This window comes from Trifolium pratense, linkage group LG6, assembly GCF_020283565.1.
Source record: "Trifolium pratense cultivar HEN17-A07 linkage group LG6, ARS_RC_1.1, whole genome shotgun sequence".
In the NCBI taxonomy this organism is placed as follows: Eukaryota; Viridiplantae; Streptophyta; class Magnoliopsida; order Fabales; family Fabaceae; genus Trifolium; species Trifolium pratense.
This window is the reverse complement of record NC_060064.1, coordinates 27030345-27277560: the sequence shown is the minus strand read 5'-3', so window position 1 is coordinate 27277560 and position 247216 is coordinate 27030345. Positions and strand designations below refer to the sequence as shown.

General features: G+C 31.9%; 26 protein-coding genes, 2 long non-coding RNA genes, 1 other non-coding gene and 4 pseudogenes across 66 annotated transcripts; 12 read left to right on the top strand and 21 right to left on the bottom strand.

Annotated features, from left to right (window-relative positions):
* Positions 1 to 4155: 4155 nt before the first annotated feature.
* LOC123890517 (ras-related protein RABA5b-like) lies at positions 4156 to 8720 on the bottom strand. The gene is made up of 2 exons (XM_045940143.1): positions 8154 to 8720; positions 4156 to 4703 (listed from the first exon to the last, which is right to left on the bottom strand). Exons 1-2 carry the CDS (start codon positions 8488 to 8490, stop codon positions 4390 to 4392), a joined length of 651 nt encoding a protein of 216 aa, XP_045796099.1. The 5' UTR covers positions 8491 to 8720; the 3' UTR covers positions 4156 to 4389.
* A 4068-nt stretch (positions 8721 to 12788) lies between these two features.
* On the bottom strand, positions 12789 to 21351 carry LOC123889842 (ubiquinone biosynthesis monooxygenase COQ6, mitochondrial). The gene is made up of 10 exons (XM_045939347.1): positions 21129 to 21351; positions 20866 to 20974; positions 19074 to 19173; positions 18282 to 18425; positions 18021 to 18079; positions 16711 to 16778; positions 16575 to 16626; positions 14883 to 15056; positions 13868 to 14467; positions 12789 to 13294 (listed from the first exon to the last, which is right to left on the bottom strand). Exons 1-10 carry the CDS (start codon positions 21134 to 21136, stop codon positions 13079 to 13081), a joined length of 1530 nt encoding a protein of 509 aa, XP_045795303.1. The 5' UTR covers positions 21137 to 21351; the 3' UTR covers positions 12789 to 13078.
* A 2502-nt stretch (positions 21352 to 23853) lies between these two features.
* LOC123889855 (cysteine-rich repeat secretory protein 55) lies at positions 23854 to 24848 on the bottom strand. The gene has a single exon (XM_045939360.1). It carries the CDS (start codon positions 24805 to 24807, stop codon positions 24001 to 24003), a length of 807 nt encoding a protein of 268 aa, XP_045795316.1. The 5' UTR covers positions 24808 to 24848; the 3' UTR covers positions 23854 to 24000.
* Positions 24849 to 28836: 3988 nt separating this feature from the next.
* LOC123889946 (EPIDERMAL PATTERNING FACTOR-like protein 9) lies at positions 28837 to 30210 on the top strand. The gene is made up of 3 exons (XM_045939473.1): positions 28837 to 29103; positions 29662 to 29723; positions 29829 to 30210. Exons 1-3 carry the CDS (start codon positions 28860 to 28862, stop codon positions 30009 to 30011), a joined length of 489 nt encoding a protein of 162 aa, XP_045795429.1. The 5' UTR covers positions 28837 to 28859; the 3' UTR covers positions 30012 to 30210.
* Positions 30211 to 35549: 5339 nt separating this feature from the next.
* On the top strand, positions 35550 to 37962 carry LOC123893278 (dCTP pyrophosphatase 1). Its single transcript, XM_045943213.1, has 2 exons — positions 35550 to 35739; positions 37470 to 37962. The coding sequence occupies exons 1-2, from the start codon at positions 35617 to 35619 to the stop codon at positions 37764 to 37766; spliced, it is 420 nt and encodes a 139-aa protein (XP_045799169.1). The 5' UTR covers positions 35550 to 35616; the 3' UTR covers positions 37767 to 37962.
* Positions 37963 to 41375: 3413 nt separating this feature from the next.
* LOC123889834 (abasic site processing protein YoqW) lies at positions 41376 to 46076 on the bottom strand. 3 transcript variants are annotated; one of them, XM_045939337.1, is made up of 8 exons: positions 45915 to 46076; positions 45511 to 45667; positions 44715 to 44800; positions 44036 to 44148; positions 43873 to 43938; positions 42821 to 42924; positions 42615 to 42680; positions 41376 to 41996 (listed from the first exon to the last, which is right to left on the bottom strand). In XM_045939337.1, the coding sequence occupies exons 1-8, from the start codon at positions 46007 to 46009 to the stop codon at positions 41625 to 41627; spliced, it is 1059 nt and encodes a 352-aa protein (XP_045795293.1). In that variant the 5' UTR covers positions 46010 to 46076; the 3' UTR covers positions 41376 to 41624. The 3 variants fall into 3 exon arrangements, with proteins under 3 accessions (XP_045795293.1, XP_045795296.1, XP_045795295.1); XM_045939340.1 differs by having other exon boundaries at positions 44736 to 44800; positions 45915 to 46058; XM_045939339.1 differs by having other exon boundaries at positions 45511 to 45661; positions 45915 to 46043.
* Positions 46077 to 49329: 3253 nt separating this feature from the next.
* LOC123892022 lies at positions 49330 to 52565 on the bottom strand. The gene is made up of 5 exons (XM_045941877.1): positions 52516 to 52565; positions 51580 to 51936; positions 49779 to 49909; positions 49453 to 49505; positions 49330 to 49346 (listed from the first exon to the last, which is right to left on the bottom strand). The coding sequence occupies exons 1-5, from the start codon at positions 52563 to 52565 to the stop codon at positions 49338 to 49340; spliced, it is 600 nt and encodes a 199-aa protein (XP_045797833.1). The 3' UTR covers positions 49330 to 49337.
* Positions 52566 to 55476: 2911 nt separating this feature from the next.
* LOC123892021 (histone-lysine N-methyltransferase, H3 lysine-9 specific SUVH4-like) lies at positions 55477 to 60886 on the top strand. Its single transcript, XM_045941876.1, has 10 exons — positions 55477 to 55812; positions 56985 to 57065; positions 57403 to 57504; positions 58936 to 58985; positions 59068 to 59156; positions 59328 to 59484; positions 59653 to 59758; positions 59859 to 60041; positions 60282 to 60515; positions 60773 to 60886. The coding sequence occupies exons 1-10, from the start codon at positions 55477 to 55479 to the stop codon at positions 60884 to 60886; spliced, it is 1452 nt and encodes a 483-aa protein (XP_045797832.1).
* Positions 60887 to 80684: 19798 nt separating this feature from the next.
* Positions 80685 to 82139, bottom strand: LOC123892434. The gene is made up of 2 exons (XM_045942216.1): positions 81957 to 82139; positions 80685 to 81273 (listed from the first exon to the last, which is right to left on the bottom strand). The coding sequence occupies exons 1-2, from the start codon at positions 82013 to 82015 to the stop codon at positions 80856 to 80858; spliced, it is 477 nt and encodes a 158-aa protein (XP_045798172.1). The 5' UTR covers positions 82016 to 82139; the 3' UTR covers positions 80685 to 80855.
* Positions 82140 to 83590: 1451 nt separating this feature from the next.
* Positions 83591 to 84973, bottom strand: LOC123887988. The gene is made up of 2 exons (XM_045936922.1): positions 84873 to 84973; positions 83591 to 83959 (listed from the first exon to the last, which is right to left on the bottom strand). The coding sequence occupies exons 1-2, from the start codon at positions 84917 to 84919 to the stop codon at positions 83647 to 83649; spliced, it is 360 nt and encodes a 119-aa protein (XP_045792878.1). The 5' UTR covers positions 84920 to 84973; the 3' UTR covers positions 83591 to 83646.
* Positions 84974 to 86578: 1605 nt separating this feature from the next.
* LOC123891256 lies at positions 86579 to 89459 on the bottom strand. The gene is made up of 4 exons (XM_045941095.1): positions 89309 to 89459; positions 88956 to 89180; positions 87091 to 87237; positions 86579 to 86902 (listed from the first exon to the last, which is right to left on the bottom strand). The coding sequence occupies exons 1-4, from the start codon at positions 89312 to 89314 to the stop codon at positions 86849 to 86851; spliced, it is 432 nt and encodes a 143-aa protein (XP_045797051.1). The 5' UTR covers positions 89315 to 89459; the 3' UTR covers positions 86579 to 86848.
* A 2081-nt stretch (positions 89460 to 91540) lies between these two features.
* LOC123893103 lies at positions 91541 to 96209 on the top strand. 11 transcript variants are annotated; one of them, XR_006803353.1, is made up of 11 exons: positions 91541 to 92057; positions 92154 to 92191; positions 92274 to 92384; positions 92628 to 92766; positions 93478 to 93553; positions 93675 to 93749; positions 94232 to 94327; positions 94407 to 94487; positions 94860 to 94936; positions 95419 to 95555; positions 95661 to 95681. It is a non-coding gene; the product is annotated as an uncharacterized LOC123893103 (long non-coding RNA). The 11 variants fall into 11 exon arrangements; XR_006803351.1 differs by having other exon boundaries at positions 91542 to 92057; positions 94276 to 94327; positions 94808 to 94936; positions 95427 to 95555; XR_006803345.1 differs by having other exon boundaries at positions 91542 to 92057; positions 94276 to 94327; positions 94808 to 94936.
* Positions 96210 to 109052: 12843 nt separating this feature from the next.
* Positions 109053 to 114914, top strand: LOC123892020 (annotated as a pseudogene).
* A 2758-nt stretch (positions 114915 to 117672) lies between these two features.
* Positions 117673 to 119058, bottom strand: LOC123889771 (uncharacterized protein At5g48480). The gene is made up of 2 exons (XM_045939263.1): positions 118699 to 119058; positions 117673 to 118190 (listed from the first exon to the last, which is right to left on the bottom strand). Exons 1-2 carry the CDS (start codon positions 118959 to 118961, stop codon positions 117971 to 117973), a joined length of 483 nt encoding a protein of 160 aa, XP_045795219.1. The 5' UTR covers positions 118962 to 119058; the 3' UTR covers positions 117673 to 117970.
* A 4744-nt stretch (positions 119059 to 123802) lies between these two features.
* LOC123892019 lies at positions 123803 to 126217 on the bottom strand. Its single transcript, XM_045941875.1, has 3 exons — positions 126110 to 126217; positions 125862 to 126022; positions 123803 to 125439 (listed from the first exon to the last, which is right to left on the bottom strand). The coding sequence occupies exons 1-3, from the start codon at positions 126215 to 126217 to the stop codon at positions 123804 to 123806; spliced, it is 1905 nt and encodes a 634-aa protein (XP_045797831.1). The 3' UTR covers position 123803.
* A 106-nt stretch (positions 126218 to 126323) lies between these two features.
* On the top strand, positions 126324 to 126396 carry TRNAK-UUU. Its single transcript has one exon. It is a non-coding gene; the product is annotated as a tRNA-Lys (tRNA).
* Positions 126397 to 126402: 6 nt separating this feature from the next.
* Positions 126403 to 132074, bottom strand: LOC123889400 (fimbrin-2-like). Its single transcript, XM_045938724.1, has 14 exons — positions 131484 to 132074; positions 130863 to 131033; positions 130006 to 130250; positions 129734 to 129905; positions 129601 to 129639; positions 129410 to 129478; positions 129207 to 129323; positions 128826 to 129037; positions 128560 to 128715; positions 128077 to 128276; positions 127618 to 127775; positions 127058 to 127154; positions 126875 to 126966; positions 126403 to 126781 (listed from the first exon to the last, which is right to left on the bottom strand). The coding sequence occupies exons 1-14, from the start codon at positions 131568 to 131570 to the stop codon at positions 126611 to 126613; spliced, it is 1986 nt and encodes a 661-aa protein (XP_045794680.1). The 5' UTR covers positions 131571 to 132074; the 3' UTR covers positions 126403 to 126610.
* A 9022-nt stretch (positions 132075 to 141096) lies between these two features.
* Positions 141097 to 143473, top strand: LOC123892018 (protein MAIN-LIKE 1-like). Its single transcript, XM_045941874.1, has 4 exons — positions 141097 to 141382; positions 141765 to 142264; positions 142355 to 143074; positions 143165 to 143473. The coding sequence occupies exons 2-4, from the start codon at positions 141767 to 141769 to the stop codon at positions 143471 to 143473; spliced, it is 1527 nt and encodes a 508-aa protein (XP_045797830.1). The 5' UTR covers positions 141097 to 141382; positions 141765 to 141766.
* A 4128-nt stretch (positions 143474 to 147601) lies between these two features.
* On the top strand, positions 147602 to 151211 carry LOC123892632 (probable sodium/metabolite cotransporter BASS3, chloroplastic). The gene is made up of 5 exons (XM_045942475.1): positions 147602 to 148266; positions 149203 to 149298; positions 149405 to 149711; positions 149976 to 150223; positions 150693 to 151211. The coding sequence occupies exons 1-5, from the start codon at positions 147923 to 147925 to the stop codon at positions 150931 to 150933; spliced, it is 1236 nt and encodes a 411-aa protein (XP_045798431.1). The 5' UTR covers positions 147602 to 147922; the 3' UTR covers positions 150934 to 151211.
* Positions 151212 to 152223: 1012 nt separating this feature from the next.
* LOC123890610 (triacylglycerol lipase SDP1-like) lies at positions 152224 to 155459 on the bottom strand. 2 transcript variants are annotated; one of them, XM_045940248.1, is made up of 4 exons: positions 153977 to 155459; positions 153521 to 153664; positions 152811 to 153314; positions 152224 to 152705 (listed from the first exon to the last, which is right to left on the bottom strand). In XM_045940248.1, exons 1-4 carry the CDS (start codon positions 155393 to 155395, stop codon positions 152298 to 152300), a joined length of 2475 nt encoding a protein of 824 aa, XP_045796204.1. In that variant the 5' UTR covers positions 155396 to 155459; the 3' UTR covers positions 152224 to 152297. The 2 variants fall into 2 exon arrangements, with proteins under 2 accessions (XP_045796204.1, XP_045796203.1); XM_045940247.1 differs by having other exon boundaries at positions 152224 to 153314.
* A 3103-nt stretch (positions 155460 to 158562) lies between these two features.
* LOC123890507 lies at positions 158563 to 160769 on the bottom strand. Of its 2 annotated transcripts, XM_045940129.1 has the most exons (3): positions 160086 to 160765; positions 159031 to 159108; positions 158563 to 158894 (listed from the first exon to the last, which is right to left on the bottom strand). In XM_045940129.1, the coding sequence occupies exons 1-2, from the start codon at positions 160539 to 160541 to the stop codon at positions 159046 to 159048; spliced, it is 519 nt and encodes a 172-aa protein (XP_045796085.1). In that variant the 5' UTR covers positions 160542 to 160765; the 3' UTR covers positions 158563 to 158894; positions 159031 to 159045. The 2 variants fall into 2 exon arrangements, with proteins under 2 accessions (XP_045796085.1, XP_045796086.1); XM_045940130.1 differs by having other exon boundaries at positions 158563 to 159108; positions 160086 to 160769.
* Positions 160770 to 164007: 3238 nt separating this feature from the next.
* LOC123888797 (40S ribosomal protein S6) lies at positions 164008 to 166739 on the top strand. Its single transcript, XM_045937980.1, has 6 exons — positions 164008 to 164140; positions 164271 to 164335; positions 164725 to 164782; positions 164874 to 164982; positions 165263 to 165535; positions 166287 to 166739. Exons 1-6 carry the CDS (start codon positions 164135 to 164137, stop codon positions 166523 to 166525), a joined length of 750 nt encoding a protein of 249 aa, XP_045793936.1. The 5' UTR covers positions 164008 to 164134; the 3' UTR covers positions 166526 to 166739.
* A 1293-nt stretch (positions 166740 to 168032) lies between these two features.
* LOC123888795 (protein RCC2-like) lies at positions 168033 to 173444 on the top strand. 19 transcript variants are annotated; one of them, XM_045937975.1, is made up of 9 exons: positions 168168 to 168467; positions 168705 to 168784; positions 168893 to 168955; positions 169039 to 169276; positions 169389 to 169456; positions 169560 to 169681; positions 170352 to 170402; positions 170640 to 170664; positions 170900 to 171223. In XM_045937975.1, the coding sequence occupies exons 4-9, from the start codon at positions 169238 to 169240 to the stop codon at positions 170955 to 170957; spliced, it is 363 nt and encodes a 120-aa protein (XP_045793931.1). In that variant the 5' UTR covers positions 168168 to 168467; positions 168705 to 168784; positions 168893 to 168955; positions 169039 to 169237; the 3' UTR covers positions 170958 to 171223. The 19 variants fall into 19 exon arrangements, 16 of the variants coding, with proteins under 16 accessions (XP_045793929.1, XP_045793927.1, XP_045793928.1 ...); XM_045937974.1 differs by having other exon boundaries at positions 168168 to 168584; XM_045937976.1 differs by lacking the exon at positions 168168 to 168467 and adding an exon at positions 168491 to 168610.
* Positions 173445 to 176378: 2934 nt separating this feature from the next.
* Positions 176379 to 178379, top strand: LOC123890474 (60S ribosomal protein L32-1-like). Its single transcript, XM_045940080.1, has 4 exons — positions 176379 to 176529; positions 177006 to 177102; positions 177817 to 177998; positions 178101 to 178379. Exons 2-4 carry the CDS (start codon positions 177013 to 177015, stop codon positions 178228 to 178230), a joined length of 402 nt encoding a protein of 133 aa, XP_045796036.1. The 5' UTR covers positions 176379 to 176529; positions 177006 to 177012; the 3' UTR covers positions 178231 to 178379.
* Positions 178380 to 179723: 1344 nt separating this feature from the next.
* On the bottom strand, positions 179724 to 182132 carry LOC123890473 (serine/threonine-protein kinase OXI1-like). The gene is made up of 2 exons (XM_045940079.1): positions 181691 to 182132; positions 179724 to 180805 (listed from the first exon to the last, which is right to left on the bottom strand). Exons 1-2 carry the CDS (start codon positions 182056 to 182058, stop codon positions 179872 to 179874), a joined length of 1302 nt encoding a protein of 433 aa, XP_045796035.1. The 5' UTR covers positions 182059 to 182132; the 3' UTR covers positions 179724 to 179871.
* Positions 182133 to 185994: 3862 nt separating this feature from the next.
* LOC123892623 (adenylylsulfatase HINT3) lies at positions 185995 to 190484 on the top strand. Of its 2 annotated transcripts, XM_045942466.1 has the most exons (7): positions 185995 to 186316; positions 188090 to 188145; positions 188703 to 188760; positions 189127 to 189193; positions 189761 to 189816; positions 189933 to 189986; positions 190126 to 190484. In XM_045942466.1, exons 1-7 carry the CDS (start codon positions 186140 to 186142, stop codon positions 190258 to 190260), a joined length of 603 nt encoding a protein of 200 aa, XP_045798422.1. In that variant the 5' UTR covers positions 185995 to 186139; the 3' UTR covers positions 190261 to 190484. The 2 variants fall into 2 exon arrangements, with proteins under 2 accessions (XP_045798422.1, XP_045798423.1); XM_045942467.1 differs by lacking the exon at positions 189933 to 189986.
* Positions 190485 to 192005: 1521 nt separating this feature from the next.
* LOC123893252 lies at positions 192006 to 195035 on the bottom strand (annotated as a pseudogene).
* Positions 195036 to 197914: 2879 nt separating this feature from the next.
* On the bottom strand, positions 197915 to 200939 carry LOC123890816 (annotated as a pseudogene).
* A 14764-nt stretch (positions 200940 to 215703) lies between these two features.
* LOC123892478 (enoyl-[acyl-carrier-protein] reductase [NADH], chloroplastic-like) lies at positions 215704 to 220952 on the bottom strand. 5 transcript variants are annotated; one of them, XM_045942265.1, is made up of 14 exons: positions 220774 to 220935; positions 220705 to 220743; positions 219338 to 219657; positions 219060 to 219169; positions 218734 to 218789; positions 218556 to 218640; positions 218420 to 218467; positions 218155 to 218229; positions 217963 to 218074; positions 217827 to 217878; positions 217689 to 217740; positions 217336 to 217393; positions 216040 to 216138; positions 215704 to 215942 (listed from the first exon to the last, which is right to left on the bottom strand). In XM_045942265.1, exons 3-14 carry the CDS (start codon positions 219606 to 219608, stop codon positions 215788 to 215790), a joined length of 1173 nt encoding a protein of 390 aa, XP_045798221.1. In that variant the 5' UTR covers positions 219609 to 219657; positions 220705 to 220743; positions 220774 to 220935; the 3' UTR covers positions 215704 to 215787. The 5 variants fall into 5 exon arrangements, with proteins under 5 accessions (XP_045798221.1, XP_045798219.1, XP_045798220.1 ...); XM_045942263.1 differs by having other exon boundaries at positions 219338 to 219645; XM_045942264.1 differs by having other exon boundaries at positions 219338 to 219645; positions 220705 to 220739.
* A 15520-nt stretch (positions 220953 to 236472) lies between these two features.
* On the bottom strand, positions 236473 to 237324 carry LOC123892017. Its single transcript, XM_045941872.1, has one exon. It carries the CDS (start codon positions 237322 to 237324, stop codon positions 236473 to 236475), a length of 852 nt encoding a protein of 283 aa, XP_045797828.1.
* Positions 237325 to 238644: 1320 nt separating this feature from the next.
* LOC123889976 lies at positions 238645 to 239836 on the bottom strand. The gene is made up of 2 exons (XR_006802680.1): positions 239725 to 239836; positions 238645 to 238973 (listed from the first exon to the last, which is right to left on the bottom strand). It is a non-coding gene; the product is annotated as an uncharacterized LOC123889976 (long non-coding RNA).
* Positions 239837 to 241225: 1389 nt separating this feature from the next.
* On the bottom strand, positions 241226 to 243410 carry LOC123889975 (probable mitochondrial-processing peptidase subunit beta, mitochondrial). The gene is made up of 3 exons (XM_045939509.1): positions 243219 to 243410; positions 241614 to 241778; positions 241226 to 241429 (listed from the first exon to the last, which is right to left on the bottom strand). The coding sequence occupies exons 1-3, from the start codon at positions 243393 to 243395 to the stop codon at positions 241241 to 241243; spliced, it is 531 nt and encodes a 176-aa protein (XP_045795465.1). The 5' UTR covers positions 243396 to 243410; the 3' UTR covers positions 241226 to 241240.
* A 2357-nt stretch (positions 243411 to 245767) lies between these two features.
* LOC123890639 overlaps positions 245768 to 247216 on the bottom strand; it is a 2055-nt pseudogene continuing 606 nt past the window's right edge.

Genomic DNA, 247216 nt, shown 5'->3' with positions numbered 1-247216 from the left:
TTAAAACTAATGCACACAAGTGTATTGACATACCTGCATAATTTTACGAGTCAAAGTCACACTTGTACCACTTTGTATCATCATATCTGACCAAAAGCCAGCAAGGTAATTCATGATAGCCATCACAACCCATGGAACGGCACTAAACCATGCCGCCTGCCTGATATCCACACCATATACCTATAATGGAATTCATTTACATTTACATGGAAACAAACAACCTATCATGTCTATAAGCTCTTTTCAGCGTACTTCAATAAACTCTTCAAGATATAGCTTATAAAAACAGCTAAGCACTAATATGAAAACAACTTATGGCTTATCATATAAAAATTTATTCAATAAGCACTTAATTAAGTTGTTTGCCCAAAACCAACTACAACTCTAAGACTTGTTATTCATTTACATTTACATGGAAACACATTCAGAGTCACATAACTAGAAATATTGCAATAACAACATCAAAAAAATTGCAATGATTCTAATTAAAATTAGAAATGCTAGAATGTTAGTGGGTGAGATCAGAATCATTTGAAAAATATTTACATGGTAACAAACACTTAAAACTCATCATTAGATCACACTTACATAAAATACATACTAGGGTTCAGTGAGCCTTTATTCTGCAATTAGGGATCAGTGAGCCTTGATTATGCAATTAGGGATTTGAATTTGTGATTCAGTGAAAGGGATTGGAGTCTAGGGTTCGCGATTCATCATTGAGAGAGATGACGAGTTCGAGAGATATAGTGAGAGAGATCGACCACGAAGTGTGAGAGAGAGATCCGATAGCGTGAGAGAGAGATCGACCACGAAGTGTGAGAGAGAGATCTGATAGCGTGAGAGAGAGATTTCGATTCAGTGAAAGGGATTCTGAAAGGGATTGGAGGCGACCGATTGGAGCCTTGATTCTGCTAGGGTTCAGTGAAACGAGATTCAGTTCGCGATCGATTTTGAGAGAGAGAGGGAGATATCACAATCATGTAAAGTAGCGTGAGATGGTTTTTTTTATTAGGTGAGATAGTTTTTTTTTACAACATTCAGACTTTTTACATCCGGGGATATTTTGGTCAGATGGAAAATTATATTAGACAAATTTTACTATAATTACAGAATTGCCACCGCGTTCAGGTTTGCTTCAGGGGATATTATGACCAGATGTAAAAAGTTGTGTGCGTGTATTTTTCACTTCTGTGGATATTGAAGCCAGATGTAAACACAACTCCATATTCCTTTTCACATCTGACATTTGTTCCACATATGTAAAATCCTTAAATAATATGTCATATTTCTACTAGTGATTGTAAAGTTTATAGCTTGCCTAGCGTCTTTCGTTTCACCGTCGTACCATTGTCATTTGATCACTATGTTTTGTGTCTTTGTTCCATAATTCCTATATTCACCATAGTAATTTGTCTAAATTTTGGGATAGCTTCCACTCCAACCATCTTTTTGGGCTCAACACATTGCCTATGTAATATTGCATGAAAACTATTGTGGAATATATGGTTTCCATGGTCTTCCAAGGAATGTTGAGATAGATTTAATTGAAGGTAAAAGGTCAGGATATGTAAAGATGTTGCAAAACTGAAATGAGAAATCAGTTGAAACTTACAAGTCCGTCAAATTTTCCTCCTTAGGTTGAGATATGACAACCCTTTCTTGACCAATATTGTGCATTTTTGGAATACAACAGCGACAGATCCAAAGATAAAGTTCACGGTGCCCTTGATTTTGCATTCTCTATCAAATTGGCGCAAGGAAAAGGCATAAAAATTGATAACCATAAATTCCACACCGATATAATACAAACATGTCTAATTGGATCTTAGTGCTACTGCATGGTAACCTATAGGTCAAATAGTGTTCCTAAAGAAAATGTCTTACCCCTCACAAATTCCATGTTAAATTCAAGTTTCCCAAGGTTTCTTACTTTTACTTGGGGATTTTACCCCTTGAAAATATCAAATTTTCTTTTAGTAACTATAAATTCTACAAATAAATTTCACCATCAAGATCATCACAGTCTAATCCTATTTTACAATTTATTTATGTTAATTATATAATTATTTATTTTAACTCACGCACGCACTCATGCACACATGCGTGCGCGCGCACACACTAAGCAACAACGAAAACTAGTTGTATAATTTTTAATAATAGAACACATAAAACTAATCTTTTTGTTATTACATTAACATAATAGTAATTTTTATTTTCTCAAGTATGATCCTCTAATCTTTTTGAGATTACATTAACATAATAGTAAATGTACTTAATTTGTTATCATAAACTCTAAAAGACATTGAAATTAAATGTTCTGATGCATATTTGAAAGCCGATTGATCCCCTACTTGAGTAGCGGACGGCAGTCGCAAAATTCTCAATTTCATAACATCCGCTACTTAATTGACAGAAGGACAAAATTATAAAATAAGAGGGCAGCGAGATAGACAAGGGGCGCCAAAAGAAATTCTCTATATATGGATTTAGTATTGATCTTTGAATTACAAATGGACTTTGAAAACATCAAATATGCAAGTATATATTTTGGATACCGAATTGGTGTGGCTTTTTGCACCACCCAGTTTTTTCATATTACCCCATTTTAAAACTTTTTTCACCAGCACTCATGTTCAAAAGTTAACTTTTTTTTTTTTACTAAATAAAAGGTATTCATTCATTCAAATTGATAAGAGTACATCGATGTAATACAAATTCAAAATCGCTAAAAACAAAAAGGATGAATTTGCGAACAAACTCACAGCATCTGTCTTAATAGCATAAAACGGCATATTGCATAAGCCTACATATTTGACTATATTGAAGTTTCCGGAATATCCATGCCTCCGGATCTGTAGCGTTGATGGCACCAAAGTCATTGATTGGATCTGCACTGAATCAACCTTAATCCTTCAACCTGAAACAAATGAACACCCTACCAAGACGGGATGACAATACTCCGCACTAAGACGGGATACTCCGCACTAAGACGGAAAAATCAAAACAAAGATGATGAAATCACAAAAACAAACAAAAGAAATACTAAATATATGTAAAAAATCACACTTATTTAATTAAAATAGAAAGAAAAACAATTTGGAGGGGTGATTTTTGGTCTAAATTGACCCTAAATCACCCCTCTCTAGTAGATCAAGAAGAAGAGAAAAAGTGGTGACGGCTAGGATTAGAGGAGGAAGAGGAGAAAGAGGAGAAGAAATAGGACCTAAATTATTGTTATAAATAGAGGTTTTGTGAATGACATGTAGAATAAAATCAAAAAAAAAGTTAACTTCTTGACTATATAACTTCTTGATTATATTTCTTTTTTTGGTTTACAGTGTTGTCAATAAAAATCAAACCTAAAGTTTCATGCATACACTTCTAACCATTAGAACAATGACTTTCTTCTGGACTATATTCATTCAAGAAGCCATTTTCTCTCAACACTTTACAACATTTAAATATATATTTCACCCCTAAAGTCCATATCTTATCTGTTATCATATTAACATATTTTGATACAGTAACAAGCAAAAGAGAATTGAGTATTTTCTTGAAAGCTTTTAAATGTTGGTCTACCTAAAAAATTCTCTCCAAAACTCGATAAATTCAGTCATAAAAATGTTGTTACAGTTTCTAATAGATACAAAAAAAAAAGTTAGTAAAAAAATTATTCAATGGTGGAGATGGAAATATTAGAGAAGCAAGCGACTGATACAATGACTAAGCATGGTTTATCACTAGGTTATGGTTTTAGGATTCCTTTCTTTATGCCTAATGTCATGTTGGCTGATATTTTGATGATTGCTCTTCACCCTTCCTAAATTGATCAGAATTTCCCCCTTGTCTCTCCATATACTAGGAGAAAACTCTTGGTAGTGCAAATTTTACTAGAAAAAATCTTCCGGCGGTACAAATTTTATCGGGAGATACCTTCCGGTATTGCAAATCTTACCGAGAAATATCTTCCTGTAGTATGTTTTCTAGTGTGAATAATTCAGAGGGCGCGGGGGCGACTAGCAACCATGTGATGTTTTTCTATTTTTATTAGTTTGTTTCATGGTACTTGGCCCATTTTATTCACCCAAAAAATGCAACGAAAATATATTAAAGAACCAAACGCCTAACTACTACCAAGCAAGCAATTTCATGGAAGTGTAAAACATTTCTCATTTCTTTTCTTTTTTTTCTTTAAGAATGTATGGGATGAGGGTCATAAGAACTTAAACTCTTAAACATGGAGAAGGAAATGAAGAAGGAAACACAAAATGGCAAAAATAGTGGCTACGGAAAATGTCGTAAAAGAAAGAAAAAAAAGTATAGAACAACAAACTACTCTTGAAAGATCCAAAGAAGAGTCGATTTCAACTCGAAGCTAAAAGCTCATCAAGAACAACAGGAAAAATTGAGCAGATTTTTCTTTGATCCTTCCCCATTAACCAGACTTACTCGATTCACAGACAATTCAGCCTTATAGGAGTCAGAGTTCAAGACTTTGCGGCTGATATTATTGTAAATTTCGCGGATGACAATCTCAAAAGCTGTTTGGACATTGGTAGAATCGAGTGCTGATGTCTCCATAAAGAACAAACCTTCTTCTTCTGCAAGAGCTTTGCCCTCCTCTACACTTACTGCTCTGATATTCTCTAAATCACACTTATTTCCCACCAACATTCTTGCTACGGTGCTATCATTTTGAGCTGCAATTTATTCAAGAATCAAACTCTGTTATGAAACTGTATGGAAAGCAAATATCAGATATAAATTAACAGCTTTAAGGCATGTCACTAGTGAAATGTCAAAGGTAAACAAGAAAAGTTTTAAAAGTTTATATCTTCCAAATCTTTTCACCGACTGTTAGACAAAGATCGGACAGTTTGTATTTTGACATCACAAAATCAAATTTAAAATAAAACCCGTCTAATCTTTATCCAACAGTTGAGATTGGTTAATATTGCAGAAGATCCATTTCCATCATAAGTATCAAATAACTTGGGTACTCCAGTGATTTTATCATGAAATCTAGTTTGAAAATAATGCTAAGCATCATCACTTAAGTTCCCCAAATATTTTTGTCACATCAATTTAATCCTCAATAATGCAAAGCCTGGTCGTTTTAGTCCATCTATAATATAAAATTTCATCAAATTAGCCCTAAATAGATTACACTCATTTCTCTTAGTCCAACAACAAAGGATTAATTTGATGACACTATGCATAATGGAGGGGAAAGGATTGTCTCCCATGACATAACGGCGCATAGAGAGGAAATTCTACTCACCACCTAAAGGTATGTCTCAATGACCCATGCACCCCTCTATTTTGTAAAAGATATTAACCTCCCTTCAATTATATACAATTCTCCTCTATTTTTGTAATATAGAGGGGGTATGCATGTGTAATTTAAACAGAACTAAGAGAAGATGAATACACTCTCTCCAACAAGTAAGAAAGGTCGGTAAGTAAAATAGGAGTATAGTTGTCATGACAAATATTTTGAGAACTAAAGTAATGGCACTTGTATGTTTGGAAGAATAAAATAAAGGTGTTCTCATATTTGACTCATATAATAATGTACTAAAGTTCAGAAATAACAGAATAAAAATAATATGCAAGTTTGATGTCATGATATATCTATATCATAAGGTATAGGTTTTGATTTCTGAAAGTGACACATGTCAGTAAGTTTGCAGCTGCAAAATGATTACAGTCAATAAGAAACTTAGGAATCACAATCTACTAGTATAGTGTCAGATAAATATAACATAAGATAAAGCTAATGGAAGTTTATTTAACTAGTTCACGTTGTCCATAGTTAAGAATATATACACACAGCATTCCATTTACACAATTCACAATACAGTCAGTCAAGAACCAGTCATGGTGGTAGCAACATGTAATGATAAAATATAATTAACCTTGTTAAAAATATATTTGCAAGATCTCTAGAAGTGTGTATGCCTTATTGCTAGCTTTGAGAAATCCATAAAAATCTCTCATCTATGGCCTCAGCAATGACAATTAAGCAACAGGGCCATACATACATTTAGCAAGAACAGGGTTTTATCAAATATAATAATAACCTAGTATCCCATTTTAATGATTTCCAAATTTCAGACCACTGATGATGAAATTCCAAATTCATATCCCGGAGGAAACAAAACCAGGTAGATATCCTTCCAATTCCAAATGAATATAGAGTAAACCTTCAATTTAGTCATTAAACTTTAACTCTTTTCTATTTGGTCCCTAAACTATAAATATATAATGAGTAGTCCCTAAACCTTATTAATACATCAAGTTTAGTCTCTAAATTGTTTTAGGAATAGGAGAGAAAATGATAGTTCGGGGACTAACTAGATGAATTAAAAATAGTTTAGGGACACTTATCATATTTTTGTAGTTTAGGGACCAAATATGAGAAAAAAGTGATAGTTTAGAGGCCAAATTAAAGGTGTATTCAATGAAATACAGATATCCTAATCAAATAAAGAAATCCAGATCAACCCATTATCTGGCAAAAAAGAAACATATTTATATTCTACATTATTACTATAGTATTTGGAATAACTTATTTTAATTATATGAAAGTATTTATATAGAGAGTTGAACAATCGTGCATTTATAGTATGATTATTTTACACAAATATCTAATCATATTTAACATATAATATTATAATATTCTGTTATAAAATATTCTCCCCGTGAATTTATCTCAGTTGGTAAAGACACCACATTATATAAGAAGGGACCGGAGTTCGAACCCCGAACGCTCTACTTATTCATTTTAAAAGTGAAATTCTAACTATTAAGCTACTTAATCAAAAAAAATTCTTATAATGCCAATAACAATTATAACTATATACTTAATTGCTATGCACAACCCATATAAAGAACTTATTCACCGTCAGGTAATCACAAATCAATATAAAACTAGAGTAATGTCTGACATATTTTTAATTTATATTCACAATCACCTTCACCATATAATATCTTATGAAAGCAGCTTATTTCAAGCTTCGGCAGAGTTTTATTCCCATCCGCGCCTCTTTGATTGTAAAAGTGCCTATTGAATAAGGATTTAATCTAGATTTTAATCAAACGTCCACTTAACTTACTCTTATGAAAATGTATTACCTTTCTCCCTTATTATAAGCACCTTTTTCCCATTTTCATATATATATAATAAGAAAAGTAGTAATGTATTTAATGTGTTCATTTTAGGTATAGTTCATAAATTATCCTTTATTAGTTAAAATTTTAAGATAAACAATAGTAGCATTAACTATAAAGAACTCTTGAATTACAAAATAAACTAGTAGTGTTAATTAGAAGTTTTTATTTAAACAATCAATGTTAATTAATATTATGATGGGAGTGGAGATCGAATCCCAACCTCCTTACCACCACTCTGCTCCTTAATTTTCAGTTCAGCCACCATACTATCCTGCTTATATCCCTAAGTGTTGCTACCTCCGCCCCTAAATATAAGATGTTCTTGAGATTTTTTTGTCCCTATTTATACGACTTTTTCAAATTTTCAAGAGAATTAATTATTTCTTTACCAAGATACCCCTAATTATTTCTACAATTGTAATAAATACTCTAAAAATACATTAAATCATACTCTCTCTCAAAGAATATAATTGTAAAAAAATATCAATCGTGAAGATATTTAATATCACAATCAACTTTGTTAATCTATGTGATTTTCTCAAACGGGTCTTATATTTAGGGACGGAAATAGTAATCATAAGTATATTTACAAGAGATAAAAAGCAATGTTACATATATGGAAGATGAAAAAAAAAAATCTAATCTAAAAGGCTTATATTTAATCATTTTCTCAAAAGGCTTATACCAAATCAAACCGACACTTCTAATAGAAGGCATGTCCAGTCCGGTGTCCAACAAGTGTTGGTGTCCATGTCCATGATTACACTCAACTAATTCATTTTCTCAAATTTTAAGGCAATATGTGAGTGTCAGTATCGTGTCTAGTGGTTGTGTTAAGCACAATTAAACTCAAAAAAAATTCACATTCAAATAATCATATAGTTAATCAGAATTATTAAGTAATTCCAAATTAACAAAACATAATCTTAATTAACCAAGAATAGAAAGAAAGTAAGAATAACAACACTACTCACTTGTGAGTTCATCAAGCCACCTCTTGATACTATCAAAAGTATCTCTTCTACTAATATCATAAACAACAAGAGCACCAAAAGCACCTCTATAATAAGCAGAAGTAACAGCTCTAAACCTTTCTTGACCAGCAGTATCCCAGATCTGTGCCTTAATTTCTTTTCCATCAATTTCCACCATCTGCGTCTGAAATTCAACACCGATCGTCGCTTTCGAATTTGAATCGAACTCATTTCGCGCGAATCGTGAAAGTAAATTCGATTTTCCTACTGCTGAATCTCCGATTAAAACGATCTTGAACAAATACTCTTCACCTCCTTCATTGTGTTCGTCTTCCATTTTTTGTTAGTGGTGGTGTTTTTTGTGGTTGATGCGTTGGGTTTTATGTGGAAAATGGTGAAGTGTTGGTGACACGTTTTTGGAAGAGAAGAAGAAGAAGAAGATAAAGAACGTGAAGGCGATGATGATTGTGTTGGGGGTTTTTGGGGTTTTTAAATATATTTTGAAATGATAAATAATGGGTTTATTTGGGCATGGTGCGTGATTAGTGGCGGGTTTTTTGTGATTTTTGGGTGGAATTTTGCTTATAAGAGTGTGTTTGTGTCTAAATGAGTAAAAGGACTTTTTGACTTGCTTTGCACATCTTTTTGACTCAATAAAAAATAGTAGCACAAAGAAATTTTTATAGAAAGGGAGTCAATTTTGCAATTTTATTTAAAAAGGCTCTTTTATTATAAAAAAAAATAGATGTAATTTTTGCTAAAATCACAATATTTTTTTTACAATCACAAGTTATTAAGCAAACAAATAATTGAGACCGAAAGAAGCATCAAATTCTTTTTGGCTAGTAAAAATCGACACATGAGAGTGACATCTCTGAAATAATGTTGAATAATGACAACTCAATTCATTAGATTAAGTAGATTAAGAACCTCTTCCAGGAGAGGTTTGAGATAAGATATGGTGGTAGAATGATTGAGAACAGCAAACTGCAACAAGGGTAGAGTCTGTTTCAAAAATGACACGGTCAAGATGAAGATGACGAGCAATACACATAACATGAACTAAACTCCACATATCAGCACCCTGAGAATTATTGTGGTCAAGGTTGCAATAAAAACCTTGAATAAAGCCACCCCAAGAGTCTCTAAGCAATCCGCCACAAGTTGAGAAACCCTTCCTTTTACTATACGCTCTTGTACATTAAACTTAAGAGTATCGATAAGAGGGGGCTCCCATCTAATAGGAATGATCGACCTACAGCTCTCCATATAAGCCACAGGTTTAATAATATTGTCAACTACGATTTGCACTTGGTTAGATATACGAAGAAGCCAATTTTGTCGATGATTGTGTACTGATTAAACACCAATTTGTTACAATCCTTTCACAAAGCATTGACAGAGACGCCAAAAAAAAGTCACCAAAACTCGAGGATGTATTTCCAATATCTTCATTACCAAGGTTTCATTCAAGCCAAGACATGAGACCTATGCTAATGAATTTCGTCGTTTGATGATTAAGGGCCAAAATTTCATTGCTTTTCACAGTCTCTTAATACATGCATAATGAATTCATGTCCTTGTTGACACCGGGGACATCTATTGCACCTGTCATATTGATTTTGTGTCTCTCTTCATTAGTCATAAGTCTACCATGAAATACTTTCCAAAGAAAATAACTGACCTTATTAGGACCTTTCCATTTCCAAACCAACTTGAACAAGTGTGAATCAATTTTCTCGATGAATTTTTTATCCATGATAAGTGAGTAGGCCGTGTTAAGAGCAAATTTACCATCCGTAGAAGCACTCTAATTTGGGAAATCTGAATGCAACTCTATGGATGGGGGTTTGATATATAGCAACAGTTTTGGTACGAACATTGTCGGGCAATAGTTGGTTAAGAACTTCCCATTTCCACTCAGTTCCAGCTGCATAAAAATAAACGGGGAAGTTTATTTGTTCCACTAAGATTCTATTAGCAAAATTGGTACTAAAATGAGCAATATCATCGATCCCCCTATCCTTAAGAAACCTAACATCTTTTTCATTTTAAATGGATCAAGATATATTAGTTTCAACATTTTCCGCAAATAGTTCTCCAAATATGTATTACCTCTATTTTAAAGTGAATGTCTTAGTTGACAAATCATACGGTTTAAAAAAGATACTCAATGTACTTTATTATAAGAATTTCTACCAAAAATCACGAGTATTAAGCACAAATGAAAATGGGTCATCTCCAATTTTTACACCTCAACTTTTAACCAACTTCGATCTCTTTTTCTTTTTTCTTTTTTCCAAATTTCAATACTATACTCTTTTTACAATTTAAATGATCTAGATTTTACACTATTCTCTCGATTGTAAAAAATTCTCTCAATTGTTTTTTACAATTGAGAGGATCCATTCTCAGAAGAAAAAAAACATAGTAATGAATTTGTTTGAAATGTGTGATTATTACTAAATTATTTTGTGTTAAATATATTTATTTTTTTGAGCAATTGTGTTAAATATATTTAAAGTTGATTTTTCATATTATAATACAATGATATTAATAAGGGATATATTTGAAAAAAGAATAATACATGCATTGAACACTAGAACACTTTATATTTAAGGACAAGCTTCTTTTGTAAAATGGTCATATATTTAAGGATGGAGGTCTCAAAAATAAAGATTCCTTCTTCAAGTTTATTAAATAATTGATGTATCTAAGTTTTTAGATCAAATATATCAATTATTTAATAAATATAACTAGAGAATTTTTGCTTATATTTATAATTGGAGAGATTAACCAATCGTTAGTTGGTCCAGTAGTGATTGGCGCTGAATTTGGTATGAAATACCATTGTTCGATCCTCCACAATTACGATCGGAAGAGAGCTGGAACCACTTGATTCCAAAACTGACCCCGAACCAAATTAAACGATCCAGTGAGTCGGATACTTGTGGTGAAAAAAATAATAATTAAAAAGAGCAAATGAAAGAGAAAAGTATTTTTACTAAAGTACTCTTATCATTTAATGATGTATTCACATTTATCATAAAGATATTGAATTTATTTTTTGACAAAATAAAGATATTGAATTTAAGATGGGTTGGTTTAGAAAACTGTAATTTTAGCGTCAAAAATATCTAAACCAACTCACTGGGTAAGTAATTTATTGGGTTGGTTTCTGTCAGGTAATAATAAGCCATAAAAAGCTTTTAAAATGAAAAATAAGTGTAATCAATTGGCTTTTATTTTTGGTGGAAAAATTAATTGGCTTTTATTCCATCAAATGCTAACACTTAAACTAGATTTCAACCCTTTAAATTCAAGTAGCTAAATACATCTATGGTGGTGCCAATTCATTGTCGGCTAATCACAGCAATTCAATGAGATTGTTTACTGTTGTACAATAGTATGCACATGGAGACATTCAAAGGTATTTAAAATGATTAAATATAATAGGTAAATAAGTAAAACAAGCAATGTAGGATGATTTTTTTCATTCAACACTACTTTTTCACTTCTCAATACTCCACATAATTTTCTCTTTCTTCCACCTAATCATTCAACACTCATTCAACTTTTACCCTCTCCAATAGTTTTTTCATTCAACATTCTATCCCACCACTTTTTATTTCATATTCTTATTTAAATTTATATTTTTGTTTTTATGATTATATAAAATTATAATTATCGATTAAAATTAAATTAAAATAATAAATACTTAACAATTTATTTTTTAATTTTTTTTAATAAAAACAAAATTTATTTAAATAATTTAGTACGATACAGATAATTTGAAATGCAATACAATATAACACACAAGCAACCTAATTAGTACGATACAAATAATTGTTGGGATTTTGATAATTGTTGGGATTTTCATAATTGTTGGGATAATTATAAGAATTTTGGATGTTGAAGTGATTATTGGGATCCATTTCACTAAAAAAAGACTAATACTTCAAGATTAACACTAATAGGAAGATAATAATAAGATTAATATAATGAAAAAATCCGTTTTTTTTTTCGTGTCCAAATCAAATGAACCAAGTATCTATTTATAGATAAAAAAAATCATGAATTTCGGTAAAAATATAAAAAATTATTTTGCGATGAAATAATTGAGTTCAAAGTATTATTGTAATAAAAATCCGCCCAGCCAATCAGCCATCAACACATGTCCTTATCTATTCTTCTCTCTCTGCATTGCTGCGCCCCACTCTCCCTATTGGCGCGTGTGCTGCACGCGCTTGTTTTGCCAAATGAAAACAGGCCGCGTGTCCCTCTGTGTCAGGCTTCAACATGTTGAAAACTTTCAACTCTTCCCTCCTCCACATCATCTTCAACATACCTCCTCCAATCATTCAACACTCTCAACACCCATTCAACCCCTCTTTAAACATACCATTGCACATGGTCTAATAAATAAGCTATAGCTTAGATATGATATAGCCCCTATTTGGTAAAAAAAAAATGGTAAGATAAAAAAAAACTAATTTATAACGGATAGGCTAGTTAATTGTAGCAAAAAAAAATTAATAAAATAAATTTAAAGTGTTTAATAAAATTAACGGTTGAACAAACTTATAAATATAAAACATAAAACAATATTTCTAATTAAGATAGTGAGGGTAAGAATGAGAGAAAACATAATATGCTAAGCACAAATGCAACAACTTGAAGTAACATCTAAAAATCAGCATAGAACTAATTGTTGCATAGAAACTTTACAAGGATACAGAGAATAAATATGGCCACTGAATCATTGATTCATCCTAAACCCTATGAACGAAGAAATAAAACTATGGTTCTGCTGAACCTTTGGCCAAAACTTATTTTGATCAATCCATAATAGTAACATAAAGGAACTGGCCATGAGCAAAATGCAGTCAAGCAAAGATGACTTTATATAAACTACATTTCTATGTTCAGAAGAAAATAGGCAATTTATTCTCGCCTGAAGCATAAGAAATTATGCTTCTCTTGAGTGGTGATATATAGTTTGCTCCATTGAAGGCTGCAGCTCGCAGAAAATTAAAAGGTCCAAAATCAATTGAGTAAGCTTTTTGGAAGCCATCAAGGATTGCCATCATTGTAATATTTGCCGGTTTCCTCTCTGCTTCATACTTCCTTAACAAATTTACCTGCAAACCAGCATTAAGAAGATGAAATAACCATATCATTTTTAGAAAAGAGGGCAAGAGTTTGAGGACTTTCTGAAAACTTGCCAAAACCCTCCTTCGATGTTCTGCTTAGTGCCGTGCAAATGGTGTTGGGGGGGGGGGGGGGGGGGGGGGGGGGGCTATGCTCCTTTTTACCAGCTGAGCTGGTTGGCACCTTAGAGAAGTCCAAGGTGACGTGATAAAAGCATTGGAGACATAACATACACTTCCAATATGGGTCGCCAGAGCAATTACTTAGGACTTGTTTGGATTGGCAGATTTGAACTTATCTATTGGCATAGGAACTTGTGAGACTCTTCAGGAGAGCTTAGCAAACAGCTTATGACATGTCTATAAGCTGTTTTCAACTTGTTTCAATAAGCTCTTCGGAATAGCTTATGAAAACAGCTTATAGCTTATATGAAAACAGTTTGACTTTATTCTATCTTTTGTTATAGAAATAGCTTATAAATAAGCACTCGTATTAATTTGTTGATCTAAACAGGGTCTTAATCTTATGAACACCAAGATATAAACATCAAAGACATAACATACCTCTCCAATGTCAGATCCCAAAGCAATTCCCTCTGCAATAACTCTTGAAAGAGAAAATGCATCTCCGAAACCCAAATTAACGCCTTGACCAGCAAGAGGATGGATAGTGTGGGCTGCATCTCCTATTAGAACCACACGTTTCGATGCATATGAATTGGCATGCCTTAAAGACAGAGGAAACACCATCCTTTCAGACGCCAATCTTATTGCTTTTGGAGGAATTTCAAAGAATTCATTAGCTGATAAAGTTGCATCCATTTTAAGCCAAGAGAACATGTCCCCAGTTCCTAATGAGCTTGACGTAGGATGAGGTCCATGTCCATAATCAAGAGCAGAATTAACATCCTTCAAAAACATTTCCTCGGTGATTGATTTGCGGTCGTTTGACTCGTTTGGACTCATGGTCCAAACAATGTTGCTAAATTTATCACCCATCGGTAAAAGTGCAATTGGACCATTAGGTAGAAACCGTTGCCATGCACAATGATTATCCGAGGTATGCTCTACAGTGCAGATGATTGCATTTTGAGAGTAATTCCATCCAGTTGTTTTGAATCCTGCTAATTCCCTAACGCGCGATTTTCCTCCATCAGCCCCAACCTTCAGAACAAGCATCCATGTAATTAGACTCTAATTGTAGAATACTACCACGGTCTCATATATAACCAAAAAAAATAACTACTTGGCAAATCTCATTAATTTTCTCAAAGTAATAAAACTAATTGTATTTTCCAAATTGTCCCTCATGGGAACTTGTTCCATGAGAATAAAAGAGTTATTGGAAAATAAAATCTAAATTAATATTGTAGGGTAATTTAGAAATGATGACAATAAATATGGTAGAAGTAATTAACACGTGCTTATATTTTAGACCACCAAACATATTATATTGCTTATATTCGAGACCAGACAGAGTGTTAAATTAAAACAATCACACAGTTGCTAATGGGACACCAGATATGATTTTGTCTCTACTTGCAGTATTTCAACATAACAGGTAAAAAAATTCACTCACCACCAACTTGGCATATATGCTACTGCCATCACTAAGTTGCAGCTTTGACGTATGACCTTGAGCAGATGATGGTTCTTTAGATGGTGTATTCTCCTCCACTGTGGATATAGAGTTTGTATTCAAAGTCATTGAAGTTAACCTCGATGGATAGAATGTTGTCTTGAAATCAGAATCCTGTCAAGAAGTTTGTAATTCTCAATGTAATGTAAAGAGTCATGCCTTGGAATAAAATATTCAACTTGATGAAAATATAACTAGCAAAGTCCTTGATCGGGAAACCATCAAAGCAGCCAAAAGATAGCTAAAATTAGTGACATAATGGTGCTGACGTTAAAACATAAAAGTGAATTGGTACAACTGCATAAAATTACCAGAAGAGCCAGGGACAAGACAGTATTTCATCTCAGTTACATTTTACACTATTACTAGCAAGATTACTATTAATAAGAGACAGAGTATCTTATCACATAGTAGAAAATTAGAGGAAGAATATGAAAATATGAGACTTCTTACTTAATGAAGTCGATTTTTAATATTATGAGTATGAGACTAAAATTGATACTGAATTGCTTAGATATTGATACTCAACCTTTTGAGTGTATGATAATAAATGTACAATCAGAATCCCTTGATTATGGGGATTAAATCTGGTGACTACCGCCTATAACGTTTCCTAATTACTTATTACATAAGAAAGAAAGAGGAAATATTTAGATAGAGGAAATATGAGAAGGCCGGAAATAAGAGATATTTCAACAGTATCCAATAATTGGTGATTGCACTCCAGTTACATGGTGCTTCCTACTCAAACAAAAATCTAATGTCAGCAATGTTTTCCCCAACTTCCACTGAAAGATTCAAAATCAAGTTGGGGTCAAGATAAAACAATTTAGAATAGACAATGTGATAAGAGATTACTTCAATCAAATCTTGTCACTCTACTTTATCTTACAGGACATCATCCATGACCATGACAAGAAAATGCACCGAAGGTTGGTAGGTAAACTCATATACCTTGCTCAAACTAGGCTAGACATAGCATATTTGATGAGTGTTATAAGACAATTGATGCTCTATCCAAAAGAATCACTTCAGAAAGTAATTTTTTTCAAGAAGAATGAGGGCTATTTCCCAAAGACTCTGTGAACTACTTTGGCTGAAATTGAAGATTATTCCAGATGATAAGAGTCAAATTGGAGAGTCCTATGAATCTCTATCGTGGCAAGAAGTCAGTTGCCAATATTGCTTAGAAGCCTATGAACATTATAGGACAAAACATATTGAATTTGACAGGTGTTTATTAAAGAAAAATTGGAAGAAGGCGTGTATGACCTGTGTTTCCATCAAGATAACAATTGGCCGATGTTCTGAAAAGGGGATAAGTAATCGAAGATTTCATGACATTATATAAAGCTGGGAATGGAAGCTTGAGGGGAAGTGTTAATGTGCTGCAAAAAGATTAGGAGAATTAGTTTTGAAATCCTTTAAATCAGGGGATTATATTTTGGTAGCTATTTATTATTTATATTTCAGACTGAGGACCCATTTTGTTTCCTCTTTTTCCCTTTTATAACATCATAAAACGTTGCATACTATCAGCTCAAAGTCTATAAATATAATTTATATTTATTCTCACAGTACATCACAATCAACTATATACTCCATATCACAGACCGACAATGTGAATTATACCTTTACGCACGACAATAAGGCACTATGAAGCACTTTATTTTCTGCTACACACCTGGTATATCATATTTTTGCAATTAGTAATGTGATAGTAGTTTCCAAAGATATTTGCTTAACTATATAACATGTCTACCCTTACCCTAGAAAGTCTTTATTTACATCTTTTGCATCGTATCTAGCATACCCAAAACCAGTATAATCCCAGACCTGCAGAGAGATACAAAAGAATGCAATTTTGAATAATGAAATAAATAATGTAGTCCAAGGAAAAAGGCATCCTTTAAGCAAGAAGTACATGAAAAGCATTTGTTTAAATGAATTTATGCGCTTAAATTAGGAAAGTAAATAGTATAACAAGAACAACCAAAAGTTTATTCTACTAGATAGATTTGGCTATATGGATCAATTGACATATTGACACCAGTAGGTTCTATCAAATTTCAGAGCTTCACCGCATTTTGAAACATCAAATTATTTTGTCTCTGTTGTGAAAGATTGTTCTTTTTTTCAAGTTAATCTAAGAATTTTATGTTTGAAGATGTTTTGTTGAAACTTTAGGGTTTAGACTTTTGATATGGTAAAAGAAAGATGGCTAAAAGTGGACTGAAAAAAAAATTTATAAATGGAATGTGTCACTATATGATATCCAGGCACTCCTAATCACACTAATGAATAATGATAATAAGGTCAAATACAAATACTACTAGTGAAAGCTCAAGCCCACAAACAACAATGCTAATACTACTAATAACTAAGGGAAAGGGTGATGATAGGTCACGCTGTTTGTTAGGGACATACGGTCTAATGTATATTAGAACTAGCCTGATTAAGATCTATTGGGAAATGGGCTAAGCCTGTTTAAGGTAAAAAGCGTAGCATGACCATTTTACCCCAACCAAAAAAAAAACCTAATATCTTTTAACATACATGATAATCTCATAAAATATGATAAGAAATGCTTTTGGTTTTTTAAGTTCTTCAGTAGTGAGGCTCCAAAACAGAGCAAACAGCAAGAACCTGACTGAAGGGGTCTCACGTAAAATGTCAAAAGGCAAGAATCCCTCGTGCATATCTTTGGTTCAGTTTAGCATCAAGAGCAGAAAAATGATTAAATATTAAAGCGAACCCTTTCACTTCCTATATGTTGGACAGAGTTATTCATCAGGGTTATCATGGAGATCCCATCCACGGATTAACAGAAATTGTAAGATTTCATTTTTCGAAATATTGGATGAGAGCCTAGTTCCCCAATCAAAATCCCAACTATGCACACGTAATCTTGTTACAAACAATCATACAAATGACCTATAAGCGTCTATGTGCACAACATCCGGCTCAATTTCCCTCAAAATCCCCCAACAACTTTGCACTTCGAGAATTTATCCATCATCGGAAATATATATAAATTTAAAATTTAAATCATTATAGTGAATGAGAAAGAAAAAGTACCTGCATTTTTTTAAAATAAGCATGTCTGTTTTGCTCAACATATTTCCAAGCACCAGCATCTGGAAATAGATCAAGTATTAAGAGGGCTTTTAAAGCAAAATGTCACCGTGTTGAAGCAAATGCACTAGTCAACCAGGGTCTAATTACCATTTTCTCTCTAATAAAAGTTTGGCTTACTCTGTTTTAACGAAAATTGCAAAAGAGAGAATTTTTAATTAACACCACAGCGATAATAAAAAACAAACCTGAAAAACTAGATACCTTTGAGAAATGATATAGAAGCAGGAGTTACTGTACTGACTCTAGGATCGGGGGGGTCTTCCTTTTTGATGCTCAAGCCACTACCTAGAGCTGGATTGCTGTCAATAATTGCCACACTCAACTGCTTTGTCAGTGGCATACTAGCTGGAATAACAAAACAATTGGCCAGATTTGTTAATACTTATCATCATAAATTAGATAACTACATTTATTTTCAATGTATGCTCGTCTTATATTTTACCATTTCCACCTCCCTCTCTTCCTCCTACCCACAAGAATCAAACAGAGAGAACACTGGTTATATATTACTGATTTAATTTGGTTTATAGACCAGATTCGACTACAGGATCAACATACAGGGTTTTCCCCCAACAAAGAATCTCCTCCTTCCACTAAATTCCCAAGAAAAAAAACCAATAAACCGATAATACACCTTATTATGCCAAATAATAATTACCACATACAAAAATACAACTGCCACATGCAAAATAGCTATATCATACATAAGTTCCTTAGGTTTGGAGGTGACAAAAACTAGGGATAGGGATTCTGGGGTTTGTCAGGGAAATGGAAATAGGTGCTCATCTTAGGGACTTTGTAAGGCCTTGGAGATAAAGGCTTCCATTAAACAATCGTAGTGGTCACTTACAAGATTAAAATCCGATGAGGACGTGATTAGTTAAGGATATCTGATAAAGCATACCTAAACAATCCATTCCCATGAGTTATGTAGATGATGGCATGATAAATATGTTGCAGTCTAGAAAAAATACACCCATTGCAAGAAGATACCTAAGAAACAAGCTAAAGACATGCCAACCATGCCTCCTCCAACAATAGCAATATCATATTCTGGAATAATTTTGCTGATAGTTGGCTTCTTCTCATGCTCCTGCATATTTTTATGAATGCAAATTATTCAATTTTAATTTTCTAATTCTATTCCAGCCAATTATTACTATCTTTCAATTGAAAATGCAAAGGCAAAGAAATAGTATGGAAGAAACAATGACAGTAGACAAATGTTATGAAGAAGCTTAGCACCAAGAAACATCACAATCATCCCTTTAAACAATGTAACATGCATAAACTATCAAATGTAAAACTAATAAACTGCGTTAGAAAGTACAAGACTATAATCCACCACAAATCAGTAGAGAAAAAGGATTGTATCATTATGTCACATAGTTTTTCCTTTTATTTAGTGCAATTTTATTTTGCTATTGATATGGATTAAAGGAGTTGAAGGAAATGCACCGGTCACACAAGAATGATAGTTGATTTGCATTTCATGTTGTGACCCAAGGGGTCATGTGTAGCCATCAATCCAACCTAGTGAGTTTGTTCTGTTTTTGGCTCCTACTTGAATCAAGAGCATGCAGCTTGCGCAGGAGGAGTGTTCGTGAATGTTATTTACTATCTTTCTGCTTCACGTGAACCCAAAGCAAACATTACTTGTGTCTTTATGCAGTTTTAGTAATATTGAACGGATAATTTGGGGTTAGTGTATGTAGTACATTTTGTGTTGTTGATATTGAAAAAACAGTGTAAGTATTAAAGTCAATATGACTAATAGGAAAAGGTGTGCATTCAAGGAAGCTCCTCTCCTCTACATTCCCAGTTTTTCTCCCTCAAACTCTACAGCTATAGTTTCACAACAGTGTAAATTGATTCAATATAAAACAAATCTCTATTTTCTAAGATCACATTTGGTTATCCTAGGAAAAAAAAAAAACTCAAATTGGTATTATAGTAAAAAATAAAATACGGATACTAGAGTTATTCATAAGAATAACAATGAACTAAAATCTCAACCAGAGTGACAAACAGTTAAATAAAATTACAATCTGAAAATGACTATCATCTAAAAACTCGTCATGATGCCAAAAAAGTAACTATACGACTTGTTCATTATTGTGTCCTAGATTTTTTGAAAGAAATAGGGTTACATCTTTCATTCATAACCAAAAAGTAGGACTCCTCAATCTGCTAGACAAGAAACTCAAAGAGCTGTCCATTTCAAATGATAAGTTTAGAAACAAGAACAAAATCAATGATCAAATAATATTGTTAAACTTTGCACTTTCTAGAATCTAAATTCTCAAGTTCTAATCATAGTTCTAAATTGCAGTCTCCAACCACAATTGCGACCACAATATAAAGGTTTTAGAGATCTCTACAACAAGATCACACCTGCAGTTGCAGCAGAATCGACCACAATTTGTCGTAACCACAACTGTAACCGCAAGCAACCAATTATTTTTTTGGTATTAGCCCTCTGGTTCCCAGGGGAAGGGCCCCTGGTAATCCAGAATTTGGCCGCAAGGTAAGTAAAATCAAGCCAAGAATTGTTCCCACCAGGAATCGAACTCGGGTTCTCCCGAACGATTCGTCCTGGAGGAGTTCATTAACCATTTGAGCCCAATGTCTTGGTTACAAGCAACCTAAAATTATTTTCTACACTAAAACTTTCGCATGTCATTTTTCAATTTAACCTCAAAAATATAATAAATAAAAAATATAATAAATAAAAAATATAAAAACAAATAATGATTAGAGCTATGAAGTATAGTTATTTTCTTACATTGGAAGGTACTAAATCAGGTGAAGTAGCAACTTTGACAATCTCAGAACAAAAAAATTTCCTTGAAATTTTGTGTGCACAGAGATTTGAAACAGTCTTCTTTATCACCCTGTTATATAGAAAATACATTCAATTAAACACAAACCAGATTTTACATAGAAAACCACATTACACGATTAAAGAGAGGGAGTGTGGATTTTGATGAAAAATTTGTGGAAAAATGAAGAAGATTCAGAATCGTGAGAAGTGGAAGAAGAGTATACCTATTCATTGTTTGAAGAGAGTGAGGGAGACTTTGCGACGACAGTAACCGGTGGACTGGCGACGACAGTAACCGGTGGACTGGCGACGACTACGTCTGGCGGTTGGAGGGGGTTGGAGGCGGTGAACGGCAAGACGGGGGAGGATGATAATGTCACCGAGTGTCTTCCTTTTAATGTTTTGTTTTCTTTTTCTTTTTCACAATGAAATTACAAGAATAGCCATCGGTCATTTCTAAATAGTTTGAAGGATTGATCAAACGGAGGAAAATAATTGAAAGATAGAGTTTTTTTTTTTTTGGTCAAGAAAGATAGAGTATTTTTTTTTCTTTTTTAGTAGGTTAGTGGCAAGAAATTCTACCTTAAGTGGAATGTCCGGAGTTCGAACCTGACTCCTGTATATATAATCTGATATCCCTGCAAACTGAGCTAAGCTCACAAGGACAAGATACGTATGTCTTGACCAACTATGGATTGCTTAAAGTAATAAGGTTTTGAACCCCTTAAATAAGGGATTAAGATTTACTGGTCTAGCATAATCACACAGTTTCACATTATTTTTTATCTCAGCCGTCAATATGAGATCAGACGATTTAGGTTAAAATTGTGTCTTTTCAACAATATTGATCACAATTGTTGATTTTTTATCGAAAAATATCATTTACTGTCGTATTATTCTTTGTTCTATAATGCGTACATTGGGACAAAGTTTGTGGAGTAAAGGTGGGCTACGTGAGGCAAAGTGAAAAAAATTTAATTTTGCTCTGTTAGCTAAATGATTGTGGGGGTTATTGGCGGAAGTTGAGGGTTTGTGGTTCAATTTGCTAGTTCATAAATATGAGGAGGTTAGACGGGTCATTAAGGGTGGTGTGAGTAAGGCATGACTTGGGGGAAGAATTTGTAGGTCATTTGAAGAGGTTTTGAAAGTATCGATGTTAATTTGTGTTAAGAAGTCTTACATCGGTGGAGAGATGATCTGACTAAGTGTTTATAAATTAGAGACAATGCTCACCTTATAAGTCGGTTTTGTAAGGATGCGTTATACAATATTTAATTTTAAGTTGGTATCATAGTCTCTTCACGATCCGTTAGGCCACTTGTTATCAGGTTTCAGGAATCGGGCCACCCACCGATTATATCCATGCACCAAGCTCAATAGTGTTGGGCGTGAGAGAGTGTGTTAAAAAGTCTCACATCGGTTGAGAGATGGTCTGACTAAGTGTTTATAAACTAGAGGCAGTCCTCACCTTATAAGCCGATTTTATAAGGATGAGTTAGGCCCAATATTCAATTTTAAGTTGTCAAATAACCGATTATCCCAAAAGTTTAAGTTGTTAGGGTGGGGCCAGATCAATAACAATTTGTTTGATAATCGGTTAGTTAAAATTAAAATAGTAGGTAATAAAGAGAATGTCTTTTTTCTGAGAGAGTCTTGGTTGGTTGAGGGTTCTCTAGGATGATTTTAGTCTATTGCTTGCACCAATTTGTTTATCTGAATGTGTCTATTGCAAAAATGTGTAGGATCAGTTGTGGTGAAGGGGCAGTATTGATAGTGGAGGAGAGGGTTTTGTTTGTTTGGGAGGAGGACATACATTGTATGTGAATGATATTCTTTGCTGGTTAATATTTTTGTCTAGGTTAACAACAAATATAAGTGGACTTGGCAGTTTGATCTTTCTATGGTGTTTACTCGGTGAGATGAGCTTATACTTTACTTACTCTTGGTGTAGAGTCTATTCTGAGCATTCCAATATTTCTGATTTTGCTTGGAATAAAGTGGTTATCTTCGGGCTTTGTCTAACATGCACAAGTGTACCATATGGTCTATGGTGCACAAGGAACTCAAGTTGTGCATTATGCACAAGTCACCGAAAATATTATAACGAATACGAATTTTACAAAATTCACCGTTGGATTGAAAGTTTATATCGTATAGATCATTCATAATTTTTTTAAAAAAAAATTGAAAATCATTTGATATGTTATTGAGACCCGTCAAAATTAACGGTTCATGGATTTTTATTGAATACCGTTAATTTTGATGAGTCTCAATAACATATCAAATGATTTTCAAAAAAAAATTTAAAAAATTTATGAATGATCTAAACGATACAAACTTTTTATCCAATGGTGAATTTTGTAAAATGCGTATTCGTTATAAAAATAACGAAGACTTGTGCACCATACATCACTTAATCAAGTGGGGCATGTTAGACACAACCCCCTTTCGAATATGGCTTCTACAAATGTGCTACAATTTTGGGGTTTACGTGCATCATTTGAAACCTTGTGATATCTTTCAAATTATTTGGTGATTAGCCTCAATTTGAATGATTTGAAAGGCTTGTTATCTACCATATTGACTTGTGGTCTTGCTCAATATGATAGATTGTCATGTAGATCTATCTTCCTTAATTAAAATTAGAAGAAAATTATTTGGACTTACCTACTTATATAAACATTTATAAGATTATTTACGAAAATTTATAAATAAAAAAAAAGTTTATAACATGCTTATAAGTTGTTGTCAACTTATTTTTATAAACTTACAGATAGAAGAAAAAAAATATTATACACAACTTTTTATTTAACTACATCATTTTTTTTAGATTGACGAAATGACAAACCATTAAAAACTCAAAACACACACAGTGGGGAACCAGAGTTTGAACCTCGATCATAATTTTGATATTTATGTCAGTTGAGCTATAATTTAAGTAATGCAAAATTTGATACTAATGAAACAAACTCATCTTATTCTTCTTCATCTTCCTTTTTTTTTTCAAATACAAATTTCATGTTCAAGGTTACTTGATCCATAGCAATACATTTGAGCATTAACCAATAATGCTATACTTTTGTCATGACATGGCATTTAAGGATAAACAATAACCTTTTCAATATTAGAAGGTTTTGTTTTGGTTGAATCAAGAGGAAAGAAAAAAGGGTACAATTCATATCTAACATAACAAGAACTATATAAAACTCTACAACCTTTACGATTATTACAAAAAGTTTGAAAATTATTCACTGCAATAGCCAAACATTGAGCACAAGATATCTCATCCAAGTCCCTAGTACATTGAACCAATGCATAAAGTGTCACAAATGGTGACAACACACTTTTTCCTTTTCCAAGTCCTTTATTTTTAGCCATTACACCTTCTCCTCTAATTTGATCCATTAAATTTCCAAGTTTCTTGTTAAAAACTTGAGAATCAGTTACATTTTCAACATTAAAATAAAATATACCAAAAGATGTATCAACTTCACCAATGAAACTTTTGTTACTATACCTTAAAAAACAATAATCATACCAAATTCTTGCATCGGCTTGGTTCGGACAACGTTGTCGGATTTGTTTTGTTGCATTTTGAATACAATTGGAACAATCTTGTGTGTTAATATCTCCTCTACATTGAGCTAAGCCATAAACTTTGTCTTTGTTATCACCATATGATGTAGCAATGAAGAAAGTTGAAGGTGTTTTAAGGGCTAATTCAGCTAATAGTTTATCAATATTAGTTGATAATTTTCCACCAATGCTAATGTTTGTGTTTTTGTTGCAAAATTCACCTAAAGGGTCTTGTGATTTTGCACTTGAAGTGCTTAGAATTAATAAGAAAACAATTTTGTATAATAGATACATGGTTTTCTTTTTTTTCTTCTTGTGAAATTTCATAATGTTGGTGCTTCTTATGAAGGAAAATTATTGTGGGTGATAGTGGAATGTGGAATCATTCAGCATATAAATTTGACTAAGTATAATGTGTTGCATCCAACACCACAATCGTTGGAAGAAAAAATAATCTTGATTATTAGGTTTTGTTGACTTTTCGTGGTCATAATTGATCATGATAATGACACTCATGTGACCTTATATTAAAATAATAATGAATATATGTAATGTAACTATAAGGCTTTAATGCAGTTTTGATCCCCCTATTTTGAAAAACCTGAACTTTTGATCCCCTATTTTAAAACTCAGCACTTTTGATCCCCCTATTTTAGTTTTTTGTTAGTTTTAGTCCCCCACCTCAATTTGGTCAAACTTTTGCTAATATGTCATGCTCACTGATGACGTGGCATTGTACATGTGGACAACTTGCTATGATGATGTCAGAAAAATTGGTCACACAATATTTGACCTATAGATGCATGTTTTGCAATGGGATTCCTTAAAGATGATCGTGTTTACATCACTTCAATCAAAGAAGCAAAAGATTGGGGCTCGGGACACTATCTAAGGAAATTGTTTGTCCTCATGTACAATGCCACGTCATCAGTGAGCATGACACATAAGCAAAAGTTTGATCAAATTGAGGTGGGGGACTAAAACTAACAAAAAACTAAAATAGGGGGATCAAAAGTGCTGAGTTTTAAAATAGGGGGATCAAAAGTTCAGATTTTTCAAAATAGGGGGATCAAAACTGCATTAAAGCCTAACTATAAATATCTATGGATGAATAGAATGTTCTCTAGAATCAAGCATAAAAATATTCTATAAGCCTTATGGCAACTTAAGTAACTTGTAGAGACCAACATGTGGTTAGGTTAAGGAGTCTAAGCACTTTAAGTGAATGATATGAATTTAATTTTTGACTCTTGCATATAAAGAAAATATAATTTAGATGAAGAAATTTACATTTTGTGCGGAACAGAACAGATAATCTGATGGACTATGAAAATTAGTTACTATTAAATAATAGTGAATGCTTCGTAACTATAACATGGTTATAAAAAAGAGTAGTTTATCGTACCTTAATTTTTTTTGTATTTGTCGATGCTCCAACTTTAGATGGTAAGATTCGTGAAGCTGCCTGTATTTCGAATGAGGAGGAGTTTACCAAACAAGGCCTATTGTTTTGAACAAGATTCGGTGGATGTCACTACTCACTAGGGTGGCAGCGATGGAAGAAGACACTTCCAATTTTCTTTTATTTGGTTCGGATTGTTTTGTTAACTTTAACAATTAAGTTTTTTTTTTTTTAAAGTGAGAGCATGACACATGGCATAGTTGGGTGCGCGCGATTGATCAAACGAATAAAATTAATCTAAAAATACCTGCCTTTCCCGCTTCAAAATCAACAAATCCCATTCCCAACCTTCATTACATGATAAGATATTTTTTTTTTGACTAAATAAAAGATATTCATTCATTCATATTGATAAGAGTACATCGATGCAATACAAATCAAAATCGCTAAAAACAAAAAGGATGAATCTGCGAACAAACTCACAGCATCCGTGTTAATAACATCAAACTCACATGATAAGATATTTTAATCAACGTGACATGATCGATCAAGAAAGTACAATTTGTTTGCCAACCAAACAGTAAATTATGATTAATGAAACAACACAATAAGTTTTGATAAAATACTATAGCTTATCACTTCTTGTCTATTCTATTATCATGTTATTATTACTCCCATAATTGAGGACCAAGTTGATACTAACTAGGGGGCAAAGAATGGTGCTTACACTAAAATGTACACGTACTATCTTGTTATTGATAATGGTCTAAAGAGAGCGGACCATGTATGGACTTATTATGGCCTAAAAATATCTTGGCCTATTTTGGCAAACGAGTTCGACCGAAAGGTCCGAGTAACTAATGCAGATTTTTTTGTTGATGGGTTAGGTCGGTAGGATCAATTATCAAATAATTTTAGATAGGATTTAGAGTTGGTTTGTCTGATTATCGTTTTTTTTTTATTTTTTATTTTGTTATGGTGGGTTTGGTTTATGCCCCATCTTTTCTTTTATTTTTCATTTTAATATTGTAATACTTTTTGGTGGGATGGTAGAGGAGTGGTAATGCATTGAGGTGTCAACATAGTTAGTTGGATGTCGAAGCATTACTATGATGTCTTGCTTTCGAAATTTGTATAAATAAAAATGTCAATACCAATCGTTAGTTGATCTAGTGGTAATTGACGCTAAACTTGATAGGGATGGCCATAGTTTGATGCCCCGCAACTGCGATCAGTAGGGGGTTGGAACCACTTAATGCCCAAACTGACCCCGAACCAAATTAGACAGTCCAGTCACCAGTGGCCCGGACGAATATTGGTAGATCACAACTTGAAGTTATGGTAAGTATTTGGGAGACCGAGGTAGCACTGACCAAAAAGAGTAACAACGAATTAATGTGTTAAAGAGAAACTCTTTTGTAGTCACAAACTTAAGACACGGTATTTAGACACTCATAAAAATAAAAAATAAAGATAAAAAAAAAAAAAATTAAATAATATGTATTTTTTCGTTTCTTAAATCTTGTGTCTAAAATTTTAAGTTGATTCAAATATTTTTCTTCTGGAGAACACAATAATAGATGGAGACATTATTTCTCCATCACATCATAAGGTGGTTCTCTTACTATATAGAAAAAAAAAAGTCATTTTAATTTGCAGTCCATCCATTGATCCACATTTTTCAAGGTTTCTGAGATATATCATATATGCAATGCAACTGTGACCAAAATTATAACTGTATCAATCATTTTGTAGGTAATTTTATACAATATCATTATCAGCAATCATGGACAATTGAAATACAATCTTCGAGATGGTATCCAAATATGGACATATTTAACTCACTCTCTGCTGAGGATATTAGATATGTCAGCTCAGTGTTAAACGTTTGGCATTTTAATTTTAAGGAATTCAATTCAGTTTAAATCTCAATTGAAATTATTATAAAATGATCATTAGTGTTACGGTTATTAAAAATATTTTTTTCTTTTACATCTTTGAAAATCCGTAACTAAATTTGATCGAGTTGATAATGGTTCAAATCCTCCCACAAAAATCCAAGTTTGAATTTCATTGTTGGTGTAAGAATCTCTTGTTAATCTGACTGTTCTTTGTGCCACAAGACATCTCTTACCTCTCTTATCCATGTGATTCAATTCTAAAAATATCAATTTGTCATCATATAAATCGGCGTGTAAAGTGAGCACTATCTTTACTTATAAACTCGTGTAGTCATGTTCATATCTTGTCTCATGCTTACGACCGGACATATATGGAGCATGATCCGGGTGACCCAATAAGGTTGACCTAATAGCATGTGCTCTATGTAAAGGTTCGGGCCCCTTCTCTTATATAGTAGACGGCCCGACCCAGTACCTCACAATCTTCTTTATTCCCCTCTTTGTAAAATTTATGTCTTTCATGATAATCGAACCACTTATCACGTGGTTCAAGTACATGTTCAATCCATTATCGCTACCAATTGATCTACTGAGGGGAATAGAGAAGATTGTGAGATGCAGTGTCGAGCCACCTACTATATATGAGAAGGGGTCTGTGTTGTTCCACTCTAAGTCTAATGAGTCTTAGATAAACTTTAATATCATCATGATTGAGCTTAATTCAATTATAAAAATTAGCTTATAACATAACTATTGTCGCTACTTATAAACTCATGTTGCATCATGTTTTTTATATTTATTATTGATTATTGAAGATCTTAGTTGGGATGTGAGGCACATTCAAAATAAATGTGGAACCATCTGGATGCTCTTTTTGGTAGTGAACAATATGTCTTCACAGTCTTATGTCCATTTCAATGATTCTTTATTATTGAAACCCCATTTTTACCCAAACCAAACACCAAACCAATCACTATCATCACTATCTTTACTTTGGGCAATCTAGTAATTCTAATAATGCCTAGAATTTCCTTTGAGTTAGCCAATATAGTCAGTATTCTGTACCTTATTTGATCATGTTCCACTGTCTTAGTGCAGATTTTGCCAGTCTATCTCTTATGGTCACTAATTCACCACAACATCACATTATCTCATTCTTTCTCCATATTTTATCTTTTCAAAAACTCATTATTTTTATCTTAAATATATTCTCTTCTCTTCAAAGTTATAACACAAAAAATAGGAGAATGGGATACACCAAACTCCCAAAAGTATTCATGCTACTCTTGACCTTAATTCTTGCAGCTAAAGTTATACAAGGTCTAGTCATGTCATATATTTTTGTCCCACCTTAATTCTTCTTATTTCTTATAATGTTCCAGTGAATTTTAAACCTTCTATTTTTTTTATTCACTTCTCTTGGATTCTTATAATTGTTATATTGGATGCTATTTTCAATTCTATGTAGTTTGATTTGAAGCTTCTATCAATAGTATTCTTCATATGATATAATACTAAGAATATAAGTGTTGTTCCTTGTCAATTGTTTTTTTATGTTACATATCTGGAATACGATGAGTTTGACAGAATCACAGTGGTATTGAGATTCTGTTGAAGTTCTGTAGTGTAGTTTTTACTAAAATTACGACAACACATTGGAATTCTGCTAAATTCACCGCAAATCTAAAAATGTGCTAATTTCTAAACAAAACCACTTCTCTCAATTAGCAAGGTTGCTACCATTTATGTGTGTGTTATGTTCAAGTTTGTAGAGAGAAATAAGTTAGGCTTAGTTTCTTGATGTATATAAATTTCACTACCATTACTTGTTGAGTAATGCTATGTCTATGTATCCTAAATTTGTAACATATTTTGCAGGAATTGAAACAAAAGGGTGGATATCTCAATCCTCACAACTTCAAAGAGAATCAAATTTAAAGGTAAACAAAAAAAAAAGAATTATCAATATGAATTAATTTCTTTGTAAGTTTTCTCTATACACTTATATTTATACATCAAATGTTTTTGTATAATATAATTTTTAGGGTAGCAATGAAGCATGGAAAGTAAGGAATTATAGGAGATTGATGATTGGATCCACAGCACCAACTTGTACTTACAATGAATGTAGAGGCTGCAAATATAGATGCAGAGCTGAACAAGTTCCTGTGGAGGGAAATGACCCTATCAATAGCCCTTATCACTATAGATGTGTTTGTCATAGATGATATAATTAATATATATAGTATGATAATTGTCATTAATAGATTATATTATTATAAGCATAATATATTACTATTTTGTGTTCTAGTAGGTTTAAATTTAATTGTAGAAGTTGTTAGTTTTTGTGCTGAAAAAAGGTTCAAAAATTTTGTATTTGCTATGTTGTCATTCAATTTTAATAACAAGCCTATTTATTAATTTTCATTTTTCATATTTTTAATACTATTACTTCTTTTTTTTTCTTTTGATAAATATATTTTTAGCTAGTACTATTACTAAAGTTGTTATGAGATACTCTATACTAATCTTCCATTTTTATTTTGAATATTATTGAGAGTTTGAGCTGATGCATGCAGCTTAAGTCATTGTCAAAAATATCATAAATGTTGATGTTACATGATTATGCCATTTAATTTTGTGTCTGTTTCACAGTTGAGGGAAAGGAGAAACTTTATGTTGTTTGTTGACTAAGTTGAAATCCTTAAGGATATGGTTAGGTTATCGGAAATTTATTTTTCATGAATTGATTTGGTGTAATTCATTTTAGTTAAAAGTGGGTTCAATATAAAATTATGTGGAATAACAATGAAAAGCGTTAAGCTTTTTAACATCCTGGCGCCGAGCTAAAATGAGTTGGATAATTTTGGCTAGTGCTATGATGGATATTTTTATAAGTGGTCTACCATGGGCTAGTGCTTAAAATTATCAGAAATTCTAACGATTGTCGACAATATTCTTTAAGATAAAAAGTCGCAACTTTTTTAATCTTTACGGCTAAAACAATGACATGATTGAAGTCAGTTTAATACATAATACATTTATATTGTTTGCTGGTTTTGTCAAATCGATATCAATTAAGTCAATATTTAAATCGTAAAAATGAGGATGATCATTAACTTATACTTTCAAACGATAATGTATGTCGTCGTTGAAATTTTAAATATTTTTTAAAAATTGGTTCGATAATTCAAAGTTAAAAGTCACATTTAAATAAAATGTTGCAAATCTCAACTTCGAGTTAAAATCTATACAAAGAACCTACAAATTTTTTTCAAATATATTTATGAGCACTTGACATAGAATTAGAGAGTATAACATGTGTCAATATAATTGGTATGTCTTCTGCTCTTTTTTTTTTTTTTTAATATCATTAAGCTCTTAGTTTACAAAAACAAATTGTTCTGTTGTGGAGAAAATTGATTTTGAAAGGTTGATTTTGATTAAAAATTAGTTGAATATAAAATAATTTATATTTAATACATTCGCGTATAAAATTAATTATATAACACATTTAATACTAATAAGTGATTTTAGAAGAAAAAACTCCAAATTCTAACTTGGGTTGGAATCAATTCTACCTCAAAGTTGTCTTGGCTTCAGGCACAAAAACATATACTAGAATTCATTATGAAAAACCAATTGTACAAGGTACATGTTTGGACAAGTCCCATCACTTCAAACGTGAGACTTAGCATAAAAATGATATCCCTTGAATCAGACTTGTTCCAGTATCGAACACCAACACAACTCTAACACATTTAATTATATTGAATTATATCATTTTTTTAAATTACTATTAGCATTACATACGCGCTTCGTTAGCTACACAGTATAATTAGTGCATATTTGACATCTCTCTAATTTTGTTGAAATCACGATAACTCACTATAATTCTATCAAACTCATTAATCAGATGACAAAAAGTGATCATGGAAAATATGTCTAGCTAATTTCAGATCAAAAAGTGTGAATTTTTTTTTCTTGCCAGTTGGCACATGAAAGTGGTCCAAAATATAGTGCATAAGGGACCAAGACAAGAGGTCACATGGTGTTATTTGTTTGAATTCTCTTAATTTGCACAAAGTGGCAAAATTAAAATTGAATAGAGCAGAGCATGCTTATATACAGTGAGGTCCCATATTTTTTTGTGTAAAAAAAGTAAGGTAGCTAGCTACTATTAACGTATATATATATTTTGTTGCTATGTGTCTGGTGGCCTCATCTTAACATAACAGTTAAAAACAGATTTTTTATTTGTTACTACTTTGACTACATATCTGGAATTCAGGCTTATCATTTCACTGCACATTCCTGATTCTAAGACAATACACATTTTATTTACTGACTGGACTTACTATGTTCAAACAAATTACTCAAATCAAGGTGTTTTGGATATGATGTAGCAGAAAAAAATAAACATTGAGTTTTTTTTGGCTACTACTGATATGGATACCAGGCCCCCACCCGGCCCATTTAACCTATGGGGCCATTGGACTAAAGATCATTTGTTTTGATGCATTTAGTTTTGATGCATTTAGTTTTTGTCTGTGTAGGTTTGACTGTTTAGACCGAGTTATGCAATTTAAATACGTGGATTTGCGGATTGGTCGATGACTAGTGTAACTACATGTTTTTAACTGTTAGTCGTGAATTTTTCTCTTTACTTGATACTTACAAGTTACGGTATAAAATTATGCTTGAAGTGCTTGCTCAAATAATAGGAGTTTAACCCTTGTAATTGTTGGGAAAAATCGACGTAGAGAAAATAAAAGAATGCAATCACAACACAAGAATATAACATGGAAACTCCAAAACCGGAGAAAAAAACCACGGTTGTTGTCTAAACCGACAACCAGAGAATAAACGCTATGTGAAAATTGTTACAACACATAGACTTCACTCTCAATCACCCCATGACCCAGTACACTCACACTCTCCAAAGTAAATATTTGAACTACAACTCGAGTTTGGGTTCTCTCCATTTATTATTCCTCTATTTATTCTCCATTTGGAGAGAGATAGACACATTAAGAATTAGTGGCACCCATTAAAAGTGGGACCCACTAATTTGTGGACCCCACAAATTTTTTCTTGTGTCTAGCTCTCTCTAAATGGAGAGATAATAAATGGAGGGAACCTGAACTCCATCTCAAATATTCTAAAACAAGAGCATAAGAGAAAGAAAAAAAAGACACAAATATAAACTTAAAAGTGTTTACAAGTGATACTGCTTGGTGCATTGAAATAAGGAACTTGAGGTCTCTTTATATAGCATTGAGCTCCTCCACTCTTCACTTTTCTAAGCAGTGTGGGACTTCTCAAATATAATTTCCTTGACCTTTTTTTCTTCATTAGCAATGTGGGACTTACATTGCAATCAACCCCAACAGTAACTTCAAAATACTGAGTTTAAATTCCTTCGGAGATAATTGTAAAATGGTTATTAATGTTACATGAATTAATAAAATATTTTTCTTCCCTAATTTTAGACCCTATTTAATATGTGGATTTACACGAAGCAAGTTAAGAACTTCTTCCTCTTCATGGTGAACACCATTCTCTATTGTTAATCACATTTGCCTTATCCAACCATGTCTCAAATCTCGCTTAAGGTGAACACTCGGTAGGTGTTTTGTTTATTTCGAATTCCAGAACTGGAATTGGAGGGAAACGCCATTCGAATTCATCTTCCCCCAACCCAAGCCTTTCACACCCCTCAGAAAAACAAAAAAATCCTTCATTTGAGAGGTGTTTTCCATATTCCGAACTCTAGAATGGGAGAAAAATCGAATCCATCTTCTCCTACCCTAGCCCCTTCTAAAATTTAATTAATCCCCACTCAAATCCTAGTACTCGAGGAGTATTTTGTTTATTTCAAGTTCTAGATCTTGAAATGTGCAAAAAAACTATTCAAATTCATTTCCACCCACCCTAAGCCTCTCATTGTTTTTCTATAAATAACGCCAATGCGTCCACCTCCAAATAGAATTGTTGCGCACTTTGTTTTAACCTTATTTGGAGGTGAACACATTGACGTTGTACTCCATACACGCATTAATGTTGTAAATTTTAAAATAAATATCCCCAAGTTTGGATTATAGAATTCGAGTGGGGATTTTTGGGTTTTCAAGGGAGCGCTAGAGGCTTATGGTGGGGGAAGATTGGTACAAATGGTGTTTTCCTTCGGTTCAAGTTCTAGAACTTTAAATAAGCAAAAAACCCTCGATCGAATTCCAAAACTCAAGTGGGGGATTTTTGGGTTTTCAAGGGGATCGGGGATATGGATACAAATGGTGTTTTCCCCCGGTACAAGTTTTAGAACTTGAAAAAAGCAAAACATCCCTCGAATTCTGCAACTCAAGTGGGAAATTTTTGGGTTTAAGGGGGCTAGAGTGGGAGAAAAGGTATTCGAATGGTGTTTTTCACCAATTCAAGTTTTAGAACTTAAAACAAGCAAAACACTCGTTGAGTTCTATAACTTGAGGGAGTATTTTGGAAGGGATGTCCGGGAGGCTTGGGGGTGAAAATTCTCCAATAATAATTCTAAAAGTTCAAAATATTTTCTCTTTTCTACAACAAATAACAATAAACTTATTCTTGACAAATGGGCTTTAAAGGCCCAATATTAAAATTAACAACACTTTTCTTAATATAAAAAAAAAATCAAAATCAAATGAGGTCAAAACCCAACCCCGAAAACAATAAATATTCAAATTGGTCCATTGACGAATATCAAGATAATCTCTGACTAAATTATGTGTAAATAATTACACTATCAATGTATTGTAGTATATAGTTTTGTAAAAATAAACAATAAATTTGAACTCAAAATATATTTTTTTGTTTACAATAATATATTTAATTTAGGGAATGAGTTGATATTTTTTACCCGTCTATTTAACTGTGAGGCGGTTACATACAATTTCATTTTAATTGATAAATTATGTGAATTACAGTACCAAATCATCAGTGTTTTTTTTTTTACACACCAAATCATTAGTGTATTGTTAATTATGTTGTTGGACATTTTTTTATAACGACAATAACAAATAACATGATTATGGTAAATAACAACAAATTATAGTCTTAAAAAAAAAAACAACATGCAAATTATGCAAATTATAAATTTTTATAATTCACATGAATGGAAGAAAAAATTAACATTTATTTGATAGGTCTGCTCGTCAACTTGTCATCCTATCAAAGGACAAAGGGACAATTTAAACTCGATAACCTGAGTGAGCTCCCACTGCCACATATTGTTCTTGCACGATTAAAAGCGGATTGAACCTACACAAGACGTGTCAATCCGTTTTGCCTTCTTTCTAACCGATACAAGTGCGATCATCTTCTAATCTTAGTAACATATCGTGGTTCATACCCCTCTCCTTCATATGACATGCCAAGAGAGTGAAATTCTGACCATAAATTGAAAGTTTAAAATTTTTGAAAAATTTAAAAACGAAATTTCAAATGGTAGAATTGTTCACTGCTTCCCCTACGATGAAAAAAGCAATTGAGGAAATCTCGTCTCGCTCAATGTATTATGCCTAAACTATAAGTAGTCAACTTTAGACCATTATATTATTATTCGATTTTTTTATAAAGCATTATTTGATTTTCTTATCTCTATTTTATTATTAATAATTTAATATTAAGGAATGTTTTTTTTTTGCTATTAATATTATTAATAATTAATTTGTTACTTAAATAAGTCATTGTGACTTTGACCAAAAAAATAAAATAAATACAGTAAAGTCATTGTAATTAATTGTGATCGTTTACAAAGGCACAAACAGCATTTCACTTTTTGTTCACTCTTTTCTCAAGATGACTGGTGTTCCCGAAGGAGACTCTGTATCCCTTGGCAAGCTCAAGCAATTGATGGCTGACTTCGCCAAAGAAAGGGATTGGGATCAATATCACACCCCAAGAAACCTTCTCTTAGCTATGGTAAATTTATCATTATGTTGTTTCACCTTTGAATAAACTTCATTTGTTTCATATACAAATTTTATTTATGAATACCCATTTGATTTTTTTATTTTTGGTTATTCTTATGACACACAAAAGAAGGAAAATAGTGTTAGGAGAAGAAGCATTTTATTATTATTATTATTATTTTAGTTGAATTCATTTTCTTTATGGGTTTTGAAGATTTACCTGACTGGTCACAGATTTGTTCTGATTCTGTTTGGCGTTTTCCTAAACCTTATTTTTCTGCAAGTTGCATTTTTTTTTTTAAGTGTTTAGAAGAAGAAAAAAAAAAGCCTAAACTTTTTAGTGCTTAATTTTTAGGTTTCGTCCTTGTTAATCCAAAGTCATTTTCAACTTGTTGCAATGCAAACATATTATTCCATTTTTTATTTTATTTATTTTTTTGGTTTTAAAACCCTCTTGTTGCCAAGGAAGGGTCTGATAATTAAGAGTTCGGTTGTGAGGTAAGTAAAGTCTTACCAACAATTGTTCTCACCAGGAATCGAACTTTGGGTTCTCCCAAACATATTATTCCATTTTATTGTTACCACAAAGCAAATGCATTTTGTTTTTATTATAGGTAAATATTAGTCTTTAGTTTGTTTGGGAGTGGTAGAATTTGTTAGCACTATTGTGTGTTTGGTTTCATTTTTGGCGGTGTCAATTGATTTTATGGTGTAAAATTTGAATGTTTTTCGGTGTAATTGATTTTGGCTCTAGAATTGATTTTATGTTCAAGTTAGGATCTGCAGCTTTTGACTTCAGACGTGATTTTATACTCAAATTTATTTATTTTTACTCACTTTTACGAATCAATTTTTGTCACTACAGAATCATTCACACACCTAAAATTCCTTCATAATATTTCTTAGCATCCCAATTGATACCACTAAGCTACACCTTTAGGAGCATATGGAATTTGTTTCCTTGTTGTGTGTTCTTGAACATTACTCATAGAAATGCATAAATAAGTCAATTATTTCGTAGAGTTGATTTTGGTCAATAGTGAGAAGAATTTAAAATAGTTTATATTTATATTTAGATACATTTACAGAAAAAGTGATTTTTATCTATTCATGTGTATATGCATCTACCACTTTTAATAAACTTAGAATTGATTTTATGTCACTACAAAAGCTAAATATCTAAGCTTTTGAATATAATTGAGTTTGGGGGTGGAATCATTTTAGATATAACTAATTTGTGGTCAAACCATGATTTACCAACCTAAACGTGATTATGGATAGTCTCGCATTGGAAACAAACATAGGCTAAAACTTTGCGATGCATCATTTTTCAGGTTTTCTTCAATTCAACTTTTTGCAATACAAACATATTCCATTTTATTGTTCCACACATAATATACAGTTAGTTTACTTGACATATGCTCTTTAACTTTACTTATAGAAGAATGCATAACTAGGTCAAAATAGTGTTAAATGTGGTCTTAGGTTCAAACCCTCCCGGTGTCACTCCATGTGTTGGGCCAGTCCATACAGAGCAAAAAAACTTTGGCTTTAAATGGGCATCCCCACAAGTGGGCGGTAGGATTGGTGTAATTCAGATTAGTCGGTCCTTGAGCCAGATACCGAGTCTTCTAAAAAAAAATAGTGTTAAATGTTATGCTCGTGCTCTTATATCATATAAGATTTGAGGGGTATGAGGGGTATGTATAATCTTATATATTTTGTTATGTGATTTTGAAGGTGGGTGAAGTAGGAGAATTGTCTGAGATATTTCAATGGAAAGGTGAGGTTCAAAGGGGAATTCCAGATTGGAAAGAAGAGGAAAAGATTCATCTTGGAGAAGAGCTTTCTGATGTTTTGCTTTATCTGGTGAGGCTCTCTGACATCTGTGGTGTTGATCTTGGCAAAGCTGCTTTGAGAAAAGTTGAACTTAATGCTATCAAATATCCAGCAAAAGCTAGCAAAGAGGTCACAAACAAGGAAAATGAAATTGAAAACTCTTCCACAGCCAATAATGGTACTGTTGAAGAGAATTGATAATATGTATATGGGGGGTGGGACAGTAGGGGAGGTAGTATAATGGTTTGTATGCCATTGCATTGAAACTGGTTTTTGAATTTGTTTAGGTACTGTTTAGCATGAATCATGTCTCCTTTACTGATATGAGTAGTATGTTGAACTCTGTTTTATCCATTTTAATGTGGATTTCTTTTGTTTGATCGCATTTTTCTGATTTTCATTGTTTCATTTTTGTATGTTTGTTACGTGTAAATGTGAGTCTCAGTTGACCTGTAAAATGAACGACTCAAACCAAACCAAAAAATGTAGATTGGTTTCGGTAATCATTTTAGTTCTATTCATTTCGGGGTGATGGATTCAGATGTATACTGAAATATCTAGATTGGTTTGGGTATTCATTTTAGTTATACTCAAACCGGATGATGAATTTAGATATATTGTGCCGGAGAAGTTAGAACTCTATCACTTATGTAAGGAAACATTAACAAAATGGCTTGATTGACCTCGTGAAACTCTGGCACGAAGAAGACTTTGAATATTAACAATGTTGGTTAAGAAGGAGAAGTGTGTTCCGAAATGATCAACTACATAACATGGTTACTTGCTATCCTGCTATTGTCCACTCTCTGTCGTAGTGTCCGACTCTGCCCCCAATTTTGGTGTTGATGGCTTCAACACTAACCTCCCCCCCCCCCCCCCCCCCCCCCCCCCCCCCCCCCCCCCCAATCTCATCATAAAATTCTTACCTCCACTTCTAGTTTTTCATTTTGTTGATTTGGGTGTTCTCTAGATTTATGGCTAATCCTTTCGTTTAGATGAAACACTAGTGATTACCAATCAAACAAACTTTGGCTGGCTTGGCTTAGTTATAAAATGGTAGTTTCTCAATCTGTCTTTCAAAAAACACGGAGTTATCGAAATGACACTTCCAGTAGTATACTTGAATAGATTGGGAAACCTTAACAATGTAGGACTCCGATATAATTTTAATACGCATAATCACAGATAACTTTAATAAGGTTTTTAATATGGTTAGTGATTCTAAAGAAGCTTAAAGCTTAAAAGAAAGTATTCTATTTTGTACTCAAGGGTATGAAGCATCTAAGCTCACTTAAATGGGAGTTTGGCACTCAAAAAAGTACGCAAGTCGAAGTTTGAATATGAAGAAAAATCCATGCTTTCTTACCATCATGAAGAACATAACTGAAGTCAAGAATGTCAATGATCTTGAAGACCAGTAGATAAGACTTGAGATCAAATTTAGGGGCAGATTCAGAAATTATCCATAAAAAACTGGATGGAGCCTTTTATTAAAAGAAATAAACAGCTTTTCTCCCTCTCAAAATCCCCCTCAATCTCACCGGAAGATATCTTCCGATAATATGGTTTCTGTTCGAAACGATGTCAGTATAACCAAGATAAAAACAAGTTCAAATTGGTCCATTGACAAGATAAAACAAGTCCAAATTAAGTTTTGTTTGATGATGTGATGTGATACAAACCAGTATAAAGACATTAACATCGTCAAAATGTAGCTTAATTAAGTGGCAGAACTGAGACATCTGAAGGAGTTTGAGATTAGGGTCGAGAGTCTAAATTGCGAAGAATTAATGTAACACACTGCCGACTAATATTCGTCTATTAAAAAAGGATATTAACTCCCATAATAAAAAAGCAACAGAGAGGTGTAGCCTCCTAAAAAAAGCAATTATTTTAACTCTTCTAAAGCTCATTTATATGATTATAACTAGCAACCCTACTCTCCTTAATGATCACAACCACAACCCTATGCCAATAATAAAGTACAAAGGAATATCTTTCAACCATTATTTATTTGCACACTAGGATTATTCCTAAAGCATTGATGAGATTGTAATAATTGTTGCCATAATGACCACTATGATGATGATGAATAACATACCTTTTCCACATGCTATATAAGAGTTTAGTATCATGTCATGTTACACAAAACATCTTAGAAAATTACAGTGATTACTAACATGCTCAAGAGAGGTTCTATCACCATATCAATGTTCTCAAATTCTAACCTATTGGTTAGATTGTGCCGACCGCGGAGGCGGCTTCGAAGACGGAGAGGAAGCAGCATCCGGCTAGGCAACAAACGACGAGGTTTCTGCCTTGGATCTCGTCATGTGGTACAATGGGGTGTCATTGTTCCTTTTAGGATGTTGAAGAAGATTATCATGGAAATTGCACCAAAGGGAAGTTGGATTGAAGCTTATTGTTGGTCTCTACCACTTCTGCGTCCCCAACTATTCCCACTTTGTTAATTACAAAAAATAAAAATAAAAATAAATATCGAATGAGTGTGTAACTTGAAATCAGAACTTTCCCATGTTTTTATTAATCTACGTTGAGAAAGAATCATATATATGTACATTTTCTTTTGCAATCCATCATGTAAAATGTCAAAGAAAAATCATATTACTATATAATTTTGTGCTATTACTTTTTTTTCTTTCTAAACTATGACCCTTCCATGTTGAATAAACACTTAGAGTCTGTTTGTATTCATACAAATTGTGTACACCGATGTTTTTTTGCCGTGCATTTATAGAAGCTACAAATCGGAGTTTTTGAATTTTCCAAACACGACACTTATTGATTTACTTCAGGCTGTTCGGCATCTCCATTATCACTCCAAAGATGCAAAACTGAACTGAGTTAAACCAGAAACTGCACTGTCAACCTGCAGCAAAATGACGATTGCGCGCAAACCTCTGACCACAGCATCCTATATGAATAACACTGACTATAACCAAAGCAACTGCAACACGGTCTGCTGGAAGGACAGCACAGATGATTTTGTTCAACAAAATACAGAAGAAAGACTCAAGCGTAGGATCCTGATTCTTGCCACAAAAACTAACGGAACGATAAGGATCATTAACCTCGAGACCACAGTCAAACGGACAAGGAAAAAGTGAGATACAACCAAAACGCCTAGATTTAATCAAACGTATCAAAGACTTAGAATAAACCATGAACTACACTCCTCTCCATAACTAAAACATAATGACCCCTGTGCTGAACCACTACTCCATCAGTCATACACACAACACATAGCTCCTGATCAAAGAGTAACACCTGACTCTGAGAACCAACAATAGATACCTCACTTCTATACCCTCCTAAACCCTAATGCTGGCTTCACACTCGCCTCACAACTCCTAGGCAAGCTAATAGATTTATCAACCATTGAGTCAATTCATACTTGATGAAGTTAGACGATTTTGATCTCAATCAATTCCACGATAATAATTTACCACGGTTAACAATCGATTCAACCTCAACCGCTTTATTTTGAAAAATCTTTGCATTTTGATTAAAAAAAAAAACTTCACATATCTGAAAACCAGATGGCTCCCAATCCCTTATTCTTGACATCTCACGAAGTATATTGTGTCTTGATTCGTTCGTGATAATTTTTTTTGCCATATTTATCATTTTTCTTTGAGGATATATCTCTTCAGAAAATATTTTCATCAAGTGGTATAGTATCTGAGGAAATTTTTGCAGGGAAGAAATACAGTATTTCAAACCAAATTTTAATTGAACAATATAACACAAAATTAGTCTCAATAAAACTTTAAAATCAAAACCAAATTTTAATTGTCAGTTAAATCTTTGTGATACGGCAAGATAAAAATAGTTTACAATCTTTGATGATACACTACACATTGGCTACGAAGATACACTACACATTGTAATTGCAGGATGCGGTGTTCAACTAAAACCTGATCTATATGGGACATGCAAGAGCTAGAAGAAAATGGTTCTACATATAATTTACATAAATACAGAACATTTGTAATCAACAATCTAAGTTCATGCAAACCAAAATCTGGTCAGTGGTTACCTTTTTCCAAAGTAGCAAAATAAGGTTGGTTGTTTATCATCAACAGCCTTAGCCTTTTCCTTTTTCTTTGCCGCGTTTACACTCACCTGATCAATATTTGCTAAAGATGGCTTGGAATCAAATGAAATGGAATCGTATTCACGCTTGATTGGGAACTTGGTTACATTTTGAGAAGGGGAAGAACCACTGGATTTTAAGTTGCTGTCACGCTCCTCCTCGGTTTTAGCTTCTTCGCTGAGGTCTTTTGTTTGTTCGATCTTTACAGGCTCATGACATACTTTATGCTCTGGCTTCGTGTCTTCGTCTACAGCTCTCTTTCTTGAAAAGAACTTAGAAATTGGAATGTTCCCTTCTGTCTTTATTTGAATCTGCCAAACATGGGATGATGCCATGTAAAGGTTTTCAATATTAAAGACCATAGCACACACTCATAATATGGATTTTAAGATCCTACCAAAACAGCAAAATCTATGTTTAAACATAACTGCACATGCAAGGGCACATACAACCGGGAACTAGGTTGTCACTAAAAATAAGATCCTGTTCCTGTTTAAGATCAGGTGAGGTAAAAAATCATAACGAACAGAAACATAGCACATTTTGGATGATCATACAAAAAATGCAAAACTATATTTTAACAGAGATACACCACACACGCACACACAAAAACAAAAACCTCTAAATCACACCAGAGAAAATCCCCCTGGTCATCAGACCAAGGGGCGGTTATTTTGGTGAGGATGCAGTCCTTACGTTCCTGTTTTCATTTAAGCTCATAAATTGCGTGCAGAAATTTTTCCCATTTGAAAGTTTATGCATCAGCCATCAAGGAACAAAATAGAACAAAGATCTAAGCAGATGGCATTGCAGGTTCAGATAAAAATGTGATATGTTCATCAGTGACAGGGTAAAAGGTAGGACTCCAAAAATACTAAGAAAAGCTAAAGGATGAGCAGCAACATAAAGAGAAAGTTCAATTATCATACCTCCTTTATACACTCAGGTCCATCAAATGATGGCTTGCCCATAGCAGGTGTTACAGGGTACCATGACTGGAGATTAAAATATTGGCGAAAACATGAATTAGAATCATACTAAATGAGCAAAACTTTAACATCAAATCATATAATAAAACAAGGAAGTTCCACACTCATGAAGAAAGTAAAAATTTAGTCAACAACCAAGGTCATACCAAATCAGATTCTTCGTATGGCTTCATCACACTCTTAAAACCGGAAGTACTGCTTAGCCAGGTATCTGTTGAAACCTTGTCACCCAAAATAACAGGCATCCTGTCTATAGACACAAATTTGAAGAACAGATTTAGGTATTTTACCTATATAATACAAAGTCATTCAAATACAGTGTATATTTGGGCAGTCATCCTTCATTGGTAAATGCCAAAGAGGGTTACACAATTCCCCTTGGTAGGTTTAAACCTAACAGATCCCGAGAATTTATCGTATGTAAAAAAACTGAGATAAAATTTAATCACTGAAGAAAAAACTTGATTCCACGCTGCACATAGGTCATTATCTAGTAATATCTCACTAAATATAAATCTGAAGCAGTTTAAATTGTCTTAAGTGATATTCTTCCTTCATTGTCGATACTTTCGTAAAACCCCAACTTCCATTTCCCCTACTTCGTACTATTTTTTATTTTTTGACATGGAACAGTATGTTGTTTATCTTCTCACAAGAGTTACTAGATTTATCGTTTTCTGGATGCGTCCATAATCGTTTTCCCATTGAAAAGTAAATCATTTAAGGCTTGGCCAGGGGATGAGGGCAAGAATTTGGTACCCTAATGTTTATGGCTTTCTTTTTCTATAAGAGTCAGTGGCAATTCGTATATGACTTGTCAAGGCTATCTAATGCATTCGTTTGCAATTATTTGGGTCAAAACAAAATTAACTAATATGGAGAGACTAGAAACAAAGGAGCCGCCTGATTACCACATTGTCAAGACTTTTGATACAATTACAAGGAACTAGTGCCTTTAGTCAAACCATTGGCTCTAGTACCACTAAACCAAAGGGGATAAGGAAGGGATAATAAGGGTGGCGAACCAACTGAACAGGTTGTAAAGTTTCTTCCACAATGTTTGCAAAATACAACTCTCTCATCCAGCTTAAGATATTCGTCTCGACAGTTTATTGGCAAACAATACAAACAAGTCAACTTTAATATTCTTTCCAGAGTAATAAAACCATACTGAAACATCTAAAAATGCATAACTCACCATGAAGCGACTGAAATGCTGAAGAGGAAGATGTCGTAACAATAGTAAATGTGTATAGTATTTCACCTGCAGTTAAGAATATTTACATTAAAATTAACAATGGTATGAAGAAAGATAGCATGATCTTTCATGCTGAATAACAATGGTATAAATAAATTCTTACCTTCAGAATTTTGCCATGAATCATAAAGAGCAGCAAAGACAAGAGGTCGTCCATCTTTGAAGTGAATATAGTAAGGCTGTTTCTTTGAACCATCTTTTTTCCACTCATAAAATCTTACACATATTAAAATAACTAATTCAAAGAACTGAACTCAAATCCACTAATAAGCAGATAACGGACGTAAACGTAATAGGAAAAACTTTAGGAAGCTTAGACAAACTATAAAAGAAAAAACTCCCTTGTTAAAAGGAATATGTTAAACCATAGTGTATAAACAAGAAATTGTGACCGAAATAGTGTCATTACATTCATAAGAATAATAACAGAGTAAATATGAAAAGGTATATTGTCCAAGAATAATGGTTGTTATTGTTAGGATGGAATTTTCGCCATTTCGATGAAGAAATAGAATCCACCCTAACTCGGATGTGCGACTATGTGCATAACAGAAAGTGAGAAAGATGAACACACAGGAATTGCATTCTCCACCAATCAACCAAAACTAATTTTATTCAGCTCAGACATTTTGACGATACACGACAACAAAACAGCTCTAACATAGGTATGTATTGCAGTAAAATCTTCAACAGTGCATGCAAGCATTTCCGTGCATTTAATTCAGCATCAAATATCCAAAAATACAAAAGAGTGAAAATATGAAAAGGAATGCAATACATACCCATCTACTGCAACAAGGCACCTGTTTTTAGGAAGCAGGCGACGAAATGAAGCTTTTTCATCTATGGACTCAGACCGAGCATTAAACTGCAGAGCATCGCACGCATCACATCAAACTAAGTATTTTATTCGAAAGAATTCTAATTTAGAGTAGCAGCATTGTAGTATACAGACATACTGCAATATAGAATATGAAATCAGTTAATAGATAAGATGTAATCTAGTTTAAATATGTTTTTTGTCCCGCGAATTTTCCATTTGGTCCTCCAATTTCAATTGTTTCCCCACAAGTCCCCTGTAACTTATTTTTTACATGATTGAACCTCCATCTTCTTTAATACTACATTAAATTAGAGGGACCTAAAAACAAGTAGTACTTGTTTGGAAATCATGATATTACTGAGTGAACATGTGATAATCGATAAATTGACATTGAATGTCAGTGTAAAACTAATTTACACTGAAAAATCATCCCCATTAAACTCTTGAGCAAATGGAACACACACTGTCGTTGTTGTTTGGGTCATGAGGGGGCAGTCAAGGGGATCATCCACACTGGACTTAAGAGTAACCATACATGTGAATTGGACACCACATCAAGTACTTTATAGTTACTTTAAAACGTTGTTGCAAAGTGTACTTATGTGATAATATAACAAGTTCTCAATTCTCATTGAATATCAGTGTAATCCGAAAGTACATCGCGTTTAGACTCGAATGTTAAATCACTAATCGTGTCTAATGATAAAGAAGAAATAAATCGGAAGGTTAAGAAACATGAAATGAGTGAAGTTTACCATCTTGTAGTGATCAGGTTTTTCTGTTTTCTTAGTAAAACTTGGAATTAAACCCCATTTCATACATTGAACAACATGACCTTCATTCTCAGAACCATCTTCTCTACGAATAATCGGCACATTGAATCCCGGTGACACGTTATTCGACGGCCTATACCTATGCAATGCACAAAATCAAATTCAATAATTTAAAACACAATCCAGTTTCCACAGTTACCTAAGGTTGCTCACAAAATTCTAGATTTTAACCAACCTAAGGTTGCTCACAAAAAACCAACCTATTGATTTCAACCATTTTAGATTCACTATGAATAGACACCAAAATAACAAATTAGAATCCAGTTAGCATTTTTCTAAATAAAAAAAAGAAAAAAAAAAGCAAAAGGTTGTTGAAATTGATTTACCGGTCGATATGGAGAAGACGAGTAGGAGCGGTGGTGCGGTGACATGCCCTTGGAAAGTCATCGGCTCTTAGACTGCATCGAGTTCTTCCACACATTTCTTCTCTCTCTCTCTCTCTCTAGGCGGGAAAGCTTCAGAGGAAAAAGAAAAAAGGAAAGGAAAGTAAGCAAAAAAAATTGGTCTGTCTATAAATAATGAATTTTTTTCTTAAATATTTAAAATGTCGAGCAGTACGGGTGATTTGAGTTTTAGTCCATGCATTTTAAAAACTTTTTATTTTATCACTGTACTTTAATTTTACTTTTAAAATAGTCCCTAAACCCAATTTTTTTTTTGCTGAAATGACACATTTTTTTGCTTAAATAAATCATTTTCTTAAAAGTAAAATGAAAGTGACATATCATAAAAAACGTGTCACTTCAACAAAAAATGGATTCAATGACTGTTTTTAAAGTAAAATGAAAATCCAATGACAAAGCCAATATTTTTTTCTTTTTAAATTGACTAGACGATCTAAGTTGAGTTTGGAAAAGGAAAAATTACGTAACTACTTCACATGGGTAATTAACCCCAACAAAGCAATGTCGGCAATAAGTATAAAGTTAAGTTGAGTTGGAAAAAACTTATACTAAATCAAAGAGAAACTTGAAAATTTGCAAAAACATCCGCACATATATTTGTTTCACGATAAAAATGTTGAATCTCAATTTCTCAATTAAGTCTTTTAATCTTTGGATGTAAGCTCCACCCTACATGACATGCACTCTTTTGTGACATCAATATATGAACACATTCTTAATACCTTAAAATACTAGATATTATGTAAGCGATCGAGATGATACATTCATATAACCTTAAAATTTTCGATGAATATTGAAGGTGCGCGATGAAACACAAGAAGGGGAATTTGTATTGTGTTTCCCTTTTCCATTTTTAAAAATAAGATTTTTAAACAAATTAATTAAGTTCTTTATTAAATCATTTAAGTCAAAGTAAAGCTTAAATATCAAGTTAAATCATGAAGAACTTAAGCAAAATAAATAAGCGAAGAGAAGGAAAAATAACATCGTATATTTTATATATTTGTTCACTATCAATCTGATAGCCAATCCAGTTCTCACCCTTTTCAGAATGCCATTTTCTTTCTTGAAAGACATTTTTCGTTATAATCAACCTGAATACAATCACTAAGATATATCCATATCATAGATTTCCTGTCTCAACATAGTGGACTTCCAATAAAATGAACTTTCATTCTTGATTTCTTGCCTCAAACTAGAGTATTTCCACCAAATGAACCTTCACATGAATTTCTTGCCTCAGTATGTTGTTGCCACTATATAGAGCACTTCCTTATAACAAGTTTGTGTTCAGGGCTAAAACTCTACTTGAGAGGATATTACATCATTGTCCTATATTAATCAAGGAGTGACTTGTCCTACATGAAGCTTTTGATCATTGAAGGTTGTTTTGTGATATATAATTTTGAAAATGCCGATGATATAGAGTGCTTGTTGAAGAGGGCTTGTTGAACATCTTCAGATGAGAATGTCCAGATTATGACTGCAAATTGTTGACTTAGAAAATTGTTTTGTCTAGAGGATGTGTCTTGAAGATGTCCATATTGTCCACATCTAGAGAAGGCTTTATGTACAGATTCGTTCACAATAGCTTTGAAGTCTTCATATGTCTATCCAAAATGTCCACATCTAAAAGATGCTTTGTATAGAGATTCTACATAGGGTCTTTTGCTAAAAAATAACGGATAATTAATAACTTAGCTTATAGCGGATAGCTTATAAGCTAGCTTTTAGCTTATAGCAATAAGCTAGCTGATTGAATTTGTAGTATTTGGTAAAATTAGCGGTTGAACTAGCTTATAAGTGTGAAATGACATAAAAAATTAATATTTAATTTTTTTTCAAGTAAGGTGATAGGGGTAAAATTGAAAGAAAAGATGATAAGCTATAAACTATAAGCTCATAAGCTACTTGAAATAGCGTTTGAAAAATAAGCTATAAGCTAGTAAAATAAGCTATAAGCTCTTTTTTAAAAATTGTTACCAAGCAGAGCTTTTAGCTTATAAGCTATAAGTTAGCATATTTGCATTCCCAAACAGAGCCATAATAGCTTTTAGATTTTCTTTTGCTAATTGTACCACCTACATACTTGAAAACAATCTGTAGAAAATTTGTTCCTTTGCATGTCGTTGTGTTGTTATCATCATCAAAACTTTCTTTGAGATGGTTGAACTAATTTGGTTCTAACAAACATGTGGTCTCAAAACCATTTGTGTTGTTACTTCAAGTTAATGTGATGATTATTTGGATTCTGCTGGTGATCCCACTAGTAGAAAAAAGCTTTTTTACATCTGGCGAAAAACACTTTTTACATCTGAGAAATGTCAGATGTAGGCGCACGAGACTTAGTAAGTATACACATTTTACATCTGGCATAGTCAGATGTAAAAAACCACTTTTTACCTCTGACCAAGGCGAAAATCAAATATTATTTTTTAAAAATTAAATTGGACCTTTTACATCTGACCAAGTCCACCAGATGTGAAATCTTAACTTTTTTTTTTTCAAAAACCTGCAGTTTTTTTAATATTTTAAATCTTTTTTTTTTATTAAAAAAAATCTAACCCACAATGCCAACAATATAACATAACTTGCATCAAGAACATAATACTAAAATTCAACATCCGTAGCCAAATTCAACATTCAACATATATATAGTAATAATGTCATTAAAGTATAACCATTGAAATCCAAAATACAAAACATCATAATAATTAATACTAATCCATCCAAAATACAAATTAAAACATCATCATAACTAATCAATTGTAACTTCACACAAACCTAGCTAGCTCCTAATCTTTCCGTCGGCATCATCATAATCTACATCAGGATTATATAGGTCAAGAAAACAAGTTGCCCAACGGTCTCGCAAATCATACAGCTCCTCCTCTGTTAATGTCGTGGGATCATTGAACACCTACAATATGTAAATAACTTAATTCATATGTAAATAACTACAATATGTTAATTAATGTATGGTAAATGAATCATTTATCCAAACAACAGCTAAATGCAAAAGCAAATGTGAATAACACACTGTTTGACCCCTTTCTAGCTAGTGAATCACGCAAGCAACAACCAGCATAGCCATTTAGTGAAGTTTATAGTAGATGCTCAAGAACAACAAATTACTAAGTCATACACTCGTATGCAGGTAAGAAAATCAAGATAAGGCATGACAAGTGACAAGCAACGATTAGTAAGTACAATTGTGTGCTCTAAAACAAATGTTACCTATGCGCTTTCTTGGTCCTAGCTCTAACTGTAATTCTATGATGTATCTCTGTCGAATTTGGATCAAGAGCTGGTTGAGATATCTCCAATCCTTCTTCCTTTACAATCTCAACCTATCTGCAAAACAGATGCCTAATTAATTAATTAATTAATTTGTTCTTTGGGGGGAATATAAAAACAAGAAAAAGAATATAAATATAAATATAACATGTATAATACTTACTTTTCTACCATTTCTGAAGGGTAAACAAAGACTACTTAGCAACTTAATGTGACCTAAATTAATATAAGGATAATATCAGTTGCAAAGAAATTATGGTAGTGATTGAAAACTGAAAAGGTTATAATTTAGTCTTTTACATGAAACATAAATATCATATAGCAAAAATGTACAGAACTTCAACTTGAATCAAGACAAGGCAGTCATATCATATGCTATCATATAAACAAATGCATTCAAAAGTCTACTAACAGAGCCAGGGTCAGGTAGTGTAATATTACTCAAACCATTTGTGACTAGAAGATTAATTTGATAAGTCATATACTTACCACTTTGTTTGGTTTCTAGCAGCAATATGTATGGCCTTGCTACTCCAATCAAGATCCCGCCATCCATCCACATTGGCATCGTAATGGATATTACTAACTCTGAGAAATAAAATGTAACCACTCTCTCAAACCTGAATCATATGGTCATCACAATAAATTAGAAGACAACATTTCAATAGCCACACATTGAAGGAACATTGGCTCAACATATGAACAAAAACATAAGCATAAACACAAACAAGTCACAATAGTAATTTCTACAATACTTTTTTGAATGGCCAAATGAAGCACAAATCACATGTTATGTTAGGTATTGAAATTGAAACAATATAACCAGCCACATAACCGTAAAATGCTATTTATCATATGCCTCCATTGGTACTCAAGAAAACATGGTCATTTGTGCATACACTTACTCTGTCTCTGTATATGCCTGAATCCAACAGAATCAAAGAAATAGTTAATGAAAAAGAGTGGTAACAGGATCACCAAAGCCATTCATTAGCTTCCGGTGACCTAATGAATAAGATCACCAACCTTGAAACATGAAGTCCATGTTCTGTTAGCTAATAACAACCAATGCTTAAACTAGAAAATCAATCCAAATTATCCAATCAACAACACTCACATAGAAAGAGACAAAAGAAGTTAACCTGTGAAACATATATGCAATAACTGAGAAAAAAAGCAATACATGTGCTTGTTGTCACCTAATTTAACATAACTGCTAAAGTCATGAATCAACACCAAAAGCAATCAAAAGCAATAACTTACAAAAGAAATCATAGAAACAAATGCAAATAAAAATAAAAATCAAGAAGAAACCATGAAACAACAGCTGGAACTAAAAACTAAAAAGCTACAAGTCCCAAAAACCATCACCTTACCCAAACTACCAGCAGCAAAAACAGATACAGAACCACAAACAAGAGAACCCAAAACCATACTTAAGGGCCAAACCCCAAAAGACAGACGCCAGGAAACCCAAACCAAAGCAGGCCTTCAAGAATAACATAAACTAAGAATCCAATCACTCAAGAACTGAGCAAGAAAGCACATAAAAACCAGTACCATATGCCAAACAACTTTCACGTTATAGTTAAAGCACATATAGTTAAAGCAAGTGGAACTTTCACGTTATTGATACAAAGAGAGTAAAATCGTTAGTTCACTAATATAATTGAAGAATTGTTTTATCAATAAGCCAACAACTACAGACAAGTTTAACACCTTAAAAAAAATATAAATATGAAGAATCCATACCATAATTGTGTTGAAATGTTTTCCAATTAACCAATGTGAAATAGCACAGAAATTTTTCACAGATTAACTTAAACTTAAACTAAACAAAAGTTTTAAAACCAAAACCATACCGTAACAAATATAAACAGAAATTCTTAAACTAAACAGAAATTCTTCATAGTTATATCTGTTAATTGATATGTGAAAATTCTTCCAATTAACCTAAACTTCAATTCAACTAAACAGAAATTTTAGTTTAATCAAAATAGAACAGAAACAGATCTGCAGAGTTCTAAACTAAGAACACAAACATAACATAATTTTAAGAATAGAAATTGAGAAACTAAGAACTAAAATCAAAGAATAAGAGCTAAACTTTACCACTAAACTTTAACACAAACACAAAGAATAAGAGCTAAAACCAAATCAGGTAACAGTTCAGTAGAAACAAAATAAACCACAAACACAAAGAAACAGTTCAGTAGAAACAAAATCAAGTAACAAACCACAAAGAGCTAAGAGCTAAAACCTTCGATTCGTGAGAAACAAGAGTACGTACCTGAATCGATGTGAAAGAGAAAGACAAGCTTCAATTCGTGAGAGTAGAGGCCGGAGAAAGGAGGACAACCTTCGATTCGTGAGAGTAGAGGCTGGAGAATGAAAGACAACCTTCGATTTGGAGTTAGGGTTCGTGAGGGTAGAGGACGACTGCGCGAGTGAGAGAGAGAGGACGACTGCGCGAGTGAGAGAGAGAGAACGACTGCTGAGATAAGGCGGTGGTGGTGAGTTGATTAAAGGACGGCGCTGAGGTTCAATCTCGTCGCCGGTGGAGGACGGCGCTGGGTTTGCATCGCGAGAGAGAGCTAGGGTTGTATTGTATCGATTTCTTTTTTTTTGTGCGAGTGTTTTTTTGAGGCTAAATATGGCCAGATATATATGTATTTTAGATAATTTTCACCATAATTACAAGATTGCCACCGCGTTTAGTTATTCATCTGGTATATTGAAGTCAGATGTAAAAAGTCTTGTCTATATTTTTTTTACATCTGTGGATATTGAGACCAGATGAAAAGACTACTCCATATAGCGTTTTACATCTGACATATGTTCGTCAGATGTAAAATGCTTAAGTAATATGTCATATTTCTACTAGTGTCCAACTAAGAGTGTCTTAAATACTTTGGAGACTATATGTAATGCTAAAAATTGGACCGTTAATAAAAATAAAGTGCAATTGAGTCCCTAATTATTTCAAAATATTATATTTTTACAAAATGAAGTACGAAAAACTCAAAATTTAATACAAAAATCTAGGGCTCTAATAAAAATAAAGGGCAAGTAGACACCTAATTATTTTAAAATATTATATTTTCACTGAATAAAGCACCAAAAACTCATGTACCAAAAAAAAAAACCCTAAACCCTAAACCAAAATATCAAAGCACCAAAAAATCAAAATTTGGCTAAATTATTGGGCCATGTGTTGTTGGTTTGCTTTCCACAGCCGAATCCAACTTTTCGCACCCCCTGAATATCCTTGGCCATCTCCTGATGTTACCAAACTAACCCTCTTGCTTTCTAGGATGCGAACACTTTTTCGCACTCTAAGTAGCGAGTGTCAATATTTTTAGCTCAAATCCATCCTCTAGAATGAAAAAAAAATCATGAAAAAAGGAATTCGCATTAAAGCGAACTTGGCTGCAGTTTGTTATCTAGAAAGCGAACTTCGCTGCATTTTGCTATCTAGAAAGTGAACTTTGCTGCAGTTTGCTATCCATAAAGTGAATTTAACTGCAGATTGCATTCTATAAAGCGAACTCTCCCCCCCCCCCCCCCCCCCCCCCCCCCCCCAATTTTTGCTACTTACACACTCGCTTTCTAAGTAGCGAGAGGGGTAAATTCGGAATATCAGGGAGTCACATGTATGATGGGGGAGGGCCAAAAGTAGGATTCTCCACAGCCTAGCCGGCCCTAGATCCAATATTCTGAGATATTTTTTTGAATTTTGATTTTTTCAAATTAATTATTTAAGTTAAATTTTGCTACATATGCTTTTTTAGGATATTATTTAATTTATTTATTATTTTGATATTTTTTATTTATCTCTATTTTAATCTTTTTAAATCCATACTAAGAAAATATTAAATACAATATTTCATATTTTTTCTCCGATTCTAAATTGACCATATCAATCCAAAAACAAAATTGACCATATCAATAGATTTCTATATAAATAAATTGACCATATCAATAGATTTCTATTTATAAAATAATAAATATAAATATTATTTATTCATATAAAAATTTATTCAAAAGAATATATTTAGTAAAAGATTTAATGAGATCCAATACTTAACATATTTTAATCAATTTGTTATGATTCAAAATTAACGTACAGAGCCCAAAGACACTTAGATTAGATGGTGCGAATGTAATTTAATCCAGATTTTGGATTCGATTTCCCGTGTAATTGCACGCCGAGGATATATAACTAATTTACACAAAAAAAAATAAAATAAAGAATCACATCATAGGTTCTCTCTCTTCAAATTATAATAGTGTGCTCCCAATTTCCAATATATATCTATCCACTCATTCACATAAATCAATATCTCTTATACATTTTATCTTAATTTGAGGCAATATTGATCTATTACTCTGGTGAGTTTACATAATCTTGTAATTTAATTATTATCGTTCCTTCCAACTTCAATATGTGATATAGTTTTCGATTTTCTATTATCAAGTTATATATCTTAATTCTACGCAAACCTAAGTCTTTTTCTAATATTGATTTTATTAGAGTTTTACTATTTATTTTTTTATAACATTAGAGTTTTACTATTACTCTATTGAAGTTGTTCATTATGGCTAGCTCATATGCATCAGGAAGTGGCTGTTGGCTGCTCTAATCGACGAGTACCACTTGTAACTGAAACCCTAAATTATATACTCATTTAATAGAAATATGTTGTAGCGAATTTTACCATCGAAGACGTATCCGTCACTTGAAAAATTCCATTATCAAATTTTTGTGTGTTTATTATCGTTTGCTTTCGTTATTATTTTCTTTTATTACTAGTTGTTCTGACGGAAGTTTATATACTCTTAATGTAACCATATTTCCTTTCAACTCCAAAATAGGTGTTATTTTTTTTCGTCTTTTTGTTATCAAATTATCTGAATTCAAAATTCAAGTTGTTTGTTATCTTTTTTATATTTTCAAACAATATATTGTATTACAAGAAAAACAACATGATTGATACAGTATATAGTTAATTCTTAGACAAAGAGTCCTAAAATTTTCAAGCAAAATGTTTTATAATATTACCGGTCACCATCAAGTCTCCTAATTTTTTTTATTTCTTTTCGAATTTGTGTGTTAACTATTATATCAACATTTACATTTGTACAAAATATGTGGCTGACGGATGACCAGAGTAAAATGTAGTTGGTCAAATAATGATTGACATTAGACTCGATGAGAGGATCTAGTTTGATCATCTGCAACTGTGATTGAGGGGCTGAAACCGCTTGATCCAATGGATTAGATAGTGGTAGTGAAAACCAATATATATATATATATATATATATATATATATATATATATATATATATATATATATATATATTATGATAACTGCACTAAAGATATGGATATGGTTAAAAAATATATTAAGTTTTTTTTTAAGGAATATTAAGTTGTTATATATCATAGAAATTTAAGCAAATATTTTATTATTGTTTTTTTTAAAGTTTTTTTTTATTATTATTGTTTAATACTCCCGCCGTTTCAAATTACTTGTCATTTTAGAAAAAATTGTTTTAAATTACTTGTCGTTTTGATAATTTAAGGTTATATTTTGTCTATTATACCCTCGTGTAAATTCCAAATATTTAGGAGTAGTTGTTGAAATTGAAACTGAAAAAAGATTTAATGTATATTTGAAAAACTAAGTTTTTTTTAAAAAAATTATTTGGTACATAACATATTAATTTTTTTTGGTACATAACATATTAAATTTATTGGAAAGAGAAAATGTGTGCAAAAAAAAATTATTGGTGAATTACAATAAGGGTATAATAGGAGAATAAGATGCAAAAATATATTTTCTTAATTTCTTGTTTTTTTTCTTCTAAAACGACAAGTAATTTGAAACGGATGGAGTACCTACCAATGCTTACCAAAAAAAAACTACCAATGTTTTTTTTTATTATTGTTTAAAATGACCAATTTATTTATTTAAGATGTAATTCAATATTTATTTTTGTTATATTCATCAATTTGCATTATGTAACGTGTCTATATTGCATAATAATTATGTTGATTGATTTTTGAGATAATTAGAGCATATATTATATTTTTAAAAACAATCTTCATCTTATTTTATTTTATTTTACTTTATTGGTAGGTATTGATTTTTATATATTATTTAAACACAAAAAACAAGTTAACATGGAGGCTATCAACAGTGGTGAAATTGAAACACAACAATATTTTGTCCCAATAAAAGTGAGTTCTAGAATGAAAAATCAGCCAAAGATTCATTATGATATTTACCATAAGAGTGGTAACAAGTTTGTTGACCAACAACATAATGAAAAGAGAGGTGTGAATTTTGAAGAGTATTCTATTGAGAAGAGAATAAAGATCGACCCCTTGATGCAAAATCAAACATTGGTTTCAAAAATAGATGAAAGTGGTTTATTTGTTTTTGATGAACTTGACATGAGGGGTATTTTGGCCTTAAAAGAAAACTTAAGACTTGCCAATCTTCGTAGTCTTGCTGAGGTGATATTTATTTGCATTTTCTTTCTTTTTCGCTTTTTTACTTTGATTTCTATACTTTCACCTTATTTATATTATAGTTTCTTAATTATTTGTGTGATAGTACGTATGATTAAGTTTTACTGAATTGCTTTGTCACGCAGTTTCTTTCTTCTTGAATTTTTTAAATTTATAGCTTAAAAAAATATTGTTATACTTATTTTAATCTTTTGAGAAGAGTTCAAAGATCATGCGTACCTATGTTGTCTCTCTTATGTCTATTGATTAGTTTTCAAAAGGATTGATTTTGTAAAGTATTAACGGCGTAACTTGTTGCACGTGTGTCTTTCACTCATGTGTAATTATTTTGGGTATATATATGTTAATATAAATCTAAATAGTGGGTTGATAAAAAATCTTATATAAAATAATAACAAATAATTTTAAAAACATACTTCCACTAGTCCTAATTATAAGAAAATATTTACTTTTTAGATACATTCAAAATGTGATGTATCTAGCCAATAATATGGACTAGATATATTAAACTTTCCTTGTTCAAAAAAAGATATATTAAACTTTCAATGTATCTAAAAAGCGAATCTCTTCTTATAACTAGGACCGGAGGGAGTAGCATATATAATATATACATCCAATTTTATTATAATAATAATTTTTTATATTATTTTATTCTTTTATATTATTTTTGTATATTTATAATATATACTATCTTAAAAAATTGTTTGTGTAGATTTTTTATTTTTTAAGAAACCTAGTGGCTAGAATTTCACATTTTTTTCAGGTGAATAAGTGGAAATACTAGAGTTCAAACCTTGATCCCTACAATAATAAATGGAAGTACCGAGTTCAATACAATAATATGCAATGTCATTGTCAAGTGAGCTAAACTCAAGGAAACGTTTGTGTGGATGTCTTATATATTCTTTCTGCATCTCTTTTTTTTTTTTTAATGTTTGTAAATCGGTTATCGAGTAAATCCCATATTTCTTTTTTTGGTTACATAGTAAATCCCATATTTCAAATTAACATATTAATTTTTCTCTGAGTGGATTAATTTTAATATTTAGATCAAAATATAGTTACATTCTTCAAGATTGATCATTTAAACATTCATTTGTAACTTAGTATTTTATTAATTTTTTATCCTGATAATATAACAACTTCATTTCGAATAGAAAGAGAAGAATCAAATCAAGAATCAGCGAAAGAAGATGCGTAATAAAAAGAATGTTGACACATTTTTTATGACTAGCAAGGTACATATATAATTCTTTTGACTTAGCCTTCAATTTCATGATTTTGAACCCACTTGAGTTGATGCATTGGTATTGGCTTGGGACCTGGGAGTGTGCTCCTCTTGAGGTCTGAGGTTTGATTCTCTCTGACGTCAATTTGAGTGGGCTAATTTAGCTTCTTCAAAAAAAAAATTCATGATTTTGAATTGCGGTATTACTTGTTGTACGTATTCATCTTGATACACTCCCAAATGTATAAATTGCATTTAATTTTTTGGATATTTATTGGTTATATTTCACTACAGGAGGAGTATATGACATTCATATTTTTTTTATTTATTTAAATTTTTTTTTGTAGGTTAATAAAAATGGCATTGATGGTGAGTACATTCCAGGACTCACAACATCAACATATCTAATCAATAAGCTTCAAGATTTGGCTAAAGTTGGTATAGATAAGGTATTAAATTTTATGCCTATAATATTTGTTTCATTTTTCTAAGTCAATTTTATATGTAATTAAAAATGGAAATAAACCCTCTCATGTGTGTAATTTTTAAATGAGAGAGTATAGAATGATTTATTAGCATTCAAAATAAAAAGAAACGCACTCAAGAGCACTTATATTAGATGAGATGATACTAGTCTATTTTGGCTTAACCAAGGTTCTGGGTTCGATCCCTGACTTGGCCCTGCAATAGTGTTAAAACTTTTAGGGAAAATTTGTCATCCATTTGGATCCCACAAGACTCGAAAGATTAGTCTCTATAGTTGCACGCAAATGATACACTTAACTCGATCCACAATATCGAAGTCCAGTCCCTCTTTCTTTATTCAAAAAGGCTTTTCGCCCTCAACTTTGTGCCTTGAGGCTGGCTTTGAGGAAGAAAAGCCGCTGTCAACTCCAAAACCTCGGGGTCGGATCCTGCCCCACGTGGTCCTCACTTCAGGTCCCCCACATTTCTCTTCCTTTGTTTGATTTCCCTCAAATCTCTTGCCCCTTCTAGGTCAGGTTCGTATTCAAACCTTCTTTCCAAATCAGTCCTTGTTCATTTCATTCGTGGTGCTCTTGGCACAATGGTCTAATCTGGAGAATGCTGCAATCCAAAAGAGATGAGAGAATTTAAATTTGCATAGCCGTTCACTAAATTGTTAAACAATAGAAAATTTTGCACTTCATCGTCCCCCCACGAATTCGGGTGCCAGGCTGCCAGCCAATCCAATTAAAGATTGCCCGCCAAAATTCTTTGGCAACGCGACAAGCAAAAAACGTATGATTAAGCGATTTAACTTCGCTAAAGTAGAAGACGCAACATTGCTGATGCAGATCCGTTAACATCCCTCGTTGCCATAAATTCAGTCTTGTCGGAAGACTATCCTGACAAAGTCTCCAGCTGAAAACAATGACTTTAGAAGGTACCTTTACCTTTGCCTGCCACAACCTGCACAATGCAACAACAAGATTGTTGTATAGCTGATTTTTGATAACGCGACTGCATATCACCGCGTAACAACTACTAACAGTGAACTCGTGCTTCTGTTCGTGTAGCCAACATAATCTGTCATCAGATTGGTCATTTAAGGTTGTTGCCTATAAACATGACACTAGCTCCGCGAGAGAAGCCTTTTCAACAGCTTCCATTCTTCCAATTTTGGATAAACTAGTCTCACATTCCTAGACACTGTGAGACTAGTTTATCCATGTCAATTATTTTACCTTCCTTGTTTGTCGCGATCTGAAACAAACGGCGAAATCTATACTTCTGCAGTATGTCCCCCAATCCAAGTATCTTTCCGAGAGTAAATTTTGTCCAAATTCTCACTTTTATGTCTTTTTTAGTCTTTAGCTTATACTAGTATAAGTATTATACTAATATTTTGTTGACCTTAGGTTAATTTTATGAAAGGACAAGTCTCTGTAGCTCTTTCTTCTTCTCCAAGGTACATTATCAACAAACCTCTTAAAAAATATAGTGTAATTCAAATGATTTGTAACTTAGTTAAAAAGAAATTATTTTCTTAGTTTGGTATGCAAGGATATTAGTGATGGACAAGAAGCTATCAACATAATTGTAACCAATGAATTCGATGATCCTCCGGTTGCACCTGCAGGTAAGTTCAATCATGTTATCTATCCGAGAACACTAGTTATGATGTTTCATTTTATTCTCCTTCTATATTCTCGGTTAAGTATTAAGAATAATATTTTGTGAATTGTGTACGCTGTCAAATCACTTTATTTTATATATAAAAAATGACATTGACGATGTTTTAAAATTTTAGGTTTTACATATATTACATCAAATCAAGTTGCAAAACACGTTAAAGTTCCGTCTAGAACTTCTGGATGTCATTGCCAAAGAAGTTGCAGAAATATTAAAACGTGCTCTTGTGCTAATTATATTAAAGGCTCTAAATTTCCATACAGTAATAATGGCAGGTAATAATTTAGATTTGTGTTTTTTTTTTTTATTGTTATTGAAGACTCGTACCTTCTCTAAAAAAAACTATAATTTCACTTGTATTAAATGATAACAAATATATCTATGATGTTCAATCTTCTTAAAATTAAGTTTCTAACTAACATCTAATCAATTATTTTTTGTAGATTGATTGAGCCTCGAGACATCATTGTTGAATGTGGGCCACAATGCGGATGTGGACCTACTTGTGGAAATAAAATTTCCCAAAAGACATTGAAATATCGACTTGAAGTAATTTACCATTTTATCCCCAACCTCTATCTACACTCGATTACCATTATTGTCTATATTAAAATATGTGAATTAACTAAAACGTCATTCTTTTACACAGGTTTATCGTACAACCAAGAAAGGTTGGGCCGTAAGAACATGGGACTTTATCCCCTCAGGTGCACCAGTAATAGAGTATATTGGTGTACTTGATAGGGATGATATGTTAGATAATTCTATTGAAAATGATTACATATTTGATATTGATTGTTTACACACAATCAATGAGATAGATGGAAGAGAGGTAAGAATACAAATACTCTCCTTTATTTGAAATTTATCTTGGTTCTCTTAATTATATAATATAAAGCTTATTATAAATTCACAATGAATTTGACAAAAAAAAAAACACAACTTAAAATCTATTTATTAATATCATAATATATAATATATTGGATATTATATATGCATTTATTTTAATGAAATTCTCTAGTATGTTTATTAAGAAAAAAATAATATTTTTTTTCAATGTTTTTCTTTACAGCGACGGTTGGGTGGTGTATCACTCCCTACTAAAGAAATTTCTAAACAAAGCGACGAGTATATAAAAAAGGATCCGGAATTTTGTATAGATGCTGGTTCTTTTGGTAATGTTTCAAGATTTATCAATCATGGATGTACACCAAACCTCTTTGTACAATGTGTTCTAAGTAACCACCTAGATGTTAAACTAGCTCGTGTGATGTTATTTGCAGCAGAAGACATACCTCCCTATCAGGTAATAAAGATCGCTAATGTGATACTCCCTCTCGTCCTAATAGAAAGACTGTTTTATCGAATAAATATGTTAATTTTTGTTGATCAAATTTTCTTTTATATTTATGACCAAAGAAAGTATGATTTTCCACCAAAAAAGAAAGTATGATTTAATTACATCATCTAATTATTGAATTTCATAAATTTTGGACACTTTTTTTTTATGACTACTTCATGTTGAGTATTTAATAAACAATTTTTATTTGTTAACTTTAACAGGAACTCACCTATGACTATGGTTATAGACTTGATAGTGTGGTTGGTTCTGATGGAAATATTAAGCAAATGCAATGTCATTGTGGTTCAGAGGAATGTCGTAAGCGCTTGTACTAATTTAGTATTGAAATTGTAAGACATTCATTAGATTCAAGAGTATTGGCTTATGTAATTTTACACTAGTTGCTAGTTCAGTGGTAGGAAAAATATCATCGAACATTCAGAATATGAAACCTGCTCGTAGAGGATAATTATAATTTATATAAACTTTTATGTATTTTGAGAATTTTTTTTTTGTCACTATAATTGTGTATTTTATTAAAATTCGAAATATATTTTGTAGTCAAAATATATTTATACTATTTTTTAGTCTCCACCTGCAAAAAAATTCTGAATCTACCACCGGCCATTATTAATTTTGAGAAGATTAATGAGTTTAGTCACAAAAGAGGACACATTGATAATCTAGTGGCAAGTTGAGGGGCAAGATGGTAATTGTTCATAGAGAGTATAAATAAAAAAACTAAGGCGAAATGAGTTATTTTCCAACATGAAGTTTGCATGAAGTTATTTTCTAGACATCAAGTTTGAGCTCTTGAATGTGAGATTCAGCCCTTCATTATTATCTTGAAACCAGAAAAGGCAAGTTAGGAGAGAATCAAATAGAAATATGAAAGAAAGTTTGAGGACAAGCTAGACTTCTAGCTGTCAATGGATATTCATGGGCGCGGATACTATAATATCCGTGTCCACTCCATTAGATAAATATGATATCCATATTTGTTCCATATTGGTGTGGGTATCCACTAAGCGGGTAATCTGCGAATTTTGAGGTATCCGCAGATATTAACATATATTCATGGATGATAATTTGTTAAAAAAAATATTTGTTTTCTAATTACCTAAAATTTCTTAAAAGAAGTAAAAAAAAATATTAACACATAATAATTTTCATACATTTCACTTTCAATTTAACATGTACTTTCATTTTTCTTCTTTTTACCAAAACTTAATATAATATCCATATATTTTTCTTTTAAAAAAATAACATTAATATACATACATTTCTAACTAAAATAAAATTCATCACAAAGTTATGCGAAATATAAAAATCTCTTTTATATTTAATAAATAAGGATATTTAAGTAATTTCTTATTTATTAGCGGGTACGGATATCCGCGGGCGTGGATACCATTAAATCCGTATCCATATCCATTAAGTATCGAGTAATTAAAATATCCATTTATTTCATCCGCGGATATCCGTGAAGTTATCCGTCCCGTATCCATGGTGGATTTTATCCACGGATATTTGTGTATACGGATATTTTTGTCATCCCTAAATTAGAAGTTCATCTATATTTGAAGTCAGTTCCTTTTAAGTTATGATCTCTAAGTTAGATTGATGTGGAAATTAGTATTAGAGTTTAGAAATTACATGCATGAGTATTTAATATTTCTCTTATATACTCTCCATAGAAAATCTCCAATTCATGAATGATAGTGTAATTAAATATGCGATAAACATTAGTAATTCCACTTTTTTGTCACATGATGGTTAATTGGAGACCTTAGAATTATTCCATGGGAAAGGGAATAGGGAAATTACCATGGATCCATTGCATGTTAGATTACTAAATTCTAAAAGTAATTAAATAATCAACTACCCAAGACTAAAGTCTAAAGAAACCAACTCTGGTATTTGTTGATGAATTTCAAGCTTTTCCCCCCAAATTTTCCATTTGATAGTATTAGATTATGGTTTAATTAAATAATTTAGAAGTAGAATTTATATTATAATTTGAGCATTTATTATCGGGTAAATAGGTTTTCACCTTGCAAAGTATGCGAGTTTTGGTTTATTCTCTGCAAAAAAATAAAATTGAATTACACATGTAATATGAAAATATCTCTGGACCTCGTCATAAAAAATGTTGACTTAAGATTTCATCCTTATAGTAGTCATATATATAGTAGTCCGCGGTGGAGCCGACGGCTACTTGAACAACCTCGATTGGGTTATATGGGTGATGCCGCCACAAATGAATAAAAATTAGAATTTGAGCATTTTTTTTGTTCAAATTCACTATTTAATTCTAATGGATGAATTTTTAGCTTATTATTTTCTTCCTTAACTAGCAGGACACCCGTGCGTCCGCACGGGAGTCGCGGCGTTGCCGCTCCTCACTTGATAAGATAAAATAGTAATTTATTGGGAAGTAGATTAAAAGATTAAAAAAATAGAAAGATATAATATTTGGTAAAAAAAATAGAAAAAGAACAATGGTAAAACTATCACAAAAAAACCTTATGTCTCCGTATTAATATTTGAATATAAATAATAATGTAGAAATTATGGAAAAATAGGCTACCTTATTAATATATTAGTAAAAATATAGGCCTTGTAAAAACCACCAAAAAATTAGGTCCTTGTATTAAACATATGAGTATAAATATATCCTTTTAAAATTATTAAAAAATAGGTAATCTTGTTAATATGTTAGTGAAAATATAGGTCTCACAAAAATTATCAAAATAATTAGGTCACCGTAGAAATCACAAAAAAAAAGGTTTCCATATTAATATATGAGTATTTTATAGGTTCCGTAGATGTTATAAAAGAACGGACAAACGTATTAATATGAGTAAAAAACATAGGTCCCGCATAAACTACACAAAAGATCAGGTTATCATATATTAATATATGAGTATAAATATAAGTTCACAAAAAATAGTTAAAAACTGAAAATTTTATTAATAAGTGTAAAAACATAGGCCCTGCGTACGTGTATGATATAAACTGTTGTTGTTTTGTTTGGCACACCTTGAGCCAATGAGGACTCGTTATTAATAATAAAATTCATTTTAGTTTGTTCAAAAAAAAAAAAAACAGGCACCGCAGAAATCACACAAAAGATTATATCTTTCTGTTAATGCATGAGTATAAATATATGTCAAGAATGAACAATCTTATTAATATATTAATAAAAAAAAATATATGTCTCGTAAAAATGAACAAAATAATTAGGTCCTTGTATTAATATTTGATCTAGTATAACCCGCAAAATTATAAAAAAATAAACAACTTTATTAATATATGATTAAAATTATAAGTCTCGTAGAAATCACAAAAAAAGAAGTTTATCTTATTAATTCATGAGTATAAATATATATAGGTCCTACATAAATTATTAAAGAACTTAATAAGAGAAAAAACATATGCCACTTTTTGCTTTTTCATAGCCGCCCCACAACAACAACATAGTAAACCCTAATTTTTGCTTTTTATTCTTGTTCATCTTCCAAAGATGGGTGATTTTGGATCAATTTTTATCTGAAATCACCCCCTTTTGATTGTTTTATATTTTTTTATTTAAATAAGTGATTTTCACACATTCTTATGTTTTATTTGAGTTTTCTTTTGTTGTTCTTGTCTGATGTTGTTTTAATTCCGTCTTAGTGCAGAGTTTTTTGTCTTGAGTTCGCGTCTTTGTACGGTGTTCGGTTTAATTCCGTTGTAGAACGATGTTTGTTTTGTTCAGATTTGCAGATTTGACCCGATTCAGATTCAGTGCAGATTCACATGTACTCTACTTACTTGAATAAATGAATATTGTTTGTTGTTAGTCTAAAAAAAAAGGAAAAACATAGGTCTCATAGAATTCACACGAAAGATTATGTCCCCGTATTAATATATGACTATAACTCGTAAAATTATAAAAAAAATAAACAATTTTACTAATATATGAGTAAAAATATAAGACCCGTAGATATATCCAAAAAAATTAGGTTCCCGTATTAATATGAATATAACCCGTAAAATTATTAAAAAAAATAGGCAACATAATATTTTAGTCCTTTTTTTATCCAATAATTTTCTTCCGCATAGAAAAATCTCATAAGAACGAAAGTCATATCTTTCTTGTGTGATTTGTTTATGGTTTTGTTTCTCTGACTCTTTGTAAATTTTTGTAGTCTACCTCGGCACGTCTTGTGTTGGGGAGGTTGTCTATGTTAATATATCTCATTTTGGTTTGTTAAAAAATATTAGTCCTTATATCAACAACAAAAAAATTTTCAAAAAAAAAACTTCTAAAAAATGTCATTTATTTTTCAACTATTTTCAACTTTGTATTTAATTTTTACTGTTTTTTTTTTAACTAAATATATCATTCGCGCGCAACTTTAGAGAATAATCCTCTTGAGGTAACTGACAATTTTTATTGTTTTTGTCTCACCATTTTTTTACGGGAGTTTTTCAGTTTTTCTCCCACCATATTCTTGTATTAAATTAATTAAATTTATTGAGTTGAACTACAAATTGAAAATTAACTTAATTAAATATTGGATTGAAGTCCATAAATAAAGTTGAGTGAATCTAAAATAACAAAACATAAACAATAAATGATAAAATTACACTAAAGAAAGGGTTGGACTCAAATAAAATATCATAAATAAATGGAAACAACACCATATACCTCTATATTGTAAAAACAAAAAACATACATTTTGTTGTCTTATTTGGTATAATGCACTTATGACGTTGAAATAAAGAATTTCATTGAATCTCTCCTTTTATTTGTACATGAATTTTACTCTCTTATTATAAAAAAAAAAAAAAAAAAGCTTCCCCTTTCTTCTTTTAACTTAACTCATATTGATTATATGTTGGTTCCAAAAATATAACAAATTAATTCATATGGCTTAGTGGTTAATGTAATAAGAAGTGTAACTAAAATGTTAATGGTTCGAATCCTACTAAGAAATTTTTTAGCATTTTTCTACTAACTTTTTTTAATAAAGACACAAAATAACCCTGAATTGATTATGTGTCAAAAAATGAAAAAGGGGCAAATTGGGAATTTCATATGTATGTTATTTTCTTATATAGTAGATTTTTCGATATTTCCTATTTATCTCTATTTTAAATATTTTAATGCCATATTCCACAAATTTCCTTTTTAAATGTTTATGAATTTTGAATTATTTAAAGTTTAATGATTTTACTTTTTTTGTTCAAATTCACTATTTAATTCTAATGGATGAATTTTTAGCATATTATTTTCTTCCTTAATTTTTTTGATATTTCCTATTTATCTCTATTTTAAATATTTTAATACCATATTCCACAAATTTCTTTCTCTTCCTCAATTCTAAATTAATTATTAATTAAATCAACATATTACAATTATTGAAAAGTGAATTTAATTATATATAATAAATATCGTATTGGGCTCAAATTGTTGGGCCGTTCTTCTAGTTAGCCTGCTTAAAACTACCTACCCTCATCTGATGGATATATATAATGAGTCTGTCTATCACATTAGGTCAGTTTAACCTAAGTGCCGTATTCATGAGTAAGAGGGCAGTTCCACTTTCCACACATTATGTCTCAACATGAAAGCAGTCAATGGATCCAACCATGATAGGTACATGTTTATCTGAATTTTTTTCATTACAAGTATATGTAATTTTGGTCTTATGTTAAAATATCCAACAATTGGTATCAAAGCCAAATAAGTACATTATTATATGTCTATTGTTTATTAGTAAAAAAAAGTCTATTGTTTATTGAATTATTATGTGATTTATTGTTGCTTTGATCGTGGATATTAAATCAAAAAATCATGTTTAATTAAATCCTAAAAAAAAAATATTAGTAACATGTTTGCAATTTTTTTCAGTTAATGATTGAATCGTATATTCATATACATATAAATTGATTTTGTTAATTTATCAACTTATTATTTATATGCACTTGTTCCGTTTTCTATTTTCAACAAAATATTTGATGTCAAACTGCAATTTTTTGTAATTTATTTTAGGATTTTGTTATCTAAGAGTATTCAAACAACATAATTGATACCATCGTGATTTTTTTTTCACTAGAACACTATAATTTTCAATTTACGTTTTCGCTTGACGATTCTTGAAATTGATTTGGGATTACTCTTTAATTTTGTATTAGGATTGAATTGCAATAAACATTGTTGTGTCACACCTTGGAACAAAAAGCAAACAAATTGGGTATATGGGGCACATATGTGCTCATTTTAATTCCAAAAAATTTCATTTTTCTTTTTGAAAAACTTATAATTTGATTTTAATTCTAATGGTCAATACCTAATTACCTATGTCTCCCTAATACATTCAAACTTTTAAATAGTGTGGTTTCTCAAAGCTTTCACTTGTTGGAATACACAAGTGAACAAAACAAATTAACAAGCAAAATGAATCCTTAATCAAAACAACTATCATTATCATACAATGTATCTAAAATATGTAAGGTTACCGTGAAAGAGATCAAAGTAGCATACTTGAGTAATCAATACAACTTTCGGTACCAAAAGAGAAGCAATGTAAGGATAAGGTTTGCGGAGGTGATAAGCACAACTTCGAAGATGCATGATGGCTATTAAAGTCTAACCAAATCCAGTCTCCAAATACACTATGATATTTTAACAAATTGTTTTTTTCCAATACTTCAAGTTGACAGTTACTTTGATAATCATCATGCATTTTCAAAACTACTTATCACCTCTAAAAATCTTCTCCTTATGTTGTTTTTTTGGTTCCGAAAGTTGTATTGATTTCTCAAGTATTTTGCCACTGTGATTTCCTTTCCAATAATTTTAAATTATATATTTGAAATACATGGTATAATAAATGATTTATATGTGATGATTAAGGATTCATTGTGCCTGTTGTTTTGTTCACTTGTGTATTCTAGCAAGCTAAAGCTTGAAACCACTCATTTAAAATTTGAAATGTATTGACCATTGGCTGGGATGGAGATGTGTGGCAAAGATAGTGAAACAGTTGAATTTCTATCGTGACTAATAAATGTCCTTATATTTTGAGATAAATTGTTATTATTTTTATAATTATTATTTTCTATAAATAATAGTATTTCCTTAACCATGATTTTGAGAAATGATCCATAGTTATGGAAAGTGAACATAATGAAATTTCAAAAGATTGTCTCTTTATCTCGCTGATTACCGGTCATCGAACTGGCGAGGGCACTGGGTCATTGGTTCATTGGTTGAACCACTGGGTCATTGGTCGAACCGCATGACAAACCGGATTAAACCGAATTAAATCGGTGGAATGAACCGTCTCTATAATAAAACTATATAGTTATTAAATCGGTCGAATTGGATAACTCGATCTTTAAAAAAATATATAATATATATGAAAATTTCATAAACTCATAATGTCACAAGTTTTTAAATTCAAATCATAAACGTTGTCATCACATACGCTAAAATCACACACAAAATAGTACAAAATATAAATCCAAATAAGTTTTAAATAACAAACACAAATAAGTTTTTTTTTTTTTATAAGCAAAACACAAATAAGTTTTAAAGAAAGTGTAATTGCAATATATAATAAGTAATTAAGAAAAATCAATTATTTAAAATAAATAAAAGCAATATGTGCACTTGTAACAAAAAAACAATATGGGCTCTTTTTTGTAAGCCCAATCAACTATTAAACCCTAAATTATAATTATAGAATGATATAAGTCATGCACAACCACCACCTTCTTTTTTTCTTCTCTCACTATCAATACATTATCTTCTACTTCTCTCATCACGTTCTTTCCTTCTTTCTTTTTGTTTTTTCCTATTTGCATCTTTGTTTCTATGAAACTAATGGAAAGATCAACATAATGAATTGTCATTTTTTCTTCTTCTTCTTCCAATCTTTGTAATATTGCTTCTGGAATTTCGTTTGTAATTCAACTAAAATATTTCAAACTTTGTTTGTGATTCAACTGATTGGATATGGAAAACCTTTGAAGAGCTCCTTCTTGTTTCTATATTTTCAGTCTGCAATGTTTTTTTTTATTTAAAAAAATGAAACTCAAGACCGATGGAAAAAAGAAAAGAAAAAAAGTATGCAGTCAAACCGCAGGTTTTCAAAACCGCAGGTTCGCCAATTTTTACCGGTTTTTTCCGATTTCGACTGGTTCAACTGCTTACCCGGTCCAGGAGTCAGACCGCTGCACCTCCGGTTCCCGGTTCAACCGGTCCGACCGGACGGTCCGGTCCGATTTTTAAAACACTGATTAAAATCATGTGACATCAGACTCCTATGGAAAAAAGTCAAAAACAAAGGCTTGGATCTTTCAAATAAAAATAAAAAACATAGACTTCATCTTTAAAAAAAATAACATATAAGATAAAAATACTAGATTTATATTTTAATAAGGACATTTAACTAATTTTACTATTTTATTATCGGGTACGGATATCCTCGAGCACAAATAGTATTAAACTTGCATCTGTATCCATTAAATACGGATAATTGAAATATTCATTTATCTTATCCGTGGATATCCATTTATGCAGTGTTTTAAAAACCGGACCGGACGGTCGGACCGGTTGAGCCGGGAACCGGAGGTGCAACAGTCTGGTCTGACTCCTGGACCGGGTAAGCAGTTGAACCAGTCGATACCGGAAAAAACTGGCGAACCGGCGGTTTTGAAAACCTGCGGTTTGACTGCATATTTTTTTTCTTTTCTTTTTTCCATCGATCTTGAGTTTCATTTTTTTAAATAAAAATAAAATAATTGCAGACTGAAAATATAGAAACAAGAAGGAGCTTTTCAAAGGTTTTCCAGATCCAATCAGTTGAATCACAAACAAAGTTTGAAATGTTTTAGTTGAATCACAAACGAAATTCCAGAAGCAATATTACAAAGATTGGAAGAAGAAGAAAAAAAAAATGACAATTCATTATTTTGATCTTTCCATTAGTTTCATAGAAACAAAGATGCAAAGAGGAAAAAACAAAAAGAAAGAAGGAAAGAACGTGATGAGAGAAGTAGAAGATAATGTATTGATAGTGAGAGAAGAAAAAAAGAAGGTGGCGGCTGTGCATGACTTATATCAATCTATAGTTATAATTTAGGGTTTAATAGTTGATTGGGCTTACAAAAAAGAGCCCATATTGTTTTTTTTTGTTACAAGTGCACATATTGCTTTTATTTATTTTAAATAATTGATTTTTCTTAATTACTTATTATATATTGCAATTACACTTTCTTTAAAACTTATTTGTGTTTTGCTTATAAAAAAAAAACTTATTTGTGTTTGTTATTTAAAACTTATTTGGATTTATATTTTGTACTATTTTGTGTGTGATTTTAGCGTATGTGATGACAACGTTTATGATTTGAATTTAAAAACTTGTGACATTATGAGTTTATGAAATTTTCATATTTTTTTTAAAGATCGAGTTATCCAATTCGACCGGTTTAATAACTATATAGTTTTATTATAGAGACGGTTCATTCCACTGATTTAATTCGGTTTAATCCGGTTTGTCATGCGGTTCGACCAATGACCCAGTGCCCTCGTGATGAAAGTACAAAAGCAAGTATTTTCGTTATATCGTATCCACAGAGACTAGTGTGATATCAAAGATTGATTTGCAATTTCCATGATTTTAAGTACGGGTTTTTGTAAGATTTGTTTTGAGAACATAAAAGTGCGATTGGATAAAAGGATTTAAACTTTCGGATAATAAAAAAGTTGTCGGAACTAGATTCATTATCTTGTTAGCATGTATCAATCAACCTCACTATATATATTTCATTTACCAATCATTATTATCACATATCACACATCGAACGTATCCGTGTCCGGATTACGCCGTGAAATCTATTATATCTATCAACGTTCGATGTCTCAAATCATTAATCGACATAATAGCATTAAGATCTGATATTTGACGTGATTACTAAACTCGACATCTATGTCTAAACATTGAAGTTTAATAAGTGATTATCTTTTACTCTTGATTCAAACAATATATGTCTATGTTGTTCAAATCTTTTTAGAAATAGACAATCAAAACAAGATAACACTTTATAATGATTGATAAAGAAAACACATATATTAAGATTAAATTGACTACATGTTCACAAAATAACTACATCTAATCCCAACAACAAAGGAATTTAGCTAGACATGATAACAGTAAACTTACAAGAAAAAGGGATGAAGAACATCTCTTGATTTCTCAAGTACAATGATGAATCCACCTTCAAGAACTCTTAAAACTAATGTTACTCGTATTTCTGAACTATTACAAAACTATATATCTAAGAAAATGGCTTCTGAGTTCTATTTATAGATTTTCAGGACAGAGGAGTTCGCTAAGCGAAATGATGTTCGCTGAGCGAACTAGTTACTTAAGCAAGGGGTTTCTTGACACGTAGCAAAAGGCTTGACTCATCACTTTGTTCGCCGATGCTCGCTATGTCTCGCTAACAGACCCTTCCTCCCGGGTTGTGCTCGCCATCTCTCGCTATCTTTCGCTGAGCGAACGTTGAGTTTGCTGTCCTGTTCGCTGAATCTCGCTGAAGCTCGCCATGGACCCTTAACCCACTGGTTTAGTTCGCTGTAGCTCGCTATGGCTTCGCTGAGCGAAGGCTTCAAAACCTGCTTTTCTAGCCATTCCTAACAAAAATGCCTTGGGATTAATTCCTCTTTGATTTAATGTTATATTTACACCAAAAGGGGTTTTAATCAAGATTTCTTTATAAAAGTATTGGTAAGTGCTCATAATTCATGATACAATATAACTAAAATTGGGCACTTATCAAATCTCCCCAACTTAGGACTTTGTTTGTCCTCAAACAAAAGGTAATATTTCAACAAGCTCAAAATTTTAAATCTCAGGAAAGGTTTGTAATCAATCAAAGTTTTTGAAATTTCTTTTCCTAAGCATGAGTAAAACAATGCCTACTCAAGACTATTCCTTAAAACTTTCAAAAGAACAAAGCATGATCATGAATTGATTGCTATGTCTAAGCAAAATTCTCCACATTTTTATCAAACAATCAAGACTCAAGTGTTATCAAAAATTTCTCACCAATATATCACTCAAAGGTAAGTGTTTCACTCAATCCAAACAAAGTGCATGCAACAATTCAATTCAAACATTTATCAGAGCAATGTCACAAAACATGTCGTCAATCGTGGATCACTAAGGACTTTATTAAGCTTGTAACGGGGCTGGGCTACAAAAAATCATTGTTTTTCTTTGGATTTCAAAAGGCCTTAAGGATAAGAGAGCAATAACAAAGCTTACAGAACTTCAAATTCATCTAAAATTTCGCATTCATTTACTCCCTTTCTTTCCTTTCTCCCCTATTTCATTGGTGATTCTTTTCTTTCTTTACAATGACACTTTTTTTCTTTCAAATTTTTCTTTTTCTTTCTTTTTGTGTCAATCTTTTATTTTCAACATTTTTCTCTTTTCAATCACCCAATCCACTACTTTTCCAAATCATTTTTATGACATTTGTAACCTACTTCTCCCCAACTTGAATCTTAACATGACCCTAATTGAAATACAAATGCTCTCCTATCCTAAGACAAGGGTAGAGTAGTTGTTTTTCCATTCTTTTGGTTTCAGGGTTTATAAAACAAATAATTTTCAAAATTTTAAGGCTCAACAGGGGACACAAAAGATCACTATCTCACAAGGTAGGTTAAGTTTGGCCAAGTAGTTATCACTCAAAAAAGAAACAGGGCCTTGATCATATCCACAATATCAAACACATTAGTGACAGCAAGATTAAGTTAAAATCAAATGAGCACACATTATTGCTGGCTCTCAAAAATTTATGTAAACAATGGAAAGTTCACACATTCTCACCCGGCTAGGTTGATAACACAAGCTTCAATCATGTTCAACAAAAATATTGAAAATCATCTTAGAACAATCAACACAATTCAAAACCATGTTAGGTTCCTAAGCCTATTTCAAGGACTAATCAAGAAGTTTTGACATGAAGTTTCACAAAACATTTTCAACATGCTTGATCATTGATTTACCACAAACCTAACTTCAGATTTTTCCTAATCATGTGAGCTTGTTTGCAAAAAAGCTTTTCACAATATTCACACTACTTAAAAACTTATCACCAAATATTTAAACATTAAACTTAAAAACTTCCAAAAGACATTGTCTCAAACATTGTCAGGTACCACACCACATGTTCAGAATACAAAAGCTTAACAAAACCACATAAAACACAATTTAAATTTGTTCACAACAAAAACAACTAAATAAACCAACTAGTAAAAGAAATAAATGACTGAAAGCTTGTAAATTTTCACTCATTTTGGTGAGCTTTCAGTCATCATCTGAATCTGCTTCTTCTTCATCCTCCTCCTCCAAGCTTGCATCACCCTCACCACCATCATCTTCTTCATCATCATCATCCATACCAGCTTCTTCACCAGCATCAGCATTTGGTGCCATCCCTCCCCCAATGAAAGTAGGCCTGTCCTCAGGCCATGCAACAAATGTTTGGAAATCTTGCGGTGTCATCACCGACTGCCCGGTGTGCTGATTATAGAAGGACTGCTGCATTGCACTCATGGCTCTATACCCTGCATCATTTTGATCATATAAATGAGTAAAGAAATTGTAAAAGTTTTGATCAGAGAATCCGGAGGTGGCTGGTTGAGTAGGTGGCTGTGGTGGTGGTGGTGGTGGTTGTTGTCGTGCCCTTCTTCTCTTTGGCTTGCAGTAGCGGTCAACATAGTCATCATTGATGGTGGGAATTTCCTCATTCCCAATCTGAGGAAGATGCAGTCTGTTGGCCGAGCATAATCCCATAATGAGACATGGGAAACCTAAAGGACTTGTGCTCTTTACCTTGGATGACCTAAGTGCCTTATCCGGGTGACCACTTAGAACAATTTCTTTCATCCACCTAGAGATTATTCCCGCCACATCTATTTCCAAATCCTCATTTATGTAATGGATGAGGCCCAGGATGTTCATGGTGGCATCTGAAGGATGGGAATTAGGTTGGATGTTGTACAAGACCAGATTGAATAGCAGCACAGTGAAGGTTTTCATGTCTTCTCTCATTGCCCTCAAAGGTGTTTGGGTCGCATTGAAGACAAAATCGGTGTTTGGTCGAAGCATCTTACTCCTCATGGACGGAGCATCCCAAGTTCCCCTATTCCGTTGTTTTTGGAATGCACACAGTGTTTCATTGCGTGGCAATGTGAAAGGGTTTCCAAGGTATGCATTGATGGCATCGCGGTCGAATTGGATGGTGCGACCACGAACCATGGTGGTGTAGGAGAAAGGTTCATCACCTTCTGGGAGAGCATTAGCATAAAATTCTCTCACTATGACCGGGTTGTAGGTGGTTGGTGGGTGGACAATTTTTTCCCAACCCCGGAGTTGCACAATTCTTGCAAACCTCTCATAATCTCCATGTTCATAGATGTCAAAGATCCTTTCACTCAAAATTTTTCTCTTTTCCAGAGCCCTAAACCGATCAAATTGTTCTTGCCCTTTGAAACGATTCATGTCCAAATCTTCGGTTTGGTGGGAAGAACTTGCGATGGTTTTCTGTTTCTTACCAGCTGAAGGTTTCTTTGGTGCCATTTCTTGAAATAAAATCTAATTAGATAACATAATAACAGGGCACAATTAAAGAAAAAATTGTTGCAGGTTCTGCAGGTGTTCGCTCAGCGAAGGCTGGCCTAAAAAATTTTTTTAGGTTCGCAAACCTTGGCTTAGCGAGGGCGTTGCGAGATCAAACATGAAGTTTTTCTTCAGGGTTGCAGGCGCTCGCTAAGCGAAGGCATAGCGAAGGGTTGCGAACACAAATTTTGCAGAAAACATGGTAAATCGACTAGATCTGGATTTTTAAGCATTCTAATCATTGTACTCATCATAAACCTTATAAAAGGAACCAAACTCATGCAAATCTTAACATTTAAAGTGTATTCAAACCTATTCCTAAGAAACTTGTGCAAAACTACCATAAATAATCATTTTTCACTTTGAATTTTAAACTTATGAAAGTAAGAGTTGAAAAGGATTTCATACCTGAGTAGTGATGTAGAGATGGGATGCACTAAGTGATGAATGAATGAGTGGGTGCTTGTTTGAGAGTAGAGAGAAATTTTTTGTGAAAGAAGAAGTTGGAAGGGAGAGGTTTGGAGTGAAATGAGAGGATAAGATGGAGGAGAATGTTGTTTTAGGGTTTGGAATGTTTTGAAAACCGTGTTTGTGGTAGTGGGTGGTGAGGTGGAAACATTTTGGGCCAGCTGTCCGTTTAAAATTGAAGTTCAGGATTCGCAGAGTTCGCTGAGCGAATATAATGTTCGCTGAGCGAACCATACCAGAAAAAAAATTTCTGCTGAATCCTTTGGCACAGCTTACACCAATCATGTGCCTACCATCAAAATTATTTTATGCATGCTAAAACATTAAATTACTTACAAAATTGGGTTGCCTCCCAACAAGCGCTTGTTTAACGTCATTAGCTTGACGTTCTTTTTGGAGCTTCAAGGATCGGAAAGTGGGATTTTGGTAGTGACACGATCAAATTCACCACCAAAATAGAGTTTCAACCTTTGACCATTCACAGTCCAGGTTTCATTTGTTGCTGGATCTTCTAACACGACTGCACCATAAGGCTTCACCTCATGTATTTTGAACGGACCGGACCATTTTGATTTCAACTTCCCCGGCAACGGCGCCATTTGATGAAAGTACAAAAGCAAGTATTTTCGTTATATCGTATCCACAGAGACTAGTGTGATATCAAAGATTGATTTGCAATTTCCATGATTTTAAGTACGGGTTTTTGTAAGATTTGTTTTGAGAACATAAAAGTGCGATTGGATAAAAGGATTTAAACTTTCGGATAATAAAAAAGTTGTCGGAACTAGATTCATTATCTTGTTAGCATGTATCAATCAACCTCACTATATATATTTCATTTACCAATCATTATTATCACATATCACACATCGAACGTATCCGTGTCCGGATTACGCCGTGAAATCTATTATATCTATCAACGTTCGATGTCTCAAATCATTAATCGACATAATAGCATTAAGATCTGATATTTGACGTGATTACTAAACTCGACATCTATGTCTAAACATTGAAGTTTAATAAGTGATTATCTTTTACTCTTGATTCAAACAATATATGTCTATGTTGTTCAAATCTTTTTAGAAATAGACAATCAAAACAAGATAACACTTTATAATGATTGATAAAGAAAACACATATATTAAGATTAAATTGACTACATGTTCACAAAATAACTACATCTAATCCCAACAACAAAGGAATTTAGCTAGACATGATAACAGTAAACTTACAAGAAAAAGGGATGAAGAACATCTCTTGATTTCTCAAGTACAATGATGAATCCACCTTCAAGAACTCTTAAAACTAATGTTACTCGTATTTCTGAACTATTACAAAACTATATATCTAAGAAAATGGCTTCTGAGTTCTATTTATAGATTTTCAGGACAGAGGAGTTCGCTAAGCGAAATGATGTTCGCTGAGCGAACTAGTTACTTAAGCAAGGGGTTTCTTGACACGTAGCAAAAGGCTTGACTCATCACTTTGTTCGCCGATGCTCGCTATGTCTCGCTAACAGACCCTTCCTCCCGGGTTGTGCTCGCCATCTCTCGCTATCTTTCGCTGAGCGAACGTTGAGTTTGTTGTCCTGTTCGCTGAATCTCGCTGAAGCTCGCCATGGACCCTTAACCCACTGGTTTAGTTCGTTGTAGCTCGCTATGGCTTCGCTGAGCGAAGGCTTCAAAACCTGCTTTTCTAGCCATTCCTAACAAAAATGCCTTTGGATTAATTCCTCTTTGATTTAATGTTATATTTACACCAAAAGGGGTTTTAATCAAGATTTCTTTATAAAAGTATTGGTAAGTGCTCATAATTCATGATACAATATAACTAAAATTGGGCACTTATCACCTCGCCGGTTCGATGACCGGTCCGGTTTTTAAAACACTGCATTTATGATATCCGCCACGAGCACGCAACGGATAATTTAATGGATATCGACGAATAAAATAAATGGATATTTCAATTATCCGTATTTAATGGATACAAATTTAATACTATCTGTGCCCGAGGATATCAATACCCGCTAATAAATTAGTAAAATTACTTAAGTGCCCATATTTAAATTTAAAGTCTAGTATTTTTTTTATTTTTTTGGTGTCTAAAGTCTAGTATTTTTATCTTATAAAAAAAATAACTTTCTCATATTTTTATGTTTTCTCATTGTATTCAATCGAGATATCCTCTAGCACAAATAGTATTAAACTCGCATTTGTATCATTAAATACGGATAATTGAAATATCCATTTATTTTATCCATGGATATTCATTTATGATATCCGCCACGGACACAGAACGAATAGTTTAATGGATATCGACGGATAAAATAAATTGATATTTCAATTATTCGTATTTATTGGATACGAATTTAATACTATATGTGTCCGAGGATATTCATACCCACTTTTAAATTAGTAAAATTACTTAAATGTCCATATTTAAATATAAACTCTAGTATTTTTATCTTATAAAAAAAATAGCCTTCTCATATTTTTATGTTTTCTCTTCATATTCAATAGAGATATCCTCGAGCACAAATAGTATTAAACTCGCATCTGTATCCATTAAATACGGAAAATTGAAATATCTATTTATTTTATCCGTGAATATCCATTTTTTTAATTTTTTTTATAAGCATGGATATCCATTTATGATATCCGCCACGGGCACAGAGCAGATAGTTTAATGGACATTGACGGATAAAATAAATGGATATTTCAATTATCCGTATTTAATATGCATTGGTTTAATACTATATATGTGTCCGAGGATATTCATACCCGGTAATAAATTAGTAAAATTATTTAAATGTCCCTATTTAAATATAAACTCTAGTATTTTTATCTTATAAAAAATAGCCTTCTCATTATTTTATGTTTTCTCTTCATATTCAATAGAGAAAACTTTTCATATTATTTTTTCATCTTTTACGTAAACTTATATTAAGGGTAAATAGATTTTTATCCCTGCAAAATATTTTTTTTGTGATTCCCCCTATAATGCGAAGATTCCGTCATTTATCCCCCTCAGTGCCACTTGAATTTAGAATCTTTATTTTTGCTAACATGGCGATCCTAGTGGCACTTGACTAGACAAAACTGATTACATGACAATGCTTACGTGGCCTTTAATTCATTTTTAAATTTTTTTAAAAACAAAATTGTTAATCAATTGTTTTAATTTTATCAATTCTTCTTACATTTGACTTTGTTTTTGGATTTTATTCAAATGTAGATCTAAAATTGATTTTGGTTTGAGAGTTGTTTCTGGGCATTCGTATTTATGCGTTTAAGAGATGATGATGATGACATGATGTTGTTCACCAAAGATCCAAGTGTAGACATGATGTAAGAAAGAATGATGTACTTCAATTTCGGTTTGCAGATTTTTTTAAATTTTTTTTTTCTTTTAAAAAAATAAGGGTAAATGATATTTTCATCCCTGCAAAATAAGCGAATTTTTGTTTACTTTCTGCTCAGTTTTTTTTTTCAGTTTATCCCCTGCAAAAAATAGATTTCCTCATTTACCCCCTAAGTATATAGCAGGACATCTGACAGTGGAAATCTGATGACATGATTTGTACACGTGAAAAAAAAAATTCATTTATATTTATTTTTAAAATTTCACGTCATCTATTAAATTATTTTTTTTGAAAAAAATAATTAAACCTTTTTTTTAATTAAAAATTCATAAAATTGATAATTTTGCTTCTTAAAATTTCATAAAATAGATAAGTTTTGCTTCTTAAAAATTTATAATAAGCTTGCTGCATAACTTTGCTTACTGTGCAGACCTATTGCATAATTTGCTTCATAATATAGTTCAAATTTTGCTGCATAATATAGTAATTTGCTGCATAATATCATAAGAATATAGTGCAGAATTTGCTACATAAGAATTGCTACATAATATGAGAAACTAGTGCATCATTAGCTAATTCTGGTTTTTTGTATTCTTCTTTGGCCGAAATCGTCGTCTTCTTCGCCGGAATCGTTCGTCTTCTGCTTCTTTCTATTTCTAAGGCAAATGATTTGGTAGAAAGGCAAACACGATTAAACTTCTATTTCTGATTTTGTTTTTTTTTATAAAGTTTTAGAATAAAAAATAAAGTTTTGTTTTAAAAAAATAAAGATTTATAAATGTTTAATAAACTTCTGAGAGTATGGTTTGTAGAATAAAAAAAAAGTTTTGTTTTTAGAATAATTTTTTTTAAAAAAATTTAATAGATGACGTGAAATTTTAAAAATAAATATAAATGGATTTTTTTCCATGTGTACAAACCACGTCATCAAATTGGCATAGTCATATGTCCTGTTGTGCACCTAGGGGGTAAATGAGGGAATCTATTTTTTACAGAGAGTAAACAAAAATTCGCTTATTTTGCAGGGGGTAAATGACCATTTACCCAAAAAATAAATAGGGATGAGCAGGGTGATAAGTTGTTTTTGTTGATGTTGTTTTTCTGGATTTTATTGATGATGTTGTTGTAAAGTCATGGTGGTAGGGATAAAAAGGAAAAGCAAAAAAGAATTTTATTTTTTTTATAAAAATAATCAAAAATAGTTAAAAGGCCGCATAAGTATGCCACGAAATCATTTTTCCAGGCATGTGCCATCTAAGTTTGCTACGTCAGCAAAAAATGAAGATTTCAAATCCAAGTGGCACTGAGGGGGGTAAATGACGAAATCTTCATATTACAGAGGGAATCACAAAAAAATATTTTGCAGGGGGTAAAAATCTATTTACCCTAATTATAATAATTACATATGAATAAAAAGTAGACGGACAACAAGTTGCGCCGCTAAACCTTTTTAGTTAGCAAAACCCAATCTTTGAAAAACTACATTCATCTTTTGAAGTAAAAAATTTATGTCATCTTACAACTTTTCATTTATGATAATAAAAATCCAAATTTTTTCATTTCATCCATAGATATTTGTAAATATCCGCATATATCTCAAAATCATTGGATTACCCGCTTTGCAGAAGCACATATATGAAACGGACACGAATATCATATTTATCCAATAGAGCGGACACATATGTCATATTATCTGCCTCTACGGATATCCATTTACATCCCTAAGTAGCATGATTATAAATATCCGAAATTTTCATAATGTATCTAAAAATTTATAAGGTAAGTTGTAACGTGCACAAGTAACTCAAGTGTTGAGGGTATACCTTTGCATTTGATGGAACTTTACGATCTAAGGGTAAAAATTATTTAGTTTACAACTACCATGGCAGGACATCTCCAGTTGTAATGATTCCTGGTAGCCTATGTTTCTATCATTGATATCTCTATTTTTCTTAGACCCAAAAGATTTAACCCCCACGATATTTTCACATGATGTCGGAGCTGAAATCGCTGTTCACCCTTCCGATGATCGGTGATTGACGCTCACCAAAAATTCACTCAAATAATTTTTTTATTTGCGTAAATAAAAAAATATTGACCTAAAACATTAATTATTACGCAATGTGGAAACTTATAAAGAGCTTCAAACTTTTATCTCCTTGTATCACAAAAATCATGCGGTGGGTGTGTATAAAATCAACGGTGCATATCATTTTTGCCTTTCGTTTTTTCCCTTTCTCGTATTATCCTTTTTTAATACAAAATTAATTATCCTTTTTTCACTCTTAATTCAACATCTATCTATCACTTTACATTTATTTATAGTAATTGTAAAGACATCGATATTACTATATTTTTTAATACAAAGTTAATTGATGATGAATGGAACTATATGATCTAATGGTAAAATTTAGCCTGATATCATGCACCAGTTGAGTAACTTTGTACATATTGAAAATAAAAAATTGATTAGTCATTGAGAGAAATATCTAATTAGTTCATATCATACTAAAAGACACAAGAACAAATAAAGAATAGATGTAAACTTTAATCATCTAAATTCTCCTTAAACCCATAAAAGTGCAGGGGTTTCATAATAAACTTTGGCACAAATTCAATTCAAACCAAACTTATACACAGAAACAAAGTTAAAATTATATACAAATCTTATTAAAGCTACCAGCATTAACTATTTCCAAATTTGACATAGACCAAATATGCTAATTTCTTAAGTCTCCATAAGTTGAAAATCCAAATATGCTAATTTCTTAAGAAGATTCCAACTTAGATAGTTGAATTAAGCTGTGATCCATATTCAGCAGAAACAACTCTACCAAACCTTGATAACTGAGGCTTAAACTGAACTATCTCTTCATGTGCAAACTTGGAACTTCTCACATTGCTTAATTTCTCAGAAGCTGATTTCTTTGTTGTACTAATATTGCGATGGAGTCGACACCTGAATGAACCTTCATGAGTTGTTGGTGAACAATAACACATCTTAGACTTAGAATTTGTGCTTGATTTGTTGCATTTGTTTTCCTTTAACACTTTTCCATCTTGATTTTGAACAGAAAATGTAACTTTCTTCTTTGAATCCTTGAATGGTTTGATTTGTGTTAAATTTTCTTGATTTTGGGACCTCTTTCTGATCAATGATTTCAGCAATGGTTCACTTGGCATGTTCTGCATATTGCTAGTTCTGGAAATAGTACAAGTGACACATACTTAGTAAGTGGAAAATTACAGTAAAGAACATAAAAACATTGGAAATTGCAGAAATACAAAACATTATACGATACACTGTTAGATAAAAACACGTCTAAGCATGTCAGTAATTTGAGAAAATAACACAATTCAATGAAATCATGTGTTAGTGGCATGTCAGTGTCGGACACCGACGTGCGTCCAACATCAGAACACATTTAAGTCAAGGAGTGTTTGTGATTCATACTAACACAATTTATTGGGAAGAAACCTAACAAATAATGATGACATTATTATTGGGGTGTTGACGAGGGACAGTGCCCTAGTAATTCAGAGGTCGGTCGAAAAGTCAGGCCAAAGTACAATTGTTTTGGTCATCTATCGATTCGATTCCAACAAAAATATTATAACTTGTCGAAACTACAATTGTCTGCGTGCCTAAAAAACTTTACAGCGACAGTGCACAACAATTAAACTCATAAGATAACCCTAATTTCTCTAACATATTTAATTAATCAATGTAACAATGATTTGTAATTAACCTAACCTACAAGCCACAATTTTGGTTTTCAAGATTTCAGTAAAAAATAAAAATCAACACAATTAAAAAAACCTAAATTTCAAAATTAATCACATTATTAATCATTGATGAAGCATGAGAATTGAAGAAAAACGTACCGAAGAGAAGAGTTGTTGGAGTGAGAATGACGGTTTGATGCATCCTTTTGGAATGACATTGTTGATGAATGAGAAAACGCTGATTTTGAATTTGAATGAATGTTGTGATCGAATTCAAGAATTGAAACAGAGTGAGTGATAGATTACAGAATCAAACTTTTTGGGAAAGAAAGGGTTTCGTATATTATTATGCGGTGTTAACACAGATTTATATAGGTGTTAATTAATGGATAGATACGGAGAAAACATATCTCTTAAAAGATTTACAAATCCAATTAAGATTTCGTTAAAAAAAAAATCTGATTAGATATTTTCAAAATAATATAAATGTAAAATTGATAATAGTGCAAATCTTTTTCTCAATGAAAATAAATTTTTCGACCTAGTCTAATACTAACTTTCTTGCTTATCAAAAAAAAAATAAAAAAATACTAACTTCTTCTTTTTTTAAAAAAATATATTCAATTGTCTTAAATGATGATTTAATTTGGTACAGTATATTTCTGTTTTTTTAAATAGTTTTATTTAGCATATATTTCTCTCAACAAACTATTCGCCAAACAAAAATCTCAAGAAACAAATTTCTATTTAATTAGACGAAACATACTTAACATGATATTAGAATCGGGTTAAAAATTGTAATGTGAGCATTTGACTTAAGCTCACACTAGGTGTGCAATGAATGTTAAATATGTAATTGTGTTGTGAAGTTTGTTTGAAGTCTCACATTGTATAGGTTTGAGCTAGTTTTTTAGGTTGAGATCCAAACATACTTAGGTATCATTTGACCAATGCAATCGTATGTTCCATTCCCTTTCTCTTTCAGATTGGGTTTGCAACAACTTTTTCAGATTCAAAGTTTTGTCACGGTTTAACCGTGGTTAATGCTTACCGGAACCCTTTTTCAAACTGTTCCAGTTAATACCTCTTACCGGAGAACTTAGTGAAAAGTGTTCCGAAAAATGTCCCGTTTAGCCACGGTTTAACCGTGGCTAAATGTTCAAAATTGAATTTTTAAATTTTTCGGAAGGGGTAAACTTGGAATATTGGTTTGTTTGTAGGGGTAAAGAGTTAAATGTTGGGGTAGAAAAAAAATTCCATAATTGAGACTCAACTAGAAAAAGGGTAATGGTGCAACAAGTTAGAAACTTAAATGACCTATATTTATTAGCTAAAAAATTAAAAGGATCTATTTATTACCTAAAATACATAAAAGATCTAACCGTTACAAACGCGATTTATAGGACCAACCGATGCATTTGACTTAAAATTTAATAGGCTATACATAACATTATTGTTAGTTTGAACGGAACAAATCAAAGTTAATTGATGATGATTTGGTGTGTAGAGTTTATCTTTGAATTTGGTGGAACTATATGATCTAATGGTAAAATTTAGTCCTTATGCATATTGAAAATAAAAAATTGATTAGTCCTTGAAAGCAATAATCTAATTACTTCATATAAACTTTAATCATCCAAATAAACCCACAAAAGTGCAGGGGTTTCATAGTAAATTTTGGCACAAATTCAATTCAAAACCAAACTTGTACACAGAAACATAAAAAGTTAAAATTATATGCAAATCTTATCAAAGCTACCAGCATTAACTATTTCCAAATTTGACATAGACCCAAAACTAAAGTCTTCACAACTTAAAAATCCAAATATGCTAATATCTTAAGAATATTCTAACTTAGATAGTTGAATTCAGCAGTAGCAACTGTACCAAACCATGCCATAGGCTTCTTATATTTCTGTTCAAACCTGGAACTTCTCACATAGAATGATTCCTCACAAACTGTTGTTGGTGCACAATAACGCACCTTAGAATTTGTGTTTGATTTGTTGCATTTGTTTATCTTTAACACTTTAACATCTTGATTTTGAGCAGAAACATTTGAAATTTTCTTCTTTGAGTCCTTAAATGTTAAATTTTCGTGACTTCGAGACCTCCTCTTGATTTTGAACAATGGTATGTTATTGTCCTCCACATTGCTAGTTCTGGAAATAATAGAAGTGACATAAGAATATTGAAAATTGCAGAAATACAAAACATTGTATGATACACAATAGAAATTAAATGAGTGTATATTCACTGTTACAATAATCAAAAGGGACCAAAAGTAAGAAACCAAACGTGGGAATTATAAATTGAATTAGAATAGAAAGATAAAGCACTAGACCTGTACACTAATTCAATGAAATCATATCTGTTAGTGTCATGTCGGTATCAAACACCAACATATGTTTGACATTAAACAAGTCTAATTCAAGGAGAAGTGTTTGTGATTCAGACCAACACAATTTATTTAGAAGAAACCTAACAAATAACAATGACATTATTTTTTTGGGTGTTGACGAGGGAAAGTGACCTAGTAATTCATAGATCTGCTGAAACATAAGAAAAATCGGGCCAACAATTGTTCTAGGTATCTCTCAATTCAATTCCAACAATAACATTATTACTTGTCGCGGCAAAATCTAATTTTATACACGTACGTACAAAGTTAGATTATTCACTTTTTAAAACAAAATAATATAACCTAAATTTCTTTAACAAAGCTAATTAATTAATCCATGTAACTATAATTTGTAATTAACCTACACACAAGCAGTCCCCATGAGCTTAATTCGGTTGAGAGGGACATCACACTTTATGCGTAGGTGTCCTGGTTCGAACTCGGGACACTTCACATATTCACCTTTAAATTGGATTTTCTAGTCATCAGACTAGACACAAAAAACAAACCTACAACACAAGCCACAACTTTTGTTTCCAAAATTTCAGTAAAAAAGAAACCTAAATTCAAAATTAATCATAGTTATTAATCATTCATGAATTAAGCATGAGAAAGCAAACAATGAGATTGAGAAATCAAGAACAAAAAAAGGAGATGAAAAAAAAGAAACGTACTCATGAAGAGACAAGTTCTTGGAGTGGCAGTCCTTTTGGAATGACATTGTTGATCAGAGAGTAAGTGATAGATTCCAAAATCAAACTTTGTGGGAAGAAAGGGTTTCGTAAATTATGTGGAACAGAACAATGATTTGTTTACTTATATATAGGTGTTAGTTAATTAATTAATGGATAGATACGGAGCTTCAAAAAGATTTACAAATCCAATTAAAATTTAAGTCCATTTTTATAGCTGTATTTCGTTAAAGAAAATCTTATCTTATTAGATAGATATTTTCAAAATAATATAAATGTAAAATTGATAATCATACAAATCTTTTTTTCGATGAAAGTTAAAAAAAAAATCACTATCCACAAAAAATAAGGTAAATTTTTCTACCTAGTCAATAGTATTTTATTCTATTTTTTAAAATGATGATTTAATTTGGCGCAAATATCTCAACAACTGTTTGTTTCTTTTTTTTTTTCAAATACTTTGTTTAGCATATATATCTCTCAAAACAAACTATTAGGCAAACAAGCCGCTAGTTTTGTTCTAGTGGCGGAGTTTGAGTAGTATGTATGAGATTTTGGTTCGATCTTTTGTTTCTTATGTAGCACTAGATATATTAACAAACTAGATATATTATATAAATATTATCTTTTTGTATCATCTTTATATATAAGTATAGATAAATATCTCAATAAACTAGATATATTATATTTTTATCTTTCTTTTTTTGCTTTTTATTATATCTTATCTTTAAATCTCGATTTTTAAAATTGCTTAAATTATTTGTTACTTGTTTATCTTTTAGTCGTCGCATTTAAATCTTGATTTTTGAAATTGCTTAAATTATTTGTTTCTTGTTTATCTTTTAGTCATCGCATGAGAGCATGCAACAATTACATATGAACAAATTACATGATGTGACATGTACCAAGCCTATCAAGTGCATATATGTACATAAACATATTTTGTGCCTTGTTCACATGTAATTGTTGCAAGTTCTATGTTCGTCAAGTCTATCAAGTGCATATACATGATGTATGCAAAGTTGTCATCACATTATGCGGCTACAATAAAAATAAAAATAAAGTAATTATAGACAAAACATTTTGGCCCCAAGACCAATGCCTTGAACTTTAGATCAACCCGGAATTGAAAAGAAGTAAGAGAGATTGTCGACAAAGTACTCGCATTAATTAGGATGGATGTTTCTGATACAATGCCACAATGTAGGTTATGTACTTAGAACTACACTGCATCAAAGATGTGTGCAATCATGACTACTCAACAAGTGAGTATAGCAAATGAAAGCACCAAAGTGCTTATGTCTTGAGCTTTTCAGGTGTGAAGTATACACCTTGCATCTTAGGATGATGACATAACAAAGACACTTTGAAAAATATTAGGACTATTGAAATGGTTGTGCTAATGTTAATCTTTAATCATTCAACCCCTTGATATGTAAAAGACAATGTTCTTGATTCTCTAGGAGAATATAAAAAAGCCAAGAACATATAATCTACAAAAGCTTTAGTCATATATATCCTCTATATTGTGAGTTACTTAGATCATAAATGTAAATCAACTAAGTTTGTCGTCAGTACAACTTAGATTGATTATAAGATTTTATTGTATATGATCTCTTAAAGAATTAGAATCTTAGACCATAATTTTGTCATCCAAACAAAAACAATTCTTGCTTGTGAGGCAGGAAGTCCTTTTGTTAATGCATAAGTACATCGAATACTAAACTACCGAAAATATAATAATTGTTTTTTTTACACAAAAAAAAAAATGTAATAATTATAAGCATCAATAAATTGGCAAGAACATCTTACCATGAAATGATAATCATAATATTCTTCTTGGACCAAAAATATGTTGCAATATTTACATAAGCAATATATTGCATTTGTATCTCTTTCTATTACACACATTTTTGTACATTTTTGGCCTTTCGACCACTTCTTCAATTCTTTCCATTTCAAGCAATGCAAGTTGGTAAAAAGCAACTAGAAAAGAACCATAACCCTCTCCTCTGCAAACAATAAAATGAGAAAGAGAACAAAATTAAAAGAAAAAAAAAGAAAGAAAGTAATCAATACTTTATCAAAAGATGCAAACCCTTGACCAAATTAAGAGTAGAAAATTATGAAAATGATTAAAAATCAAAGAAAATTTCAGTTTTTTATGATGAAAAAGTAAAAGGGAGTGTGGTATATGAACCTTTTTAACTTTGGCATAAGGAATGTGTGGGGAGATGTTGTATAAGTCCTCTTCAATTGGTTCTGAGGTTGGTACAATTACAATATCCATATTATTGACCCAATTCTTCTTTTTTGTTTCTTTTTCATTTTGGTCACGTACCTTTGCCTGAAATATCACCAATACATTTGTATCATGTTTAGCTTATAATCCCAATTTTCTTTTTAATCCATACAAACAAATATACCGTTTTTTTGCATTTGATCTGCTTTGTTTTATTGGAGTATATGTGAAACCCTTTTTTTTAAGTCATTTTATATAATTTGATAACTTTTTTTTTCTTCTGAAAACTCGGTATTCGACCTAAAGATCGACTAATTTGAGAAGACCAATCCAGCATCCACTTACGGAGGCCCATTTAAAGACAGAGCAAAGCTCGGTGTGGACTAATCCACCAAAATTAACATTAGAGATAGTCGAATCTAAGACCTTAAGAGAAACATATTCCAAAGTCTCAAGTCAACATCGCTATGTCAACCTAAATGGACTTCACATGTAAATATTTAATAAAAGGTAACAGAAAATTAATTAATATATATTTTTGAAATTATTAAATAATATATATTTTTATGTGAATGTGATTAAATGAATTCATCAAATATTTGCGACTATATATAGTACATAATAAAGTATGAGAAACAAAGGCAAATTTTCTTTTTCACAACAAAATTCTGGCCCTATTATTGGTATGACGCAGAACTTCGTATTCTGGGGTCATCGTTAATTTCATATTCTTGTGAGGTCCCCTTTTTCTTTACTAACACACTACTTTTATTTTAAATAAAAGCATGAAATTAAAGAACAAATAAAGTACATTCTTTATCGTGGTAGAATTTCATTATTCCACCAAGATGAGTTGGCACAAATCAGAGGGGTTCCAAAGGATGTTCGGGAGATGCGGTCGGACAGACACCAAACTTTTAGGGGCACCAAAATTATTATTGTTTAGTATATACATATATGTTAAAATTAAAAATAAAAATAAAAAAATTGAATAAGTAATATAAATATTTTTTAGAATAAGCATAAACTCTAAAATCTAAGGGACGGCGCTGGCGCTGGCGCAAATAATTTAACTTTGTATTTTATGACTTGATTAGACGGGTAAAAATACCCTCAAGATCTTATTCATGAAATTCATAAACTCTATTTGGTTTGAAAATGATGTTTACATTTTGCAATTATTATTACGACCGCAATACTGAGATTTATTTATAAAAAAACTATATAAAAACGAATGTACGTATGTACTATGTAGTGTGGGTGGTAAAGATTCAAATGGTCTAATTGAACTCACAATACTAATATTGTTTGGTTAAATATTTTCATTAGGATTTGAATCTGGAATCTCGTAGATAATGTGCATAAGTTTGAGTAGGGTTTCATACTTCATGTAAAGATTAAAGATAAAATTCACGGCATTATGTCGGCATTAGACCGGGAAGTTGTTGAATTGTGAGGGATTTTACTGGATAATTGACTTTGACACCATATTTTTATCCAATATATATTAGATTTATGGATTATTTCACGGTATTATGACGCCATTTGAGTGGGAAGTTGTGGTGCACAGTGCACCACTCCTATTGTGAAACAAATCAGGTGGTGGATGCACTATTAAACTATAGTTGCTCGAATGATATTTGGGTTTTTTTTTCCTAGTACTTTTAGACATCCTTTGTTATTTGATGTGTTGGAGATTCCAACCCCTTGTTTTGTTTCAATGCTGTTTGAACAAGATCAAACAAACTTTTACCAAAATAAAAGACAATTAAAAATTGTACCAAAAAAAAAAAGACAATTAAGAATAAGAGTGCAGGGGATACCCTTTTGCGAGGAACATTAAGGAGCATGGTGGGTGAGACAATATGGTTGCCATAAAAATCTCTTGTAACATAAAGATCACGATCCTCGGACTCGGCTGAGTAACTATAGCGTAGCGAACCAGGTTGTGTCGCGGAATCGAAACATTTTGTGTATGGAATGTTATTATGATCATTCCAATCCCAACTCCCAAATTTTGGTACTTGACTTCTCTTGTAATAGTATTCCTATTTTATATCCACAACACCAAAAGAAAGAAGAAGAAAAATAGTTGCAATTAAGAAATGGTTCAAAGATTCACATAATAAAGCATTCATAGGAAGAAGATGCATGCAAAAAATTTAAAAAGACTTACTTCCATTAGAGAGATAAGTGAAGTTCAAGTCTAAATAGAATTTGTTATGTATTTGAGCTTGGGTTTACAAATGGATTTAAAAAGAAGAAGGGGGGATGAAAAAGGAAGAAGGGAGAGAGGGTAAAGGATACTAAAGTTTGGGGAAATGGGGTATAAGTAATTATACTAAAGGATATATACTAATTGTATTGTACCAATTTCTCATTATGAAAATAATAATACTATGTTTCAGTATCTATACAAGCTATTTATAATAAAGAAAGAATGTAACAATGGCTTAATTATGATGTGATATGTAAGGTTAAAATGTAACAGTAGCTAATTATGAGGTAATATATAAGGTTGCAGTGTAATAGCCGTATCAATTACTTATAGGTAATACCTTTTGCCATTGCAAATAAATGAAAGGCAAAAAAATTTGTTACGAAATTTTTACGCTACGACAAAAATGAAATTTCGGGGGGAGAAAAGATACATGGGGGAAGAGATTTTTTTTTTTAGTTTGATGTTTTGGGCTCATTGGAATATAGATTGTAAGTTGTACCTTATGAAAAGTAATTATTTTTTAATCCTTCCGTTCATGATAAAAAAGACTTTGTTAATTCGGAATTTGTGTGAAAGATAAATAAAATTTTGTTAATGATTATTCTAATCATAATTACTTATTTTACAAAATATTCTGATGATAATTAAAAATCAGATTCTTTTAAATAATTCATCCTTAATTTCATTTTATAAGTAATATCTATACATGCCTATATAATGCAGGTGAACAAAAAGAACTCATTGCGCCACAAAAATAAACCATATATACTCATAATATTACATGAAGCAAACATAGTACAATTAATACTACCGTTCTTCAAAAAAAGTACAATTAATACTACCTTCTTAACAATAATAAAAATAAGCAAGTTGCAGTCCCGGTGAGCATATATAGCTGATACATTGCATTATATATTCAACAGTCATAATTCAAACTCGAATTCTACCGTTATTCACCTTAAAAGGTGAATTTATAACCACTATACTACTTAACATAAAAATTAATAAGCAAATTACTGAAAATATTGAGACACAAACATAGACAAACACACCCTACATCGGTTGAAGCTTAACTCAGTTAGTTGGAGCAGTTAGGTGGAGGAGTAAGATTACATTCTTTAGGAAGTGCAGCAGCAAGAGTTGGATCAATTCCAAGTAAAGGTAACTCAACTGAGTTCTTATAAGAGCAAAGACATTGCAAATCAGCACCAGTAAGAGCCTCACAACATTTAGTAGTTGGTTTAGTTGGTTCTGGTTGAGTTACTGATGGTTTACAAGCATCTAATCCATCTTCATTCATGTTACATAAACTAATACCATTGGAAAATTTCAACATTGATGCCATTATTACTACCATCATAAGAAGTAGTGACACTAACTTCTTATTTTCCTTCATCACCATAATGTGTATAGTACTTTGTTTGATTATTGTAACTCAATGAATGTGTTTTACTAAGGTGTGAAATTATGTATGGATTTTGTGATTTATTTATAGAAGAAAGTGACTCTAAAAGTAACCATATGTTATGAACCCGTGAATATGAAATGGCAGTATATGGAGTCACGGGTCGAGATTTGTGTGCCCTTTTCACACTATTGGATTTGAATTTATTTATTTAGAAAAATAAAGAGAAAAAACCAAAAAAAGCAATTGCAATTGTTAATAAAATTGTTATAAGTTTGTACAAAAGAATATAAAAGTGGATAAACATCTGGAATTTGGTACTTTAATGTGTGTAGACGTTGTTAAAAATTTTAATGTATTAAAATTACAAACACATAATTGAATGTCTTTTATTAGTTGTTTTGAATTGGAGAGAATTAGATAATTTCGATGGTGGTGTTAGATTCTGGTACGGCAAAGATAACTCTGGTTCACGGTGATAAATATACCAGCAAAAAAAAAAATTGATAATTTCACGCTTGAGTCAATATGAGAATTACATAAGTTGATAATTTCTAGCTTTTTTTTTAAGCTTATGCAATATAAATTAAGTTTTATATTATTTTATAAGTTCACACTAGTGAAAATTATAATTTTATAAGCTATTTTATCATAAACTACCTTGACAAACTTATAATAATATATAAAAATTACATAAGTTATTTGCAAAAACTCTAAATAAGAAGAAAAAAAGTTAGGTCAAACGATCTCTAAATAGCACGCATTTGTCATCTTTATAACTACACACATCCAACACAGTTGTAGGGTAATTTTGTACACATGTCACTCTCATATTCAATTTCAGCAAATCCTACATGGAAAAAGACAAAAAACCTACTTCTTTTGGCTGAAATTTCAAATGATATTCCCTCCTTCAGCTTTTGACGAAATGGGCCAACAAATGCCAAGCCAATGCTATCCGGCCCAACTTGATCCAGTCCATTTCAGGCCAAACAAAAAAAACTCCTTCCCCAAGAAGCGTGTTTGACGTGTCTCTTTTCATTATTTTTCAAATCCATGCAACTTCTTCTTCTGAGAAGCAGCTGTCCCTTTCATTCTTAGCAAAGGAACAGTGTCAAGTCACTTTCAGTACCAACAAATTTGTCTGACTGATATTGAAAAACAGATTCTCAAATTTCAAACTCTCTCTCCCTCTCTAAACACCAAAGCCACAACCTTCTTCACTTGATGAACTCCATTTTCCTTCCAAAGAAGAATCTCATGGATGTTGCTGGGCCGATTTTCATTCTGACGGAGCAGGTAATTTCAAACTCTTACTCTTCGTTTTTGAAATCCCTAATTTTCTAATCCCTCTTTTTATTTTATTTTTTCAAATTCTCTCATCAAATGGAAAAGATTTCATTCTGAAACCCGATGCGTGTTCTCCCAAAAGTGTAGGTATCACTCTTGATTTTCAGGATCGTTTTTCTTTCGTTTTTTTTTTTTGTATTTAAACAATTCATGGGTTGTTTGCAGGTTATATATTTAAGCCCGAGTTGTTGTCTGGAATTCTGCAACAAAGAAGATGAAGAGAAATATGAAGAAGCAACACTCACCATGAAGGAAGCGGCAGACTCAAACTTAGAAGTAAGGGCTTCCAGATCAATTCTATTTTGTTTTATTTCCTTCAATTTGATGTTGCTTCTTTGAGTGGTTATGTTTTCATTTCAGAATTCAATTTTATCAGAAAATGTGTTTCATAATTCAATTATCAGACTAAAATCAAACTAAAATCAATGATTAGTTTGTTGTTTTTGTTTAGTTTTGTCTTTTCTATTTCCATTTGATAACTAATATGATATATGATATGAATATTTTTAAAATCTGTAGAATTCTGCATCAATTCCAAGTGAAACCTCAAAATGATGGCGGACACAATTTTTTGTTCAAGATTCAAGTTAAATTGTGTGAAGGGTATCCAACGATTTTGATCTCTTGCGGTAAATTCAAAGATTTGAGTAATCCAAAGGTATCAATATGATATCGTTTAATCTTTACTTTACACTTACCTTTACATCTTATATGATTAAATTAGAATATTAATTTCCCTTCGATTGATACTCTACATGTTCATTTCTAGACTTCATTTTTATCTTCAATTGTTTGTGTTGTTTTGTGGATACTGTTTTTGTGGTGCCTCCGTCATAGTATAACTGATCAATTATATTGTGATACTTTTAATTACTTTTATTTTGATTAGATATAAAGATTTATCGTCATTCTTTGAATTCCTTACTTTAGTGAGAGATGGTGAGATACATAGCTTGATTGTATTTGAAAATTACTCATTATATAGATTTAATTTTTTACTGTGAAAGTGAGCACTCAAAATGTTTAATGAAATGTCTCAATATGAAAAACTGATGACTTTGTGGTCTTATTTTTGTGCTTTTATATGAAATCATATCTGCATATTTCATGATATGTATTGATCTGTATGATATTCTTTTTTGGTTATTTTCACTCTCAAAATGTTAAATAATGACATAAGATTGTATTTCATTTTTTCACATTAATCCATGTTCATTGTGTTTAGGTCTTGGATTTGTCCCTCTTTATTGAATTGCAAACGATACCTCTATTCTTGGTTTAGCATGACATGTCTATTAGAGATGCAATGCAAGTTTCACTTCTTGAAAATCCAGGTTTAACATGATACCTCTATTCTTTGAAAATGCAGGTTTCACTTCTTGAAATTTGCCAGAGTTTGAATTCTAAATATTGAAGATGTTAGACCAATTCAAGGAAATAATGGGGTATGGTTTAGAAGAAAACAATAGAGAATCTGCTAGAATGTTTGGATTATTCTGGTTTTTCAATAGTCAAAATGAAATAATGATTGAATTGTCTAATATCTAATTTTCATTTCAATTTTAGTCTATGGCTTGAAGGGAATTTCTATGGAGATTGATTTAATGTCCAGTTTAGCATTGTATGCATGACTATGTCCAGGTACTATAAGATGTTGCTTAAAGCTTCATTATTATTTTTCTATTACCTCCTAATTATTTCCCTAGACTATGATTTAAGTTAAAGAAAACTATGATTTATTATATGTACAAATTAGCATTTTTAAGTTAAAGACTACATGTGGTACATGTAAGGGAATTAGAAAAATTTCATTGGTAGTATAGTGTAAACCTTGACATCGAAGTTATAAGCTTAAGAAATAAGAGTTTCTTCATATATGTTTTCAACATTCTCATTCATATGAGATTTGATGTCCCTATCTCCTTCTAGGCCTTGGATTTTATGAGTTTTGATTATGGTTTTCATTGTTAGAACCTTCAAAATACCCATTGCTGATTATTTGTTGGTGTTTTTTTTTTAATGAAGTTTTGGTTGGATGGTTTGTTTTGTGAAAGTTTTATTTGTTAGTTTAATTGCTCCATTATTTTTTTTTTACGCTAATTGCTCCATTATTTATAAGCCAGAAAAAATGAACTCTCATATTTGGTTACATGCTGCATGATTGAAGGTTTATGAAGGGATCCTACATCCATATGACAAAGGACTATCATACCATCATGGTGAGTTTGCTTTTGGTTTTGCATTGGTAAAATCATGGATGTTGGTTATTCGATTTTCTAATCGTTCTTTCTGTAACAGGAGCTGGAGAAGAAGAGAAAGGAATTATTTGCAGGAGTTATTTATAACTATACGACAAAGAGCATAACACTTGCTTATGAGGTATTTTATTTTAACTTATTTTCTTTATGACTATAGTCTTTATTGAAATCTATTGAATTTATTGATTTTTGTTTATTTCTTAAAAAAAAAAAACAACATGATTTAGAGGTGTATGCTCACTTTATTGAAAAGGAACTAAATATGCATCTATACGGTGTTCATCTAATTGCCTCACTATTATCTTTTCTCTAACTAGCTTTATGAAACATGTCCAGTTAACCATAAGTGAGAATCGAGAATAATTTTGTCTTTTGATTACTATTGTTTTTATTATGAAAGGTTATTTTCTTTATTGTGAATCTAAGTTCCCTATTCGGCAGGTTGTGCTATAATTTCTAATTTCTAATTACATCATTTTTTGGTGTTGTTAAGAGTTATTGATGGATTTGGAGGTAGATCTATGTTCTCTCATTCAACTCATGGCTTTGTAGTATTGTTTTTCACAGTAGGTAAGTTACTTATGCATATATATATTTTTAGTATTAGTATTTTGTACTGATATTATATATGAAATGTTGATTGATGCAGAAACCAATTCTTATGTTAGTTTTGAGATGTCATTGATATATAACATTTAATTGCATCAGTACTAGCTTTTATTTCACATTTCATTTCTTTTATGTGATTTTTCATGTTTTGCCAATGATAATTTTCAGGGGTAAAAGCTTAATTGTTTTGCTAATGATAATTTTCCATGTTTCAAATCATATCATTTAAGAATTTTGCTTACTTATCTTTGTACTACAAATTGATTTTTGCATTAGTATTGTTGTTATCGTGGATTAGTGTTCACTTTGCTAGAGGAATTCACTATATCATGAATTACAATAGGATTGTTCGCTGCGATTGAATTTGATTTAAATTTGTTTCAATTGATTGTTCTCTATTTTGTTTATTGATTTCATTCTTTTACCTTGAGTTATATTTTCAGAAGTGCAGGTTACACTTCTTAATATCTTATTTTTCTGTGAAACAAGATGATTCATACGTTGACACCTACATATCAGTACAATTGGAGTGGACTTTATAAGCATTCACATCCACCACTTAACCTTTGCAAATCTCTTGGTAAATTAATTCTTCATTGTATGTGCTGGAAATTGATTTGTTGTATTATCTGGTCTACACACTGTATGGCTGAAAAAGTGTATTATGTTCTGAACTTATTTTCAGTTTCTATTGGTTAAGAAGATTCTCTCTGATGCCAATTTGGGTGGGCTAATTTAGCTTATTCAAAAAAAATTCTTAATGAGAAATTCTTCATATTTATTACCTTTTGATATTTCCTTGACCATTTAATTTAGTATGACCTGGTTGGCCTTAATTTTTGTTCAATTTCCACTACGCCATAGCCACTATATTACAACACTGTTTAAAAATTTGATTATTAAATATAAGTATTTTCTTATTGTGTTTTGTTTACTAATGATCTTTTTTTTTTTTTTTTTGTATTTTTTACAGATTAATTTGGTTTTACATCTAAGGGAGATTTGTGGGCCGAAATACAGACATAGCTGCAAAATTGGTTCTAAACTTCTAAAGGATTTATGCATGATAATACAATGTTTAAAAGGATTTTATATATAGTTTCATTCGATCTTAATGGTCTTAACTTTGTTTAGTTCATGAGTTTATCTCTTAATAGAATTTTAAAAGATGTCTTGAATGAAAATAAAAATGACATTATTAAAATATAACATTAAGTTTTGCTCTGTTATGATATATCTACTACATTAGTATCTCACAGTTTTCTCTACTCATCTGATTTATTATGTTGACATGTTTAAATGTACGTTCTTAACTCCTAAACTAAACCAAAGTATATCATTAGATTAACTACAATTTAGTAATTCTAACTTCTATGTATTATCGATTCAATCTTAACCAAATAGATTGATTGCAACTTAAGAATTCCAATTTTAATGATAAAATGGTTCAATCTCATCTAATTACATTAATTTTCACTTAGAAATTTTAACTTCATAATACAACAGAGTAATATAATTTAAGTTTTAGCATCAACAAATTCCAAATTTTATATCTCTAAAAAATACGCGGGAGGCTCGGCAGGGCTATACGATTTTATGTAGTCTTTATTAAACACACGAGAGGCTGTACGATTTTGACTTTTGAATCTTATTTTGAGTTTTTTTTTATCGGGTGGTTTTTTATTTTCTAACTCAAGGTGATATCTCATCTAATTACATTAATTTTCACTTAGAAATTTTAACTTCATAATACAACAGAGTAATATAATTTAAGTTTTACCATCAATAAATTCTAAATTTTATATCTCTAAAAAATACACGGGGGGCTCGGCAGGGCTATACGATTTTATGTAGCCTTTATTATACACGCGAGGCTGTACGATTTTGACTTTTGAATCTTATTTTGGGGTTTTTTTTATCAGGTGGTTTTTTATTTTCTAACTCCAGGTGATATCTCATCTAATTACATTAATTTTCACTTAGAAATTCTAACTTCATAATACAACATTGTAATATAATTACGGTTAAACTACACAAGATTGATGATTTGTTAGTGTCATTTTTTTATGTCATTATTTAATCATATAAACTATATGTGCCCGTGCGTTGCACGGGTCCGATTACTAGTTTTTATACATTCTCATGTTATATATGAGGGGTCGCACGTATTCAAGAGCAAAAATAATTGCTTATGATATAAAAGTTATAAGTGAATTTTAATAAATTCATAATTATATCAAATAATAATGTTTGGTTTTAATTTTCGATGATAAACGTAATTTCTTTAGTCAAAAAAAAAAAAATTGTTAACTTTTTTATTTCGAAACAAAAGTACATTTTGAAAGGGACAAACACAAACCATGAATTGTTGCATCATAGCTTTTTGCTTCTTTGGACAATAATTATTATATTATAGCTTACTAGGAATAAACCCGTGCGTTGCACGGGTTCGATTAAAATATATAATTAAAATATTTTTATAAATAAAAAAATAATGATTGTGATAACTATAATCAGATATAGTTAAATAATATATATTATTTTAAAATATGATTATGTTTAATATTAGTATATGAGTAAAAAAAAGGTTGTTTAGAAATATTAGATTTTTTATTATATCGTAGTTTGTTTATATTTTAATGTAATAGATCTCTTATAATATTTCATAAGTTTGAAAGGATGTATCATTTTTTATTTTATTAGTGTAATCATATAAGATTTTAGTTTTCTTTATATTAGTTGCAATTTTATAGTCAAATGTCACTTTGTTTTTTATTTTTGATGTATTCCTTATTTTATTATTTTCAATAAGAGTTGGAGGCATACCTAATTATACTTGTAGACAATATTGCTCATGAGAAATGTTAAAATAAGTTTTGATTATAGAATATGATTCATATATGGTGGCTTTGCCTATTTGTTCCGCGTGATCTCATTTTTTGAAAATTATGTATCAAATAGTGTATTTGCTTACTACGTTCTATGCAATTTAAGGTTCCAAATAGCTTATCTACTTACTCATCTCTCGTTCTCTTGGAGTTTATTCTCACTATTCACTTGGTGAAATTTTATTCCAACTTTATTAGTCCCAATTTTTTAGTCTATTGTTTGGTTCACATTTTTTTTTGCTTGGTCCTTTTGTTTTTGGTTTGTTTTTCTTTTTCTTGGCGAGGTTTGTGTCTCTTCAAAATTATTGTTAGTTTTTGTCCCTCTTATTTAATATTTTCTTGAACATTTATTTTATTTTTCTTATTATATTATATAAACTCGAATATTTCTTGTTGTTGATGTATAAGTTTGGACGAAGATTTTAGATATTTGAATTTAGGTTTAGTTATTTGGTTAAGGTAAAGAAAGTCTTATAGATGAATTTAAGATTTAACATGTGTCATCTTCTTATTTGCTTAAAGAAATGTCATCTTATTCTTATAAATATTCCACTATTTTATTTTCAGCCGTAACGTAAACAATCTTTTAGAATATGTACTTAATTTATCCAAAAAATTATATTATTGTGTAAATTAAATTAATAATTTTTGAATTATTGGTGAATTTTAGTTGTGTGTAAATATGTTTAAATATATGTGTGATTATATTTTCTAAATATATGTAAATATATTTTAACATCTACGGTTTTAATAATTTCTAAAATTTCTTTTGACAAATGAGCATCAACAATTTTTATTTAATAATTTTTGTCTTTTTTTAATTTAATTTAGAAAGTTTTTAGTACAATTCTAAGTGGGAGGAAAAAGTATTTAGCACAATTCTTTTCATCGATTCATTTTATGGTTGTAAGAATAAGATGACATGCGTAGATTAAAATAGGACCGTCTATTAAAATTCATATATATTCATATTGAACCATCCAGGATTAGGCAAATGTTATACGATAAATGCATGAAGATTATATATTTGGACAACCTCTAAGTCAAGTTGAATCAATATACTTCTTGCATGTATTACAATTATAAGAACCGCATGACTTGAGTGTCAACTACAAAAAAAAAAAAAAAACTTATTGTAATTTCTACTTTGTTTTTGTTTCTATGTTTCTCTTGATCGAGATCAAGTAGATCACCTATACATTGTAGACAATATAATATTTAAAAATGAGACACATATTTATATTTCTAAATTATTTGGATTGTCCTCTTTTAATTGAATGCCTCCAACATCAATATACCCTCGATCTATATAAATTTTAAGGCACTTCAAAATCAATAAATTGAAGTCTCTTTTATCCTCTTCAACTTATTCACATGAAAAAAAATAATTATATTCCTATTAATCAACAATTTTTTATACAAATCTTCTACCTTATATAAAATAATAAATGAAAAAGAAAATAAGAAACAAATAAGCTAAAACATTAGACTAATAAAATAATAAATGAAAAAGAAAAGCTGTCTAATTACAAACATTATATCAATAAAAAAAATGATGGTTTACAAACTCCCATTAGAGTTAAATACACATCCTTACATGAGGTGTCATTTCATAGGCTTTATAAGGAGCAAGGATGTAACGTAAGCAAAAATAGAAGTATGTTTTATCCTGTTCTCCTCCTTCACATGAAAAAATAGTCATATTCATATTAATCGATTCAACTCAAAGTTTAATTAATCATCGAACAAAACACCGGTTGATATTTAAAAAAATATCCAACCTAAAAAAGAAATATAGAAAATTATTAGAGATGTTCTAAACTCAGAGTAGTAGGAAAATTCCAATTTACAAACATATTAATAGGCAACTATCACATATATGTATATCAATTTCTTAATCAATCACATGTAGACATACCTGATATTCTAAGAGGTTAGACACCATCACCTACCAAGGACAAAAACCAATATACTTATGATGTAACTATATATATGCACACGATAGCTTTTAAATCAATTCAAGAGACTATAATGTGTAACTTTAACACATGGAAGGTGAAGATGCATAACTTTTTCTCATGGAGATGTCAGACAAAGAAACCATAGAGTTTTTGCCATAAGATAGATAAATTAAAATTTTGTTAAAACATAGAAGCTAGACTTCAATGTAAATTTACATATTCAATATGGTGGTGATAATTAGCTTTTGGGTTAACTTTATATAGAGCTTGTGTTTGATAATTAGCTAAATTTACATATTCAATATTAGTGTCTCCAAGAATTCTTTGTTTTCAATTGCATTAATAGGGAATTGTAACATACAATATATATTTTAATAATATATTGCAATGCAATTAATAAAACAATAACATGAAGCATCGTTCCACCTTTCATTGCTTGCAATTCATTTTTGTCTCAATTCAACAACAATAAATTGTGTTAGTTTTTTTCTTAATATATTATTATTGTTTATTATTTATTATTAGAGTAACTCTATTATATGAAATATGAAAAGGTTTTAATAGAGATTGTAAACTTTTTTTATAGAGTGCCACATCCAATTTCTTTTGAAAATCCATCCAATTTTTGATAATTCTAATGGATATGTATAAATCGATATCAATAGTTGGTCTCTTTTAATTAAATTTTTCATTTGTCATTTAGGGACCAATTAACTATGAAATGAAGATAATTCCAATAGTCTTAGACACTTTTTTTTTTCTTTCTTAGTATTGAAAGAATATATTTTGTGGTTATATTGTCCCTTTTAATTAAATTTTTCATTTAGGAACCAATTAACTATGCAATGAAGAGAGACACACGTTTTTTTTATTAGTATTGAAAGAATTTCAATAGTCATGAATATTTTGTGGTTATATAAATCTTATATATTAGTTGGTCCCTTTTAATTTAATTTTTCATTTTAGTTAGTTGGTCCCTTGTGTAAGAAGTTATATAGTGATAATTTGATATATTGATAATTAAAATTAAAATGATTTAATTAAAGATAATTAAAATTAAAATGATTTAATTTAATTAAAAGAGATGATGAAAATGTTTTTTAATAGAGATTGTAAACTTTTCTTATAGTATAAAGGTGATAAAAAAAATTTGGGGCCTAAATCCTTTACCAAAAAAATTATTTTTGGGGGTCTAAATCTAGGGCTTCAACACCCTCCACCTGTTCGAAAGTACAAAGATAAAGAAATACTATTCTTCTTTTTTTAGTTTGCATGATATTATAAGAATTTAACATTCAACATGTCATCTTATACTTAAGACTATCTCACTATGTTCTCACTCATAACTATAATATCTTATCTCCTAAATACTATTATGCTTAGAGAGTAATTTAAATAATAAAATAGATAAATATAATATAACATTTTATATTACTTATTAAGATTTCTTTGCCTTTTATTTGTCAGAATTATTTAGCTAGTGGTTTCGTTTATCATTTTCACCATATGCTTAATTCTTTTTCTTTTCTATTTTGGTTTAATTTTATTTTTCTTAGTGAGGTTTATGCCACTATCCTCTCTTTAATTTGTTTGCATCTTTAATTTTATGTGTCTTTTTAAGCAATGGAATATCAAAATTAGTAGTTAAAATGTTGGTGTAATAAAAAAGTATAAATTGTAAAGTAGTGACTAAATTGCTACGCCACTTTTCCTTCATCAATCAAACAAAATATTTGTCTTATAAACTAAATGGAATCTTATGATTTTTCTTAGTGACTTAAATGAGTTTATTCTAAAAGTAATAAAGAAATTAAAATACAACTTAGCTCAATTGCAAACTTGAAAACCTTCGTACCAGCCCAATCCACTTATTTGAATCCTAACCAAGATGATTAAGCATATGAAAACACCTCTAACCAAGTAGAGATTAAATTCTTCCAAATTTGCTTCATACGACCAACTTGTATTACATTTCCAAATCTTCTCTATTAAAACCAAGTACCACTAAAAAAAAGTTAAGAAATTGCAGTTATATATATTTTTCATTGTCGCAATGTTATTCTTGAATATACATTTCATTGCTATATTTGAAAGAAAAAAAAGAACCTATCCCAAAAACAATGAGGAAAATACATTAGAAAATAGAATTACATTTTTCCTTGAAACAATAAGATAGTGTAGTTGATTTACTCAAGAGTAGACATGATGTGATGAAATTACTACAAAGAAGGTTAGAAAACACAAAAAAGAAAAAAATAAGATTACAAAATATGAGACCATGGGCAAGTAGTGATGTGTGAGTATCAATATTTATAAAGACCATTGTGGTAAAACATACAGTGTTTTTTTTATATATAATTATTGAAAGGAACTCCAACAATCATGAGGGTTAATTGTATAATATAATAATAATAATAATTTTGCAGTTATAGTTGCATCATATGAATACCTAAGGGTCAATCATAATTGTTTTTATCCCTTGTAATTAATCGTTTGATTGTTTTTTTTTTTGATAAGCTAATCGTTTGATTGTTGATTTAACCTCTTGCAATGTGTAATAATATATATATTAATATGATTTATCTTGGTTTTTTTAGAAAATTAGATTATATATATTTAATAACAATACTAAAAATTATATATACATATAATTTATATGTACATATTTTAGTGACATATTTATCTTGGTTTTTTTAGAAAATTAGATTATATATATTTAATAACAATACTAAAAATTATATATACATATAATTTATATGTACATATTTTAGTGACATATGGATATATTTTTTTGGTTTTTACGTATGAATGTTTTATTGATCCATATATACGAATTAAGTTTTTTATTTGGGCAAGTATATGGATATTTAGGTTACTCTTAATTATTTAGTCATTTACGTTTTCTATTAATCCATATTTATCATTTTATATATGCCAAAATATAGTATTTTGGAATTATGGGGGTTTCTTTTTCTATTCATGTATTAATCATTAGACATGAAATTTAATTTGTGGAGGATAAATTTTATTTTAGATATTTTTAATAATAATTAAGAGAAGTTGGTAAATTTTCAATAAAAATATGGAGTTTTTTTAGAGGTGCCACATCATCACAATGAAGGCCTATGGACAATTCAACCTTCCTTTTACTAGTAAAAGATGTTTTATACGTCTGTCATGGAATATTATGTGAGGTCACAAAATTTTCAACAATAATATACAGACCCCCCTTGTTATTATTTTTATTTTGTCACGTTTCGATTGGTTAGCGACTCCCGATTCATAAACAGTTAGTGGAATGGAAGGGGATTAAAAATAAAAAAGGAAGGGTCACAGTTTTTTTTTTTTTTTTTGGGTTTTTCACCCCAGTTTAATCTGATTCAGGGGTCAGTTCTGACATCAAGTGGTTCCAGCTCCCTCCCGATCGCAGTTGCGGAGGATCGAACCACGGTCCTTCCTACCAAGTTCAGCGTCAATCACCACTGAACCAACTAACGATTGATTGGAAGGGTCACAATTTAAGATAGGCTAAATTGTACATTTATTCCTTAACTTCCACAAATTTGTGATTTTAATTCCTTAATTTTTATAATAATATTTGTTACCCTAACTTTAGACTCTTACAAAAAATTGACCCGTAAAATTTTAGTTAGTGGAATAAAAAGAAGTAATTTATCTTTTATTAAGTTATTTGATCAAATTATCCAAAATTTTGTTTGTGTCGATTAATTAAATTAGTTTGTTAATTATTGGGTCCTCTCTAGAGTCCTAATCAGATTGGTTCTCCACATGAGTTAAAAAGGTGAATGGTAATGGTCTCTCAACTTCTTTTTTGTCTGATCCCTGGTTGGGGAGGTTCCATTGAAGGTTCAATTTTTGAGGTTGTTCCAAGTGTCCATCAAACAGGAATCGCAAGTTGGGGGTTTTGGCAAATGGGATGGTGGGGGTGTGGTATGGGAGTTTTAGTGGAGGAGGCAGCTTTTTGTTTAGGAGCAGGAGCTCCATTGTGGGCTCCTCGTGTTGCTGGACTCAGTGTCTCTTTTCTTATCTGCGGATTCTTGGTCTTGGAGGTTTGAGTCCTTTAGGATGTACTCGATTAAATCAACCTGCTTGTCTCTCTTAGGTGAGGTCCAGGGAGTGATGGTTCGACTTGTAGCTCTGACTACGGTTCTTACTAGCCTTTGGAAGTCTTGTGCGCCTCTTAAGGTGGTTGTGTTTTCTTGACAGCTCTTTCGGTATTGGATTTAACATTTACGAAACAATTTGATTTCTTGCCATTTATTTTTAATAACATTTATTATTATTATTATTATTATTATTATTATTATTATTATTATTAAATTAATAGCAGTATTGCAATTATTACATTTATTTTATGTTTTTGACTAAATTTATTTTATTATATTTAAAACCTATACCTCACCCTCTCCTTCATTCACAAACTCCGAACTCCGTCATGTCCTATTTGTCTTTTTCGTTCCTATTATTTGTGTAGTGTCAAAATTCTCCACCTCAAAACCAAAAGGGATAATAGAAAACAAGCAGAGATAATCTCTCTTACTCCTCCAACCCCCCCTTTTTTTTTTCTTTTCTTTTCATTTTTTTAGTTTGTGTTGGTAATACATAGAGGCACAAAGATCTTTGTTAATAAAAAGAGCGATCACACAAACGCGAGAACCATATAGACTCATCCATGGACATGGATCTACTATTGTAACTCATTCATGAGGTTATGTATGAACAGTCGAATTTTACGTTATTTAATCTCAATAATCCATTTTGATAATACGGTCATAAATAGTTATTAAATCCACACAATAACTGTGTTAAATCCAAACTATCATTCATCATACATAAGTGCGACCCATTTGAATTGACACTCAAAATGGATAGAACTTTGTTAATGTTTTGAGCCCATCAATTTCATTTGACAGACTACTTTTATGCTTGATTCTTCTGTCTTACTTGGCTCGTTGTTCACGAATCATCCCCTACAAGCTATTACTAAAGGTACAAAAAAATTGTTTTTTAAAAATTATTCATTATTTATTATGTTTTGCTACATTTGTGTTTAAATTTTTTTTAAATAATCATTTTGATATAAATAATTTAGAGTAATTTTTAGAGATTTTTCAGAAAAATATTATTTTGTATTTGTTTAAAATTATAAAATGAGATGTTGTATTTCTCTCTCTTACATTTTAAATGGGTTACTTCAAAAAAGTAATCAAAAACGCTTTTTATTTTCACCATAAAAATATATTTTTTAACATAATAATTTTAAAACCTTAAAAAAAAACATAATAATTTTTAAACAAAGTTTAAGCACAAGCTTAACTAAAACATCAAGAACAAAATATTAAATATTAATAATCTAAACACGCGGGTCTTAAAATGGTTGCAGCCTATTGTATTTTTGGGTTGGGCTTATCTCTTCCTCTCATTGCCAGCCCGGTAATCAATTTTTCTCTTCCCACTCCCGTGTTTTTTTTCTATCCCCTATTTTTTCTTTTTTACCCTTATAAAAACTTCGGAACGCGTAGAAGAGAAATATTTTATTTATTTTATTTTTTTGTATTCAAAATATTATTGTTGTGTCTTAGGGATTTGTATCTAATTGATATCCTAAAAAAATTTACTTGCAGATCAAACATCAATTCAAATAATAATAAAATAGCTCTAATAGCTCGATTAGTATCCAAGTGTCGTCGGAAAACAGTAAATGAAATATCATAAAAAATGATCCGCTCAAATTTGAAAATAATAAAAATGCCTGCATGAATAGAGGTAAACCTTTAGGCACTATTAGAAATAGAAAAGGAGATAAATGACCTCTCTATCTCAATCTCCTTTCAAAATGAATTATTTGGTCCCCGTTAAAAAGTACTTAAGCCGTAGTAGAAGTAATGCATCCTCTCTTCTTTGTTACTCTTCCATGTTTTTTAACCCACGCTCATGCGCTCGTGAGCATTTTGGTGTCCTCCAAGTGCCTGAGAAGTGGATAATTCCTTAATGTTTAAAACTCAATAATAAAACCTCTTTGAAGATGCTCTTGTGGTGATAAGAAATTCTCCACTTCTCAAGCATTTAGAGGATGTCAAAACGCTGATAAGTAGATGAGCGTGTCTTAAAAAAATTGGAAGATAAAAGAAGAGAGGAGGCATTATTTCTGCTTCGACTTTGGTACTTGTTAACGGGAACCCCATGGGAGAATTCATTTTTTAGAGGGAATTGAGATAGGGAGATCATTTCTCTCTTTTTCCAATTTCTAATAGTGGTTGAAGGTTTGCCTCTCTTCATGCAGGAATTTTATTAAAGGGTTATTTTTAATATTTGCATATGACTTCAAAAAAACTCAAGACTGACCCTAAACTTATCCAATTTTTTTTTAAAATAATCGAAAATAAAATAGTTAAGAGAACAATTTATAACAGCGGCGGTGCAAAGATGCAGCCACTGCAAAGACCAATAAAAAAGTGACCACCCTCTAAGAAGTCGAGATTCCTTAACGATTAACTACCAACCCAGTTCAAGTTTTAACTTGAAACTTCAAAAACTCGTTCCGAGGCTTGAACTCGAGGCCTTATTTTTTCAAAAAATAGTTAAAATTTTCTTTTTATAACGTCCAAAGTCTAAAATTATTTTTAAAAACTAAGGCTAGGAAGTGTCAAAATAAAATCTCTTGGATCTTCATTTTGGTACAGTTGTTACTACTCTATTTGTTTTGTCGTGTCTTCATACAAACACAACCATCACGAGTATTCCATTTCACTTCTTGTTACCACAAAATAACACCAGAAGTAAGTTATGTTCTGCAATGGAGAGAGAGGGGGGACCGCACATCAAACTGAAACATGACCCCACTGTCCAAAATTTTAACAAACTCAAAATATTCACATAGTTGGTCTCATACTATGAAACGCGTGTTGCAGTCCTTTGAATTGTTGCCATAGTGTAACTTTTCTAAAAAGAAACCGAAGATATCGTCCACATAATTGTAGAGATTAATTCATCCGAGATAATTGATATTTATTTAAGTAGTTTATCTTTCTCAATAAATATTTTTTCATACGCATTCAAATTGTATGTTTTGTTATAGTGTACGTTTAGATTTGCGATAAAATTCACGGAATCATATTAGGTATAGTGATTTTAAACAAAAAAATAATAAGGTTAAATAAGTTTTTAATCTCTAAAAAATTATTAATTTTGTTTTTCGTCGATATAAAAAAAGTATAGAGTTACTGAGATTATAGCTCGACAGGAGAGATCTCTGGTCCTACGTATCCCTAAACAATTAGAGAATCAGAGTTACGTAGTTCTCTAAGGGTGTGTTTGATTTGTTAAAGGGTAAGTACTGGACAGAACAGTACAAGACAGAACAGCACAACACATGACAGAACAGCACAGAACAAACTTTTGGGATATTGAACATTTTTTTGTCTTAAACTATATTTTGTTAATAAAATGGTATTTTGGCATTTTAGACAACTTGTACTGCGGACAAAAAGTTGTGCTGTGGTTTAGTGAGGGACAAAAAATTCTGTTTTTGTCCTGTCCATTGCCTCCCAGTTTGTCCAGTTCCTGAAACAGTTTTACAATCAAACATAGTACAACTACAGTTGTCCTGTCCAGTCCCTTATTTTTTAGCAGATCAAACGGACCCTAAGTGTTAGTTAGCTATCAACAAAATATATAAAAACTATCTCATTTCATCATTGCACATAGACTACATTATCTCTTCGTTGTGCTGAACGGATAAGAAATACATCAACTTACTTCGAGTACTAAACTCATAGGTTGTTCTCTTTGTTACAACAACAAAATCAGTATGAACTTCCTAGGAATGACACACCAATCAAACTAAATCATGAAGACTAAACAACAATACAGAGATCATAACTTATAAAGTCCACACTATATTGATTCTTACTCTTATAATCTAAGAGTTGAACTACTAATTATGAGGATCACAATGGGAATTTCTATTTATCATGCATGGTTAAATTTTTACTTCTACCAAAAGATTTGTAACCTAGTTTAAGAGACTCGCCTTGTTAATTTCTAAATTGATGAAAATAGTGAAAAATTTGAGCTTCTTCAATTTCCCCAAACCTCCTTAATCCTCGTCTTTATTTCACTCAAATTTTAGTCATCCAAAAGTCACACATGAACCCATAAGAAACATCATATATGCATTGCTTAGCGAACTTCTACCATTTTTACTCTTCAAATTTGCAACCGAACTTAATAGAAAAGAAGAATCCAACGAGATGAATCTGAAAGAAATTATGGATTGGGAAAAAATAGCAATTGATGGAGATGAAGTAGATTAATTTGGGAGAAATAGAAAAATTAGGGATGATGATTCTTGCAACATAATAATAATAATAATAATAATAATAATAATAATAATAATAATAATAATAATAATAATAATAATAATAATAATAATGGTCTTGCTAACGAATTCCACTGGGCACTACAATTTTCAATGCGTTGAGTTAACGTATTTTCATAAAAAATTTATAAAAACTTATAATTAAAGGTGCTTAAGGAGTATCCCGGAGACACTTGTTAGTATTTTTCTAATATTAATAATAATAATAATAGGGAAGTGGCGGATCATAGTTATGAATTACCTCAAACATAATAATATAATGATGTCAAACTGGCATATATATATATATATATATATATATATATATATATATATATATATATATATATATATATATATATATATATATATATATATATATATATATATATATATATATATATGTGTGTGTGTGTGTGTGTGTGTGGAAATACATCATAAACAACAATTTTTAAAAAATAAAAATAAAATAAAATTGACCGCCAACACTCTCAAAAAATTTATTATTTTTTCAAGAAAAAATTCATAAATTCAACTGTATATTATTTTGAAGGAAACAAAATCAGTAATAATGTATTTGTTAACACAAAAAAAAAAATTTGATGGAAAGTCGATATATATAGCACAATTTTTATTTGCCAAGATTAAAAAATTCAAACAGACAATAATAGATTTTTGTTAGAATACTTAAAAATCTAGTCTATTTTTTTAAAATAAAAAGTCATCTTATAAGTTGTCATAACCGTAGAAAGTTGTTACAAAATGTAGACTCATTCTTTATGCTATATAAACGAAGTAAAATTGTGATTTCATTTTCATCTAATTTTTGTGTTCTCTTCGATACAAAAATGGTTCAAATATCTTTGAAGATATCTAAATCTATTGCTGCAATCTTGTTCCTTCTTTTGCTTCCCAACATTCCAGCTGAAGTAAAAGGATGTATGTATTTTATTTATTTGGATGATGATCTTCTTCAGACTTTACATGAATGAAAAATATTTTTATTAATAAAAAATAGTAATGTTTTAATGGTGAATAAATAGTAATATATCTTTGGCAATGCAATTTTGGTATTGAAGTTGGAATTCATAATATAAGGGAACAATTGTGTCAAATAGATAATTAAGGAATTATAATTCTTTTAATTTACATATAAGTTAATTAGTATATATGTTGTTATGTTTGGAATATAACATTAAACTTCTTTATCAATACACCATAAAAAGAGAGCTCCTAGTTTTTTTTATTTTATTTTATTGGTGACATATCTAAAATAGTGTGTTTATATATAAAAGAGTTAACATAGTATGAACCCTATAAAATGTGCCCAAAAAAATGTACCAAAGAAAAAAGTATGAACCCTATAAAAAAGAATCAGTGTTTTTCACTGCAATTAATTGTATTATGTTACTGTTACAGATCTTTTTCTCAAGCATAAACCAACACATCATGACTTCTCAGTTTCACAGGTACTCATGATTAAATTAATTTTAGACATAGACACAAAACTGTGTCAAAACTCATTCATTTTAGTATATATTAATTAATTAACATGATGTTATTGTTGAATTTATATATAGATTAGAGAAGCAACTACGACTAGTCCATACGATTCCATATTGAAATTTGTAAATTCTTCAAAGTATCCAAATCGGGCATCATTTCCAGATGGGTTTTTGTTTGGCGCCGGATCTTCTGCCCTTCAGTTACATGTTAACAATTGGTAGGCATGTATATATAATGGCTCTTGTAATAAAATTTATAAGATATATAATATCTTAATTGTTTAGTATTATATAAGTTAATTTATTGCTAACAAGTTTTTGGTAATGATAGATCGAAGGAGGATGTCATGAAGGAGGAAGATGACTTGGTATATGGGATGACATAATTTCTAACCAAAATAAAGGTTCGACATATATGCTTATATATTCTTTTATATATATATACACACACACTTTTATATACTAGGGAAAAAATGTAATTAGCAAAAGAAATTTAAAGATAAAGCAACAAAAAAATTAATTGTATGATCATTTTATTATATGATACCCAATTTTAGTGGTTAATTATTTTTTTTCTAAAAAGGTTCTATGGTTCGGTTACAAAAAATACCGGATAGTTTAGTTTTTTTTCCATAAAACTAAATAATGTTGTAATTAAAGACATAAAAAATAGGTGGAAAAATTAGTTAAAATTTTGTACATTTAACATCTTAAATATTTTTTATACAAATATGTAAGATTCTAAATAAAGAAAAAGGTAATGTAAAATAAAATATAGTAAAAAAAATTAAAAGTGAATTTCAAAGCCGAAAAAAAAACTAGTTAGTGTTATTTTAATTTAATCTTAGTTTTTCCTTAAAAAAATGAATGGTTTAATTAATTCTTCAACAAAGAATTGAACCTTACGTGATCATAAGGTCACTGGACCATAGAAGTTCCATTTTTCCTTTGATCTTGAATATGTATTGTCTTTTTATTTTTCGATAGTTTATGTGTCAAACTTAATAATTTATTTTTCCCTTTCATTTTAACAAGCAGGTGGATATAGAGATTCTGATAAATTTGCAACAAAGATTGAACATTACAAACGATATAAGGTGATTTCATCGATTGTAGTTTTTTTTTTGGCACACATGTTACATATTATAGATTTTAGATAAGAATGATGACTCATCCATCTCGAATATTTAACTCTTAACTCTAAGTCTCTAACCACCAAGCTAACAATATTACACTAATTATTAGATTACAATCCAAACCAACGTTATTATTCATCGTTAATTAGCGAATTTATATCTTGATAGGGAAGCAATAGAAAGGAAGATTATTCATTAAAATAGTGTGATTAATTTTATGTGTTTAATTTGTATATGTGGTCATATAGGAGGATGTGCAACATTTGAAGAGACTTGGAGTGAATTCATACAGAATGTCGATATCTTGGAATAGAATAATGCCAGGTAAAAGTTATGAACTAAAATAATATTTATTCGTTCCTTTTATTGTTTGGTACGTTATTCATTCCTTTTTTTTATTTTGGAATATGTTACTTTGTTTTTTTGCTTAAATAAATAAAAGGGTAAATAGTGTTATACCCCCCTGCAAAATAGCAGAGTTTTGCGTTACCCCCTGCAAAATATTTTTTTGAGATTACCCCCCTGCAATGTCAAGATTCTTTGCGTTACCCCCCTGGCTCAACAAGTGGGCATATGACATGGAAGAATCTTGACGTGGCATGACACGTGGAAATTAATTTATTTTTTATTTATTTTTAATTGCCAACTCATTAATTAATGTGGGTTTTTAATTAAAAAAATAAAAAAAAAAACTTAAAAGTTGTTATATTTTTATGAACTTACTTAAAAGAAAGTTTTTTTTTTTGACTAAAAGTTGTTATTATATATATATAAAAAAAATTCTTATATATATAATAACTAATAATAGAGTAACAAAAAAAAAAGAAGATGAAAAAAAAACTAAAAATAATAATAGTAACCAAAAAACTAATAATAATAATAATAATAACTAATAATAATAGAGTAACAAAAAAAAAACTGCAATCACATAGTAACGCAAGAACAATCGCTTTGCCCTAACCCCCAAATTGAAATTGAAAACGAAGAACAATCGCTGCATATGAACGGAACGAAAAAAAAAGTTTCTTTAAATAAAAAAATTTCTTTAAAAAAAAAAGTTTCTTTAAAAAAAAGTTTCTTTAAAAAAAAAAGATTTCTTTAAAAAAAAGTTACCGTAAAAAAAAAAATTCTTTAAAAAAAAAGTTTTTTAAATTTTTTTTTAATTAAAAAATAAATAATTACTGAGTTGGCAATAAAAAATTAATTAATTTCCACGTGTCATGCCACGTCAAGATTCGTCCATGTCATATGCCCACTTGTTGAGCCAGGGGGGTAACGCAAGGAATCTTGACATTGCAGGGGGTAATCTCAAAAAAATATTTTGCAGGGGGTAACGCAAAACTCGCCTATTTTGCAGGGGGTATGACACTATTTACCCTAAATAAAATGATATAGTAGCACAAGACACCTCACATTGTGAGCAAGTATTCTTTAAACTCTATTTCATATGGACAACAAATAATGTTTGAATATATTATTTGATAATACTAATATCTTTATCTTTTTCTTCAATTTCAACAATCGATCATATAGATGGAACTTTGAAAGGAGGTATAAACCAAGAAGGCATCAACTTTTACAACAATTTAATCAATGAGTTACTAAAAAATGGTACGAATTGAAGTATCTCATATTTATTGTGGTAATTATAATCAATGAGAATTTTGTTTAAAATACATGCTACCAATTTTAGTATATTTTTGCTTACATGATACTCTCTTAAATGTGTAGATATTGAACCATTTGTGGGTATTATGCACTTTGACTATCCATTGGCTCTTGAACAGAAGTTTGGCGGCTTCTTAAATCGCTCCATCGTGTAAATTTACCTTAATATTATCATATTTTATTTTTCAATAAATTGATTTAACTTTAAAAATAATCTAGACAAAGATTATGGAATTTCAACATACATGCTTATATTTTTAAATAAAAATTGAATTTCAGGAAATATTACAAGGAGTATAGTGAATTTCTATTCAAAACATATGGAGATAGAGTAAAACATTGGACTACATTCAATGAGGCAGAAGTCGTAGCTATATTTACATTCATGTTCAACATTGATCATATATCTACTGATCAGGGATGCCAAAATACTAAAATGTGTACACAATCATATACTATACTTCATAACTTCCTCCTAGCTCATGCTACCACATCAAAGCTATACAGAACAAAATTCCAAGTAAGACATATATTGGAAATCACATATTAGAAATATAGCATCAATATTAAATCAAAATATATGTAGATTAACATATTTGATTCACAACAACATGAATGACGGGAATCCTCCTTGATTAAAATAGTAGTAGTAGTAATCGTTGGTTTGTCAAAAATAAAAGTTTTTACACTTGATTTAGTAAACAACATATTGATATTAACAATTATCAACATTAATTAAAGGTTTACAAAATAAATAGAATTTTAAATTATAAATTTAAAATATTGTTATTTTTAATTAAATATTTGATATAGGCAATACAAGGGGGGGAAATAGGACTTGTTCTTTCAACGGGAAGATATGTTCCATACAGTTCAAAACCAGAGGATGTGATTGCTACTCAAAGACTAATGGATTTCTATTGGGGATGGTAAGTGAATTGTACTTATCCTACAAACCACACACAGTTTAGACTTTATCACTATTTTGATGTTACGCTACTTGAATTTTTAAATCCTATTATATATTTAGCTACATATTATTCGTACATGCAGGGTTTTAGATCCATTGTTCTACGGGGATTATCCACAAATAATGAAAAAGCTAGTGGGAAATAGACTGCCCAAATTCACTAAAAAGGAAAAACACATGTTAAAAGGAAGCACAAATTTTGTTGGGATCAATTATTATACTTCACATTTTGCTAGACACGAACCAAATAGAACCAAGATAATGTATGACAATTATGATGCCTTAGCTGTTTCAGAAAGTAAGTTTCTTCTATAACTAAATTCTACCTTTTTAAAAAAAATATTAATTGGTATACACGGACATCACTATAAAAAAAAAAGTCCAGTGAAGTTGACATCACTCATCTAATAATAAAATTATGCTTATTTCATATGAATGAGAAATACAAGAAATTACAATGATTAATGGTTGATTAATTCTTGGTAATTCTTTCATAATTGCAGATATTAACGCAGAAGGAAATATCCTTGGTTATCAGGTGATAAATTAGCAATAATAATTTAAAAGAATGACATTTGCTACGGGATTAACATACTTATTATATTTTTATTGTTTGTTCAATATTGATATTTTGTAGGATCAATATGGTTCGAACAATGTCTATCCTGAAGGATTATATAATATGCTAGTGTACATTAAGAAAAAGTACAAAAATCCCAAAATTTACATCACTGAAAATGGTTGGTCGTCGTTCATTTGAACATATTTACAACTTTATAACTAATATCAATAATTCATGTTACAAAATTGACTAATCGAGATTCTTTTTGTTAAATCTTATTTATGTGTAGGTATTGGTTCTTCAAAACTCCCAAATCCATTGAGGGACGAACACCGAATAGCTTATGTCGCCGCACATATAAATGCTACCAAGTCAGCAATTGAGTAAGTTTTTTAAAAGGAATACAAGCAGTACTTCAATTCTTACAACATAAAGTCTTGACCCATCATAAAAATAAAATAAATAAATAAATAAAAATTCACCTTTTACGAAGAGTTTCATCCTTTAAAATATTATAATTATTGGTTATAAATATGCCCAATATCAAAAGGCAACCAAGTTTTATGTGATCAAACCTAATAAACATCAGTTTGAAAGGGTGTTGAATATGAAATGATGTGCTTCTATAAATTGTTTTCACAAGAAACTAATCTTCAATATTTTTATATGCTTACAATGATAGTGATGGTGTGAACGTACGTGGTTACTTTGTGTGGTCAGCATTTGATACATATGAATTTCAAGGGGGGTATTCAGGAAATTGGGGGCTTTATCATGTTGACTTTAATGATAGTCTCAAGCGTATACCTACTGATACAGCTAAATGGTACAGAAAATATTTGACACATAATTTGATTGAGAAAAACTAGCCAAAGAAAGCTTATCAACAAAATGGAGAAAAGGGAATGATGTCTCAAATGAAAGTTGATTATTAACAACATAATTTTATTTCATTAATTTTCGTTTCAAATTTTAAAATGATTCACATATGTAATTTGAATTGATATATACTAGTGGAGATACTCTTGGAATACACAAGTAGATATGCATGTCAGATAACCGATTATCCCAAAAGCTTAAGCTGTTAGGATATGGCCACATTAATGGTTTTATATTATTTCTAACACGCCCCCTCACGCAAGAGCCCACTTGGGCTTGAAGCGTGGATAATGCATAGGCCCACCTACCATATGCTTAAATTCCACTTTTTAATTAGAAAGTGAGGGGAGCGGGGATCGAACTCTAGACCACTTAGTCATAGAGGCTCTGATACCATGTCAGATAACCGATTATCCCAAAAGCTTAAGCTGTTAGGATATGGCCACATTAATGGTTTTATATTATTTCTAACAATGCACTCATTTAAATTTGTATTATATATAAATTTTTCAAAGATTGTGTAATGTTGCTTGAAAACATGTGCAAGTATACACAATAAAACTATAGCAAGTGTTAAGAAAGAGTATCGTACCTACAAGGATTGTCTAAGTTAGTTTACAAGCAAAAAAGGTAACCTGCCATCAAACATGCCTCAATAGCTTTTCACGCGGAACTACTTTCCCTGGGTGCTCTTCCCAGTATTTTTCCTATAATATTGCAGGATTCATTATAAAAATTGGTATTTCAAAGATGGATTCTCCTATGCATTTAAAGTTAATGGTACATTAACATGCATGGGAACATATGGGAAATCCGACAGAAACATGATTACAAGTCATTTTTTATAAAATATTAGCAAAAAAGTGATTTAAGGGGGAGACATATGGTTAATTAATTAGCAAGAAAGTTGTGAGCCCTAATGAAGAAAGGTAGTAAAAGTTTAGGGAATTAGGTTTCAACAATAATCCCTTAGTGGTTGATAATTATGGCATAAAGAGCAAGTAAAAAATAAGTTCAAACCAAAAAGTGAAATTGTTTCCTCAATGAATTGATTTCAGGTTTCTGATTTCTATACTAGTAGACTATTAGAGTTGACTTTGAAGCGCATTCAACATGTTCTTCAAATGTAAATTTCTACTTTTAGAATTAGATTTTAATCTATATTCTTGCACACTTGAACATATATTCATTAGAGTACCCAATTATTCACTTATAAATTATTATCATAAAAAATTTAGAGACATTGTTATAAAAATCATTTTAGTTCCACATATTAGAGTTATTCTTGATGGATCTTATGACAAGATTATTAGTAATTCATCGAAATATTACCAATACGCAACTTCTTTTTTTTGCATGTTTCTTAAACTGGTTTTTATTGATAATTTCTACTATCCTCCTCAAAAAATAAACACTTCGATTTCGTATCTTAAACCTACCTTGAATTTTAAATTAATCTCCTAAAGCTTCCCAATTTAAACTTAAATCAAATACCTATTTCTCCCTCATTCGGTGAAAACCCAATGGTTGTGCATAAATTTTGGCTTACCAATAAAAATTAATTATTCTTAGGCATATATACAAAATTTGAAAAAGAAAAAAAAATTAAAAGAATTGATTATTTAGATAATGAATTTAACTTATATGCACATACATCCAATAATATAACGACACATCATGTATGGTAATTAGAAACACATGATGTGTCATATTTATTAAATAATGTGGCAACGCGTCATTTGATGCATGTGTAAAAAAAAAATTACATTAATGGTGCACAACAATTAAACTCATAGATAATATGACTAAATAATTTATCTTTAAATTGTTTTTATTGTTTTTTTTAATAAGCTAAATTAGCTCACCCAAATTGCCACCAAAGATAATCAAACCTCAGACCTTAAGAAGAGCACACTCTCAGGTCCCAAACCAATATCAATACACCAACCCAAATGAATTTTTTTTTTTTTGTATGTACGTCTAAATATAATTGATTTCAAGTTGCGTCCAATTTAGCATTTCACGGATCAAAGATATCATGGGAAAAGTAGTTTTTTAAAATTGATATTTTTGCTTAATTAAGTACAAAATAAAAAAAGATTAATATTTTTGCTCTATTGAATTTTTTATTTTTTTTTGTTACATTGCTCTATTGAATTTTAAACAACGTCTATGCAAAGTGATAGACCCCACATCATTTGTTGCAATGCGGGCCTTTGTTCCCGTTACACATTCCCAAAATAAAAGTACTAGTAACTAGTATCACCCATACTATTATTCGCAATATAAATAATACTCCTATAACTACAGCATTTTGAAATAAATAACTTTTGGTAAAACTTTTACTAATGTTTTTCTATTATAAAGACTAATTTTCTTGTCCCCATGAGCTTAGCTCAATTGGTTGGGACATCAGCATTTTATATGCAGGAGCCAGGATTCGACCCCTGGACACTCCACTTATCCATCTTTAAAGGTGGAATTTCAAGCCACTAGGCTACCTGACCAAAAAAAAAAAAAAAGACTAATTTTCTTTTTTATTATTAAGAATAATTAATTTCTCTTTATTTTGAAATAAATACAACACTTTAATAACTGGCATAAAACTGGAAACAGAAGCAATTTCAAAAATATTATTTTAGAGGTTTAAAAAGAGATATTAGCAAAACACAGTCAGAATACTCTATTTTCAATCCTATCGATAAAAATACTAACTGATAAAATATCAATGCGAGAGACAGTAACGACTAACGAGTAACAGCAATAAAATATTGACGAACATTCAGAATATGCCATGCATTAAACCAACAAGATTTAAAAAGAGAAGATAATAATAGTTTTTCAATTAGGTAGCACCGCAAATATTAACCTAGAGAGAATACCTAAGCATAGGGATAATAATAGTCATCAACTACTAAAGACTGAACACTTGCCTTTTCCTGAACAAAATACACATTTCAACTTTAATTCTCCTAATTAAAATTTTAACTAAAAACTCAAATATTAAACTACGGTCAGATCAGATCCTCTTAGCATCAGACGGTTATCAAGCTTCCACATCAGCAACTTTCTTCACAGGAGTGCTGATTTGCCAAACGTAACCGAATGGATCAGTTACCTTCCCCACGCGCCCACCACCAGACGCGCCTTCAAACTCCACCACTTCACCTTCAGCAACTGCTCCAGCACTCACCGCCTTAGCTATAGCACCTTCAATGTCCTCAGCCTCAAGTGAGAAAACGACACCGTTTCCTCCACTCTTCACACTGTTACACAAACAATTTCAAAATTGAATTAACTAACAAAGTAACTAAAAATAGAAGAAAAATTAATAAAATAAATAAAAAAGCTGAAAAAGTAACAAAATATTTAATAAAATATTACACAAAAAACATGAGTGTGACACGTTTATAGAAAAATAAAAAAAGGACAAAAATCACAAACAGTGGAATAAAAGTATACAAATAAAAACAAATAAAAAGATTACGGAAACTACTACAAACAAAATAAACTACAGAAGAATACAGAGAAAATAAATCTAAAATATCAAATCTAATAAATAATAGCTTTATCCAAAAACAGATCAAGTAAATAATCAAACAATACATGAAAAAAATAATATAAAATATACGAAAATATTTTTCAGCCAAACATTGCAGATAATAAAACTAAAATAGGAAAAAAATGAACAAAAATTGTAAGAAAATAGAAAATGCAACTACAATAACAGATCTAGAGCAGGGAAGGAAAATAACGAAAAAAGAAAGTGCTTACAGTGAAGCAGGATCATCAACAGTAGCAACAGCGAAAGATGAACCAGCGATCTTGAGATCAGCAGAGAGAACAAGAGGAGTTTCTTGATCAGCCTTACGTTTAGGGTTCAAAGTACGAGAAACCTCTTCAGCAGCAAAAGCGTTCTTATAGAACAGAACGGCGTCGTTTGCTTTGAGAGCTTCAACGAAGAGCTGAGGCTTGAAAGCAAGGAAGGAAAGAGTGGTTTCGGAAGCAGCACCGTTTTGAGCATCTTGTTGAGCCATTGAAGAGGAAAAGGAAATGGAAACCCTAGGAGAGAGAAGAGAGTGAGTGAATGGATGGAAATGAGAAGAGTGTGTGTGATGGAAGTTGTTGTGGTGGGACAGTGTTTATATAGAGGTTGGAAGCGGGGGAAGGGAAACGTTGCGAGGGTAAAATGGGGAATGTCGAAAAGTTAGAATTAGTGGTCAGTGTCAGTGCATTGCAATTACTACTTAAACAACTTTTGAAATTCATAGAGGAAAATGCAAGGATTCGATTCGTTTTGTTAACATATACCAATTTACCAAAAAAAAAAAAAAAAACACACATATACCAATTGTCCAAATGTCTTGGAATTTATTTTGATGAATATTTTAAAAATATTATTATTTTTAATTAATAACGATAAAAATTATACATAAGTATGCTGCATTAGTAAAAGTCAATTAAGTATTTAATATGAGATCGATGGAGTGTCAAATTTTTGACAAATATAAATTTAATCTTTAACAAAAATAAAATTCATGACATTTTTTAAGTATAAAAAAAAACAATTTGGCACGCCAGAAATTCACGAAAGATTGTATTATATGAGCGTTCACTATGATTATATAAAATACAGGTATATTACTAATCGTTAGTTGGTTTAGTGATTATTGACGATGGACTTAGTAGAGAGGAATACAATTTGATTCCCGCAACTGCGATCAGCATGAGGTGAAATTACTTGATACTAGAGTTGATCCCTAAACCAAATTAGGCGATCTAGTGGGTTGCTGGGTCCTAATTGTAAAAACCGAAAACAAAAATTACAGTCACATTATTTCTACCAAAAAAAAGTTACTCCATGCAATTTTATTATTTATTCTAACAGTATTTTTAAAATTAAACTATTAAAAGGTTAAATTATAAAAAAAATTATTTCAATCGCAATAAGAATATAATTATTATACTCAAGAGCGAGATGACGTGAATCTCTTTTTTTTTTAAGGATGACGTGAATCTCTTATAACTTAACCAATATATTATGTTTGATTTCTGACTTATGCATGCAGTAACAATAAAAATCCTAGCTCTTGAAAATAGTTTTCCACCCATTTAAATCCGACAAAATTTAAAAGATTAATCTCTATAATTGTACAGAAAAAAAATCATTATTTCCGTTAAAAAAACATGGTTCTTATTTTTCTAATCAAAATATAATAACCATTTTAATTAAGAATATCCGAAGCTGTAATCATATTGGAAAATGTTGGATAATGTAGCACCGAAAATTGCCCCTGGTTTTTGGTTAAATTTACAAAAAACGCCATTATGACCTCCAACGGTTTCTTATGGATTACTACATTATTTATTATTATTTATTAAAGTCAAATGCTAAATAGTGCTTCCGGGGCACTTTTTAAGCCCTTAAATAGTAAGTTTTTTATAGAATTTTTATCAGAATGCGTAAAGTCAATGCATTGAAAATTGTAGTATTTAACTTTTTAAATAAAAAATTTATTTAAATAGAATGCTTAAAAAGTGTCCCGCCCCGAGGCACTCGTTAGCAAAACCCTTTATTAAAATATTGTTTTATTTGTACGAATGGTTTATTTAAACTCCGTAGTCTGTACCCTCTCTTATCTTTTTTGTACAAGAGGTATTTTGGGTTTTTAACATTAAAAAAAAAATTGTATTTAATTTTAAAGTAGATATTTATGTGAGGCCTGTTTCATTTGAAGGTATGAAGATGATAATTGTTTTCTGCTGGAATGAGAATTCGGGAGAAAATTCTTTCAAGAGGTTTGGAGATTGCGATGAAATTTTATCTCTGGTCTTATGTAGACTCGCCTTCGAATATTTTCTTAAAGTAATAATTTTATGTGTATTCAAGTACAAAATTTGTTCGTAAAAAAAAAAAGGTACAATATTTGTTTATGAATTTTGACACAATATATGGATAAATTTGTCGATATGTGCTTTTTATTATTGTCGTAAGACTCACAACAATGTCTTAATTTTTTTTGTTAAACTTTATATTTTTTACAATTAGTGTAATTGAAAATAATAGAAATTTAAATTTTTTTCAATCTGGATAAATCTCCGTGGAAATTGTGGAAATCCGCAAGATGGATATAAAGGAAGAATACTCACCAAAATAAAAATTGGGATAAAAATAGAGGGCATATTAAATGATAGAGAAGAGGGTGGTACAATAATACACTAGATGGCTTCGGCGGATCATACAACATATAACTTTTCTATATTCTCGTGATTGATTTTAGCGGATCATACACTAGTGGTCTTTTTGGCATGGGGGAGAATAGAGAAGAGAGAAAGAGGTGAGAAAGAAAGTGAGAAGAGAGAAAGATATGAGAAATAGAGTAGATTAGTAGTGTTGTTTGGTATAAGAAAAAGAAGAGAAAAATAAAAGAGAAAGAGTTTTATTTTGAAAAAAGAGAAATAAATATTTTATTTTTAAAATGACAAAATTAGTGATCAATAAAGGTGTTGACTCATATCATTTTAGAGGAACAAAGGGTAAAATTGGAACAAAGTAAAAAATGATTTTTCTCTCTCCTTTCTTCTCATTTTAGATCAGACCATAAAAAGTTGTGGGTCCACATCATTTTATTTTCTCTTCCATGTTTCTCCTCAAACCAAAAAGGAGAAATTAGTCATTTTTCTTCAACTTCTCTCTCACCAATTTCTCTTTTCTCTATTTCACCTAAAACAAACACACCCTCGATGTAAGATGAGGAATTTTTTTTTAGTCAAAATGAATTAAATATTAAAATTATTCACAAGGTGTTCTAAGAACTTAATGTTTTCTAATGGGAGAATGTAGGAAATTATTTTCTAATGTTTTTTTTTTATAAGGTATGATGAGTGGAATATAATCAAATTTCTAATGACATTTGCTTAGTAAAAGAAGTTTTTTTCCTTATTTTCAATGACGATTCGGTTAAGGATTCTCCGATGTGCAAGATAATTTCGAATAGATTGGTACAAAAAAGATATCCGACGAAAGATAATTTGATACAGTGAGAGATTAATATTTTGGACTCTCCCTTTTTAAATTTTTTTCAATCTGGATAAATCTCCGTGGAAATTGTGGAAATCCGCAAGATGGATATAAAGGAAGAATACTCACCAAAATAAAAATTGGGATAAAAATAGAGGGCATATTAAATGATAGAGAAGAGGGTGGTACAATAATACACTAGATGACTTCGGCGGATCATACAACATATAACTTTTCTATATTCTCGTGATTGATTTTAGCGGATCATACACTAGTGGTCTTTTTGGCATGGGGGAGAATAGAGAAGAGAGAAAGAGGTGAGAAAGAAAGTGAGAAGAGAGAAAGATATGAGAAATAGAGTAGATTAGTAGTGTTGTTTGGTATAAGAAAAAGAAGAGAAAAATAAAAGAGAAAGAGTTTTATTTTGAAAAAAGAGAAATAAATATTTTATTTTTAAAATGACAAAAATAGTGATCAATAAAGGTGTTGACCCATATCATTTTAGAGGAACAAAGAGTAAAATTGGAACAAAGTAAAAAATGATTTTTCTCTCTCCTTTCTTCTCATTTTAGATCAGACCATAAAAAGTTGTGGGTCCACATCATTTTATTTTCTCTTCCATGTTTCTCCTCAAACCAAAAAGGAGAAATTAGTCATTTTTCTTCAACTTCTCTCTCACCAATTTCTCTTTTCTCTATTTCACCTAAAACAAACACACCCTCGATGTAAGATGAGGAATTTTTTTTTAGTCAAAATGAATTAAATATTAAAATTATTCACAAGGTGTTCTAAGAACTTAATGTTTTCTAATGGGAGAATGTAGGAAATTATTTTCTAATGTTTTTTTTATAAGGTATGATGAGTGGAATATAATCAAATTTCTAATGACATTTGCTTAGTAAAAGAAGTTTTTTTCCTTATTTTCAATGATGATTCGGTTAAGGATTCTCCGATGTGCAAGATAATTTCGAATAGATTGGTACAAAAAAGATATCCGACGAAAGATAATTTGATACAGTGAGAGATTAATATTTTGGACTCTCCCTTTTTCTGGGTGTTATGAATTGTATGAAACGTCATTTTGAATTTTTGATTTGGACTCTCCTTTCTTTGAGTGACATCTTTTTTTGCAAGATTTGGTGTTAAGTACATTAAATTTGGCTATATATATATTTTTTATTTGGACTCGCCCTACAATTCTTACGGACCTCAACCATGGTGTCCTCATGGCGTCGACGACCTTCTCGGTCCTGGAGTCTGCATTTGGACGATACGACATTGTATTGATGAGAAGCAAGTGAGAACGAGAAAGCGGAAGAAACACCGTAATGTGATTTGATTGATGAATGAATAAAATGAAACCTAACGGTGCTTCTTCTGCTTTCTCATTCTCACTTGCTTCTCATCAATACGATGTCGTATCGTCCAAATGCAAACTCCAGGATCGAGAAGGTCGCCGACCAGGGACGAATCTAGACATGAAAATCTAGTGTGGCTAAAATCTGAAAGTTAATCTAACAAAAAAAATATAAAAATTAAGAAACAATGAGCATTAAAAAGATAATGTATTTTTTTGAATTGGCTAAAAATTGAAGCAGTGCAGCAGCACAAGAAGTGCTAGAACATCAAAGTACAGAGAATAAAAATAAATAAAAGGGCAGGAACCAGGCCAGAACAGAAAATAGCAGCAAAAAATAGCAGGAGCAGCAAAAATACCTCGTAGTAGGAGCAGAACAGTTTAGCCCATCTGTGATGCAGTACAGGAAAACAGAGCAGAAAATAGCAGCAAAAAACTAGGAGCAGCAGGCACTTGTTCTTGATACAAAAGTTGAAACTAATAGCAGAGAGAAATACACATTTACAACGAAAACCGTCTACCATCCATTTGTTGAAAATGATCTAAAATGACATCATTATCAATTGTTGCAAGAACATCTCTTTCTATAAGAGTTACAAGACGATTATTTAACCATTCATCACTCATTTTGTTACATAGCAGACTCTTTACTAAATTCATAGCTGAAAAAACGCGTTCCACACTTGCAGTTGCTACCGGCAAGACTAAAGCCAGCTTCAAAAGCTTATAAACCAAATTATATGTGTTGCACTTATTTGTTTCCACAAGTTTTGCACAAAGATCTGAAAGTCCTTTTAACTTTGCAAAATTTTTGTCCTCTCGAACATCTCTAACATAAGTCTGAAGTTGATGTCGCAATACCACTTCCGGCACATCTACAAAATCATTTGGATAAAACTCAACCATCCTCAATAGTTTTTTGGCATCAAACCTTGCAAATGACGATGAGGGACTCAAGCATGAAACACATTGTAAAAGTTCAGTATTCTCTTCATCAAACCTTGCATTGAGCTCATGTAACTGCAAATCTAAAACACTAAACAAACAATCATGCTTATAATGATGTAAATTAGAAACACCAGAAGTTGTAGATTGTCTAGGTTTCTTTCGCGCCCTATACGGTGCATCCATATCAGGCACATCAATATCATGCTTAATGCAAATTTTCATAACCTTTGATATAAGTTCTTCCCATCCATCCTCTCTCATTTCTTGTAATTCTTGTTTGGTGGCATTGACAAGTGACAAAGCATTGATAAGATCTTGATCACGCTTTTGTAGTGCTACACCCAAATCATTTGTAAATCCTAATATTTCAACCAACATATATAACATGAAGATAAAATCATAAGCACAAGCGGAAGCAAGATCCTTTTGTATCCTAGGGGCAGTCATATAGTTATTCCTCGGAGCACGATCTAGTACACTAGCTATTTCTGGGTTAGCTTCCTTTAAAGTCTCTACCAACTCAAGAAATGGCCCCTTAAATGGAGAGTCATGTTTCTCGTCATTCCCTCTAAATGGCATAGCACTCCTCAAAAGATACTTGATAGCTATAAGAGATGTGTTTATACGAACACGATAATCGGCATTCTCTTGCTTAGTTTGCTTAACAAACGCAGCCTTAACACTTTGGATTGGGTTCATGAGAGCATAACCCATATGCACACAATCAATATGACTATTGCAAGAAGTAGCATGCTTAGCCAATCTGTGAGCATTCTTCCAATCACCAAATCCGTCTCCCACAAAGTGATCCCCCCCGTATTTAGAGACATTTTTAAACAAAAAGCATGGCAAACAAAATGCTAGGTCCTTAGATTCACTATATTCAATCCAATCATACAAATCAAACCAATTTTTTGAAAATCGACGTCTTTGACTACCTTGAACAGACCAAGTATAAGCGAAATTGTGAGGGGGTTTATGGCGACCTATTTTTAAATAAGCTTTTCGTACCTCATTTTGAATGTCAGGATGATAGTTTGAAATTGGAGGCTTAATTCCTGGATCCGTTTCCAACAATTCATAATCAACAACTTTACTACCCTCACTTGGATGTTGAATTTCTGTTGCTTCTACGGTAGCCGAAGAACTAGCTTTGTCTCTAGAAAGCACAGGAAAAAATTTCTTCATCCTATAAACAGAACAATGAAGCCTTTATTGTAGCAAACCAAGTACTAGCATCTAAATACAGGACAATATTTTACATGCTGATTCTATTAAAAAATATCACATTAATATTCAGTGTAGCACAGGCCTTCTAGTTAGTTAATTAATTAGTAGAGGTGCTCTCAAGAGAAAGAACCCACCACATACTTCAAACAACCTCTTCTATAATTACAGTATATAAGGTTTTCCACGGGAAGAAAGAAACACAAAGCCACCAACCAACTACACAACACAACACACATCACACTCACAGTTACAAAACAACGATCATAATAAGTTGAATCAGAAGTTTATAACATATAAAATATGAATCCAGAAAAAATAAGGGTGAAATTAAGCTTTCTAATTTTAGGGTTTGAAAATTGGAAGCAAATTAGAAAAACATACCTTTTGTGGAAGACGATGTCAAGATGAGTGGTCGGAGAAGGTGGACGGCGCCGGCAATTATGGAGGAGGATGTGAAGACGAGTGACGGTGACGGTGAAGAGGAAGAGAAAGAAATACAGCGGTGAAGAGGAAGAGAAAGTTCTATTTTGAATTTTTTTTCTCTTTCACTCTATATATATTTTTTTTTTAAAAAAACAAAAAAAAAAATTGAAAAATCTGGTGTGGCTTTAGCCACACCCAGCCCTTACTTCAGTCCGTCCCTGTCGCCGACGCCGTGAGGACACCATGGTTGAGATTCGTAAGAATTGTAGAGAAGAAGTGACATCTCTTTTGCAAGATTTGCAAATTTCCCGCATTATTTTACCATTACCATGAAACACCAAACCATTAAATTGAATAACATAATTCTATATTATATGAAGACTAATTGATATATTTACTAATTCATGAAATTAACACTAAGCCGTCTTAGCTCAGCTGGTAGAGCGCGTGGCTTTTAACCACGTGGTCGTGGGTTCGATTCCCACAGACGGCGGTTTTTGTAATTTTTTTTTTATTTTCTTATTTGGTTTACATTTCAGCTTATGATTATTATGATTGTGGTGTAAACAAAGAAAAGCTCTCATATCTGTATCACTGTATACAACAAAAAAGCTCTCTCTCTCATTACATGTGTATAAATAGGATCATAACAAAAACGTTTTTATATGTCACCTTTATATTATTATTATTATTATTATTATTTACATTTACAAGTTCTCTTCTGCTGAAAAATCCGAAGCAGAATCATCAAGTGTTGAATTTGATATAGTCTCCACTTGACTCTCACTGTCTGAACTTGTTCTTTCTTCAACAACAGGATGTTTTAAGAACCAATACATTATACTTGCTGTTAGTGTAAGTATCATCTTCTGATTTACCTATATAAATATATGATTATAAATACTAGTTATAAAAAGTGCATATAAAATTGAGAAAGAAATTAAATATTTGATTTCGACTACGTTACGTACCTCTGTGATGTCTTCAGGCAGCAAGAATATTGAACATCCAAGCTTTCTTGCAATACTGATAATGTATGTAGCATTCATCATTTTCTCCTGATCTGCATAATTATAATAGAACAGTGCAAAACAATATGAGTGATGTTTCTGGTTTCAAAGCAAAGGCATTGAACAAGTAGAAGGAAAACATACCAGTTACTCCCTTTGTTATAAGACCCCAATTCACAGCTCTAGGTTGGACAGCGCTAAGGAGCTCCAGGAAAAAAATTCCGTCTGATAAACTTTTATCCTGAAATTTGAAACAATTATAATCAACCAAATTCTAAAATACTTGACACACACCCTTCACGCCCAAGATCGGACATCTGGAGCGTGAGTCAAGTGGCTGATAGCGGGTGACCTAATAGAACTTATATAAACTATGATACCATTTTAAAATTTAGGTTAGGCCTAACTCAGTCCTATAAAACCGGCTTGAAGAGTGTGTGATGCCTCCTCGCACTTATAAACTAATTTTCAGACCTTATCTCATCTGGTGTGAGCCTCTCAACAAGAGCATGTCTATAATCTATATAGTGTATTACAAAGTTTACAAAACTAATAATTGGTCATACAAAAGTACACTAGCTCCTTAATTTACTTCATCAGAAAGAATAAAGATAAAACAAGAAAAATTCCACAAATGGCTAAGTAAACTAATGAACATAATAAAGTAAGTCATTTACATCAGATGCTTAACAAATATGAAATACCTTGAAACTATATATATGGCTTTGGCTTCCTGAGCTTCTAACTTTGGTGTTTGCCCATTGAAGAATATCAGCATCAATTATTTCCTTCCCATGAGAGTGAAATCTCAAGTTCTTTAGAAGTTGTAGGATATTGCATCTCATCAATTGCCACAAATATGCTAAAAATAAAAGTCAATCATAATGGTTTAGATAATTTTAACATCCCCTAACATCTTACGACATACTCCCTCTGTTCCATACTATAAACAAAATTTCACCTTTTAGATTCATTAAATAACTGATGTATTTAGTGTATCTGATATAGTCTATAGACCAGATACATCAGTTATTCAATAAATCTAAAAAGTGAAATTTTGCTTATAATAGAAAACGGAGCGAGTACTTAATTAAATGTACGGATTATGGAATATGTTCAATAGATCAATTGAATCACATATTTTGTAGGTCAACAATACATACCTAATATTAATTTTTTATATCCCTGCACAATGTCATTTCCAGCAATATTTACCAAGGAAAACTTAAGTTGTTTCCCAATTTTCACAACTTGGTTACAATTCTCAACTTTTTTAAATGGCATTTTAATAGGAGGCTTGTTTGCAATCTTCCAATTAACAATCCCTGGTGACACCTTGTCAAGAGTCTCTAAAAGTACCCACCTGCAATGTTAAAACACTACGATTGATCACAAAATTCAGCTAATTGTGCCTACGCCTCCAACGGCAGAGTTACTGTTGTACTCTTCTATTATGCAATGAATTAGGTTACAGGTTACAAAACTTTGTACTCAACTATATGCTATGCTTGAGCGTCTACACACTTATCAGCGAATATGAGCCATCCACGATAGTTTTCAATTGCACAGATTATATCTTAACCAAAAAAGTTTGTATTTAAAATGTATAAGAGAAATAGCGAAAACAAGAGAGATTGATATTTCACCCGTTTCTGACATCCTCAAAGACATTGTTGATATATGTTGAATTGCCAAGGCTATTAATCCAAAGGCGAAAAACTCTCTCTTCTCTTGAATCTTGAGTATCATCTAGCAATGATTCAAGAAGAGAATTTTGTTTTGCTAGAGTTGAAAGTCCATTCCTGTTACAAGGAAATTGAATTATAGCTTGCACATATGATATGTCTAAAGCACCAAAAATATGCATATATTCCAACAAAAAGCATGTTTTAGAGAGAAAGATTATAATCACCTGATTTGGAAAATATGTGCAACAAAAGCAAGATTAAGATTCGGTGAACCTTCCACTATATCTCTCGCAGTTAAGTATCGCTTGCAACCCATCTTTTCCGCATGTTCAAGAACTAGCTTTGCTCTTTCGAAAGGGTTTTTCACAGCCAATGTCAATGGATTAGTGTATTCAGGTGCAAGAACATTTAGAAGGTGAGCATAAGCTTCGGCATCCTACAATGCCAGCAGAATCATATATGTTAATGAAAAGGCAACTTACACGAAATGTGTTACGAAGCCTGTGCTATGATTAATAGTTCATAAGACTGAATCATTGTGATTATATTTCACTGCACATATATATAGCGTATAAGTACATTAGTATTCAAAGATACACGGTTACCTTAACATCAGAGGAGAAATTTGTGACAATCTTCTTATATTCTGTTTTCTTCAAATGAAAATTCATCCATCTCAACAAGATTTTTTCTGGTGGTAAACTCATCAACTCTTCCATATCCTGTTATTTAATAAATAAATATGACGACAAATTATTCAACGATGAATGAAAAGTATGAAAGATAATAATGAAGAAATGTATTTTACCTTACTATCGTCAACCAACTCCAAAAGTTGAGGAGTTTTCTTTAGGTTCAAATTCGCCAATAATTGTATCTAATGTAACATCAGCATTAGTAATGTCAAAAGTTTGCCTCGTAAAATTTACTATACAGTATGCATTGTGTTTTAACTTCATTGATCTTAAAACTAGAATGCATAAATCAGTGATCCTTTACCTTAATAATCTGCGAAATCAATCCGAGCACCAAATGACGCTGAAATTTAAAACAAAAGAAGTTGGATACCAATCCACGAAAAGAGGAACCAAAAGGCTTTGATGTAAACACCAAATAGGGAATACAAACATACCCTTCCTTCAATTAAGTCTTGAGTGCCAATGTTAACAACTGTACATCCAATTGCTTTAGCAGAATTGAGGCATAGTGTGTGGTTTTCATTCCTTTCCCATGGATTAAGTAATCTTTTTGTATTGATTGCACGTTCATCGATAGTCGTAGGAACTGCCACATTAATAAGCTTACTGCAAGAACAAATTTGTTTTCGCAATGTATAAATAAAAAAGTTGTCATAATTAGTCACATAAGAAGATAAAATGATAATGTATATAGTAGCTATGGTACCAAAGAAGAACACCGTCTTTTGCGATTTCGAAGAGATCATTGGTTGAAGGATCAAGAGGAAGGTATTTCTTGAGGAATTCATCTTCAGCAAGATAGTTATTTATATGTGTAACATATGATGCTTTCTCAGATTCACTTATTGTGTGAAGCAATGTGGTAGTGGCAACTTTGAGGAATGCTGATGAGTTTTTCGCATTATTGTTTCCTGTTCTAGAACTTGCAAATGTTTGCAGTTTCAAGTAAACCTGTCCATTATAGACTAGATACATTAGTTTTTGAAAGAATCTAAAAAGTGAACTTTTGCTTATATATGAGATTGAAGGGAGTATATTTCAGATTTGTGTAACACTGACAGTTCAGATTGAAGATGTATTTAGTGTCTGATACATGTCGGTGTCAACACCAAAACATGTAGCTCCACTCAATTACTTCTATTTTATTAAATGATTATTGGTATTGACGTGTCAGTGTAAATGTCATGTCTGTGTGAGTGCTTCATAGTTCCAGATCAACAAAAGATACAGCTAACACTAATTTCACTACTTTTCTTCCCATTTCATATACTATATTGAAATTGGTTAGATATCAAGATTGAGCCTATATTTGGTATCATGGTGGAAATAATAGATTTTCCAAAAGCTACAAAGTGTAGCTTATGTAAAATCACAGTGGATCACCGTGATTCTGGCGTACCCACCGTGATACCAAACATAGGCTGAGATAGATTAGGAAAATATAGTTACAAGAAAGTGAAAAGTTAACTTATGGATATAGATTAGAATTTGCAAAAAGCAAAAAGATCCAGTACCTTAAAAAGTTATCTTTTTTAAATGAAACCAAGATTGTCAAAAACTCACCTTGAGAAACAATTCAAAATCAACATCTTGATCTGAGTTCTGATACAAATCATGGATATAAGAAACTCTTTCTTCTTCACTCAGATTTTCTCCAACAACTCTCAACCTTGACATCTTTGAAGCCAAGTCTCCAATGTTAAGCCTCCCACTCTCTCTCCTCATGCTCATAAACTGCAACCAATAACCATAAAAAAATGATCATGACCCAGAAGCTTAATTGCAATGAAAAGAATCAAAATCTGATCTTTTTTGGAGAATCAACACATAAAGTAAAAAAACATGATTCATTCTTAACAAAAATATCTTGCAAACAAAACAATAGGATGATCAATGATGAACAATATCTTAGAAAAATGATCATGACCCAGAAGCTCAAATGCAATGATAAGAATAAAAATCCAATCTTTCTTGAAAATCAGCACAAAAAGTAAAATCTATGATTCATTCTCAACAACAATATCTTGCAAACCAAGTAATAAGATGATCTACAATATCTTAAAAAAGGATCATGACCCAGAAGCTCAATTGCATTGAAAAGAATAAAAATCCAATCTTTTTGGTGAATCAACACAAAAAAAAAAAAAAAATTCATTCTCAATAACAATAAGATGATGAACTTACTTGTGATTTTAAGCTTCGAAGTTCAACTTGTGTGAACTGGTTTTGAAGACATGGATCTGAAACTAGAATACCCCAATGACTAGTCATAGCTATAAAAGCTTCTAAATTCTGTATCCTGGTGCTTGTTCTTGCTTTGCACCAATGACTCTATGTATCTAAAATTTTATCTAAAAGTTGATAAAAAAGTTGAAAGTGTTAGGAAAGAGTGTTAGAGAAGGAGATGGATCAAGCTAGGCCAACATTTTGGGACCGGGAAGAGCTGTCATAGTTCAAAGTTGTTTTGGTGAGTGTGTGTCACACAGAAAGAGAGAATTCAAATTATTACAACAATGTATTCTTTTTTGTATTAATCATCTGATTCTTACAGGAAAGGGCTCCGATAATCTAAAAAATTCAGCTACAAGTTAAGTCAAATTTAACAAAAAATTATTTTAACTAAAATTTAAACTCGAATTCTCCCAAACAATTCGTGTAGAAAGATTTCATTAACCAATTAAACTTATGTCTTGGTTACGAACCATAACCATATGTCCTTTTAGTTACAACTTACAACAAGTTCCTAAACAATTGGGGATGGCCCCCATTTGTGTTGCCTTAAAAAGAAATTATATTTTAAAGTTTCATCATCATAATCTTGTTAGCTCTATTTATTTCATCATATAATAATTTCAATTCTTACCTTTTCAAATGTGTTCTAAAACCAAGTGGCTTTAGTTAATTATCGAGCATGCATGGTTGTTTTAAATTCACTTATCACTCACTAGTCACACACACACACACACTATCTATGTACAAGCTGTCAATTTTATGGAACATGGAACTTGTTGTGATTACACGGAGTATGTTTTAAGCTAGAATAATATTATGAAGATGCAAAAATTTTACATTTTTACATATTTAGTTATATTCATAATTGATTAGAATTTGTATTCTTTGAGTAGGGATGGCAACGGGTGCCCACGGGTGCAGGTTTGACACTTACCAAACCCACACCCGAAATCATCACCCAAACCCAAACCCAAACCCAAAGGTTGTTCGGGTGGCAAAACAACACCCACGCCCACACCCATTGGGTTCGGGTTTTTTCCACCCAAACCCAAACCCGTAGTACATTTGAAAATAATTTGCAAATTTAAGAAATTAAATTTCAACATAGGCTTTGAATTAAATTACAACTAAAATTAAGGTCTTCCAAGGAAATTCAAACATAGACTTTCAAGAAATTACAACATAGATTTTCAAGAAATTAAATTACAACTAAAATTTAAGGTCTTCCAAGGAAATTGAGGGAGACTATCGGGTAATTAAGGTAATTATAAAATATTTCGGGTGGGTGTATGGGTTTCGGGTGTGGGTTTGACTGATACCAAACCCACACCCATATTATCTGGTGTCACCCGAACTCAAACCCAAACTCAGTCAAATCGGGTTTCGCCCGTTGACTTGGGTTTGGATTCGGGTGGGTCTCTCGGGTTTGGGTTTTTTTGCCATCCCTATCTTTGAGCCTAAACGAGATTTTTATGTTATTTTTATTTTATTTTTAATAAAATAAGAGAATAGCAAACATTACGGGTTGACATACCCATAGGTCTTCATCGTCTACTATATTTTCATTATAATATATAAAAAATTACAACAAAAATAAAAATTAAAAGGACAGTATAATCCAACTAGTGATATTACTACTCCCCGTTCCAAAATATAAGAACCATTTGACCACTGCAGATACATCAACGCATAATTTTGATTATGAATATCTTTAATTGTCTATTAGTACAAATTATAGAAATTTGATATTTTGAAAATACTCATCGAAACAATATCTTATATGATAATATTTACATTTATCAGGGCCGTCTCCAACAATTTGGAGGCCTCAGACTAATAATAAAAATGGACCCCAAATAAAAAAATAAAAAATTTATAAAAAGAACACTATATATTTAAATTGTAAATAACATTAAAAAATAGTCATTATAAGATGGGATGAGTAGCTAAACTGATTGTAATATACTAACAACTAACGATTTCCTCCTCCTCCTCTAACTCTCAAAACATTTGGACAGTCACTGACCACTAGGCCAATAGGCAATTCATGATCTTTAGTTTCAGAAAAAGTACTTAAGAAATAATTTAAATTATGGGTTTGAATTTTTTTTTGAGGCCCCATATTTTTGGAGGCGCTGGGCCGGAGGCTTGGTTGCCTTGGCCTAAAACTGGGTCTGACATTTATATACTTTTAGAAAGATACAGTCAAAACAAAACATATGAATAATGCATTTAGTCAAATGATATCTTATAAAATGAGACGGAGGGAGAGAGTATATGTCAACCAATTAAATACTATACTAATAGGTACAAAACATAACATAAACATCCAAGTGACTATCATTAATTATCAACTACGGATTATGAATCTATTTTCATAGCTGACCTCCAACCTCTCTTGTCTCAAATTCTTAACATTGTCCACGAGTAATTTAGCTTCTTCAAAAAAAAAAAATATTGTTCACGAGAAATATTGCTATTATAATTAGTGTCAGGCTAAACAGTGCTCTCCGGCACTTGTTAAGCATACCAAAAAAGGAAATAAAAAATAAAATTTATATTAAAAAACAACTTTTTATACTTTTGAGGCATTGAATGCACGTATTTTGAGATATAATTTTTATTTTAATATGCTTAACCAGCGTCCCGAAAACACTGTTTAGCATTTTCCTTATAATTATTAGCATTAACATAAAAAGATTAAACATCGAGAAAAAACATAATCTTAAAAGCGTTGTGATTCTCAAAAAATTTATTTTTTTTGTACAATGTCATTCTCAAATCTTCTATTTGCATATTTCATTTCATATTCATCATCAACAAACATGTGTATTTGATTAACAAAAAGAAGAAGATAAAATGTTAAATCGTGTGCCCCGAATTAATTCAACTTTTATAAAGTTTAAAATTTGTTATTTCACTTATAAAAAAAAATATATTTATTATTTCAAATAATCCTTATGACCCCAAAAAAAACTAACATGTGTCCATAATAATTGTTAATACCGAAAGTAATTCAATAATCAAAATTTCATAACCATAAAAAGCATATATAGTTGTGAGGTGAAAAGACTTGTGTTACCAAAAAAAAGTTGAAAAGACTTATCACGCCGGCAACTCAACTTTTTTCTAATTGAGATTTAGCCATCCTACCAAAATAATAAAAGCAAATATGGTCTCATCTCATTTGGAAGAAACCTCTTGTCGCACTACCTAGGATGTAACTCTCAAAATGTAATCAAATAACAATAACTTGTTAGATACTCTGTAGATGTTAGCTTTTTGGATTTATAAAATGATCCATATATCTAGACTAATTTATAAATTTAAAAATAATTTTTTTATATTAAAGATAGGAGGGAGTATCAGCGACATAATAGACCACAAAAATGAATTGACACATTTATTGAAAAAAATGAAGTGCATTGTGCATATGAGAGAGAGAAAGAGAGTTGGGTAGTGTGTTTTGTACGTGTGAATCATGACTACTATTTGTATTTGCAAATTTGCAATTAGTTAATTCCAATTTCCAACACATCTAGTCTAGTAAATTGAGTACAAATGAAGTAGTGTATCATAATTCATAAATAATGGAGTAGTAGTAAGTGCCAGTGTATTACTAATAAAAAATAATTAGTTATTATGATGAGCAAAAAGTGTTAAACACAATTACAAAAGTACTAGTAGATTTTATGAAATTTTATTTTTTTTAATGTGTAAAACTTTTTATTTATATATTAATTAAAATATATATTTAATTAAAAACGGCCCGACCCGGTTGAATCTCGGTTCGACCAATTGAACCTTGAACCGATAAACTTACCGGTTTGATGACCGGTCCGGTTCTGACAACCTTGAAATGAACTATAGATGAACGATATTCCATCTAAGATAATTGTTTTTTGGTTGGCGCTTATTGTGTACCAAATTGTCCACGAGGGAGGAATTGTTTAATAAAGGGATCATTACCGATGTTATTAATAAGTGTTGTGTGTTCTGATGTTGCATATCGGAAAGCCACACACATCATTTTTTTGAATGTCCCTTGGCGTGTAGCTCATGGAACACTATTTATGACTAGCTCGACTTTAGTCCTGCTACGCAAGAAGTTGGATGGGCGCACTTCATTGATTTTGGTGAACCCCTTAAACCTAGCAAATTTAAGAAGGTGAGACAATTGGTTTGGTGTGCTACAAGTTGGAGTATTTGGAATCTTAGAAATAACGTTATTTTTAAAGGTGTTTCAATCATTCTAAGTAATGTAATAGATAAGATTAAACACTTTTCTTGGTTTTGGTTTGTTAGTAGGAGTGGAAGGAATTTATGTTATTCCTATACCAATTGGTGTACTAATCGTTTAGATTGCTTTCAAAGCATCTAAAACTTTCTCTTGTATTGATTGAAGTACCCTCACTACTTCCTTTTATATAATATTTTATTACTTATTAAAAAAATACAAAATGATTTAAAAAGTACAAATGAACCTAACCATTTTATGAAATATGGGCTAGGCCCAAATTTTTTATTTAAATATAATAACCTAATGACCTAATCCATTTTCTATTCATCTCATCCTCTTGTTGTTAGGGGCCGCCACATGCATCGACTTCTCTTACAGTCACATGTTTCCTCCTCCTCCTCCTCCTTCTCCTGCTCCTCCTCCTCCTTCTTCTTCTTCTTTTTCTTCTTCTTCTTCTTCATCGGCTAAACCGTCGATTTTACTGGTTTTTTTGCTATTTCAATTTAAAGTATGGTTCAACAACATAGCGATTTTTGGGGTGACTTGGATCTGAGATATGTCCGGTTCCTGGTCCAACCAGTTGAACCGATCAGTCCGGTTTTGAGTACCTAGATACTAACCATCCTATTAGGTTAGAATTTGACATTGTAATACATGATGCTCAAGGAGGTAGAAGCACTCTCAACCAGATTTCATGTATCTCCGCTCATCAATCGCCTCCCCAAGATTCTTCGATCGTAAAGGTACATAATTTATTGTATTATAATATTCTTTGATTTTGGTTAACTCTATTAAATATACATCCAACATCTTCTCTGACTGAGCTTCTCTCTTGAATCATCATTGAGCGCGAATCCCTCCAATTCAAGTCAATTTTTCTCGTGAATCCCTCTAAATCTCACAAATTTGCGGTATGTAGCTCAGATCTATTTTCTTAGGTTTTGATTTGATTTTTCAATTCTTGACTGAGTATATTTTTTTAGGAATTGATATTTATGTAAAGATTTTAAGTTGATCCATGTAGTCCCGCAAAGAGTTATCAGATTAAACTCTTTGTCATTAGGAACCAGTAAGGATTTCTCAATAATTGTTGGTGGCAAATCATCTCTTACCATGTCTTCGATGGGAAATATATCTAAACTCGAATGGTGGGAGTTTGGTAAAAATTTCAAACCTAAAGATTAGGGTTTGCTTTGTCTTGGAAACAATTCAACCATGACAGAAGAACGTTCAACGATGGCAGCAGGTCTAAACTTGAATGGTGAGAGTTTGGTGAAAAAGGTAAAATTTGGAGTTTAATTTTGTTTATTTTTTTTAACAATCTATCCTCTCAAATATATCGTAGTTTTGTTTTTTCCTATTTTGTTTTCATTCTCAAATTTTCCCCTCAAATAAACCACCATATTTTGATATGTGATTTTTGTCAAGAAATTGGACCTCATCTATGCAGATAAACTTGTGTTCTACGTGGTTAGTTTTTTGGGAAGTCTTTTGGGTTTTGTTCTCTTTTAGTGTGAGTTTTTTTGTTTTGCTTGTTGCTCCGGATAAGACGTATGTTCGGTTTTTGTGCTTTTGAATCAGCTTACTAATAGAGCACAACCCAAAACACAAGTCATATCCAAAGCAGCAAGCAAAACACAAAAAATTCGCACTAGAAGAGAACTATAAAACCAAAATACTATGCAGAAAAAATTAAACACAAAGAACACAAGTTTATTTGCATAGTTGAGATCCAATTTCTAGACAAAGATCACATATTAAAATAGGTTATTTGAGGAAAAAAATTGAGAATGAAAAAACAAAATAAAAAAAAACTTAATTAAGATTGAGATAGATTGTTAAAAAGAAATCAAGCAAATTAAACTCCTGGTTTTTATTTTTATTTTTATCAAACTCTCAGCATTCAAGTTTAGATATGCTGCCCTTGGATGAATGCACTTCTTCCATGCATGAATGTTTTGCTTCCAAGATAAAGTAAACCCTAATATTTAGGTTTGAATCAAACTCTCACTATTCGAGTTAGATATGCTACCATCGAGGAACTGTCCAGAGATGATTTGCCACCAACAATTACTAAAAAACCCTCACTATTGCCAAACGACAAAGAGTCTGATTATGATGACTCTTTGCAGGACTACATGGATTAATACTCTTGGAGCTTTATTTTTATTCTTATTTATCCTCTTGAGGCAAACCTATCTACAAATAATAATATGGTATGTGGTATATAGATAATTTTCTTTGTAGCCCTTGTCCATTTTGATAATTGACTTTTAATTATTATTATTATTATTATTATTATTATTATTATTAAAAAGAGAAATAAGTATTTTTAAAAATAATTAAATAATATTTATTTTTCAAATTATTAAATGATGTAATATTTTTTTCCTTAGGGTTTTCCGGAAAAGGTTTTTAATGAGGCAGTGACAGGTTCCTTGTATTTTTGTTTCTTTGGGTTTTGGTCTAGTCCCCCAAGTTTGTCGCTTTTTTCTTTCTTTTTAATAAATTTATTAATAGATGATGATTATGGGGTGTCAACATAATTGTGATGTGATAATTATCATGTGATGCATGTGCACCCTAATGTTTTATAAAAAAAATGATGTAATATTTTTTGTGAGTGTAACCAAATATAATTTATTCCCATTTAAGAATATCTCACTTTTGACCTAAAGGCAATAATAATACAAGAGGGGCATATGAGAGGAATAAAAGGCAGGAACTTTGGTAATTTTAAATTATAGAAAGGATACTATAAATCTTACTATTTTTGCTTCTACTCCTCATATGAATAGAATAATTATTAAGGCCCCGATTGCTAAGTATACCATGATATTTGAATGTATCAAACACTTTTCATTGCCATGTGCCCTTGTGTATCAAAATGGGGCCTTCACACACATGGTTTTTCCACTATTGATAACTGGACACTACAAGCTTCATCATTGTTTGCTGATTTTGGGATGCCAATTAGGTTTGATTTGATCTCATTTAAAAGTTCCATTCTATGTACATATTTTAAAAAATTATTAACTTTCTATTGTCAAAAGTTTATTTTTAGAAAACATTTATATCTTTTTTAAGAGGCAAAAATGAAATCTATATTAACCAAATTAGTAGACTCATCGGTACAAGATGTATCGAGAAAGACTATGAGAGTTTATACAAAAGATTCAACACGAGTAATACATCAATGATAACAAGATCAGTCAATGCCCAGATAAGAGCGCGGACTCGACCACCAACTAAAAGCACACTTATGAAAATATGAGAGTTTTACCAATCGTTAGTTGGTTCATGGTGAATGATGTTGAACTTGGTAGAAAAGACTACGGTTCGATCCCGACAACTTCAATCGGGAGGGAACTGGAACCACTTGATGTCAAAACTGACTCCGAACCAAATTAAACTGATGGTGAAAGCATAAAAAAAAAATGAGAGTTTTAATTTACACTAGCAATAACATAGTAAAATGTAACCTCCTCTTATTTACCATTTAACATTCGAGTAGACCCTAGCATATTTGTGGATCGAGAGTTGTTTGTATCCCCCATTTTATTATTTTAAAATAAAATGGTTTGTTCGGATATACCATTTAAGATTACCATTTTCTCTATTTCAAATGGATAAATCCGAACAAAACCGTAATGGAGTAGGAAACAAAAGCAGCTCACTCAAGCATATAATGTGATGCAATTAAATTTAATTTGCCTGATAAAGCCAAACTGGAGTAGAAGTAATTTATGAACTTCTTAAAATTGAGGACAAAATTACTTTGTAGTTGCTTTGCAGTAGAAAATTCAAGGCATTAAATGGCATGTACCTAATTACTCTTATTTTTAACACTTCATAAAAAATGAACTGGCCCATTTTTAATCAAAAAATTATATGCAAGCCTGTATTTATTTGATTTTTTTTTTTACAAAATACGCATATTAGTATTTTTAATTATAATTTTATAGTATTTTAGTTAGTTTTTAGATGTATTACATGGTCAAAGAGAATATGTTGTGAAGAAAAAGACATCACAAAGAGTTTGAAGAAAAAACACAAAACATATAAAGTTTCTAAAAAAATTGCACCACGGTCCATTAACATCGTGACACAATTTTTTTTTGAAGCAATCGTGACACAATTTTTAGCTACCAAAAATTGTCGAGATTGAACAATTCAGGTGGATTCTAAGGTGAGGGCCCAATTAAGTCCCTCATCGATGTACCAATTAATTATTTGCTTGAGTGAGCTGCTTTTTAGAAGTCACCAACAATTCATGTTGATACGAACTTTGATTTTATTACTTGACGACAGTTTAATTCACTTGCTAAATTATTCATCAAACTCCGGTCCAACACATTTACATAATAAAATAGTTCAATTCGCTGAATACTGACACCGTAGAAATCGGGCAGAATTACACCTTTTATATGTATCAAAAAGTGTTGTTAGTAGTAACAGGTTCTGGAATTTGTGTGTTCTTATAATTCTTTTGCAGAAAAATGAAGCTGATGTGTATTTGATTTGGGTGTCTAAGGATATTGAAACTAACTTTGGAATGAGATAAAGGAATTGGTTGGGAAATATTCAAAGTAGAAAGTGATTGTTCATGATACTGCAGTTTCTTGCGGTCCTAATGTGGCTGAGATTAATGTTAATGCTGCTACTAATTGGAATGTTGAAATTGTTATTGTTACTAGATATCCTGAACGTGGTAGGGATGTTGTTAGAGCTTGTAACAAGGCTAGGATCCCTGCATTTGGTCCCATTTGGGACTCTGAATCAATATTACAAAAACTTGTATGGCAAGTATTTTTTTTTTTTTCTGGTTACCATGATATTTGTACAGAGTTTCTACCGTCGTTGGTGATGACTAATCTCCGTTAGGGAACCTGTCGGGTACACAATGTGGGTTTTCCTTCTCAACCAAATTTTCTCAATACGCATGAGTCAGAAATCGAATTTCTAACCACATGTTTAAGGAAACCAAGTCATTGTTTGTTATGGCAAGTAATTTATTATTACTTGAAAAAAAATTAATAAGTTACTTTTGTTTACTTATTGTAGTAAACTAGTACTGGTAGTAACCAGTATGGTACCACTTCATAGACACTTCCAAGTTTTAATTAAATAAATAATACAAACTCACTTGAGTTGGTTAAGTAATGAAGACTTAAAATAGATCCCCTGCTAATAAACTGTGAGATTGATGTCCCTTAAATTTGTCGATCTTTAGACCGGATACTGAATTTTAAAAAAATACAACCTCTTCCTAAAGGGAAACCCTAGATCATATATCAAATGGGTTCAAAGGAAGGCAAACTGCGGTTTATAAAAACCGAAGTCTTTTGACATCTTGAAACATTTCGGTAACTGCGAACCGAACGTGGTGTTGACATCGTTCGGTATCCACGAACCGAATGTAGGGTTGCTTCGGTGGATATTAACCGAAGGAATGGTTGATTCGGTTGATATTAACCGAAGTTATCTTACATATGAACAATTTCAGTAAGTTCGTTTTATTTTGAAAAACAAACCACAAAACTCCTCTCTTCCTTTCTTCTACACATTTGCGGCCAACTTCAACATCCAACTTCAAATCACATTTCATCAAGTAAGTTTCTTTCCTTTATTTGTCATTCTATGCATTCCTCATCACCATGACATTTCAAATTCATTTTTTGTTCTTCCGTATAAAAATTCCAAAATTTCAATATCTGATTATTGAGTTAAATTGTTGATTATGTTGTTTGAATCGTTGATTATTGGTTAGTTGTTAGATTGGTTACATACTAGCATGAATGAATGTTGCTAATTGAGTTAAATGTGAATATGAAGCTAATTGAGTTATAGTGTACTCTAAGTGTTTGTCAAAATGTACGAGTGAATATGAATGCATGTTTCCATTTGAATTATGTTTCCATTGTTGCAAGAATCATGTGTTCGATTGAATTATAAGTATTGTATTGACTGTGAATTTATTTATCTATGTATAGATATGGAAGAAAATCTACCTAGGGGTAGGCATGGAAAGGCAATCAATGCACATGCTTCCGCTCGTAGAGAGCTTGCTGCAAATCATCCGTCCAAACGAGGTCGTCGCAAAGGACCAACTCCGGGGCAAGGTACACATGATGCCGAGGCGGGTGGGTCGCATACACGTGGACGGACACGTCTAGGACAATCATTGGTGGTGCAAGATGAATTTGATGCCGACCAATTTTTAAATGCGTGTTTTGATTATGATGATCTTGGATCACCACAAGTCTCACCACAAGTCTCACCGCAACACTCACCGCAAGATGAACCGCAAGACCCACCGCAACAACCACCTCGACAACAACGGCGCAAACCAGTACGCCGAAAACCACCAAAGTGTTCACGTAATGATGATGAAGTAGGTTTTGGAGGAGGACCGACGGATTTGTCCTTGTTAACGGAGTACGATAAGCATATGGCTATTCCGATATGGTATGCAGACCCAAATGACAAAGAGGTAAACCAATTTAAAATACGACGATTATTTTATTAAAAATGTTGTGATTACGTTAGCTCGATAATTTTTTGTGTTATTTGAATTTTTCAGATTTTAGCGGTAAATTTACGTTGCATCGCCAGCGGAAAAAAAGTTATTAATATACAAAAACCGTCCCGCCGCACGGACAGATGGTTTTGGGATGTGGTTGAAGCATCGGGTTTGGAGCCGCTTACCCGGACTAATTTTAGCGTGCTTGACTACGGGCTCCTCTGGGCATTTGTTGAAAGATGGCATACGGAGACGAGTTCATTCCACATTCCATTGGGTGAGCTGGCCATCACATTGGACGATGTCCAGTGTCTGTTGCATATTCCGATCGAGGGAAAGTTTCTGAACCATGGCAAAATGTCAAGGGATGAAGCGGCTGACATGGTTAATTCATTTCTAGGAGTTGATCGGAATGTTGTTATGGGTCATTTTGCCAAAATGAACGGGCTCCATCTGAAGCATTCTGACGTGGAGGATATCTATAGTGTTAACCACGGATTAGCTGATAAAGCTGTTGCTGAAGGTAAGTCGGCGCATGAGATTAAGCTGTATAGGGACAGGTCCATACGGGCTTTCTTGCTATTTTTGGTCTGTTGTACCATATTTAGCAACAAAAGCAGTTACTACGTGGACGTAGTATACCTGCAGTATTTTCAGGATTTGTCGGCTGTCCGTGAATGGAATTGGGGTGCTGCTGCTCTGGTTCATTTGCAACATTATCTGGATGATGCGTGTTTGGTGACAGTGAATCAGATGGCTGGGTACATGTCTTTGCTTCAGGTAACATAAGCGTGCGCTTACGAAAATTATTCAACATGTATGATATGTAATGTCCGTCAATATAATGAAACTTGTTTGTCATGCTTTCAGGGCTGGATAATTTCTCATTTTCCGGGACTTAGCGTGTGGGCGCAGGATCCTATCTATTCTGAGGTCATGCCTCGAAATGCAAAGTTTGTTCCCGGAGCTGGACATAGGGAACCAAGTAGCTATAGAAACAGTTTGGATAATATTCAGACGTACGACTGCGTATTCAGTCCATATGATGATCACCGACACGTCCGCCCTTTGATAAATTCATGCTGGTTTTCTGGATGGTTGAGATGTGGTAATTTGAAAGCAAAGCATTTGCCTGAACGCGTGCTTAGACAAAAAGGCCAAGCACAACAGGTCGCCTAACTTCGACAACTTCGTTAATTTCGCCTTCCGTAACTACAGCATACGCAAATGAAAAAACAATCAATCAACCACACATAATATTTACAATCCTATTACAACACTAATTAAACACATAGGACACACTATGAAGTCAATATGAAGTCAAGTCAAGCCAAGCCTAAGCCTAACGCAGAGGATCAACATTTCGGTTCGTATAAACCGAATCTCACATAACTTGACTTCGGTTTATATTCCCCGAAGGGTTACTGTCAGAACACCTGCGAAAACAGAGCCTATGAACGCAAGAAAAAACGAATTTAAATCGGTGGTTACCTGAGTTTTGTGCTTTGGTGCGTCTTGAATCCATTAGATGATGCTTCAATCTTGATTTCAAGCCTCAAATGCGTCACAAATTGATCTTCTTTCCGGTTTCTATTTCAATTCTCGTTTTGTGAACAATAAGAACTGACAGCAGGTTATTTATATAAAGAAACACTTCGGTTAACATAAACCGAAGTAATTCAGCGAGTGGTTTATATAAACCGAAGTCCATGGCCTGCGGTTCGTAAAAACCGAAGTCTCTTGGCAAAATTTTTTTATACCGCAAGGGGCAAAATGGGATTTTCGGGGGGTATAAAAGAATTGGGGGGGGTCGGGAGAGAAAACTTCTCCCTTTTGTATTTGGCCTATTATCCAAAAAGATAAAGGCAATATTCCTTCTATTCAAGATGAATAAAATTTCCTTTTTTACCTTCAAAAAAAAAAAAATAGATAGATAGATATTAGTCCTCTTATTCGCTAGTTCTTTTTTATTCATTGTTTCTTTATACCGGTAACCATGAAAATTCTTTCATAAAATATTAGTTGCAAGCCAATTTTAATGATATGCTACCATCTTATAAATTATAATCACAAGTTGTTTTCAAATGGTTTCTTCACTTTCTCACCAACATTCTCCCCAACATTTTCCATAGTTTCACCAACGCTTGACATCACATAGATTCCTCTTAAAAAGAGTCATGTAGTCCGCAACTCAATCTAGTAATTTGTTTTTTTTGCGACATTTTCAAAAATTCGATTTTCTAAACTCGAAAAACAACAAAACATTTCACATACGTACCAATGAGATGATGATTTGCTTACGATGAATGGACACAAACAATAAATTGTGGGTCAATGTTTAAATAGAGATAGGAAACTTCTCTAAACGGTGTCACATGCAAAATGGAGCTTAAGAGTAATTCAAGGTTCACTTATAGCTAAAGAATAAGAAAATAAATGGCTAAAATGAAGATTAAATCACCACTTTAATCTTTAAAGGAATGTTTGATCTCCTAAAAAGAAGAAACAGTTGTATTGTGTTTAGATTTTAAAACTATTTTTAAGATTGCATAAATTAGAAAGCAAGAGACTCGACAAAATTGAAATTGTTGTCATCGCTAAACTACAAATTAACTTTTTGTCTTAAATGCAAGTTGTCAAAAATATCAAAATAATATTTTATCCAATAAACATCGTACAAAATAAAAATTATTCAGTAGTATCGATCTTAAAACTTTGTCATATATTATTCTATTTTGTGTTGTTTTGTGTGGTCCTTATCTTTTGCAAATAAACCCAACCTAAAATTTGGTCAACCAATTTATAAAGCGACAAATTAATTTTTGAAACTAAAGATTGTGACTCAATTTAGTCATTTAATCAATCAATTTTAATAAACTTAGATTGCAAAATAAAGACCAACCAAGGCCTAAATAAATTTCTTGAAAGATCCTATAATTGACCATACTTTAAAGTTTAAACTACTAAAATCTATGACGTTGTTAGATGTCCAATAAGCTTAACCAAACCAACATAGTGTGACATAAATGATAAATATTTGGACCCCTTAATATTTGGTCCTGGGTTCAATCTCCGATCGATGTGTATGGAAAAATATTTGTTGAGAGAAGTCAATCCCTTAAATAGATCTCAATTATCTCGAGAGGAATATTCTCTACGGTGCACATGGAGGATATCATTGATTTACCAAAAAAAATTTAAAAAAAAATTCTTATAAAAAAAATAGTCTTCTTTTAGTCCAGAATCTATGACGTAAGTTTGTTCTTAATTTATTGTTTTCAAAATTTTTTGGAGAATTAAATTGTTCGACTCAGTTCAAGTGAGCACAACTCAGTTGATAAGAATATTACATCTTATATGTAGAGATTGAAATTTAAACTCGAGATTTTCCATTTATTCACCCCAAAAAATGAATTTCTAACCATTAAATTAGTTTACTAAAAAAATGTTCAACTCAAATATTTAAATTGTGATTCACTCAATAAAAGTGAGAATTATCCGTTAGTGTTGTGTTAGGCTCGTGGCGCGCCCGTCATCATGTGTGTGTATGTAGGCATAGCAGGCCTTGCCTGCAGTAGCTTAGTACGCAAGGCAGTGCATCTAGCGTGTGAATGCTTACTTGTAATTAACTATATGGCTTGTAACTCTATAAAATTAAAGGCATTGGCTAGTGAAAAATAAACTATAGAACACCATTTAAAAATAACAATCGGTATCTTGCAGTGACCTAGTGATGAATAAACTAGAGAACACCATTTAAATCCAAATATTCTATGGGACTATCAGTTGGCTTGTAACTCTATAAAAGACATTACCTAGTGATGAATAAACTAGAGAACACCATTTAAAAAGAACAATTGGTATAATTATCTTTGCTAATGAATATTTATTCATATCATTTATCAGCTAATATAGAACTCTTAATAATTGATCTAGGAATAATATTAGAAGAGTTTTAGTTGCTAACTCTACCTCATTTTGCATTTGATGGTTAAAGCAATGGATTCCTAACTCTTAGTTTTTGTGATTATTTTGTTTGTGAATCACAACAATTTTGATTATTGTATAATTTTTATGGACGGTGGTCGTGTGTTCATTGTCAATTGTGAATTTGTGATAGGATTTGTTTCAATAACTTAATTTGTTTCAAGTGCAAATTATGTGATGAAATAAAATGTTTTTAGCCAACATATATTTCTTTGTTTGCTCTTTGATGATGACATGTTGTAATTTCAACCGATAAATGTTTGCGGCCAGTTCTTCTCTACATTTCTCCTTTCAACATATACATACTATTCTCTGCAAATATATGGTTGTCGTTTATTGTTTTTCTCGCAAGAAACATGTAGAAGTAGTATATACTAGTATATCCCTTTTAAAAAATAAAATGAAATGTAGTACTAGTATGTATTAGTAATTTGTTTTCTAAAAGGTAAGTTATATTCTTTTTTTTTTTACTCACAAGGTAATTTATTTTAATTTTCAGAAATTAACCTATGCAAAGATTTAATAATCAATATGTGTCTTGCCTAATATTTAAAATTATAATGTTAATAATACAATTATGCATAAATTATGAGAAAAAAAATATGCACAGACAGTGTAAAATAATTTTACACTGTCAACCAACCATAACCATGTTTTCCGCTACGTCACCCCACTTAACCTCACTTTCTTGATATGACATGGAATGTTGAAACATTCTTATTGGTTAACTGTGTAAAGTTTCTTTACTCTATCTATTTATATCCATTAAACTCATAAATTATACAAAAAAAAAAATTATAATTTATGCATACTTACTACTATAATTACCCATATCTGCTTATTTTTGCGACTAATTACTCATACTCATGCTCATTCTTAAAATGCGGGTTTTTATCTTATTCGTTGTGAGTATTTTCTGTGGATGTATGAGTCAAATTGTCATCCCTAAATAAAACGTTTCAAACTATTCACATATACTAATGTTTCAACCTATCATTATGTTATAAATAAATAAAATAAAAGATTAACTCGTTCACATTTATAAAGACAAATGATACGTGTGAGACTAAGAAACAATAGGGTAAAGTACAAATATGATACCAACACAAGTTTATAAAGATGAATGACCAATTTTTTTATAAATAAGATAAAATTACTTTAGTATAACTTTGTTTTTTAGTAGAATTACCTTAGTATAAATGGAAAGACTATTATGGTTTATAATATAAAATTTTATCAATATTCTTTTTTCTATATTTCTTATTGGTTGCAAGTTTATCTCAAAATTCAAAGACAGTTTTTTTTGGTTATCTTTATAAAGAAACTCTAAATCATGATCTAATTAACCCTCTCAACAAATTAATTACACATCCACTAATAATACCCCAAATCTAGAATCTAAAACTAAACTATTCAACATCTAACACCCAACCATCTATTATTACTCTCACAAGTTCTTTCCCACTTTATTTTTTGTTTCTTCTTCACATTCATATATTCATTCATTCACATTTCACACTTTTACATATATGCGAATCTCATTTTTATCAATAACCTCATCTTCTTCACATTCCTCTTCTATCCTAACCCCTCCGGCGACGCCGTACAATCATCTCCGCCGGCGACATCATCACTCTTTCAATGGCTTCCATTCCCGTTTTCTCTCCTTTAACTAACATTAAACTTCGTCAACCTTTAATAACTTCTAAACCTCTCTTATTCTCTCGCTCTTCTTTTCCCATTCAAAGATTCTCAAAGGGTGGTTCTATATCAAGATTATCTTGTTCATCTTCGAGTTTTCATCGGAGAGTTGGGTTTAACAATAAACAAGGAAAATCTTCGTTTCTTGAATTTGGTGTTGATGAAATTGAAAGTGTTGAAGTTGTTGGTGAAAGAGATTGGTCTCAGATTTTGTCTGCATTGCTTCCTTTTGTTGTTGCTGTTACTGCTGTTGCTGCTCTTTCTCAACCTTCCACTTTTACTTGGTGGAGTTTCCTAATATACCATGTTCTTGGTTTTGGTTTTGGTTTTTATTCTTTATTAATTAATATTATTTTTTAAGGATATTGTTTTTGTTTTCTTTTTAATAAAAAAATTCAATGTAACTGACATTTAGTATTTTCTTATTGTTATTCTAAAACCCTGTTGCTTAGTTTATATATATGTATTGAACTTATGCTTCAAATGTTGTTACTTGTTATTTTATTGGGGACTGTTAATAAATTACTAGGCTATCATGTGTTTGATTAAAGGCTTGTAAGATAAAATTAAGACATTGGACTCAAGTGGTTAATGAGTTCCCTCTAGGACGAATCGTTCGGGAGAATTCGAGTTTGATTCCTGGTGAGAACAATTCTTGGTCGGACTTTATTTACCTCGCGACCAAATTTTGGATTACTGGGCCCCTTCTCATGGGGACTAGAGAGTTAATACAAAAAGAAAAAAAGAAAGGCTTGTAAGATAGTATTATATTGACCCCTTTCCTATGGAAATGGATTCCCTAACCCCTATAGTCATGTGGTCAGGATACCCTGCATTCATAGTAATTAGATCAAGGTTGGACTATACAAAGAAACTTCTGGATTTTGAATTTTAAAGAATACAAAATACTGAGCTTGAAATGTGGATTGTCCAATCTTGATCCAACGACGACCGATGTGCTGTTTGCGTGAATAATGTGCTGACTGCGTGAATGTAGGGTATCCTGCCTACAAGGAATCCATATTAGTACTCTGTCAGTCAATATATCACTGAACCAAAGTTATTATATTTTTTTAAAAATTTCTGTTCTTTTGGAGTTGTTTTTTTTCCTTGCTCTTTTTCAGTTAAAAATTTGTAATTCTATCTTTAAGTTCAAGCATATGGAATGAAATAATATAGAAATGAAAAAACTGAATTTTCAACTTGTTTAATGTTTTCAGGGTATCTAAAGAGTTATATGCTCCAGCTCTTGGTGGGATTATGTTGTCTATTGGGATAAAACTATCGATAGACGACTTTGCTCTTGCATTCAAAAGGTTTAACTTACATTTCTGTAAAAAAAAGTTCTGCCTACTTTAATTTTCCTAAGTGAAGTAATCAATTAAACTTCTTCCGATATTCATTGTTTTGATTCTGTTGCAGGCCTTTACCACTTTCCATTGGACTTATTGCTCAATATGTACTGAAACCTCTACTTGGTGTCTTGATTGCAAAGGCTTTTGGTTTGCCTAGAATGTTTTATGCAGGCTTTGTCCTCACAGCTTGTGTTTCAGGGGCTCAGTTATCTAGCTATGCAAGCTTTATAAGCAAAGGCGATGTAGCCCTATGCATTGTTCTAACAAGCTATAGCACTATTGCATCAGTAATTGTTACACCTTTATTAACTGGTCTTCTAATTGGATCTGTAGTGCCAGTTGATGCAGTTTCCATGTCAAAGTCCATATTACAGGTAAGTTGTGTCCGCTTCATGCATTATCATTCTACCTGAATAAGTGTTGTCAAATAGAGGCACTATAGCGCTATAAGGTTGCAAAATTTTAACAAACCGCTATTGCACCATATGTTATTTACTATTTAGTACAAAGTGTTGTCAGATAGCGGATGAGCAATAGCATAGCAGAATTTTAACAAAATGCTATTTTCTGTGATCCGTGATTGACAATACTGCCCTGAATTTGATTTAACGACATATTAATTTCTGAAAATTCGACAGGTTGTTCTTGCTCCAGTGACACTTGGTCTTATTCTCAATACGTATGCAAAGCCAGTTGTATCTATTCTTCGACCTGTGATGCCCTTTGTTGCTATGATTTGTACTTCCATGTGCATTGGTAGTCCTCTTGCTATAAACCGAAGTCAAATTTTGTCAGGCCAAGGTCTTCGATTGGTTGCTCCAGTATTAATATTTCATGCTGCTGCCTTCACCTTAGGATATTGGTTCTCAAACCTTCCATCTTTAAGGTATCTCACTTTAAAAAATATATTTCATATATGTAGATTTCAGTTATTAGTTATGTTTGTTCATTTGGTGACCTTGTTAGTAGCTAATTCAGCTTCAGGCTTCTAATTTGTGTCATTGCCTTGAGTTAGGAATTAGGATTGAAATTGATGAAATATATATGTTTTGATAAAGAACTTTAAGGTTAAATGAATCTGAATCAATCATCATAATCTGCTATTGATGAAATATATATATATATATATATCTAGTCTATTTTAATTGATGTAGAGATAACATAGTTCAATGAATCAGTCATCATAATCTGCTATGTTATCGCTGCGATTTGACAACACTATGTCAGATACAATAATATTTCATGCAATAACTTTTCTTTACAAGTTGGTTTAGTAAAAAAATTAAAAATCATATTTTATTTTCTACCATATTTCAAAATTTATGACATATATCACAATAAATATACTGTCACAGGCAGGAAGAACAGGTGAGCAAGACGATTTCATTATGCACTGGAATGCAGAGTTCGACACTTGCAGGCCTTCTTGCAACACAATTTTTGGGAAGTAGTCAAGCAGTTCCTGCTGCATGTTCTGTCGTAGCCATGGCTATAATGGGTCTCTGTCTTGCTTCTTTTTGGGGAAAAGGTTTTGAAATTAGAAACCTGTTTTCATCATTACCTTCACTCAGAACCGATTCTGCTTTTGAGTCTTAATTTCTTGTTTCTTATTTGTTGGCATTGGCATTGGTTGGAGGATGATGAAGCTTGATAAATTTAGTATAGTGGTACTAATATCAGAGATGGCTTAGGAAATGTAGGTATACAAGAAATTTCAAGTGTATAGGTTAGTCGGAAAGCGTTTTTGTTAGTAACACACGGTATACACGGCCAAAGGATGCACGGATATTATTTATTCTTATGTAGCTGCTGCAAATGAAAAACCCTGTACATAGACATGAGCTTAGTATATTGATGATTGATTTATTGATTAACACATCGCGTACTTGCAGGTTTCGTTGTGTTTGTGCTAACTGTGTTTATTTGTGCAATTTCTTATTCCAGTTTGGATGAAACCTATGATCTGAGATTTCTATGCTCCATTACCATTTGATATTGCTCCACCATCACCCTCCCTATTATTCCTTAATGATGATCTAATGGTTTTCTTTTGGCCTGGTGCCTTTTTTGTTTAGTTTTTACCTGTTAGTGCAGGAGTGTAATATCTTTTTCTCATCTGTGAATGTCTTGTGTCCGGATTTGAGTTTTATAAAATTTTGCTGATTTAAAAAAAAAAAAAAAAATCTACAAAATGAATTATCTCTGTTTATAAAATAGAAGCACAAGAATAAATCATGGGGTTGCAAATAAACTTTTTTTCCTTTCCCTAAGAAGCCAAAAGATCATCACAATTCACAAGATGTGTTATTATAAATGGAAAGAAATACAATGCTAGGTTAGGTACAATGCCAAATCAAGTGAGGACAAGCAAAAACTAAGCTAAACAACAAAGTACCCTAAACAAGCTGAAAGTCTATCACAAATTCAAATCAAAAGAATGAGACGGTTTTTAGCCTTAACCTACCACCAAACAAAGAACTTTAATTTTATCCAAATTCTGCATTTGATACAATTCCTTAGTGTAAAATACAAGATAAGGACCGCGTATTAGTAGTGTACAAAGTTCAAAATAAATCATTGAAGATACTCTCAGGAAAAAAATAATATTAGATGCAATTTTTGCTCTCTATTTTAATTTAAATATTATATAAACTTACAAATCAATTCCACTGACTCATTTTATACAATTACTCTCTTTTATATCTTTGAATACAATTATACAAGAAACAAATCATCCCTATTTGATAATTAAAATCTTATAATTCTAATAATTATATTCTTACTTACATAGTTACTAATCTAAGTCGTTTAATCTCAAATCAAAGAGCGTGATCATTTACGATTAATTTACTAACTAGCAAGATCATGGGCTAAATTACCATCAAGAAATGAATATAGAGAACCATGGCAAGATTTTATTTCATGCTATTAACATTCTAGACAACTAAAACACCAAATTATTAATTTGGCCGAGGTAAAGTATTTTTATCATTGGAGCTATAACTGTCAAGAAAGCTCTTATCCTTACCCAAATCTGTTATGGAATTATCAGTGGGATTAGAATCTGGTTTTTCAGTTAGGGTCCTAGATGTTGAAGATTCGTCGTCTCCATTTTGTGAAGTTGTGCTAGCAGCATCATCCATCTCCTTCCCTGGACATTCAATTTGGACACACTCAGCAACATCATTGTTATAACTATCATAATCATGACTCCTACTTGAAGGTGTCAAGTCTTCTTTCTTGACAACATTAAACACAAATCCATTAACGATTCTTTCGGGTTGCAATAGATCACCTTCTGTTACCATTATGCTTGATCCATTCATGACAACCCTGTTGCCATTTTCTCTCTGATCAGATTCTGAGTTCTCGGAGCATCTATCCGATGTTGGGAATCTGGGACTGTGGAACTGAAAATCACGAGGGCTAAAATTAGTTCCAGTTCCCGTTCCTCTATTTAGTTCAGTACCAACTTCTAAGTTTTGGAAAAAGTCAATGAACATATCTGCCGAAGTTGTTCTCATCAAAGGACCACCAGATTTAGTCCAAGTATTCAAGTCAGCACTTTCGGATTCACTGTCACTTACATCATGCATGTTGCGGTGGTACTTAGAATTTTTACCAGTAGCTCCACTGGAACTACCAACTCCATGATTAAATTGAGCAGTAGTGTCTGTAAGAAAGTCTTCAAGAGATCCTGTAGAATTCTCGCGCGCAATGACATTCCATGATGGAATTCTTTTTGAAGCACTGAATTTTACAGTACTGGGCGGAAGACTATGAGAAACAGAAGCAGCTCTCTCGGCACTTCTTTTGAATCTTTTCATTTGATTGAGAAAAGCAACAGACTCATCGAGAGCAAGCTCAATTCCACAATTAGCTTTAATGGCTGAAAGCTTCTCCCAAGTGCATCTTCTCCCTTGGTTAGCGGCCTTTTGAAGCTCCACATAAGAAGGGTTCTGGATAATTTTCGAGTACTGATACGGATACAAGCAGCATACATAAGTTAACCATAATTTCAGTGAATTGTCCCTAATAACACAAAAAAAATCCTTAATCTTTTCTAAAATATAAGGGATTCTTCGGTTTGAGAGTATGTTTTCTATTTTCATCTCTCGTTTTCACTTTTAATTGGAAATCTGCCCATTGTTTTCAAATTTATAATTGTTCTTAAGCCTCATACCTGAGCTAGAGTAGCAGGCATAACAACTGTTACATCACCCTCCCAGTCTTGAGCAAACAGCTTGGCAAGCCCGCCTAATGGAAAACCGAGTTCCAATATTTGATTGCATCGATGTTTCACTTCCATCTCTACTAGATGAGCAAGCTACAGAATAAAAAATCACAAGTGTTATTATAATTGCATATTTAGAATATTACAGCAGTAACATGGATGGTGCCTTATTGTGATAAATGTTGAGAGATAGATACCACTATCTTTATGCGCATTCAATATCCGCTCTAGATTATTGCAGCAGTAGGAAAACTAATGGCTAACATGTATATAAAACATTCATGTAAGAAACAAATGTATGCAATATTAATTTAAGAAACAAATATTGCAACAATAACATTAATCAGAAAATCCAATATGTATGCTTTATCATCCTTTCATAGTGGCCAAAGTCATCGAGCATACCTTGGCCGCAAAATTACCCCCAAAAGCTCGTACAAATTCTTTCAATCGCAATAATGGTGCAATATGAGGATTGGCCTGACTAACAATAAAATGATTGACATTGAACAACTCTTTCAACTGCATCATAGGTAGATCAATCTCCAAGCTACCATCTCTCCAACGGCGCACTTGTGAGGAACCCTCTTCAGGACCCAAATTAAATGGAGGATGGTAAGGAACAATCTCTCCACTTCTATCTTTTGCCATCAATTCCTGAGCCTCAAAAAGGCCAGGAAAAGCGCAAGAAGCTGTGACTGCACTCCATATAACAACATGGGGTGAAGTCAAGTAATTAAGACATCTAGGCGGTTCATGTTTTCTTGGGGAGCAAACTGTAATCCCAAGAACTCGGCCTGTCATGTCGTAAGCTTCTTGAAACGTAAGATTGCTTGTTAAATGCCTCAACATAATCTGCAACTGTCTGATCTCATGAACTGCACCAAACGTTGTGACCCTCTTCACGAACGTAAAAATCCCACCCGTTTGATCAAAAAACTGTAACGAGTGCAATGAATCCTCAAAAAAGCTTTGAAGCTCAGGCCAAGACCTAGTGGCAACAACAGAACACATAATGGATCCTACACTCGAACCAGAAATTATCCTAGGCATGAGTCTATGTTCTACAAGTGTTTTAACTACACCGACATGAAAAGCTCCAAGGGAAGCACCCCCACTTAACAACAAAGCCGTCCTCCCAAACGCATGTCTAGTTTCATGCATGAAAGCAAGCTTTTCTTCCAAAGAAAGCTCCTCCGAATCAGAATGACAAACCATTTTCAACTGAGTAGAAACCTCATCAATATACTCCTTAATTTGTCTCGGAACATGAAGCCTACCTTTATGAAGCTCAGGATTACACATATTACCTAAATTTCTAACAAGATCAGCTCTCATACAAAAAATAATATCTCTAAGACACCCCTCTTGTCTACGATGTCGTAATTCTTCAAGCTTATTCCTAACCAACTCAACATCATAAAAATTCGATTCATTCATCTTCGGTGTCTCTTTATCGAGCATCTTAGATGCATGAGCCCATTCCTCATAAGTCAACGCCGTTCTCATCATATTTCTCCAAAATTTTCTCCTATATGCTAACTCAGCCCTTACCTTAACATTACTATAACGTTTCAACAAAAATGCAAGAATTGTCATCAATGCTAATATCCCTTGAGGGTTTCTAGGATGTAACCATGATATAATTGGTCCCCAAAATTTCCTAAACCTATGAAACACATCTAAAAATCCTATAAACAATTGATACCTTAAATGTGAAATAGATTTACAGAAAAGGACCCTGAAAGCGATAGTTCGGCCGAGAATGCCTGTAGGGCCAATTGGAAAAAGATCAAGACTAGCTTCAGTACTTATATCATCCATCCCTATAACAATATACTAGTTTTTGTTTAAAGCTATGATATTTTTTTTTTAAAAATTGGTGTATAGAGGGATTGAATTACAATGTGATCTAATATACAAGATGAATTAAAAATAGAGAATACAATGATGCAAGATGTGATCAATGAAAAATGAATCATGCATCATCACAATCACAATTAATTATATATATTGGAGAAAAGAAGAAAAGAGAAAAAGTGTTTGAATGAATGAAGAAATGAAGGTATGGGGGACATTGGGATTTGGGAGGTAATGCGGAGGCAAAGTCACAAAAAAACTGCCTTCAATCAATGGAATGGATACATCTCCAATTGAAGGGATGCATAATCATACTATAATCATATTATTTTTTTTTTCAAATTACATCGGCGTAATATTTTGATAATGTAATATTGTTCATAATATTTCAACAAATATAACTTTTATAAAAGTTATCATTGGATGAAAGATTATGTTATCTAGAACATACCGATATTTTATACAAATGTAAAATCATATTATATATTATGAAGACTAGCATGATTAAAAGTTTTTTTTCATATAGAGTTTTTATTTTTATTGAAGATCGTTAATTTTTATGAATATCAATAACATATTAAATTGTTTTAGAATTGTATAAAATTTTATAGTTGATCTTTCACGGAAAAACTTGTAAAGTTTAAGTTATGAGTTCGATTCATGTTTGATAATTGTTGGTTTGTTTTGTGAGATGTGACATATCTTTCTGAACTTAAGCGAAATTTGTAATCAATAAGCATGCTCGATAGATTAGGCTATGACACTAGAGTTGAGCATGAGATAATGAAGATTTCACATGATACAAAGATAATATAGGTAGAGGTACCAAAGTGTGTGGTTTATAATGTTAAATGGTTCTACTGCTATTAGTCATGTTGTTAGTCAAGTCTTGCATGTTATTGTTGAGCTATGAGATTTTGGGTTGGTGCATATTAGTGATATGAATTTAGTTAGACTAGCTAAACAAGGTTTGCTAGGTGATATGTTTAAAGTGAAAATGTCTGATTGGTTCTATGAAAAGAAAGTGAAAGAAAAGAAAATTACGCAAACCAATGCATGAACTTGGATTAAAAATTGAAATATTAGACTTCCGTAATATTAAAATTATAAATTCAACTGTTATTTATATTTTGAGGTTAATTCTTGTATCCGAATATTAAAAAAATTTCCACATTTATTCAATTAAATCACATTAACGATGTGTTTGGTAACATAAATAAGTTAGCTTATAGCTTATTATACTAGCTTATAAGCTTGTTTAAAAAATAAATATCTATTTGTAGAGATAATTTAAAACTATTATAAAAGCTTGTTTAAAAAATAAATATCTGTTTGTAGAGATAATTTAAAATTGGTTCAAGTGAATAATCCAATTTTTATTACAAACTAGTTATGAATTGGTTTCAAACTGGTTATGAATCATATCCAAATTGGTTGTATAAAATAACCGGTTTGTCATTGAAATGGTTTTGGATCTAAACCAAAACCAAAAATTAGGTGTGGTGTGGTTTCCAAATCATACACACCACCACTACGTCTAACTTCTAAGTGTGGTTCAATTAAATGCATAGGTAAACAAAATTACAACATCAGTGTATACAAATCAAATTCCTATCCGGTTTCAATTCAACAATCAGAACATTTTCCTTAATTTAATCCACTTCAAATAAAATTAGTTATCAATTTTAAAGAACTATTGCATTTAAGTATGTCTCAAACAAACTGGTTAATGAATCTTTCTTAAAAATAAATCATTTAGAAGAATTTGAGCTCGATGTCCGAGTGAAATAATTCTTGATTAAATTTTATTTACTTTACAATCAATATCCAGACTAATAGAGTCTACAAATTTTTTATTGTAACTGTGTTGACGCACTTACAGTATGAACCGTTCAATCTTAATGATCAAAAATTATTTTAATGTAACAGATAAATAATAAATACTAATAGCATAAAATGCAGGCATTCTTTCTCATCCTAGAATCTCCTCACAAAAACCGGGACATTAAAACAAAAACAAAATGTCTCGATCAATAATTTCAAACGTGGCCATCCTCTTGAATACATTTGGATAAGCACCACCAATAAAATGATGCTATAATTCCACTTCTTCTTTTTTCTCTTTTGATGCAAAGCTGTAATTCCACTGTTAGAGAACATGACAGCTTTAAGATATTTTCTTACAACCTTTTTCTTTTCGTCCACGTAATACAAAAATAAGAATCATATTTGGAGACTTTAAGGCTTTTTCACAATATAAGCTCACTTCAGGTTAGGAAAGTCAAACTTCAGCCTCCATAGAAAAGTATGTTTTTCCACCTCATTCATTTGAAGATTGATAAGCCAGGTGGAAACAGCTGGCTATATATTGCTCAAAATAGTTCAAAGACTTTATCTTATAGGCCTTTCGGATTTCGGCCACAATTAGAAATAAAAGTTCATTTTTCAAATTCAATGAACAACTAATGTATCTGGTCTATAATAGTCCAAATGCATTCATTGAATTTGAAAAGTGAACGTTTGCTTTATAATTGTGCTCGGAGGAAGTATTAAGCAAGAACCAACTAGATGATTCAACTGGTTGAACCGTAAACCAACTAGAGTTTTTACCGAACTTAATCGCCAATCCAAATATAAACTAAAGCATGTTGATGAATTTGACCTATGACTCAAGACCAGTTCAATTTTTAAGACAATGACAACAACTATAGAGAACTAAGTTACCAAAGTTAATATTTAGCAAACAATTAGTGATTCTTGAACATGAAAAGTGAAAAGTATAACCATCCTGCTACATATCATACCAGTATGAATTAGGAATCAATTAGCAGCACATCAACCTTCACAAACAGTGTCATTAAAATTGGACTTTCATGTGTAACCATTAAATTTTGCTATGGTTAATCTCATAAAAAAATATGAAATGGCAAAATTTACTCAAAACCATAGCAAAATATGAATCCATGGTTACACCAGAGTGAACATCTGTAAATGAAGTTAATCTAAAACACAATTCCCTCACAGAAACATTTTCTTGCCGGTTGCCAATCAGATTTTCATTGTCACGAGAAAGTATCAAACTTCTCATAATAAGAGCTTGCAAACATGCAGAAAAAAGGAGGCAAAAGCAGTTTTAGCAACATTGTAATCCTTAAAGAGTACATAAATTTTATTCAACAAATAATAATCATGAATTTTCATATCAAAAGTGCTTATGATTCTTTCGGTTTTAAACTGATATAACAACTTCGATTCAACTGAACAACACCCCTCCCCGCAACCTACCCTAATACATTCTTATGATAGAACAAAATCTTTACAAGCTTGTCACCTGAATCCATTTCAACAAAAATGCTCCATTCTAGCTCCATTTTTTCAATACGAAACAGATTCTCGAAAATTTATCTTGTTGCTTCCCTTTCCATACACATTGGCTTCGTCTACTACACTAATTCTGCATGCACTACACGGCGAGATAACACAAATGACAACATTAGGACCGAATCGTTGGACCTATTAATTTATACCCTCCGAATGAATATAATCCGATTGAAGAATCAATCCATTACGATTTCACTACACACAAAAACTTCACTCACCCTTTCCTGCTTGGTCTATAGAATACCTCTTCCAAAAGTTCCTTTCTCAACTTTAGAGCGGAGCCTTCCAGATTGACCCTGCGCACAAAAAAACAAATACAATATCCTTTCTTTAATCTCAATTTCTTAAACTATAACAGCAAAGCGTAGGATGCTCGTGATTTGAAGGTAACTAACTATATACACTATGCTACACAATAGGGATCATCAACCATTAAGATACATAAAGAGCAAAAAGCTCTCAAAACATTCAATTCAAGTATTCAACAGAAATATAATACAAGAAACTGGTGAAGGAACTATCATTCATTCCTAACAGAAAACAAAACATGATTCAAATTTAAGCCACAAATTCATTCCATTCAATCAATGTATCAAAAGTCAAAAGGAAAACCATCAAAGGCAAAACATGATCAAAATCATTTCAATCCATCATTCCAATTTCCATGTGCATATGCTTATTAGTTAAAAAGGAATGATTGTTAGGAACAAAAAGGACCACATGATCATTCACCAAACTAAAGAACAACCATTAAAGTTATCCAATAAAACCTTCTTTTTCATCTCATGCATCCAAAGCTAACAATTGTTCAGGAGAACCGAGTTGGATTCCTGGTGAGAACAATTCTTGGCCAGGTTACCTCGCAGCCGAACTCTGGATTACCGGGGCCCTTCCCCCGGGAACCAAAGGGTTAATACCAAAAAGCATTCTATGTATCAAAAAGCTAACCATTAGTACTTGATAGCATGACAACACAAGAAAAAAGATAAATACTTTTTCTTTTCCTTAAAAATAAAAATAAAAACTTTTCAATTTCAACCCACCAAACAACATAGTAACATAAAGATAATCTCTATAAGAACATGACCATCCACCAAACAAAATCACAATCACAACAAATGAAATTGACCATGGACAATATCACCATCAACCTTTTTTCCAATTTTTCCACCACAACAATGAAAACACAACATAACATAACACAAACCAATCATCATAAATAAAACACAAAACCAGAAACAAAAAAATAAAAACAGAAAAAACAAAAGCAAACCTTGGAATCATCGGAACCAACAGCGACACATTCAGGAGGAGTTTCAAACAGGGACAAAGAGAATTGTTTATAAGCAGCACCAACATCAAAGTAAATCAAACCAGTAGTAGGAACATCAACACGAATACTCATAACAGGAAACCAAAGAAAAAGATCTTGAGCTTGTAAACCGGTTAAAGCATCGATCTTTCCATAAATCAAAGACCCAGAAACGTTTCGATCATAATGTAACTCGTTCTCAAACTTAGCGTTACAAGCTTGATCTAAATGTACCCAAAATTTACCATCTTCATCTATGTTAAACTCTTTAACACCCTTTGGGAAAATACCCATTGGAAGACCATGGTTTTCAAGAACCTCATAGATTGTGGTTGCATTGGTAGTTTTTGAAGAAGAAAAAGAAATGGATGAAATTGAAAGAAGAATAAGAAGAATAGAATGAATGGATAAAAACATGTTTTTTTTTTATGTTGTTGTTGGTGTTTTTTGTTTTGGTTTAAGTTTGAGAGTTTTAAGGTTGTGGTGTTAGAACATTGGATTGAAGAGTGAAATGAGTTTTGGGGATTGGTGAAGAGAAGATGGAGAAGGGTGACAGCTTGAATACAGAAGGAAGGAAGGAAGAGATTAGGCAAAGAATGAACAATTATTGGTATTTGGTGGTGACTGGTGTGTGTGGGGGCCTTTTTTCTGTTTTTTATTAATAATGTTAATTTTGGACATTTATTGGTTTTTTTGTTTTTTAATAAATCATTTTGTTGTAATTATCAACAACAAAATATCATTTTGTTGTACAAAATAATTGAAAATGTTAATGAAAGAGTTTAATTGGTTTCAGAGTCTATCATAGATCAATTTGTTATTTGTTGTGGAGATTTCCCATAGTTGGGTCACCCGTTGTTGTTGATTCCACGTTCCAGCTTGTTCAGTTCTAGACGTGAGGGGGTGTGTTAGAAGTCCCACATTGGCTAGAGATATGGTAAAGATAGCATTTATAAGTGGATCTCAAGCTAGCTTTTGTGGTTGAGTATAGGCCTTTCAAATTCTAGTTTTTTTACACATGCATCTAATGATATGTTGTCACATTATTTTATTTTTTTTATTTTCACCACCAGTTTAATCTGGTTCGGGAGTCAGTTCTGGCATCAAGTGGTTACAGTCCCCTCCCGATCGCAGTTGCAGGGAATGTTGTCACATTATTTAATGAATGTGATATGTTGTGTGTTATTAAACACAATACATGATGTGTTTATATATTATTTGATGCAAAAATGTTAATGAAAGAGTTTAATTGATGTGCAATGACAGTGTAAAAAAATTTACGCATCCATTCAGTGATACTGATACGTTGTCACGTCATTTAATGAATGTGACATGTGATGTGTTATTAAACACAATACATGATGTGTTGATATATTTAGTGTTATTTTTAAGTATATTTAATATTTCATTCATATTATTTTTTTTGAATTTGTCATAGTGCAAGTTATTTGTTTTTATTTCTCATTTTAGTGAGCTGTATTTTCTTTTTTTCATCTTAGGGTGGAGTATTATTATTTATTATTGTCCTATATTCATAACATGACCAAAGCTAACGTGACCAAAGCTTGGTTTTCAACTGTCTACTCAACAATGATTTAACGAACCCAAACCTATTCATTGTTACCATCAGCTTCATTTACAGTTACCGAGTTAATGGCGGAACCGCCAACACCAGAAACCAACAATATAGGGTCAAGATTGGGATTTTTTTGGTTAGATATGTACCGATGGATGAAATCTAATTTTTTTTAATGAGATTTATGGTACTTATTTGGTTTTGAAGGAAAAAAATAATCGAGTATTTCTTTTCATGCCCTAATCATTGTTCGTTTTTTTGAATTTTTAAGAAAACTGAGTTCAAATTTATAATTTGAATTCTTTTTACACGTTTAGATTTTAGAATCCGAATATCCTCTATATATAGTTTAAAACTCTGAAAATTTTAGGATTTTTTTTTTGGTACATGAAATTTTAGGATTTTACAAGGTTGAAACCTATAATCTGAATTTTATTTTTACTATGACAATTTTTACATATGAATATTTTGCGTGCCCATAATTCTTCCGCCAATGCCAAAAAAAATAATGCACCTATTGTTGTGGAATGTGGATCCTCCTGCTGGTATAAAAACAAGCATTGCACATAAAACTGTGGATTCTCACGTTGATGCCTAGGTCAGTCATTGCAATATTGCATCAATCCCATCAACAAGGGGATCCACAATTTTAGTTGCATTATTTGGCTTCAAATTAATGGAGAATCATGAGAGCATCCCTGTATGAAAATAGATTTTAGATTCTATAATTTCTGATATAAATAGGCCCTTGAATTTTAAAGTCCAAACATGTAAAATAAACTTTGTATTTAATCAAGATATTGTGCTCAGGGGTTAATGAGTCCCTTATGATAAGTTGTTTCAGAGAGCAAGAGTTTGATTCCTCATGGGAACTTTGGATTACCGGAACTCCCTTCTCATGAGAACCAGAGAGTTAATAAAAAAACGTTGTATTCTAGCATCTAAACATAGTATTATTAGAAATTTAGAGGGACCCGAGTAGAGGGTGGAAAAGCGGGCCCATATAAGCTGCGTGGTTTAAGCTCGCCTAAAAGCGGGGCGGACCAACTTAGCTATTCGGGATCAAAAGTCAAGCCCGTCCCATTTTTTATTTTCTATTTATAGATTTACCTTGCGATTTGCATTTTTTTTACGAAAAAGGAAATATATTTCAACAATGCATAATAGAAAATAACTCAAAAGATTAACAAACTCAAATCATATTATATATATATATATATATATATATATATATATATATATATATATATATGGGGAGGGATCAAATTACACCGGTGTAACATTTGAGTAATGTTACACCGCTCAATAACACTTTAACGAATACAACTTTTACAAAATCCACCGTTGGATTGAAAGCTTATATCGTATAGATCATCCGTGTTGAATTTTACAAAAATCTAAAATCGTTTGATATGTTATTGAGACCGATGAAGATTAATGGTTTATGCGTTTTTATTGAATACCGTTAATCTTGATCTATCTCAAAAACATATCAAACGATTTTAGATTTTTATACAATTCAACATAGATGATCTATATGATATAAGCTTTCAATCCAACGGTGGATTTTGTAAAATTTGTATTCGTTAAAGCGTTATTGAGCGGTGTAACATTACTCAAATGTTACACCGGTGTAATTTGATCCCTCTCATATATATATATATATATATATATATATATATATATATATATATATATATATATATGATCCATTTTTGTTTGTTCGAAAAAAAAGTAGCGATTAATAATTCAATATGAAACCAAATTGTTTCATGTAAATTATTACCAGCTAATTTTATTTTAATTCGTTACGTCCTAGCAACATAAATGTCATTATTCAAAATAAAGAAGTCTCAATATAGCAAAGCACCAAAAAAATCCAACAACATTAAAGGTCCAATTGGATAGGTTAGACAGAACGAACCAACTTAAAATTCGAGCGAGAATACTCTAATCGGACTTACAAAATGATGGATTGGATAGGCGACCCGACCCATTTTGCTACTCCTAACTAGAGGAATTACAAATGTTTTATCTCTAGGTCTCCCATGTATCTTTTATACCCCAAATATTTCAATTTTGCCCTTGCTAAAAACTTCGGTTCGCAGAAAACCGAAGTTATTTCTAGTTCAAATGCGGGGAAAATTCGGTTAATATAAACTGAATTTTTTTTCAAGGCAAAAAAAATTCGGTTCGTAGCAACCGAAGTTTTTATTGAAGGGCAAAAAAGAAATGCTTAAAAAAAATGAAAAAGAAAAGTATCTATTGGGTTGGACGATAAGCAGATTAAGCCCATAATGAGCCCAAAGTCACAACAATATAAGCTTCGTTGTTATTAAACCCTAATTTCTTCTCACCGTGCTTATGTCCCGAGCTTTCTGATCACTCTCCGAGAGACTCCGACGCGGCGGCTGTTGAAGAAGAAGATTTCAATATGAAGGTTCTCGTTACTTTCGTCATTTCGCATTTTGTTTTTCATTCATAGCGAAACTCGTTCTAGTTTCTGCATTTGATTTCAAGTTTTGTTTTTGTTCAATTGCTGAATTTTTATTTGGGATTTTTTTTTTCAGTTCAATGTTGCGAATCCCACCACTGGTTGCCAGAAGAAGCTCGAGATCGATGATGATACAAAACTGTAAGCTCATTACTCATTTTACTTATTTATTTGAAGTAATTGATCACTTTCAATGCATTTTAATCAAATTTTGTTGCAACTGTAAAAAATTAATATTTAATATTTTCTCCCCAAAAAGATTTTAATTTTGTACTCAAAACATCGAAATTTCAATCGGATTAGTATAAGAGTTAAGAATGTGCTTGCTTGAGAAAGTGAAATTAAGTTGGGTAGATAAGTTAGAATGGTTGGATTTATTGAATATCAAGTTGAATCTTATTAACACATTTTGTAGTGAAATTATTTTTCATGATATACTATATAGTTTATTATGTAATTATGTAAATATATGTAATTTATGATTAACTTAATATTCATGGAAATATGTTATCTGTTCCAAAAAATTGCAGACGAGCATTTTGGGACAAGAGGCTTTCACAAGAAGTCAGTGGAGATGCACTTGGTGAGGTATGTTCATTAACTTGAACCGCAAATGTCTGCTGCAAACTTTTGCAGAATATATTAGTGGCATTCACCATTGTATTGTCGGTGTTAACAGGAATTTAAAGGCTACGTGTTTAAAATTACTGGAGGATGCGACAAGCAAGGCTTTCCGATGAAGCAGGGAGTGCTGACCCCTGGCCGTGTTCGCCTTTTGCTTCACAGGGGTAGGTCTATAATCTATTATGTAGCTTGTCAGTTGTCAATGTAATTTTTAGGCTTAATTGAAAGTTTTTTACTTCTTGTTGACCATAAGTCTGTAGACTGCCCATTTGATGATACATTACTATTATTATAATTATAATATTTTCTAAATCTGTTTGAATTTTATACCCTACCTATTTTTATTAAAACATTCCTAGTGTTATTCATATGCTGTATTTGTCTTGTGTTAGGAGTCACCGCTTCTCAAAAGATGTTAATTTGTTTTTTATTGTTTATGAACAGGAACTCCCTGCTTCCGTGGATATGGAAGGCGTAATGGAGAGCGCAGAAGGAAGTCTGTTCGTGGGTGCATTGTTAGCCCAGATCTCTCTGTTCTCAACTTGGTTATTGTGAAGAAGGGTGAGAATGATTTACCTGGCCTGACTGATGTTGAGAAGCCAAGGATGAGAGGTCCAAAGAGAGCATCCAAAATCCGTAAGCTGTTCAACCTGTCCAAGGAGGATGACGTGAGGAAGTATGTCAACACCTACCGTAGGACATTTACAACCAAAGCTGGTAAAATCTCTGATCCTTGTAACTTTTGTGTTAAGTTTGTTATTGCCTGCTTCATTATTAAAATGTCGATGCATGATACATAATTAGAAAAAGGTTAACCTGTTCATAACTTGTAACCTTTTGATAACCCCCTGTGTAACTTTATAACTTAACCACTATCAATCTCTTGATGCAGTATGATTCAGATACAGTTCATACTGTTCTCTTTTATTAGAATGGCATGGTTTTTTCATTTGTGAAAGCTATGACAGCATTTGTTACATAAACTTTTTCCTTCTGTTATACAACGACATTGACGAGTTATGTCAACATTTTATTGTTGTACTTCATTCATTAGAAGACACTATTAATACTAGAATTTGTTTTTGCTTGAGTAGAATAGTTTTCCATTTGGTTCATGTTGCTTACCCCAATTTGGGAGTAAGGTTACACTGAAAAGTTTGTGCTATTTTTGTTGATTGGTTTTAGTACTTAGAGAGACACCAAGCTGAAGCATGCCTGATATGAAATTATGATGTACTCGAATAAAATATAAGCAAAAAACTTGAAAAATTCAAATGTATTTGGATCAAGTTCTTTAACAAATAAATTTGACTTTTTGGATTATTTTTGCCTATATTTCATTCTGGAAGGAGTATATGGGATGGTAAACAGGAGTATCCCTTATAACAAATATTCATTTCAGACATATTTTGGTTATGGTTATTTGGGCCATTTTGACTGATAAATAGTATTGGTTATTTGGCTGCAGGCAAAAAGGTTAGCAAAGCTCCCAAGATACAAAGACTGGTTACTCCTCTTACACTCCAAAGAAAGCGAGCAAGAATTGCCGACAAGAAGAAGAGAATTGCTAAGGCAAAATCAGAGGCAGCTGAGTACCAGAAGCTTCTTGCTTCCAGATTGAAGGAGCAGAGAGAGCGTCGCAGTGAGAGTTTAGCGAAAAAGAGATCCAGGATTTCCAGTGCTACTAAGCCAGCTGTCACTGCATAGTATGCCTTCAGATACAGATATTTGGTGAAGTTTAATCATCACCGCAGTTTTTGGTACTGTTACTTTATTATGGCTTTGACATTACAAATGCGTATGGTTTTTGCTATTTTTCGTACATTAAGTTATTGAAGTATTCTCTGATGTAGTCTCACTTGTTTAATTATTTTTGACCTGTTGAAATATGTATCCAGTTCGCGTGTTACTTCCGTAGGTATATCCTGCCTTTTATAAATCCAATATATGTTTTGCGAGTAATAGTTCTGTGACTCGAGACTCCGACCATTGAATCTCGGGACTTGAGGTTTTGTCATTCTATTGTATTTCTTGTGGATGGTACCATCCAACCGAATCTGAGCTGAAGATTTGTGTTACGAGTAATAGTTTGGTCACTCGTGAACTTGACCTTGACCATCAAATTTTCGTATTTTGAGGTTTTGAATCATTCTATTATATTTTTTTGTGGGTCATAGCATCCTCGTGATCTTTCAATTTCGAATTTTTCCACTGCAAATGTGGAAAACTAAATCCGAGCTGAAGATTTTAGAAACTCCCTGCATACCTTTCATAGAATATATATCCATGATTTCATTGTCTCACCAAAGTATGCATATTTTTTTTTTGTTGAAGTTGCAATTAATCCAAGATCATATCAATCAATTTTTTTGAATCACTCTCGGGCAATAAGGAGTGAGATGTTGTCTTGCCATGCCAACTCTGCATTTCTTCATGAAGAGCGTTGCATAACACAATCTTCATTAGAGTTGTGAAGAGAGCCAATTCCTCCAATGTAAAGAGAGCCAACATGGTTTTGTTATCATGCGTTATAGCTTCATGTTACTCTGTTATCGTTGCATAAATCATAAGAAAAAAACATGTCTTGTGTGTTTTAAGAGAAAAATAAAACATGTTTATAAATCATCAGAAACTTTATTGAAATGTATTTACGTATTACCCTGGGTTTTGTTAATCACCAAAGCGATCAAATCTACTAAGTTTTATGATTCCAAATTATATAATTGTACTTGTCTCAATTTGGAATTATCACCAAAGTAGAACTTGTTAAGCCACGGTCTCAATTTGGGTAGTATGTTATAGGTTCTGTGTTTGATACCAGCTCATCGTAAATAAATAAAAAAATAGTCAAATTCATTATAGTTATTCTTTTAAATTATACAATTGAATTTTAGTTTGAAATTATTATGGTTTGGGTTTGTTAATCACTAAATGGTCAAATCTATTAAAGTTAAAAATTTCAAATGTGATTGAGATGCTATATGAATAACATGTGGGGTTCATTAAGATTCATCTATAATCTATAATATACATAAAAGATCATGAATTGGGAAACCCTAATGCAAAACCCTAATTATTTGGCCAATGAATGCTTCACACCTTGCCTCATGTCCAATTGTGTATTGCCACCATGTGCTTGTCTTGGCCCAATGATCATGTTCCACATGCAACTTTGAAACCATCTATATGTCACACATGCAAAGCTTTACATGACAAGTGTGTGAGTTGTGATGCAGAGAAGGTAACCAGAAGCTTCCACATGACTAGCTATATGTAACACATGCATTGGGCCCCAGTATAATATATATTTCTTTTTTCCCAAATTTTTTTCATTTGTAAAGATTTTTTCTCTCTCTTCTCTCCCTCTCTCTCTCTCGTACGCTCTTCTCTCCCTCTCACTCTCTCGTACGCTCTTCTCTCCCTCCTCTCTGCCTCATCTCATCCTTCACCATAACATCCACCACAACCCCCCACCACCACCTACAAATCAATCACTCGTCAGAGGGAGGGAGTGGCCGAGTGAGAGAAGATTTGCCGGGGAGGGAAGTTCCGGTGAGGAAGAGAGAGTTCCGGCCGTGATAGATAGTTCCGGTGGTGGTTCGCGGCGGTGTTTGGCGACGGCGATGCTTATTGCTCCTTCGTTCCTCTGGTTTGATCTTAGTTTCTATACTATATTTATTTTTATTTTTTTCGTTGCTTTTTTTTTTTGCTGGTGAAGATGTTGAAGATTGGAGGTGGTGGTGATGTGTAGTGGTTATGTTGGATGGTGATGTGTAGTGGTTATGTTGGATGGTGATGTATCTCCAAATTCATCTTCTACATTTCATTTTTCTCAATTTGTCAATTTTCATCTTTGTAATTGGTACTCTGTGTTGTATTTTTGCAGGCTCCATGGAAGGATAAGGCTCCTCCAGTCCTCCACCTTCCTCCAAGCTAGCCAAATCTGGTGGTGGCAAGCAGAAGAAGGTTCGTTTTTCTCTTCAAAGTTTTTTTTTTAAATTTTTTTTTTCTGTAAAAGTTTATTTTTTGACAATTTGGTGTTCTCTTGGATCGATCCGCTGCGGTGAAACTAAGTGGAATGTCTGAAAGAGCTTATATTAGATCCTATAATTCACTTCACAATGGCATCGGAGTCAAGTTAGTTAGTTTTCCTTTTATAGATTTATTTTTTGATTTATTTAGATTTTCCTGTTTTTTAATTGATGAATTTGGTGTTTTAGGTTGAAGCTAGATGTGAGAGAATTGGCGATTCAATTCGGTTGTGTTCGGATTATACCTTATGTTCGTGACGGTCTTAAGCTGTAAGTTATTGATTTTGTGGTTTTAATAATGTCTGCTACATGTTTGATGAAATGCTATTGAAAAAAAACACTAAAATGTGTTGCTGAAAATCGCCGTGCTTTTACTCGTCCGGTGTTTATGGCTGTTGCTTTTTATTTATGTGCAAAGAAACACAAGGTACATTTGTAATAATCTCAATACAAACACATGGCATGTGGTTATATATTGTAATGACATGATTTGTGATTGTTCTTTGCTTGTGTTTCTGATTCATGAGATTATTGTGCAGAAAGGGCAACTGGGTCATGGAGATACCATTCAGCGTGATAGGCCGACTGTGGTGTCTGAACTATCAAAGTGAGTTTGCATACATACATATGGGGTGCTTATGTTTATGTTTTCAATTTAACTGTTAATTTTGCATCTTGTGCTAAATTTTGTTGACATTTGACTTGTGAAGATACAAAATTGTTCAAGCTGGAGCTGGGAGGAGCCATACGGTAGTTGTTACGGATGATGGAAATTCCCTAGCATTTGGATGGAACAAACATGGACAGCTAGGTTCCGGTTCTGCAAAAACTGGTATGGTTTCCGCGGTATACATTTTAAGGGTGACTTTTGTTTGCTCAATGTGATTCATACTTATCATTGGCTTGGTATAGAATATAGATGTTATGTTAAATATGGTCGATGGAGGGAATGGTATATAATGCAATGGTTACTACATGAGCGTGTAGTAAAGTTACTACACTGACATTTATGTTGTCATTTTTTCTTGAATCCCATATAATTTAAAGTGATAATTTATGAGCTGATTATCAACAAAGCCTTTCTAATTTAAACATGGTGAAAATGATATCTTCTAGCACAAGCATGTAATAAGTTCTCGTGGTTAGCTTATACAGGTCAATCTGGACTTTAGTTCTTAAGCCGACATATATGAATTGAGTTAAAACTACTTCTTCTGAAACAGACACCACACTCTCCAGACCCACAATGTTGAAAATAAATAAGTTTCAATTTTTCTATATCATTTTGATTCACATGTCATGCACTCATTGTTTTGTGTAAAGTCACCAGCTTAATCTATTCATACCATTCTTTGTTATCTGATACTCATCAAAAACCAGTTAGTCATCTTATGTAATAGTTGTCATTGTCAAGTTTCATTGTTATCATTATTAACATTTATAATGTATCATGTTCACTAACTAATCCCTATTTGTACTACTACTATGATTTTTTGCCATAGGATGGCTCCTGCAACGGTTTACAACATTATGCTGCTTTAGGAAGAGACAAGGTAAATGACCTTTGTCAATTTGCTTTCCTTGTGTCCTTTTCCAATTTTTGAGTTTCAAGTACTTAGTCCTAGGTATTAGAGATCAAGATGGGGAATGAATATCACTTCTGAATGTAACTTTGTGTCAAGACTTTGATGGTTGTTGAAAATGATTTTGGCTAATTGAAATCCCTTCCTTATTTCATATTTTTCATTTCATATTCTGATTTCTTTTTGCGAATTTTATTGTTTGTTCAGGTTCACAAAATTACGGTTTGATTGTGTAAGTTTTCTAAACTTTATTTGATTGTATTTGAGTAATATTTAGCTGATGTTTGAGATTTGAGTAAGTTTTCGTTTCAGAATTCAACTCTCTCTATTACTTTCTATGGTGTTTGTCATTTATCTCCATCATATATTAGGAGGAGAAAGTTGCATTAGGAGGCTATCCTACTAAATTTGTTTGTTGAATTGCAATTGCTCTCCCGGACATTTTTAACACATTCATTTTTTTGAAGGGCGAGTAACGAGAATGAAGTTGGAAAGTTGCTATTAACTATTATTGAGAAAATGTAGCAAGATTAGCAATGCCATGATGAAGGAGTGGCTTGCAATGTTTTTCCTTAGCATTCTGATTTACAAGGTCAGTCCTTCGCTTCACTCCATTTTTTTCTTAACTGAACATGAACCTTAAGTGTCTCATTCTTAGAAGGCTTTGTTGGTTCACTAGGACATAATCCCTTTAAATATGTCAAAGCTTTTTAGGTCGCTGGTATAGTTAGCCGGTCGGTTCTCGGAACTAATGATGCATTTCAGTATGCCAGAAGTCGATGCAAAAGGTTCAAAATGGAGAGCTCTGCTAGAAGCAGGACTCAAATTGTGTGTTACACCCTAATAGCAGCAGCTACAAAGTCCTTTTTATCAGGCAAGATACAATTGGAGAGTAAGTAATTTTTTGACCAATCAAATATTATGACAAACTATAATCTAGGTCCAAAATGGTTTTTCATGATATTGAAAGGCTTCTATATACCTCTTATAATAATACACCACTTGATGGGTGCTTCTATTCTGCCATTACACTAGAGTTAGATGCAAGTGATGGTATACTCTGTTCATATCTGAAAAAATTGTTTGGATCTATCGCCGTCTTTACCTCTACAAGCCTATCAAAGTTTCCTTTGAAATACTTTTTACCCCAAATACTGGCTTCTTCATAACCAACATTCCTATCTACATTGACACCTAAATCAACATCTCTATAGTTCAAATATGAACTTCTTGGCGACTCTGACACATAAGGTGTCATGTAATCATAGAGGTTTCGAATCCGATCTAATCTCACTCATTTTCCCACCATAAGGATTAAATGTAAGTGTAACCTTAAGATGAGTACTTTTTTGCAATTTTGTAATTTTGAAAATATTGACATGATTTTGGAACTGCTTTCTTATGCAATTTAGAATTTTTAACAGCATGAGGGAATTTTAAAACACCTGAGATATTAGAAATTTATTAGACATAAGTTGTTTAACTTTAAAGATTGTTGGAAGTAGTATTGCATTTTGATTTAATTGACATGATTTTGGTCTAAAGCTTCAATCTTTCTACTTTGTTGCAAGCTTGTGTATCTCATCTTAGCTCCATAGCATATTTCTGATTCCACTTGGTAACTGAACAATGGCAGTGCTTCTTTTTTTTTTTTTTTTTACGTTTAAATGGTTCAATTCAAGCAAACTTCATTCTTGCTGATATTTATTGTGTATGTTCTAATGATGTTGGAAAATTGCAGCAATGTAAATAGAATCAAAGTTTGGATAAAATTAAATTGTGTATGATATGTTTGGTGGTGTAGTGTGCACGAGGTTGCAACAATAATAAGAATCGGAGGTGGAAATTGAAAGTTGGACCAATGAGTAGTTAAGGTTGATATGTTTTGTTTCCTTTCATTACTATGTTTTGCCTCCTCATTGCTCTTCCTTTTGTTCCTATAATGACAGTCGAATGGCAGGTTCCAATTGGATGTCTCCTTATTTTTTATAAGAAATCAGGTAGTTTAGTCTTATATTTCTTAACTCATTGTTGTTCTTCTGAACAAAAGTTATTTTTTATATTTAGATGATTCATCTTGATTGTTCCATTTCTTTTTCTTTTCTTCATTTTTTACTCCTTATTAATTTGCAGGAGTATTCCTTATCTTTGGCGACGATCGAATGCTTGCGGTGGCTCATGGTCGCGGTGTATATTGTGATGGTAAAGATTATTACACTTTTTGATTCAACCTTTTCCTTCTATATAATTTTTACCTTCTCATTTGCCTCTTCAATTCATTTCTTGCTGCAAAATTATGATTACTAGATATCTTGTGTTGATTGTGACCAGAAGCCTCACGTCGGCTATATGTTGATTGTGACCAGATGAAGGTGTAGCTTACGGTGATGGTTTATGCGGTGCATATGTTGCCTTCAATGGTGAGTGACTTTTTGCGCATGATTCTTCTTGGTCTCATTCTTTTTGACATACAGGGTTTTTATTGTCCCAAGACACTGTAGATTTCAGATTACAAATTTTTGTTCATCTTCAAATCTTGATCTTGACGTTTCTGCAAGCGAAGTTGCTGATGGTGAAGAGGGTTCTCCAGAAGAACATGATGACTTTTGTATGGAGAGTTTTATTTCCTAAGTTATAGTGTTTTCCAAAGTATCTTGAAAAACTATAATTCATTTTTTTATACTATGCTTCATGTTTGTATTGATTTTGCTTGATTTTCTCTCATATTGTTACTTGCAGGGATGAAACTTAAACTCATTCAGTCATCCAAATTCATTATAGAAGAAGGCCATATATTTTCAAGGAGGGACGTTTAAGTCAAACCAGTTCTCTAAGCTAGCATTTGAAAATAAATTATCAGTTGAAGAGAATTCTATTATCTGACTAATTTGTAATTTGGAGATAGTATGTATCAGAAAATCGATTACTTATTTGTACATTTCGTTTTGATTATGTAATTGGATATCTTATAATACATAAATTGGGTCCAGAATATAGCTACACTTTTTTTAATATAACATGCTATAATGAATTGCTTCTAATAGCTTCTAACATCAGATTTGCAGGAAAGATAAACGAACCTATAGGCATATTAAAACAAACATTATTGGTCACTATGAGCATGATATCTTTTATTAGTACTTGAGTCTTTGAAGGCTCTACGATGAAATTTGATTTGATGTCACTGAGTCATTGCTATTTGTCTTTTAGAACCATATTAATTGCGCAAAAAAATGATAAAAATTAAATTTTATACACGTTACGGGTCTTTGAAGACTCTACTATAAAATTTGATGTGACTGAACCATCCAACAATAGGGTGGTTCACTTTTGTATTATACTTATTATGATTTGGTTTTTAAGTTTGTTTGCTCTTTTGGATCATTGATGTTTGTCCTTGAGAACCATATTAATTGCACACAAAAAAAAATAAAAATTAAATTTTATACATTTGACGGGTCTTTGAAGGCTCTACTATAAAATTCGATATGACTGAGTCATCCACTTAATTATGTTTAATTTACCATGATCAACAACATCCATGATTGACATATAAATGGTGTTCTGCCGAACCCGTGCAACGCACGGGCGGCCTTGATCAAGGAGCATATGAGCTACAAGGATCAAGGAGCCACGGTTAAGGGATCCCTCCGAGTATCGATATAGATTCGTAAATTTTGTATCCTTCTTTTTTTTTTGTGATAATTTTTGTATCCTTCTAATAATGAGGTTTATAATTTATGCGCGTTGCTAGAGTTTTTTAATTTTTGCGCTTTAGGTCAGCCTTTAATAGAGTGTTTCTTAATTTATGCGTCATATAGAGTTTCATGATACTACGATATTTTAGCATTCACATAGATTCGTAATTTTTATGCGTTCTTGATACAAATGTTTGTAATTTCTGCGTGTCGAGAATATGTTTTTTTAGTTTTCGCGCCACAAGTATCCACAATGGTTTGTAATTTTTTTGTGTTTACAATATAGGCATTTATGATCTCTGCGCGCCACTTATAGAATTTCTTTTAATAGAGAGGTTCTTGATCTCTGCATCATATGTCAACTTCTATATATCGATAGAGAGATTTATAATTTTTATTCGACACAAGTATCCACAATGGTTCGTAATTTTTGTATCCTTCTAATAGAGTTTCTTAATTTTTGCGTTTTAGGTCATCTTCTAACAGAGAGTTTCTTAATCTCTGTGTCATATAAATTTCATGATACTTCAATATTTGAGCATTCACATAGATTCATAATTTTTATGCGTTCCTGATACAAAGGTTTGTAATTTATGCATGCCGCTTATCTAAATTTTTAGTTTTCACGCCATAATTATCAACAATGGTTCGTAATGTTTTTGTGTTAACCTATCATAATTTGTACACTTTATTACACTACATGATATATCCATATTGCACCATATCCTTTACATCCATGATTGATATATAAATGATGCTTCCCCGAAGTAATTTCCGTATGCTTATGACTAGCTTCCTCGGCTCATAGCATCCATGATTGATATATAAATGATACTTCCCCTAAGAAATTTTCATATGCTTATGACTAGCTTCCTTGGCTCATAACAACCATGATTGGTATATAAATCATGCTCCGTCGAACCCGTGCAACGCACGGGCAGCCGTCTAGTTATTATAAAAGGGACATATGTCTCTATCAGAAAAATAAAAGGGACATATGTGAACATAATGAACATAATCTAACACTTAATACAGACTACAAAAAAAAGTTAAAAATGATGAACATAGCTTATAAAAAAAATTAAAAAATTTAAAAATAATGAACATATGTGCAATATATTCCAACATGACCAACACGAGTTCAATTCCATAAATCATGATCTCAAAATCACTCAATATGAATATAAAAGTTAATTTAATATGATTACAAATGAAGATCTAAACAATTTTGTTTGCACGCCGCATTAGACAAACTTTTTTTTTTTGTATCCTATAATAAACGTCACATTTGCATGAAAATTTTAGCCGAAAATACATTAGGTTACACAAATCCTTGTTGTATTTTTTAAAAAATTTATCACATTGTAATTGATATCTAAACTTTGGTGGGTTCTAGGGTGATATCTAATTTTTTTGCCATAAAAAATATTAATCAATATTTGTTTGGATTCCTCTTTATAAAGGTATTTCTTCGTACAAAAACCCAAATCCTTAGAAGGATGAACACCGAATTGCTTATATCGCAGCACATATAAACGTCACCAAAACAGCGATAGAGTAAGTAATCCATCTTTATCTCGATCGTTCTACATGTACATAAATATAATAAACCATAGAAGATAATAAAACATCTACTTGTTTTTAAAATTGACAATTCTCCTTTAATTTTAATTACTACTATTTGTAACTGGTATGCTAGAAATGTGTGCATTTGTTCTTACAACTTGTTTTATACGAAATAAAACTAATTTATATTATTTTCATGCATATCAATGGTGTAAAAGTTCGTAATTACTATATCTAGGAAACATTTGATATCTTTGAATTTCAAGCGAGGTATTCTAAACATTGGAGGCTTTATCATGTTTTTTTTGAAGAAGCTAAATTAGTCCACTCGAATTGGCACCAGAGAGAATCGAACCTCAGACCTCAAGAGGAGCACACTCCCGGGTCCCAAGCCAATACCAATGCACCAACCCAAGTGGGTTGAGGCTTTATCATGTTGATTTTAATAATAGTCTCAAAACACTATTGAGCTAAAACAAAACCAGAAAAAATGGAATAGAAATTTTTTGACATCAAATTGTGGACACTAAAACACTATTGAGCTTTTGACCAAAAAATGAAGCCAATCGATCAAAACATAGAGAATTAGAAAACGAGCAAGGCACAAAAGCAAAACCAGGGGTGCCAAAAGTAATTCGCATATAAAAGAACTCAATATAGCCCATTAATTTGGGCCAGCTAAGTATAAGCCCACTAATTTTCGATAACCATATTATTTCGCGGTGGACCGAATAACACCGAATCATTACCCAATTGATATATATACCAAATACAAAACCCTAATTCATGTTGCCTCATTGCTTCTTACATCTCCGAAGCAGCATTTGAAGCAGGTATGAAACACAATCGCCATAGCTATTAGCTAATATTGTTGTTGTTGTTTGAGTTTGATTTGCAGCACCTAAATTTTTCCATCATGTGATGTTTCTGTCTGAAACCATTTTTGTTTTGTGTTGCAGTCTTTTTTGATTGTATGATTTATATTAAAAACTAGGTTTAAGCTCTGTTTGTATTGATTAAGCCGAAACTGAATTCATATTTGTGCAAATTATTTTATTATTTGATGATTTTCAATTATATTCTTGATTTTCTGGAATCATTGTCTTCTGGACTTTAAATTCTCATTTCAATTTCATTCTAAATTTTCTTTCGGATTTAAGGTTTTATGTCTTTGTTGTTGTGAAAGTTGTATTGGATGTTTTAAGGTTGTTTGTTTTTTGTTTAGATCTATAGGTTGTTGTTTTTTTTGTATTTGTTTATTTTTCATAGGTAGGTTAAGAATTTATGTTTTTCTGAATGTGTTTTGTAGAGACAAGATGGCCGTTCCTCTTTTAGACAAGAAAATTGTGAAGAAGCGGGTCAAGAGGTTCATCAGGCCTCAAAGTGACAGGAAAATATGTGTCAAGGTATGTGAAAAATGATTAGTTGCTCATATTTTGTAGAGATTTTGTGTGTTTGTGTTTTTGTATTTGCAAATTGCTGCATCTTGTGTTTTATGAAACAAATTCCTAAATACACTTTAAGGGTCTGTTTGGATTAGCTTAGTTTTTAGCTTATGAAAATGTTTTGATGTTAATTCATTAGTTCTCACCGGCCAAAATTGTATTTTCATAAACTACCTTGATGAATTTATGAATGTTACATAAAAGCTCATTTATTTGTATAAGTTTTTTTTTTTCATAAGCTAAAAAATAATCAATGCAAACGGGGGGATCAAATGTTTTAAGTCTTTCAGGGGTAAACTTTCATTTGTTGTACACATTTTTTCACTAACAAAGTATTCAGGTTTTAGATCTATGCGTTTTAAAATTTTGAACTATTCTAATATATATTCTATACTTAAGCATGTGTGGTTGAACATGTCATATAACACTGTTACGACAACTTTTTTTTACCAATGACTATAGTTTGATAGAATATTTCTGATTGTAATTGTGTCATTTCAAGTTTGCCCGAGTGCAAAGTACCAATTTTTCTATTGCATTTGGAATTCAAAAATAACTCAGATGTTCCTACCTACTGCTGATATTTTCATTTTCTGTTCTGCATATGCTGCTTGATTCTGTTCAAATTGATTCCATGTGTTTATAATATTGATCTTATTATAATGTGTTATATAGCCAAGCTGGCGCAGACCCAAGGGTATTGATTCACGTGTAAGAAGAAAGTTCAAGGGAGTAACCTTGATGCCAAACATTGGTTACGGCTCAGACAAGAAGACCCGCCACTATCTGCCTAATGGGTTCAAGAAGTTCCTTGTCCACAATGTCAAGGATCTTGAACTTTTGATGATGCATAACAGGTAAGGCTGTAACTAGTTTTAGTTTCCATTTTGATTCTCAATTTCTCATTGTGTCTTTGTATTTGGAATCTGACTTTGTTTATTTACGTGAAAAAATTTCAGAACATACTGTGCTGAGATTGCACACAATGTGTCAACAAGGTTAAGAAAGGCAATTGTTGAACGTGCTGCTCAATTGGACGTTGTTGTGACCAACAAACTGGCTAGGTTGCGCAGCCAAGAAGACGAGTGATTTCTCTTGCAATGTCAAATTATTTTTGTTTTTGTTATGAAGATGACAGAAAATCCTTTGAATTGTTGTTTGGTGGATTACTGTGTTTGAACCTAGAGCTTTTAGTTTTGACTACTCAAGTTCTAATTTATTGCAAGTCTTTTGGAACATCTATTTTTCTATTTCATCTTATGCTTTCATCAACATCATGCTATCTGATGAAATTTTGCAGTCGTAATTGTTTTTTTTTTTGTTGGATTTTTTGTCACAATATTCTTTATCTTACTGCAACATGTTTATTATTGACCTGGTTTTTGAAGGATGCAATGTTGCATACAAAATTTATTTTCTAAGAGAGTCTTTCAAAGGATGATTTGCAATGGTTATGGTCAATGGTTCTTTAAGGTGCAACCATTTGTTCACAAATGATGTCATTCTATTATGCATTGTGTGGCATCTGTTTTGTATAACAGCAGACTAACTCATTGTTAAAATATTTTCATCAAACATGGAATTTTTGGTTTCATCAGATCAGACTCTGAAACCATAGTTAGTTTTGCAAACTGTGATTTTTAAAAACCGCATCTGGTTGAATTTATCAAATACCTTTTTTTACTTGAGGTTGATAATTTTTTTACTTGAGATTGATAAGTTTGGAGGGTCATGGTTATTTAGGATTCAGTTCTCCTAATGCATATATTGAGCAACTTTTATTTCATTACTTATGTTCCACAATTCATCCCAAACAAGTTTGTTGAAAAAACTTTTCATCAAATAGCCTTGTTCATTTCATTAAAACCGCCATAACAGTGCTGTATGTTGCAAAGTTTTTTTTTGAAAGCTTGGTATCCGGCCTTAGGATTGACTAATCCAAGGAGACCAATCCCGCCGCCCACTTGCGGGGCCATTTACATAATTACATTTACTTTGTGGAAGCCTTGAGGAGGAAGAATCCAAGACACCTCAATTCTTGGTTTAGGATACCTTACCAGAATTCGAATGACAAGAGACAATAGAATCACTTGAGTTCTTGTCCTTTCATAATTCTTGAAAGAAAGTCCAATTATCAATAATACACATTCATGTAAAATTTACTTGCACATTAAGGTCCATTTTCAATGTTTAAACATTTACAATCAACCAAATTTTTTGGCTAATTTTATGAATTGGATTTTCTACAATTATAATAGAACGTTGTAATAGATCTAGAATGCCTGATTTCACATTAGTAGTTAAGATTATTTTACTATACAAAGTTGAGTTTGAAATTTGAATCATTCAATCTCAAATTAACTATTGACATCCACTACATTGTGAAATATCCCAAATTCCTATACCAAGGAATTCAAATCTCTGATTTCACTATGTGAATTGTGAATTTCATCAAAATAGTTATTAGTTTAATAAATAGAAAAACAATTATTTGATTTAATCACTTATGTCAATAAAAATTTGAGCATGACATAATTTTGTAACTAAACTAGAAAACTGAAAAATCGAAATGACATCTACGATGGAGGAGAACAAAATTATATTTAAGTAAATGAGGTTGCTTACGCTTTTGCTACAACTGCCTCATTTTAAACTAGTGTTCAGATTCTGGTTAATCTCCTAGAATATACGGAACACATTTTAATCGATGAAAACGAAACTTACAACAAATCAAAAAATCAAAAAATTCTCATCTTTAGTCTGACTCTGCCCCAACTTCTCAACCCACACATTCTTATTATTATTATTATTATTACTATCATCATTTTCCTTCTCCTTCTCCTTTCCATCTTCTTTTTTTACCTCCTCCTTATTTTTCTCTTTTTCGCCATTATCATTTTTATTTTTTGGAAAAAATATTCCATGGACAAAAGACTCAACATCTTTTTTAGAAAACCCTGCTCTGTCCACAACTTCATTTTGAGGAATATGCGGTGGACGTGCAATTTCCAACACTGTATCCCACTTGACACCTTTAAAGAAATCATGACCCTTTATTTCATCAACTTGAATCCTACGGTCAGGATCTTTCTCAAGCAATTTAGCAATCAAATCCTTCAACGGCGTCGTTTCACCTTTTTGTTCAACCTCCACATTTAAAATCTTGTGAAACGTTTCCTTTCTATTAGGACTACTAAACGGCGTCGTTCCATAAAACAACTCATACAAAACGATGCCGTATGACCACCAATCAACACTTAAGTTATGTCCATGACCTGAAATAACTTCAGGTGCCACGTAATCCTCGGTTCCCACGAACGAGTTTGACTTTTCAACTGAGTCTGACTCACTCCTTTTAAAAGGCGTGTTAAAATCGAGTTGATTCACTATGTCATATTCTGGTATCCCAGAATGACAATGACAATAGAGCTTCGATAACCATCTCATTTTTCTTGTGTTTATTTCTGGCGATTTGGAACCTGGTGACGAGTTGCAACTCAGTGAGTTTGGTGATTTTGGATTCAATTTCTTTGATAAGTCGAAATCTACGAGCATTATGTGACCCGTTTGTTGAATCATAATGTTCTCGGGCTTCAAATCTCTATAAACTACTCCTAATTTGTGTAAATACTCCAATGCTAACACCAATTCCACAGCATAGAACCTTCACAAAAGAAAAATAATCACATCAAACCAAACACAAAATCGCTCATTGTTGTGTAAAAAACAAAGGTAAATTTTGCAATTGCTTCTTAAACAAGTAATCAAAATTTTAAACTACAAAAATTCCAAAAGATATTTTTTCCAAATTTGTTAGAATTTACCATGCGTGATTAAATAAAAAATAAAACTATAAAATTGTTGTGGTAGATTAACATGAACATTAAGGCAATGCACATTAACCATAGTCATCTTGTTTTAGGTAACTTTGTTATAGGCTATGAATACGGAACTCCTCGGATTAGGAGTACCCGCGGTGTCGGACACCGACACTTATAATTAGAATTATATTATTTTCTTAAATTATTACGTCGACATGTCAGTGTCCGTGTCATGTCTGGTATCCGTGTTTTATAGTTACGACCATTTAGCAATAATCAAAATTTCTATAACATGTGGAACAAAAAAGATGGATCTTTTTATATCAATTTTTTTATTAATCATCTAGTTCTTAGGCTCCGTTTGGATTGATGGAATATAATGGAATGAAGTGGAGCAGGGTGGAATATAATAATGTTCCATTGTTTGGAATAGGATGTAATGGTTTCCATCTCATACCACCATTTACCTTCATCTCCTTTTTAAAATATCCAAACAATGGAATGGAAGACATTCCATTTTGTTCCATCCCATTCCACTATCCTATATTTCGCTCCGCTCCATTCTATTATATTCCATTAATCCAAGGGAAAGAGCTGGTAATCCAGCATTTGGCCACGAGAGCTAACCAAAAATTCGTCCCATCAAAAATTACATTCGGGTTAGCTGAACAATTAGTCCTATGGAAGCTAAACAATTTTGTGAGTGAGAGAGGAAAAAAGTGTAATACCTAATGGCTTCTTCAGAGAATTTTTTCTCCGGTTGTTTCTTCATAAGAGAATGCAAATTCCCACCATGACAATAATCAATAGCGAATCCAACAAGGTTCTCCGTTTCAACAACAGCTTTTAACCGTGGCAAAAGAGGATGATCAAAACGACGTAGTATTTGTTGTTCAAATCTAACCCTTCTGCATTCACCGGTTTTGTTATTGTTTTTCTTCTGAAGAAGTTCTTTTGACATAAGTTTCAAAGCCCACCATTCATCTTTCGATGATCCATAGGTTCTTGCAAGGAACACGACACCCTTTGCACCGCGTCCAACGGCGGATATTACCTTAAGGTTTCGGAAGTCCAACGTTTCGCCGCCGTAATTCATGTCGGAGTCGGAGGTAAGGTAACCTCGTACCTCGGGTGTGGACCCGAAATCCGAAACCGTTGTTTTTTTACTTTTCAGGTGTTTTTTTGGTAACAGACTCTTTTATAAGAGTTAGACGCGTGATATTGTACAACTCATTCTACGATATTATTGTGGACCTTGTATTGATTGTTTGACACGTGGTATTTCGTTGACGTGGATTAAATATTTTGCGTGTGTTGTTTTGATTGCGTGTGTTGTGTAGTAGAAGATTTAACTTGAGACAACTTATTGTGAGTTGGAAGGTTACGTGCGATTTTAATTTTGTACGTTCAAACGTTTTCGTTTCTAAATAAGCAAATCATTTGCTCAAAACACGGAATTAGAAGTTGAAAATTTAATGATGGAAAACGTTTTTCTTTTACAATGATTTTATTATTTGTCTTTTATTTTAGCAAATTATCTTTTGTTTTACTTTTAGTTTGGCCCCCCAAGTTTCACAATTGCTTGATTTTGGCCCCCCACATTTCAATTGCTTGATTTTAACCCCCTAAGTTTCACAATTGCTTGATTTTAGCCCTCCATGTTTCAATTGCTCGATTTTGGCCCCTCAAGTTTACCCCCTTTTGCATTTGTCAGCTTCCCATTGACTTTTTTGACTAAAAATTGCTTATGTGACATTTTTTAAAAATTAAAAATATGTTTTAAATAAAAAAATAATAATATTTGCTTTTACAAAAATGTATTAAAAATTGTTTTATTGTTTTTTTAATAAAAGGTTTAATAATTATTTTTTATTTAAAAAAAAGTTTACAAAGTTTTTAAAAAATAGTTCATAAAATGTTTTTTTTACTTTTTTATATAACAAAATTATTTTATAAACTACATATAATAAAAAATATATTTTATAATTTAGTTTTTTTTAAAAAAATTTGTAATTTATTTATTTATTTTTAAATACTTATTTAATTTTAAAATGCCACATAATCAATTTTTAATCAAAATATTCAACGGGGGCTAGCAAATGCAAAATGGGGTAAACTTGGGGGGCCAAAATCGAGCAATTGAAACTTGGAGGGCTAAAATCAAGCAATTGTGAAACTTAGGGGGTTAAAATCAAGCAATCGAAACGTGGGGGGCCAAAATCAAGCAATTGTGAAACTTGGGGGGTCAAAACTGCAATTAAGCCTATACAAATTAGTTAAATAAATAGTAGCATATAAACACTGTATCAATTTATTGTTTTTCTTTTTATAATAAGGGGTGATTTTAATTCGTCAAAAAAATAATAATTTTGGTACAATTCATGATTGGTAGTATAAATAGATTTAAGTTTGATTATCACCCGTTTAAATTTTATGTATCATTATCTGATTTGAATATTCTAATTTTATAAATAGATATCCTAAATTTATTTTATTTGGAAATGAAGTAATAAATACCACTAAAATATAAATACTTCTCTATTTCAATTTAAGAGAACACTTTTAAGGCCCGAGTGACGCGACCACTACTACAACTTAAAAGTAGGGCATTTTGAGAATTTTGTTTTTTAAAACCTTGTATTTATATTTTAGTGGTATTTATTACTTCATGTCCAAAGTTTTTAGAAGTATAAGTAGGTCGTGGGATGCTATAAAGTCGTTTAATATTGATTAATTTTCGTCGAAAAATTTGTGGAACACACACAATCCATATGAATTTACTGTTGATAAAAGTGTAAGTAGGTTTTAATTCAATTATCACTCGTTTGATTTTTAGATATCATTGCGATTTAGACATTCTAAAATTCTAATTTTATAATTAGATATCCTAAATTATATTTTTAAAGTAAGTATCTTTAGAAAATTTAAAATACATAGTATAATTTATATTTTTGTTTGAAATATTTTTTGAATTTGAAGCCACTAAATTTAGTATAGGAGAGATGAATTTGAGCGGTAAATAACCAATTCAAAAAAAATTGAGTAGTAAATAGCATAGTAATACTTTTGGGATAAAATCTACTCAAATGGGAGCTTCTATGGTGCGGTATCTATTTGGACTGTTTTGGTGCAGTCCATTTTTTTGACCAATATAATTCAATTTAATTCTCACATCAGCGCAAGTCCATGGTGAATCTTTTTTTTAATAAACTTTTGTATATTGCATATGAGTCCTCCATCGAGTGAAAAATACAAATCAAAAACAATTTTTATTTGAATTTAAAATCATTTACAAACATGAAAGTTAAATTGCATAACGGGGAGATATAGGGCTGCTACGTCGATTGTAATTTGGGGGAATATGAAAATAGGTCTTGTGAGTTTGTGGTGTGGAAACAATAATGGAGATGTGAGCAAACAAATTCAGGAGGAATTGGTTGAATTAAAATCATAATTACTGCTATTTGTTGTGAAAAGTCAGAGTCACCAACATTTTCATTTTCTTTCCTTCAATAAAGTAAACACTTAATCAAATTCAAGCTTTCTTCATCATCACATCAGATTCATCTATGTAAATGTCTGTTGTGTCTTTCAAGACATCATAAGTAACCCATCAGCACTCGGAGAAGGAAAGCTTTTGTCCAAGAAAATGAAGAAAAAATTCAGCTATGATAAGAATTTGGTAGATTGATAATTATAGCTAAATTTTGATTTAATTTTAGTTGTAATTTTGTTTTAATTGATTTACAATCATAATTAAAATTAAAAACAATTTAAATATTAGGGTAATTTTATAACTTTTAATATGTTAGGGATTTAGTTGAAATATTAATAGATGTAAAGATACATGGTAAGTATCATATATGTTGTTTGTACCATATAATTCAAAGTTAATCAGCACCGCATCTTATTGGCCAGATTATGAATGTACCAAAACAGTCCAACTAATAAATGGACCATAGAATTTTCCTTTTTTAAAATTACAGTTTTCATTATGTATCTATCCGAATCTCAAACTAGTCGCACAAAGTTGATCCCGAAAGTTTAAAGGCATAAATGTAAAAATATCCAACAAGCTCAATTCAAGCTGCAACGACTACCCTCAAATTCTTCAAAACTATAACTCCTCTACGACATTCAATGACGTCGGAGCACATCATCGATAAACATCGTCTCGTAACAACCACACATCAATGCTCCAACAAACTATAATCCCCGCTGTAAAAGGTCTTCTTATCCAACATTACAAGATATGCAAGTTCCATCCTTAAATCTCACTCTTTGCTATCATATTGGTATCTAGAATGGATGCACTCATCATCTCATCATGACCACATGTAGTTAATAAGATCCAAATTGTTGATTAAGATTAAACAGTTCAAATTTAAATGTCAAAATATTTATTTTTTTTAAAAAATCAAAACTATATTTAAACGTCGGAATGCTACACTCAATCAATTTCTCTTTTATTGACTTAAACGTCGAAATACTTGCGACTACTCCGCTACTTTAACTTTGATGGCTTACTTGACATTTGACTACTTCTTTCCATACCACACATCTATCATCTCCACGCAAGCTGCAAATACGGATAAGATAAATTATATTCGATCCTTGTGTTATGTGCACACACACATATTATTATTATTAGGGTCTTGTTAACATGTGCATATAGGGCACATGATAAGGTATCTTAATATAGAAATTTAACATTTAATAATACAAGACATTTAATGCTTGAAAAGTTAAAATGCACAAATTCTAAAACATAATTTCTATTTTTACTACCTTAACATGTGCCATATATGCACATGTTAACATTCTCCTTATTATTATTACATAAAAACCAAATAAAAAATGATTTAATTGATATTAACCGACAGTGTAAAATAGTTTTACGTTGTCAACCAATACCAATCATGTTTTCTATCACATCACCCCATTTTATCCCACTTTCTTGACATGACATGACAAAATGATAATTATTTATTGGCCGATCGTATTTTACACGTCATTGCATATGAATTAAACTCAATAAAAAAAACCCAAAAAAATCAAACCAAAACCCGTGCTTGCGTTTTCAAATAGAAACAAAATCTCTTCCATGGCGAAGCATCTTCTTCCAATTACTATTACTACTAACAACCGTGCTTTCTGATTTTATTATACAAACAAACATGTCCATTGAAGCAACTAGGAGGTTTACCATTTTGTCCTCTCATCTTAACCCGACCCGCTTCAATTCGGATCCACACTCTTTCTCTATCTCTGCTTCGCTGCTTTCTTCACAAACGCAACAGGATGATCATTGTGTCTTTTGCAACATCATTCGTGGTCAATCACCTGCTCTCAAGGTTTTTTTTCTTTCTATTTTCATGATTTATTTTTGGTTAAGCTTAAAAACCTGTTTGTTTTTTCTTTGTTTTTAGAAATTTTGAATTTTGACATTAATTAATTTGATCCTATAAACAAAGAGTAATGTTTTAATACTAAGGTTGTTTTTTCTTTGTAGAATACCTTGATTTTCTTTAATTTGGGGCTAATTGATATCTTTAATACTAGATATCTTGATTGATCAAGAACGAGAAAGTCAAACGTTAATACTACTTGCCATTAAAAAAAAAAAACGTTAATATTACTTTAAATTTTAATGAATTTGATTCCTATAAAGTGTAAAATCGAGAAAATCAAGAATTGTTATCTCAATAAAAATTCATGCTTTCTTATGATTTATGTGGAATATCCATATGTGAGATACACTCTAAAGCAAGTTACTTAGTACTTTAGATTACAAGAGTTAAATTCTATTTTAAAATATTGTATAAAGTTTATCAATCATTAAGTTATGATGTTTGACGGTTTAAAGAGAACTGTTCACTTTAGAAGTGTCATCATCCATTTTTTTTTTTTGCTTATCCTTTGCACGCAAATGCAGAGATTAATCCGTCGAGTCTTGTGGACTCAAATGGGTGGCGAAATTCTCCCGAGTTTTAATGCTGCTGCATGACCAAGTCAGAGATAGAACCCAGGATCTGGGTTGAGCCAGAAGAAACCCGCACCATCTAAGCACTCTTGGGTAGTGTTAAAATCCATTTTAGGTGTGTGAACCAGTTATCCCAACTCATTGGGTTTTGATAAGATAGGAAAGGGTTTCATGTATGCTTAATACATTAATTAATAGTTATAGCAAGTGAGTATATATGCACTCATTAGGTTGTCAAAAACCGGAATTAATTGCATTAATGAAGCCTGATGTCTAAACCTTGTACGGAGTAAATGATAAGCAATTGCAAATGCCTTCCTTGGTGGAATTGAATGTTCCGCTTCTAAATTGGAAAGCGTGTAATATTGTGTGTTTATCTAGGACTGGTTATTAGTAGTGTTCAAATATGGTTGGTGGGAGTCATTTTAATTGGAGTTTCATCTTGAAGCTGCATTTTGTTTGATAAGTCAATTTGACAGAGAGGGAGTGTCATTGAATCATGCTCTTGGTTGAGGGCTTACAGATTTTGTGCATATTAACGGGATTTAGGTATGGAATTTCCTAACCAAGTAATTGAATTCAAGTGGTTAATGAACTCCCCCTAGGACGAATCGTTCGGGAGAACTCAAGTTCGATTCCTAGATGGAACAATTCTTGGCCAAAATTTACTTACCGTGCGCTACTTAACAAGTTCGATTCCATGGGAAGCAGAGGGTTAATACAAAACAAATGAAATTTCCTTGTTAAAAAGTATAAAAGAGTGAAAAATACTGATAAAAGTAAAAGTTTTGTGAGCCCTAAACAACCAATTAGTTTTTTCCGTTGTTGGATTTGATACATTTACTAGTTCTATTCAAGTCGTGGAATCAGCCATTTGCAAATGTTAGGGAAGACTTCATTAGCATTAATAACATTAAGCTGTCCTTAGCTTTAATACCTAAGCATAAGGAGCTATTTGAAATTGTGAATCATGCTCTTTGAAATCCTTCAAAACATGTTTATATTTCCAACCATTGCGCTTGACATAAACTTTGGTGTTATGAATCATTACTAATTTTACTTGACTGCTGTTGTTGTACTTATTATTTATTACTAACCAAGTTTGGTCTTCTCCTTGACTCTTTTTAACTTGTCATTCTAACAGCTTTATGAAGATGACACGTGCCTATGCATATTGGACACAAGTCCTGTGAGTCATGGGTAAGGTATCATATGTCCTCAGTGCAATTCCATTAATTTCAAAATTTTGAGTCATGTAAATTTGGCCATACATGGAGTAAATAACAAGTATTATTATTTGTTGTTTTATCTATCTAAGTTGTGGCATTGAATATACAAAATACTTGTATCAACTATCAATTAAAATTTGATACCTCTGATTTTTCTTCCTATGTCCTTGTCTGTGACAATTCTTTGTTGCGCCATGACCAACACAAAAGTCAAGTTAAAATGAGCAGCGAGGGTGAAAAACTTTAGAGAGAGAAATTATTTGATGTAACCATTGTATCTTGATTGAGTTTCTACATAACAAAAAATTAGCATGAGAATAATGTTAGCCAGAGAGAGTTAGAATGATTTCAAATTTGCACAATCCCCTTTAGTTGAATGTTGGATAGTTTCCTAGTTTGTCAATGGCATATTGTCTGACACAATAATATTGCCAACAAGTTTACGATCCAATTTCAATTTACTTTTTCAACTATTCTGCATGCCATTGTTTATCTATCTACTTCTCACATCTATATTTTGTTTACCAGGCACTCTCTCATTATCCCAAAATCTCATTTCCCTTCATTGGATGCTACTCCTCCATCAGTAAGTAATTTTCAATAGGTACAAAGAGCTTGAACCTTTTTTTCTCCTCACTTTTTTTACCGACTAGACTGACTCAATCCTTTCTCCATAAGGAAAATTCTTTTACCAATGGTTTTTGTGTTAGATTTTGTCTAAAGTAAAACAATTTAAATTAAGTCAAAAGTCATAACCTCCTATTTTACTTCATTCTTTCAAAATCTTCAAGCTTGGAAACTCTGATAAATTTGTTGCTCAATGAAGTGTAAAACAGAAAGATTTCCAAAATGGCGTGCTTGTGTTTTTAACCAATTTAAATTTAATATATTTGTAAATGGAGACACTGGTCCTGTTTATTTACCTAGGCTGATTGACCGACCTATGATGCAGGTGATAGCTGCAATGTGTTCCAAAGTGCCCTTTATCAGCAATGCAATCATGAAGGCTACTGGCTGCAGTATGTAGTTCGTTACTCATAAATCATCTGAGTTTTGCTTTGTTTTGCTCTTATATATGGCTTAGACTTAAATATTTGAATAGAAATCCCTCATTTTGCGCACTCTGTTGGTAGATATCGATAGATACCTCGCAACAACTTTTCTGGCAACAATGAGGAAAAGTTATTAACTTCTGTACATAACACAACTAGATTCTTGTGTGGTTTGTTTGGTCATTCTTAGTTTAATCCGATGTTTCGAATACTGAACCAGCGGACCTCCAAATCATGTTTCAACAGGTTCAACAGCTTTAAAATTTAAATTACTCAAACTAGATTGAAGGCGCTCAAATAATTGAACCATATAAGTGCCGGCTCACAGTTTAACCGTCTGGTTCTGATTGGTTTTTAAAACATTAGTTTAACCATTTTCATGCAGTGTATCAAACTTTTGTTGTTACTGCTTTTTTTTTTTTGTTGAAATATTGTCAATATTACTTGTTTGAAGAAAATTATAATAACGCTGTGTATTGTCATTTTTTTATATCTTACACCATAGTGTTTCATTGGATGTTTGGAATTCTGTAGATTCATTCAACCTGTTGATTAATAATGGAGCAGCTGCTGGCCAAGTAATATTTCATGTAAGATTTTGTATTTTCTCTACTGTTATTGCTATTAGTAATTTTGTAGAATCATACATTTACTCCACAAATTGTGAAATTTGATTTATTTTACTATAAACCATGTTTCATTTCAGACTCATATGCACATAATTCCACGTAAAGCATTCGATTGCTTGTGGAATTCCGAGGTAATGTTTCATTTCCATCTCATGTAAACAAAAAAGGTCCAACCATAATTGATAGTTACTTATGGAGTTCCTTTTTGTTATATTATGCTATAGATGCAATGTGAGTACTAATTGATGATAAAATCCCTTGTTTATTTAGAGTTTGCTAAGGCATCCCCTTAATTTAGACGACGAGAAAGTTTCTCAGCTTGCAACTTCTATTCAAGAACAGTTGATGGTATCAGACATTTGCCAAGAAAGTAAGAATGAAGATTTTTGTTCAAGTAAAAGTTAATGTGATTATTGATCTGTTGTAACTTAATATTTTCATTTAGAGGAATGTTACATGCTCATTATAATTTAACAATACCCTCAAACTCAATAAATGAGTGGTTAGAGCTTTCTTAACCTTTTAATTTGGACCATAGAAACCTCAGCTACTCATTTGTTGAATGTGTATTATTGTTGCAAATATTTTGTGCATACAACAGTCAATTATTTGTTGATATGTCTTGTTTATTTATGTAATGATTAGATTGGTGTTTCTTTGCTCAAAATTGTGATATAAGAATATCCAAATTTTCATTTTCAAAGAAGTGTGTGTCTTATAAGATTTCTGCTTAATATTTCACAAGATTACTTTTGGTGGAAGGAACATAAGAAAAACTAAAAAATGTGGTTATTTTGAGTTTCAGTTTGCACCATTTATTACCCTCCATTTGATGTACATTTATGGATGAGGATTATCTGCTGTAGCAAAATCCCACAGTTTTTCACCGATATGAATCACTGCTATTAATTTTAGACTGGACAGTCCAAATTACACTATAAATTTTATACAGTACAATGATCTCGTTCGTTGATTTAGTTCAGACGGTCTAAAACGTCTATTTCCTTATTTTATCATAGACATTCAATTAGCAAAAAAAACACATTTACAATAATGCAATCTATTGACGGATGCAATCAATTCATTATGAATGATGTAGCCGATGTAGGGGAAAGTAAACTAAGTACAAGAAGAAATACTGAGTACTAGCAGCAAGCTTAGTACAACAAGGACAGCAGAGAGAAGATAGTTTCATCAAATTGTTGACACCTTTGCCAATCACTTGCTTTGCCTCTTATAGCATAATGAGGAATATTTTCTGTTAGCCTTTCCTCTCCTCAACTTCTTCATTTGTGGATCACATTTACATGTCATGTGTCCCTTAAATTCAATTATTAACAGCCTGTGTGTATTTTTTTTGTGTGTGTGGGGTGCGCCTAGCCAATGCAATAGTACAACGCATTGGTGACACACGAGAAGCCCAATAACAAGCTACTATAGTGATCACTCTCCCTCAAAAAAGTAATTTAATATCCTTGTGTTATTTGAGATCATAACATATAACTCTCAATGTCTCAAATTGTTCAACAGACTCATCTTCCAAATATGAACTAACAGAAAAACATTTTCTATAGTACAGCAAAGCATGACAAAGACAAAAAGAAACGAAATTAGAGTAAAAACATGTTTTTAAAAATCTTAAAATATTTATATATATCAAAATCGCTTTTTTTTTTATTATTTATATCCGGGTCCATAAGAGTATCATAATCTGGTGGAGCCGTGGAGCTGTATTCATTGGGATAGTGTAAGCTGGGAATGTGCATATTGGTTTCAAAGAGATTCATGGATAATCATCTCTTCTAAGTTTCTAACCTGTACTAAATCAAAATAGCAGAATACTATACAACTAATTAAAATTTCAACTTGCAAACGACGGCTTTGATTGAGGAACGTTGTCGATGTATCATTGTGAATTGCATATTTATATAATCAAGAGACATCAATGTTAAGGATTCATATGACATATGTTTTGTAGAGAGAGGGCTCAACTAAAATTATCATACATTGTTTAGATATTACATGATGAACAGGAGAGAAGTTTTATTTCCATTGTTTTTCGGCAAGGGGATCAATAAACAATGAGTTAGTCTCATCCTAAACTCCGAAAATTAGGGGTGGGGGGGGGGGGGGGGGGGGGGGTAGATTCTACATGTACCAATCCTATGTTCAGGACAAGAGATCAAATCAAATTAACACGTATTAAGCGTTGTCAATCAGGACATCATCACTTTTCACACAACGCTCCAACCACGTTCTTTCTTCATCCCAGTGTTGTTCAATGAACTTCTAATCTTTGTAACTTCTTCCCAATGTCCTCCATCCGCACAAATGTTTGAAAAGGACACATAAGCACCAACGTCACTTGGTTCCAATTCCATTACTTTTTCGGCTGCTAACTTCCCGAGCTCGAAATCTCCGTGGACCTTACAAGAAGCAAGCAAAGTTCCCCATATTAAAGCATCAGGCTCAACAGTCATTTTGTTATATGAAGCTTTCAGCTTCTCTTAGTCTACCTGATCGACCAAGAAGATCAACAATACAAGCATAATGACGAAGACTCGGTGTGATGTTGTAGTCTTGAAACATTGAATCAAGATAGAAGAAAGCTTCTTCAACCAGTCCACTATGGCTACAAGCTGATAGAATCCCAACAAAAGTTACTGCATCAGGTTGGATTCCTTCTCTTTTCATAAGTTCATATGCAGCTAAGGCATCTGCACCTTTACCGTGTTGAGCATAGCTCACTATGATGGATGTCCAACCAATAAGGTCAGGCTTCTCAACATCGTCAAATGCTTTACGGCAATCTTCAATACTTCCGCATTTTGAGTACATAGTCACTATTGAACTTCCAACCGATACGTTGGCTTGTAACCCCAACTTTTCAATGTAGGCATGTAATTGAGTTCCAGTGTCTGATTGACACAAAAGTGAAGCAGCTCCAAGAAATGGATGAAATTGTGAAGGGCGTCAACTGTTACATCATTTCGAAGCATATCATGTAATAACAAAAATGACTCTTCAATTAAACCCTTTTGGGCATATCCGGAGACCAATGAAGAACAAGCAAATGCATCCTTATGGTGAAGCATATCAAACACCTTTCTTGCCAAACTCAAGTTTCCCACACTTAGAATACATGTTCACGAGTGCACACCACCAACAACTGTGTTTATTCCTAATCCTAAACAAAAAGCATAACCATGAATTTCTCTACCTCTATGCAAGAAACGGAGATCAGCACATGCAGTTAGAATTGAGACTAATGTAATGTGATCCGGGACAATTTCTTGATATAGCATTTCTTTAAATAGTCGAAGAGCTTGATCTGGATGTCCATGCTCTGCAAAACCAGAAATCATGGATGCCCACGAGATATTATCTTTGACAAGAACTTGGCGAAAAACTTTATAAGATTCCTCTAAACAACCACATTTCGAGTACATTGTAAAAAGCGAACAACCTACCGAAGCATTGGTGACTAACCCGGATTTCACAATGTAACCATGCACCTGTGACCCTACACTTAAGCAGCTCATAATACTTAACAAACCTACAAATACAATACTCATCAGGTTTCACTCCTTCTCTTAACATTACAGTGAATAACTCAAGTGCCTTTCCAGAATTTTGGTCCTGGTTCTGAACCAAAGAAGACAACATGGACGCCCATATACCTGGATCCTTCGTATTTTTCATCTCGCTGAAGGCCAACTCGGATAATCCAATTTCTCCTGTTTTTGCATACATGTTGACTAAAGCAGCCCCAACCTTGGAATCCAAAATTAACCCTAATTTTAATACCAAGGAGTGAAGTTCTCCAGCCTCCGCGATCATCCCAGGTTTAGCACAATGCAGAAAGTACACTGGTAACGGTATATGTATTTATCTCCTGCCCTATTTTTCTCAAATCTTTGAAAAGCTTTAGTGCAAAAGTAGTATCATCCTCTTTCACAAACCCAGAAATCATAGCAGTCCAAGAGACCACATTTCGGACTTGCATTTGGGAGAATTGTCTATAAGCTTCGCTCATACATCCAAATTTTGCATAGAAATCGACGATAGCAGTCTCCACAAAGAGATCTGCCGCACCACATTTTAATCGTCAATCCATGAACTCCTTTCCCAATTTTCATCTCTTTAAGCGCACAACAAGCTGTTAAGATGCTTGGAAATGAGTAACTATTTGGCATTAAAGATGCACGACACATTTCATGAAACAGATTCAAAGCAACCTGGTTTTCTCCATTTTTTACTGCCAAAGAAATAATAGCATTCCAACTTGCCACATTATCAAATGAAGCATCATTAAAGAATCTTAGTGCTTCCGTAAAGCTACAATTTTTGCAAAACATATCCACCATCTGAGTCTGAACATAACCACTCGAAAAAAAAACCATTTTTCATGACAAGTGAAAAAACTTGCATACCAAACAGTGGAGCCTGCAAAGCAACACAAGCCGAAAGAACACTCCCATAACTAAACTCATCAGGCTCAAAACCAAAAAAACGCATCCTACAAAACATCTCCAACGACTTCTCAAACATCGAATTACGAACTGTAACCAGATATCATGACATTCCAAGAAACAATATTTGGAAGAGGAATTGTATCAAACAGCTTGTAAGCAACAACCATGTCAGCAGATTTACAATAGACATCAATCAAAGTGTTCATGAAAAAGATATCAGATTGTAAATCATGAATTTTAAGCAAATGGGCATGCAAATTTTTTGTCTTCCGAACGTTGTATTGCCCTGAAAGCTTGTAATCACGCAATAACACGAATGGGTTTGGAACAAAAGCCAGTGAAGAGATGAATCTGCATGAAAATTGTGCAGTTTTTGGCATTGAATAGTGAATTTAGAAGGCATATACGAAGGGAACATAATGTGAAAGTCATAGATACTGAGTGTTATGGACGAATTTCATATAAGAATCGAAGCTTGGTGAAATAATGTACTATATTTTATTACTCTTGCTATTCAATACACAAAACTATCTATGGGATAAATAGTTTTTCTGGCTTCTCAATCCATAGAAGCTGAACAACACAACTTTGAGTTTGACTTGCCCATCGAAATATATATAGTTTTTCCATGGCCAAGAAAAGGGAAACAGAATGATGACGTGGTTGTGGGCGTGTGCTAGAGATTTACCTGTGTCATTCTACCAGTTTCTCGCACGCTCTCATGGGTTTTCAATTTTCTATTTTCTGTTACTTAGACACGTTATAAAAATAGGATATTTGTGGAAGAACAACTAACATGAAAATTCAAGATTTTAACAGTCCTCTACTTAAGTAGCGGACGTTATAAATTTCGTTATAAATTTCACAATTTATAACGTCCGCTACTTAATAGGTTGATGTTATAAAAGTGAGATTTTTTGAGAAAAAACATAATCCTACCATAAAATTTTCAAGATTTTAAATGTAGAATCCGCTACTTAAGTAGCGGACGAAGGTATTTTGGTAATTTAGGAAGCGCGAGAAATAGGGTCTGGTGGCAAAAGTAAATCTCAAAGTGCTATCATGAAAATTAAAGGGTGAAAATTGCGAGTTTGTGACGGTTTGAGGTAAAAAAATTGCCTAATATAATAAAGCCTTAACATATTCTTATTTCTTTTTTAAACTCGATGTTCAATTCTAGGACCAACCACTCGAGGGAATCAATTTCATAGTCCACTAACAAAGACCCAATTGAAGTCGGAACAAAAATTTGTATGAACTAATCCAACACAAAAATCGGCTTCAAATGATTCAAACTTAAGACTTAAAGAAAATCAAACTCTGATGTCACAAATGAGAGCAGTTATGGTGCATAAGCGAATTCCTTATGCACCATGCATAAATAACACACAAAACCATTCTGCAGCAAAATGGTTTTGGATTACAACCCTCTGAATCCATTCTACAATAAAAATAGTTTTGACATGATTAAGTACATCTAATGTGAAACCATTCCACAGCAAAAATGATTTTTTGCATGATTTTAGTTTAAAACTAATTACGAAACAATCTGATGACGTTCAGGGGTTACTGTTGTTGATTTGGGGGTGAGAAATGGTGCGTTTGGAGATTTGTTAGATTCAATTTGATGATGGAGATTTGTTTATGCATCATACATAAGTTTATTTCTTATGTATAATAACTGATGCCGTCACAAATATACATCACAAGACTAGTAAGAGGTTTATGATATCTTATTTTACTTGTTTATAATAATATACTAGTATTACATCTCTATCATCGCTATTATTTTGCATATATTTAGAGAAGGTACTCATTGTCCAGTTAGTTATTCTAGAGTTGTCATTTATTGAACTTACTTGGTGGTCTATTGCCCATGGTTGTATTAGGAATGATCTTACTAGTAATAGACTTAATCTTCCTTATTATAGATTTTGGTAGTTTTTCTTGAGAGTTTGGTTTGTTCCCCTCTTATATATTCCACTTTTTCTTTTATCTCTTTTTAAGTCTTATGATATGTTTTAAAAGTCATTTGAAACGTGATGCGCGAATTTTTGAATAAAAGTAAGGACTAAAATTAAAAACTGAAAATTTAGGGTCACGTAGCATCTACTTTAGGCTTAAGAGCAACCAGAGCATCTGCACTAATTTTCACTCTTTAGGCCAACTACTAGACTAATTTTAACTCAAGCTTATGAATTTTAAGAAATCCAAGAAGTCCTTGAATGACTTTTACCTTTGGTTTCAATCATTTGAGAATACTAAAGATTTTTTAAACATGATCTTGATATATAGCTGTATGCTCTTCCAATGATTTTTCAATAATTTTATGGTGACTATTTTTTTGTGTAGTTCATAACTTCATATTGCTAAACTAGAATGTTGGCTTTTGATTACTTCGCTTGATTTTCTCCTTGATGAGCAACATACAGTGTCCAATTTATCTTTGCCAATTGTACAACTATGAATTTTTTTCAAACTCAAACTTAATTAGATAGAGTGCACATTAAATAAAGTTTGACTTTAGATAAACTATTCAATTTTCTAATGAAATAATCACATTCTCTATTGGTGTGAAGTTTCCATTTTTAATTACTTTTAATAGATCAATGCTTTTTTCTTCTTTGAACAACTTCTTTTATGATTTTCTGATACTCATAGTCCTCACCATTGAACAATGGTGGTTTAGTGAGAGATTATCCTTGTTATGTTCAATAGCTTTGGAAATGTCATTTCATTGATTGTTATGTCGTTGACATATACTCATAGAAATAGGTGAACACATTTTTCTATCAAACTAAATTTCAAGGAAATAACCGATCGTTAGTTGGTTCAGTGGTGATTGACGCTGAACTTGGTAGAGAAAATCACGGTTTGATCTCCCACAACTGCGATCGGGAGGGGGCTGGAACCACTTGATGCGAGAACCGACCCCCGAACCAGATTAAACTGGTGGTGAAAACCAAAAAAAATTCAAAGAACTAAAGCCTTGGGATGAGATGCTATATGTTTCTTTCAGCTTAATCAGATGTCTCAAACTTCAATTTTTTAGTCATAAAAATGGAGTAGTGTTAAAAACTTTTGATCGAGAGTTTTGTCAATTGTCACTCGTGAAATTATGAAGCAAATTTTCGAGCGAAATGTTTTCTCCCCAACATTAGCAAGAAATGCGATAAAGACTTGTACACTAAAAAACACTGACACAAACACGGACACCGAACACGACACTAACACGTCGACATCGATAATAATTTGAAAAAATGACATAATTCAATGTAATTTATAAGTATCGGTGTCATATTGGTGTCGAACATCGACACATGTCTGACACCAGAACACGCCTAATCCAAGAAGTATTTGTGCCTCATGTTTTGTACAAGTTGGTATTAGTTAGGGTCTTAGGGAGGTGCATGTTACTTTCTATCTTAATATTCTTGTCCATTACATAAAGAAAGTAAAAGTGAAGATGTCATATAAATGTAAATGAAATATTTAATTTATACATAGAGAACTTCATAGAATTTTTTTAACAATTCAAAGGATAAGAGCACATATAGCTTCACTTTATTCAGTAACCAACTAAATTAACAAAAGAGAATAACTTCATTGAGAGAAAAGAATATACACTATTGTTTATGAAACATAATTGCTTATAGATTTTTACCTTCGATAACTTAAAGGGACACATGAATAATATACCTTGAATTAAGGGACATTATGCAGTGTGTGTGATATTAACAACCCTATGCAACCTCTCAAGAATTCCACTAGCTTTCCTCTTAGCCCTTGAAGTTCCACTCTTTGCAAGTTCAGATATTGTTCTGTAACTATTCTCCTCTTCCTTTATTTCCCTCAACTTGGATCTATCATAAAGACATATAGTTTGAAGGACCGCTACGCAATTCTCCTTATTGCGTTCGCACGAGCTCTCTCGCATGATGCTTAGCAAGCAAGGAACAGCTCCGAGCTCGGCCATTTCAAGAACAGCCTTCTGATGAGTCGAAAGTAATGCAAGGATAGCTAGCAATTCATCTACGTGAACTCGGTTTTTCATCTTCGTCATAATGACTCTAACTGCGCCGTCTTTCACTGCTCTTGCTTTGTTGTCGTGCATCATACATAGAGTGAAAATTGCTGAAGCAACATCTTTCATGACTAAGGGATTCCCTTCTTCCAATAGGTCGATAAGCGGTTTCAAGGCATTTGATTTTCCTATAAGCTCTTTGGGTTTGAGTCTAGTGCTGATAACGTGAAAAGGGTTGCTGCAGCATTGGCTCGTGTTTCGATTGTTCCACATCTTAATGCCTTCATAAGGATTGGAATTACCATTGGAGTTTCAGCTACTAGTTTCTTATTGTTGTCATGAATTGAGATATTGAGAAGTGTTGTGATCACATCTTCTTGAAGATCATGGTTAATACTATCTCCTTCACAAATTGGCTTAAGCAATTGAGGAATTGCATTTTCGAAATCGCAAAAAAGTACTCGAAAACAAGGATGCTTCTTTGTCAACAATCTAAGTTGTTTTGCAGCTTCTTTTTTATCACCAAGTGTCGATGACATTTTCTCAAGTAAACATAAAAAGTGATTCTGATCGGCTTCTTTAGCACCTTCATCATTAATATAAACTAATAACATTGCAAGATTCAAGTCCATGATTTTTAGACCATTTTTCTATCATTTCTCTTATAAGATGATTTGGAGTAAGGAGTGTGTGTGAGAGAACTTGATGAGTTTGAGGGCATGTTCTATTTCCAGCATTAATCCATTTTTGAATGAAAGGTCTGTCATATGTCTGCATAATTCAAACCAACAAAAATATAAATAATATAAAGATTTAACTCGTATACATCGTTAATGTATAGATGTCAGATCATGAAAACAGTTTGACTTTATTCATAACTACTTCTAAAGTCACGCATATAAATCGCTGTGATTTATTGATAGTGTATCAAATTAAACACATTTCGTAAATAGACAAGAAAAAAATCTCCAATTTGTTTAAGTAATTATTGAATCAATCAACACAAATCTTGAAGGATCAATGCAAAGAAAAAAGAGTAAGACATAGAAAAGAAAAAGTAGTTTGGGTGGGGAAGGCATCAATGTTAAAATTTGGAAAAAGATAAAAAAGAGTTAAAAAAATAAAATTTAATTATTCCCTTTTGAGAAAATCAGTCAAAAGTTTTACACAAAGAAACAATCATCACCACTCACTCAAGAGTGTCTCAAGAACAAAGAATATATTATATATTTTTTTTTTATTTTCCACTCTTTCTCTTTCCATCTACAAACACACATATTAATCATCAAATTACTCACAAATTTTGTTTTCATTTTAGAAATACAAATAAATGCTTAAGATTGAAAGAACATTGAACAACAAAATGTTAAACATGATATATCTATTTCAAATAAAAAAGAGAAAGGTAAAATTCCAAATAATCAAAAAATTAATAAGGACTAAAATATTAACATCATTGTATATAATAGAAATACACATTTCTAAGGTTCTTGATGAGGAAAGAACTGAATATATTCCATTTCTATCTTTACCACATTTATGGTCACCTAACAATAACATATAGAATAAAGTAAAAAATATTCCAGCAAAAAAGATAAACAAAAAGCCAAAACCAGAATCAATAATATCTTATATATTTTTCCCTTCAGTTAAATTTAATCTAATCAAAATAAAAATAAAAATAAATTAAAAAAAAAAAAACTACTTCTGTTAGGAACATTTTATCACTTTTTTCCAAGTGTAGTATAATTCCTTAACTTTTTTATAACAGTTCCTAGATATTTATATACAAAGGTTAACAAATCAAACAAGTAACAATGCCAATGTCAAAAAATTAAAAATAAATAAATAAATAAATTCTGTTTCCAGTATTTTCTCAGTAAATAATAAAATTAATAACCAAAAAATCAGAAAAATAATATTAAAATTATAGAACTAAGACACCAAATTTGTGACACTAACCTGACCAGAAGCAACAATGACAGGATCTCTCATCAATTCATTAGAAAGTGGACATTTGAATTCATCTGGAAAAATTAACATTCTTGTTTATCTTAAAAGACATTGAAGATTGAGATTTCTTTCTTAGCTTCAAATCCTTAAGAACACAAAGAATTTCTTTAGCTTTCTCAATAGCTTCAATGCTTATATCTTCATCATCAACAATGGACTTCACAAGCTTTTTCAACTCCTTCTTTAACTCTAAGGCTTTCTTCACCATAATCTCTGGATCAGAATCTAACACCCCTGGTTTTGCCATGTTCTTGATCCAATAATGAACTAGAGTAAAAAAGATTCAATTTTGAACAAAACCCAGAAAAATAAAATGCTCAAATTTGTTCATAGAATAGAGAAACAATGAATATCAGTGAAAAAACACTCTGTTTTACATGACATAATCTCTCTCTCTCTCTCTTCTCTCTCTCTCTCTCTCTCTCTCTCTCTCTAGAGTTTGTTTTTTTATATAAGAAAAGATCTTACTTCATTGATATGAGCATAATTGATGGCCAAGTTATTCACTTCAAAATAAGTGAGAGAGAAGGAAAAAAAAAGTTATATTCTTTCTTTGGTCTTATCCTACAAGTTTCACATGAGCCATAGGTTAATTTTAGTTGTTTTTCTTATTTAAAATGATAATAATGCATGCACATCAAATATTTAAATAGAAAAAGATTAAATTTGTAACTTGGTTTCTACTTCTAGAATGAGATTATTATATGGTTAACAAATTTACCCTTTCATGATTATTTTTTTAAACAATGGTTATGGAACATAGATAGGAAAGCAAAATAGTTAATATATATGTTGGGTATCAAATTGCATATATTTACTCAATAGAAAACCAATAATATTAAAACTTAATTGGATAAAATGGTTAATGAATGTCAGTTAAGGTTGAATTACCGATCGTTAGTTGGTTTATTGGTGATTGACGCTAGATTTGATTTGATAGGGATGATTACAGTTCGATCCCCCACAACTGCGAAAGGGAGGGGCTGTAATCACTTGATGTCAAAATTGACCCATAACCAAATTATGCGGTCCAATGGACCGGATACCTGTGGCGGAAAAAAATTGGTAAGAATTAGTGGACAATTTATATGTTAGAAGATAATAAATTAGCTATTAATAACAAATAGTTAGTTAGTAAATTAATTGAATTGTTTGATAATATTAATGACTCTATTAGTTAATAGAGCATTGAGTCGGTAAATAGTAAATTTTTAGGGTGATATACTTTCTTCGGTTTTGATTAATATAAAAAAATTAATTTCACAATTATTAAGAAAGTTGGTTAATATAATTAATTTTCATAATCTCAAATAAAATCTGAATATTTTCAACAATATATTCAAAGAATATACTAATCATCTATGAGAGTAAGACTCTGATAATTGTTTTTTTCAAGTAGTTTATTTCACTTTTTAAGTTGAAATAGTGAGAGTATCAGAGTTCGAACTCCGATTCCTGCTTTTTACATGTGTTGTGAATTGTTTTTGCATCAATTCAAAAGCATAATCCAACAATATGCAATGTCTCTACCAACTAAGATATGCTTACGGGAACTCATAAATTCTTTCTTTATTTATTATTATAAAATATCTTTCAAATTTTTATCTACATTCATTATTTCTTTATCAACTTATTGGTAATTATGTTACATCTTTACATTATATATACACAGGAGTCGAGATTTAAATTTAGACACTTAATTTATTTACCTTAAAAGTAAAGTTTTAGTTATTAAATTACTTTGACGAAAATAAAAAAGTTATCTGAATTTTTTTTTTTGATAGCAAGTTATCTGATATTTAGTCAACTATACTATTGGTGATAAATAAAAGAGGTATTCATTCAACATTTCATAAATAAAAATATAGAGAGAGATGCCTTCATCCAGTATATGCAGCTGTGTGGAAGAAGAATCCAAAACTTGCCTATGAAGATGGTAGCATGTCAATTGAGTTAACCCATATTTTGATTGGAAGTATGATTTTCATATAAAAAAACAAATTAAAAATAACTTTGTTTTTATATAAATTAAAAATAAATAAGATTTCAGACTATAATAACCTGAGAGTATTAGTAGATTGCTGACAAGTTAGAGAAGTAAAGTGGGTACTAGCCAGCATGACAGATGTGTGATAGTTCATCCATCCAAGGTTGTCAGAACCGGACCGGTCATCGAACCGGAGAGCTTACTGGTTCAAGGTTCGATTGGTTGGACCGGGGTTCAATCGGGTCGGACCGTTTTTAATTAAAAATATATTTTTAATTAATATATAAATTGTGTAAAAAAAAATTAACATATAAATAATTACTCAATATTCCTTAGTTTCACACATTAAAAAGATTAAATGTCATAAAGTCAATATAAAATAAAAACTTTAGTACATTAGACAAAATTTTCCAAATTAAAAATTACATAATAAACTATATTAATTATTTATGCCAGAAAAAATTATTAATTATTTATTGAAAGTTTTACTGTGTGGATCTTATACTTACTATTTGTTTTTATCCTATTCTTATATGGAGGCCCAACCCAAAGTATTGTAAGTTAACCCTATTATTGCTCTTGCTTAATGAAAAGTCAGCAGCCGCCACCTTCATTGCTCAAACTTCATCTCTATACAACTACAACCAAACTAATCAATGCATCTCTTATTTTTATTCTATCTTTTATTTATGGTTCTTTATTTACTCTAAATCTATGATTCTTATTCTTCTTCAACTAAATCAAACCGGTCCAATTCTCTAATCTTCTTAAGCATTTTTTCTTCCTAATAGTTTAAAGGTTGGTTTGTAATGTACTTTCTTCTTCTTCTTCAACCGTGGATGCAGAGATTAAGTAGAAAGCTGGATTTTTTTTTGCAGAACCGCTAAACCGCACCGGCCGGTTCAGCGGTTTGTTCCGGTTCGGCGCCGGTCCGAACGTTTTTTTCCCGGTTCGTTTGCAGTCCGTTTTTCAGGCTAAACCGAACCGCATATAAGCCCGGTTCCCGGTCTGACCGGTCCGACCGGCCGGTCCGGTCCGGTTCTGACAACCTTGCATCCATCTATTATTTTCAATTTCCAAAAAATGAAAAGAAAAAAAAAATCAAAAACTAAATTTTGTTTAATATCTACAAATAAGAAAAATCTACAAATTTGTTTTAACTATTAGATCAATAAATTGCATCAATATTCATCTTTAGTTAATTCAATGATAATTAACGTTGAATTTGGTAGAAAAAAATCAAAAATCATGGTTCGATCGTCGCAATTGCGATCGAAAGGGGTTGAAACTACTTGATATCATAACTGACCTCGGACCAGATTAAAAGATCTAGCTAAAAATCATTTCTTTCAAAAATTAAACTTGAAATTTTATTTAGTCTCAAACTACCATAGCTGGTGGTTTAATCATTTGCTTTGTTTGGATCTTGTATGATTTGTTTATAATTTTTTTCCTTAACTATTTGTAAATCTTTGTAGTGTATCTCGATACATCTTATACTGATAAAACTGTTTTATTAATATATATTTCATTTTGGCTAGTTAAAAAAAAATCATATTTATTTTAGAACTAGTATATAAAAAATTAAATTTGTAGTACTATTTATTTGTTTAGTTATACTAGTAGAGTGTGTTAGTGTAGCGAGAGTGAGGAAAAAAGGTGGGTCCCAGAAGGTCCATTTTGGACGCAATGACAGAGTCCACGTACTTAACAGCTGGCATAACGCGTGGGTTAAATTAAAACTTGCTTTCTACTCGTCTCCGCCAAATGGGATCTTATCACCTACATCCGCTACCATGTTAAATCATTGTACCCGCCACTCACAAAATTTTAATTAGGCATTAATATAATTTTAGGCCATCTATTATTTCACATAGTTTGAGTCATGTTAGCCCAAAAATTATTCAGAAAATCTATAGTTTGTTGAGTCGCAGTGGGAGCACTAACAAACCCTAAAACTTGTATGTCATGAATAACATTTGCACTAAAGTTTGACAAATTAGAATATGACACCACTATGGACGTATCCTGATTTTCCAAAGGAATTAAGTTCGCTACCACTTCTTCCTCGTGCATCTCTTCACAAAAATCTTCAATTGCAAGGTTCATGACATTTCCAATACTAGGGGAAGCCATGCCACTCAAAAATGAGTATCTTGAACAAAAACAAGATCTACTTCGACCGAAATAAGCGAAATCTCTTTCACATACATGTTGGCGAAATCTCTTTCACATACATGTTGGTTCTATATTCTTGCTCCTAAGTTAATTTTAAATTTGACTTTCATCTTTTAAATTTTTCAATTTCATTTTAGTTCTATAAATTGTAAATATTATATAATTTTGGTCTTTTATTTTTTTTTCATTCTTGTCTCTTTTTACATATTTTATTTATTTTTTACACAGTTTATTTTAGTCTTTTAAGAAATTGATGTTCTAAACTTTAATATTTAAGTTATACTTCCTCCTATATTAGATTCTCAATAAATCTAAAAAGTAGATTTTTTCTTATATTTAGGATTATAGCGAGTAAAATTTAGACAATTTAATTCAAAGTGTTGAGCATCAAAGTGTTAATTTTAAAATTTTATAAATGTTTTAGCAACATGAACTTAAAGGTATATTTGACTGTTTTTTAGTTTTTTTTACAGTAACTGCTTTTTAATTATAACTCATAAAATACTCTTAAAAATTCAGTGAATATATATTAGCAACACATACATAATTTCTTCGATTTTAAATATAAAAAAATTAATTTTGTCAAAAAATTAATGTACACATTTTGTAAAAATATAATTTATACATTTAGCATATGTGTTAGATCAAAAATACAGAAATCATTTAATAAATCTAGAATTTTGTTTTTTAATATATTTGAGACTGAAAAGAGTATAATAAATTATCAAGCAAAATAATTTTATGGATAATTATTCTTAAGTATTATCCATTCATTTTATTAGTATTTGTCTTATTAAAAGTAAAATTATGTTTGTTTTGCAGGTTATGGTTTCCTGCATCCGCTTCTATGATTAGTTTCTGAATACCTGCCACACCTGGCAAACATTATTCATGATTGTACACGTAGATATGTTGTTTTCGACACGTGGCACTGTCGTTCAAGATAGCAGAGAACCGGTCAAACAAAAGTTAACGGATATAACGGTGGTTTAGTTTTTCCAACATCCGAGAATCGGCTCAGATGAACCGGATCGGTTCGACCTTGTGTACTTCGTTTGCTACTAGGTGCCGCCAAATCGCAAATGACCATTTTTTTAAGCAAATAAATAAAATAAAATAAAAAGGAGTTTTGTTAGGCTGTCACATCATAGTTGATAACCGATAAACTAGTTTATAATGAATAGTTTATACGTTAGATTTTAACTTATTCGTTATAAATATGTAACGACATAAAAAATGTATGTTTAATTAATATTTAATTTTTTTTAAGTAAGATGACAGAAATAAAAATGTGAAGACAAAAAATGATAGCTACTTAAAATAATATTTGAAAAATAAGTTATAACATAGTAAAATAAATTATAAATTATTTTAAAAAAATTGTTACCAAATAGGTTTTTTTAGCCAAATGAACTTATATTTATTCTTTTTATCATAATTGTTTAAATAACTTTTTGACTTTGTCAAATCATTTAATGTTTAACCTCTTTCACTTTTGTGGTTAGAACTTTACCTTTTTTTTAAAAGTCAATAAATGAATGTATCAGAATTCGAACCTCGAACTTTAATTCTATATATTACATATAATATCTTTATCAATTGAATTGTGCTCATGAAAACCATTTTCTTTAGTTCAAATCAGTTTAGCTACCACTCTGTGCATCCTAGGATTTAGTAAAGAGTTGAAGTGTGAGTGGTAAAAAAAGAGTTTGATGACTTATGAGATAATACAAGTATTGAATGTCTTATGGTAAAATACCGTGCTATTTATAGTTGTAGATGACCTTATGTAACTTGAAATCTAAAGCATGTCCGTAATGAGGTTGAAAATAGTCGTGTGCATCAATTAGAAACATCTTACAGTAAGTTGTCACTAGGTAATCTGCCAGAACTTTTTCCAATCATTCTTTGAATTGGGAATTTCACAAAAGCATAACTTTGATATATATATATATATATATATATATATATATATATATATATATATATATATATATATATATATATATATATATATATATATATATATATATATATATATATATATATATATGTATATGACTGATGTGTCTTGATATAAAGTTGTTTTCACATATGTGAAAATCTGCCAGATAATTCTCTCAACCCAAGAGAACGTTCTCCAAACTTCAGAGATTTTCTCAAACGAAATTGATGAGTTGTTGCTTTGCAACTATAAACATGCATAAATGTGGAGATGTAGTTCATCCTCATCTTGTACTTGCAAAGTACACACGAGCTTATCTTTGGAGAGCATTTCATGGGAGAATGTTAAAAAACTTTTGATTAAAAGCTCGATCATTTTTAGTTTTTCAAATTATCGCCAACCAATGACTTTAAAGCTATATTTAATCTTGCATTTTTTGCACAAACTATCTTTAATCTTGAAAAAATGCATTTGTATGCCACTGAAAATACGAGCATGAGAAAGACCACTGTTGGAAAGAGCACCTTGAATATATAATCACTTCTGCACATCACACCCTATGAGAGCCCTCGTACACATAGATATCGATGAAGTGGAAAAAGATTTCATGGGATTTACTTTTTGTTTTCAAAATTCAATATTCAGCCTAAAGACTGATTAATTTAAGGTGAATCAATTTCATCATACATTTATGGAGTGTCCATTTAAACTTTAAAGTTGATAATAATTTTGTTTTATATAGACTGACCAAACATAAGAAGTGACACTAAGAGAATTCAAATCTAAAAACCATTTATTTATGAGAAACTCTTATATGGTCACAAAATTGGACCACTCGCACAAAATTGAAAAAATGTTGAACAAAAAGAATTAAATAATATGTATTTTCTAAATAATAAAATAATATATATTTTTATATGAATTTTATTAGCAAATTTTTATTTATATGAATCTTTACTTAATTGGAGAGGGTGAGCGAAGTTTATGAGTTGGTATCCCAAACCAAAGGACCACTGAATTGGACAATTTTAATTTAATATCCTACGTATAAAGAATGGTACTCTACTTGGACCCTACTTGCCAAGACCTTGGAGCAGTGTTTTAAAAACCGGACCGGTCATCGAACCGGCGAGAGCACTGGGTCACTGGTTCATTGGTCAAACCATTGGGTCACTGGTCGAACCGCATGACAAACCGGATTAAACCGGATTAAATCGGTGGAATGAACCGGTCTCTATATAGTTATTGAACCGTCTCTATATAGTTAAAAAAATCATTAAAAAATATGAAAATTTAAAAATTTCATAAACTCAACGTCATAAATTCTTAAATTCAAATCGTAAACATTGTCATCACACCCATTAAAATAGTACAAAATACAAATCCAAATAAATTTTAACCATCAAAAACAAATAAGTATTTTTATCTGTGTATTTTTATGTGGTGAATCCTCCAACCCAATATTTTTATCGGTGTATTCACGGGTCAAGATACCAGTTGTAATAAATTTACATATGGGAAACCTCTAACCAATTTTGAGATAAATGTTTGTTTTTGTGTGTTCCCTGCACGTGACTCTCTTTATTTATTCCTTTTCACTTTTCAGTCTTCACCCTTTTCTTTCCTTTCTCCAACTCCAAGAACATCTCTATCCTCTCTAATACCATAGCACCACTATCACTCACCTTCCTTCAGATCTCATTTCACTCTAACCAAAATTACTTCTCATTCATTAATGACTCCACAAACAACACTTTTTTCACTCTTCACCCATAACCATGTCTCTCTTTCCCTTAACCATTATCGTCTTCTTCCTCCTCCTACTCTTCCCCACATCTACAAAAACATGCTCATCAATCAATAACTCAACAAAATTACAACAAAATTGCTCATCGAACGAACGAACGAAGTTGGATGAAGATCTGCGATTACGAACGACAAAGTTGCTGCTGTGCTACGATCGATCAAGTTTATATTTTTTGCTGCTTCTTCTGTGCGATTACATCTGTGTTATGCTTCTTCTATTTATTTATTTTTTTTAAAATTATTAATAATAACAAAACGAAGTCGTTTTGGCCTTTTGGGCGAAAAAAAAACACGCATGTAATAAAACCGGCGGTTCGAGAAAACCGCCGGTTCACCGGTTCTTTCGGTTTTTCCGGTTTTTTCCGGTTCCCGCCGGTCCAACAGCTTGTCCGATCCAACGTGTGAACCAGACCGGATTCTCTCCGGTTCCCGGTTCGACCGGTTCGACCGGCCGGTCCGGTCCGGTTTTTAAAACACTGCCTTGGAGGGTGGGGTATACAAATATTGAAAGAGACTATTTCTCACCCATATATACTCTCAAAGCTGTATGAATTTTCACAAAGAGAATTCAATGGAGTCATGAAAATTGTGTTGAAGGCCTTAAATTTGCTTTGGCATGCAAAAAATCCAAAAATAAAGTCGTCATAGTGTTTAAATGATGTCAGTATTCCACCCACCTAATTAAATTAATTTACTTCTGGTTTTTCTAGGGGCATTTTTATTTTTATTTTATGAGTTTAATAGACATGCTACATTAGTGTAAAATATTTTTTACATGAACGTTCAATAGCAATAAATTATTCCTATACATCATATCATTAGAGTATGATCTATGATGTAATGGGGTGATTGACAAAATATACGGTTAATATTAAATGACAATGTAAAATAATTTTATCTTATTTTATTTATAAAACTCGACATTTTACATGTCACAACGATTAGTGTAAACTTCTTTTACACTATCAATTATATAATTGTCAAATTATTTAAACATATTATGAATCACGACATTTTTTTTTTATGGTTTTCATACTGCATTATGCTTAAAAACAAGTTAATAAAGATGACTTTATAAAACTATATTATACTCTTCGTTTATTTACCAGTTTTCATAGTTTATATAAAATAATCTAAAGTCACATTCAATATGGGACATGGGATGCATAATTTTTGTTAATTTGTACGAAAAAATCTAAAGTAACATTGGGACGTAAGAGTTCGTCTTTATATGATATGATCTCATATCTAAGAAAGATTCCCAAAGAAATTGTGCTCTTTTTCTTATGTCGGCAGGGTTTACTAGTGATAAACAATCTTAAATCATCATAATTTATCTTTTAACAATTATTATCTTTGGAGTGTAATATATCTGTATTATTAGTGTAATTTTATTTTCCATATATCTAAATTTAATCACATATAGTCTTGCACAGAAAATTATGATGATACTTTAGAACATAGCATAAAAATTATATAATTATGACTGGTGGCGGAGCCACACTTAAGTGAGGGGTTCATATGAATCTCTGAACTTAAAAAAATATTCAATTGGAGTTTTATTTTTATAATTTTTTGTAAATTCTGCCCCAAATCAATGTGAGATATTTAGACGGATTTGGGACGTTTCACATAATATTGTGCATTTTTTATTTTTTATGAGACCCATCACAAATTTATGTGAAACTTTGAGATGGATTTGGTACGTAATAAATGATGTTGTGCTTTTTTATTTTTACTAGACGCTTACCTGTGCGATGCACGGGTCTTATGCTCTATTTTATATTATAATGTCAAAAAATTATTTGTATAAGTAGTAATTTCAAATTGAAATAATTGGTATTATCAAAATAATAGTAACAATAAAAGTTATCTAAATGTGATATAGATGTTAAATATGTGTTTATACATTTAAAAAACTTATTTATTTATACATCACATTTGAAGTTACTTTGGTATTTTCTTCGTTAACATTGGTTAGCAATATCTTTAACTCATTCTTTAAAATAACTTTGGAAATGACAACATATAATTGACCATGAAAAACAATTGACGTTGAATAAGGCATGATTATGAGTTGGATAAACTACTTTATTATTGAATTTGTCATTTATATTAATTTGAAACTCATTGGAGCAACGATAAACCAACTTAACTCATACTCAAAATCGAATATGATAAAAATCATGCGGTGCATACCAACCATTAGTATTTTTTTTTTTTTACTAACATTAGGAAGTAGTCCTAACAATCGACCAACTCCTTATATACACAAAGAATAGACAAATTTTGAACATTAACTATTTTGAAGAAAAAAAACAATAAAATACACAAAATAATAAAATTTAAAAAAATTAAAATGGATAAAAACCCAAAACAATAATAATAATAATAATAATAATAATAATAATAATTATTATTATTATTATTATTATTATTATTATTATAATTAGTACCACACATTAAATGGATGTAAGTGATGTGGCTAAATGAAAGGTTTTGATTGGTTTGTGGATTAGGGTTTAGATAGACAATTGGACAACTATCTAGGATTTATATATATAGATATGATATTTCGTCTCAAATCCGTGCGAAGAGTTGAGATGGATTCGAGACATACTATATAGCTTTGTTGTTCATGTTAGTGTTACCAAGAGTTTCATCCAAAATCTATGTTAAATTTTGAGATGGATTTGGGAAGAAAGGTGTTATTTTGTTGCTTATGTTGTGTTAAGTGAGTTTTGTCCACAATCTGTATGAACTTTGATATGAATTTGAGACGATCGTCATCATTTTTATTTTATTTTTAAAATTGGTGTGTTTTTATGAATTATTTGGTATAAAATATGTGCGAAATCTTGAGACTGATTTGGGAAAAACGTCATGATTTTTTTAATTTTTTTGTTTTGTTTGTTATTATGAGTTTCGTCTAAATTCTGTGTGAAATCTTGATACGGATTTGGGACGGACGTTATCCTTTTTCTAATAGTGACTATTTTTTTTTTCTTTATGGATCAATCAACCGTTGAGATGAACACACTGTACATGAGATGATCCAAAATGAAACATGGTGAAATGGTGCAAGAACAATTGATAGTATATTATAATGCAGGTTGAATCCAATCACTATAGGCGCTCCTCTTTGGCATAGCTCCTTTTAAATCCATCATTTTAAATTAATTTGTTGTTTATGTCGTGTTATAGCGAGTTCCATTCAAAATCTGTGCGTAACTTTGAGACGGATTTGGGACGCACTTCATCATTTTATTTTTAAAATTGCTATGTATTTTTATGAGTTTCGCTTAAATTCTATGTGAAATCTTGAGATGGATTTGGGACAGACACGTCATAATTTTTTTAAAAAAATTGTTTTATGTTATTATTAGTTTCGTCTAAAATCTGTGTGAAATCTCGAGACAGTTTGAGAACAACGTCATCATTTTTCTAATAGTGATTATTCTATTTTTTTCCTCTGTGGATTAGGGAAATAAGAAAAGGTTGAATATAAAGTACAAGAGATGATCCAACTTCAAAATGAAACATGGTAAAATGGTGCAAGAACAATTGATACTATACTAAAACGCAGGTTGAATCCACACAATTCTCCAATTCTTTGTCCACAACAAAATCTTATGATTAATATATATTTAATATTGAAAATATTATAACAAGATAAATGTCATTTGAAAAATTTAATCAAGAATTCTAAAACCTTCTAAAATTCTCCTCCAATATAGTTTTGTTGTTCCCTCAAATTGAAATGTTTTTTTACTACCAAGAAAAATAAACTCCAGAAAACTTTATCATCCTAAAGTCCATCATTGTTTTCATTATATCTTTCTTTTTTTGATGTTCTTTCCTCCAAAACTTTCAAATAGACCCTTGAAAAAAATTCATGACAGTAGAATCTAAATTCGAATCCCGCTAATATTTTTGAAGAAAAATAAATTTAAATATTGTTGGATATTTGAATTGGTTTAATTTTTGCTAAAACAAATATACTAATAAGATGTTGGAAAACATGTTACAACATCCTATTTGCTAAAGGAAATCTCGCGCATTTAATATGAGCATCTGCTATATATGGAAATCCACTTTAGAGCACGCTTAATGAAGATTTGATCTGATCAGGTGTTTTAAGGATAAGATGGACTTAATGGAACAACGGTAATATTACTCTTATCTTCTAAAGTCCCTTAAACACTTTTGGAAAGTTTTTATACATTCTTGATGAAGATCAAAAACAAATCAGATCACCTTTTATGATTCTCAAAGGAGCGTCCTAACATTTGTGAAGCAAGAGGAGCGTGCTAATATGGTATATATATGAAGACCAAGCTCAAGACTAGTTATCTCATTGAAAAGTATTAGAAATACATATTGAGTCTTTGTTGAGTCTTTGTTTGTTTTGTTAATTGTGATTCTTGCTTGTGGATTCTATAACACGAGTTAAGAACTGAGTTTATTATTGTAAGGTTACTCCTAAGCTTTGAAGTACGGAGTTTACCTTATGTGATTCACTTGAAGCTTTTAACCAAGAGTGAAGTATTGTCTTGGTAAGTTGTTGCCACATCATTCCCAACATTGTATAAACAACACAGGTTGTGTTGAGTGAGTGGAAGTGAGATGGGATCTCATGTCTAGGAGTTCCTAGGCAGAAGTTGCATGAGTAGTGTCGAGGTTATAAGACGTAAACCAGGGGTTTGCTGGAGGTCTTAGTGTAAGGCGTAAATCCTAGGGTTTGCTGGAGGTCTTAGTAACTAGAACTATTAGTGGATTTCCTTCCTGGATTGGTATCCCCCAGAGTAGGCAGTTGGCTGAACTGGGTTAACAATTACTCGTGCAGTTTATTTATTTTCTGTCAGTATTTTACATGTTACGAAAGATGTGCCAACAATAGAAACAACATTATTCATAAAGTAATTGTTGGGACATCTTGGATAACATCATTCTAGTGATACCAGAATTACAAATATATTTGTAAGCACTCTTTGAATATTAAACTGAACATAATTCCCTCATCTTAAATAATTTTTATTAGAAAAGAAAAAAAGAAGAAAAGAAAAAAGGAACTATGCTAGAGGCATCCTCCTCCAATCTTTTTTTCGTGGGCTCCAAGCAAGACAAATCCACATGATTGTGTAGAAGGCCTACTAACTACATGCACATCTCTTGCTACATACACCACATTTTTTTTTTAAACAAAAGGTGGTGTAGCTAGAGTGCTACAACCACAAAACTCCATTGATAAAGAAAGAAAAAAAACAAAAGATATGCCTACTAACTACATGCACATCTCTTGCTACATACACCACATTTATATCCTGAATTCACCATTTAATTTTTAAAGTTTAATAGATATGCTCTGTCGGTGTAAATTAATTTTACACTGACATCTAATAGAAATTAAGCATTTTTTCATAGGCAAAATTACACTGTAAGTCCTTTATCTTATTTTTTTGTAACACTTTGGTCCTTTATCTTTTTTTTGTAACACTTTGATCCTTTATCTTTTTTTTGTAACACTATGGTCCTTTATTATTTTTTATTTGTAACATTTAGGTCCTTTACTTTTTATAAATAAATAAAATAAGGACCAAAGTGTTACAAAAAAAAATGACTAAAATGTTACAAATAAAAAAGATAAAAGACCAAAGTGTTACAAATAAAAGATAAAGGACCAAAATGTTACAAAAAAAAGATAAAGGACCAAAGTGTTACAAAAAAATAAGATAAAGGACCTGCAGTGTAATTTTGCCTTTTTCATATTATACAATTGAAGTGAGGTGTATGGAGTGATTTGACGAAATACACAATTGTTATTGAATAACAATGTAAAATTTAGTTTTCAGTGTCTATGCATATACTATTTTCTCGAATTTTTAATTATGTTTTGAAATATCTCAAATTATTCTTTATTAATTAATTACTATTTTCACCTCACCTCCACCTGTATCTAACAAACCGTCACTTTAGTCCTAAATATTTGACGTGTTATCACTATAGTATTTAAATGTATTGAAATTATAAATACATCTCTAGTGTTTATTTTCTTAATAGTTTGATGGAGTTAAATTAACTAACAAAAAATACATTGAATTAATAAATTGAATACTTAAAAACAAATTCAAAAACAAAAATTAAAATAATTGCGTCTAACACGTTCAAAAACTAAAATAATTCTCTATAAAAAAAAAAACTAAAATAATTGTCTATTTCATTGATATCACTCCCTTCCGTTGTAAAATTATTCTCGTGATCGTCATTATTATTTGAAATAATCGACAAAAAAAATGCTGGACTACACATGCCTAAATAAATAAAGAAATGGTGCCATCTTGTGAGTTGGGTAGGATATGAAATTAGTTTCCGTTCATCTAAAAGATCGATGAGATATATCAAGTGTTAATCAATATATAAGTAAAGTAAGAGGAGGTATAAATCTTAACGCTTTAAAATTTTAGATAAATATGTGGTGTTAGAAATTATTTGTGTGGTTATTGTTAACTCAATGTGTTGATCAAATTCAGTGAGATTTTTCTTGAATAATCCAATAGTGGTATCAGAGTCCAGTTTGACATGATAGGAGATCAATAAGTGAGTGGTAAATGGTGATATATCGCAGACACGGAGAGATTTGAGGGGAAATATTGAGATATATCAAGTGTTGAGCAACATATAGAGGACTCATAAACTTAACATCTTAAAATTTTAGGTGAAAATGTGGTGTCAAAAGTCACTTGTGTGATTATTCTTAACCTAATGTGCCGATCAAACTTTTTGTTTTGAAGTTAAAAACTATTTTCTAAAAAAGCTATTAGGATTAACTTTTCATTTTGAAGTTAATTTTTTTTTTTTACAAATAGACTTTCTAAAATATATTAAAATGATAAAATAGATTTATTTATTTTTTAAATAATTTTTTTTCTTAAAAAATGGACCCCAAATAACATCCTTTAACATACAGCCTACAGGCATACAGCAAGTGGTAGGCTACAAATAAGTGAACATGGTTCACCAAAAATCAGAGTCTTTACACAGAAACATGTTTGGTTCGCCAAACAAAAACATGTTTAACGATGTCACCTGTAGTTGTCTTTTTGTGTTTCTAAATAAAACTAAGGAGTATGTTTTCAATTTCATAAATCTTTTACAAACTTAACTATCTCTTCAATGCTTTTATTTCCAAATTGTATATAAACTGTCAACTAAGTAAGTGGTCAGAGTTTTATTTCGTAATCTTCAACGATAAAGTTTAAAACACAAATGAAACAGTTGTAAAATAGTCGTTAGTGCTACCGTTATAAGATACATTTTGTAGAGGACAATGCAAAGTTGATCACATTTGATGAAAAATCAATGATTATGAAGTTCAAACAACCAGTTACTAATTTATAAAACTGTAAAAACTAACTCTTAATCATCATCATAAGCCGTATCGTCTTAGTTGAATAGAAGGATCAGGATTCGTAGACAAGAAAAACTAATCAGTTCAATCTCAATTTCAATGTTGGTCCCTTGGAATGTCAAGGTCTTTAAATACCGGACTGTCGACTCCAACTCCCATGGCATTTAGTCCATTATCGACGTATATAACAGCACCTGTGATAGCTGATGCTAAAGGTGATGCCAAGAAAGCAGCAGTGTTACCTACCTCCTCTGTTACAAAGCTTCAAAGTGTAAGTAATTGCAGACCAAAACGACGGCAAATAATGTTCATCTCAGAAAGGAAGAATCGCAAGGGTAATAATATTACCTGCATGTAGTTCTTTCTGTAGTGGTGCATTGGTAAATGAATAATCAATCATCATGTCGATGAAACCAATCGCTTTCGCAGCACGGCTACCAAGTGGACCTAGTCATTTGAAACATGTTCGTCAACTAAAACGCTCGGATACATAGTATAATATGACACGGATACATGGATATAAGAAATTTTTTAAAATCAATATACGATAAAAGCATAATATTTTAGAAAGACATTCACATTGCTATTTTCTCATTAATACATAAATATATCAGTAGTCAATATATGATGATCATAATTATAAAAAAAAATAAATTGTGATCATAATAAGTATGCATAGCTACATATTTTACCCCCATCTGTTTCAGTATATTTTCTTATACTATGAGTTTCTTACAAAAAGCATATAATTTTTGTCTCTTTAGTTAGTTGAACATGTATCATATCCAAATGACAATGTCAATTGTGCCTTTAGATGATAAGGAGTGTCAAATATGTATCTGAGAAGTATCGGCGAAAGTAGTTTTAAAAATAATTTAAATTCTTATCGAATACTTTTTCAGTACATGCCGGGAAGTATAAGACACGTATTGGTATAAGATATGTGCCGGACACCGATACTCTTACGTTTATGAAGTTGGAGTATTTGGATTTCATAGTTTGTCAACATATACTAAATTCATTGACAAGCAAAAATCCAACTTGGAGGAAAAAGTTAATAACAACACTAGGTCTAGGTGGGAATTAGCTGGATCAATGCTTGTATAGGTCTTCTCCATACATGCCCAAACCATATACGACAATATTCTACCGTTTTCTCTATTATGGAAACTGTCCTAATTTCGTCTCTAATGATTCCATTTTCAATTCCTATCTTGTCTTGTGTAACCACTCATACATAGTAACATTCTCATCTCTTGATACTAAGTTTACTTACTTTCTTGTTGGTTTTTTTACAGCCCCTAACATTCAATTCCATACAACATTTTCTTTAAGCTTGAGTTATATTCTAATCTCATATTACACTTGAAACTTTCGTCCATTTCACTTTGAATGATGGACTAAGGTACCCGTTGGATTATCTATCTCTCTCGTTCTCAAGCAATATTTTTTTTTTATTCTCCATCATATGGCTTAGTTTCAGTAATTTTGTCAATTGTGGAGTTCTGATGATTAGCATAGCATAGCATTTCATTTTATATCGGGCATCTCCACTTTGCAAGGAATCAGATACCAACAATGCTAGTTGTTAATAAAATACAACCAGAATATAGAAGATTTTACGATATGAAAAGCCATCAATACCTGCAGATATAGTATTGACTCTGATTCTTTTCTTTCTACCAGCTTCAAAAGCAAGCACCTGATATATATAATTACAAAAATCCAAAGAAGAGCGTGGCAGGTTAGGAACATGAAAATACCATAAACAGCTATGAAGCACGGACACTCCTCAGATTAGGCGTGTCCCGGTGTCGGACACCGACACTTGTGATTACACTTAATTATGTCATTTTCTCAAATTATTATCGGTTTCGACATGTCAGTGTAAGTGTTTGTGTCGTGTCCGATGTCCATGTCTGTGTCCGTGCTTTATAGATAAATAGACATATTTATGTGTGTAATATCAGTGTGTAGAAAGAAAAAGCTAAACTCACTCTGGTATCACTTTCCAAAGCAGCTTTAGCTGAACTCATACCACCACCATATCTGCATATCAAACAGTCAAAATGTTATCAGTGATTTTTTTTTTTATTAAATTACAAAATAACAGGTCTTTAGCATATCGAACATACCCTGGAATAATCCTCTCTGAAGCAATATATGTTAGAGATAGCGAAGCTCCACCTATATAACCAAAACAGACCGGTGAGAACAAATATAATGGATTTAGAATAAAAAAATGTCATCTGTCTTAGGTAATGAACTTACCTGGATTAATGATTGGAAGAAAGTGTTTTAGTAAGGAAATATAAGAGTAACTAGACGCAGACAAGGCAGCTAGATATCCTTTCCGAGATGTCTCGGACAATAGTTTGCTGACCTATAATAGAGTTGATTTGTTTGTTAAGGCGTAATGCAAAAGTTAGCAAGAAATCTCATTACTGTAATAATTATATATACCTCTGGTCCATTAGCAAGTGAATGCACAAGTATGTCAATTGTGCCGAAATCCTTCTTAACAGATTCAACAACTTCCTATAAAGAAATACAAATGCACGGTAGACTTATGAGAACTACCCTCATATTTAAACACAAGCTGATACATGAACCATAGCGTAACAAAATTGAAACTAAAAATCTATTTTGAAACTAATTTTGCAACAGAGAGATTGAAAGAGTATTGTAACTGTAGAGAAGTATAGATAACGGAGATATTAAAATATACCTGGACAGTCCAATTTGAAGCTCCAGCATAGCGCTTATTAGCTTTCACCTATACAATTTTCACAGAAAATACATGATGATATACTTCGAGCATGGTTTTTGTATCGTTTGATAAAATATAAGAATATCTCCCTTACATCTTCTGGGACATCTTCGGGAGTGTCATAGACTGCATCCAAGGGATACACTTTAGTAATCTCCATCAATGATCCATCTTGTAACCTGACAAATGGAGAGTTAACTGTTAGCAACATACTTAAAATTTTACGTTTATTGACAAAGGAAAATCAATATAGCAATGTTTAAAAGTTTTACTTGCGTGATTCGTCAAATTTTCCACGTCGTAGACTGGACTCAAATATATTTAGAGCCTACATGAAAATGTTCAAAGTTAGTACCTGACTGGTTGTATAAATCATTGCACTAAATATAACTTGACTTCAGAGTGTTGTCAATCTCAAATCGCGGAAAATAGCAATTTATTCAAATTCCGCTACACAACAGTGCCTATAGATAGCATTGCTATAGCATCTATTTGACAACATTTTGTATTAAATAGCGTATAGCAGAAATATAGTAATTTGCTCAAGATCCGCTACACTATAGCTTGTACAACATCGAAATTCTGTATATTTACTTACCGGTACCCATGTGCCAACAAGAATTTCAGCTCCTGCTTCTGCGAGAGATTTTGCTATTGCCCAGCCATATCCATTGTCATCGGCCACACCAGCAATAAATGCCCTTTTACCTACGCATAACATTACTTTCAGTGGAGTGCTATTTGTTCTTAATTCTTATAATATGGTTACCGTATTTTTCAAATCACAAAGTTAAACACACGTGCGCGTGACAAACATGTAAACAAAAGCTACATAGATACAATTATATGAAGGATTCATGCAAAAAGAAGTGAAACCTCTCAAATCAATTGGCAATCCTGTAACTTGCTTGTTTGAACTTGACTCAGACGTCGCCTTTGTTATGAACTTGTCAAATTTTGAGGCACATGATGTTGAGACCTGCTGGAAGGGTTTCACCGATGCAACATGACAAACACTTCCTAGTTTATCACATGAGCCAACCTTAACCCTACATCCAAGAATTGCAGGACCTAACTTTTGTGATGAGGTAATCCTAGGTCTTGACATTGCAATGGACATATTAGAAACTGTCGTTGTTGTTGCCATTTCGAGTGAATATAATCTGAGTGTAGAATGCCTTAATCTGAATAAAAAACTAACATCAAAACCGGAAAATTATAATATATTTTTCATTAGTCCAAACCCTATATTTAACAAACTTTGGCTCCAACTTTATATCAATCATTCTTTTAATAATAAGGGTCTTGTTAATATGTGCATATAGGGCACATGATAAGGTATCTTAATATAGAAATTTAACATTTAATGATACAAGACATTTAATGCTTGAAAAGTTAAAATGCACAAATTCTAAGGCATAATTTCTATTTTTACTACCTTAACATGTGCCATATATGCACATGTTAACATTCTCCAATAATAATTATCACAAAATAAACTTTTTTTTTAAAGATATCACAAATAAACCTTGAACTTATAACTTAGATTCATAAACTTAAATCTAACATTATGAATTTCAAAAGGAGCAAAATGCATCTAACATTAATTGACTCATTATTCAATGTTTACTACTGAGATTGACATATAGTTCCTTAGAAGAAACAAATTTGGTCGATAGACAAAATGACAAGTCATTGGAAACTCACACACACAAAGTGGAGAGATTGGGGTTCGAAACCCAGTCATAGTGTCTTTTTTTTTTTTGAGCAGCACCCAGTCATAGTGTCTGACCTAGCAATTTTGACATTTCTGCCGGTTGAGCTAGGATTGATGGACTAGTTCCTCAGAATTTATTTACAACAAAACAAATCAAAAAATTTAAACCAATTAAAAGCATCTAAGAAAAGCTCTTTACTATATTAATCCCAGATTCCAACAAAAGCTTATTAATTTCATACTAACACTTAAACAAATAACAAAAAAAAAACATGAAAACCCCTCTTAATTTTAATGATTAGATCCAAATAAATTTCCAGCTTTGAACAAAAAACTTGTTAAAATTTTCCAATGGCAGATCATAATAAAAGTATTTAAATCAAGATAAACACAATCACATAAAACATTGTTCCTAAACACAGATTAAAGCAATGTTTCACAATAGAACCAACATTTACATAATTGCAATCTAGAAACAAAACAACTAAGAACAAGAAAAAGATCATAGGAAGTGAAGTGTTGTTACCTATTGTGAATAAAAGGGATCAATGTGGAGAGAGAGAGAGAGAGAGAGAGAGAGAGAGAGAGAGAGAGAAATGAGAGAGTTTTAAAGTGGAAATGGCAAAAAACAGGGTTTGAGAGTAGAGAGGGTGGAGAAATAGAAATAAAAGCTTGGAAATGTTTCGATGGAAACAATGTTGTTGTATGTTTTATGTGAAGTTGTTCGAAGTAGTTGGAGCATTGGAAGTGTCGGATGCTACGTAATGCAGCAGGCCCTCAAAGTTTTTTTTTTTTTACTACTACTATTTCACACACGACTGAAATAAGAAATATTGAATTCGAATTCTTTCAATAATTTTTTTTATTTTTTATTTTAGTATAACTTTCGATAATATTTCTAATAACTATTAATTGAGTTATTTTTAAGGGAAAATTGATCTACTTTTTTTAGGTGTTTGGAATTATCATTTTTTCATCGGCCATAATAATGTAGTACTACATCTGTTCTAAATTATAAGTTGTTTTTCTACAAAACAAAAAATAATAATTATAAGTTGTTTTATCTATTTCACACAACTTAAGAAGTGTAATTAATTTTGTGTGAAAAATATACTTAATTTTACAAAATTATTCTTCATTAACGGTATGAGAAAGATTGAAAGAAGAGAGAATTGATAATTGGTAATAATAAATAGTTAAGAGTACTAGAGTGAAAATAACATTAAATGTTTCACTGGTATTGTAAAATGAATTATAATTTGGAACAATTTTTTTCTAAAAACAATTATAATTTGGAACGTAGGGAATAATAAATAGAAATAGTAAAATAATTTAAATATGTATTTATTAGTTTATTTTTTGTAATTATTTATTTAAATTTAAATTACATTCTTATTAATATATCAAATTTTCATTGGATTAAAATTTGGAAATTCTATTATAGAAAAATAAATAATTGGAATTTCTTTTCTTTTTTGACAAAAATTAAAGTTACATTGGAGTCACTCACACACATTAGAATAATCAAAATCACTGATAACATTCTACTATAAACTTACCCGATTAATTTACTCTCTAAAGAGGTAGTGCAAATACACTAATGCTTACAATTACAATCCTGTACTAATCTTTTACTCTAGTATCCCCCCCTCCCTCCTCAAACTCAAGGGGGTTCATGACATGAAAATACTTTGAGTTTGGCACGAATTGAAGCAAAGCTAGATGGATCAACTAGTTGATCCGAAACTGGCACATGAAGGACATTAAGTTGTTTAGCCAAAACCTTCTCGCGAACAAAATGAATATCTAGCTCAATGTGCTTGGTTCGAGCGTGAAGAACAGGATTATGAGCAAGAGATACAGCACTGAGGTTGTTACACAGCAATGTTATGTAGGGATGTGGTAAGGTACTTGAAGTTCCTGCAAAAAAGGGATTGAATCCACATCAGGTGTTAGCCATGCACCTAAACAACACTGTATTAGTGATCAACTTGATCCCGTTAGCTATGTCAGTTTTAATATCCCATTTCATAGAACAGGTTCATGTAGTATTTTTCTCATAATTTCCATATTCTAAGGATTTAAAAGTATTGATTAATCTCATAGAACAAATTCATGTAGTATAGAGCAAGATTTGTTTTGAGTTTTTTTTGTTTGTTACCATGTTATACGTTTAGTAGTGATTAATCTCTGCCGAAGAGCTTGTTGGACATACAAAGTGAGTTCTCCCCTCTCAACCGGATCTTCATTGTATGGGGGAGGTTACGCCGAATCCTGATTGTGGAGCCTAGTGTTCTGTTGTTATTTCAATGTACTGTTGTTTAGTGTGGCTCTTATAGTGTTGGTGTTTGGCTCTCTTGGCTCGGGATCTCTACAGTCTTGCAAAGGAAAGTATTCAGCATCAGGCTCAGTTCAAAGGCTTGCTGAGTAGCAGCAGGGCGTCCTCAAGGTGCCTCATAGTGGCGTGGTTTGCTTGTTTGCGGAGCATTTGGAAATCAAGAAATGTCAAGATTTTTCGAAATAACTTGATGATTCAAACTTGCTTATTTCTAGTGTTCTTTTTAGGCCTGCTGTTTGTTTTGTGCTGCTCTTGTAATTTCTTTATCAGGCTCTGGCTTCTTGTAACTGTTTTTACCTGTAGCATGCCTTATGCTTAGGCTTATTTTTCGATTGAATGTCAAACGAAAGATACAAATAGGGACACAACACAAGTAAAAAAATCTAAGTAAGAAAGGTGACAGAGAACAAACATGGCTTGTGGCTACCTTTGCAAAAGAATGAGCCACCACATTACTTGTCTCTTCACAAAAACAATACTATACCATTTCATAGAACAAGTTCATGTAGTATCTTTCTGATAATTTCCATATTTTAAGGATTAAAAGTATCGAGAACAAGTGACAGTGATACTCTTAAATAATATCTCAAAATCAATATCATCATTGACGTCAAAGTTGCCATGATCTGCATAATAGCCTCAACTCCAGTCCCTTCACATTTATTAAGCTACTATACTAGGAAGCTGTACAAGTGAAAAATGTACTATTACTGAACAACAATGACACCATATACATTGTGAGTTAGCAATCAATTTTTTGAAGTTTCATCTCTTTTCCTTGAATAAACTATAATAGAAGTGGTATTCTGATCTTTATCCCTATTTATTTTATAGATTCATCTCCCTATAATCTCTTTCTTCAATATTGCCATGATATCTGCATAACAGCCTAAAGTTTAGTCCCTTCACATTTATTCACCTACTACTAATTACTATCAATGAAACAATGTACCAACATTAATATTCTATCAAAGTTTATGTTTCATTTGGTCTTCCTTTTTAACATTCTTGTCATATAGCTTAACTTGTATAATCATGTTTTCAAACGTCATCCTCACGACGGATACATGTTTGAAATGATAAACTCTCACAAAGTCTATTTTGCAGGAGATGAGGTCTCAAAGCCCGTCATCCATAGAATCCGTCGTAAATGCGCCATAAGAAACAACGGTCAAAGGGTTTTCTCATTCCTGTACTTGAGCAACATTATCAGAGAGAAACTGAACATCATGTTGAGCAGCAGTTACTTTGTTCAATGAAAAGACTTTGTTTCTGATGGCATAGTTACAGCTTTTACCTTGAGTCTCAGATATATATACTCTGTCACTAGATATCTCAGCTTCTTTGCTCCCATTTGCATCTTTAAAACCTTCCTCCAAACTCCATACTGAAAGTTCAATGTAATCTTTTGAAACATGGTTAGAATCCTCAACATACATTGAAGGAATAACAGTGTTATGTTTTGTCATTTGTGAACAATCAGGAACAGAACTTTCATGATGAACATCAGCATAAAATTCATCGACCTTCCTAGTTTTAGGTTTTGAACCATCATCACTTCCGTTACCATTTCCTACAAAAGGTCTATGTTTTCTTGAACCTGGATTTCTCTTCTTCCGCACAATATTCTGAACAAAATCACCACGACACAATATCGATTGCTTCCACCAATTTGCATAGCGTGTGGTAACATCTGCCTCAAACAGTCTTGCTGGAAAATACAATTTTTTGTCAGATATGGCACATAACTTGGAACATCCTGATCAATACCAAATTGCATAGTAACTCTATGTGGCAGATACTGCTCTATGGAGTCAAATCCAACAAGCTCAGAAACTCTCAAGGATATAACAAATGACAGTATTTGGTCATCCACCAAATCTTTCTTAAATGGTATCCAAATTTCATCATTTGGATAAAACATTCCACGGTTATCAGAATATCTAACATATGGACGCCAAACAAACTCATCGGTAGCAGAGTCTAATGCCAACTTAACATTGTCAATTTTCAAGGCTTTAACCTTGTGCCACCTAAGCAATAAAGGGTCTCCATGGTTGATCAACATGGGTTGTGGTTGTAAATTATTGAATCTCTCCCATACCCAAATTTGAACCAAATAAAAGGGTGATTGAATAAAAACTTTCAAAGATTTTGTATTAGTAATACCAACAACTGTTTTCTTAAATAAACTTAAATCCTTATATAAGCTAGCCAAAACAGCTGGTCCTAAAGCAATAGGACTTCCTCTAGCAAGATGAACAGCAATAGGAAACAACCAACTTTTCACTTTATTACCTTTATTAGGAAAAACAAAAATTGACAACCAAGTAGCAAGAAATGCTTCATGTTCAATTTCACTACCTCTATCAATGAAAATATCCATCCACATTGATGTTCTCGTGTCGCCTCCTGTTTTAATATCAGTAGTAAGCTGTTTTCTTGCAAGCGTCAATTTTTTCTCCACCTCTCTCATTTCTTGGTCTTGAAGTGAAATGAAAATAGGATCACCAAGAATAGGGTAACCCCCTAAAACCATAACATCCTCCAAAGTGATTGTTGCCTCACCAAAGGGAAAGACAAAGGTATTTGTCTCACAACACCATTTCTCAACAACCCCATATAGCAAGTTTAATATGATCTATGTTATATGACACCCTGTGTTCAATTATACTGTTGCTGCACCTGTAGATGAATTTGATGTTCCTGAAGAAAGTGACAATGAAAGAACAAGTGATGATGGATCTGATATTGGAAGTGGATATGATGATTATTGAGGAGGCAATGAAAGATGAAAGTGTTGATATTATGAGGGATCATCCAGAACGTTGGTGCATTCGTCATATTATGTATTAGCCTAGGCTTTAAATATTTTATGTTTTGGACGCGGAAGTTAGCAAGAGGAAGTTTTTTTTTTTTTTTTTGACAACAGTGCAATCACCAAGTTAATTACAACCCTTGAATGTAAAAGCTGGATTAATGTCACAAAATAAAAGATGAACAAAATATTTACCACATAATGCATTTTTTTTAGCTCCCGAATACACGTGTGACCAACGGTATTGGCAGTTAAATTCAGTGTCTGCCAAAGAATTGAAACTTCCTCGCCCAACTTACATCCTTGTGGGGAGACATATCCACTGGTTTTATGCCTATGAGAAGTTCAAAATGTCATATTAATGCCATGTTTGCACCTTACAAATACAAGTTCACGTACTAGAGAAAGAGGGTCGGTATGAAAAATGTAATTTTTTTTGGCTCAACTAAATTTAAACATTGTTACTACAATTATTTGAGCCACAGGTATAAATCAATAAACACCACAATGCAGAGGACCTCTCAATAATATTGATCCTACACATCACAATCACAATAATAGCAGGAATCTGACAGAAAAAATGTGATTTACAGTAGTCAATTTTTTTCAAATAAAGATAAATCACAAAGGTCATACACATGAAAACTAATTGAAATGTAGCACAAAAGTGACATCAACAAGTAGTAATAGTAGGTAAAACTTTAAAGTCAATAAGAGAAATTCATATTGCACAAATATCATTTTTCCACAAAATAGAGCTCAAAAAGACAAATATTGTTGTCCGTAGAAGACAAATATTTGTTTAAATAATACAATTTGTTTAAATATCACCGGCTTCCTCATATTACATCCCTATCTTTTGCTAGGATCCACCCCCACTGAATAAGGTACTACGCCACCATTTATAAGTGGTCTACGGTCTTCAAGTCTTATATTCCCACTAAAGCGCGCATACCCATTTCCATAAATACACATTTTGTCCGTTTATTCGCTTCGAACCGTAGCCTATCACAACTACTGAGTGACAAGTGATGGAGTTATCAAGTGTACGTATCAAAATGTTGGGATCTGCAGAGCCTTGATCTGCAGAGCCTTGGTAAATTTCGCCTTGTAACTAAAATAAATAAATAAAAATTAATCGTCATCATAAACAACAATTATCTAATTTCATCAAATATTCATAAAAATAAAAAATAAAAAACCTTGATGTCACCAAAAAAAAAAAAACTAAAATGGATTCTCAAAGTCTAAAATACCATTTATGAGTTTATTGATATTTATTTAACTTTTTTTTAATTTTCTAATGTTTTTAAATAGAAAAAAAAATAATGACATGTATATTGTAGAGGTCAAATATGCAATGTCATGTCAAAATTAATCTTGACACATAGCAAAATTGAACTTAAAATGAAAGGGGACTAAAACTCACAATGCACCTCTCATCCACGTCCCACGATATAGACGTGATTCTTCGAGCAGGCAGCCCCGATATTTCATCCATGTGAATGTTGCCTCAAGTGATTGCTCTTTTTAATCCATCGTTTCATTATGAATGAGGTTCTCGTATATGTCTTATAATGACAAGACTATATGATACCTAGTTAATTGTTGGAATATGAGTTCGACGGTCAAACAAGCGCAAAAAACATAACAGCGTCTAACATAAAAAAATAAAAGTTATTATTTTTAACATAGCATAGGCCAAGGAACATACAACTTTATCTTAAAATAATCCATACAATGAATTAAATGTGAAAATTCATTATTAAACACCCTAGAAAACTAGAAAGAACTTATAAAAACAAATATTTGTTTAAATAATACAATTTGTTTAAATATCACCGGCTTCCTCATAAAACGACCATATCTTTTTTTTGGGTTCTACCCCATTGAATAACTCTCTTAGGTACTACGCCACCATTTATAAGCAGCCTATCGTCTTCAAGTCTTATATTCTCACTAAAGCGCGCACAACCATTTTGGCCCAGACCTCTCCGTGAAAATTCTCTACTAGCCAGAAATACACATATTGTCCGTTTATTTGCTCCGAACCAGAGCCTATCACAACTACTGAGTGACTAGTTATGGGGTTATCAAGTGTACGTGTCAAAAGGCTGGGATCTGTAGGACCTTGGTAAATTTCGTCCTGTAATGAAAATAAATAAATAAAATTAATTATCATCATCATAAAAAGAATCATCTAATTTCATCAAAGTTTCATAAAAATAAAAATTAAAAAAAACCTTGACGTCATCATAAAAAAAAGACCAAAAAGGGTTCTCAAACTCTAAAATATCATTTATGAGTTAATGACATATATATATATATATATATATATATATATATATTATAGAGGTCAAATATGCAATGTCATGTCAAAATTAATCTTGACACATAGCAAAATTGAACTTAAAATGGAAGGGGACTAAAACTCACAATGCACCTCTCATCCACGTCCCACGATATAGACGTGATTCTTCGAGCAGACAGCCCCGATATTTCATCCATGTGAATGTTGCCTCAAGTGATTGCTCTTTTTAATCCATCGTTTCATTATGAATGAGGTTCTCGTATATGTCTTACAGTGACAAGACTATATGATACCCAGTTAATTGTTGGAATATGAGTTCGACGGTCAAACAAGCGCAAAAAGCATAACAGCGTCTAACATAAAAAGATAAAAGTTTTTATTTTTAACATAGCATAGGCCAAGGAACATACAACTTTAGCTTAAAATAATCCATACAATGAATTAAATGTGAAAATTCATTATTAGACACCCTAGAAAACTAGAATATAAAGACAAATATTTGTTTAAATAATACAATTTGTTTAAATATCACCGGCTTCCTCATAAAACGTCCATATCTTTTTTGGGTTCTACCCCATTCCTTAGCCCTCAAATCCTTGATCAAACAAATAATGCTACGTTATTAAAGATAGTAGTCCTTTTGATAAGGATATAAGGTTTGATGTATTCAGGCTTGATGAGAAAGACAAGAAGTGGGTCAAGTTGACCACTTTAGGTGACAGGATTCTGTTTGTGGATGAAGATTGTTCATTCTCTACTTCAACTTCAGATTTACATGTTGCAAATGGAAACTGTATCATATATAGTAAGAATTCTTCTGTTGTCTTCAAGAGTCTTAATGATATACATTCTAGAATGCGTATTTTTCACTTGGATCAAGGTCAGGTTTCATGTTTGTCTGATTATCCCGATTACATCAAGTTATTATGGCCTCCTCCAAAGTGGATCCTCGGGCTACATAACTCGGGTATGTTCTCTTTGCATTAGATTGGATAAACTTTGCAACTTGTACTTGTGGAAATCTAGTATGAATATTGAAATGATCTTGAATATTGACTTAGTTTTGCTAACTAATGCCGTCTTGGATAGGTTAATAAATTGGTATCTGGAATTCGTCATATTATGTATTAGCCTAGGCTTTAAATATTTTATGTTTTGGACTTGTGGTTTTCATATAAGATTTGACACTTGGATGTTATATGTTTAAAATGCGAACTTATACATTATATATGGTTTCAAATTTCTGATAGAATTTTTGTCAAAAAAAAATTCTGATAGAATTGGAATTTACAGGTAATTGAGGGAGAGTATACACTGAACAAATACAATATTCTAATACTAGTTGTAACAATGTGGGTTGAATTGAATTATCTTTTTTATTGTTATTTTTGCTGCAGCATATATGTTTAGCAATAGAAGTTGTGTGTTTTATTTGAAGTGTTTCAAATAAGTTGGAGCATTTGAATTTTGAAGTGTCTGATGTCCTAAAACCTTTTTTTTTTTTACTTACTGCATTTCTCAAATTTCAACTCTGGTTCTTTCAATAATGTTTCTCATAGTTACTAATTGGATTATTTTTACTGGACAATTGAGCTACCTTTTTCCAGGTTTTTGGAATTATCATATTTTTCATCAGCCATAATAATGTAGTAGTAGGTACTATTCTAAATTATAAATTGTTTCACTACCAAAAAAATAATAATTATAAGTTATTTTGATTATTTCATATAAATTAGAAAGCGTAATTAATTTTGTGTGAAAAATATACGTAATTTAAAAAAAAAATCGTTGGATTAAAATTTGAAATTTTTTTTTTGACAAAAATTAAAGCTATGTTGGAATGGTACATTGGAAAAATCAAAATCAATGATAAAATTAAAGTTATAATATAAAGATTATCTGGTTGACCCTCTCATGGTAAGTCAACATTTTTCATGAGACGTAAATCAGAGAATATTTACATTTTTATAGGGGTAAAAATCTATTTACCCTATATTTTTTTTATCAAAACAAGTCAAAATTACAATTCTAATCATCTTATATGAACATCCTCCCCGTCTAGTCTCCATAACCACGTCATCAAAACCCAACAACCTACAACTAACATCGTTCACTGCCGTTACCCTCACCAATTTTCCCTAAACCGAATTAGCGGTTCGTTCGCAAGGCCCAAACCACTTATTCTGCATAAACTGGTCTCTCCTCCACGGCGGAATCGAAACCTCTATACTCCTAAAACACCTCTTTGCCGCATCACATAAAATTGAAACGCTGCATTTCATCTCAATCTCTCCTCCGACGAAAACGTCAGGAATGGAGTTTAAAATTTCAAATTGAGCGAGAAATTCAATTTCCACTAAATACCGCCATGTGGCGCAGATCTTTTTTGTATCGTGTCGATAAAACCAAGTTAGTTAAGAGAACAAAATATCAATTTAGCCAAAAAAAAAAAAAAAAACCAAGTTAGTGTTCTACGATAGTTCGATTGAAATAGTAGAGGAATATAACTCAGACCTACTTGAATGAATATAGTACTCACCTTATATAGTAATGTAAACAATGTACAATATAGAAAACTCAATATGAATCAACTACAATTTGTGTCAAACACTTTATAACCATTCAAAGATTACCAAGTTATCAAATTACCTAATTCAACACAAATCAAACCAGACATACATATCAGGTCATTAAGCTGAAAAGCCAAAGTAGGTACAAATCCATCCATAATGTTACCGACCAACATGAGCAAACAAAAAAAAAAGTCAAAAGTACAATCACCAAGTTTGTTTTTTTTTTTTGACAATAGTGCAATCACCAAGTTAATTACAACCCTTGAATGTAAAAGCCGGAATAATGTCACAAAATAAAAAATGAACAAAATATTTGCCACATAATGCATTTATTTTAGCTCCCGAATCCACGCGTGACCAATAGTATTGGTAGTTAAATTCAGTTTCTGCCAAAGAATGGAAACTTCCTCGCCCAGCTTACATCCTTGTGGGGGAGACATATCCACTGGTTTCATGTCTGTGAGAGTTCAAAATGTCATATTAATGCCATGTTTGCACCTTACAAATACAAGTTCACATACTAAAGAAATAGGGTTGGTATTTTTTTTGGCTCAACTAAATTTAAACATTGTTACTACAATTATTTTAGCTGCAGGTATAAATCAATAACCACCACAATGCAGAGGACATCTCAATAATATTGATCCTACGCAGGACAATAATAGCAGGAATCTGACAGAAAAAATGTGATTTACAGTAGTCAATTTTTTTCAAATAAAGATAAATCACAAAGGTCACACACATGAAAACTAATTGAAATGTAGTACAAAAATGACATCAACAAGTAGTAACAGTAGCTAAAACTTTAAAGTCAATAAGACAAATTCATATCGTACAAATATCATTTTTCCACGAAATAGAGCCCAACAAGACAAAATATCGTTGTCCGTATAAGACAAATATTTGTTTAAATAATACAATTTGTTTAAATATCACCGGCTTCCTCATATAAATCACAAAGGTCACACACATGAAAACTAATTGAAATGTAGCACAAAAGTGACATCAACAAGTAGTAACAGTAGGTAAAACTTTAAAGTCAATAAGACAAATTCATATTGTACAAATATCATTTTTTCACGAAATAGAGCTCAACAAGACAAATATCGTTGTCCGTAGAAGACAAATATTTGTTTAAATAATACAATTTGTTTAAATATCACCGGCTTCCTCATATTACATCCCTATCTTTTGCTAGGGTCAACCCCCACTGAATAAGGTACTACACCATCATTTATAAGTGGTCTACCGTCTTCAAGCCTTATATTCCCACTAAAGCGCGCATACCCATTTCCAAAAATACACATTTTGTCAGTTTATTCGCTTCAAACTGTAGTCTATCACAACTATTGAGTGACAAGTGATGGAGTTATCAAGTGTACGTGTCAAAATGTTGGGATCTGCAGGGCCTTAGTAAATTTCGTCTTGTAACGAAAATAAATAAATAAAAATTAATTATCATCATAAACAACAATTATCTAATTTCATCAAAGATTCATAAAAATAAAAAATAAAAAACCTTGATGTCACCATAAAAAAAAATACTAAAATGGATTCTCAAAGTCTAAAATATCATTTATGAGTTTATTGATATTTATTTAACTTTTTTTAATTTTCTAATATTTTCAAATAGAAAAAAAATAATGACATGTATATTGTAGATGTCAAATATGCAATGCCATATCAAAATTAATCTTATGTGTCAATGACACATAAGCAAAATTGAACTTAACATAGAGGGGGACTAAAACTCACAATGCACCTCACATCCACATCCCACGATATGGACGTGATTCTTCGAGCAGGCAGCCTTGATATTTTATCCACGTGAATGACGCCTGAAGTGATTGTCTTTATCTATCCATCATTTCATTATGAATGAGATTTTCGTATATGTCTTACGGCGACAAGACTATATGATACCCGATTAATTGTTGGAACATGTGTTCGACGGTCAAGCAAGCGCAAAAAGCATAAGCACGTCTAACATAAAAAGATAAAAGTTATTATTTTTAACATAGAATAGGCCGAGGAACATACAACTTTAGCATAAAATAATCCATAGAGTGAATTAAAGGTGAAAATTCATTATTAGACACCCTAGAAAACTCGAAAGAACTTATAAAGACAAATATTTGTTTAAATAATACAGAACAATTTTTTTAAATATCATCTGCTTCCTCATAAAACATCCATATCTTTTGCTGGCGTCCACCCTACTGAATAACTCTCTTAGGTACTACGCCACCATTTATAAGCGGTTTATCGTCTTCAAGTCTTATATTCTTACTAAAGCGCGCATAACCATTTTGGCCCCGGACCTCTCCATGAGAATTCTGTACTAGCCAGAAATACACATCCTGTCCATTTATTCGCTTCGAACCATAACCTATCACAACTACTGAGTGACCAGTGATGGGATTATCAAGTGTACGTGTCAAAAGGCTGGGATCTGCAGGGCCTTTGTAAATTTCGACCTGTAATAAAAATAAATAAATAAATAATTATCATCATCATAAACAAGAATTATCTAATTTCATCAAAGATTCATAAAAATAAAAATAAAAAAGCTTGATGTCACCATAAAAAAAAAAATACCAAAATGGGTTATCAAACTCTAAAATATCATTTATGAGTTTATTGATATTTATTTATCTTTTTTTAATTTTCTAATATTTTTAAATAGAAAAATAATAATAACATGTATATTGTAGAGGTCAAATATGCAATGTCATGTCCAAATTAATCTTGACACATAGCAAAATCGAACTTAAAATGGAATGGGACTAAAACTCACAATGCACCTCTCATCCACGTCCCACGATATAAACCTGATTCTTCGAGCAGGCAATCCCGATGTCATCCACGTGAATGTTGCCTCAGGTGATTGCCCTTTTTAATCCATCGTTTCATTATGAATGAGGTTCTCGTATATGTCTTACGGTGACAAAACTATATGATACCCTTTTTAATACAATTTGTTTAAATATCACCAGCTTTCTCATAAAACATCCATATATTTTGTTCGGGTCCACCCCACTGAATAACTCTCTTAGGTACTACGCCACCATTTATAAGGGGTCTATCGTCTTCAAGCCTTATATTCTCATTAAAGTGCTAGTGCGCATAACCATTTTGGCCCCATACCTCTCCGTGAGAATTCTGTAGTATCCTGAAATACACATCTTTTTCGTTTATTCGCTTCGAATAGTAGCCTATCACAACTACTGAGTGACCAGTTATATGGGATTATCAAGTATAAAAAAAAAGTACCAAAATGGGGTTATAAAAAAAATTTAAAAAATTATTTCTTAAGACACACGTTAACATAACCCTAAAAAAAATTATGACCGCAGTGAAATATAAGTATTAATTAATGCAACAAAAAATAACATTTCCTTGTTGCGAGTTTCATCTAGCTTTTGTATATTCATTATGATGTCATTATATAGCAACAAAAACATGGGTAATGTAACATCCCAGATTTTTGGGACATTAATTAATAGTAAAATTTTAACCGAAATGGTGAACCATTTTTTAAAAAAAGAATAAAATAAACTCATAATACTAAATATATTAAGTATTATAATAATAGATCTCCTTAAATTAATAATTTAGAAATGATTGTGGTATCTGGAATTGTGATACGTATGAATAGGAAAGGGGTCTTTAGTTTTCAAACACATGCTAAAAACCCAATCAATTTTATTTTTGTTATAAACTAATGTAAATAGGAGCAATAATATAGATAGAGAAGAGAGAAAAGAGAGAAAGAATAGTGCATGTTATTCACCACTAAAATTAGTGTTACAATATAGTGATACATAGTATCTATATATAGGTAAACATAATGGGTCAATTACATGGACTGAGACATCTACTAATAATATTCATAACAATTTTCTCTTACTTTTTTTCCCTTATAGTTCTCCCACTACTTTATTAAGCAGGATATGTTCTATGTCTAGAAATCGTGTGTTTTCTTTCTACATGGCATGTATTTAATTTAGCAATTGGGTATGTACAACAGGTGTCATATTTTACCTCTTCAATCTAAATAATTAGTCATTTTAATTAACTAAATAAGTTGGTACTCACCCTAGTCTTAAAATAAAATAATATTCCTATGCATTGCTTCTATACTAAAATAAAGATATCACTTAATCAATCATCAACGAGAATTTAAGCATATAACAAAAACATTTATTCCTTAAAAAAAAAACATTTATAAAATAATACTATCACTCAGTAAATTATAAGGATAAAATATTTTTAATTCAACAACGATAAAATATTTAAATATAAAAAACGTGTAAAATATCAGGGTCTTCCATTTTCATCCTCGAAACTATGGAGTCTTACATTCTACCAGTTTCGTCCTCGATATTAATACTTGCGAAAGGTTTCAAATATTGATCCTCTTAGATTAAACTCGACCTATCACAAATAAATTTGAGTTTTTACGCTAATGTGCTAAAGGCACACATTGTTTCGATAAGGAACTTTCAAATAAGTTTCTAGCAATGTATATCATTACACAACTACACTTGATGACGTCTGAGAACATGACCAGCACTACGACTCACACAAACTATCCAACCATACCTACAGTCCGAACCAGATCGAACTGCTCTGATACCATCTGTAACATTCCAAATTTTTGGGACATTAATTAATAAAATTTTAACTGAAACGATGAACCATTGTTTTTTTTTAAAAAAAGAATAAAATAAACTCAGAATACTAAATATTAAGTATTATAATAATAGATCTCTCCAAATTAATAATTTAGAGTATAGTAATTACAAAAGATTGAATTTCTCTTTAACTCAAAATAAAATTCTAAATCAAGACTATTGGCCTTTTATTACCCAAACACTCAATCTATAGCTGGTCATAACTCCAGACGCTTGTGAGAATATCTCTCGACAAGACTAACACCGATGTCCACGAATCTCGGAGCCTCAACTACATGTCACCATGTTTCTGCTGCGCAACTCTGATCTACTGGATTAATAACCTGATCAAATTTATAAATGAGGGCCACTCCAAAACATAAAAAAAACATCAATCAAGCATGCATGCATATATACATATTGAAAGTTCATAAATTATCAACAATAAAACAAGTAGATATTAGTCACTTACCACATAACATAATAGTTACACTCTCCACGACTTCACCAAATTCTAAAGTTCTATTTAGTATTAGGAATTGAAGTTGTACGCATGATTAAAATTTAAAAGATACCTTAATCCTAAAGCTATAATTTTATTTTAAATAGTTTGATTTGTTAATATTGTGAATTAAAAACAGTATAGAGCTATTTCTAAAATAACACTAATATATATATGAAGTAGTCTAGAACACCATAGTTATAATTTTGTGGGTTAGTTAGTTAGTTTTGTAACAAAATTAGTCGGCCTCTCTCTCCCTTTTCTTCGATGTGCAGGGAAAAAACCAAAAAATTGAAATTTGATCTGTACTATTTCTCTCTCTTTAACTTCTCTCCTACACCAAAAAGAAGAAAGTCTCACTTTCTATTCTATTTCCCTCTTATCTATTTTTCTTGAAACAAACACCGTATTAAAATAACATAAATCCACGATACTATACACACCAAAACCGAAATCCTCTCATTTCATCTCAAACAAATATCCATACAAAAATTTAGTTTCATAAATAATATAATTAGCTTAATTATGTCTAATTAAATTACATTGACTTCTTAATCCTTTTTTAATTACATTTTTACTTAGATTTTCACATATTCTTGAGTTGTTTAAGTTTGTCATCTTTATGATTTATTTGTCTGGTATTGTTTGACTTCCTTTTTTTTTTTTCTCGTCTTAGTACGGTGCTTGTTCAGATTTGTAGATTTGTTTCGATCCACATGCAATACAAATTCAATGACTCTAGTGTCTTCAACGTTGCATATTCTTGGGCATGACTATTCCGAACAATTGTATTTCGTTATATCAATCGTAAGCTTCAAGATAAAATTGTTTTATGTTATTAACTCAGTTGTTGTGAACTTGATCGTAGATTCATTCTTTCTAATTTTTAACGATTTTGAATATGTAATAATTTTGATTAATGTAATATCTATCAATTTAAAAATATTGTTGTTTTTGTTGGTAAAAAAAAATTATTTTACCATCTTTCGCATTAAATCAAAACAAAAAATCACATCTCAAAAAACAAAACTATAACATATTTTTCTTATCAAAACAAATCAAAATTATAATTCCAATCATCTTGTACGAACAGCAACTGCTCCTCCCCGTCTAGTCTCCATAACCACATCATCAAAACCCAACAACCTACAACTAACACTGTTCACCGCCGTTACCCTCACCGGTTTTCCTTGAACTGAATTAGTGGTTCGTTCACACGGCGCAAACCACTTATTCTGCATAAACCGGTTTCTTCTCCACGGTGGAATCGAAACCTCTCTACTCCTAAAACACCTCTTTGCCGCATCACACAAAATCGAAACGCTGCGTTTCATCTCAATCTCTCCTCCGACGAAAACTCCGGGAATTGTGTTCAAAACCTCCGAGAATTGCCGTGTCGGTTTCGCAATTTCAAATTGAGCGCGAAATTCAATTTCAACAAAATACCGCCACGTGGCAGATCCTTTTCGTACCACGTCGATAAACTCGTGACTACCGGCAGTTACAGTTCCGTCGTAAGCCTCCCACGAAGTAACACAAACCGCCGCATCGTGTCCTTTCTCTCTCAAAAACGCCGCCACGCTTCGCCGGAAAATCGAAAAGTTTCTCTCTCTTAAAAACGCGAAGTTTTCTAAAGCCACATAAACGTGCTCGAGAAGCTTGTTTCTGTAATTGTCCGCATTGTTTGAGAACACAGCTTTTAACCTCTTCAACGTAGATGATTCTGATTCATCGACCGAGTCGACTCGGTCGGAGTCAAACTCATTAGCCACTGAGTCATTATTGACGTTAGTGTTTTCTTCGAGGAAGCTATGAACGAGATGAGAAAGGGAGAGGGAATCATCGTCGCCGGAATAATGAACTAGTGGAGCTCTTGAGTTATCGTGGAAGAGGTTAGTGATTTGTTTGTTTGTGGAGAAAATGGCCATGGATTTTGAGGTGAATTTGAAATGAGAGCAAAATTTTGAGTGTGGAGAGAGAGAATGGTGGTGATGGTGGTTTTGAAGGGATAGAAATGGAATAGTGGGAATGGAATATTCGTGGAAAAGTATTAACGGGTTTTTCATTCTTTCCACGTGTCTTCAATTTAATCCCAGATGCTTGGTATATCCGGGTCAAAAATGGATAAACCATTTGTAGTAATTTATTTATCCGGTCTTATATGCAAATATTTTTAAATTTTTAAGTTTATCGATATAACTGATGTATTTAATTTATATTATAAATTAGATACATCCGAATTCTTTCTTTTACTAAAGAAAGATACATAAGTTTTTACGCATTAAATTTGAAACCAAATACCAATATAAACCACAATGTTTCACCTATTCACAATCCTTATATAGGAACAAAAAATTACGTACCGGTACCCGGTAGTGTACCCGGTAGGTAATTGCGCAAGATGCACCGCATAAGACGCAAAGTTGCAAATGCCTTGGACACACAGCTTCAACTAGACATTACTTTCATGAGGAATGGGTTGATAATATTTTTTCGGTCAGTATACTGTTGAGGATACTTCTCTTATTTGAGTTAATTAGTTTGTTTTAATAATAGTGACACTAATGATTATTTACAAATTTCTCATGAATTTAAGCATGTCCTTACAAAATCAAGCTTTTACTATTAACATGAAACCTCTTGGACAAAATATTTTCAACCTGGAGTGAATCCAGTTACAAGACTAAAAATTGTTAGTGCGAGCTTCAGTTTATAGCTGAGGTTGCATTACACCATTCTTCAAACTGCAACGCTATGATCAAAGAAATGATCGAAAGAGGGGTGTATTAATTCTGCTGTTTAATTTTCCTCATAAAATTAAATGAATTTGACCAACCTGTCGCATCTTTCAGGCTGCAAGTAACCTCAAAAGCTGAAGTTAACATAGCAAGTGGAGTAGATTTGCTTAGATCAAAATAATCAAGCTATGAGCTATAAGATTTGAGTTTAACGAGTGCGAATAATTTTTTCATTTTGCGTTTTGGGTGAAGACTTAATAGGGTTCTTGAGAGATCAAGAATCAAGACCAGATGTATTTGAAAGTACAGCCTAGTAATATATGAGTTGGGATGTTAAAAGTATATTAAGAGATTATGGATTCCATTATGACAGTAACATCTCCACCCCTTAACAAAATTTCATCAAACTTAAGTATTCACCATGTATAGTTCTGCATGAAAACAAAACACAATAAACCTATTGATGGGGGAAAATAAAAATAAAATGTAATTCGAGAGAAACCAAGCAACTTTAAGGCAATGCAATACATTCTCAAACAAGAATTATGGCAGTATGAAATGATGCCATTTACACCATTGACGACAGCATATTTATTATTGCATAAATATTACAAAAACAGAGGCCTATAACAAATAAATGAAAATTTGACGGCCTAAGCAGCCATCCAGAGGCAATATAGGGAGTAAATTTTGGACAAAACATTATGCCAGACCTTCCATAAAGTTTAAATTAAGCAGAAAACTAAGATGAACTAATAACGGTTCCAGTAGGTTCTGCGTCTGAACCAGTTGTAATCAGGTAAACGTTGAATAGGTCCCATGGCAGCAATAGCAACATCCTGCAAGACCAGCAGCGGACCTAGGGGTGGGCTGAGGTGGGCCGCGGCCCACCCCCACCCCCAAAAAATAATTTTTTTTTATATGTAGGGTATTAATTTAAATGTATTATTAATGATTTTAAGTCACCCGGTATATATATGTACAAATATTAATATAAATATTAATTTAGAGTATATTATTGATGACTATAAGTAATTCGGTACACATATTAGTTCAAGTATTAGTGTAAATGTTAGTTCATAATTAATTGAATTTATAATAATAGATGAAATTAGCAGTTGAACTAGCGTATATAAATATGAAATGACATAAAAAATATGTTTAATTAATATTAAATTTTTAAAGTCCCATATTTTCACATTTGTTGCAATTTTAGTCCTATCTCAATATTTTTTTATTACTTTTTTGCTGTAAAATTAGCGAATTTTAATGGGAAAAAATTGTGAATTTTGGTCTCAAATTTGATATTTCATCTTTAGATTCAATGTTGGAGACAATAAATCACCTTTATAGCCAAAAATCACAATTTTTAGAGTAAAAATATAGTTTGTTGGTACCTAAATAGTAACATGTGAAAATAGAAGAGCGAAAAATTCAATTTGAAAATAGATTGACTATTTTTCGGCCCACCCACGATATTTTTTCTAGTTCCGCCACTGTGCAAGACAGACATGATATACCACAAGTGCTGAATAAGATTGGTGTGCCACAACTACTGAGTAAGATATATTTCAATTATTATTTTATTACCTTGTCTTAAATAAATCGGTTAGCAACACGTTTAATTGTACTGGCATCAACAGCGTCAATTCTTGCAAACAATTCAGCACATGGGATTCTTCGACCATATGTGAGTAGCTGAAATGTGCACAAATAAGTATGAAATATTAAATGGTATCAGAGCGTACATCCACAAATTAACAACCCTAATATCATATAAAAGTTTAATTGTCTAAGAGTTTCAGTTAAAATTTTATAAAAGATTAACCCTCACATTCTACGGTACTAGTCACTACAGTTTACATCTATATCCCTCATCTTTTGCATCATTGATTTCTTACATAAATGTTGACCGGTGTGCATGTCCCGACACTAGATGCTCTATTTCTGGTTATTGCATGTTTCCTAGAGACAACTTACTCTCATGGTCTTCTAAACATCAACCCACACTATCCTGATCAAGTGCTAAAGCTGAGTATCGAGGGGTTGCCAATGTTAATTAACTAGTCACTTCTTCATTATTGAGATATCATTTATTAAAAATCAGCCTAAAGTCATTGTGAAATAGTACAGAATGAGGTAACAAGCTTTCTTGCATGTCCCAATTTTCTTTATGTGTGGGATGTAATGTAAGGTCTATGGTACCTGACGGCCAATATCTTCAGCTACGGGGCTGGTTCCATCAATGTGAAGCAGAAGCAAAGATTTCAACTGTAAATAAAAACAGTTAAAAATGAATATATAGCAATAAGAGCAGGTACAAACTATGACATGAAAAATGGAATGGCAGTGGCAATGAGAGAATATGTTATGGCACATTCCCATTTTACACCTTTTTCGGATTCATCAACATATATCAATAAGCTATGAATCAGGTATAATTGTATATTAGGCTAAATCGAACAAACTATTAATCCAGTATCTTGAACTGAGAGTGATGATTATAAAAATTAACCTGCCAGGTCACAAACATAATCGCTAACCATGACCTAGTTGCTTATATTCAATTTAATTACCAACTCAAGTAAGTTCGATGCTGTTATACATATCCCTCATAAAGGTGAAATTTGAATGTGTCTACACATAAATTCATATCTCAAAGAAACTAGTAACTATCTCAAAGAATTAGATTGAGGGAGTAATGAATACAGGTTATATATAAGTTCATTGATGTACAATTACAGATATTGTAATATGCTAAACTAATCATGGGCATCATTGCAAAAAAATAAACTAATCACGAGCCAAAACAAATTTAACTCTGGTTTCATTTTGGACAATAAATACAGCCAAAGCTTCTTAATATAAAGCATAAGCAAAAATCCATTGTCAGGTTCATTTTGGACAAGTGGCATACCCTATATGTTTTCCACCTCTGGCTGTCTTGTGCCATGAACCCAGCATTGCTTGCATAATCATCAGAGCAATTGAATCTTGATCCTTCCAAGAAGCACCTTCAAAAGCTACTGCAAATTGTGCAAGGGGAATATCATCATCGAGCATTCGAACCTGTTTTCAGAACACGTAGGTGAACATAGTTAATAAATTAACTAACTATAACAACAGGTTCAAATGTGCTCAATATTAATATTCTTACCTCAGAACCAGTGAAAACTGCTGGTTCTTTTTCGACCAACTGAGATGCTGTGGAGGGATTAGTTGACAACTTAGTAAACAATTTTTTCACTTCCTCAACAAAAGCTTCATGCTTTACAGCTCCAGATGCAGCAATCACCTTGAAAAGCAGACACAAGCAGAAAACAGACATCAGGACAACTTCCAAATTTAGATATCAAAAGAAAATCTATATACTGAGTACAAGTTAGAAAAAGAATGTGCTTTCACAGTTATGGACTGCACACATCAGCAACAACACACATAACTGACATAAGACACAACTGCATCAACTATCTACATACCATCCTGGGAGCAGTGTAATGCTTCTGAATGTAGTCCTGCAAATGAGCTTTGGTGATTGTCTTGATGTTCTGAGCAGGTCCCAAAATGGTTCTGCCAAGGGGAGTGTACTGGAAAGCAGTTGCGTGTAGGTGGTCGAAGATCACTTCCTCGGTTTGACCCTCGACCTACAAAAGGAAAACGAATGAGAACCAAAGAAGAGAAACTAGGAAGCTGCATAAAAATTACAAAAATAACAAACACATTTTCAAACTAGAACTTAGCTTGGATGATGAGGATAGTTTTAGAGGAAAAGGAAAACAAAATAACAAATTTTCATTCAAAGTAAACTATTTAATTAATAATTTTTTAGAATGATAAGGAATAGAATATCATGAAACTCAAAGTCCTACTATAATCCCTATTTCGGGTCTCTGAATCCCTTTTCAAGGTTTCCCCTTGGTCCTCTCTACCTTTAACTATAGGAATAGGAATAGGAATAGGAATAGGAATAGGACTATACTTGTGAATTTTGAACTATTGTTTACACCAATGCTTCTCTAGTTATACATATGTTTTTCCAATTCCACATTCGACCAAACTCCAAGGACAATAATCCAAACCATCTATTCAACAAATATTAGCGGAGTAGGAGACAATCAAACCACTAACCTCCAATACTCCGACTTCTACACATCCAAATCATAAAAGGTACAAAAAATAATGAAAATGCATACTATTGTGCTCAAAAATTAACACATGGGAGCAACTTAAGTACTTAACCCACCCTAGGGCTCTGTTTGGTAAAGTTAAGCTATAAGCTAGCTTATAGCTGATAAGCTAGCTGATAGCTGAAAAGCTAGCTTATAGCTGATAGCTGAAAAGCTAGCTGATTGAAATTAAAGTGTTTGGTAAAATTAGCTTTTTAAATGATTGAAAAATATAAAAAGACATGAAAGGACATTTATATGTAGTGGGTAGTTTTTTTTAGTGGGTAGTTTTTTATTTTATAAAAAATAATAAAATTAAATTAAAGGTTAAAAATGGAAAAAACTGTAAAAAGCTATAAGCTATAAGCTCAAACGCTACTTGAAATAGCATCTCAAAAAAAGCTATAAGCTCGTGAAAAAAGCTTTTTACCAAACACTTTTATTTTTTTCAAACAAGCTTATAAGCTAGTCCAATAAGCTATAAGCTAGTTTATTGGACTTACCAAACACACCCTAGGTTTCTTAAAAACTGCACATGAATCCAGAAAAACACGTTGCTATGGAAAAATCAGATTTTTTACTGATGTGTACTACCAAATTGCTTTTGGGGTGGGAAAAGCTCCTTCCTCAATCCTCAATACAAACAACACATAATTAATTAAACCTATTAGGCATTGCATATCGAATTATATATGCAGAAGCCAGAGTTTCAACCCTGACACTCCACTTATGGGTGAAATTCTAGCCATTAGCCTACTTGACAAAAAAAAAAAAACATATAAGCTATTCTCATCAAATTCCCACCAAACACTCAAAAAAAAATCTTTATCAAACATGTTAAATTGAATCAAACAAACAAAAAAACACACAATTTAAATTCCATGTATTGAATTGAATACCAATAAAAGCCAACAATACCTCTTCCATTTCCCTAAGAATAACATCGCGTTCGCGACTAATCCGATTCTCATCAAATTTCGAATTCTGAAGAATATCAGCCAGAATATCAAGTGCATCAGGTACATCATTCTGCGAAACTTTAGCATAATAAGTAGTTTGTTCCCTCGAAGTATAAGCATTAAGATGTCCACTCATATTCTCAATCTCCTCTTCGAGATCTGGTACGTACCCTTAAAAATCATATGCTCCAAAAAATGAGCCGTTCCATTAGTCCAGGGGCGGTGCTACATATACACCAGAGGGTGCATATGCACACCCTGACTTCTTAGCAAATACACCTACTATCCTATTGAAAACTAGGCTTGCACACCCTGATCTTTTGCTTTTGCACCCTGCACCCACAGCCACAGTTTGACACGTTCGGTTTTTCTCATTTCATACTTGACTATTTGATTTAAGTGGCTGCATTACTTTCTGTGTCGGTAGTCCTATAATCCTATTCTATATTAATGTTTAAATTACAAAAATGATGACACTGGTATTTGAATGAATTTTAAGTCTTCAAACTTGTTTACTAAACTAATTAATCAATTAGACTAATAAATCATTGGTTTTTAATATGGAAAAAATGTTGTATAAGGGATCGTCTTCTAATCGTCGATAATGAATAAAAGAGAATTTTTTACCAAGGAAATGAAAGGTGTTAAAATATAATAGTTATAAATTTTAAAAATTTGCACCCCCTGAGCCAGGGTCCTGGCTCCGCCACTGCATTAGTCTCTTCCGTCTCAAATCCTGATCCAGCATCGATCCAAACACCAACCGTCGCCGTTCTGGAACTGAGACTAGATTCCGTGGCAACACGGAGTCCATTAGGGAGAGTAGTTACACGCGTTTCAGGAGCAGAGAGGATTTGTGTATGGTCACGGATTTCAGGTTTTGGTTAACCGTATTTGAGAAAACGTGGATCTGGATTTTCAAATCGTTGGAGTTTAGCTTTGACGGATTCAGCTAAACGATCGTATCATCATTGACGACTTCAAAGTTGCCATGATCTGCATAATAGCCTAAAGTTTAGTCCCTTCACATTTATTCAACTACTACTAATTACTATATATCAATGAAACAATGCACCAACATTAATATTCTAAAAGTTTATGTTTCATTTGGTCTTCCTTTTTAACATTCTTGTCATAGCTTAACTTGTAACACAAGCATAGCAGATTGCTTCCTACTACTAAGTTTATGTTTTCTTGAACCTGGACTTCTCTTCTTCCGCACAATATTCTAAACAAAATAACCACCACACCCCAATATGGATTGCTTCCACCACTTTGCATAGCATGTGGTAACATCTGCCTCAAAAATTCTTGCTGGAAAATACAATTTTTTTGTTAGAATGGACCTGCAGTAGTTTTTCCAAGCAATCGCATCAGTCTCATTGAACCTAGGCACACAACTTGGAACATCCTGAGCCTGCCTTGTCGAAAAATTGAAGGTCTGAGCTTAGCATGTGGCCTGTCATAGGCTTAATTTTTAAGCTTGAGTCTAGCCTTTTGAAAACCTGACGTGACCTATTAGTCTGTTTATGTGACTGATATATGAGGTTGAAACTACACTAACAAGGATGAAAAAATGATTGCGTTGACAAGTTTAGAGGGATGAAAAATAGTAGTAGCATGTTTTGAGGGATGCAGCTTAACAGAAACGTTCTTGCAGATGAAGGAAAAACAGAATGGGAATGTGACTGATAGTAGTTATGCAATTGTTCAAACTATTCTTCATCTTCTTTCTCTTCATCGTTCACCTTCAAACTTTCAATTCCTTCCATAGGCCAATTTCAATTTTAGTAATTCAATATTTGTCCTATTTTGAGTAGCTATATTTTTATGATCTGATACTACTTTCAGTATTTCAACTTGTACTACTTGTGATACGTTGTTTATCAACTTCAGTAGTTCAACAATAATTGAATATTTCTTGCATTTACATGGTTTCCTTTCAAAACAAATAAAAAATTTAGTGGCCCATCCGAATTATTTTTCCTGGCTCCACCACTGATAATTATAGCAAGCACATAGTTTGGTTGTCACAATTTTTTCTTCTATAATTTAGACAATTTTTGTTTGGAGCAGTGTGAATTTTTAATGCACACAACTTTTTCTTAATGGCTTAGAACAACATTTACTAATTAACGTTATTTGGACAATTACTAATCGCCTTATATATCCAATAAACTCAGAGCCACGTTCTATATAATATATTTAAGGATATCGACAAATAATAACTCTAAAAACCATGCATCGCACAGGTTAAACTCTAGTTAGAAATAAGAAAGATATTATTAAAAATACTAGAATTCAAATTCGAGATTTATTACTTCCGTGTCGTGTGTGTGAGTAGTTAAAAAAAAACTTTGAGGGCTTGCTGCATTACATAGCATTTGACACTTCCAATGCTCCAACTACTTTGAACAACTTCACATAAAACACACAACTTCTATTGCTAAACATATATGCTGCAGCAAAAGTAACAAGAAAAAAGATAATTCAACCCACATTGTTACAACTAGTATTAGAATATGTATTTGTTCAGTATATACTCTCTCAAATACCTGTAAATTCCAATTCTATCAGAAATTTGAAACCATATATAGTGCATAAGTTCGCATCTTAAACATCTAACAATCAAGTCTCAAATCTTAAACATATGAAAACCACAAGTCCAAAACATAAAATATTTAAAGCCGGATAATACATAATATGACGAACGCACCAACGTTCTGGATGATCCCTCATAATATCAACACTTTCATCTTTCATTGCCTCCTCAATAATCATCATCATCTTCACTTCCAATATCAGATCCATCATCACTTGTTCTTTCATTGTCACTTTCTTCAGGAACATCAAATTCATCTACAGGTGCAGCAACAGTATAATTGAACATAGGGTGTCATATAACATATATCATATATTCGTATCACATTGTTATTATGCTAAGTTAATTTAACTTTTTCATATATGTTATGCTTATAAGTTCCTTCATTTAACTTTATTATAAGCTTCCTCATTTAACAGTAATTTGACAACTATAATTTTAGCTGTATATGAAAAGGTTAAATTAAGGAGCTTCCAAAAGAAAATTGAATTCCAAATACAAATTTATCAACCTACCCAAGATGGCATTAGTTAGAAAAACTAGGTCAGTATTCAAGATCATTTCAATATTCATACTAGTCTTTCCATAAGTACAAGTTGAAAAGTTTATCCAATCTAATGCAAGAGAACATACCCGAGTTATGCAGCCCGAGGATCCACTTTGGAGGTGGCCAGAATAACTTGATGTAATCGGGATAATCAGACAAACGTGAAACCTGACCTTGATCCAAGTGAAAAATACGCATTCTAGAATGTATATCATTAAGACTCTTGAAGTTAGAATTCTTACTATATATGATACAGTTTCCATTTGCAACATGTAAATCTGAAGCTGAAGCAGAGAATGAACATTCTTCATCCACAAACAGAACCTGTCACCTAAAGTGGTCAACTTGACCCACTTCTTCTCTTTCTCATCAAGCCTGAATACATCAAACCTTATATCCTTATCATAAGCACTACTATCAATTCCATAACAATCCACTAACAACAAATCGCATTCACTCTCCACCAAGAATTTCACATTGCCACCAAATACCGGGTTGGCCAACAAGAGGACGTTAAAATTCTCTCGAATCATCAAAGTGCGACCGTTTTTGTCTGCCACACAAGGCTGCCCTTTGAAAAGGCATATGTTTCCCCACGAGAACCCGAGCATGGTGGGGATACTCCTCCAAGAATTGTCCTCGCATTGGAAAATCGTGGGCACGTCAAACCTGTCATATGTGAGAAGGGCAAGAGGTTGTCCCATCTCACACGTCGCAACAACGACCTTTCCAATATGAATTTTCGGGCCGTAGATGTAGAACATTTGTCCAATATCAATGACCGGGAGTTGATTGAAGTCGATAAGAT

What these genes read in the sequence shown, in the direction of transcription:
- LOC123889771 (XM_045939263.1), bottom strand. Translation starts at nt 118,961, where the DNA reads ATGGCTCAACAAGATGCTCAAAACGGTGCTGCTTCCGAAACCACTCTT. An exon ending in GTTGATGATCCTGCTTCACT is followed by an intron (nt 118,191 to 118,698) that starts GTAAGCACTTTC and finishes TTTGTGTAACAG; the next exon opens with TGTGAAGAGTGGAGGAAACG.
- LOC123889842 (XM_045939347.1), bottom strand. An exon ending in CTTATTTTAAAAAAATGCAG is followed by an intron (nt 16,779 to 18,020) that starts GTACTTTTTCTT and finishes ATCTCTCTGCAG; the next exon opens with GTCTGGGATTATACTGGTTT. An exon ending in GTAAATAAAGACTTTCTAGG is followed by an intron (nt 16,627 to 16,710) that starts GTAAGGGTAGAC and finishes ATGATATACCAG; the next exon opens with GTGTGTAGCAGAAAATAAAG.
- LOC123889855 (XM_045939360.1), bottom strand. Translation starts at nt 24,807, where the DNA reads ATGAAATTTCACAAGAAGAAAAAAAAGAAAACCATGTATCTATTATAC.
- LOC123892434 (XM_045942216.1), bottom strand. Translation starts at nt 82,015, where the DNA reads ATGTCATTCCAAAAGGATGCATCAAACCGTCATTCTCACTCCAACAAC. An exon ending in TCCAACAACTCTTCTCTTCG is followed by an intron (nt 81,274 to 81,956) that starts GTACGTTTTTCT and finishes TACTATTTCCAG; the next exon opens with AACTAGCAATATGCAGAACA.
- LOC123892018 (XM_045941874.1), top strand. Translation starts at nt 141,767, where the DNA reads ATGGAAGAAAATCTACCTAGGGGTAGGCATGGAAAGGCAATCAATGCA. An exon ending in CAGACCCAAATGACAAAGAG is followed by an intron (nt 142,265 to 142,354) that starts GTAAACCAATTT and finishes TGAATTTTTCAG; the next exon opens with ATTTTAGCGGTAAATTTACG. An exon ending in GGTACATGTCTTTGCTTCAG is followed by an intron (nt 143,075 to 143,164) that starts GTAACATAAGCG and finishes TCATGCTTTCAG; the next exon opens with GGCTGGATAATTTCTCATTT.
- LOC123892478 (XM_045942261.1), bottom strand. Translation starts at nt 219,608, where the DNA reads ATGGCAACAACAACGACAGTTTCTAATATGTCCATTGCAATGTCAAGA. An exon ending in TCTTCCAATCATTAATCCAG is followed by an intron (nt 217,879 to 217,962) that starts GTAAGTTCATTA and finishes TTGGTTATATAG; the next exon opens with GTGGAGCTTCGCTATCTCTA. An exon ending in CTTTGGAAAGTGATACCAGA is followed by an intron (nt 217,394 to 217,688) that starts GTGAGTTTAGCT and finishes TATATATATCAG; the next exon opens with GTGCTTGCTTTTGAAGCTGG.
- LOC123892017 (XM_045941872.1), bottom strand. Translation starts at nt 237,324, where the DNA reads ATGGCCATTTTCTCCACAAACAAACAAATCACTAACCTCTTCCACGAT.
- LOC123891256 (XM_045941095.1), bottom strand. An exon ending in TTAATGTTCCTCGCAAAAGG is followed by an intron (nt 87,238 to 88,955) that starts GTATCCCCTGCA and finishes GTGATATTTCAG; the next exon opens with GCAAAGGTACGTGACCAAAA. An exon ending in CTTATGCCAAAGTTAAAAAG is followed by an intron (nt 86,903 to 87,090) that starts GTTCATATACCA and finishes TATTGTTTGCAG; the next exon opens with AGGAGAGGGTTATGGTTCTT.
- LOC123889946 (XM_045939473.1), top strand. Translation starts at nt 28,860, where the DNA reads ATGTTCCACTGTCTTAGTGCAGATTTTGCCAGTCTATCTCTTATGGTC. An exon ending in TGCAGCTAAAGTTATACAAG is followed by an intron (nt 29,104 to 29,661) that starts GTCTAGTCATGT and finishes CATATTTTGCAG; the next exon opens with GAATTGAAACAAAAGGGTGG. An exon ending in AAAGAGAATCAAATTTAAAG is followed by an intron (nt 29,724 to 29,828) that starts GTAAACAAAAAA and finishes TATAATTTTTAG; the next exon opens with GGTAGCAATGAAGCATGGAA.
- LOC123890507 (XM_045940130.1), bottom strand. Translation starts at nt 160,541, where the DNA reads ATGTTTTTATCCATTCATTCTATTCTTCTTATTCTTCTTTCAATTTCA. An exon ending in TTGGTTCCGATGATTCCAAG is followed by an intron (nt 159,109 to 160,085) that starts GTTTGCTTTTGT and finishes TTTTGTGCGCAG; the next exon opens with GGTCAATCTGGAAGGCTCCG.
- LOC123887988 (XM_045936922.1), bottom strand. Translation starts at nt 84,919, where the DNA reads ATGTCATTCCAAAAGGACTGCCACTCCAAGAACTTGTCTCTTCATGA. An exon ending in AAGAACTTGTCTCTTCATGA is followed by an intron (nt 83,960 to 84,872) that starts GTACGTTTCTTT and finishes TATTATTTCCAG; the next exon opens with AACTAGCAATGTGGAGGACA.
- LOC123890473 (XM_045940079.1), bottom strand. Translation starts at nt 182,058, where the DNA reads ATGAATTACGGCGGCGAAACGTTGGACTTCCGAAACCTTAAGGTAATA. An exon ending in TTCTCTGAAGAAGCCATTAG is followed by an intron (nt 180,806 to 181,690) that starts GTATTACACTTT and finishes TCTTTTGTGAAG; the next exon opens with GTTCTATGCTGTGGAATTGG.
- LOC123889975 (XM_045939509.1), bottom strand. Translation starts at nt 243,395, where the DNA reads ATGAGTGGACATCTTAATGCTTATACTTCGAGGGAACAAACTACTTAT. An exon ending in TTCTTAGGGAAATGGAAGAG is followed by an intron (nt 241,779 to 243,218) that starts GTATTGTTGGCT and finishes TTCCTTTTGTAG; the next exon opens with GTCGAGGGTCAAACCGAGGA. An exon ending in ATTACACTGCTCCCAGGATG is followed by an intron (nt 241,430 to 241,613) that starts GTATGTAGATAG and finishes CTGCTTTTCAAG; the next exon opens with GTGATTGCTGCATCTGGAGC.
- LOC123889400 (XM_045938724.1), bottom strand. Translation starts at nt 131,570, where the DNA reads ATGACTAGTCATTGGGGTATTCTAGTTTCAGATCCATGTCTTCAAAAC. An exon ending in TGATTTCGCAGATTATTAAG is followed by an intron (nt 129,479 to 129,600) that starts GTAAAGGATCAC and finishes ATGTTACATTAG; the next exon opens with ATACAATTATTGGCGAATTT. An exon ending in TGCCTGAAGACATCACAGAG is followed by an intron (nt 126,782 to 126,874) that starts GTACGTAACGTA and finishes ATATTTATATAG; the next exon opens with GTAAATCAGAAGATGATACT.
- LOC123892632 (XM_045942475.1), top strand. Translation starts at nt 147,923, where the DNA reads ATGGCTTCCATTCCCGTTTTCTCTCCTTTAACTAACATTAAACTTCGT. An exon ending in CAACCTTCCACTTTTACTTG is followed by an intron (nt 148,267 to 149,202) that starts GTGGAGTTTCCT and finishes TAATGTTTTCAG; the next exon opens with GGTATCTAAAGAGTTATATG. An exon ending in TTTGCTCTTGCATTCAAAAG is followed by an intron (nt 149,299 to 149,404) that starts GTTTAACTTACA and finishes ATTCTGTTGCAG; the next exon opens with GCCTTTACCACTTTCCATTG.
- LOC123892022 (XM_045941877.1), bottom strand. Translation starts at nt 52,565, where the DNA reads ATGGCCAAGGATATTCAGGGGGTGCGAAAAGTTGGATTCGGCTGTGGA. An exon ending in GTTGGATTCGGCTGTGGAAA is followed by an intron (nt 51,937 to 52,515) that starts GCAAACCAACAA and finishes GGCCATATTTAG; the next exon opens with CCTCAAAAAAACACTCGCAC. An exon ending in GCTAGAAACCAAACAAAGTG is followed by an intron (nt 49,506 to 49,778) that starts GTAAGTATATGA and finishes ATATTAATTTAG; the next exon opens with GTCACATTAAGTTGCTAAGT.
- LOC123889834 (XM_045939337.1), bottom strand. Translation starts at nt 46,009, where the DNA reads ATGTGTGGAAGAACTCGATGCAGTCTAAGAGCCGATGACTTTCCAAGG. An exon ending in TGCCTTGTTGCAGTAGATGG is followed by an intron (nt 44,149 to 44,714) that starts GTATGTATTGCA and finishes AATATGTGTAAG; the next exon opens with ATTTTATGAGTGGAAAAAAG. An exon ending in TTCATGGCAAAATTCTGAAG is followed by an intron (nt 43,939 to 44,035) that starts GTAAGAATTTAT and finishes TCTTAACTGCAG; the next exon opens with GTGAAATACTATACACATTT.
- LOC123893278 (XM_045943213.1), top strand. Translation starts at nt 35,617, where the DNA reads ATGACTGGTGTTCCCGAAGGAGACTCTGTATCCCTTGGCAAGCTCAAG. An exon ending in GAAACCTTCTCTTAGCTATG is followed by an intron (nt 35,740 to 37,469) that starts GTAAATTTATCA and finishes GTGATTTTGAAG; the next exon opens with GTGGGTGAAGTAGGAGAATT.
- LOC123890610 (XM_045940247.1), bottom strand. Translation starts at nt 155,395, where the DNA reads ATGGATGATATAAGTACTGAAGCTAGTCTTGATCTTTTTCCAATTGGC. An exon ending in GGGGTAATTTTGCGGCCAAG is followed by an intron (nt 153,665 to 153,976) that starts GTATGCTCGATG and finishes TTTATTCTGTAG; the next exon opens with CTTGCTCATCTAGTAGAGAT. An exon ending in TGCCTGCTACTCTAGCTCAG is followed by an intron (nt 153,315 to 153,520) that starts GTATGAGGCTTA and finishes TATCCGTATCAG; the next exon opens with TACTCGAAAATTATCCAGAA.
- LOC123892021 (XM_045941876.1), top strand. Translation starts at nt 55,477, where the DNA reads ATGGAGGCTATCAACAGTGGTGAAATTGAAACACAACAATATTTTGTC. An exon ending in GCTCTTTCTTCTTCTCCAAG is followed by an intron (nt 58,986 to 59,067) that starts GTACATTATCAA and finishes TTATTTTCTTAG; the next exon opens with TTTGGTATGCAAGGATATTA. An exon ending in ATGAGATAGATGGAAGAGAG is followed by an intron (nt 60,042 to 60,281) that starts GTAAGAATACAA and finishes TTTTCTTTACAG; the next exon opens with CGACGGTTGGGTGGTGTATC.
- LOC123890517 (XM_045940143.1), bottom strand. Translation starts at nt 8,490, where the DNA reads ATGGAAGACGAACACAATGAAGGAGGTGAAGAGTATTTGTTCAAGATC. An exon ending in GTGGCTTGATGAACTCACAA is followed by an intron (nt 4,704 to 8,153) that starts GTGAGTAGTGTT and finishes AATAAATTGCAG; the next exon opens with CTCAAAATGATAGCACCGTA.
- LOC123892623 (XM_045942466.1), top strand. Translation starts at nt 186,140, where the DNA reads ATGTCCATTGAAGCAACTAGGAGGTTTACCATTTTGTCCTCTCATCTT. An exon ending in ACAAGTCCTGTGAGTCATGG is followed by an intron (nt 188,146 to 188,702) that starts GTAAGGTATCAT and finishes TTTGTTTACCAG; the next exon opens with GCACTCTCTCATTATCCCAA. An exon ending in ATTGCTTGTGGAATTCCGAG is followed by an intron (nt 189,987 to 190,125) that starts GTAATGTTTCAT and finishes TTGTTTATTTAG; the next exon opens with AGTTTGCTAAGGCATCCCCT.
- LOC123888797 (XM_045937980.1), top strand. An exon ending in ATCGATGATGATACAAAACT is followed by an intron (nt 164,336 to 164,724) that starts GTAAGCTCATTA and finishes AAAAAATTGCAG; the next exon opens with ACGAGCATTTTGGGACAAGA. An exon ending in GACATTTACAACCAAAGCTG is followed by an intron (nt 165,536 to 166,286) that starts GTAAAATCTCTG and finishes ATTTGGCTGCAG; the next exon opens with GCAAAAAGGTTAGCAAAGCT.
- LOC123892019 (XM_045941875.1), bottom strand. Translation starts at nt 126,217, where the DNA reads ATGCGGGAAATTTGCAAATCTTGCAAAAGAGATGTCACTTCTTCTCTA. An exon ending in GGCGACAGGGACGGACTGAA is followed by an intron (nt 126,023 to 126,109) that starts GTAAGGGCTGGG and finishes ATAGAGTGAAAG; the next exon opens with AGAAAAAAAATTCAAAATAG. An exon ending in GACATCGTCTTCCACAAAAG is followed by an intron (nt 125,440 to 125,861) that starts GTATGTTTTTCT and finishes TTCTGTTTATAG; the next exon opens with GATGAAGAAATTTTTTCCTG.
- LOC123888795 (XM_045937964.1), top strand. Translation starts at nt 170,974, where the DNA reads ATGATGAAGGAGTGGCTTGCAATGTTTTTCCTTAGCATTCTGATTTAC. An exon ending in TATTTTTTATAAGAAATCAG is followed by an intron (nt 172,433 to 172,565) that starts GTAGTTTAGTCT and finishes ATTAATTTGCAG; the next exon opens with GAGTATTCCTTATCTTTGGC. An exon ending in TCGCGGTGTATATTGTGATG is followed by an intron (nt 172,635 to 172,798) that starts GTAAAGATTATT and finishes GATTGTGACCAG; the next exon opens with ATGAAGGTGTAGCTTACGGT.
- LOC123890474 (XM_045940080.1), top strand. Translation starts at nt 177,013, where the DNA reads ATGGCCGTTCCTCTTTTAGACAAGAAAATTGTGAAGAAGCGGGTCAAG. An exon ending in ACAGGAAAATATGTGTCAAG is followed by an intron (nt 177,103 to 177,816) that starts GTATGTGAAAAA and finishes TGTGTTATATAG; the next exon opens with CCAAGCTGGCGCAGACCCAA. An exon ending in CTTTTGATGATGCATAACAG is followed by an intron (nt 177,999 to 178,100) that starts GTAAGGCTGTAA and finishes AAAAAATTTCAG; the next exon opens with AACATACTGTGCTGAGATTG.